The sequence below is a fragment of the Heloderma suspectum genome, chromosome 4, assembly GCF_057233095.1.
Source record: "Heloderma suspectum isolate Gila_16-S chromosome 4, 16-S_ref, whole genome shotgun sequence".
Taxonomy (NCBI): Eukaryota; Metazoa; Chordata; class Lepidosauria; order Squamata; family Helodermatidae; genus Heloderma; species Heloderma suspectum.
Window position 1 is genome coordinate 144384122 of NC_139461.1, and position 286683 is coordinate 144670804.

At 44.4% G+C, this 286683-nt stretch overlaps 5 protein-coding genes and 1 long non-coding RNA gene across 19 annotated transcripts; 2 read left to right on the plus strand and 4 right to left on the minus strand.

The window, feature by feature from the left end:
• Window positions 1–807: 807 nt before the first annotated feature.
• Window positions 808–1456, minus strand: SCP2D1 (SCP2 sterol binding domain containing 1). The gene has a single exon (XM_084850764.1). The coding sequence runs from the start codon at window positions 1359–1361 to the stop codon at window positions 882–884; it is 480 nt and encodes a 159-aa protein (XP_084706890.1). The 5' UTR covers window positions 1362–1456; the 3' UTR covers window positions 808–881.
• A 3240-nt stretch (window positions 1457–4696) lies between these two features.
• DTD1 (D-aminoacyl-tRNA deacylase 1) lies at window positions 4697–45247 on the minus strand. 2 transcript variants are annotated; one of them, XM_084850762.1, is made up of 6 exons: window positions 35049–35152; window positions 33411–33501; window positions 32854–33089; window positions 30879–30976; window positions 15418–15593; window positions 4697–6161 (listed from the first exon to the last, which is right to left on the minus strand). In XM_084850762.1, exons 1-5 carry the CDS (start codon window positions 35089–35091, stop codon window positions 15438–15440), a joined length of 624 nt encoding a protein of 207 aa, XP_084706888.1. In that variant the 5' UTR covers window positions 35092–35152; the 3' UTR covers window positions 4697–6161; window positions 15418–15437. The 2 variants fall into 2 exon arrangements, with proteins under 2 accessions (XP_084706888.1, XP_084706889.1); XM_084850763.1 differs by lacking the exon at window positions 35049–35152 and adding an exon at window positions 45042–45247 and having other exon boundaries at window positions 5068–6161.
• A 2748-nt stretch (window positions 45248–47995) lies between these two features.
• On the minus strand, window positions 47996–77886 carry SEC23B (SEC23 homolog B, COPII component). Of its 3 annotated transcripts, none has more exons than XM_084850760.1 (21): window positions 77801–77886; window positions 76714–76777; window positions 73079–73314; window positions 69539–69596; window positions 68821–68907; window positions 68422–68658; window positions 68208–68293; window positions 67400–67544; window positions 66161–66319; window positions 64315–64430; window positions 61480–61603; window positions 60960–61040; window positions 59793–59882; window positions 57198–57304; window positions 56872–57025; window positions 53764–53841; window positions 53386–53547; window positions 52619–52705; window positions 51471–51626; window positions 49599–49664; window positions 47996–48709 (listed from the first exon to the last, which is right to left on the minus strand). In XM_084850760.1, exons 3-21 carry the CDS (start codon window positions 73297–73299, stop codon window positions 48620–48622), a joined length of 2304 nt encoding a protein of 767 aa, XP_084706886.1. In that variant the 5' UTR covers window positions 73300–73314; window positions 76714–76777; window positions 77801–77886; the 3' UTR covers window positions 47996–48619. The 3 variants fall into 3 exon arrangements, with proteins under 3 accessions (XP_084706886.1, XP_084706887.1, XP_084706884.1); XM_084850761.1 differs by having other exon boundaries at window positions 76684–76777; XM_084850758.1 differs by lacking the exon at window positions 76714–76777.
• An 8343-nt stretch (window positions 77887–86229) lies between these two features.
• Window positions 86230–140792, plus strand: SYNDIG1 (synapse differentiation inducing 1). 6 transcript variants are annotated; one of them, XM_084850767.1, is made up of 6 exons: window positions 103521–103941; window positions 105172–105224; window positions 106983–107069; window positions 118710–119231; window positions 131921–132058; window positions 139436–140792. In XM_084850767.1, the coding sequence occupies exons 4-6, from the start codon at window positions 118791–118793 to the stop codon at window positions 139592–139594; spliced, it is 738 nt and encodes a 245-aa protein (XP_084706893.1). In that variant the 5' UTR covers window positions 103521–103941; window positions 105172–105224; window positions 106983–107069; window positions 118710–118790; the 3' UTR covers window positions 139595–140792. The 6 variants fall into 6 exon arrangements, with proteins under 6 accessions (XP_084706897.1, XP_084706896.1, XP_084706891.1 ...); XM_084850766.1 differs by lacking the exon at window positions 105172–105224 and adding an exon at window positions 105372–105531; XM_084850768.1 differs by lacking the exons at window positions 103521–103941; window positions 105172–105224 and adding an exon at window positions 104699–104768.
• On the minus strand, window positions 133268–145872 carry LOC146347499 (uncharacterized). The gene is made up of 4 exons (XR_014790313.1): window positions 145575–145872; window positions 136370–136469; window positions 135049–135172; window positions 133268–134176 (listed from the first exon to the last, which is right to left on the minus strand). It is a non-coding gene; the product is annotated as an uncharacterized LOC146347499 (long non-coding RNA).
• Window positions 145873–192355: 46483 nt separating this feature from the next.
• AFAP1 (actin filament associated protein 1) lies at window positions 192356–274623 on the plus strand. 6 transcript variants are annotated; one of them, XM_084850773.1, is made up of 18 exons: window positions 192356–192912; window positions 218336–218464; window positions 223960–224057; window positions 228720–228828; window positions 232958–233169; window positions 235125–235304; window positions 244100–244192; window positions 248188–248272; window positions 253065–253214; window positions 254815–255026; window positions 255459–255604; window positions 258180–258315; window positions 260467–260721; window positions 262528–262642; window positions 263982–264146; window positions 266389–266579; window positions 268137–268298; window positions 273765–274612. In XM_084850773.1, exons 2-18 carry the CDS (start codon window positions 218338–218340, stop codon window positions 273789–273791), a joined length of 2463 nt encoding a protein of 820 aa, XP_084706899.1. In that variant the 5' UTR covers window positions 192356–192912; window positions 218336–218337; the 3' UTR covers window positions 273792–274612. The 6 variants fall into 6 exon arrangements, with proteins under 6 accessions (XP_084706899.1, XP_084706898.1, XP_084706901.1 ...); XM_084850772.1 differs by having other exon boundaries at window positions 192356–192439; XM_084850775.1 differs by lacking the exon at window positions 260467–260721 and having other exon boundaries at window positions 273765–274623.
• The last annotated feature ends 12060 nt before the right edge of the window (window positions 274624–286683 follow it).

Consider the following 286683-nt stretch of genomic DNA (forward strand, 5'->3'; position numbering starts at 1 on the left):
CTGGACTAGATGGACCCTTGGTCTGATCCAGCAGGGCTCTTCTTATGTTCCAGATTAAATCTGTTACGTGTGCACATTTTGTAACTGGTTATCTGTGTTCAGATGCAAAATGTTGCTGAAGAAGGCCATCTTCAGAGGAGAAGTTTATATAAGCGATATATTTCTATTGTTCATAAAAACGGGATATATACATTGCATGCCCTCACTTCGTGATGGGGACTAAAGCTGTTTTTATTAATTGTGATGCCTCAGATTATTCTTGCCAAGGTCAAACTCGCTTATCCCCCATTCTTGAAAAATACTCAGCTGGAGATTTTTCTCCTGAATGAGGATGGAGCGATGTTCTAAATCCTGATATATTCAGAGTGTCTTGTTTTGCCACTGCATAGAGTTGTTCTATGATTGGGCTTTCAAGTGAGCGAGTATTCTCTGTTAGATCTTTCTCCTCTGTTGTTCCTTCATGCATTTCCCATCAATTGCTGCGAGTATGCAGGTGTAAACATTCATATCCATGTACCCTCTGCCCCTACTCCTAGTTTAGGGATCATTGGGATAAACTATTTAGGATTTCCTCTTCAGCACAGCATGACTGCCCACACGTATTTCATTCAGGTGCGCTACACATTCCCTGCTGAAGAAGAGATGGTGCATGCATGATGATAAAGTAAATGTGTAAGAAAGACACAGTGGGCTTGACTGATTAGTAACTATTGACCAATCCGACACAATAAAACATTCATAGTAGCCTTGAAGTAAATACAAATTTGAATGGTAACATTTCCCCTTAAAATACTCTGCATTTTAATTTCATTCTCCTCTATGACCAACATCTTGACTAAAGAGAATAAATTATTTGATCAACTTTGTTGCCGATGAGCAATTCAGAACTTGGTGTACTCTTTCAGAATCATCTCCAGTTTATAACTGAGCAGAATGTTGCCCTTCACTTTCACCTTACCAATCAGGAAAGCCTTCTGTGGTTTTATCTTGCCCAGAACGAGCTCCATGAAATCATGGTCAGAGAGAATGAACACAGTGTTGGCAGTCTTGCGAGAAGCTCCGCGATAGACCTCGCCAGAGCCAGTCTTCAGGTCTAGAGTCCATTGTGCCACCATCTTCCCTCCGTTCATGATGTCCCACTGAAAGATGGCGTTCACCTTTTTTACAAGCTGGCTGCCAACCTCTTTGACACGGCGGCCAATTTCTTCAAATATCAGGTCACTTTGAAGCTCAGTGGCTTTTGCTGAAGAATTTTTAGAAGATGACACGAGAGTCACATACAAATCTGACATAGCAGGCTCCTCAGATGTGTTGAGCTTTGTCTGAAGATACGTTTTCTGTTTTTCCTTCCACATCTTCATTTGTAGGTCTTTGGAGAATTATTTGTTGTCCAGACAGCAGAGAATGATTGTATGTTCCAGATTTATCTCACTGTGGATGCAATAGCTTTGTGTGTTACCGCACCTCCTTGAATGTCTGGCTTAGTGTTTTGGTTTCATAGGCAAAATTTACATTAATAAAATGAAGTGAGAATCATTGTTGGGTAGACACATTGTGAAATCAGATGTGACAGCCAGTCAGCATCAAGTTTTAATTAATTTGCATGCTGTGATCTCATTGGTGAATATACTCTACAATGCTATTTTAAGGTTTCTTACATTTAAAAATTGTATGTCCTGGTTTATATTAGGGGTGGGCCACTTGTGGCCCTTCAAATGTTTTGGCCTATAACTTCCATCATCCTTCACCATTGGCTATGCTGGCTAGGGCTGATGGGAGTTGTAAGCCAAAACATCTGGTTGGGAGGACCACAGATTGCCCACCTGATTTATATGCTTACTGATGGCTGCTTTGTTAGCTTTCAGTGAAACAGCTGTTGCTTCTACTACCTCATAAAGCTATAGATGGGTGGACCTCGGTAGTTTGGAATTTGCTGCCATCTCTAAATAATACACTTGAAACTGCTGACACTAATATAAACAGAATGCCTGCAAGTCAGAGAGACAATTTAAGAAAGCCATTTCAAAAGCAGCTTGTAGCGCAGTTTTGGGACAATTCTGAAAAGCAAGTCTTATAACTCAACTGCTTTTACGAATTTTATGGAATGAACTCCAAGGTGTGAAGAACGTTTCCTTCTTGAAGTGCGTGCACACTTTCAGTGTGTGTAATGGATTGGTCGGGGTAGCTTTGCTGACAGAGGGTGGGGAAACAGCCATTTTGGTCTTTGTCCATTAAAAATAAACAAGCAAGACGTGTGCTCCAGTTCTACAGAGGGAGGCTGCACTAGGGATGGATGGACCAGTCGATTTCCAGTCCATATCAGTTTTGCAAGGGTTCATTCATAAATCCATTCCATCCTGCTTCCACATTAATCTGTGATTTTTGAAAAAATCTGCATAAATCTGCATCTTTGAACATATTTTCCCTCAAAATATGCAGTTCTAAATGTACTGTAAAATGCACATTTTAAGTGCATTATACTTTTTTGAACTGCAAATTGCGTTACAACATCCAGAGAAGCGTGAAATCCAAAGGATAACTAAGGTCCAATTGGCACATTAGTCCGGGGGTGCAGATCACGTTGGTTCATATCAGAATTCACAATGACTTAATTCCTCAAGCATCCCTTCCAAGGTACTAAATAAATAAATATGAACATAAGAACAGCTGTGCTGGTTTAGACCAAAGACCAGTTTAGTCCAGCATTCTGTTCCAACAGTGGCCAGCCTACAGGAAGTCCACAAGAAGACACAAATGCAGTAGCACACCTCCTACTCGTGTTCCCTTCCAACTGGTATCGGAACAGACTGCCTCTGATATATATTACATTTCTATACCGCCCAATAGCTGAAGCTCTCTGGGCAGTTCACAAAAATTAAAACCACAAAATACTAGAATATATAGCCATCATGACTAATAGCCATAGGTAGCCTTTATCCCTCACAAATCCCCTTTTAAAGCTGTCCAAGTTGGTGGCCATCACTATGTCTTGTGAAAGTGAAGTTCATAGTTCAAACTATGCACTGTGTGAAGAAATACTTGCTTTTATCTGTCCTGAATCTCCCACCATTCGGGTTCATTGGATGACCCTGGGTTCTAGTATTATGAGGAACTATCCACTTTTTCCACACCATGCACAATTTCATACATGTCCTCCCATACTCTCCTTTTTCTAAGTTTAAAAGCCCTGACACTGTAAACTTTCTTCATGGGGTGTTGCTCGAGTCCCTTGATTATTTTGGTTGCCCTTTTCTGCCCCTTTGCCAGCTCTACAATATCCTTTTTGAGGTACAGTGACTAGAACTGTACACAGAATTGTTCTATGGCCACACCACAGATTTATATACAGGCATTATGATAGTGGCAGTTTTATTTTCGATTCCTTTTCTAATGATTGCTAACATGGAATTTGCTGTTTTCACAGCAACCGCACACTGGGTTGACATTTTCATTAAGCATAAAATGTCATAAAAGCACAGCAAAATAAAAAGGCTGCAAAATGGCAACAGGTCAGAGGTCCAGGGGCAGGGGGTAGTTTTGCTGATGTCCTCTAGAAACTCTAGTGCAGTTGGTTGATCTCATGACACTGAAAGAGTGCAAGTCTGCTTTGCAGTTGGAATGTGGATATAGCTTCCTTGGGTGACTTCGGAGGGAAGTAAAACTTTGGGCAGCTTATAACTTTTGTGAACTTTGGACTGTTGCACATGTTATCCAAAAAGAAACCAGGTGTACACTCAACAGCACACTTCAGCCAATCATGGTTCCTTGACAAGTGTACCAAGATGATACATTTTTTTCTAAACATATATCCCACTCTATACATTTTTAGCTGTACACCTAAAAACATAGTTTTTGAAACATCCCTTATTAACAAGCCTGAGTTAAGATCAAGTTCCAAGTGTATTCAAGTCTTCATAAATTGGAATATATATAATTTACAACGATGGATTAAAACACACACAACCCCCCTGGAAACCAACTCCCCATACCACATACTTGTCTGTCCATTTAGCATGCAGGACAACATGACTACACTAGGATTTTAAATGGCTGTTCTTTTCTTGGTTCCAGGAGGTTATGAGCCACATATAATGGTATAAAAACAAAGGACGGATTCCCACTTTGAACTATACCAAATTGTATATTGCAGAGGTGGTAACGTACAACATCTGCCAAGCAGCAGATACTAGACTGCAATTTCCTGGCTTTGCAGCACAACCATAGTTTTTTGCAATCTGCTGCCTCTGCTCTCTCTGATTGGTAAGACCAGACTGTCTTTGCTGGCTCTGGCAGAAATGCCACCAAACACACAATAGGAGTGTCACTAGCGCAAGGCCAAGCTACACATTAAAAACCAACATGTATAACAGTTGCAGAGAAAAGGCAGGTGGAAAGAGGGCGTTTAACCCTACCCTATTCAAAAGCAGAAAAGGGGTGTGTGTGAGCTACACTTGCACATGCTTGCATGCAACGTGTAATTTGGTCATCAGGGGCTAGCATAACATGGCAGGCTGAATATACCTCATGAAAGAAATGTGCCAAGAACCATCTTTGCAAGCTTTTTAGGGAAGGCAGATTGTTATATACTTGTATAAGTGCTTTCCTAGTAGGTAATTTTGACATGTCAAGCTATATGCATCAATAAAGCCCACTGATTTTCTGAAAAGAGCAGGAGGCATTCAACACAAGAAAGATATTTAGGTGGCACACTTTATTAATAAAGTTTTTTCCCTTTCTGAAAAAGTTTAAAAGACACACATACAAACACCCACTATTCACAGGATAAATAACTGGCAGGTCAGTCTTGTTTAAATTCAGTCTTTTCCACATATTGTACAGCCAGACACACACGCACAATACACAATCAAATTTGCACAAGTTTTGTACAGTGTTATGAAAAGAGACACTAGACGACATCACCCCAATGGAATCAAAATATATGCTTGCTCTTTAGAGTTCAAGTGAAAGTGTAAGGAAAATTTTTTGATTTTATCAAAATGGATCATATGATCCGTTACAGTAGTGCTGGCTACAACCTGCATAGAAAAACAAACCTTCATTCATTAATTTTGCCCCCCCCCCCCCAATCTTTACATTATGCTGGCGGTCTGAGAGCTGCAGCAGCACAATTCCTTCCTGTACCACCACAGTAATACGAGAAACCTTGCGCCATCTAGGAGGAGCCTATGCTGCAGTTCCTTTCCGCATCAGCATTACTCCAGTTTCTGGAAGGGATGGGGAGGAGCTGGTGTGGGCTCCTTCCACATGGCCTGCCTGGGTCTTCTCACATTTCCTGGTGGCATGGAATGGAGTCCCACTGCAGTGCTTCCCATGCCACTAGAGTAATGTAAGCAGGGGGCCTGTATGAAACCAGAGAGATTCCTAGTTGTGGCATGGTTGTCTTCTATCGCACCAGTAGTGTCCATACCCAGAACCTAGGGGGCCACAAATTTTGGCTGGAAAAATACATGGTTGCAAGGACATAGCCCAACCTCCATGAGGGGAATGGGCAGATCTTATGTCTGTTATCATGCTGGGCTTTGGAAACAACCCAAGTGCCTCTGAAGCAGACCATGAGATTAGGGGAAATCCCCTGCGCTCTTGCCCAGCTTGGGCAGCACAACACAGATGAACCCCAGCGCCCCCTCCAAGGGCTGAGATGGGGAGGGGAGCCAGGTATTCATCTTTGCACTGCACTGCACTGCACTTCCCAGGTGCTGGGAGCACCCCATCCTGCTCCTCCAGCCTCCCCCACCCCCAGCTGCTTGTATGCCCATCATGCTTGCGGGAGGGGAGAGAGGAACATTTGCTATGGCGAGAGCATCTGTGGGCCTATGCCACTGTCTATGTGTTGGCTGGGTGGATGATGTGGATCTTCCCACTTGCGTGGGACCCAGCCACACATACATGGCAGCCACACTGCAACAATAACATGAGAAATTACCCTAAGAAACAGAAAAATGTAATCTACCAACTCCACTTTTAAGCATATTAGCAATGGACACAGATAACATTCCTTTGGTTGTTTTTGAATACAGCATGATGCAGATCTTTAACTTCTTACTTCTCTGTTCCAAATTCTCTTTCTGATTTTTTTCATATAGAATTGAGCGTCACCTGCTAATGTGTACAGGTCACCAGCAGCTTCTTATGGAGCTTTTCTGTCAAAGGGGGGGGGGGGAGAGAGAGAATAATCATGTGATATAGGAAAAAAACTCACATTCCCCAAACGCAAAAAATGATTTTAAATTGGCATTGATTTTAATTATCATCTTAATCATTTTTTTTTAATTAAGGGGACCACTTAATTTTGAATGTCAGTTTAAAACTGTTATTCTTTTTAAATAATCTTCTCGTATTTCTCATGAGCCATTAGCCCAGGATTTCCCAAACCTCTGATAGCTGGGTCAATTTTTCGGGGGACACATCTCACTCTTACACTCAAAACAGATTCAGGCATATCTTCTCAAAGAGTTCCCAGAACAATGGATAAACATCCTCCCTGAATCTGTGTGATAGCAGTTAACATTGCCCACCAGCCCCACACCTGCATCCTGCCCTCCCCTTAGTCAGTCAGGGCTCAGAGATGGAACTGTGCTTTCTAGCAACTGGGACGCTTTCAGGATTCTCTCTCTCATATGCTGGCCAGCTGTAGCATGGGCTGCAGACAGATCATCTTGGTGCATTCTAATTCCCTTCCCCAAGATTATTCCACAGATTGGCGGAGGGAAAGGGAATCAGTGTGGCGCAGGGTCTCCCTACCCAAAGGGCTTAGAGCCGTGGATGCTTCCAAGATGGTGGCTTAACTTTTCAAGGAATATTCCAGCATCTCTCAAAGCATACAAATGTGCTCTGGCCCACATTTTAGGAATCACAGGTTTAGAGCACACACAGTCTCTCCTAACTGTGCATCATCTATTCCTTCATCCAAGGCATTAACAGCACTCAATCAAACCATCAAAGATCTTTGCAGGAAGCCACTGGATATGCCCTTCCAATATAATATTGACCTACTTGCATTAATTTTGCAACAACCACCACCATTTATTATTTCTAATTGTACCTACAGCCAGGGCCAGAAATATTGGAACAAGGATAACTGTTTTGACAGTTGGCCTCTGTACACCACCACATTGAAGTTGAAAGGAAACACACCCAGATGGGAGTGAAGTCAGGACTTTCAGCTGTAATTCAAGGGGTTTGACAAAAGTGGGGCACTAACCATTCAGGAAGTACAGCCAGTGGCATATACACACACCCATTGTTGGTGGCTCATAAGTAATGGAACAAACCAACATCATTTCAAATTGAAGGATCGCCTTTAATACCTGGATGAAAATCCTTTGCAGTCAATGACTGCCTGAAGTCTGGAACCCATGGACATGACCAAATGCTGAGTTTCCTCCCCCGAGATGCTTTGCCAGGCCTTTACTGCAGCTGCCTTCAGCTGCTGCTTGTTTGTGGGTCTTTCTGCCTTCAGTCTTGTCTTCAGTAAGTGAAAAGCATGCTGTATTGGGTTGAGATCAGGTGACTGACTTGGCCGTTGAAGAACATCCCACTTCTTTGCCTGGAGAAACTCTTGGGTAGCTTTTGCTGTATGTTTTGGGTCATTATCTATCTGCAATATGAATCGGTGTCCTATCAGTTTGTCAGCATTCGGCTGAAAGTACAGCCCTATACACTTCAGAATTCATACTGCTACTTTTATCAGCAGTCAAGTCATCAATAAACACCAGTGACCCGGCTCCATTGGCAGCCATACATGCCCATGCCATAACAGTGCCTCCACCATGTTTGACAGATGATGTGGTATGCTTTGGATCATGAGCTGTTCCTTTCCTTCTCCATACTTTTCCCATCATTCTGGTACAAGTTAATCTTGGTTTCATCAGTCCAAAGAATCTTATTCAGAACTGGGCAGGCTTTTTTTAGGTGTTTGCTGGCAAAGGCTAATCTGGCTAATTAGCAAAGGCTAATCTGAGCGTTACCAGTGGTTTGCACCTTGTTGTGAAGCCTCTGTATTTACATTCATAAAGCTGTCTCTTGACTGTAGATGTTGACAATGACATGCCTACCTCCTCAAGAGCATTCTTGATGTGGCTAGATGTTGTGAAAGGGTTCCTTTTCACCATGAGCAGAATTCTGCAGTCATCCACTTTAGTTGTCTTCCGTGGTCTTCCAGACCTTTTGCTGTTGCTGAGCTTGCCAGTTAATTCCTTCATTTTCAGGATGTTCCAAACTGTTACGTTGGCCATTCCCAATGTTTTTGCTATATCTCTGATGGGTTTATTTTGTTTCCTCAACCTAAGGATGGCCTCCTTCACTGGCATGGACACCTCTTTGGGCCTCATTTTGGGAGTTGCAGTGAACAGTTACCAAATGTAACACTCAGAACCACCTCCAGGCCTTTCATCTGCTTGATTTGTCATGGGGTACCCAGGAAACAGGCCACACCTGGCCATGCAGCTGCTTGTCAGCCATTCGTTCCATTACTTATGAGCCACCCACGATGGAGGCAGTAATGATGAAATCTTGATTATAATTGGAAATTATGATTAAGGGGTTAAGCCAAAGACCTTGCAAAAAAGTTGGATCTGAGGAGGGATTTTAAGAGTAGCAGCATGTACATGTTTGAAATGAGGGATTTCAGGCACTGGCAGAAGCAAAGAAGAAAAGGCAGAGTTGTGATACAGAGTAAGATATCTTAGGGCAGTTGAGAGTGGTAGAACGAGAAGCAGAAGTCGTTGTTAAGGCATTTTAGTCTTTCGATTTCTGTTTTAAAAAATGTTACTGTATTTTAAATCTTTGCACTGCTGCTAGGTTTTATTCTGGTTTTCATTTTGGTTGTATACTGTAGTTTTAAACTTTTATATTACGATTTATCTTGTTGTATTTCATGGTTTTAATTGTTGTGAACTGCCCAGAGAGCTTTAGCTGTTAGGTGGTATAGAAATGTAATAATAATAAAAATAAAATTAAGGAATATGAGAAAGCAAGCCCAAAAAGATATGGTAGAACAAGGCCAAGGAAAGTTAAGAACAAGAAATGTGAGCTTGATGCAGAAATGATGGGTAGCCAGTGAAGGTATCTGAAGATGAACTTTACATGTGGGAGAAAGACAAGGTGAGTGGTTCTGGAAGAAGAGTTTTGGATAGGGCTAAGTCTGATATCTGGCAAGGGAAGGCCAGTGAGAAGAAGGTAGCAGTAGTCAAGCTGGGAGATGACCAGAGCACAAACCAAAATTTTAGTCAAGAGGACAGAGAGAAATGTGATGATTTTTGCAATATTGTACAGGAAGAAGCAGCATGACTTGACAACTGATTGAATGTGAGAGCAAAAAGAAGAGGAATCAAAATATAAAGCAAAGAGTGTATGCCTGGTTAACAGGGTGAATAATTATGCTGTTGATCTGTAAGGGAAGGAGGGAAGATGAGTAGTGTAGTCTTGGATGTGATGAGTGAGATGGTAATGAGACATCCAAATGGATGTATCAGACAGGCAGGCAGAGATGGGGGGACCAGATAGAGGAGGAGAGATCTGGGATAGAGAGATACAGCTGGGGATCATCAGCACACAGAAGATACTGAAAATAATTTTATTTCATGGGGTCCAAGAGTGTACAGAAAGAATAGCAGGAGACCAAGAACAGAACCCTGAGGGATCCAACAGAGAAGGAAAGGGTAAAGGAGAAGTTTCCTCCAATAGAAACCAATAAGAGTCATGGAAATTTGAAAGCATGCAGCAGAGGTGCAGAACTTCTTTTTGCCTGAGAGCCGAATTTCATTGCAGAGAAGTTTTTGAAGGCCACATTTCAGTGGTGGGTGGGGCTGAAGGCAAATGGGGTGGGGTGAAAATACTGAAAATATCCAGCGTATTGTAGCTTAAAGCTCTTACCGCCAGTAGCTAAGCCTTAGGAGTAACATTTCAACCCTTTAAGGGGGGGCAGGACTGGAGGGCTAGATTTGGCCCCCGGGGCTGGAGATTTTGCACCTGGCATAGAGAGAGTCAAAGAGGAGGGGATGAGGAAGGTCAAGGTGGACATCAGAGCAGCAGCCTTTGGATTTGGCAATGAGAAGACAATCTGTTACTGTAGAAAGGGTAATTCCAATGAATTGTAGAATTCAGATTGCAGTGGGTCGAGAATGGATTCAGAGGAGAAAAAGTCAAGATGCTGGAAGGGAAAAGCATACTCCAGGAGTTTGGAAGCAAAGGAAAGAAAAGAGACTGGAAGAAGGCTAGTGGGAGAGGATGTGCTAAGGAGTCCGTTAGGATTTTTCTTTAGAGTGAAGACAGTGGCATGTTTGAATCCAGCAGGGAAGATGCCAGAGGAGGATAGAGGATAGATCAATGACATGGTGGTGAACACAAGATAATAGTGGGGGAGATGGTCACCAGGAGCAAACGTGGTCAAGGGGTGTGTGAGGTGGTTAGAGGAGGACAAGAGAGCAGCGATCTTACTGAGATACGAGGGTGGGGTGGGGCGGGGCGGAGGACAAAAGGATTAAGGGAGGTGGAAGATGGGTGTGGGAAGGAGTTGGGGAAATTGCAGCAGTTCTCTTCAATGTTAGGTGCCCTATAGATAATAGAAGCCTATACATAATAGGATATACACAAAAGAACTGAGTGGGAGCCCTACATTTTATGGTTGCCACTGAAATGTTATCATTCCACATCTTTCAAATAATTGTTGCACTCTTTATCTGCTTGATCTCCAGGTGTTTTTTTTTCCAGCATTCACTTAAAAATTGGACCTATGCCCACCCCAAGCTTAGAAAAATGAGCCGGGAGAAGCAGAGTTCTTTACTGGCTACATGTATATGCCTCAAATCTGTGGTTGCTTCATTGCTGCTCTGAAGAAAACAAACACAACACTGGATGCAGATTCTCCAAACAGCTACTACCTTGGTTTGAACTTTCCTTCTTTGGGGAAGGCTGCTGAATAAGGAGTAGCCCAAGTGCTTCAGGCACACCTGGATTCTATCAGCTTCCTGGATTCCTGCCCATCTGGCTTCCAGTCTGGGCATGGCACTAAAATGTGCTTGTGGCCTTGGTTGACCATCCCCATCTAGAGATGGAATGGGATAACTGTAACCTAAATGATGCCGTTAGATCTTTCTATATCCCTCTGAGCACAAGCTGCTCGTAGTATGACCTGTCTGCAGAATCACATCATTCCCCTTGTTTCCTGCATGAAGATCCCTGATGGTGGTAATGACTACTTAACATTTTCACCCTCCACCAGAACAAACCTTTCATGCAACATCCACCCTGATACCCCCCCCCCTCACTTCCTTGCCCAAAGTAGCCTGCTTCATTTGAGGCCGACATACACCTGTTGCTCCTGTCTCAACTGGAGAACACCCTAAGGAGTAACAGAAGTTCCACACTTTAAGAAGGACGAAGACAAACTGGAGAGGGTTCAGAGGAGGGCAATGAAGATGATCAGGGGACTGGAAACAAAGCCCTATGAGGAGAGACTGAAAGAAGTGGGCTTGTTTAGCCTTGAGAAGAGAAGACTGAGGGGAGACATGATAGCGCTCTTCAAGTACTTGAAAGGTTGCCACAGAGAGGAAGGCCAGGGTCTCTTCTCGATCAGCCCAGAGTGCACGACACGGAAAATGGGCTCAAGTGCCAGGAAGCCAGATTCCGGCTGAACATCAGGAAAAACATCCTGACGGTTAGAGCAATATGACGATGGAACCAATTACCTAGGGAGGTAGTGGGCTCTCCCACATTGGAGGCATTCAAGACGAGGCTGGACAGCCATCTGTCAGGGATGCTCTTACTTGGATTCCTGCGTTGAGCAGGGAGTCGGACTGGATCGTCTTATAGGCCCCTTCCAACCCTACTAGTCTATGATTCCCTTCTCATGCGACTTCTGGCAGCACAGCATCTTCCAACACCCACAGGTCACATGACAGGAGTCCATGCTGTACCTCCTTCCAAGCCAGTGTTGTTTCCATTTCCAAGAGGGGTGACACTGGTATGGGAAGGAGCCACAGCATGGGCTCCAGCCAAGAGTTTCAGGGATTACCTGAACATTACCTTCCCTACATGGGGAAAAGCTGTGTAGCAGTGACTCCCAAACCATGAAAACGTGAGGGGGCCAAAGAATGGTACAAAACTGCCTCCCTGCCAATACTTCCATGAGCCATCCTTTATAGTTTTCTTAATTTTATGACAAACATGGGATTACCCATGTAAAAAAACCCAACTCCATTGTCAAGAACCTAGTGAATTGAATTTATCATGGCTTTCTCTATTGGCACATTTGCTTTATTAGGTTGCCAACCCAAAACAACTGCAGCACTCCATTAATGCACCTCAGAGCAGCAGATCTGAGTGAGGTGCAGCCATGCAGGTGGCAGCTCAATGCTTCGCTTTTCATTAATTCCCATTTAATACTGTTTGTTGGCTGTTAAGTCTCCAGAAACCTGTAGAGTTAGACAATTTTACTTGCTACAGATGATAAAGGAACAGGATTGTGCCCACTAGTCCTGCCCACTGGGAGAATCTGTCCCACTCCCAGGCTCATTGGAAGTATAAGTGTGGGTATTATGTTAGAATAACACCTACATGAAAAATCCAGAGCACATAGGCCAGATTTCCACATTTATGCTGGATATCGATTCTGGGATGTGGGCCTGTGGGCCCAGGTGTTTTTTTCTCGTAGAGGTACTAGTCAAATGTGAAAAACACATGTGTACATCTGGCACGCCCTGGAAAAGAATAGACACTCCTGGTAGAGAGGGCGGACAGGCACAATCCTATTTCCCCACCATGCATAGCTGGTAAGATTGTCCAAATTGATCCAAAGTGCCATATACTAGTACAATGTTACATGCAAGGTGTCAGGGTGGAAACTGAGCCCATAGAGCCCCAGAGCAGTTCTGATTCTTAGGAAGAACAGCAATCCGTGGGAGAGGAGCTCGCTCATCTCTCACACGCACAGCAGCTGGCACAGATTCCTCCTGCCAGCATTCCTGGGTTTAGATAGTGACCCTGGCAGTAAGAGAACACTGGAGGGGGGCTTGCTGGACGCTCAGCGCAGATGCAGGGAGCGACGACAGATGGAGGGCACTGAAAGGAGGCGCTCCGCTTGTTTGGTGCTCAAACAATGGTCGTGTCCCAAGGACCCAAGGGAAAGAGGGAGGATCTCTCCATAGCCCATAAGTTCAGAGTCTTTTCGCGGTTCTCCTTCAAACGGGGACCAACTGCCTTACCTGGAGCTTAGGCTACTCTGCTATCTACCCCAGTGCAGTTCCTTGCTTAGTCGCTAGTGATTAGTATCTGAAAGAGTCATAAAGAAATAAAGGAATAAAGCCTTGGAAAGAATTCTTGTCGTCTGTGTCCTGAGCTGGCTACTGGAAGGGACTGCAAGAGGCAGCTAGGGCGCTCCTGACACAAGGTCTACCTGGGGGTTAGATGTATTCCTCTAAATGACAGCTGTATGGAGGGTATGTGTGCCCATGCAAACAGGAGGAGAAGGCTACTGCCTTCATGTGCTGTCATGGGTTTCCAGTAGACCACTTCAGGGCACACGGTGCTGTGTGAGATGGATCCAGCATGGCTCTGCTCCTGTTTTAGCAAAAGGGAAAGAACTGAGACTTCGACTGTTACATAAAATTACGTAAAAAAGCTTGATATAGACCAAGGTGGGTGTATCCAAAAAAAACTATGAGCTGAACGAAAAGAGGCAGTAGTGCTCTTCCTCAAATGCTTGTGCTGGTGGAAGAGAGTATGGAGTGGTATAAGATACTGGTGGGCAGACTTTAGGCTTGCAAGATCTATTTTGTTATTCACTAGGATGCTGAAGTCAGGCACAAGATAGTGGTTCAGGAGGACAGACATAGACTTGCAGGTAGTCCACAAGCTAGGCCGGAAGGCAGTAGTCCCACAACCACCAACTGTATTCCCCTCAGCAACAGGCATTCTGAACATGAGGGCTCTATTTAGCTATCATGGCTAACATGCCTACATTCCATTAATCTGTCAAATCACCTTTTAAAACCGTCTAAGCCAAGGGCCATCACTACATGTTGTGGCAACAGAATCCAGAAAACCAATGATGCTTTATATGAAGTACTTTCTTTTGTCTGTCTTCAATCATATGCCAAAAAGAGTACTAAACTGGCATTCTGCCAATCCATCTGTCCCATTTACAACAATTTACAATAGGTACCACTTTGAACCCACTGTTGTGAGAATAAGAACTGAATTTGTACAGGGGTGTTCATGATTGTCATCAAATTCACCTGTATTGTTTCTTGTAAATGCATTTTTTTTTATTAACTGCCCTTTCAAAACAGTGCATATACACATTCCAGTAGGTATTCTTTATTCAGATACTTGAATACTTTTCTCTCGACTTTTTCAGCAACCCTCTTTTCTTTCCTACACTGCTAAATGAGCACCTTCTTTTCTTCTTTCCCTTCCTTTATTCGAATGGATGACTTAAAATGAATTCTCTGGAGACATTATATTACCACTGCCCAGCATGTTAGTTTTAAATGCCTCCCAGGTGGGAGGTGAGAAAGCTAACGCAATTTTCAAAATGAAAGCATGGAAAGCTGCTTGATTGAATGGCTCTCCTACAGAATTTTATGAAACCATAATTGAACTCAGTAAGGAAAAGTGAGTCATTTTGAGAGGACAGCCTCACCCCCAACACAACCAAAAATAGTTGCAGGCCATGCAGCAAATTCAGTATGAAGTGGCTGTCAAATTGCTCCATCATGTGGCCAAATCAATATTCTGTCCACAAGGATATGAATTCCTTCCCAACGTTAAAAATAAATGGATCCAGTGATCCAGTGGAACAATTAGATGACAGCTATGCCACATGACCATTGTAAAACACACTGAACTGGTCCATGTGCTAGGTCTGATTTTTGTTCATGTGTATCAGCCTTTAGAGCTTTTACCACTTATTCTCAGGGGGAAAAATAACAGCAGCAGATTAACATTCAAAACCGTGTGGCTTGCCAGAGTAGTGAAAATGAACAGTCTTTATTATTAATTGACGTTGTACATTGTCACACACAAAATGGTGTACTGCCTGTATAAAATCCAACAGATTTTGGGTCACTGCAACCCTCTCAAGAGTAGATAAAACATCTTTCCCCTCAGTGTTCAGGAGATAGGAGATCATGAGAGTCAAGTGGCCATGGAGGTGAGTCCAGAGTGGTTTAGGGGGGAAGGAAATGGCTTAATTATTAGAGAGGGGGAAGCTATACCAGGCAGAGAAAGAAATGTGGCAAAAGGCATTGAGATGGGGATAAGAGAGAAATGGATTAGAGTTTAAACAGGTAAAGAAAAGAAGGGGCTACAAAGTGCACCTGTCAATTGCATGTCAGCCTGTACAGAAGCATGCCAAGACTTGTTTTAAGCAATTAGCTGGGAAAGAAGCATCTGTACCTGAGCCTGCTTTGCAGAAGCTAAGGTTCTCTTTCTGAAGACACATCCCCCTCAGCCCCACTGCTCGCACTGGGATCATTTTTACTTCTAGGAACATTCCTTTCTCTGCTCGATTCAGAGGGCACCTTCATTCTGGTCTTCTCTTTCCTCTGTTGTTGTTTCTCAAGTTTTGCCAACTGGTACAAACAAGAAGAAAAAAGGTGTTTCATAAATGCAGACTAAAGATGGAAGAAGCACACCAGCACTGACAATATTTTAAACAGGGCACAGCATAAAACATCTCCATCTCACCACCATTCTGGCAGCTTCCAAATCTCTTAGGAAGGTTAGGTTCCAAGTCTAGTTTTCTGATGGGAATCAGGTACAACCACTACCCACTTTTGGAATTTTACCAAAGTCACTTCTTTACAGTAAGTACAGATGGATTAACCTTTAGTAACATTAGCATTCCATCTTAAGGACAACATCTTAAGATTGCCTGCAATATTAGGCATATCAGTAATAGTAATATGATAAATATGATAAGAAGCAGTCTAGCCAAGGTTAAGCACTTCTAAGCCCTATTTGTTTTACTTGAAGCAATTTAAGCCCATACTTAATCAATGGGGCTTAAGGAGTCCTCAGCTTTGATGGCTTGTGCCTGAACTGCAAAATGAAATAGTAAAAGAGATAGTATGTCTCTGTAGGTCCATAAAACAAGAGTAGGGAACCTATTTCAGCCTGAGGCCAAACTGGTTCTAGGCAAGCATCTAGGGGCCCACATGCCAACAGAGGGCAGGGCCACCCCCAAAGTGGCTGGGTCGACCCCATTGCCAGCGTGCAGTCCCAACGTGACTGCCCAGCCCCCATTCTCTCTCTCATGCACACACCCTCCTGCACTGCAACCAGGCTTTTAAAAAGCCTCCTATGTTGGTCATGGAGGTTTTAACACCTTGCAGCAGAGCGGGGGCAGTTTTGTGGAAAGGGAGTGTCACACTACCAGGGAGGGTTGAGTCAGCCTTTGCCTCCTAGCAGCAACACCCACCCAAATCCCCCCACCCCCTGCAATGAGTCTTTTTAAACGCCTATATTGGCACCAATGGAGGTTCTTTTAAAGCCTAAATACAGCAAGGGAGGGGCGATTTTTCGGGGTGTCACAGGGTTGTGTCACAGGGTTGTGTCACAGGGTTGTGTCACAGGGTTGGGGAAGGGAGAGTTACCCGTCCCCTCCCCAACAGCACTCCAAAAATGCCCCTGATGCTGTATTGGGCTTTAAAAAACCAGTATGGCCACCAGTGGAGGCTTTTAAAAAGCCTCCCTTGCAGTGTGAGAGGAAAGTGTAGAAATCCCTTGCCTTCCATCTCTGATGGGGCAGGACCAGATGGGGACCTCCCATGGCTGGAGGTTCCCCACCCCTGCCATAAACCCTTATATAACAGCATATTTTAGGCTCAGAAATCATTAAACAAAATATATGTCTTAACAGCATACCCTCTCCTTTCCCCCCCCTTTTTTTTACTACCACCACCAATTAATGGCATAAATTTTAACTGAATTAAGGGTACATGCTTTATATTCACCTTTTCTTGAGTGTTAAACAGTATCTCCATTTTGCATATGTTGCCTCCTTTAACCACCAAATGTCACAGAACAGAGAGAAGGCCACTGACAGCAAATATAGCCAGCAAGAACATCCCTTCTCTCCGCAATTACAAAACACTGTACACTCTACCAGGTGCCAGTCACTACGAACAGCTCCAGTGGAACAAAGCAAAAACTGTGTTGTGTAAAAGGTCCCAGGTGATTTTAGCCCCTACACTTTCTAATTACACTAGAGAAGGTCTAAACAACACGGAGGTAAATTCACCAGTACAGCTATACAATGAACACTTTTAAGGGGGGGAAAACACTGCACAAGTTCCGTACAAGAGAGGAGCATGGAGAAAGCAAAAAGGGGTGAAACAATAAGGAGTAAGGAGATATAGTAAACTCAGAAACGTAGAGTTTTAGAAACAGAGACTGGAAACTTGAGGTGAATCTGAAGAGTATCAGGAATTCATTGCAGAAACTTAAGAAAAAGAAACTATGTACTCCTTTCTCTTCTGAGTACTTTGCCCTTGGATGTCTGAAGGCATCCTCACGTAAAAAGATTTCAACTAGTCTGACAGGCATTTGACACTGCTAACGAGTCTTGCCATGCCAAGAAACTAAAAGGGACTCATGGTCATTGAATGATTTAACCTAATCAAGATCCTCCTGTGACTAGTAATGTAAATTCCCCACTCAAAACACAAGAAGCTGGCAATGCATGTTATTAAACCACTGTTTTACTCTTTATTTAGCCATGTAAGGGTACGTACAGTACAAGAAACTCCTTGACAGTCCAGTGATTCCCGTGCCTCCTCATATCAGAGTGCTTATCTCCAGAATATGGGTCTAAAATAGCCCAGAACCAATTTCCTTAGGGACAATAGGAACAAATGGGATCCATGCGAGATTTCTATTACAATATAGACATTAAAATTTAAAATTAATTTTCTTTTTCCAGAAGGACTATTTAAAAAGTATCGGACATTTCTAAAACACACAGTCCTCCTGAAGTTCTCCCTTCTCCATATGCCACCAATGTCAGTCCTTTAAATTCACTCCCCATAACAATTCGAGGTGGTTTCAGTTCACAGACACAAAGCCCTTCAGCAGGAACCTGAAGAGTTTTCTCTGGAATCTTTACTTCAGGGGGAAGTAAATTATGTTTTCCAGGTGTGGTAGAATGGACTAAACGAACCAACTTTGAGTAAGACGGTATGGGCACTTTTGAAAGAAGAAATGTAAAGGAGGCTCCTAAAATTTGTCATCATGTCATGGAGAATGGTGCACTTGTTTATGTACATGGTTCCCATAGTAACAGTTACCAGTGTAGGGCCCAAGTCACAGAGAATGTAAATCACAATAAGCTTCAGTGGGATCAAAAAGCTCATTCATGATGGATCTCTTTTAAAAACAGATTAGCTTTCATACATCAGCCCACTGCATCGAATGTTTTTGCTGCAACACTAGAAAAGCATTTTCTTACTGAATTAAATGAGCCTTGCTCCCAAAGATGAATAGGATTGCAGCCTTAGTTACTTTTTTATTAGCTCTGACAGCAACGCTAACCAGATATTCACTGTCCACAATGCCACCCTCTCTAGCAGTCATTGCAAAGTGTGGGCAGAGCTGACATCCCCTGTAAAATCAATTCCATGCTCGATGGCATCATGCTAGGTTGCAAAGTGAGGGGAACACTGTGGATCAATCCAGGTATCCCACTGACCCAAATTGCACGTCACAACAACTCTGGGTTGTTGTGAATGAGCAGGAGCGAGTGAGCATGCCTGCTCCCATTGCCTGACTGCTCCTGGGGTTTAACCATGTGTTCCAACTCTGGGTTGTCTATCCCCCAACAACCCAGAGTTCCTGGTTCACATGCAATGTTAAACAATGGAATTATCAGGCAGCAGGAGCCAGCATTCTCACTCACTCCCACTCATTCATGACAAACAAGGGTTTAAAAAAAATCTGCGTTGCTGTAGTGTAGTGTCCGAACAGGGCACGGTGAAGGAAACTTAACTTTGATTTGGTACCATGTCTGAATTGTTATACTATGGTATGTAATCAACCAGAAAAACAGAATCAGAACTGGATTTGCAAACCATGGTTTGTACGAACTATGGTCTGGCATGACCCCTGAACTAACAACCATAGCTATAGCCATTGTTGTGTGTCCAGAGCCTCTGAACCTAATGACTGATGTGCTGTACTGGCAGAAAATGAAAGAAGATAAGCAGCTCAAAACCATGATGTGCCCATATGTTAGAAGGGTCACTTTGATTCTAAACTATGGCTAGTGCAAGCCAAAATTTGGCATGATGTCTGAACTGGGCAAATTATGACTACTGAACACAAGAAACTGCCTCCAAACTACAATCAGAAATCATGGTTTGAGGTAGGTTTGAACATGACAGTTTGGAGGCAACTCCTGGTCTGTGATAATCATTGTCTGCCTGATTTTGATGTCACAGCAAACCATAGGTAGCGTTAAAGAAGACATGTAGGAGGGTACTGACATCCAATAGGGGAGAAGAGGAAGGAGGGAGGGCATGAGTCTGTGAGCATATTCCCAATCTTCCAAACCATGGTTTAGTAAAATGCTAATGTGATTTTTGAATTTATTAACTGTAGGGCCAGCCTAAGACATGGTGTGCCCCCATTATTATTATTATTAATTTATATCTTGCCTTTTTCCTCTTGCAAGGAACCCAAGGTGGCTTATATGGTCCTCCCCATCCTACTCTCCATTTTATTCTTACAACAATCTTGTGAGGTAGGTTAGGCTGAGAGTCAGTGGCTGGCCCAAAGTCGCCCAGTGAGCTTCATGGCTGAGTGGGGACTGGAACCCAGAACTCCAGAGGCTCAGTCCAACCCTCTAATCACTACATCACACTGGCTTCCATGCACACACTCTTACACTTGACAGAAGGCTCTACTTCATCTGCTGTATTTGCTTACCCACACCAATTTAAAATTTAAGATGTTTGTTCTGTTGGCTAAAGTTATATACTTGAAAATCAAAACTGTCTTACACTATGTTGTAAACAGTTCAAAATAAGCTTCTCTAGCAAGTGAACTGGCAAGCTGTGCATTGTATAAGGCCTTAGTGCACAGACATGCATATTCACATGCCTATGCACTAGAGACAAGATGCATCTACCACCTAACTTGGAGATTTAACTTATCAACACGCTGAGGAGGGAGCTAAATCCTGAGGACTGACATCAACTCTCACAACTCATTCTAGCAATTCAAAAACTAAAAAAAGAGGTCTCCTGCTTCACCTCTGCCCCACCTAGATACCTCCAATTTCTGCATCAAGTCAAATAACCTTTTCTATTCAATTTCCCTCTCCATCCTTCTTTCAGGCTGCTGCTAAAGACACAGAAACAACTGAATGGATAAGGAAATTTAGGCCACAATACTAAACATGCTTACTTACTAGAGAACTGGCATGTTGCTTTACTCAGCTGCTGCAATGGGTGGTGGCTGGCCGGCCTATTGGGTGGACAGGCAAGGGACCACCTCTGCTACCGCAAATGGCTTAGTCAGAAAGCACCCTGAGCTAACATAGATTAGCACAAAGGCTTCCCACCTCCTTCCGTCACTCTGTGCCTTTTGGCTCCCTCTCCCCATTTCCCCCGTACTTGCCAGAGGTCTGAACTGTTGACTTGCAGAAAGCTTCCCCCTCCCACCACTGCACCTGTTTTAACTCTCTCACCTTCCTTCTCCCTCCGGGATCCACCCACCTGCATGACATATGGTTGAGGGCCAAATGTGGCCCTTGTGCAGCAGGTTGCCTACCTTAGCCTTAAGCCTTTTCAGGAGCTATACTTGAGACTGAACTATATTTTAAGCTTAAATCAAAAGCAGAATTCTTAAGATGAGCTTTTTGCCCTCGAAAAGTACTTCCAAGTAATCCAGGGACTCTTTAGTGAACTCACTACTGCACCCAATGACAGGGATATTTTCTTATTGTTGCTGCTCCTCTAAGTTTCAAAAGAATGGTAAGAATAATGTGAATGTTGTAAGGATTCCAACTGCAAAATGGTTATAAGATTCTCAGACTTCATAAATAAGAGCATAAAGTACTTCCTAAATAATGATGGTAATCTAGCACTCTATCACGGAATGAGCCTGAACATAGCTGTAGCATGGAAAACGTTAACCTTTGAACTCATAGAAGTCAGTTATTTCGGGGGGGGGGGGGTTCTCAAAGGTGAATACCTGAGTGTTCCATAGAATGCTTGTGGCAGCAGCTCCTGCTGCTGCTAAGAATCAGGCACCGATCTCATAGGCATCAGGTACAAAAGACATAATCATAGCACGATGCTTTAGAACTGTTCCGCTTAATGAGAATAAATTTCACCTTGAAAGTATGAAATATTTATAAAAGGAGCAATGACAGGGCTTGCAAGCATAGCCAGCCTTCCACATTTGATCATTCAGGATTCATTTTTTTCTGCTGACACACTAGTACTAGTTCAGTAGCTTCAATAGGAAGGGACTAGCAAGGGCTGGGGGGCCCACCCAGCGATACTGGATTTGGATATTAGCCATGGGAGTGACCTGCATACTCTCTCCTGAGACAGGGGAGAAAATATATAACGTGGGAGGAACCGGCTATATCTGTCCAACTAATGCGGGTGCCATCTCTCTCCTCAAGATCTCCACCCAAAATACAAAATTTCCAATGAGATCAGGCAGGGTTACATCTGCACTGGACCAATGACAATTTTTAAGAGGAGGTTAGAGTGTAAGAATATAATCCCACCAGAATAGGCCCACATAGTGCCTCAAACAGCCAGTGCAGTCTGTACCTCATCCTGGGTGGTGGCTCCGATTAGAACTCTGCCGCATGTGGATCAAGATTAATACGCCTTTTCAGGCTTAACTACTAAGGATGGTGTAACTCAAAAATAAAGACTCCAGCAAATGCAACCTCAATGAGTCAGCAACCGTGGCCATCAGAGAAAAACAGATCTGAGAGTTGTTCCAGTTAATGGTACGCCACAGCAACCACTTACACACAAAACGGCAACACTAGGGATCTACGAATCCCTTACCTGGCTCCGCACAGGGGCATCCGCGGTGGGGGGGAGGCGCTCCGTCCCTTCCCCCGGAATCCTCGATGGGGGGGAGGAGCTCCATCCCTCCTCCCGGAATCCTGCCCAGTCGGCTCTGCTCCGCAGCCAAGCCACAGAGCCACTGGCCGGCTCCAGCCGCCCGCAGCCGGACATCCGGCTGCTGGGCAGCCCTGCAGGGACGCAAATGGCGGCTGTCGTAGCCGCCACCATTTGCGTCCCTGTACTGAGCCGTGATAGGCTACGTAAATACTTACATAGCCTATCACGGCAGGGGGGAAAAAGACCCAGCATACACAAATGGCGGTAGCCGCTGCCATTTGCGTACGCTGGGGTTCCCCCCCCCGATAGGCTACGTAAATACTTATGTAGCCTATCACGGCCTCCGCAGGGATGCAAATGGCGTCCCTGTGTTAGCCGTAATAGGCTACGTATTTACGTAGCCTATCGCGGCTATGAAGAGGAAGCGAATGGCGGCCGCAGGACGGCTGCCATTCGCAAAGCAGCGTGGACGGGAGCAGGTAAGTGCTCCGTTTCACACGCCTTTCGTGGGGTGGGGGTGGCGGGGACTTCGTCCCGCGCACCTTTCGTGGGGTGGGGGGGCGGGGGCTTCGTTCTGCGATGGATTTCAGGGGCCGAATGCACTGGCATTTGGCCTCACCGAGATCCGTCGTGGAATTCTCTGACATCCCTAGGCATCACTGCTTCTAGGAGGCAGCACTATGATCCACTCAAGCAGAAAGAGACACCCATGAGATGATCGAGAATAGCACCATTGTTCTCTGCCAGTGTATAAATGTGGATAGTTTGAACCTTACTTGAATCTTTACGATTTCCTTTCTGCGGGTCATAGAATCATAGAATAGTAGGGTTGGAAGGGGCCTACAAGGCCATCGAGTCCAACCCCCTGCTCAATGCAGGAATCCAAGTCAGAGCATCCCTGACAAATGGCTGTCCAGCCTCGTCTTGAAGGCCTCCAGTGTGGGAGAGCCCACCACCTCCCTGGGTAATTGGTTCCATTGTCGTATTGCTCTGACAGTCAGGAAGTTTTTCCTGATGTTCAGCCAGAATCTGGCTTCCTGTAACTTGAGCCCATTATTCCGTGTCCTGCACTCTGGGATGATCAAGAAGAGATCCTGGCCTTCTTCTCTGTGACAACCTTTCAAGTACTTGAAGAGTGCTATCATATCTCCCCTCAGTCTTCTCTTCTCAAGGCTAAACATGCCCAGTTCTTTCAGTCTCTCTTCATAGGGCTCCGTTTCCAGTCCCCTGATCATCTTTGTTGCCCTCCTCTGAACCCTCTCCAGTTTGTCTGCATCCTTCTTCAAGTGTGGTGCCCAGAACTGGACACAGTAGTCCAGATGAGGCCTAACCAGTGCTGAGTAGAGGGGAACTAGTACTTCCTGGGATTTGGAAGCGATGCTTCTATGAATGCAGCCCAAAACAGCATTTGCCTTTTTTGCAGCCACATCACATTGTTGGCTCATATTCAGCTTGTGATCGACAACAATTCCAAGATCCTTCTCGCTTGTAGTGTGGTTGAGCCACGTATCCCCCATCTTGTAACTGTGCATTTGGTTTCTTTTTCCTAGGTGCAGAACTTGGCATTTATCCCTATTAAATGCCATTCTGTTGTTTTCTGCCCAGCGCTCTAGCCTATCCAGATCACTTTGAATTTTGTTTCTGTCTTCCAAAGTATTAGCTATCCCTCCCAATTTTGTGTCATCTGCAAATTTGATCAGCGTTCCCTGCACCTCCTCCTCCAAGTCATTAATACAAATGTTGAAGAGCACTGGGCCCAGGACTGAGCCCTGCGGTACCCCACTCGTTACCTCTCCCCAGTTTGAGAAGGTCCCATTGATAAGCACTCTTTGAGACTGATTCTGTAGCCAACTGTGGATCCACCGGATCGTTGTTTCATCTAGCCCACTTTGAGCTAGTTTGCCCATCAGGATATCATGGGGCACTTTGTCGAAAGCTTTGCTGAAGTCAAGGTATATGATGTCTACAGCATTCCCACGGTCTACAACGGAGGTTACTTGATCAAAAAATGAGATCAGATTTGTCTGGCAGGACTTGTTTTTGACAAATCCATGTTGGCTTCGAGTAATCACGGCATTGTTGTCAAGGTGCTTCCAGATGGATTGCTTTATGATCTGCTCCAGAATTTTCCGAGGGATTGATGTCAGACTGACTGGTCTGTAGCTCCCAGGTTCCTCCTTTTTACCCTTTTTGAAGATAGGGACAACGTTAGCCCTCCTCCAGTCATCTGGCACTTCCCCCGTCCTCCATGATTTCTCAGAGAATAGACAGCGGTTCTGAGAGTTCTTCTGCCAGTTCCTTTATGACTCTAGGATGCAGTTCATCTGGCCCTGGAGATTTGAACTCATTCAAAGTAATGAGGTGTTCCTTGACCATATGCCTGTCGATCTCAAGCTGCAATCCTGCCCCTTCAGCCTGTACTTCGCCTTTGCCAGGGGGTTCATAGACCCTCTTTTGGGAGAAGACTGAGCCAAAGTAGGAATTGAGCACCTCTGCCTTTGTCATCTGTGATCATTTTTCCATCCTTATTTAATAGCTGAACCACCATTTCTTTCCTCTGTCTTTTACTATGCATGTAGCTGAAGAAAGCCTTTTTGTTGTTTTTAACATCCCTTGCTAACCTCAGCTCATTGTCAGCTTTAGCCTTCCTGACGCCATCCCTGCAATTCTGTGCTATCTGCCTGTACTCTTCCTTTGTTACTTGGCCTTCTTTCCACTTCCTATATGTGTCCTTTTTTGTTTTCAGGTCATCCCTAAGCTTTTTGTGAAGCCACATTGGCTTCTTCTGTTGTCTTCCACCTTTTCTTCTTGTTGGAATTGCTTGTGATTGTGCCTTGAGAATTTCCTTTTTTAAAAGCTCCCACCCATCTTGGACTCCTTTTCTCGCTAGCCTCGCTTGCCATGGGACCTTACTGATCATTGTTCTGAGTTTATGAAAATCAGCTTTCCTAAAATCCAGTGCACGCGTTTGACTACACTTGGCTTTTGCTTCCCTTAGAACCAAGAACTCAAGTACAACATGGTCGCTTTCCCCCAGAGTTCCTGTAACTGCTACTTTATCCACTAAGTCATCTCTGTTGGTTAGGATCAAGTCAAGGATAGCCGATCCTCTAGTTCCTTCCTCTACTTTCTGTAGGAGGAAGTTATCCGCCACACAAGTCAGGAATTTCCTGGAGGGGCCATGTTTTGCAGAATTTCTCTCCCAACAAATATCGGGGAAATTGAAGTCCCCCATTACTACTACATCATGCTTCCTTAAAACATTGGCTATTTGCTTTTCAAAAGTTTCATCCTTGTCTTCTCCTTGATTGGGTGGCCGGTAGTAGACTCCGACCACCAGGTTCCTTTTATTCTTTGCTCCATTTATTTCAACCCAGATGCTCTCGATGGGGCTACCAAGCTCCTCCTCCTGTATTTCTGTGCAGAGATATGTATTTTTCACATACAGTGCAACCCCACCTCCCTTTCTGTTCCTCCCGTTCTTTTTGAACAAGTTATATCCTTCAATTGCTGTATTCCAGTCATGAGAATCATCCCACCAAGTCTCAGTTATACTTATCAGGTCATAATTTCCCTCTTGTATTAAGAGTTCAAGTTCGTTCTGTTTGTTTCCCATACTCTGGGCATTAGTATATAGACATCGAAGACCATGTGCTTCATAGTCTGGCTTTCTTCCTACATGTGTCTGAAGACTATTATTGGGCGCTATCAGAGCTGTTCTCTCCATTGCAGTGCATGCGCCTATGTCCATTGTTACCCCCAACATTACATCTCCCTTCCCCGTAGGATTCAGTTTAAAGCCCTCCTGATGAAGTTCTTCATGCTGTGGCCAAACACATTCTTCCCATCCTTTGTGAGGTGCAACCCATCCCTAGCCAACAGCTCATCTTCCAGGAAGTATAGCCCGTGGTCCCAGAATCCAAATCTCTCTCGTCGGCACCACCTTCGTAGCCAGTCATTCACCCGGAGTATTTTTCGTTCCCTTTCTAGCCCTCTTCTAACTACTGGAAGGATGGATGAGAAAACTATCTGGGCCCCAAAGTTCTTGAGTTTCCTTCCCAAAGCTTCAAAGTCTGACGTGGTCTCTTCGTAGCTCCGCTTGGCGGTATCATTTGTTCCCACATGGATGAGAAGAAAGGGATACCTGTCAGTGGGCTTTATGAGTGCAGGCAACCTTTCAGTCATGTCTCTAATCTGTCCTCCCGAGAGACAACATACCTGGCGAGTCCATGGGTCTTTGCGACATACTTGGGTCTCGATCCCACGCAGCAAGGAGTCTCCCACTACTACCACTCTTCTCTTCTTCTTCTTGTAGGCCTGGGTTTCATCGCCTCTGTTTGACTGACCTTTAGCCTCTTGCTCACTCTCATGCAGGTTCCCCTGTGATTCTTCCTCTGCAGGCTGTCCTCCAGTCTCATCCGCAAGTACCTGGAATCGGTTCCACAGCTCCACTGCTTCCACTGGTGCAGAGTGGCGTCTAGTTCTTCTTCTCCTAACTGTCACCCTTTTCCAAGGAGTATCCTCTATTCCATTTTTCTTCACCTCAGCATTTCCCACTGCCTCATCTTGCTGTTGCTCTTCAAGCTTCTGGTCTGCCCTTTGCTGCTGTAGTTCCCCCATTCTGTCCAAGAACTCTTCGTGTTCTCTTATTCCCCGGAGGGTCGACAGTCGCTGCTCCAGTCCACTTACTTTTTCCTCCAGCAGCGTGATCAACTTGCACTTGTTGCAGGTGTAGGCCATGTTGTTCTCAGGCAAGAAAACAAACATTGCACACACCTTGCAGGTCACCACCACTGGAGAGTCTTGTCCTTCCATAGCCTCTTTTCCCTTTTTGTGTCTAGCTTTGTGATTGTTCTAGACTAGCCTGTGCCTGCTCCTCTACTCAGTAGAGGTTAAAAGCAGAGTCCCACTAGTGTGAAAGTGTGTGTTACAAGACAAATAAATGGAAAAAAGTTAGTTAAAATAAAAAATAAAAATAATTAAAAAAAATGTTAGGGGCCTCCCCCTTGATCTCCCCTGCCGAACTCCCCTGGCCAACTCCTGTTTGCTCCCCCTGTGCGCTCACTCTGTTCGCTCGCTCTCTGGGAGCTTGCCTGCTTCTGTAGTCCCTGGACCAGCTGGAGCAGCTTGCTCTGCTCTGCTCAGCTGGGAGGCAGGAAACATCTGGTCTTTATGGATCAGGCACCCATGCTGGGAGGCTCGTTGTCGCTGTTAGACTGCGACAGGGGGCAGTTCAGTCTACTTAGGAACCTTCCTCGCCTTGCAAGCAGTGTCTCTCCGCCTCCTATCCTGGTTTGAAGAAAACACAATTTGCCAGTTCAGAAAAAAGACAAACCATGGTTTGCCTCAAACCAGGATTGCAGATAGGTAGGGAATCGCTGCATGTGGTGGGAGGAAGGAGGGAGCCCGGAACGAGGGAGCCCAAAGGTTCCTGGCTGCTCATTTGCATAATACTAAATCATCATTTGGGGTTACCTTTGAGCCACCCCTATGAAACTTTAACTCTGGGAGGCTTGCCTAGCAGTCCCTAGCCCTACACACCTCTCAATTTACAATTCTGAGAGACTCCACTTCTGGTCAAAAGACATACATAGTGATCTTAAGCATGTTTACTTGGAAATACATTCCACCGAATTTAATGGAACGAATGTTCTAGAAACTGTGGTGAGATTTGTAGCCTCAGTATGTATATAGTGTTCCTAAGTGCTTCACATACATTATGGCAGTAATAATTACGACAAACTTGTAAGACAGGCCAGTATTCTTATTTTCATACTAAAGGAGAAGGGGTGTGGGTGAAGGTTGAGTGGCTTACCAAGGTTACCATGAGACCATAGCCAAGCTGAGATTTGAGTCAGAATAGTCTCAGCTTGAAGCTCTTCACTGCTCCACTACATCAGCTTTCTTTCATGGGAAAAAGGCACAAGGAGCGGAGTCATACCCAGAAAGTTAGGGAGCAACATGCTATTTCAAGCAAATTGCGAAACAATATTTGCAACCAGCTTGCTGTGGAGACCAGCACATTAGTCCCCTGTGTGGGTCTCTTACCCCACATTATTGCTCTGTTGCTCTGTGGGCAGTGTTCTGCAAACATACAAACATCTCAGGAACACATAGCAGACAATGGCCTGGTTCACACTAACAACAACCTAGAGCAGAGGTCCCTAATCAGTGGGACCTGTCGTGTCTATGGATCTTAGGCTGCATCTTATTCAGCAAAAACGTTTGCTTCATGTCTACTGGGACACCGCAACATCTCCTTAACAAAGGATTGTCTAACTCAGCTAATTGCAGGCGGGGCAATACAGCAAATGCTTCTTTTAAACATATGTTTTGGCAATGTCCAGTAGTTGCTTCTTTTATTACACAGAAAAAAAATTGTACTGGAACAGTCTTTAAAATTCACTGAGGTATACGCTCCTTTAACTTACTTACCTGCTTTATGGAAATAAACAAATGGATTCTCTGCACCCTTTTGACAGCTAAAAGGCTAATATTACAACACTGGAAGAATAAACGCTCCCCTCCTATAATGCAATGACTGAGGACTTTACAACACTTCCAATATTTGAACAATTGGGAAATAGACGTCACCTTCAAATGGAGACTTATTTGGATCTTTGGTCCACTTTTGTTGCAGCCCAAGTATAACTGCTAGAACGTTGCATGCATTCATACAAATCCATGTATGTATAGTTAAAAAATGAGAAAAAAATCAGGTGCCCATGGGCACCATGCCTGCAGGCGCCGTGCTGGGGACGCTGGCATAGAGTACAGGTTGCTGCTACATCATTAACAACCCAGGAAGAGAGCCTACGGTGGGGTTGGAGTGGCTGGTTATTTTTTTTTTTGGGGGGGGGGAATTCAGTTTATATTTCAAAAATTAAATTATGTAATTATCCAACCTACTCAGTTCAAATTAATTGTTCCAGAAAGCAATAAACGGTTGCCATTCAGCGCAGAATACGATTCATTTTTATTGCGCACACTATCAGTTAATTTATCAATTCGAGCAATTTTCAATACCTTAAACAACCATTCTCTAGATGTGAAAGTTCTGACATTTTTCCAATATCTAGCCAGTACAAGTCTAGCAGCTATTAATATAATCAAATCCTTATTAGTTTTTTCTGTAACTTCCGATAAATAGTTTAGGGCACAATCCTATCAGAGTAGGCGGCTGCCTCCGAACTTGGAGGCGACTGCCTATCCAATGCAGGGCAGGAGAAGCACAGAGGGGATCATCCCCTCCATGCTTCAGCCACCCTGCATTTACAGCTAGACAGCTGATTCTGGCTGTCTAGCTGTGGGACCTTGGAGTGCGGGAAGCGGCAGCCAGACAACACGTAGGATGTGTCGTACAGGCATTTCCGACTACCCCGCCCTGACACGCCCCCAGGAACACCCCGTTTTTGCCGTTCTGTGCTCCTCTTCCGAGCGTGGAGTGTGGGGCCATTCCGCGCTGACTAGCGGCCATAGGATTGCTCCCTCCATAATACAGACAATATATCAAATCTTATATTAATGCCTGTTATTACATATATACTGAACCACTGACTGTCAGTATTCTTGGACCTCTGGACAATTCTACTGTACATAGATCAAATTTGTATCCACCCTCCCACACTTCCAACAACCAGACCCATCCCTCCTTTATATTCTGTTCATTCTTTGTGGAGTCATACAACATCTATAAATAAAATGTTATACTGAGCTTCTTTCAAGGAAGTACTAACTAGAAAGTATTACTTACTTTGAGGATTTCTAATCACACTTTATCTTCTATAGATCTTGCAATATCTCTCTCCCATCTCTTCTTCAATAAGACATCAACTTTCTTAAAAGTGATAAGCTGATATAGATGTGATAGTATTTTTTTCTTTCCTACTTCACCTGCAATAATGTTCTCTAATACAGTCTTCTGTCTCAAACATACTATTTTTAGATTGTATAAAATGAAGTTCCTGATTTGAAAAAGATCATACCATGGAGGTGTCCTTCCAGCCCTATTTCCAGACAACGTATCCCTTGAGATAACCACTACATCATTCACCAGACTTGTAACCTACAGCAACCATGAATTTCCCATTGTTGAAAACTCCCTCCTATATTAACAGATTTTTTGTATCTAACAACTGATGTTAAGGGCGCAATCCTAACTAGATAGGCGGCTCCCTCCGAAATCGGAGGCAACCGCCTATCCAAAGCAAGGCAGGAGAGGCAAGGGGGGGATCGTTCCCTCTGCACCTCTCCTGCCTTGCTATTTCTCACTAGACAGCCGTTTTTGGCTGTCTAGAGGCAGGGGGGATGACCAGGAGAGGAAGCTGCCATACGACACATTGGATGTGTCGTACGCGCAGCTCTGTTCTCCCCCCACCCTGGAATGCCCCCCCGAACACCCCTTTTCAGTCGCTCCGCACTCCTCTTCCGAGCACAGAGGATGGGGCTTCTACGCGACGCCTCCAAGGCAACGTGGACAAGGGGGAAAGTCAGTTTTCCGGGAACCGACCTCGGAGCACAGGCTCCATGGTCGGTTCCCGGAAATGAGCATATCCTATGGCCCTCTAGACAGTGTCTAGTGGGCCATAGGATTGCTCTCTAAAGGTCAAAACTCTGGATGCAATCTACTCCTATATTTAAACCAAGCAGTCAGTGTATGTCTTAGGATTACTTTATCCTGAATAATACTTTGTACTATTTCCTTTGCCATCCATGAGGGAGCACCTAAAAGAACTGGAATTAATTCTTGTTCCAACAAAAACGTACCTGCTTAGAGTCAATGGGGGCTGCAGGAGACTCCAGTTCTATGGTCACAGGCCCATCATTTTGGATATGCACCTGCATGTATTCGCCAAATTTACCATCTGAAAAATTAGAAACTTTTGGTTTTGTTAAAGTCACAATGCTACTTCTTTCAGTTCAAAGCCAAAGCAACCTACACTGTATTTTGGGGATATGGTTTGTTTTAAACACTTTCTCCATGACTGTGAGAGCTACAAACATTTTAATAGTAATAAAAATAAAGACACATGTGACTTTGCAAGCATGATAGTAAATTAACAAAGTCTTTAATTTTTCCAGAATCCAGATACCCATGTCCGAGCAGCTAATTAGGCAAATGATGCCTGGCACACACCGGTTCTGCAGCTTAAACAAGCTGCTGTGGCTTGTTACCTTTAACCAAGGTAATCATGTGAACTGGCCCAATAAGGATTCAGTTCAGTACTATAGGTTTCAGACATCATCTTTATAGTATCACTTGATAGTTTACAATAAACTTTTGTTTACATAAAAAACTTTCATCTGACTCAATGGGGTTGGACTATGGTCTTATAGGCCCTTCCAACCCTACTATTCTATGATTCTATGACATATTCTATAAATCATTCTGTCAATGACAATGACAACAACAACAAACTAGATTCCACTGAATACAAAACAGTTGACATGAAGCTGGCATTTAAAAACAGATTTAAACAGGCACTGCACCTTCCAAACGAACACAAGGTAACTGATCATATCTTTGCACTGCCTATCAGGATCAGGAACCTTAAACTTTCCCTATGTACTGTTTTATTTATTTCCATTCAAGCAGGATAAGGAATGCCTTAAATTAAATATGACAGTATATTTAAACAGATTATTTTAAGTATACACTGCTGTATGGTTGGGATATGTTAGTTCCAAATAAAGTTGGAGAGCACTGTTAAGGGTCAAAGTGATGCTTTTTTATCAGACCAACTGTTTTTGTAGGGGAGCAAGTTTAGGAAATGCACAAAACTAAACCTCTAGTTAGGGCTACACTGCATGTTTCATTTAGTTACATGCTTCTTTCTCCTGGGTTCTGATTAAAAAAAAAAAAGCAAAGCAACCATGGTTGGCTTCAAGACTGAGCAGTGGACTGGCAGGCAACAGGAATGCAACTTGACCCTTTCACTGCCAGCCATCTGTCCACTCAAAAACATCCAGCCTGGGGTAATATGAAAGTCTGCATCCTGCATTGCAAACACTGATTGGTTCTAATTAAGATGGGATGGGGGAGAACTGTGGGGAAAAAGTCATAGCTGAAGGAAGGAATTCCCTCAGAAGAAGCATATATTCTGGGGCCAATGCTTCCCATGTACCACAGTCTTTTAAGCTGAAAGGCGGCAATCCCCTATTAGGATCTGGAAAGCAGGGGAGACGGGAATTAGGTTCAGATAACACATACTCCATGCTGAAGGGAATGAAGCAACAGACAGCTTACTTCCCTCTAATCCGCCTGCCAGCCCTCACCAGTCCTGAGAGCTCATGCCTTCCTGTTGCTCTTAGCTGCCAATGTTCCAAGGCAGCAAAAGGGCAGCGCACATGGCCCTGAAACAGGGGTGGGTGGGTGGAAGCAGACATGTCATTTCAGAAGTCCAGTAATTTCCTGCATACCTTTACGATCACCCCACCTTCTAATCAGTAGCAACACCTTCCTGCCCTGTCTCTCCAACCATTTTTAAATCCAGCGCATCTGTATATAGGCATGCATGTAGGAATGACATTTTAGCATCCCTATACATTTTGTTTTAATGAACCAAAATGGCTACTTGCTTTTGTTCTCTTACCTACATATTTGAGGGCACAAAGATCTCTTAAAATGACTGATAAGAAACAAAATATAGCAATTCCCAAGGGCAAGCAGGTTTTACTACACATCTGGATTCCTCACTGAAAAACTTGCCCCATTCATCTAACAATATACGTTTTGCCTTACCTTTAATGAGCTCTGGCTTGTATGTTTTGCGAAGGTGTTCTAGGAAGCTGTTATAGAAAGACTCTGCTTGTTCTGTAGGCATTGCCATATGATAGTCTGGCTTGTTTCCTTTCAGGATACACTGAAGGGTAAACTGGCTGACACACAACACTTCGTACTGCTTGTCCATTACACTTTTAGACCAGTGTTTCCCACTTTCATCTTCAAACACACGTAGGTTTAAAATTTTTCGAACCCTAAGTGGAAAAGCAGAAGGCATGAATGGATGTTCTCTGGAATTAAGAAGACTCCCACAATTCTACATAAAAGTGAAAAGAAAAAAAGTACACCCACAAAATTAGGAACTAGTATGATATAACATATCCATATTTTGATAATTCAGCCAAATTATCTTGGGTTCCTTGCAAGAGAAAAAAAGGCGGGATATAAATGCAATAAAATAAAATAAATAAAAATAAAAATTATACAAGAACAATTAACATTCATTTAAAATGTACAAGTTAAGTGTACATAACCATGAAACAGAAGAAAAAGTGTGATACTTTGTACTGACTTACATATGCTCAAGCTCTTTTTGGGTGTCTTCCACAGATAAACCTAGCAGCACACAGATGCCTTGTCCAATGGAACTTATTTGTTCTCCACCAACTATAGAGGAATTAAAAAAAAAAAAAGTTTAAACTTCCAGAATTTCTCTTTTATGTCATATGCCAATATATATCCTAGCAGGCTACAGTGACAATGGAATTGCAAAGGTTTCTTGTACTTGAATTAAGAAGCCAGCTTACTGGCCATAACTCAACACCCCTTAGGTACCAATTCTATTTCTAAAGGAGAATTTTCTAACAACCTTAAAAGAATAGATAAATTTTGGAATATTATGAGAAGGTCCTTCCCCAAGAACAAAAGAACAAGCATACAAATGCAACTGGGACTCAAAATATTTACTTCATGTTACTATCTGCTTTGGTTCAAGGTCAGTATACACTACACCCTTTTAATATAAAGCAGTCTCCAATTCATTACAAGAGTAGAACACTCCTGCATTTAATAGCTGGATAGAAGGGAGGCAGTTTGCGGGTGAAGTTCTCCCAGGGCTATAAAGTTCTCCTTCTACACCAAGGATGGGGAACCCTTTTCATATGAAGGGTACTAACCCAGAGGGAAAGTCAGTTGGGTGGAGTCAGAGCTAAAAGTGGTTAGCATTTGCAGCATAGCATAACTTTTTCTCAACCCTTTAATCTGTTTTCAGTGTTAGGGGCTCAACCCTGGAGAAACATGCAAAGGAATAGGGAGTACTTGCAGAATGGACTTTCTACATGCCTGATGAATCACAGCCCAAGCTACCACACATCTGGGATTATCCAGGTAGAGCATCCAGGTCAGCAAGTGCAACTTGCAAGCAAGCATGAAGGTGTAAGGCAGGTTCCTCACCCTCTTGAAAGGAGCATGCCAAGCAATTTTTGGTCTCTTCACAGGCATGAGGATCTCACAGGGGATGGGATTACCTGCAGCTCACAGCATGAGATACACTCAGTGGCAAACCAGGGTTCATCTTGGGACTCTGAGCATGCAGACTCTGACTTCTCCATCGCCAGATTTTCTCTCTCTCTCTCGCCCTCCCCACCCTCCACCCCAAATCCTGTTTTTTGTGACATCTTGCCTGATGAAGAGACACGGAGCTCTTGAAAGCTTACATAATTTTTGTGATCTTTCGGTTGACTAAACAGCAGTATTACACTAACATGGGTTTTGAAAGGCGGGATGGTTGGTGTATGCGCGAAATGGCCCTCGGGACGCAATCCTATGCATGTTTAGACAGAAGACCTACAACTCCCAGCGTTCCCCAGCCGGCGCCCTTAGCTCGGTTACTGCATGTCTGCTGGGTCCAAGGGAAGCGCTAGCTAGGGGCCATTTTGCGCGCATCCACACACGCACCCCGCAGGGAGTCGCAGGCCCGTCTCTGTTCACCTGCATAACGTACCTCCCTGTGCCTCGTCCCCACGTCACGTTTTAGGAGCACACCTTTAAAAAGCACCTTAGGGGTGCACGTGAAAACGGTACGGGGCGACCGCGAGGCGTGTTTTCAAAGGGGGCGGCGGGAGACCCGTGCCTGCGGAGCCGACTTCTAGGGCGTCTGAAACCTGGCCTGCGGGGTAGACGCCTGTGCGCCAGGGGGAGCGGCCGCCGCCCACCTGTCACGCTGGCCCGAGCGACGCGCTGGATGACGGCCTTCATGGTGCCGCGGAGGCGATGGGCCGGCGAAGTTGCCGCTGAAGCGGGCTCCGGGGAGGCGCCTGAACTTCCGGCACGGACAGGAAGCGAGCGAGAGCCCGCCCCTCCGCCGCGTACGCGGCCATAAAACTGAGGGGCAGAGCAGCCCGCTCGCCCTTTCTCTCTCCGGGCAGGAGCGGAAGCCCCCTCAGAAAGCGAGGGGGGGAACGAGGGTTCCCTTCACAAATCAGGCCCCAGCTGGAAAGGGCACCGATCCCTCCTTTGATGGCTGCCGTTTGTTTCCAGGCCGACACGCCGCTGCCCCTCACAGCCGTCCTGAAACGTAGGGCCTCTCCGTGGTTTTCTGTGGGCGCGCCTCAATTCTTTCTCGGGGCCCGGAAGCTCCATCGCCAGACAGACGGGCGATTTGCTATCCCGTTTCCTGCCTCTACGCTTCAAAAAGCGGAGGAGAAATTACTTGTGTGCGCGCGCTGGGCTAGAGTGAGCGGGGGTTGGCGCCCTCTGGAGAAGCACCCCGGGTGTTGCAGCCGGCGGGGTGCCGGGAACAGGTGGGGGCGCTTGGAGGGCGCGGGGGAAGGGAAGGCAGCCGGCGCCCTGCCGCTGCCCGAAGGAGCCGGGCAGAGAAATGTGGCAGCCCTGGGGGCGAGGGAGGGAGCTTTGGCTGGGATGCTCCCCGCGGTGGCTGCTGGGTTCGGCCTCGCCCGGGGTGGCCACGCGCCCTTTTCCACACAGCAGAATGTCCTGTTTTCCCTTTGGCAGAGCAAACGTGTGTTACCAGCACCCTGCCACACCCTCTCAGGTGACCCCTTCCAGTCGAAGACCCGGCTTCCCCCCACCCCGAAATCAACTTCCGGCTGTCGTCAAAGTAGCAGCTGCTCATCGGCAAACACTGGGAATGTATTTATTTATTTCATTTCTATGCTGCCTAATAGCCAAAGCGCTCTGGGTGGTTCACAAAAATTAAAACCAAAAAGCACACAGTAAAACAATATAAAATATAAAGGCATTAAAACCACAGTATAACAATACAACCAGAATAAAACCTAGCAGCAATGCAGAGATTTAAAATACAGATTTAAAACAGCAAAGCTAAAAGACTAGAAAGCTAAAATGCCTGAGAAAATAAAAAGGTTTTCACCTGGCACCAGAAGGAATACAATGTAGGTGCCAGGCGAACCTCACTAGGGAGCTCATTCCACAGCCAGGGTGCCACAGCAGAAAAGGCCCTCCTGTAGTCATCTACCTCACTTCCTTTGGCAGGGGCTCACAGAGAAGGACCGCTGAGGATGATCTTAAGGTCTGGGCAGGCACATATGGGAGGAGGTGATCCTTCAGAGAACCTGGCGCAAATACCAGCACTTTGAATCAGGCCCGGAAATGGACTGGCAGCCAGTGTAGCTGGGAAAGTACCAGTGTAACAATCTTGCTGCCCTATTTTGGACTAGCTGAAGTTTCCGGACCGTTTTCAAAGGCAGCCCCATGTGTAACGAACGCATTGCAGTAATCCAGACGAGAAGTTATCAGAGCATGGATAACTGTAGCTAGGCCATCTCTGTCCAGATAAGGGCGTAGTTGGTATACCAGCCTAAGCTGATAAAAAGTGCTCTGTGCCACTGAGTTCACCTGTGCCTCAAGTGACAGTTCTGGGTCCAAGAGCACCTCCAAACTATGAACCTGATCCTTTAGGGGGAGTGTAACCCCCTCCAGAACAGGTTGAATATCACCTAGCCGGGCAAACGAACCACCCACTAACACTACCTCTGTCTTGTCTGGATTGAGTTTCAGTTTATTGGCCCTTATCCAGTCCATTACTGTGCCCAGGCACTGATTCAGAACAGCCACTGCCTCACCTGGGTTTGATAAGAGAGGTAGAGCTGGGTGTCATCCACATATTGATGGCATCTCAGCCCACACCTCCGGATAGTCTCCCCTAGCAGTTTCATGTAGATGTTAAACAGCATGGGAGATAAAATAGAGCCCTGTGGAACCCCATGGCATAATTGCAGAGCAATAATCCCCCAGCACCACCTTCTGGAATCTGCCATCCAAGTAGGAGCAGAACCACTGCAGTGCAGTGCCTCCAATTCCCAACCCAGACAACCTATCCAGAAAGATACCATGGTTGATGGTATCGAAAGCCTCTGAGAGGTCCAGGAGAATCAACAGGGTCGCACTCCCCCATCTCTCTCCTGGCAGAGGTCATCCCACAGGGCAACCAGGGCAGTTTCCGTTCCAAAAGTAGGCCTGAAGCTGGATTGAAATGGATCTAGATTATTGGTTTCATTCAAGAGTGCCTGGAGCTGTCCTGCAGCCACCCGCTCAAGCACCTTGCCCAGGAAGGGGATGTTGGCCACCGGCCTATAATTGTTAATGTCCTCTGGGTCCAGGTTAGGCTTTTTCAGGAGTGGTCTGATTACTGCCTCTATTAAAGAGGCCGGCACCACTCCCTCTCTCAAGGAGGAATTTACAACCTCCTGTACCCAGTCAGACATCCCCTCCTTGTTTGATATAATAAGCGATGAAGGGCAAGGGTCAAGCACACAAGTGGTGGACCGGACTTGGCCAAGCACCTTGTCTGCATCCTCAGGCCTCAATAACTAAAACTCATCCAATAAAACTGGACCAGAGGGTGCTCTGAACACTTCTACTAATGGAACTGCATTAATTGTGGTGTCCAATTCATGATGAATCTGAGCAACTTTGTCTTCAAAGTGCCATGCAAACTCATCACAGCATGCAACTGTGGGTTTCAAAGTCTCCCCGGCCCAGAATGCAACAGGCCACGAACCACTCGGAAAAGCTCCGCTGGACAGCACTGAGAAGATGCAATGCTGGTGGAAAAGAACTGTCTCTTTGCCACCCTCACTGCCAGAGTAGGCTTGATAATGAGCTCTAACCTGTGTTCGGTCAGACTCAGCACGAGTTTTCCTCCACCTGAGTTCTAGCCATCTCCTCTCTTGCTTCATTGCCCTCAGCTCAGGTATATACCAAGGAGCTGGCTGGGCTCTACCCAGAAGGAGAGGGTGCTTGGGTGCGATCGTGTCAACTGCCTGAGTCATCTCTGCATTCCACAGAGCGACCTGAGCTTCAACAGGAGCACCAGCCATGCCAGCAGGAAAATCCCCCAGAGCCCTCTGGAATCCATTAGCCTCCAGGGGCAGACCACTTTAATAGGTGTCCCACCCTTGCAGAGGGGAAAGGCTGCTGAGAGTCTAAACCGCAGCAGGAAGTGATCAAAAACGGATCCCAATGATTTCATATAGTTTTTATTTTATTTATTGTATTTATATCCCGCTTTTTTTCCTCCTTAAGGAACCCAAGGCAGTGTACGTAATCCTCCATTTTATCCTCACAACAACAACCCAGAATGCAGGACACAGAATAATGGGCTCAAGTGACAGGAAGCCAGATTCCGGCTGAACATCAGGAAAAACTTCCTGTCAGAGCAATAAGACAATGGAACCGATTACCTAGGGAGGTGGTGGGCTCTCCCACACTGGTGGCGTTCAAGATGAAGCTGGACAGCCATCTGTCAGGGATGCTTTGACTTAGATTCCTGCATTGAGCAGGGGGTTGGAGTCGATGGTCTCATAGGCCCCTTCCAGCCCTGCTATTCTATGAACCCTGTGAGGTAGGTTGGGCTGATAGTCAATGACCGGCCCAAAGTCACCCAGTGAGCTTCCATGGCTGAGTGGGGACTAGAACCTGGATTTCCCGACTCCCAGTCCATCACTAGCCACTACACCACACTGGTTCTCCCATTTTAAAGGGAACATCCCCCCAAACCACCATCCACTCACAGAGCACATTGCCCCCACAGACTGAACCATAAAAATAACAGATCTGGCACTTGTTGGCACCGGCATGACTCAAAAACAAGGATCCAAGGCATGGATCCTCACCATTTCATATGATTTGAAAGGGAACACCCTCCAAAACACCCTCCAAGCACAGCGTACATCTCCCTCCATGGACTGAACCTACAAATCAAGGGTCTGGAATTCATTAGCTCCGCCATGGCACAAAAACCTGGATCCAAGGTATGGATCCTCATGATTTTTACATGGAACATCCTCTAAACCACAATCATATCACCGGCCATACCTGCCTCCACAGACAGACATGTAAATCATGAATCCGGAACTCAGTGCCACTGCAGCACAAAAACATGGATCCAAGGCATGGAGCCTCTGCATTTTGCCAGAGATGGGCAGCATTGGATTCTGCTCTTGGATTCCACATTTCAGGAATTTCAATCCATGAAGGTCAGATATTGTCTGGTTCCTTCCATGATCACAGATGTGTTGTGTGATTTGATCATGGTTTCAAGGGATCTTTTGTAAAAATGCGGAGGATCTGTGTCTCGGATCCATGTTTTGTGCTGTGGTGACAAAGTGAATCACTAGATACATGGTTTTTCTTCTACAATACCTGGCCACGGATATGACTTGTGATTTGATAGTGAGTATTGTGGTATCCACTGTAAAAATCATGAGGAGCCATGCCTCAGGTCCACATTTTTGTGCTGTGGTGGCATCAATGAGTGGCGGATCTGCGATTTTCGTGGTTCAGGCCATGGAGGCAGATGTGCTGTATGATATGATGGTAGTTTGGTGTATTTTTCTTGTAAAAATCATGAGAATCCATGAGGATCTGTGCCTCGGATCCATGCTTTTATGCTGTGGAGTCACTGACAAGTGTCAGGTCCATTATTTTTATGGTTCAGCTCATGGAGGCAGATGTGCTCTGTGATTTGATTGTGGTTTGGGGGTGTTCCATTTAAAAATATGAAATCAAGGGGATCCATATCTTGGATCCTTATTTTTGTTCCATGGCAGTGCCAACAAGTGCTGGATCCGTGATTTTTATGGTTCAGTCAATGGAGGCAGATGTGCTCTTTGGTTGGATGGTGGTTTTGTGGGTGTCCCCTTTAAAAATCATGAAATATCAGGATCCATTTTTGATTTCATGGATCTGACTTCTACCCAATCCCTGCCAGTCCCTCGACTTTCCTGTCCATGTCTGCAGATGGCTTTGACCCACCTTCCTTTAATTCTCTTATGTTTCTTGATGCTTTCATATAATGGTCCACATGCCCAAGGACAGGCCTTCCGTTTCCCATCAGCAAAACACATGGCACATCACAACTTATGCAGAGATGTGCCTTTTAAAGCAAAACTGGAGTGTGCATTAACACACAGCTCCCCTACCACTGTTCTGTAGCAATACAAAGCTATCCAACTGACCTCTCCTGCTTTTAAAAACTGGGTCATGAGCCTAAGGGAGCAATGCAATAGGATATATGGTAGAGGATGGGAGGTAGAGGCAGATTGTTGGGCTGGCCCTACCATTAGGCAGAGTGAAGCAGTTGCCTCAGGTGGTAGATGCTGGGAGCCCTGTGTGCCTTGCGGCTTGCTCTGCAAACTCTAAGGGTGCAATCCCATGGGTTGCACCCTAGGCATTTGTAAGGCCCTGAACTCAAGAGGCTTACAAGTATCTTATGCAGAGAGGGAGGTGCCTGGTGCCTCCCGCGCTGCATTGTAGCTAGGTGGGTGATTTCACCTGTCTACCAGAGGCTTCAGGGAAGGGGGGGGAGGCTGGGGCAGTGATAGGAAAAGGTGTAAGCCAACCACTCCAGTCTCCTCCTCACCCCCAGGAACGCCTCCTTTCCCTGGTCTCTGCGCTCTGTTTACCGAGCATGGAGAGGCAGCCGAGGTGGTTCTCGTCACGCCAGCTACTAGGGGGACAGGGTGGGGAGCAGTTTCCTGGCTCTGAGCTTGGAGCCCTGGCAACCGAAAAAACCTATGTCCCCCAGACACTGTCTAGGGGATATAGGATTGCTCTTTCTGTTAGCTTGTGCTCTTCAGATGTAGTGGAGGATGTGCTATCATCAATCTCTTCATCTGCCAACACAGTTGGCTTCTTCACATGGAATGGGAGGGGCGCCTTCTTGGTCTTGCTCTGGCCCTGCGGATAGTCACTCAGCTGCACATCTCAGACAAATCAGCAATTGTACTGCTGAGTCAGTATGATGTGAAGGATTTTACTGTGGGAAATAATAAGTTTAGGTGCAATGGAAATTTTGGGAATAGGAAATCATGAACAGCCTCTTATCGTTTGAAGGAGTGTATTTGTGGCTGTGACAACAGTTAGAAAATACACCTTTTGTCTTTATATGGGTTCACACAGAGGCTTAAAGGGTTTATTCTTACTGTTGCTTTCTCTACATCTTATTTAATTCCAAAATAATTTTGTGTCTCAGCTTGCCATGACAGGAAAATGAAAGTACTGTAGCCCTGATTCAGAAACTCCTTCCACATGCAGGAAGCTCTGATGGGCACACTGACGTCATAAAATGGATAATAATATAGACATATGAAACAGAGAAGCCTACCTTTTTTATTCCATGACCATGTCTACACCGTGCAAACGCCAAACTTGGCTTTGATATGCCAAAAGTGAATGACATATTAGGGGACAGAGCCAACCATTCGCACCGTTCTGTACCCTGGGTTATGGTAAGCATTATTAGGACACACGCACGTGCACACTGTAGTTTTCTTCTTTCATCTGTTTTTTAAATTGTTTTGGGTCAAGATGAATTCATACTCGCTTCTAGGATTTTGACTGTTGGATCAGGTGCTCCTACACCCAGCATCGCCACTGGAAAAAAGCAGGTGGCGGGCACAACCAGGAGTGTTTTCTATTACTGATGTCAGCTGCATCCTCTATTACAGGGTAGGAATTTAGCTAACATCATCCATAGTTTTGTCATCTCAAGACTGGTGACTGTAATGTGCTTTACGTGGGGTTAATAGTGACGATGGCTCAGCAGCTTCATGTGATGCAGAATACTGCCTCCTAACTGGAGTGGGACTATCTCTAGCCAGTGTTGTATTACACTGAATGCCAGCATCTGGCATCAGTCCAAGATGCTGGTCTGGGACCTACACACCTCTGCCAATTCCATTAGCATCAGCAGAAAGAGACTAAAAAGACCTTACAGCACCATTCTTTGAGCACTGCAGCTGCTGCATGCTGGCGCTTGGTGGGCAGCATCCATCCCTAGGCTCCCTCACAGTCTGCATGCAACAGCACTTGCTGCATTGAAAATTCAAGGTGCTGGGGTTGTATTTTGGCTGCAGGCCACCCAAGACTGTTTTGAGTTTCAGAACAAGGGTTTGGACTAGACTAAAGCTGGCATTAGGTCCCTTGAAACTGCACAATCAATTAAAAAAGGTAAACACCTGCCAGATAAGAGTACCTCTATGAAAGTGCACTTTTGTGCATGATAAAATTGTGGTATCTTTGACATAAATGTCTATCAAAAATAATTGTGCTGTCTATATTCTGGCTGCTGCTTCATCTATACCTGGAATCACTCACTTCTTGACTCTACAGATTAAGGGCACAATCCTATTCAATCCACCCTGAGTACCTGTAAGCCTCAGAGTTCAAGTATCCAAGGTGCCTCCTGCTCTGCATTTTAGCTGGATGAGTGTTTCTACCTGTGTAGCAGAGGCTTTGGGAAGGGGGAAGGAAGGAGGCTGGGGAGGCTTGGAATAGCTTGTATCCCTGCATCCCCAGTCTCCTCTGGCCCTGCCCCACCCCCTGGCATACTCCTTTTCACCCACCTACGAGCTTGCATCTGTGGGCTTACAGAGGCAGCTGGCGTGGTTTTCTCCATGTCAGATGCAAGGGGGCGGGGAGCTTAGACTCCTGGGCCCAACTGCTGTCTCCGGCCTCAGATCCAGGAATCCGAAATATCCTGTGTAGCCCAGATACTGTCTAGGGACCATAGGATTGCTGCCTAAGACTTCAATTTCATATTGAAATTAAAGATCACAGACTTCAATCCCTATGGCCAAACCATAGAAACTGCTTATACTAGATTTACTTAAGAGGGAATGAGGTAGAAACCTAGGAATCTCATTACATCTTCTCCACCAGGGTCCATTCCATGTGGTTAACAAGACCAGATAGATAAATGAGACACACCATGAAAATAAGTATTTATAGTCCTCTTCGTGTCCTCTAGGCACTATATACAGCAACTTTTTCCAAGCTGGTGCCCTCCAGATGTTTTGGACTTCAACTGCCACCAGCATAGGCAATAGACAGGAATGCTGGGAGTTGAAATCCAAAACAACTGGAGGGCACCAAGTTCGGGAAGAGTGATATATAGTAAAGAAAATATTTCAAGTGCACACTGTCAGAAGTACAGGCAAATGTATTCCAAAACAAAGCAAACTTTGATAGGTCTCACAACAAATTTGAATCCATGACAAGTGTCAGTGAGACAGTCCAAGAAACCCACTTATTTTTTAAGAGTAACTACTGACAGTTCATAGAACTTTCCAATAAAATATTGAGAATTCCATTCTTCAGTACACAACACCTTAACAATGTTTTTTAAACACTTCGGAGTTCCTATTCTCAGCCATTTACTTTTCTTTCTTAGCAGGATCATCAAACAATGATTGCAAATAATTATATAATCGAGTTGTGTATGGCGTAAAATTTGGTTTATAAGTTGACACTGTTGTGATGCAAAGGTGTTGCCCCGGTGATCTATATACTGTAGTCTTCGTCAGCCCATCTTCTGAAACAGTTCTGGGAAATCCTCCTCCTTTACCTAAACGCAGAAAGGAAGGTAAGAGCCCCAGTCCATAAGAATTTCTGATAACATGCTTCAGAAGGTATTACAACTGCATTTTTACTGCTCTTCCCAAACATAGTCCAGGATAGAACAACATATTTTAAACATCTATAGATTAGTTAAGAGAAACATTTAAGTTACAATACTGCAGTTCTAGGACTAAACAGATTTGAGAGCATACAGCTGTGAACCAGTTTTACCATAGCTTACATGTATGAAAATCAAGACATTTGCTTCCAAAGCCCTAATTACTACAGCCATACCAGGTTTTGCACAAAAGTCATCATATTAGCTTGAGACAATAAGGGCACAATCCTATGTATGTTTAGACAGAAGAAAGTCCTACTGTAACCCGGTATGCTGGGAGTTGTAGAACTTTCTTCTGTCTAAACGTGCATAGGATGGTGCCCTAAGTGATTAAAAAATCAATTATTCAACATATAGAAAAGCTGCTGTTAGTACAGAAGTTCTGTGCAATGTGAAAACCTGCAAACTTATACACGTTGTTGGCAGCCAATAAAATATGGGTTATTAGGCAAAGCTAATATGGACAAAAACTCCACAGGTAAGGATTTCCTATCATTGTATCTCCACTTTTGCAAATGCTTCATATATTTCTTCCAGGATTAAGATCTACACCTGCTGGGGGGTTTTTGTATCAAACCAGTTACATAGAAATAAGCTCCTCTGTAGTAGAAGAAAACATTAAGACATTTCACAAGGACAACAGCTAATAAAAGTCAAAGCACACACCATGTACCATTAAGACAATCTGAAAGCCCCAAACACTTCAGCAAGAATTTTACCGGACTGGCCATAATTTCATCCTCTTGACCAGTTGCCAGAGGTGAAGAATGCGAAGTGTGGATAGGGGCGAGCGTTTGCAGTTATTTCTCCACTTTCTGTACGATGCAGTAAAATGCTACTCATCGTGTGTAGGGAGTCTTTCTCCTTCTGGCAGGAAGCAGCTTTTTAAAGAAACTGAACCCGTGCGGAGTGTAATCCTCTGAAGTATATTACTTTACTGAATCTTACAGAAAGTAAAGAAAGAAATAATTTCTAGAGCCCCTGCAAGAACTAGGTATGATACATATAAAAATTTCCCTTCGCAAAGGAAAAATACTCCGAACGGAGGAAAATAAATCCTTTTTAAAGCTTTGCATCCTGTGGTGGGTGAGAGATACTCTGTACGTGCTCAGAGACACGCGGATAAAAGCACAAGAGCTTTTCAAGGCAAACCTTCCACGCATAAACAGAGAGGCGAACCCGGGGGTCACACGCGCCGTGAACCTACTAAGCGAGCCCTGCTGCTGCTCCTGCTGCTGCTCCTCGTTTTTGTCTTCCTTCCCCGTGTTCTGCAAGAACTGGACGCCAAAGATGCCGAAAGCGGTCCACGTTCCCACCGCGTAGAGCAGAGCGCTCCTCCGCGCCCAAGACACCGCAGAGGTCATCTTGCGCCGCCCTGGCCTTGCTTCCAGGAGCGACTCGCTTCTTCGATCTGGAGGCCGCAGAATATTTGCTGCTTCCCTATTGGCTAGCCTCTTCGTTCTCGGCCTCCTCTACGCGCTCCGAGCTACGTCATCTTCCACGGCCCACCCCTGAAGCGTCCTCTGGCTGCTTCTGCCATAGACTTACGAAGGTCTTAGACTGATGAGGCTGTAGGTACATGATGGGACTGGCGTTATTTTTTTAACCCCTTTTTATATCTCCCCGAGGCAAAACGGACAGCTGCCCCAACGAAAGATGAGATCTAGGAGGTTAACGTGGCTGTAATTACGCAGCAGCAGAGCCACCTACCCGCGCGCACAAGGCAGAAGCAAAAACAGGAGTCCCTGCTGGGCCTTATTGCGTGTGACAAATAAGCGGCGGCGGCATAGTTTCTAAATACCAATAATCATCCCCAGCTAAGGGCTTCAGTTGAGAGAGCAGGGCTCTTGAAAACTCTGCAATGTAACCCGGTGATAATTATGTTTCAGGCTAGAAGTGTAAAGTGGCAGAGGCTGGGAGAGTAGTAAACGACAACCCTGCAGTGCAGGCAACCCTGCATTGAAGGGAAATGTAATGGACGTTGAAAGCAGCACTGGCGCCGAGAGGAACGGAAGATTCTTTAATGCTGCAGGCCATTTTGCAATTAAAATATTACCCATAATCCCAGTATTTTTTTTCCCATCCGTGAGTGGGAAATTAGCTTGGGGGTGCTCCTCTCCCCCTCATGCTTTCCCCTAAAAACACACGCCTTCAGTCACTCTGTTGACTTGCTTGCCACCAGCCTGGTTGTGCTTTTGCACCAATGAAGCTGAACCTGAATCTTTTACGCTCAGTAGTGACTACTGGAGCAGGGGTAGGCCACACTGGGAAAAGTCTCATGGTTCAACCCCTTTCCACAGGATAATGCATTATCCTTCTGCATAATGCAGAAAGTCCAAACAGTAATGCCTCTATTGTGTGAAAAATAATAAATAGTAATGTATCATTAAATATGCAATGAATATGAACTTGAGCACATCCGGGAGAGAGCGGAGGACAGGAAGGCCTGGCGTGCTATGGTCCATGGGGTCACGAAGAGTCGGACACGACTGAACGACTGAACAACAACAATCATTAAATATATCTCAAAAATCTGTTGCTTGCCTATCTGAGGGGAATCCTTTTCACATCAATTTGTCCACCAATAAACTCTTGATATTGCAGAGGAATCTGGGGCATATTCTATGTACGCAGTCAGTTTTTGTGGGACGCCAGCCAGACTTGCGGGGTCTGTTTCCCCACATAAACTGAAAGCAGGCTCTTAGAACATATCCAAACACTCCCCTAATGGTGTGTGGCTGGGGGAAATGGATAATGGCAGACAAAATATCCATCAGGCACTTTCTCTGCTATTGCCAAACTTCTAATCAGCAAAGCCCAGAATTCCTTACAATTTAGGGACCACTGGAAAAGGGGGAAGTGAGCCCTTCATACTATACATAGAACACTAAATTACAGAACCCTATTGGCTTTCATAGTGTTGCTGTTGTAGATGACAGCCTAGAATGAAGAAAAGCACCATTTTAAAATGGGAGAACAGGAACACAAGATGATGCTTCCATTTCAACAGGGAACTGCATGCATTTGTGCCTGCACACCAGTGGAGCTGACTACTTGTGCAATGGAGAGTTAGTGGTTCTAAAAGCAACCCAAAATAAGCAGAAATGTTAGTTCCAGAATGGGGCAGGTCAGCAGAGATCACAGAAGGGCAACCCAGAAATGAACAGTTCCACTCCTTTATGGCGTTACTTTTAGAACCGCTAACTCGCTGTTGCACAAGTGGTTGGTCTCACTGACACAGTACAATCAGTGGGAGCACACTGATTGTGCTCGGTCGGATACTGCTCTTAGATCACAAGCCTACATTGGCAAGAATGTACTTTTAATTTCTTGACTGTGTTCTATCCTGCATTAACACGCTTGACCCAAAAGAGAACAAGGGGGGCATTTTTTCATCTCTTCTCCTGTGACAACAGACTTAGGGTGGTATTCTGAACATCTAGCCAGGACTTACAAAGGTCTCCCAACAGCAAGTTAGCAGCTGCCTGTAAATGTACTATTTTTGCTGCTCGATACACACCCCCTTTTTCTTCTCCCCTTTTCATGCTACTAGGCCTCTTTCATTCCCAATGGAGAACGCTATCATAAGGAATAGTTGTTTCAGAGATATAATGTTGTAACTAAATGTCCTGCACGCACAAGTAAAAACTAGAACTTTCAAATATAACTAAGCAATTTTAGGAAGGGTGAAGAGTGATATTCATAACAGAACAACTTCTCTTCCCCTTCACCTGCCAACAGCTGAACTGATAACACCATCAGCTTCACCAGCCTTCAGCAGCACCCAGCCCACCTAGAAAAGGTAGAGGCTGTCCAGAAGGGTATACAGAACCCCCCTTTGCAGTGGGGACATAGCTCAGGGGTAGCAGCACGCATGCAGGCGTCCCAAGTTCAATGGCATTTTTGATAGCTTGACTGGGAAAGATCTGCCTGAAACCTTGAGAGTGATTGCCAGACAGTACGATGATCTTAGCCAATCTAAAGCTGCTTATTTATATCAACAAAGTGGAAATCCATACAGCCCCTCTTCCATTATAACCACCTATTCTTTGTGCCTTGTTAAATTTAGTGTTGCGGATAAGAGACATTTTGAAAGGTAAAGCAAGAACATCGGAGTTTTCACCTCCTGCCAAGTATCCAGAGTCTGTGCGCACAGATTTAAAGTTTACAGCTATATTAAACAGCTCATAAAAGCAGAACACCAAACACTCTGAAAAGGTTGGGACTTCTTCCCTAAAACTATTTACAACCTCTATTCAGTTACATTTTAAGATGCTCATGCTAATAGTTTCACTGCATCGACCTAAGCTAGACAATTAAGATTGGTAACATGAATGTAGATTTTATTTCCCCTCCCTCCCTCTCTCTCTCCCCCCCCGCTCTCTCTCTCTCTATATATATATATATATGTATGTATGTATGTGTATTATATACACACACACAGTGGCAAACTGGATACAGCACCAAGTATTAACACTCTCAGTTTTTATTTTAAGTACAATTGCAGAAAAATGAATTACACTGAACAGTATAGGTGTTATAAGTCATTGTCTTGGAATAGCTACATGAATCAAAAAAGAACTGGCAGAATGGAGACAAAAGGAACACCAATAACTTAAATCTAAAATACAAAAAATTCCCCTTACATGTTTATTACATGGAATTATTAAAAATCTGACTTAAAAGAGGGGAAGGAATGTTATTAGTTTCTTGGCAGATTGTGATTAATCAGCAGCATGATTCAATTAGTTGATTGATTTTTTAGACTTCCTTAGAAGATCAAAATTATGATGCACTTGAAACAGCCAGCTTCTTGAGATGGTCCATGAATACCTGCAGACTAACGTCATCTGTTAGGATTGGGGCACCAGATTCCTGGAATAAGAAGTTGCAGTTTAGCTGACATATCTGGTAGGAAAATGGGACAGATGAAGCTAGCAACACTAGCTCTGCTATTGACCCACATTATAGTTTTTATTCTCATTTCTTACCCAACCATTTCCATGCCTTACATTTAATAGACTAAAGGCGCAATCCTATGGGGATGGCCATCAGCATCCAAACCCGGAGGCTCATGGCTATCCAACACAGAGCAGGAGGAGCAGCTGACAGGATCTTCCCCTCCTCGCTCCTCCCGCTCTGCATTTCCACTAGACGGGCTTTTCTGCTCGTCTAGCTGAGGCATCAGGGAAGGGGAGGGCAGGAGGCTGGAGAATTCTCAGTAAGCCAGCCTCCCCAGTCCCCTCCCCTCCCTTCCCTTGGGAATGCTCCCTTTACCTTCCTTTTGAGGTCACTTTTGCGACCTCAGAGAAGCTGCTCATGTGGTTCTCTGTGCCAGCTGCAAGGGGGAGAGGGAGGGGGTGGGGAGCTCGGACTCCTGGGTCAGAGTTTGGAGCGTTGACTCCAACCTCAGATCCAGGAATCCAAACTATTCTATAGCCCCAGACGCTGTCTAGGGGCCCACAGGATTGCTCTCTTAAATAGTCATGTTGACATAGATTTTTTTCTACAACCCTGCAGAATGTCCTAGATCTAGGTTGTGCAATTTTGGTTCACACTCCTTATAGCATATTGGCTGTCCTACAGCTATTGGAGGCTTGGAGGAATTTCCCAGATGATGAAAACCAAGACTCCTGAAGACTCTCCCAAAGCAAGTGACATACTTACATGCCTGCTCCCGAACTAGTTTGATGTGATGTTTGATGCATGAGTGCATGTACAGGGAGGGAACATAAACTTCAAGTATAGGTACTTCATTACTTACTTGTCCCCATGCATAGAGATTATTATGAGTCTGAGAAGGATTCACTTTAGACAAGAGAAACCGTGCCTGTAAAAGCCAAAATGAGAACATAGCTTAGATGTGATACAATAGCAAATGTCAAGATTACACCCTAAATGTCCACATGAATCGGCCAAGTGATCTGTATACCTCCCCTAACACAGCTCAGGTTAGATTAACAGGGAATATTTGCAGAAAAAGGGAAATTTATCTTAGAAGGAAGGAAAGCACACTTTCAAAGAATAGTTTCTTGGAGGATGGTCTCTGCCTCTACCAGAAACAGACTGTTGGTATTTAATATCACAAATGAATACTGGCATATTAAGTAATGGGGAAGATGTCTACTGAAGAAGGGACAAGAAATCTCTTACAGATGAAATCAGAGCTGAAGCAATACATGCCCTGGGAAGCTCCAGACTGGACTAATGTCCTCAACTTGTTTGCGAACTTCAAGTAATTCAAATCACAGTCTGCTTATTAAGGATGCAAGCAAATGGCAGTATGTAGCACCTGTCTTGACAGACCTGCCCTGGCTCCCAATTTGTTTCCAAGCACCATTGAAAATGCTGGTGTTAGCTTTTAAAACCCTAAGTGGCCTGGATCCACCTTCTCTTAGGAACACCTCCTCCTGTCCTGTATGAGACCCTTCAGACATCAGGATCATTTGAGGGGGCTCTGCTTAAGAGTTGCATCACTGTTGAAGCTAGACTGATGACAAGGAACAAGACCTTTTCTGTGGTCACACTTCTACTGCGGAACACTCTTCCCAAAGCAGCACAGCAACCCAGCCAACTGTTGACTTTTAGACAACACTCCTGTTTCAAGAGGCCTTGGGAGTGGGAGGTAACGTCTTATGGGAGACGTGGCTTGTGGTTTTGTATCTGCCAGAAAGATGTTTATGTTATTTTGCTGATTGGTTGTTTGATTGCCTGTGGCTTTTATATGACATTTTATATTGATACCATTGGTTTTATTTTTAATACCATAATGGTTTGCCACCTTCAGGACTCTGTAGAGTCATATTTGGCAGGATAGAAATCTTAAAATAAAATCCCAGTGAAAATTGTATAAGCTGACAGGATAGCAACCTAAGGGAATTCCTGCTGTTTAGGTACTGATGGAGAAAAAGAAGCATCAACTGTGAGGTGGATGAATATCTGGTATGAAATGAAAGCATATGTATAGATTATGCAGTGGCTCCAGTTCACAAGGGGGGAGTGCAGATGTATGGCCCAGCAAAGTTGTTACGTGAACTCATTGTTCAAAAGTCCTCAGAGGAATGATAGGATATGAATGAATTCATAAACCCTTCCAAAACAATCCTGCAATGACCAATCGATAGAACATTTCCTTAACTCCAAGATTTTGGCATTCTAAGCAATGACCAGTGGAATGTTTATTTTCCCAGACATTTTAGCATTTTAGACTTTTAGCTTTGCTGTTTTAAATCTGTGTTTTAAATCCCTGCACTGCTGCTAGGTTTCATTCTGGTTTCATTCTGGTTGTATTGTTTACTGTGGTTTTAATGTTTTATATATTTTGTATTGTTTTATTGTGTGCTCTTTGGTTTTAATTTTTGTGAACCGCCCAGAGAGCTTTGGCTATTGGGCGGTATAGAAATGGAATGAATGAATGAATAAATAAATATTTTTCAATGCAAGAAACATACAGTACATGTTATACCACATCTTCATTAATAAATAACCTAACAGAAAGCATAACTGGTGAAGACAGAGCAGAGTGCTTTCACACTCTACATGAGGGCTAAGCACTTGGGACACATTCAAAATCTACTTCCAGATATACTTTTGCCAAATTTCTTCACACATCTTGCTTTGTAAAGCTGTGCCTTACCTGACTGCTCCCATGCTCTGTGTTAATGTAACGTGGCATTGGAAATCTTGTATGCAGGATTTCTTGAGCATCATCCAATGGAGCTTGCAGTAAATGCTTGAAGTTTTCATATTCAGGCATATCTTGATAGCCAGCTTTACGCCACTGGGCAATAGTCTTATTGTGAAAGAAATAAGGGAGGGGGAAATCAATCAAAGTGTTCCCATCAGGACTTCACATTTTATAACACTCACCTTCCTTCTGTTACAAGACTATTCCACTTTTATTATTAGGTACTGGCAGACAAGCGTGTGTCTTTACTGCCTAATTTAGTTCTAATTTGTATTCAAGTGCAAAATCCTTATCTATGTTTCAGTCCACAATCTGATAAAAATCAATGGAGCTGAGAAATGCGACCCAACTATTTAAAAATTAAAAAAAACTTGTCTGGAAGCACCCACAGAAATAGTATTTAAATGTTACATGTCTCTTAAGCAACAGATGCTTTCATTTTAAATCTTGCACTGTACTAGTGCTAACCCCCTTCAGAGGCGATGGTGCTTAATCTTGTTCACAAAGGAGAAGCAAGGCCTTTGGGGAGGGAAAGGAGCCCTTTCCAGCCCCACCCCGCCCACTTGCTGCTGTTGTTATTTGATAACATCCCTCCATCCCCAAGCAGACAGTCGTGAAAAACCTGGTGAAATTTTTCAGGCTTTGTCATGTTCACCCAGATGCTCCAATTAGCTGCAGAAGTGGGAGAAATTCCTACCAGTCACACCTTTATGTTTATTTTGTTTGTAATAATGGTGGCAGTGGATGGGCAGTTGCCCTTTTGGAGTGAGAGCAGGATAATCGTAGGTTAACTGTGAGTTGTTTAACCCATGAATAACCCACAGCATCCAGGTTTGCACAACACGGAACAACCTCTGATCAGGTTGATTATGCAAAGTAGCAGTGACACGTGCCAGGCACGCAACCTGCCAAATCACGGGTTAATTAACCCACCCATGACTTGCCACCGTTACATGTGAACCAGGTCATAGGTTCTGGAAATAAGAATAAAGCCTATGTGAAAGATCATAAAACAGAGAAGATTTTTCAAGGAACTCCTTGTCATTCACACAACTCAGGCAGACCTCAGCCTGGAAAAAAGGTTACTTGCACATTACCTCACCAAGGTAGATAACAATCTGGAAAAAGGTATCCATCAGCAGTATCCTGTCAGCAAGAATGCTGCTGCTATCCAAAAGTACAGGCTAGAAGCAGCAAAAAAGGGGGGAAAGTTAATCACTAGCAGAGAAGATTGCCTTACCAAGCAGCTTTCACCAGATTTCATCTTTTGAAACAACTACATAACTAAATATAAAAATAGGCTGTGTACTCGTACAAAAAATGAACTTTCCATTCTCAAGCGATGCCCTATCCAAGGGAAAATCATGATCTAAGATGTGTTTTTAAAAATACTATCTTTACTGCTATCATGAATTCATAGCTGTGTCTTAATAATATGTTGGTGTCTTCCACTCAAGTAAGAAAGATATATTTGGCACATTTATTAACAGTAGATATAAAAAATCCTGGACCCCAGAATTTGAGAGGAGTGACCCTCATACACTTTGTTCCTCCTTCAAAATATTGTCACACAGATTGCCTATCAGGGGTTTTCCCAGCTGACTCTGGGAGATTTTCTTCTAACAACTGTGGATGCAACACACGCTCCACCATTTGGCAAGATTTCACTGAAATGTGAAATTGACAGCGGGGGCGGGGGGAGGGATAGTCAAATGCAATGAGGGATGGGGGGTCAAGTAAGGATCTAACAGAAGATTTTTTATATTCCAGAATTTGAGATATTTAACCTTTTGGGTGGGCCAGGGGTACAGAATGAACTACAGAAACATTTACTAAGATTTAGCTCTGAAAGAAAAGGAATCACCTCGGGTGGTCCATAGAATGAATAAGAATAGAGTATAGGCTGGATCATGATGAGGGACTGGGTCAGGTCCTGTCTGGCAAAGTGATGGCGGTAATAGGAAGATTCATCTGGACTGTTATTGAACACTTGAAGGAATGGAGATCGTCGCAAATGGAACATGAACTACAGGGGACACAAAACAGCAGAAAAGTCATTGTAACTCTAATCAAAGCCATTGCCTCCCTCTTCATTTGTGTTGCCCTTCACTGACTTGATTCAAAGACTGATATGCAAACAAACAAAAGTTTCATGTTTGTCTGATAATCACAGAAGTGGAGCTCCACTGCTATCTCCTATCAACTGTTCTACATTTTTAAAACTTTGAGAAAATAATCTTACCTGGGGATACAGAGAGAATGAATCTGACAATCTAAAAGAGTTTGGGTCATCCTTGTTGTATTGTCCAAACTTCTGGCACTGTTGGAGTAATACGTAAATCTCAATAATCCCTTAAATACTTCAAATAATATTACAAATAATACTTTACAACAAGGAAGATAAATAGATCACCTGCAGTGATATTACTAAGAACTAAAAAAATATTTATTGCACAACAGAAGAAAATCAAACTTGTCACATAAATGGGCACATTTAATAAAGAGGTCTAGTTTCAAAATTACTGTGGAGAAAATTGCTTCCAAGATCATCAAGTGTTTATCACATTGATTGCATTACATTATGCATCCACACTATGTTTTTCTGTACAAGGCTACAAAACTCTCAGGCATTCTATGATACATAGATCCAGCTCACATATCATGCTGCAATTCCTGGGTCATTTAACCCAGGAATTGTCAGAGATGAGCGAAGCAACAAGCACGCTGCCTCTTGTGTGCTCGTCATTTCCACTTTCAATTAACAACCCAGGAGCACCCCATTCCTGAGTTGTTTTGTGTCATGTGAACCCAGAAACTCTGGGTTGTTTATGGGTTAGATAATGCAGAGAACCCTACAATTGCCCATGGTTTGTTGTTGAGTTAACTCTGAGTTTTTTTAACACATAAACAACCCAGAGTTTCTGGGTTTGCACATCACAAAACAATCCAGGAACAGATTAGTCAGAAGTTGAAATGAGAAGCACATAGGAGGCAGCGTGCTTGTCACTGGCAATTCTTGGATTAAACAATTTAGGAATTGCAGTGTGTCATAGGCTCAATCTATAAATCTGACAGTTTAGCTTAATAGCCGGCTTCGGACAAGCCAAAATATGAACAAGCATTTTGCCCATGCATTCACCGCCTTTGCTTCTCCCGTCACGTGATCCATAAATAAGCTGGGCAATCTCTAATCAGCCATAGTTTTCAGTTTCATGTGAACCTGGAAACTATGGTTACCAGCTTTGGAACAAACTGGGATGTTATAGTTTCCTAGTTTGGAAACAATAAGAAACTATGGCTAGATATTCTCCCCACCCCCAGACAAAAATGGTGCATGCGCAAATTGCACATTTGTATTTCAGCTTGATAAAACTAGATATTATAAAACAAAGTAAGCCACTGAATTGTCTGAAACAATAAACCATGGTCTGCAATCAGCTGGCAAATCTGAATTAAGAAAGCACAGTTTAACATGAGTTTGCAAATCATGGTTTGATGTGATGTCTGAATAGACAAATCTCTGCCTCTGGAGGCACCGCACCCAGGGATTGGGGTGCTGAGCATATGAAAAACAAAAGCAGTCAAGCTGCTCAAAACCGTGATTTGCCTCTTGTATGGTTGAAGCGCTAAGTTTTTGTTCTGATTAAATATCTTACAACAGGGGTGAGCAACTTGAGGCCCTCCTGATGTTTTAGCCTACAACTCCCATCATCCATCATTGGCTATGCTAGGGCTGATGGAAGTTGTAGGCCAAAACATCTGGAGGGCCAAAGGTTGCCCACCCCTGTCTTATAGTGTGTCTCAATTCAGAGATATTAAGAGAACTTCAGAGGGCTCCCTCCCCTTGCCCCACTTCCACACATAGGTTCCCTGGTCTTACTGTCTGAATTGGGAAATTCTGGTCAGCAGTCCCCTCAAAATTATAGGTTGCAAACCCACTTCAAACCACAATTTCAAATTGTGGTTTGGAGGTAAGGGGCTAACCAATTTGATGACCTTTCATCAACAGGTGAAACTTTGTTTTTGTTTAGACAGGCCTTTGCCCTATCCAATTGATTCATTTTATTTGGTACTGTGTCTGTCGTTTCATGCTAGCTTTAACTAGCCACTGTTTACTGTTTCATTAGTTTACTGATGGTGTATTTTGGATTAATTTACTGTTAGCAATCCTGTGCATGTTCTCATGGGAAAGTGGGATATACATGTAACATAATATATGTAAGCCACAGCAAACCAGGAAGTGGAGGAGGAAACCTGTGTATGAGGGGAAGGTGGTAGGGGAAAGAGTGAATATGCGAGTCTGTAAGGGTATGCCTGACCAAAGTTTGGTGCTATGTCTGAACTAAGCAATATTACACAGGATACTTAAGTTGTAGAAAGAAGAACATTTACAGTTAAAAGACTACCCTAAGACGGCAATGTAAGTATAGTAGCTTTTCTCATTATGGTATTAATTATTACATTTTACAAGAGACTTCTCATTTTGTAATTTGAGATCTCAGGTTTTTGTAGTGACTATCTGTGGTGGTGAGCTTACACAAGCTCTTGAAAATTACAATTTGGGATGAGTACACCATGAAATGTGTGTAACTTAGTAAGACCTTTGACAAAGTACTAAATTGTCTTGTCTAAATGGATTTTTCTGGACAAAACACTAGACTAGTGTTACATGAACAACCTGTGGGTTTGCAGACTTCCCCACCCCTGGGGTGTGACCACAAGGAGATCAGAAACATTCCAGTACCAGAGGCAGTGAGCCCATGTACACCAGTTGCTGGGGACAATGGGTGGGATGGTGCTGTTGCACTCATGTGTCCTGCTTGTGGGTTCCTGGTCAACAGCTGATTGGCCACTGTGTGAACAGAATGCTGGACTAGATGGACCTGTGGTCTGATCCAGCATGACTCTTCTTATGTTCTTAAGCATTCACTTCCACTTTTAAACTAAACAGAATTCCCTATTCAGAATTCAGGGGAATTTTGGTTAGTTTAAATTATGTTGAGTTCAAACAAGCCAGGAACAAATCATGTTGTAAGAACCTGACCTGTTTATTAACTGTAGTCTAAATTAACCAAATTTTCCCAATTTGGGCATTATGGGAAACTCTGGCTAGCAAATGCTTCTGCTTGTCTCCTTGTGACCACACCAGAAGAGGGGAGCACACAAGTCCAAGGCTTGTGTAGGTTTGGCTGTGTGACACTACATCACTGTTTACTGTTATGGCGAATGTTTCAGGTTTAGCCCGTGGGTATAAAATGGATTGTTCAAATGTTATTTCAAACCCCCCAGGCTCAGAAAACACAAATGTTTACATTCTCAAAAGTTGAGGCTTACAATTGATCACACTCACAAGTCTGATTAGCTGCCTGTCCAGCCATCGCAAGACATCAGGCCCCTCCTCTGTCTCAGCTCGGTAGACACCCAGTCGGGCCATCAAGACAGCGGCTGCTTCTTGGTCAAATGCAGCTTCTATGTGCTGCAGTTGACTCTGTGCATCTGCCCAGCTAATAATAATGGCAAGAATTAGCATATGTACACTTTTAAAGATAAAAGGCAACCCAGAACTCCATCCCAGTTCCCTGCAGAAGACTGTGCTCATGCCACAAAATAACACCATCTATTCAACATAAGCATAAAGCCAACACAACAAGCCTACTTATCACACGTTGTTCTCACTTTCTAGCAACGGTTGTCACACGAATGCGCCTTTGTGTACTGGAATGCTGATAATGCGTAACAAACTGGACAGCTCCTCTGCCACCCTGAGGTATTGGTGCGTTGTGCTGAAAATCAGACAGGCAGAAGTGGTCTTTAAGGGGCAAGTTCTATTTCAAAGGCAGGTTGAAAATATGCAGAGTTCCAGTACAGAAACAAAATGAAAGCAGCATATTATTCTCAAAGTCAACCGTTGACAAATGGGAATCTTGGAGTCACCAGAAAATAGAAGTATTGAGGTGCAATGCCAAGAGTAATTAGAACTACACTAAAAGTGAAGTTTTGACCATGTTTGCCAGAGGTGAGGCCCATTGAGCTCAATGAGCCTTACTCCTAGTAAGTGTGCTTAGAACTGAAGCCTGAGGGAGGTCTGAATAAGTGCACTATGAGAAATATTATGATTAGTGAGGGAAAATACAAGGAAAAGAAAATAAGGATGCAGCTAGGAACAGGAAGGTGGTCTCCAAAGAACCATATTTTCTAAGCATGAAATATTGTCCAATGAGACTTCCGGTTGGAACCAATGTCGCCCTGGCAGCATCCCACAGGCTCTCCGTGGGAGCTTTCTCAAACAGCTTTTTAAAAGGTTGAAAAACCTTTTCATCTCCCCCCTGGAATTAAAAGGGGGGGCAAGGCAGCATCTGGATAACATCTTGGAGAAAAGTAACCCACACGAGGCAGTGGGGGGGCTGGATTCCAGGATTATCTCCCCAGAGCTTTACCAATGCAAAAAGCTGTTCTGAAACCCCTATTTAATAGGAGAAAACAGGGCTGAAGTGTTCCATTGTAATATATGCTTTAAGAAATATCAACAACTCCTGAGGAATGATTTAAGAAATATTAACAATATTTGAGAACATCTGAGGACCTGCAATATCTGTTTGAAGAGAAACATGGCTACATCAAGGAGAAGAAAGGGGCTGGCATCACCGCCAACTCCCCCCCGTACCTCCTGTGTCAAAAGCTTCGAAAACAGAAGATATAGAGGAATTATTTACTCTGATAAAGACTTTCTCTTCGCAATTTACGGAGCAAGTCAAAAGGTTGGATTTAATTCAAAATTCCATCACCACCTTGCAAGGAGCTGTGGATCTAATTAATACGTTTTGGCAAAAAATGGAGATGAAAATTAACGAGCTAGAAGACTGAGTGGCAGGGAATGAAACTACGACACAAGTTTGTTTTAAAAATGTCTCTTCACAGAATTTCTCAACTTGAGGCCTTCACGTGCAGATCCAATGTATGTATTACTAGGATTAAAAATCTGTCTAATGATGTAAAATTGCCTATTTTTGTGGATAAACTTTTGCATGAGATACTCGCTGTCCCATCTGATTATTTACTTGATATTGAGCAGGCATTTTGTGTGCCAAATGCTAAAGGGACTGACTATACGATCATAATTCAATTTGCAAAAGTCACCACAAAGAATTATATCCTGCGTTTGGCAAGAGAGGGTGGAAGCCTTTTCTGGAAACAAGATAAAGTTATATGTTATTTCCAGACTACATCAAAGAGGTGGTGAATAAAAGAAGGCAATTCATCAAAGCGAAAAATATAGCAAAACAAATGAACTTACAGTATTACTTAAAATATCCTGCTACACTTTGCATTGTGTCTGAAGGTCAGAAGAAGTTTCTAAATCATGAAATGGTGGAGGCATGGCTGAACGTAAAAATGCGTGAGATTGCTGTTACAACCCCATGAACTGGAATCTTTAAACAAGCTCTGTTTATGTTTAGTCTACATGATCCAGGCTAGGTCAGAAGACAAATGATTGTACATATATTCGTTTATTCTTTCTTTCTTTCTTTCTTCTTTCTTTCTTTCTTTCTCTCTCTCTCTCTCTCTCTTTCTTTTTTTTCTTTCTTTCTTCCAAAATAGATATGATATGCTGTATTGAAATATATTGTTTGAGGGTGTATTGTGCACATGCATTTATATATCTAATATAAAATGTATTACTGATTGTTGAAGGTTTATTTTAAGTTTTATTATATAACACTATATTTCTTTTTAATCATCATCATCATTATTATTATTAATATAGGCTACTGGGAATGAACTGTAGGCCTGTTTCTTTGATATAAGATTGATGATATGATATTGAAATGTAAGGTTGTTTATTAAACTGTAGATTGTTAATGTTATAGATATAGTTTTTAAAAGAGAATGGCATCAGAGGCCGGGGGGGTATTGGAGTTTAAACTTAATCCTTTAAAGGGGAGGGGGAGGGAAAGGGAAATAAATTTATTTTCTTTTTCTTTACTTCTTTTCCTCTTTCTTTTTCTTTTTGTTATTGTTGTGTCCTCATAAGAATATTGTACTGCTGGGAAATTGTAGTATTGATCAGGTTGCTGGTATTCTTGGTATTGTTTATTTCATTTATAAAGATCAAATAAATAAAAAATATATTAAAAAAGAAATATTGTCCAACGAAACAGCAGTTACAATTTCTGGATAGGCAATTCGCTCAGCTTTAGTAGCACACAGCTAGAAATGTCTCAAAATGTGTGCATGACATTACAGGCAAAGAAATGAAAAGGACAGGCTCACCTGATTTACTACTTCAAAATAAATTGCAAGTGTCATGGTGGGATCAAGGCTACAAATTTTCCACTGGCATGTGCCACCAATCCCAAGTTCCTAAAAAAGAAACAAAAAACATCCAGGTTTTATTTTACCTCAGCCAGTTAAATCCATTTACATTACAGCTACAGGATGTGATCTATAGCACATCTTTTATTTGCAGATTCATATGCTGGCTAAAGAACTAGCGCATAACATGAATCCTAAGGTCAGCACCAAATAGCTTGTAATGGTCAGATGCCTAGCTGGGTGCGGGAAAACGATCTGGCCTCTCCCATCTACCAGCAGCTTCATTTGCTATGAAGACGTTCTCCTCTGCTCCAGCCAGAATAACTGAAGTGGCCATAAACTCAGTTAATGCCCCCCTCCCTTCGCCAGTCAGGTCTCTGTGATACACATGACAACAGTGTGCTGATCAAGTCCTGGATGAGAAGATGCTTTGCCACTCCTGGATCTGAGACTCAGCAGCTACACAAAGAAATCCAATGGCAACCAGGGAATCTTAGGTGGGGCTGAGGGGTGGGATGAAAAGAGGAGACCCTTCCTATATCCCATCACTAAACCTAACTAGTAGTGTCTCCATGCCCCTCAACTCTCCCCTCCTCCACTCACTAACTGACCTCCTAAACAGGTAACAGTCACAATGCTTAAGAAATGCAGAGTTAAAAACTAATTTGCAAATTATGTAACAGCAAAACATGCTACATAGTATTAAAATGCTGAGTACAGAGAAGTGTAAACGAGAAAAAAATGAAAATTAGAAGAAATCAATCAAGGACAGCCAAACAGTTCACAAAGGGCTCAATCTGAAGGGGCATAAACAAAATCAATGCTTCTCAGTAAACTTATTCAAGAAACCCAGTTCAGACAACTAATCTCACTAGAGAATGCCTCATCTCTTGACAAAGGTCACATAACGTACTCTTCCCTTCTGAGGAAGGAGACAACCAACAAAACAGTATTCCTGGAGGAAAGTAGAAAAAGATATCAGTCACACCCTCACTCCTTCCCAAAGCAGCAATTTCATGTTTTCATATCCTCTAAATAACTGAATACACATGCCACAAGTTACTGCACTTCCCTCCCACAAAAGATCTCCACACACACACACACACACACACACACACAACTTACGTTTTCAGAAACACATGGCCCTTTGGCATTTAGGGATACACATGGTCCAATAGCTCCAGCAATCTTCAGCTCTCTAGAAGTCTGAAGTCAAAAGAATTTCAAAGTAAACCCAAAGCAACAGCCATGCCTACTGGAACCCTTGAACTCCCCTCAGCAGCTACACTGATCACAACCTGATACATCCTCCCACCCAAGACTTCCCATTTTAGGACTTTGAGCTCCAAAGAATAGGCAGACTGGAATCCTGAAGTAACCTGTCACTATGTGGTTCATTTCCCCTTAAAACTGTGAGCACTTCTGTTAAGAAGGGCCGTTACCCGCTGTTGGTTGGGAATGGTGCACTCCACCCCACCATGAGAGAGCAAGGAAGGAGTCTTGATGGAATAGGAAGTTCTCTTTGGAGTTGGCAGCTACAAACACTGGCATACATGACCAATTCCTTCCAGGTTGGGAGAGTATAACTGTAATACTTGACCAGTTGCCCCTGAACCAAGATAAAGCTAGTGTCTGTTGCACTTACCTTTACGTCTAAAGTGGCCCCAAATGCCATTCGAAATTCTCCACTGAGATCTTTGCTAAACACTCTCTGAAAAGTCTGCTTGAAGAGAGAAGTATTGAACGAGTCCCCCATCACCATGTGACCCCTGAGAAGAGAAAAGGGTCAGTGAAATATTGGCACTGAGTGACAAAACTTACATAATCTATCTTTCTCGCTTCCCTTTCATGCCAAATACTAAGGGAGTCTAGTCTGAAAGTGTTTCTGTTCAGCAGCTAAAGCAGCAAACTAGCTCCAGAGGGAGGGAGGGAGGGCACCAAGTGACTTGAAATTAACTTACCAACTGCAGAGACTGACTCTCATTTAAATCAAGGACAGGGATGCAATGCTGTTAACTATAAATGATTATTAAATTCCTGTCATCAAGACAGGGGTAGGTGGGGGGAAAAAAGGTATGCAGAGAAAGGGGCCATATATTGCAGGATACGACAATGTTTTACTCTGTCTCCCCCTAGCCCCTTAGCCCCTGGGTTCCTCCCAGTGAAGACCCCAGGCGCCCTAGTATCAAGGGCAGAGGGCACATTTTACCCCCATTCCCCATGTGGAGGGACAAGCACAACATTTTAACTTGTCTCATAGGACTGAGTTACATGAGAGAAAGTAAAGGGACACTATGGGTTGATTTGCCTGACATGAGAGCCCACACTGGGTCATTTAGCCCATGATGAACTGCAGACCAGTCAGTCTGACATCAATCCCTGGGAAAATTCTGGAGCAGATCATGGGGCAATCCATCTGGAAGCACCTTGACAACAATGCCGTGATTACTCAAAGCCAACATGGATTTGTCAAAAACAAGTCCTGCCAGACAAATCTGATCTCATTTTTTGATCAAGTAACCTCCCTTGTAGACTGTGGGAATGCTGTAGACATCATATACCTCGACTTCAGCAAAGCTTTCGACAAAGTGCCCCATGATATCCTGATGAGCAAACTAGCTCAAAGTCGGCTAGATGAAACAACGATCCGGTGGATCCACAGTTGGCGACAGAATCGGACTCAAAGAGTGCTTATCAATGGGACCTTCTCAAACTGGGGAGAGGTAACGAGTGGGGTACCGCAGGGCTCAGTCCTGGGCCCAGTGCTCTTCAACATTTTTATTAATGACTTGGAGGAGGAGGTGCAGGGAATGCTGATCAAATTTGCAGATGACACAAAATTGAGTGGGATAGCTAATACTTTGGAAGACAGAAACAAAATTCAAAGTGATCTGGATAGACTGGAGCGCTGGGCAGAAAACAACAGAATGACATTTAATAGGGACAAATGCCAAGTTCTGCACCTAGGAAAAAGAAACCAAATGCACAGTTACAAGATGGGGGATACGTGGCTCAACCACACTACAAGCGAGAAGGATCTTGCAATTGTTGTAGATCACAGGCTGAATATGAGCCAACAGTATGATGTGGCTGCAAAAAAGGCAAATGCTATTTTGGGCTGCATTAAGAGAAGCATAGCTTCCAAGTCCCAGGAAGTACTAGTTCCCCTCTACTCAGCACTGGTTAGGCCTCATCTGGAGTACTGTGTCCAGTTCTGGGTGCCACACTTTAAGAAGGATGCAGACAAACTGGAGAGGGTTCAGAGGAGGGCAACAAAGATGATCAGGGGACTGGAAACAAAGCCCTATGAAGAGAGACTGAAAGAACTGGGCATGTTTAGCCTTGAGAAGAGAAGACTGAGGGGAGATATGATAGCACTCTTCAAGTACTTGAAAGGTTGTCACAGAGAAGAAGGCCAGGATCTCTTCTTGATCATCCCAGAGTGCAGGACATGGAATAATGGGCTCAAGTTACAGGAAGCCAGTTTCCGGCTGAACATCAGGAAAAACTTCCTGACTGTCAGAGCAATACGACAATGGAACCAATTACCTGGGGAGGTGGTGGGCTCTCCCACACTGGAGGCCTTCAAGACGAGGCTGGACAGCCATTTGTCAGGGATGCTCTGACTTGGATTCCTGCATTGAGCAGGGGGTTGGACTCGATGGCCTTGTAGGCCCCTTCCAACCCTACTATTCTATGATTCTATGAGGCTGCTGTGCCACCACCATTTTGCATATCCAACCCCTGCTCAGGGGTTGTCACGTCATACGAACTTGGCGAGCATGAGTTAAACAACCCTCACATAACCCTAGAACAGACCATGGGTTATACAAATGTTGTTCAATCCTTGCATAACCCACGCTCACTAGGTTTGCACGACATAACAACTGCTGAGCAGGGGCTGGATATGCAAAGTGGTGCCCGCAGGCGCCGTGTCATGCGAACCAGGTCACTGTGTATATGTCTGGAGAAGGGGTTTAAACCTGCCCCAATGACTCACGTTTCTCAGGGAAGTAAGTTTGTTCCCCTATTTGCAGCTTTGCCAATTGCAGCCTTTTTACTTTGTCCTACAGAAACTGCTGGGCTGCCACTGAGAACCAAGTCTGCTCCTGCCTGCGCAGCCCCGCCTTTAGCTCCGTTTCTAACAGTCCAATCCTATGCATATCATACGCATATTCAGCTCCCTATTGAATTCAATGGGGCTTATTCACAAGTAAGTGTACGTAAGTTTGTGGCCTTAGTTATGCTAGACTATAACCATAGCATAGCACAGAAAAGGAGCCCAGAAACTGGCAGACGACTGTATGATGACATAAGTATTGCAGTGATTCCGCTCGGAAAAACGCTCCCGCTGAAAACTTGCTCTTCCTTGTCCTGAAAGAAATTGGCAGGTTGTAGACCCTGCACTAACCAACCAATCTATTTGCTCTCCCTCATGAAAAGAGAGAATGAACCCCCCTGGTGAGGGCTGAGTACATACCCAGTTAGATTTGCACAGCATTTCATCTCCAGAAGGCCAGTCTGATCAAGAGCACAGGCATAAATATCAATGCAATGTCCATTGGCAGCTGTGCGATTAGCCAATGTCTCATAATGCTGTGGAAAAATAACAAACAATTTGATGACACATTTTACCATAATCCTATGGCATGGCCCCAAGGCACATGATTCAGCAACTTTTCTAAAAGCTAAGGAGATCCAAGTCTGGTTAGTGCTTGGACATGATGTATGATGCCTTGAGCTCCTTGGAGGGAAAGCAGGATAAACATGCAATATAATAAGGATAAAGGCCAGAAAATGGCTACCCAAGAGCCTTAGCAAAGGTCCTGTGCTGTTCTAGAACATCCATGAACCTTTCAACTTCACAGAGTCAGTGTAGCACCAACAGAATGGATGAGTTTGAGGAACATGAAAGGGCAGTTTGGGAGCAAGAATAATATAAACAGAGGCCACTGGGTAGGAGGAGCTGCATGCCAGGGGTAGGAAGTAGGAGCTGGGCCTGCAAAAAGCCTCAGGCTAGGGAAACCAAGAAGGCCCCCACAGACTACAGAAATTAGGGAACAGGAAACTAAGGGGCTAACGAAATGGGCAAAATAGGCTGTGAGTTAAACAGATGACCCTGAGACATGGAAAGACCCAAAAGAAAGTAAAGATGCTCGGAAGTGGAGGCCAACGAGACAGATAGGCTAGAGGAAGCAGTGTCACACAGGACCTAAATTCAGGGGAGCCATTTGGGGGTAGGTAGAAATAGATGTGGAATATTGAGCACACAAGGCAGCTGAAGACTGGGAAACTGAGCCAGGAGTCAAAATGAGGCAAAGCAGGTAGCAGGCTAAAAAGCAGTGGCCGGGGGAGCGACTGGTGGAGGAGACGTCAGTGCCATGAGAAAGAGAGGGCAATGACAAAAAGGTGGCAGGAGGGAGGGTGTCTGAAGGAAAAGCTTCACAGATGGCCTAAGGATATGAGGGACTGTGGTCCAGAGCCAGCCATGGGAGCTTTGGAGATTGGAAGACTGTAGACCAGAGAGGCCAAAGCAGGTTTGGGGTTGATAAAGGGAAGTGAAGAATTTCAGAAACTGATTTGAGGTAACCAGCCAAATGTTTTGCTGCAAATTTTGTGTTTTAAATACCATAAAAGTATATACATTTAGGACAAACTAAATGAATGATGAATGTGAATGCCATGCAACCTCTGGCACCAGCTGCTACCAGGAGCATAAAGTTATCTGGGTTTAAACAGGTAGAAATACCACGCTGGTGTTAAGTTAACCCATAAAGGCTTTAGAGAGCACAGGATGTGAACTTGGTAGTAGGTTATCCCAATATTATCTTTGCACTGAAGCAACTGCTTACCCCAGAGCATTAGGGTTTATGCAACAGCCTTTGAGGCAGAAGTAAAAACTACACAGGCTTAGCAAAAAGAAGTAGGGGAAGGAGAGAGAGTAAGGGAAGTTATGGTCCTCAAGTGAGCAGCTGGTACAATAGACATAGCAAATGTTTTCAGGCAGGGTGTTCTCGAGATTGAATCGTTGTAAACCGCCCAGAGAGCTTCAGTTATGGGGCAGTATAGAAATGAAATTAATAATGATGACGACGACGACAACTTAAGCTACTTCATCTTGCATTAAAAATATTTTAAAGGATTACTCAGGGGAAAGTATGGATTTGATCTAACTCTTTGACTCCAAGGCAAACATTTCCCATCCTGTATCAACTTCAGAAAAGTTCCTCAAACTATATATTTTAGAGGAAAACCAATCTTCAGTAGAACCTGTGAGAAAAATTATTTACCCTTACAGAGAGAATTTAAAGCATACCAACCCCTACCTTCATAGCCTTCTTCATGAAGCGTGCATTATCTTTCTCTATATCATGCCAGGAACGGATGGGGGTTTTCAGCTCATCGCCTACCACCATGCCTGGCCCTTGAGTTGGGGGACCTCCTGTAAACAACATTATTCTGGCCCCAGTATTTGGAAATGTCCCCTTGGAGGTGAGAAAGAAAGGGAAGAACACACACAAAGATCAAATCAATGTCTGACAAGTAGTGAGCAGGTGCCTATCAACCTTGTGGACAATGTCTATCCCACTGGGAATGTTGGTTACCTCATCAAGAAAAAAGGGGAGGGGGTCCACTCTAGCTTATTTCAGTTCCATACAGCCTTTAACATTAGGAAAGCAAGAACTGCTCATGCGACATTATCACCGCTCCATCCAGCCGTAATTTATAATGATGGAGAAGTAAGGCAAACACAAAGAAAGCACTTTCAACATGTCATTTTCAGATAACAATTAACATTGTTTCTCATACATCACTAGTACTGAAGTATCTTATTTCCAAAACAATTTTTAGGGAATAATGAATGTTATTTAAAAAAAAAAAAAAAAGTATGTTGAGCATTTTGGCTTATTTCTACTACAAAGAGGACCTTCAGCTATTATACTGCTCTCTGTATTCAGATCCCAGAGCAAAATTCATACTGAAATTGCTAAGGGATATACCTGACGATGACGATCAAGCTAAAATTATATATCTGCTATCTGATTTCGATAAATTCATGATGGACAGAGTTGTGAGATTTGCAGTGGCTGCTCAAAAACTGAGAACTTTTGTTGAGTCTAATATGGTAAAATGTAATGATTTAATTTGTTGTTTTGGTGTAGTATTTTTATTTTACATTTACTGCAATTATAAATTTAAAGTATTATTTTTAATTTTATTTACTCTTGGTTGTATTTACTAGATCCCTAATGGGTCGTCGGGGGGTTTACTTATATAAAGACATGGGTTTTTATATTTTAAACTCTTAATAGATGTTTGTTTTAAATTTTATTCTTTTCTAGAGTTCATATATCTATGTGCTTCATAGGTTTTTTATGATTAATGGATAGAGTTGGAATATGTATGTAGGTATATTCTTAGTTGATACGACCATGATGGTTGAAACAACAATAAAGCAATTATTTCCACTACCACTTAAAATTGTCAGTGAAATTTCAGTGAAATCTAAAATTGTCAGTAAAATTTATATGACCACTTAAAATTGTCAGTGAAAGCAAAGATACCTCTAGTAACCCAACAGCAATCGACAAAGCTACTCCAGTGGATCGCAGGGGTCTCTTTCCTTGAGTGACTGGCCATGGGTCCCTTTGCAGTTCTCCTAGAAGATCTGTCAGGTTCATGTCAATTTTGTGAATTGGTTGCAGAAATCTACAGGAATTCAGAAGAAAAGTATACAGTGCTTTATGCTTTAGAGAACCAACTTGACTGTAAAATTCTCAGGCTGATTGCGTTCCTATCTTTACTACTCAAACAGCAATAAATACAAGCAGAAGCAAAGCAAGTTGAGCGCTGCAGAATATGAACTGCATATACCCAAATACAGAGAGAACCTACAAGAACACTTTGCACATCTGCTCTAGCCTATGAACACTCACACCACAATAAATCTATTATTGAAATACTCCAGGGGACCTGCTGCTTTAGTATGTACCATGAGAACACAACAGAAAATAAAAGTCCACATGACAGGAAGGAGAGATACACTGAACACTACTAGAATTCGCAAATCGTAATTTCCAATGAATTCACATGTTCTCTGTTTGACTATTTATTCCACATTAATGACAGAAATTCAATGCTAATCTTATGTCTTTTGAAATTGTAGATGCACACTAGATAAAATTTGTAAGAGTGGCTACTTTGCTTGTAAATGCCACTCACCCCCGAATACATATATGAGAAGAAAAGCAACTACTTCAAACAGCCAGAAATGGACACATTCAATTAATGAAGTGCTGGATTTTTGGAAGCCCCATGCAAGCCAGCCAACTGCATTCTCTGGAATACAGTTTGCTTTGCAAAGCTATATACCTGCTTGAAATGAGAGGCTGTTCCTGAGGCTGATGAAGTCTTCCTTGCTGAATAGGCACAGCAGGCCTTGTAAGACCCAACATATCCTGCCAATCAAAACACACATTAGAATGGGAACGGCCCAGGAGAGTGCACCTTTAAATAATTTTGGGAGGGGAAGACAGGCAATCAGAAGGCCAGGTCAGCTTCTCATAAAAGGCAAGGTAAAAGATACCTGTATTTGTTTTGCTGTTAGATCCTTAGTGCCTCTGAAAACATAACTTTTGGAGATTCCTTCACAACTCAGTTCATGAACCTGGACCATTCTGCCAAAGGTAATCAACCCCACGAGAGCATTAGGAGGCAACAAACTCAGGCACATCTGCAGAGACTCCTTCAAAGCCTGCAAGTCCTCCTCTTCCAAACATGTGTCCACCACATAAAGAAAGATCAGAGGTGTCTGAGGACCACACTTGTGTGAGAGAAAAATATATACATTTAATACATAAAATTATGTACAATAGAAGACCCTAATTTCCCCTTCAAGAAAACCATGGTTAGAACACTTTTAAGAATACTGCCACAGGGATAATGAATAGAAGATGGAGTTCAAAAATGATATACAAAGGATTACCTGGACTATATATTCAATTGTGGAAAACTGTGGCATAAGCTCCGCTGGTTGATTCACTTCAGATATGCCTGTGTATGCTGGAGGAAACTGGGGCAACACACCAAAGATTAGGACATATGTTGAAAGACGACAAAGTTCCTTTATAAAGCAATATAGGCAAGCATTTTTATTTCAATAAAAATGGTACCTGACCTTTTTCAAGATATGATTTATTACTGAACTGCATCTTGAGAGTGGAGTGCTGAGCAGACATAAAATGAAAGCAGACGAACAGCTCTAAATCAGTTTGCCTGTTGTATGCTTGGAAGCTCAAGCCACACTTATGGTTCTCAACTATGATGATCACAAACCACAGCCTGGCATGGTTTGAATTAAGCTGCTGTTGTCTAATAAGGGTATCACATCATGATGGGCCAAGTCCATAAAGACAACCAGAAGCGTGGGAAATACAGATGGCAAAGCAAAACCCATTGCATCAGCAACCTTTAGCTTCTATCTTGGTGAAATGTAACCAAGAACAGGAGACATTAGTAGCATGTCAGTGCTTTCACACCATACATTAGCAAGCTGTGCTGATCTAGGCAAATGGGAGAGAGCCACTGGAATCACTTCAATACCAAAAGGATTTTAAAAAATGTTCCTGAAGATACTGAAGGGAGTTGTGGCCCTCCAGATGTTTTAGCCTACAAGTTGCCCACATAGAATTTTTCACACTCACCTGGTTTCGCTGAAAGCAGAAGTTACAGGCCCAAAGCTTGGCTCGGTAATCAACTTGACTGTAAGAAAGTAATATATAAAAGCTGCTAAAATCAAATTTTGAAACTAAGACCCTGCATTCTAAGCAAACAGAAGTCACAGTGCTCAATTTCTCTCTCCAAGAATTGGCATTAGGGTTCTGATACATATCCTCAAGGTAAAGGTATGACATGAACAGAACTCTTACAATATTAAGAGAAAATTGCTACTACTAATAGTATTGCCTCATAAAAGCCAACGTCAATTTCCCCACTTAGTGTCACTAACAGTAGTACACCCAACTATTCATGATTAGGCATGGGTACATTTCTTCATCAAGGAGACCTATTTTTGATTGGGTTCTGGCAAGTACTATACTTCTACCTTATGGCTTCTTTGCATCCGTCAGGCCACATGTGCTTGCTCATTCCTTTTTCATTTATCTACAGGATCACAGGCAACAGTATGTACTGCCAGATGAGTTCCCTTATATTTGACTTGTCTTAGGAGACAAACAATGTTTTTGTGGCTCAAGGGCCAGATGCAGACATACAATAAATCAGGGTTTGGGCACTGGGTGACAGGCTTGTATTGCCTCCTCCCTTCCCATGTGTGAAAATTCTCTTCCAATCCCCTCTAGCAATGTTCAGTGTTACGTGGGACCTGGGTTCTTAAAATGAGTTTTGAGATCATACCTGGGTTCTTTTCATATATAATGGTAAACTCAGATTTGGGGGAGGAGACGAAATTCGCAAACAAAAGGAAAGGGCAGGGTGGGGACACACTCAATTTTGTGGCCAGATGTCTAAATCCCAATGAATTGTACATCTGCATTTGGTCAATGAGGTTTATAACATCTGAAGACCTGATCTCACAGGCTGTGTGCAGAGCTATCTCCTTCCCACCTGAAAGACTACTGGCCCTTTGCATTAATCACTTTCTCTCAACTGGACAGTGCCAACACAGCAGTCTTCACTACGGCTTCCCTTCGGCTCCTCGGACAATAGAAGAACTGTTTCTAAGATTTGTGAAGCCATAACACTTGGTGTCAGTATTGCAAGAGACAACTATTTGGAATACTGTGTTCAGTCCTAAGCAAACGAAGACATCCAGATCAGCCACTGCAAATTTGAAAAGCATGAAAGCAGCGAGACAGCAAATTCATGTTTTTTTCAACTTGCCTTCTTGTTCTGGAGCCTTGACATCATGTTTTCACAATTCTCTTTACAGGACTAGAAACCTCTTCCACCCCAACCTCACGTAAAGCTGATGCTCTCAGGATTCGAAGGGCCTGCCCTGCAACCCACAATGTCAAAGTTCCACATGCCTAATCCAATTCCTATAGCACTATTTTTCCTGTACCACTTTTGACCATAGAACCTGTTTTATAGTTCTGATATGATTTACTCTCACAACCACCTTTCAAAAAAAATAGCTAATTTCCCAAGGCCAACCATTCTGTTTCATGGGGCTCACTTTTCAACCTGGAGCTTCAACTACAGCACAGTGGCCAAATATCTAGCTGATGCAACTATTTCTCTCAGAACAGACAGTCTAGTTTTGAGGGTTTGACACTTCTGTCACACTCTGCCTGGCTTACTTGCTTGAACCATTTGTGTCTGAATTCCAAAACACATCCATTTCCCTCTGGCACGTTGGTCACGTCAGTTTATGAGCAAAGCAAACTTCAACATGAATGGGTCATAAGGCAATATCCACATGTCACAAAGGTGTGTCTGTTAGGCAGGGTGGATCGATTTATATCAAGGCAATTTAAATCAATGATTTAACTTTAACAAGAAAAAAGACCAATTTAAATCATTGGTTTAAATCTAGTTTCCCACTGATACTTCTTCATGTATTTCCTAAACAACGGTGCAAATTTCACCACTAAACCATGTTCATTTATAACAAGAGTATTATTTGTTTTACACTGTTGTTTCATTCCAACAACCAGGCCGTGCATCTATTCGTATACATTTTACACACTTTCCTTTTTTACTAATTTGGGGAATGTCTTTTAACATGTTTCCATATAGGGTCTTCCGTATGATAATTTATGACATTAACTATGAATATAGGAAGTTAGCCATTGGTGAATCTTGTCTTCTTTCCAGTGTTGATCCTTTCTGCTTCATTCTGCCTTATCCCAGCCCCTCCCTCATAAAAACAAAGTAGCAGAAAAAAATGAAATGCCCATGACTGAGAAGTCAGAAAACAAGGTTTTATATTTACTGGCCAGATTAGAGCATTTTATTTTCATCAGGTGAATATGAAATGCCTAGGTTTCCTAGGCCAAAGGGTTAATATTGATATCTAAGAAACATCAGCTTGGTTCTTCACTTACACAGTGACTCCTCCTTTAACCCATTGGCCACATTTGGAGGTCTGCTAAACCACAATGTGAAGAGAATGAGCCACAGCAAGCCTTGGGTTCACCAGCTTCTCCCCTCCCCTCTCCTCTGCCAGCACAGCCATGAAAAAATCAGAAGCTTTTACTTCCAATTTCAATTAGCCACAATTTAGCATGCTGTCCAAATTCTAAACAGTAGTTAATGTTAACTATGGTTTGTTTAAATAAGCCAGCTTCATAACACATGTTTCAAATAACCCAAAGTTAACATTAACCATATTTTGTCAGTTCAGATGACACAACAAGCTGCAGTCTGGTAAAAATGTACACGAAAGTTTCCAGTCTCATTGGAGGATGAGGGGGGAGTGAGTATCCTTCACCAACCTGGTACCCTCCAGATGTTTTGGACTACAACTTCCAGCATTCCTAACCACTGGCCATGCTAACTAGGACTGATGGGAGTTGAAGTCCAAAATATCTGGAGGACACTAGGTTGGGGAAGGCTGGTTTAGCATGATGTCCAGCCCAAGCCATTGTATCTGGTAGATGACTCAGGGGCTGTCCGCATGACACGAACATGCTGTAAGGCTGTGGTGCGTGCTGGGCACATGCGGCAGCCATTTTGAATATGCAACCCTCACTCGGGGGTTGTTGTGTTGTGAGAACCTGTGTGTCTGGGTTATGTGAGAATTAAACAACCCTCGCATAATTCATGCTTGCTGGGTTTGCACGACACAACAACTCCCAAGCAGGGATTGCATATGCACCCTGGCGCCCACAGGCACCGCAGCTCATCACAGCTTAAATAACCCACAACAAGCCGCAGCATGTCTTCCAAACCTGGTTACTGATTCAGTTTAGAGATTAACTGTATGGCTACCATGCTTATATTCAGATTTAAACATTAACCAAGTTATTCTTTAAGAGAAACTTAGTATTTACATTTTTAAAAAAATAATCACTTTTTATCACTGTATTGTTAGGAATACTTGGACATGGAAGATCCTCCCATTAAGTCTATCTTTACTTGCAGAAAAATTCTGCAAAGCTCAAGACTGCATCTAAGTTTACTAACGAAATATACAGCCACCCACCTATCCAAAACCCAAACAAACCCACATTACAGCTGTTGCTTCTCTGTGAAACAAAATACATTAAACAAATCCATACCAAAGTGGATTGAGTACAGTTTTGCATGTTGGCCTACTGCACAGCACTGGCTCATACTGGACAGGAGGCAGGTCTAATCGTTCTTTCAAGGGTGTTAGCAGGCAGGCCAATGGGACAACCATTCTTGTAGCCTCCAGTCTGCTGGAGGGCCATACGTTCCAGCTAAAACGCACTCCATCACGCTCTTCATTTTGTTGAATAAACTCTAGGTACGTCGCCATAGAACTGCAATGTTTCTGCAAAGACAGACAAGTTTCTTTATGAATATTTGGAGCCATTTCCATAGCAGCCATCATAAGTTTCTTCCCATCAATTACACTGGCAACTCATTAATATGTAACATGTATTCAAAGGTATTCAAGGGCTTTGATATGAAGTGGTGCAAAACAGTGGGGTCTGTAAGGCACATGATACTGATCTACTGCTAAAGTTCAGTGGGTCTGACACAACCCATCACACGGTAGCAGTAGGTAAGATGCCTTCTCAGTGGTGGCACCCACCCTTTGGAACACTCTCCAATATGTGGTTTGAGAAGCAGAAACAGTGGCAAGCTTGAAATGCCTCTTGAAAACACACTTGTTCACACAGGCTTTCCCTGAGCTGTGGGAGACTCTATTACTCCCCTCTTTTATTGTGTTGTAATGTCTTAAATTATTTATTCTTTTATCTTGTTTTTATATTGTTATACCCAGCATGGCTGGCTGGGCATGCTGGGAGTTGTAGCACTTTTTTCTGTCTAAACATACATAGAATTGTGCTCTAAGCAGTATAAAAGTATTATAAATAAAACAAATTTTAAAATAACCTGGGTTGAAAAGTGCCTATAAACCATACATAAACCATTCTGGAGATACAAGTGCCATAAATAAATAAAAGTGGCAGAGGCATAAATCCCTAGCCTTCGGGTTTAAGCCACCACATGGTATCAGTGTTTTTTAAAAATAAGCATACCTCCCCAAAAGAGAAGAAACGTGGAAGAAATGGAATACAAAGGAGAGGCAACCTAAAGCGGGTGGTTAATTGAAAAGGTCAGTCAGCAGAATAAATGACATTGAATGTTCCATGTGCTTGAATTAGAAATGATCTTTAAGACAATGGAATCTGAAATGTCTTATAATGGTAATTCCTTTGCGCATTTAACTGTGAAAACATCCTCAAAAAAACAGACATCTTTCAGAGTAAGAATTATCTTTATTAGAAATTGATATTAGATCTCATTACCCCAAAGATAGCTACTAATCACAACAAACATTGGCAAACATTCCAACGTATCAGGAATGTAGAAGTAGTTGTAAAACATGGAATAGCAGTGCAGTGCGGGGGGGCGGGGGAGTGAATTGGATGCTTCACAGCTAAAATAGAACACAAGGCCGTCTAAAGAGGCCTCCCATGAGATCATTAAGTCCAGGGTCTAAAATTACCTAGCTGCACCGCTGGGAAAAATACATACTGGGCTCATAACCTTTTCATCTGACTTCCCTTTGCAAAGTAGGGCATCAAGAAAACAAGAAGGCAGAATCTCAAAACAGAAGTAGCCACTCTATTTGCATAATTCCACTTCCTGGCCTCAACTTGTTATATGCTTATATTATAACAGAAGCTTAAAAATGAATAGGAACATTATTTATTCACCTAAAAGTGGAGACAGCCATTGGGCAGCCCACAAAACAATTTAATCTGCCCCCTGGCAGCCCCATCAAATTTTGATCAAGTCGAGATTAAACATTTGCCCACAGGATCATTTGCAAATAAAAGACAATCGATTTCAAAAGCCCTGCACGGGAAAGGTATTCCACACTTCAATGTTCTCTCTCTTTGGGGGTTTTGTATGTAATGCCTACTCCATAATTACGAAGCCCTTACTGGTAGGTAAAGCCAACTAGTAAATAGAGCTGATTCGTTGTGAAGATGTCAGTTTGTGCACCAAAATACACTTCCAGCTTTCAGACCACTGAAAGTTGCTTCAGATAGTACTGAGCCAGCTAGTCTTATAAATAACTGCATAAGATCAAGGATGTGTTGTGATCATAGAATCACAGAATAGTAGGGTTAGAAGGGGCCCACAAGGCCATCGTGATCCCACACAAGTCCCCTCCTCCAACACTATACTGTTCATGCAAGTTGAATACCAACACAAGGAGCTTCCAAAGGTTTAGCTAGCTCTACATTAAGCTTTCATATTTCATATTGTTTTATGCTGCAGTTGTAATTTTTGTGAACCGCCCAGACAGCTTCGGCTATTGGATGGTATAGAAGTAAATAAATAAATATATTTCTCTGGACTAATTCTGTCTGGGCAACAGAGCATCCCCCCCCCCCCCCCATACACACACATGTTGGCCATCCCTGACCTGGAAGAAACCTCAAAACAAGACAGAGAAATAGGGCAGGACTTTCAACTAGAGAAATTTTGCAGTTATTTCCTATCCAACATTGAGCCACTTTGTTCTCCAAAGAAATCATGGGCCAGACTGGCAGACAGGATTCATCAGCCTCCCTGAGTTCAGAGGAAAACTCTGCCTTCCTTTTACAGCACTCCTAACCAAACCTGCCTCAAAGTCTCACTGAAATCTATGAGACTTAACTTTTGAAGAAACATGGCTAAGATTGGGCTGCAAAAAATGCATCCGCCAACTGCCCTTGAATACTCATGCCATGTATCTTTGTAGAGATCAGACTGTATAGCAAGACTCAGTTTATCATCATAAGAACTGCCTTTCTGGTTTGTATCAAAGATCCAGCTTGCCCAGAATTATCTTTCTAACAGTGTCATCCAGGCTTATCCCCTGAGAAAGTTTATTAGCACAGCATGAAGGCAAATGGCCTTCCCTGGCTGGCTGTCCACAATATTTGAGGTACATTGCGTCTAAAGAAGGAAATCCCATTTAACTATCCTGCCTGATAGCCATTGGAACACCTATTAATTTCTACTATTAATTTGCCCAATCCTTTTTTAGAAGCTATGATTTAGGCTAGTGGCCAATAATCAGATCTTGTGGCAATGAATTCCATAAGTTAATTACACGTTGTGAGATGAAGTGCTTCCTCTTGTCCATGTGGAAAATGCCCCAGATCAGTTTTATTGGGAGACTCAGAGTATTATGAGAGAGGAAGGGGAGAAAGTTTCCCTATCCCTTTCTTAAGGCTTAATTTGGCAGGTGGCTAGGCTGTGTCTGAGCTGTACCACTTCAGACCACAGATGGGGGATTCCTAAGACCCCACATGAAAGAGTTCCTTGCCCACAGAAAACCAGCATGGCAGGGTGAAGGTCTATTGTTTGTATTTCCTATAGCTCATTGCTCATGTTTTTTGTGCATCACTCCGGTATTTGGAGGGAAGAAGGGTGGCACAGAAATATAGTAATACATAAAAAGGCAAGGGTAGCGCTCTTCTCTGGTCTGGAATGAGGAGTGTGCAGTGAAGTGGCCAAGTTTGCCAAGGACACCAAATTATTTAGGGTGATTAAAACAAAAAGAGATTGTGAGGAGCTCCAAAAGGATCTCTCCAAACTGGGAGAATGGGCATCCAAATGGCAAATGTGGTTCAATGTAAGCAAGTGTAAAGTGATGCACACTGGGGCAAAAAATCCCAACTAAAAGTATAACCTGATGGGATCTGAGCCAGAGGTGACTGACCAAGAAAGAGATCTTGGGGTTGCGGTGGACAGCTCGATGAAAGTGTCAACCCAGTGTGCAGCTGCTGTAAAAGAGGCAAACTCTGTGTTAGGCATAATTAGTGAAGGAATTGAGAATAAAACTGCCAATATCATGCTGCCTTTATACAAATCTATGGTGCAACCACATTTGGAATACTGGGTACAGTTTTGGTCACCACGCCTAAAAAAAGATATTATAGAGCTGGAAAAAGTGCAGAAAAGGGCAACTAAAATGTTCAAGGGGCTGGAGCATCTCCCCAGTGAGAGAAGGTTACACCAGCTGGGATTGTTTAGCTGGGAAAAAGTAAGGGGAGACATGATAGAGGTCTACAAAATTATGCATGGTGGGGAGAACGTGGATAGGGAGCCATTTTTCTCCCTCTCTCAGAATACTAGAACCCGGGGTCATCCCATGAAGCTGATTGGCGGGAGAGTCAGGACAGATGAAAGGAAGGACTTCTTCACACAGCGCAGAGCTCAACTATGGAATTCGCTACCACAGGCTGTAGCGATGGCCACCAACCTGGATGGCTTTCAGCGGGGGTTGGACAAATTCCCAGAGACGGCTATCAATGGCTCCTAGTCCTGATGGCTATGTGGTACCTCCAGTATCAAGGGTTGTGAGCCTACGTACACCAGGTGCTGGGGCACATGGGTGGGAGGGTGCTGTTGCGCTCGTGTCCGGAGAGCGGGTTTCCCATGGGCAGCTAGCTGGCTGGCCGCTGTGTGAACAGAATGCTGGACTACATGGGCCCTTGGTCTGATCCAGCAGGGCTCTTCGTATGTTCTCCCTGCCATGCTAGTTTTCTATACGCAGGGAGAGGGGTTCGGAAGAGCAGCGCCTGAGGCCCCTCGTGCAGTCAGAGGAAGTAAAGGCCAGACTTGGCCACATCGGAGAGGACCAGGCCCACGTGCCGGTGCCGGTGCCGCTCCCCCCGCCCGCCGAGCAGACCCAGGAGTCCGTAATGTGGCCCCTCTGCCTCTCCCCACCTGCTGGGGAAATATCAACGTTTAACAGGGGAGCAGCAGTAGGCCTCACCCACCCGCTCACCCGGCCAGTTTTTTACCCCAGCGATGCTCTCCTCTTCACAGGCTTCGACCGGCTCCCGACGCCACACCGCACCCGCGCCGGGAAGGACAGCTCAGCGGCAGCGGCTCGCCCTGAGTTAAAATGGCGGCAGCGACGGCGCCTCAACCATAGACTCGAAAAGGGTGGGCTCGTCCACGGCGCCGGCGCCCGGGCTGGTTGCGAACGCCGCGTCTGGCCTCCGTGCCCGCTTCTCTGGGCACGGAAGTGGAAGCCGCCCGCAGGGCAACGACACGGCCTTGTGACGCCTCAGGGCGCAACCCGGCGCACGCTTAGGCAGAACAACGTCCTACAACTCCCAGCATTCCCCAGCCAGCGCAGATTGCGCCCTTAAAGACTTGGCTCTTCTGTTTCGTGGACTACGGTCCACCTCATCAGATATATGGAGTGCTGCGGAGAGTTGCGGGGGTTTATGCTGTGCAGGTGGCGGTGTCGATGTGTCTGTGCAGCCACTGAAGTGAGAAAGCCATTCAGTGCAGAACGGGACAGTCACATTATTACCCAGTGGTCGTTTACAGCGCAGTTGTCGCTGGTGTCACAAGCATCGTGGCACAAGCTAAGCCAACCAACACATGGAAGTGTGATAAAAAAAAATCCATTCCCCGATTCAAAATATAGAACAATAACTTCAAAAAGAACCAGGAATTCATCCGTACACAACTGCACATCCCTCTTCATTTTTCTTATTTCTATGGCTTTCATTAGCGTTTCGGATATTGGCCACGGCGTCGTCCACGTCGCTCCCTACGCTGGTGACGTGCGTCATGCCTCTGTTTCCTCCTCCGCTGGTGAATTGCCCTTTTCCAAAATGGCAAACGGATCTACCGAGAGATTAATGTTCGGAAGGCTGAGCGATAGACTTCAGAAATTAGAGTGATAATTCCTTTGATGCAGGTGATACTTCCACAGTTGTTGGGCCGGAGGCGGGGAAATGACAACTGCAGGATACAGCTGTGATTGGAGGAAGCCGCTTCTCATTCCCCCCCAACAAAAAGAAGGAAGCAAAGGTCAGAGAGGCCATGCTCTTCCTAACTAAGGTCTTGCAAACATGCAATCCTATGCATGTTTAGACTGAAAAAAGTCCTACAACTCCCAGCATTCCCCAGCACAGAGTTGTAGGACCTTTTTCTGCCTAAGTACGCATAGGACTGCGCTCTTAGTGTAGGAAATGGGTGGGCACATTTAGTTTTTAAATATTCGTTAAACAGTTATTGTCTCCATACTGTAGGTAGGGTGAGGCTGTGAGAAAATGACCTACAATCATCCTGCAAATGTAATCCAATTTTGTTTTCTTCACATTGCAGCTTGGGGGGTGAGGACTAAGGAACAGCCCTGAAACATAGTTCAGAGTTAGTCTTCCCATGTTGCAGGTGGCTGAGGAATGAGCGGGTCATAACCACCATGTATCCTGATCTCTACTCCACATATCTATTAGAGAGGGCTGAGAGGATGATTGTCACTTAAAACATCTCTCCAATAAAGGCTTTGACAACTGTCACCGTTCCAGTCGTTATTGATAACATATAACATTACAGAGCAACATCATAGTACTAATAACCACTCAGAGTGCTTTGGCTATTGGGCGATATAGAAATGTAATAAATAAGTAAATAAAATACTTCCAGCCAACTCATTCCCAAAGTTCAGAATAATAGGAAAAGCAATTAACTACTAGTTCATGAACAATACCATGTAACTAGTGTCACAGTATCTGTGCATTTCTAAGGCGGATACCAAGAAGAGGGACTTTTCTGCTGTGGCACCCCAATTGCGGAATGAGCTTCCTAAAGACGTTTGCCTGGCGCCTACATTGTACTCTTTCTGGCACCAGGTGAAGACCTTTTTATTTTCCCAGGCATTTTAGCATTCTAGTCTTTTAGCTCTGTTGTTTTAAATGTTATTGCATTTTTAATCTCTGCATTGTTGCTAGGTTTTACTCTGGCTGTACTTTTATACTATAGCTTTAAGCTATTATATTTTATATTGTATTTTGTGGTTTTAATTTTTGTGAGAGAAGCAAAATAGGTGTAAGGAAGCTTTTAAGAATATTTTTTAATACAATGACTAATATAACATACGAAGTGTAAAATACATTTTAAAAATAACATAAACATCATATAAAATTTTAAAAGAACAATGAATGAACAGTCCTACATTTTACATACATACATAGTGACAATACTGGTTTCGAAAAAGGCTATACTGATACAAAATATACAAACCCAAATGCGTTTCAGCCTAACAGGTCTTCATCAGCGGGAAGAAATAGAAACCATAATTATGGCCCTTAATAATAAATTCAAAAGATTAAATTCTCAAAATGGAACCAGTGAATCTTAACTACGCAGATTCTCTGTTTCTCATCCTGTGGTCAGTATCTAGATGCATGAAGGGGGAAGGAAAGCACACCATGCCCTCCTGCACCAGAGAAGAACAATCCTCATTTTTAACCACGTTGAATCAGGGGAGGAGGGTGGTGGTGGGGGGGGGGTTCTCCAGTCAGGCATGGCCTTGTGAATGGCATGCTTTTGGGGCATGTCCCATGCACAGGCAAAGGGCTGTCTGACTGTGGAGATGGGCCAGTGGTACCTTTCCATGAGAGTTGGGAGAAATTTCCAGTCAACAAGAACCAGGGGGTGGGGGTACTCCGAAACTTTCCTGTGGAATGTGCCCTTGGACAATGTTTTCTAGCATATTCTGATATGGGGGAGAATTGGGAAAGATTAGGTTTTAAGTTTGTTGCAAATTAACAGACCAAAAAAGGTGTTGAGCCTCCAAACTGATTTTGCGGGGAGCTCATCCTGTCGGACTCTGGGTTCAATGACTCACTTGTTCGGTGACTCACTTGTCTTGAATCTAATTTTTATTTGCTTAATCTTAAAATGATTAAAAGGACAATGGATGGTTGAACATTATTTATTCACCTAAAAGTGGAGACAGCCATTGGGCAGCCCACAAAACAATTTAATCTGCCCCCTGGCAGCCCCATCAAATTTTGATCAAGTCGAGATTAAACATTTGCCCACAGGATCATTTGCAAATAAAAGACAATCGATTTCAAAAGCCCTGCACGGGAAAGGTATTCCACATTTCAATGTTCTCTCTCTTTGGGGGTTTTGTATGTAATGCCTGCTCCATAATTATGACGCCCTTACTGGTAGGTCAAGCCAACTAGTAAATAGAGCTGATTCGTTGTGAAGATGTCAGTTTGTGCGCCAAAATACACTTCCAGCTCTCAGACCACTGAAAGTAGTTGGATGAAGCTATTCTGTTGCTTGATTCACTCCAATCACTCATGTACAATGCTTTACCTGTTGGTTTGTTTTAGTATTACCCCTGATGATGAAGAGCTATGTATAGCTCAACATTTATTGGTTTCCAGATATTAATTCTTGTAATACGTCTACATGTGCTTTCAATTAATGACTTTGTGCTTTAAGAAAACTAAGATTTGTGGGGAGTGAGAAGAAATTTAATGAACTCTTTTTGCACTAGAATTTCTTGGAAGCTGGGGCTTTTTACTTACTGTGTGCCTTTAACAGCAGCATGATATATAGCTGAAGCTATCCCCAACACTTAGGCCAAATTAAATGTGTATAACAGACTCTCTCTGGGTTGCAGGTAAAATGCAGCATTTAACTGTGGAAGTGAAAGAAAGTGTGATTTCCTCTTGTGTATTTGCGCTATTCAGCTATTCCACAGTGCCACCTAGAGGTTATGTAGTGGAAAAGAAGGAAACGCTCTTTGTGTAGCGCTTGGATCTCAGTTCTGCGACAAAACCAAAAGCAGATATAGTGGATTAACAGCCAATTCATAGTCTAGTGTAGAACTCTAAATGTATATGTTTCCTTCCCCTGCACTACGCTGGAAAAGCAGGTGGTGTGTGTGCGCGTGTGACCTAACAGAAAAACAATTAGAAGGAAAGGATTGTGCATTCCCTCCACCTTCACTGCTCCTCTGTTTTGCTGCCCCTCTTCAGCTGCTTTTCATTTAAAGATAAGGTAATCAAAAGACTGTTTGGCCTTTATCCCCATCCTAAAGCTTCACCTGGCCGTTACATGTCCTACATTTCTGTGTGTTGGGCTGCTGTTAATGACTCAGGAACAGGGTGAGGAAAAAAAGGTGGCAACCTTATGATGTGGGTCACGACCATTAAAATCTCACTTTACATCTTTTCAGTTAATATGCTATCTTTCCTCAATGACAGAAGATTTAAATGCGAGCCTGCGAACATAGTCAGAATCTTCATGAGCACTTCAGAACAGCTGATAGAACATCACTTCTGATCTTTCTGCAGAGAGTGATCTTTATGCAGAACATAAGCTTGTTACAATTCATATTTAAGCTATTAAGCATAATCTTTTCCAAGGAGTATTTTCTACATTAACACATAAGTGCACAATGCTGATGTAAATAGTTTACGCTCTTTATTGCAGGATTTAAAAAAAAAATGTTTATCAGCTCATACCTGAATATTTGCCACCCACTGCTGAACTGCCTACTGAGTCAAGGACTGTGTGCCTGTACAAAATCTGCTAATGGCACTACCAGCTGACTGTGGAGCTCCTGCCCTGAAAATGCTGCTAATGTTAAGTGTGAAAATAAAAAATAATAGGAAAGTGCTAGGATATTGTACATGGCAGGCAAAGATAGAGGACTGTGTGAGGCAGTTCTGCTTGTCTACAGAAGCTCATGTACTTGGCTCAGAATCAATAATCTTGCTGCCATATCTGTCCACAAAATCGAGAAGGCTTACTTCTACAGCTTTGCCGCTTTCTCAAAAAACTGCCCTCCACCCTGGAAGGAAGCTGCAATGCAGAACTAGAGCTTGTGACCATCGCCAGAGTACTGGGACAACCAATCCACCCCGCCAGCCAAATGGCAGATATTCCAGATGGCCTGCCTCTTTAGGATGTGCACCATGTATCTAGAAACATGTTTACACTGGTTGTGGGACTTGTAATATTAAATTTTAATTATACTCATTTTTCTGTTTATAAGCAAAATGTTAACCATTTTGTCTGGAGAGGTACTGACCAACTAGAATATTACAGCTAGGTCAGGATTTTATCCTCCTGGTTCGTTGCCAGAAATACAGAAAGCAAAGCCAGTAAAAACATTGTGTTACCAGCTTCTACTGGGCCCAAAGAAAAATGCTTGGCTACTGAAACTACATGTCCTGTAGGACACACGTGAACTGGATCTCCTGGGGTTTTATGAAATGTTAATAGCAGCCAGGGCTCCCCACAACTATTTGACCAAATAGCAGCTTCCAGGGACCTTTCGATCAGAAAGATGACATAAGGGGAACAGGTTAAACTCCCTCCCCAAGCACCGTTGTGTCAGGTTTCCCGATCCCCCCAGCACACACACTCAGGCAATCTGACATTGGACACCCAAATCAGTGAGATTTCTTTATTGCAGGGAATCCCCCAGCAAAAGCTTAATGGTTACACTCTTCAGAAATCATATAGCTGATGGTCGGTAGCTATAGGCTCTATGTAATTCCAGAACAGTTCAAAGCTAAACACTGCTACCGTGACTGAGATCCTCAACATGGTTTCTCCGTTGCCATCTCCACAGTTCTGAACACAAGGGATGGGACTCTGGATTCCTGGGTACCTAACCCAGACAATCCTTTCATGGGGCTCCAACCCCAGACATGGGCAGGGAATGATTCCTGGAATGAACTCATCAGGCAATCAGGGGATAACTTCTTGAAAGGCCTAAACAACCCACACCCATAGAGAGTCCAACTATGAATCTATTGTTGATAACTCTAGGCTACATGGTCAAGGCCCATCAAGATCAAGGCAAGGGCATACCCACACACGCAAGGAGTTCCAGGCCACCGCGTTTGCATTGGCAACTCCACGCTGCATGAGTTCTGGCAGAGGGAAGTCCAAAAGTGGTAGATCAAATCCAGCCTGCTTTACACTGGGCTGACTACAAACACAGGCACACAATCCACAGCAACGAGAGTTCAAGTCTATGAAAAGCCTCACAGTACTTTTCATGTCAAGTCCTTAACAATACAAAGTTCTGGTCCATGTGCAGAGTGCCTCCAAAAGCCCAGACGATGATGGATCCAAACAGAGAAGGCTTTGGGCAATGAAGACGAGATGTTCCTAGCAAAGGCTCTTTGCCTTTGCATCAGCTTAAAAGGGAAAGCGTGACTGTAGGACACCCCTTCCAGATCCCTTGACAGACAAGGGCCTTTAGCCTTTCAGCAAGGCCCCTGTCTGAACAAGGCGGCACTGCTCAGCCCTCCAGCAGTGACACTTCAACCTGGGCAACCCTTCTGTAAACCCCACCCCACCTCTGTCAGGTTCTCAAAGACAGCTCCCAGCCTCCCTAGGCCAGACCAGCAGGTGGGCAGGGAGTCAGGTGACTCCCCCTGGCTCTGCGCTGAGAACACTGGCAGAGATGAGCTCACACAGACTGACATTCCAGAGGTTGAATTGGCCCAAGCCCTTCCAGGCTACAGCTAATCAAATCCTGGCTATAACCTACAAGGCCCACTGCAGTACTGAAGCTGGGCCCTGACACTCTGTCGTAATCTGAATTGGGGAGGGGGGAGCTCTGTATCTATCTATTTAATGGGGGAGATGTTGTTCACGGATCTCCCATAACATGCCTACTTTGATCCTTATGAACACAAAAACTGCCTTGTTCAGTCAGACCAATGGGCATTCCTACATGCTTTTATTGCACGCTCATGACTGGCCACTTGTGGAAGTTAGCAGGTCCTTTACACAGCGTCATCAGCCTCCAGGACATCTCCTCTGCTTTTCCCCCTTTATTCCACTTTCAAAAAAAAATCAGAAGTAAACTGGAATAAACCTTAATGGCGCAATATCGGCTATATGAAATGCTGCTGTTGCACTATAATTCAGCCACTACGTGGTGCTGTTTCATTGGCCATATAGAGCATTGCCGTCCGAGAAGGGAAGTTGTCAATTCCAAATCATGCGTTCGCCATTTAAAGGGGCCCGTCGTAAACCCAGAAAGACTCCAGAAGAAGAAAGCCCTGGTAAGGATGCGGGATTTTTGCTTCATGTAGAGAAGCCCAGTGCATGTCCAGTCCAGCACTCTTCGCAAGAATCCGAGAAGTCGCTGGACTGCGGGAAATTAGCTAATGGCCCACCACTGCAGCGGAGTCTACCTTCTACGCACCCCTGCGCTCGGACCGTGCGGGGGGGCAGCTGATGTGCCACATTGTGTCCATGCCTAGGTGACTGAAGCCAGCCTGCAGGCTGCACAAGAGGTGTTGGCCCACAGCCCATCGCCGTGCTTCCTCACTCGACTGAGGCTGCCGGTTTGGCCAGGCCAGTGCCAGCCTGTGTGGTCGCTGTGGCTCCCCACGCAGGCCATGCTGGAATGCTCTCCAGCCACACGTGAGCTTCCCCCTCTCAACAGAAGGGCCCTCCACGCGGGAAGGCGCTCCTGACCAGCTGACCGAAGTGTGCTGTCCCCGGAGCTCCCGTTGACGCTGCCCTGGGAGCCTCAGCTGCGGCGGAAGGCAGCGGACGGTACTGTCACCGCTACAGCCAGGCAGAACCGTCGTGTGCCCGTTCTGGCGGTGCTGTGGATTTGCTTGCTTTCAAGCCCACTTCGAGGTGCTGGTGCTCAGCTTCAAAGCCCTGAACGACCTGGAACCCAAATACCTTCAGGTGCGCCCAGTGGTGGAGTGGTAAATCTTGAAGTTCCTGTAGCCGCACCTCTCTCCGAGGAGAGTCCGGGAGGGAGCGGGACCGAGCCGTCGCCTCTCTCTGCGTGTGTGTCATACGCGCGTTTTGCAAAGCAAATGGGCCTTCCCTGCCAAGGCCAAGGCCAAGGCCCCGCGAAAGACTTTGCCTTGCGCGAGGGATCGCTCACAGCAGTACATTCCTGCTGGGAAAGCCCCACTGTGCGGATCGCAGCGACGCTCGGAGGGAGCAGGCGACCCTGGGGAGGGCGCCAGGTGGCACCGTCGCCCCGCTAAGCCAAGCCCGCGCGCAGCGCTTCGGCCGCTGCCAGGCCTGGCTCCGCTGGGAGCCCCTCTCCCCGCATCGGCCTGCCCACGGCTTACGATCGCGAGGGAAGGCTCTTCCCCGAGCACCCTTGGCCCGCTATAGGACAACAAGGGGGAGCGCCTTCTCTGCGGGTTCTGGGAGTTGGCGTCCAGCGCCCCTGGAGGGCTGGGGGAGTCTGGTCTGGGGTAGGCCGCTCCCTTGCGGTGCCTCGGGAGCAGCCGGTTGGGGGCAAGCACGCTCCCCGCCCGTCCCGGGCTTCAGAGCTGGTGGATTGGCGGGCCGCTCTGCTGCCTCGCGGATGGCAGCACAACTGCAGCGGCGCGCCTGTTAGGCGCTTTGCTCCAGCCCCGCCTTGGGGCCAGACTGTGGCATCAGTTGGGAGGTGGGGGAAGCTGATCATCCTCGGGATCAGAGCAGGCGGGGGGATTAACCCTTTCCCCCCCTCTGGTCCCGAACAAACCCTCATCTGAAGGTGGCCTCTGCATTGGGAGGAAATCCCCCAGTGTGGCAGCGCCTGTGCACAGCTGTCCAGAGAAGAACTTGCTCCAGCGGGGGCGTGGAAGCCGGGAGTGCGGAGGAGCCCCGCATGCCGAGCCACGGAGGAGCTCTTTTGCCTTCTGGGCAGAGCGGTTCCCACGCTTCACCCAGCAGGTGAAACGAGCGAAGGAACAAAAGGGTGTCTGGGACGCTTGTGCCTTCTCCCCAGCCCCCCGCAGGGGCGTGCTGACCGGGCGCCGGCTCGCCCCGAGCTAAGTGGCCATTGGAGCGCGGGGGTCGCACGTCTGGGCAGGAAGACGCTGGGGCATTGGGAACTGTAGTTTTCCTTTATGGTGAGAAAGACTGGACCAGATGTATGTTGAACTCTCTCATGTTTATTAAAGAAAGATTGAGAAGCTGAACTACCCAATCCTGCGCCTACCTTCCTGCCACCACCCGCTGGTTGGGGTTCCTTGTTACAATGCGCCCCAGTCATTGCTGCTGCCCCTTGCAGGTGCAAGTTATTGCAACACTCTCAAATTCTGCGCCTAGAAGATCCCTAATCACCGGCTGCATCCCTTCACTAACTGGGTAAGGCCAAAGGACACAGACTTCCATCGGCATATCTAGACCTTGAGAGAAAGTGGGATGTGTGGGACTAAGATATTTTTGGTTTATGTTGCTGATCTCTTGTTGATTGACTGTTGACTTGAATAAAAACCATTACTTGTACATATCTCCAGAGTGTGTGCTGGGGGAAGACTGCTACTCAGACATCCAGATCTCAGGTTTCCTGGGCAAATTACGGAAGGATAACCCCTAGACACTGAACCCAGCCCTGGGTGCCAACCCAAGGGTTAGAAATGATTCCTGGGATATTTTCCCAGGGATCATAGGATTGCTCCGTAAATACCAAAGAAGTGAAAAAGGAGGAGACTGCAGAGAAGCTGGATGAATTCTTTACATCTATCTTCACTGAGGAAGATAGAGGAGAGATACTTGTGCCATGACAAAAAAAATTCAGGAAAGGAGTCTGAATCAAATAGAAGTGTCAAGAAATTATATTTTAGATTTTATTGTCAAATTTAGAAACGGGATGAAACTGATTATCTAGAACCTAGATAATCACTCATCCAATTTTTAAATTTGTCAATAACCCCTAAGAATCTAGATCCATTTCAATCTGGCTTCAGGCCCAGTTTTGGCACTGGAACTGCCTTGGATGACCTTTGCTGGGAGAAGCGTGGGAAGAATTTGTTGTTGTTTATTCGGTCAGTCGCTTCCGACTCTTCATGACTTCATGGACCAGCCCACGCCAGAGCTTCCTGTCAGCCATCGCCACCCCCAGCTCCCCCAAGGTCTAGTCTGTCACCTCCAGAATATCATCCATCTACCTTGCCCTTGGTCGGCCCCTCTTCCTTTTGCCTTCCACTTTCCCTAGCATCTTCTCCAGGGTATCCTGTCTTCTCATTAGGTGGCCAAAGTACTTCAGTTTTGCCTTTAATATCCTTCCCTCAAGTGAGCAATCTGGCTTTATTTCCTGGAGTATGGACTGGTTTGATCTTCTTGCAGTCCAAGGCACTCTCAGAATTTTCCTCCAGCACCACAGTTCAAAAGCAACTATCTTCCTTCGCTCAGCCTTCCTTATGGTCCAGCTCTCACAGCCATAGGTTACTACGGGGAATACCATTGCTTTAACTATGCAGACCTTTGTTGTCAGTGTGATCTCTCTGCTCTTAACTATTTTATCAAGAATTGTCATTGCTGTCCTCCCAAGAAGTAAACGTCTTCTGATTTCCTGACTGCAGTCAGCATCTGCAGTAATCTTTGCGCCTAGAAAGACAAAGTCTGTCACTGCCTCCACATTTTCTCCCTCTATTTGCCAGTTATCAATCAAGCTGGTTGCCATAATCTTGGTTTTTTTGAGTTTTAACTGCAACCCAGCTTTTGCACTTTCTTCTTTCACCTTCGTCATGAGGTTCCTCAGCTCCTCCTCGCTTTCAGCCATCAAAGTGGTATCATCTGCATATCGGAGATTGTTAATGTTTCTTCCAGCGATTTTAAGTCCAGCCTTGGATTCATAAAGGCCAGCACGTCGCATGATGTGTTCTGTGTACAAGTTGAATAGGTAGGGTGAGAGTATACAACCCTGCCGTACTCCTTTCCCAATCTTAAACCAGTCCGTTGTTCCGTGTTCTGTTCTTACCGTTGCTACTTGGTCATTATACAGATTCCTCAGGAGGCAGAAAAGGTGACTTGGTATCCCCATACCACCAAGAACTTGCCACAATTTGTTATGATCCACAAAGGCTTTAGAATAGTCAATAAAACAGAGATAGATGTTTTTCTGAAACTCCCTGGCTTTCTCCATTATCTAGCAGATATTGGCAATTTGGTCTCGAGTTCCTCTGCCTTTTCTAAACCCAGCTTGTACATCTGGCAATTCTCGTTCCATGAATTGCTGGAGTCTACCTTGCAAGATCTTGAGCATTACCTTACTGGAATGTGAAATAAGTGCCACTGTTCGATAGTTTGAACATTCTTTGGTGCTTCCCTTTTTTGGTATGGGGATATAGGTTGATTTTTTCCAATCTGTTGGCCATTCTTGTGTTTTCCAAATTAGCTGGCATATGGCATGCATCACCTTGACAGCATCATCTTGCAAGATTTTAAACAGTTCAGCTGGGATACCGTCATCTCCTGCTACCTTGTTATTAGCAATGCTTCTTAAGGCCCATTCAACCTCACTCTTCAGGATGTCTGGCTCTAGCTCACTGACCACACCGTCAAATCTATCCCTGATATTATTATCCTTCCTATACAGATCTTCCGTATATTCTTGCCACCTTTTCTTGATCTCTTCTGCTTCTGTTAGGTCCTTGTCATCTTTGTTTTTGATCATACCCATTTTTGCCTGGAATTTACCTCCAAAGTTTCTAATTTTCTGGAAGAGGTCTCTTGTCCTTCCTATTCTATTATCTTCTTCTGCTTCCGCGCATTGCTTGTTTAAAAATAATTCCTTATCTCTTCTGACTAACCTCTGGAATTTTGCATTTAATTGGGCATATTTCCCCCTAGCATTGTTGCCTTTTGCTTTCCTTCTTTCTTGGGCTGCTTCCAGTGTCTCAGCAGACAGCCATCTTGCCTTCTTGGTTTTCTTTTTCTTTGGGATGTTTTTTGTTGCCGCCTCCTGAACAATGTTGCGAACTTCTGTCCATAGTTCTTCCGGGACCCTATCTACTAAATCTAGTCCCTTAAATCTATTCTTCACCTCCACTGCATATTCATATTAGTGAGCTCATATCTACCTGATCTGTGGGTCTTCCCTATTCTCTTTAGTCTGATTCTAAATTGTGCAATAAGAAGTTCGTGAACTGAACTACAATCAGCTCCAGGTCTTGTTTTTATCGACTGCATAGATGTCCACCACCTTTGGCTACAAAGGATGTAGTCAATCTGATTTCGGTGTCGACCGTCTGGTGAAGTTCATGTATAAAGTCGTCTCTTAGGTTGTTGGAAGAGAGTGTTTGTTATGCACAGTGAGTTGTCTTGGCAAAATTCTATCAGCCTATGTCCTGCTTCATTTTGTTCTTCCACACCATGCTTGCCTGTAATTCCAGGTGTCGTTTGACTACCCACCTTAGTATTCCAGTCTCCTGTAATGAAAATAACATCTTTGTTTGGCGTACTATCCAGTAGGTGCTGCAGATCCTCATAGAACTGATCTACTTTTGCTTCTTCAGCATCTGGTTGGGGCGTATATTTGGATCACTGTGATGTTAAATGGCTTACCCTGAATTCGAATTGAGATCATTCTGTCATTTTTTGGATTGTATCCAAGCACTGCTTTAGCCACTTTATTATTAATTATGAAGACTACTCCTTTTCTTCTGTGGTCCTCTTGTCCACTGTAGTAGATCTGGTGGTCATTTGATGTGAAGTGGCCCATTCCAGTCCATTTCAGTTCACTGACACCCAAAATGAATATATTTAATCTTGACATCTCCCCAATAACCACATCCAATTTGCCCTGGCTCATAGATCTTACATTCCAGGTTCCTATGGTGTGTTGATCTTTAGAACATCGGATTCGTCGTTCACCACCAGCACCATCGGCTGCTAGCCGTCCTTTCAGCTTTGAGCTAACTGCGTCATCACATCTAGGGCTAGTTGAACTTATCCTCTGTTCCTCCCCAGTAGCTTTTTGACCATCTTCCGACCTGGGAGTCCCATCCTCCGATGGTATACCGACATATCTCTGGTTGTACTGATCCATTTAGTTTTCATGGCAAGAATACTGGGGTGGGTTGCCGTTTCCTTCCCCAGGGATCATATTTAGTTTGACCTCTCTGCCATGACCTTCCTGTTTTGGGTGTCCCTTCACAGTTTAGCTCACGACGTCATTGAGGTGCTCAAGCTCCAGTACCACGACAAGGTAACCATCTCCTTTACTGAAGGTGGGAAGAATGCAACCCTGCTAATTCTCTGACCTCCCAGTTACTTTCAGTGCCCTGAACCATGGTATTTTTCTGTAAAGCCTTTCCACGCTAGGTGTTTGCTGTAAAATTGCAGTTGCCACGTTATTCATTTTTAAAAGAACATCTACATGCTGTCATCAGTTTTTTGTAGGGTTGTGCAATGACCACAAAACTCAGTTCGGATTCCAATTCATTGATTCAGAAAACAGACCAATCCAGCTCAGATCAATTTGGAGGCTGATTCAGAAATCCAAATCTTCATGACTCCCATTGACTATTATTGGCAATTTATAACTTTTTTTCTGTTCATCAGGATGGGATGAAATTTGCAAACATAGTAGTCCCTAATGAGGGGATTACATCTGCCAATTGTCAGGCAAATAGGTGCAGGGATTGTGTGCTATATGCTTTTACATTTCGACTTTTTAAAAAGGAAACTGCCAATAATTGTTTTTATTTCTTGCAAGAATTGGATGAAATCTATGGGGACAGTTGCCACTTCTGAGGGGATCAAAGCTACAAAGTTTCAGATGAACAGGTTCAGAGACCTTTGTGCAAGAGCAGCCTTTACCTTTTGGGGGTTTCCAAGAAAAAATATGCACTCATTCCCCTGTTTTTGGTCAATTGCTATGAAAATGATATATAGCACAGGGATGGCCCTAAGAAACTTGCAAAATTTCAGGATAGGTGCAGCATATTTTGTGGAAAGACAGTGTTCAAATTTGGGGTTGGGCAGGGTAAATGATTCACTTCCCTTACCACCACCCCAATGGGTTTGGGGCAATTTGTATGGAAATGGCATTCACCATTTTCATAGAAATTAGAGGTGTCCCTAGGAAGAAACTTGCAAAATTTCAGAAGAATAGGTGCAGGAAAGGCAACCTTTTTTGGCCAATGGACACATTCGGCTATTTAAAAAACTGTCCTAGGCACCACCACAAAATGGCTGCCATGGGAGGTGTGGCTAGTCACAAAGGACAAGTAACCTGCCCCAAAGACTGAGTACAAGGGATTGGTGGGGTCTGAGCCCCAACACACTAAGGGTGCAATCCTGTGCATGTATATAGAGAAAGAAGTCCTACAACTCCCACCATCCCTCAGCCAGCCATGAGGCTGAGGAATGCTGGGAGTTATAGGACTTTTTTTTCTACCTAAGCATGCATAGAATTGTGCCCTAAACGACTCTTTGAACCCAGTTTCTCAGCACCAACAGAAGGCAAACTCTTTTTACTCACACTGCCCCCACCCCCACTACCAGCGAAGTCATTCCCCCTGTTTCTTTTTCTCTCTCACTCTGGATCACCCCCCCCCCCCACACACACACACACACACTCCTTCTCAAAATGTGTTTTCCCTCCAATAAAACCTGGGAGGGATCCAGGTCGGGGGCCAAGAAAGGTGTCCAGGGTGCGCTGGTGCCTGTGAGCCCCTTGTTACCCCTGGGTTACAGAGTTATAATGAATGGAAAACATTTAAAACATGTATGTTTTCTGTTCAGTTGGCACCAAAGTCACACAAAGTGCAATAGGACAGGGGTGGATGATGGATGTGGGGCATACAATGGCAAAGGCAGAAGGGCTTGAACATCCAGCATTCTCCAAGCAAGCACCCAATGCTGCACCCTCCCAGGTCCCACGGACTCCACCAAGCCTCTTTTAATGTTCCTGCTCCTGGGAGAGAATATGAGCAAAAAACACTGAACTGTCCTGTGATATATTACTTCAACCTCCCTCCCCCAGAGCAATAGGATAGGGGAGCCCTAGTAAAACCTTTCAATGTTATTAGAACCTGGAGCTACCACTCACAAAACTACACCTGCTTCTCTCCCCGCTCCACACCCTTGTGTTTTTCTTGTAGGGAGAATGGAGGAAGGGATCAAATTTTGGTGGCACACTGTCTCTGTGTCCCTCTGAATCCCAACTTTTCTAGAGTGTTCAGATTCAGCAGGTTTGGTCTGCTTTGGCATCTGAATCTGTCCAAACCAAATCTTGTGATCAGTGCACAGCCTTCTAACAAACTGATGAAAACTGCATGTGGATGCGCCTTCAAATGTGTAATTGTATGTTTTTTATATTGGATCTGGGTTTTTAAAAATGCGGTGTACACCACCCTGAGATTCCTAGTGGATGAAGGCCAGTTTATAACTTTTAATAATGACTAAATCAGCCTAGTTTGATTCTGGATTTGGCCAGATATGATGCACAGCCCTTATTTGCTGTCCTCCTGTGGTTTCCTTTGTTCCTTCTGTCATTTTGCAAATGGCAGAAAACCCAACTTTTTTTTTTTTTAAGAACTGAACAACAGCACACTCTTTGCAGGTACAAACTGCCTTAGCACTACTCTTCCACCTTTTTTAAAGTGCTTTTGTACACATATAGTGATGTGTCAGGCATCTATTTCACTGTTACCTTTGCCATTGGTGCAATTTTATCAGCTTTGTAATTTTGAATGGATTTTTAAATTTGTGCTAAAATACCCTTTTGTCTATTTCTTTTTAAGTATGAAAAAGTATTAAAATATTCCCACAATAGCTCTCCTTTTAAAACATGCTGCATTTCCAAGTTGGTGCCACTTTAGCACCATATTAATCCCCCTATCTATTAATTAGCACAAAAAGTCTTTGGAGTCTACCTTTTAAAAAACATTATTGTAATTGCACAATAGTGACTAAGAGCTTTAGTGCAGTTTTTAGAAATTGATAATTAAATTGGTTGGGGGGATAAATAATTTTAAAATGGCATGCTTAGATGAACTATTTCTTCCCCATCCCCTAGTGTGGTTGGAACATGTGGGATGCACACACAAAAAGTGCTGTATCCCCTTAAGTATGGAGAGTCCATTGCAATTGTGCAGGTAGCTGAAAGTGGAAGAGCAATGATCGGGTAATGGTAGCATGTGCCAGACTGAAAACAACCCAGTTTGGAGATCAGGGGCACTGAGCTTCAGCAGTTCCATTCCTACCTAGACAGGCAGATTCCAGAAGGTGGTGCTGGCCCTGGGAGACTACTGCTTGTCCTAAGGCATTTATGCTTCAGGGTGCAATAGGGTTCTATGTTGTCTCCCATTTAACCTCAACATTAAATCACTGAATGAAGTGATCTGAGAATTTGGAGTAAGGTGTAATGCATCCAGCCCTATTTCTCCTTGTCATTAGATTCAGGTGAGGTTGTGGAAGTGCTGAACTTCTGAGATCAGTAATGGGTTAGACGAGAGCTAATTTGCTGAAACTCAAGCTTGACAAGACAAATGTCTTGTTGTCAGGTAGTTTGTCTATCCAGGCAGATGGTTCTGGACAGCTTTGCACTCCAGAAGTCGACAGACTGTGGGTACTGATAGATCCAGCTTTCTCACTGGGGCCCCAAGCAGCAGCCGGGGCATGGAGCACCTTCCACCAGCTTCAGCTGGTGTGCTCGCTGTAACCCCTCCTGGAAAGAGAAAGCCTGGCCGCAGTTACCCATGCTCTGGAAACCTCCAGATTAAACTAATGCAAGGCATTGCATGTGGAGCTGCCTTTGAATGCAACTCAGAAACTTCACTTAATTCAAAATACAGTTGCTAGGTTGCTATCTGGAACAAAATAATGGGAACAGCCCATTTTGAAACAACTTCACTGGCGGCTCATCCATTTTTGAGCACAATTCCAAGTGCTGGCGTTTACCTTTAAAGCCCTACATGGCTTGGGACCCAGCAAGGTGTCCAGAGGAGTACCTTTTCCCAAATGGACCCACCAGCACACCGAGTTAATGCTCGGGGTCCTGTCTCTGCTCCCCCCCCCCAGGTGAGTGGGAGGTGACTGGAGAAAGGGCTTGCTCTGTAGAGGCACTCGCCTTTGAAATGCTGTCCCTGGGAGGCTCCCTTGGCACCCACTCTTGTATCTTTTGGGCATCAGGCAGACCTTTTTATTTCCCCGAGCCTTTAAAACGGTGGCTGTTTCGGCTTTGTTTTTTATCCCGCTGCCGTGATTGTATTGCTTTGCTGCTTTGTAGTTGATAAATGCTTTTATTATTTTGCTGTATTATTTTTTACTATTTATTCATTAATTAATGGTGGGACAGTAATATGTTAAATGAATGAACGAATAATCCATAATAAATGGTGTGGGGTGGGGGAAATCACCTGGTTCTTAATTAACTCAAATGTGGATGACCTCCAATGGGAACCTGGGCAAGATGGAAGCAGCATGTTGAGCTCTGGTGCCTGAGGAAGGCCTGCTGAATCAATCTGGGTTCATCTTGTGCTGCAGTCCTGACGGGTGAGAGGGAGTGCATTCATCTGAGTAGTCCCCCATCATAAGAACATAACAGGAACCATGCTGGGTCAGACCAAGGGTCCATCTAGTCCAGCATTTTGTTCACACAACGACCAACCAGCTGTCGGCCAGGAGCGCTCAAGCAGGGCATGAGCACAACAACCCCCTCCCACCCATGTTCCCCAGCAACTGGTGTACACAGGCTCATTGCCTCTGGTACTGGAGGTAGCACATAGCCATCAGGGCTAGTAGCCATTGATAGCCTTTTCCTCCAGGACCCAGCAGTCCCTGAAAGCCATCCCGGGATCCCACCAAAAGTGAATGAAGGAGCTGTAGCCTGTCACCCCTGCTGCTCACCCTCAAATGGTGGCTGAGCCAAATAGATCAGAGCTGAGTAACATACATACGTTCCTTAGAACACACTCTAGGGGACTAAGATTTTGAAAGAGGGCCAGCATGACCTCAAAGCCAAAGCTGATGAGCTGCACACTTGTGTGGAAAAGGCTAACAGCAGAATACCAATAGTGGAGACCCATATATCAGATACTGAAGACAGGACATCAGTTGCTGATGCTACCCGGCACTGCAGTGATACCAGAGGGATCATGGAGCTAGAAGCTCTTAAGGGTAAGATCCCAAACCTTAAGGGCTGAAGCAGACAAAATAACTGGCTCTTTGTCTGTATGCCAGAGAATGGGGAGGAATCTGGTGAGCTTTGTGGATAACTACTTATGAGAAACTCTAGAGCAGCCTATGGAATACGGTCTGCAAACAAATGGGGAAGTTAGAGCTGTTTCATAACATTGAGTCAGTGATGTGATTCAGCTGCAAAAGAAGCAAATACAGTTCTTGGATGTTTTAGCTTATTTCTTCTACCAGGGATAAGGAAAAACTACCTTGTAATAGTGTATCCCACAGAGAGAAAGGAGAATGTAAATTAGAAGAGATGCATACAAGATATCAAGTTGGGATGCAGAATCAGTATTTATGAGCAGAGGTTAAATGAACCTGGCTTTTTTTTAGCTTAAAAGGGGGCGTGGGAATGACGTTATCTATGCACAAGACCTCCCTACCCTTCTGATCTGGCACTTTGACACTGAACTAGAAGTGTGTGAAGATTTCCTCTAAAAATAGAGGTGAAATGTGATGTGGGAGAACCCTGTGCTTGCCTTGGCTTCACACTTTGCTCCTCTGCAGTACAGTTGGGCTGTGAGGGAAGGAGGGGTGGGCTGCCTCAAAGACCCACCACCCCTCTCTCCAGAAAGTCTTGCAGATGCGTGCTAGGAAGAGATACGACTGCACTCCGAGAATGCGACTGAGATGGGAACAATGCAAAGAACTTCTCTTTAGAAAATAAGAGTTTACATGGCATTGATTTAGAGGAATCAATTTGACATGAATTTCAGATACTCATGGGTGATATGTGAGGTCCTCCATGCTTAAATCCATAGATCTGGGTCACAATCCAGCAGAGAATTAAGCATGTATGAGCCCACTGATTTCAATGGGCTGTGCAGGGCAATCCAATTCAGAAGTAAGTCTCACCAAGTTCAAGGGACTTATTCTCTGCCAAGTGTGCATAGGATTGTAGACTGAGTATGCTTAATTCTGTGATGGATTGTAGCCTTGAAATGCTAAAGCACTATAAGCAGTTAATTTGTGCAGGGAATTTTAGCAAATGCAAGCTTTTCTAAAGATGTTTTCATTGAAATTCCTTATCCCCCACCTGTGGCATTCCTAGATTGCCTACCATGTGAAGCAGCCAGTGCACTCGCTCACTCAATAATTAGAATAGAAACTCTCTAGCTTTCTACCATCTCTCGTTTAAGCTATTAGATGGTCTAAAAATGATAGAATGTAGAAATTGCAGCAATTAAACATGAAAACACTTTCGGGCCTTAACTACTTTGGCTGCTCTAATTTTAGGGATAAGCTTCCCTCTTTCAGTCCTTCTGTCCCTCTTATTCTGTTTACATGGGTCAGGTTTATGTTGTTTTACAGAGGTGACAGTGAACCTATGTTGTACTGCTTTCGGCACCAGGTGAAGACCTTTTTATTTTCCCAGCATTTTAGCACTCTAGTCTTTTAGCAATGCTTTTTATAATCTGTATTTGAAATCTCTTAATTGCTACTAGGTTTTACTCTGGTTGTACTTGTATATTATAGTTTTAAGCTTTCATATATTATACTGATTTATGTTGTACTCTGTGGTTTTAATTTTTGTGAACTACCCAGACAGCTTTGGCTATGGGATGTTACAGAAATGAAATGAAATAAAAAAAACCCCATATGGGACAAGAGCAGGCAGGGCAGCCTACATAGGCAGCCAATGGCCGCTTCTGACGCTTAGGGTAGGATATTGCCCTCTGAAGGGATATGGGGGTAGTCTTCTGCTGTTTGAAGGAGCATTGTCACTGTATGACCTCCGGGGACAGAGACCCCCTTACAAGCCCACACATACTGTTTCCCGCCTCCCAGCTGAGCAGAGCAGAGGAAGCTGCTCCAGCTGGTCTAGGGACTATAGAAGCAAGCAAACTCCCAGAGAGTGAGTGATCAGAGCGAGCAAACAGGAGTTGGCCAGGGGAGTTGCAGTGAAAGAGGAGACAAAGGAGACAAAGGCAAAGAGGTAAGTGGGCTGGAGGAAGCCCAGGGGGCTGTCCTTTTCCCTCTGTGTGACTGTGAGCTCACCAGGTGTTCCTGAGAGCTCCAATTGAATTGAGGGAGTGTGGCAGCTGTGTGGGCAGGAAGTTTCAGTCTGTTTCCCACCTCCCAGCTGAGCAGAGGAAGGTGCTCAAGCTGGTCTAGGGATGACAGAAGCAAGCAAGCTCCCAGAGAGCGAGCGATCAGAGAGAGCAAACAGGAGTTGGCCAAGGGAGGTCGGCAGGGGAGGTCAAGGGAGAGGCCCCTAACATTTTTTTTAAAAAAACAAAACTTTTTTTACTTTATTTTTCTTGTAACACACACTTCCATACCAGTGGCACTCTGTTTTTAACCTCCAGTGAGTAGAGGACCAGGCACAGGCTACTCTAAAACAATCAGAAAGCTGGACACAAAAAGGGAAAAGAGGCTGTGGAAGGACAAAACTCTGCAGTGGTGGTGACCTGCAAGGTGTGTGCAATGTTTGTTTTCTTGCCTGAGACCAACATGGCCTACATGTGCAACAAGTGCAAGTTGATCACATTGCTGGAAGAAAAAGTAAGAGGACTGGAGCGGTAACTGTCGACCCTCCAGGGAATAAGAGAACATGAAGAGTTCTTGGACAGAACGGTGGAACTACAGCAGCAAAGTGAAGACCAGAAGCTTGAAGAGCAACAGCAAGCTGAGGCAGAAGAGGGAAATGCTGAGGTGAGGAAAAATGCAGAAGAGGATACTCCTCGGAAAAGGGTGACAGGAGCAGAAGAACTAGAAGCCACTCTGCACCAGTGGAAGCACTGGAACTATGGAACTGTTTCCAGGTCCTTGAGGATGAGACTGGAGGACAGCCTGCAGAGGAAGAATTACAGGGGAACCTGCATGAGAGCAAGCAAAAGGCTGGAGGTCAGTCAAGCAGAGGCAATGAAACCAAGGCCTATAACCACAAGAGGAGTAGTAGTGGGAGACTCATTGCTGCGTGGGATTGAAACCCAAATATGTCGCGAAGACCTGTGGACTCGCTAGGTATGCTGTCTCCTGGGAGGATGGATTAGAGACATGACTGAAGGGTTGCCTGCACTCATAAAGCCCACTGACAGGTATCCCTTTCTTCTCATCCATGTGGGAACAAATGATACTACCAAAAAGAGCTACGAAGAAATCATGTCAGACTTCGAAGCTTTGGGAAGGAAACTCAAGAACTTTGGGGCTCATCCATCCTTCCAGTAGTTAGAAGTGGGATAGAAAGGGAAAGAAAAATACATTGGGGGGATGACTGGCTACGAAGGTGGTGCTGACGAGAGAGATTTGATTCTGGGACCATGGGCTATACTTCCTGGAAGATGGTCTGCTGGCAAGGGACGGGTTGCACCTCACAAAAGCTGGGAAGAATTTGTTAGGCCAAAGCATGAAGAACTTTATCAGGGGGGCTTTAAACTGAATCCCACGGGGAAGGGAGACGTAAAGTTGGGGGTAACAATGAATGAAGGCTCATGCACCGCAACGGAGAGAACAGCTCTAATAGCGCCCAATAATAATAATCTTCACAAACATGTAGGAAGAAAGCCAGACTATGAAGCCCATAGTCTTCAATGTCTATATACTAATGCCCAGAGTATGGGAAACAAACAGAACATACTTGAACTCTTAATACAGGAGGGAAATTATGACTTGATAGCTATAACTATCTTATACTTGAGACTTGGTGGGATGACTCTCATGACTGGAATAGAGCAATTGAAGGATATAACTTGTTCAAAAAGAACAGGAGGAACAGAAGGGGAGGTGGGGTTGCACTATATGTGAAAAATACGTATCTCTGCACAGAAATACAGGAGGATAAGCTTGGTAGCCCCATCGAGAGCATCTGGGTTAAAATAAATGGAGCAAAGAATAAAAGGAACATGGTGGTCGGAGTCTACTACCAGCTGAGAAGACGAGGATGAAACTTTTGAAAAGCAAATAGCCAATGTTTCAATGAAGCATGATGTAGTAGTAATGGGGGACTTCAATTTCCCCAATATTTGTTGGGAGACAAATTCTGCAAAACATGGCCCCTCCAGGAAATTCCTGACTTGTGTGGCGGATAACTTCCTCCTACAGAAAGTAGAGGAAGGAACTAGAGGATCGGCTATCCTTGACTTGATCCTAACCAACAGAGATGACTTAGTGGATAAAGTAGCAGTTACAGGAACTTTGGGGGAAAGCAACCATGTTATACTTGAGTTCTTGGTTCTAAAGGAAGCAAAAGCTGAGTGTAGCCAAATGCTTACCGTGGATTTTAGGAAAGCCGATTTTAATAAACTCAGAACAATGATAAGTAAGGTCCCATGGCAAGTGACTCTAACGAGAAAAGGAGTTCAAGAAGGGTGGGAGTTTTTAAAAAAGGAAATTCTCAAGGCACAATTACAAACCATTCCAACAAGGAAAAAAAGGTAGAAGACAACAGAAGAAGCCAATGTGGCTTTGTAAAAAGCATAGAGATGACCTGAAAACAAAAAAGGACACATATAGGAAGAGGAAGGAAAGACGAGCAACAGAGGAAGAATACAGGCAGGTAGCACAGAATTGCAGGGATGGCATCAGGAAGGCTAAAGCTGAGAACGAGCTGAGGTTAGCGAGGGACGCTAAAAGCAACAAAAAGGCTTTCTTCAGATACATGCATAATAAAAGACAGAGGAAAGAAATGGTGGCTCAACTATTAAATAAGGATGGCAAAACGATAAAAGATGACAAAGAAAAGGCAGAAGTGCTCAATTCCTACTTTGGCTCAGTCTTCTCCCAAAAGAGGGTCTATGACCCCCTGGCAAAGGTGAAGTACAGGCTGAAGGGGCAGGATTGCAGCTTGAGATTGATAGGCATATGGTCAAGGAACACCTAATTACTTAGTTCAAATCTCGAGGGCCGGATGAACTGCATCCTAGAGTAATAAAGGAACTGGCAGAAGAACTCTCAGAACCGCTGTCTATTCTCTTTGAGAAATCATGGAGGACGGGTGAAGTGCTGGATGACTGGAGGAGGGCTAATGTCCCTATCTTCAAAAAGGGCAAAAAGGAGGAACCTGGGAACTACAGACCAGTCAGTCTGACATCAATCCCTGGGAAAATTCTGGAGCAGATGATAAAGCAATCATTCTGTAAGCACCTTGAAAACAATGCAGTGATGACTCGAAGCCAACATGGATTTGTCAAGAACAAATCCTGCCAGACGAATCTGATCTCATTTTTTGATCAAGTAACCTCCCTTGTGGACTGTAGGAGTGCTGTAGACATCATATACCTCGACTTCAGCAAAGCTTTCGACAAAGTGCCCCATGATATCCTGATGAGCAAACTAGCTCAAAGTCGGCTAGATGAAACAACGATCCGGTGGATCCACAGTTGGCGACAGAATCGGACTCAAAGAGTGCTTATCAATGGGACCTTCTCAAACTGGGGAGAGGTAACAAGTGGGGTACTGCAGGGCTCAGTCCTGGGCCCAGTGCTCTTCAACATTTGTATTAATGACTTGGAGGAGGAGGTGCAGGGAACGCTGATCAAATTTGCAGATGACACAAAATTGGGAGGGATAGCTAATACTTTGGAAGACAGAAACAAAATTCAAAGTGATCTGGATAGACTAGAGCGCTGGGCAGAAAACAAGAGAATGACATATAATAGGGATAAATGCCAAGTTCTGCACCTAGGAAAAAGAAACCAAATGCACAGTTACAAGATGGGGAATACGTGGCTCAACAACACTACAAGCAAGAAGGATCTTGCAATTGTTGTAGATCACAGGCTGAATATGAGCCAACAGTATGATGTGGCTACAAAAAAGGCAAATGCTATTTTGGGCTGCATTAAGAGAAGCATAGCTTCCAAGTCCCAGGAAGTACTAGTTCCCCTCTACTCAGCACTGGTTAGGCCTCATCTGGAGTACTGTGTCCAGTTCTGGGTGCCACACTTTAGGAAGGATGCAGACAAACTGGAGAAGGTTCAGAGGAGGGCAACAAAGATGATCGGGGGACTGGAAACAAAGTCCTATGGGGAGAGACTGAAAGAACTGGGCATGTTTAGCCTTGAGAAGAGAAGACTGAGGGGAGATATGATGGCACTCTTCAAGTACTTGAAAGGTTGTCACAGAGAGGAAGGCCAGGATCTCTTCTTGATCATCCCAGAGTGCAGGACACAGAATAATGGGCTCCAGTTACAGGAAGCCAGATTCCAGCTGAACATCAGGAAAAACCTCCTGACTGTTAGAGCAATACGACAATGGAACCAATTCCCTAGGGAGGCAGTGGGCTCTTCCACACTGGAGGCATTCAAGATGAAGCTGGACAGCCATCTGTCAGGGATGCTTTTACTTAGATTCCTCCATTGAGCAGGGGGTTGGACTCGACGGTCTTATAGGCCCCTTCTAACCCTGCTATTCTATGATTCTATACTGGGAGGACAAGGAGGGAGGACAGAGAATAAATCCTTGCTCAGAAGCCCAGCAGAGTTATCAGCTAAGTTAACTGGTTTGCAAGAAAGTCCAACTGGTGGTTTAATGGCCAGACCTCTCCTATTTCCTGAGAGGTGTGTCCTTTCCACAGGGCCATGGCCAAGGGTGGAGAGAGGGATGTGGTTCCATCACAGATATTTCAAACCCCTCCCTGAACTATTTGCATTCCAGCATTCTGGGAATACTTTATATGAGTATAAAGCAAGGGTGGGCAAACTTTTGCCACCAATGGTCACATAGAGCAATGGGCAGCGGGTTGGGGGGCTCTGCATGCACACACACATCTTCTTCCTCCTTCCCCCCCCCCAAACACACACCTTTCATCTCAGCATGCAGGGATGGGGACGTTTAACCCTCCACTCTGTGTGCACCGAGATCCCATCGCGACTCCCACCCAGCTTTTCCCAGTGCCAACCAGCGGGGCAGGCACACAGTTTTAATGGGGAGGGCAGCACACGGGGATGACTCTGTCCATACCACCATCCCCATTTAAATTGCACTTCTACACAGCCCCCCAGACAGCTGATTACCATGTGCGATGATTATGGGGCGGGCAGCACCCCGGGAAAGTCCCTACCTTGTTCATCATAATGGCACTCCACACGACCTGCCAAACAGCTGAATGGTGGGCGTAAATTGGGTAGTGGTAAATTCAGAGGTGGCAACTTGGGCAACCATATGAGCCACATGGAAAGCCTCAGAGGGTCACATGTGGCCCACAGATTGCCCACATCTGGTGTCAAGTTTCAGTCGAGATTAGACTCTGAAAGGAGCAGGGCCTTCTCTGTGGCCACTTTTTGAGCTTCAGCCTCCTCCCTTCTCTTTCCCACAGGGCTGAAGACCCTTATTTTCCAGAGGCCCCTAGATTTTCGATGCAGCATGCCTTTCTTCTTTGTATTGTGCAGGGCCTGCTGCTGTTTATGGATACTATTTTACCGGTTTTGATTTGTGTTTTACTGGGTGCTGTTTTTATTCTTTTATGTTGGGACCAGCCAGGAATAATTTCAACTAATCCATCCATCCATCATCATCACCATCATCCTTCTTAAGGCACTGGGATGACTGCGCAACTGACAGCGCTTGGTTGCTTTTAGTTGTATTAACGTTACTAAAAAATTCTTAAGTAACTTCAGACACTGTAGATGACTTGCACTTCGGGTTCCGATGCTCTTTCGCGTGGATTTACGCTAGCCTTCCTTGCCCGGGTCCGGAGGTGTGGGGCGCGGGTTGCCTCGTGCCTGGCGCTCGGTGAAGCGACTCCCTCTGCAGTACACCGGAGCAGCGCGGGCTCCCTTTAGGACCCCGGGGGATGGATCCCGGCGTCCCCCGTCTCCCCGATTTTCGGTGCAGGGCTGTAAATTCCTCCTGTCGAGGCGGCGCGACCTGCGGCGGCGGCGTTGAAATCTTGCCGCTGCTCGCTGCCCGGCTCCGGCTCGCAGCCTCCGCACCATGTAGGGCGGACGGCCGCGGCAGCCGCTGCGTCTCCGCGTCCCCGACCGGGTGCTGGCGCTGCCTGCCGCCCTCCCGCGTCTTCTTCCCGCCACCACGAGGCGATGGCTCGCCGCGCCCGGGCCGCCCCTGCCTGAAGCCCCCGCCTGCGGCGGCCGCCCCCTCCGCTCGCCTTTGATCTGGGCGCCTCGTCTCCCTGGCGCTGCGGGCAGAAGCCGGCGCGGCGCGGGAGGCGGCGCGGGAGAGACTTCGCCAGGACTGCCGCCGCCGCCGCCCCAGGCGGCTCGACGGCGGCGCCTGAGTCACCTTCCTGCTGCTGCTGCTGCTTTGCCCGGAGGTGAGTGCCGGCAGGGCAGGGCCGGGGGCCGGGCGTGCCTCCGGGAAGTGCGCCCAGGGGCAGAGAGGCCGGGCGGGCCGGCGCGCCGCGTCTTCCCGCGGCGGGGCGACTGCCAAGTGGCGCAGGGCTGCGGGGAAGGGCGCGAGGCGCCGCTGAGGGGTGGTTCGCGGGAAGGACTCGGCGCGGGACGTGGATCTCGCCGGAAACGCGCTTGCAGCCCGCCGCTCCCGTGGAGAGCGGTCTGCCGTCTTCAGGGCGTCGGTCCGGCCAACCCCGGGTGGTCCGCTCTGCTCCGACGCGCAGCGGCAGCTCGCCAAGGGCTCAGGCAGAGCGCAGCGGCCGCCGCCGAGCTTTCAGGGATCGCGCCTGCCCTGGGACCTTCTGCCCGCGGGCGCTCCCTGGGCCCCCTCCCATCCCCGGGCAGCAGCAGTTGCATGCCTCTGGGCGCGATCGGCCTGAGATAACTGCCGGTCTGGCGCCTAGAGGCTCGGGCTCTTCTCCCTCGCTCGTTTTGCACGCGCCGGCTTCACTGCCGAGATGCGGCACTTCTGCATCGCATTTTGCCGGGGGGGCACTCGCGCAAAGGAATGGCACGGGGACGCATTGGAGAGCAGTTGCGATCCCTGTACGTTGGGAAACGCAGCTTGGTGGGAATGGGCCCCCTCCCGGGCCCCGATTGGTCATATAAATTCATTCAAGTAATTCCCACCCGAATAGCGCAGCGGGAGCCACACATAAAGGCGCCTGAGACAAATCCAAAGGGATCGTCGTTAACTCCAAGAAGCAGCAGGCAACATCGCCCGCACACAGAGACAGTCTATAGGCAGGTGCAGCTGGGTGCCATGGGCTAGCAGTATGGGTCCTTTATGGCTTCAGACCGGAAAAGCGTGCTCGAGATGGTGCAGTCTAGCAAATAAATGTTTATGGCTGTGGAGAATGCTCAGCTTTAAATGCATTTTCTGTGATTTCTGGCTAAGAGTATAGTAATTTAATTAGCATCTGTTTTAGAGCATCCCTGGGAATTAATGTACGTTTCCCTAAGGACAGCAATTTAAGGGAAGATGCTAAAGGAAGCCCCATGGCCCCTTGTGTCTTGTCTTAAAATGCAAATGATGAAAATGTCCAAGTTCTAGGAGTGTCATCCTAATCATACTTATTTGTAAGTTCCTTTGGATTTAGTGGGGCTTACTTCCAAGTAGTACTTGAGACTTACCCTTTTGTACTTTGCAGAGTTTACTGCACACCTAGTTCTCCACCACCACCACCCCGCCCTGGAGACTGAGGTAATAATTCTAATATGGATAGTTAGGGATCTAATATGACTAGTATTGTGAGGTAATAATTCTGGCTAATATTTGAGGTAATAATTCTAATAGGGGAAAGTATTTTGGGTTGTCCTGTCCCATCCTATCTTTTATTTGTGGTAAAAGTGAACATCTGATGGCTTGAGAACAAGGACACCACCCAGTCAGATATGCTAACGCCACTCAAAATGTCCACTTGGTCATGTGATCGGGAAGGCATATGCAAGACCATAATGCAGACTGGTGGCCTCTTTTCTCCTCTTCAACTGCCTCTTCAGGGGCTATGGTACGTAGTTGAGGAATCATTAAAAGTGGATTTTCTTTGCATTTTCCATGCCGGAGAGCCAGTATAACATAGTGGCAAAGAGGCTGAACTGTGAGTCAAGAAGTACCCTGGGCAAATCTCGCTTCTGCCACGGTGATCTCACTATGTGAGCCATTGTCTTCTCAGCCTCTGGTCCCCATCTGTAACATAGTGCCATCGACAATAGTGGCTGGAAATCTTGCTGAGAATAACAATGTGAAGTGCTTTGAATGCTCAAAAACATTCTGTATAAATTCTCCAGTGCAGCCTCCAGCACCCCACTCAGATGTGGGGTAGGGGGCTGCAGTGGGAGGCGGATCAGGCAAAATCAAACAGAGGTTGCCCCTAGCGGTAGGGAATTCCCCTTAAGGGAGCAGCCTTGCACAAGTGCTGCATTGGATAAGCCCATTATGTTATTATATGCTTCTTTTATTATTTGTTTATATATGAAGTGGACTTGGAATGCATTATTGATGGTGAATGCAGAGCCGAAGAGTATTTTTCAAGATGTAATTAACATGAAGTACAAGAGTGGGATCTTGCATACATGGTATTAGGGTGAAGTCTGCAGAAGCATGCAAAATAGCAGCTTCTGCTCATGGTGAGCAACCTGTTTGCCGTAAGGAGAGAGCTATGCAATGCTAAGCCAGAGTGGCTGCTGTGAGAACCAGCACTAACTTTAGGTAGTCTCTTCCTCAGAACAAAAAGTTATAGGGCTGATTCACACATTACACTCCTACAGAGCAACATGCATGTATTTGAGTCCCTTTCTGCTTGTTTTGGAATCATGTGGAAGGGAGCAACTAACTCTCTTCTACTAGTGGCCAGTATAGACACAGAGGGAAGGAGAAGTTCCTTCGACTGGCTTAGGTGATCACATGCTTTGCCCTGCACTGGGGAGCATGAATTGCTACACACTGACCCATTGCCTTCTTGGGTTACAGCACCTAGCTTTTAAAAAAGCTAATTGAGGGGAAATAGCTGCTATCAGAGTAAACAAGACATGGCTGCTTTAAAAAATGAGTTTCTGCTATGAACAGCTCAGTATGTTGTGGGTCAGTCCTGAAAGCCTCACCTTTCATCTCTGTTTGTACTGGCTCTGGTGGAAAGGAATCTGTTCCCGTCTACAGGATTCCAAAACAAGCGTGGACTCAAACATGTTTTGTCATTATGAGGGTAACAGAAAAATCAGCCTTTACAAGTGTTCTATAATGCAGCATGCATGTTGATAGTTTGGTGTGAATAATGAACCACATTATGGATGTACTGGCTGGCTGCGCATCAATAGTTAAGGATGTCTTGCAGATATTGTGGGAATTTAAGTATTCTTATCTTTGAAACCATGATATTTTGCAGGGAGATATGTAGGGCATTTTTTAAAAGGCTTGTTTGAAAAGAATAGAAAAAGCAATTGCTCTAATGATTTTCAGCAGCTGTTGACCTGTGTCCAAGAAATTGGCACACCATTCAAGCTCACAGTCCTCTGTGCAGGGCTAGCTGAAACACGTCTCAACATTCAAGTAAGTTAAAATGTATTTCATATTTAAGTAGAATCAATATTGGTGTCAAATTAGGGAATAAGCTGGCACAGTGGTTCCAGTATTTGCAAGTGTCCGATTATTTAACAAAGAATATTAATTTGAGCAAAATGAATATAGATTTATCTATCTAGTTGATCAAAGAAGAGATTATTGACTAATTAAAATCTATGAAATTTTATTAAATTGAATGGTGCTTTGAGTAGCATTTTAGAAATAAATGGGAAAATATGCTGGGAGAAACATTATCAGAATAAATGTGACAATTTATTTTCACTAAAGGGCCAGCACTATCTCTGTGTTAAAATTTTAAGGAAAATTGTTATAAAAGATTATAGCATAAGCATTTAATACCTGCTTGATCAATAAGAATGGGTTGTACCAGTGTTGGAGATAGGCTTTAGACAATGCAAATATTTGCCATATTTGGTGATCCTGCCCAAAAATTTCTGTCTTTTGGAGGAAGATTCAGTACATAGTTAATCTAATGATTGGATATATGATACCTTTGGATCTTTTAGTTATGTTGTTGTTAGTTATACATTACAAGTTAGTTTGGAATTTGTTGATGGCAGCAAAAAATCTCATTTCCTTTAAATGTTGGTTCTTGTAAATCCTTCTGTAAAATGTTGGTTATCTAAGGTGTGGTATATTTCAGAAATGACAAAAGGTGACCAACTATGTCCAGTTGAGGGAAGGAAGGTGATCGGTAGGAACATTCTATGAAAACTGAATATCATTTATAAGCTTTATGAAAAATGGATATAATTTGGATATTAATCATTATTCTTTTAATTTGATATAGTATCGGGTGTAGAATTATAGATGTAATATGTATTATAGATCTAGTGTGTTTTATGTTGGTAAATGGTAATAACGTTTTATGTGCATGTTAAAGTATGACTTGATTACTGTGATTATTAGAATTAATGATCAGGTATTAACGTTTTATAGTTCCTTCTTTAAAGCTGTTTTCTAGAGATTGTCATATTTATATTTGTAGTATATACACTACGTAATGATTAATTGTTTATATTTATTGTGAATGATTACTCTTTGTGACTTCATAATTAATTTAAATTATTGTGTGCTATTTCATCTAAATAAATATTTTAAAGTTTTTTTTTTAAGAAATCATGTCTGATAGGCCATTGATTTCTTAAGTGAGGCCACATGTGGTCACCAGAGAATTTTACATGCCTGCTAAGACTTTTTCTATTGTCACATACACATCAATTTAGTACATTTGTTCCACTAACTTAGATAGGACAAAAGAAGAGACTGCAGTTGGGGAAACCTGTATTCATGAGGTGGGAAGATATGTGTTTACTTGAGCTTTTCCTAGTCCCATAAAAGTCAATGGGTACTTTCACTTGTTTGATGTATTAGGTTTTCAATCAGGAAAAACATGGCAAGGGCACTTAGGGCAACAGATTCTGAAGTGGGAGGCAAGTATCAACCCTCCCCCAAATGGTTTTCCTGAGAAAGTCAACTTTGAAAACAGTAGCCACACCTGTTCCTGTTGTGCCCATTCTGCGGCCGTAACTAAAGGCCAGTTTAAACACGGTGGCTTGATGGGCAGAAATCTAGAATGAGAGCCATTCAGTATGCTGAATAAGGCAGTTTACTTCTTTACTGTACTTGAGGCTGCAGATAAGGAAGTGTCATATATTCGAGTGGTTCCCCCATGTTAAAAATACTCTCCTGCCTTCTCCCTGATGTGCTAGTTTGCTATATGCAGAAAGCTTTTTCAGGCAAGATGGAATCAGGCCAATGAGCCAAGCCACACACCACAGGAATAATAGTGAGGACCAGTGTAAACCATGGTTGTTATGGACCTATTTTAATTGGGAGAAAATTTATTCCCAGTTCAAAAGGTGGCAGCTGGTCAGACATTGTGTGTCAGCAAAACAAAACAACCCACCTATCCAAAATGTCTTCCTAGGGGAGCTTTTACTGGTGTTCTGTGCCACACAGCATCCCACCTCTGGTTGCCAAAGTGCCAGATCTGCCAAAGTGAATGGAAATATATCCAGTATCATATTGAAAATACTGTTGTGGATCGTTATAGCCTATTCCTGAGCCTCGTAGCTCAGTCAGGTTATTTTTCAGAAAAGACCAAATTCAGTTCAGGGTTTGGAAAACAACTGGTGTTGTAATTGTCTACTCCTGATCACAGAATTCAGGCCTTTGCAGCTCTTCTCACAAGGATCGCTCCTCTGTTTCACACACATGCGTCTTTAGGCTTCCAGAAGTCTCCCTGGCCTTCAGGGACTGCCTCTCCATACCTATCTCCTACTTGGGACTGCCTTTAAAGATGTATAAGGCTTCTTACGCTGCTACCCACCCCCATTTTAGAAGACATCGCCTTGCATCTTCACATACATTAAAACAAAACCAATTCAAACATTTTTTTAAAAATCCATAACCACAGCATAACAATCATGACAATATAAACTTTATGCTAGATTTGTGGCATCACATTTCTTATAGGTCTGCCCTCTGTAACCGAGTGCTCCATTGCCTCTTGATTCAGATGGCATGGCACTGATGTCCCCCTTGTCTAAAGAACTCTGTCCAACCTCCCAAGATACATAGGCAACATTTTCTTCTCAGCCTCCTCATCTGACGAGGAGTCTGGCTGACACTCACTGGTGTTGCCTTGTGTTAATATCCCCCCCCCCGCAATTGGGAGGGGAAAGTGTTGTGTCTTTGATATCTTGTTTTGGAACTAGCTAAAACACATGCTTGCTGTCTAACAGAGGGTATGAGAGCTCTTGCCCAACATAAGATTGAAGTGTATTAAAATGTCTCATTTGGTATCTCCTCTTCCTTCTTGACCTCATACAGTAACTCAGTTTCTCTACCGTTTGAAAAGTGCCTTGAAAACATTTCTGAAATTTGGGTGACTTCCTCAATTTCCAGGCATAGTCTCTCAACCAAGCTAGTTCTCCTGCTGTGTAACCATGAGGAGTTAACTACCAAGTCATAGTAGTCTTTCTTTCTCTTGCTCCTTTGGCAGTAAATTAAGTTAAAGTGCTTCCCCTTACAACACATAATTAACTTGTGGAATTCACTGTCACAAGATGTGGTGATGACAACTGGCTTAGATGCCTTTAAAAGTTGTAGAGGATAAGCCTATCAATGGCCATTAGCCATGTCCATGATAACTAACTGGGAATGGGGATCAGGGCCATTGCACCAGCCCTGCTGAAAGGCCTTGCTCATGAAGGCTCCTCCTCCCTCCACCATCACCACCAGCAGCCATTGCAGCGGGCTGTGCAAGATGAGAGGGGAATTAGGTCCATTCCACTAGCCCTGCTGAAAGACTTGATTTTTTCCTGCTCTTCCCTCCCTCTTCTTTTCCCTTGTGTGCAGTATCTTTTAGATTGGAAGCCTGTGGGCAGACTTTTATTGATTATTTGTAAGCCCCTCTGGGAGCCTTTTTGGCCAAGGAGCAGGATAAAAATACTCTAAACAAGCAAACAAATAAATAATAATCTGGAACTACTTATGTTCTGTGGCAGAATCCCAGATGCTGTAGGACAAACTATGGGAGAGGGCTATCATCTTTATGCCCTACTGGTGGACTTTCTAGAAACATCTGACTAACCATTCTGGGAAGCGGCATGAACCCTTGGTCTGATCCAGCACAGTTCTTATGTTCTTAGTAATCATTACAACGGGCAGGGGTATGTGGCTGAATAGCACTAGTGATGTAGTTGCATTGGTGTGGGTCATGTGTGTAGGGCCAGAAGCCAGTCTAGTTGTTGTTGTTCAGTCGTTAAGTCGTGTCCAACTCTTCGTGACCCCATGGACCATAGCACGCCAGGCCTTCCTGTCCTCCGCTCTCTCCCGGAGTGTGCTCAAGTTCATATTCACTGCATTGGTGATGCTATCTAGCCACCTCATCCTCTGCCGTCCCCTTCTCCTTTTGCCTTCAGTCTTTCTCTTCGCGTTAGGTGGCCAAAATATTTGAGCTTCAGCTTCAGTATCTGTCCTTCCAATGAGCAGTCAGGGTTGAGTTCCTTTAGGATTGACTGATTGACCTCCTTGCAGTCCAGGGGACTCGTAAGAGTCTTCTCCAGCACCACAGTTCGAATGCATCAATTCTTCGGCGCTCAGCCTTCCTGATAGTCCAGCTCTCACAGCCATACGTTACTACTGGGAAAACCATAGCTTTGAACCTTTGTCGGCAAGGTGATGTCTCTGCTTCTTACTATGCTGTCTAGGTGTGCCATAGCTTTCCTCCCATGGAGCAAGCGTCTTTTAATTTCATGGCTACAGTCACCATCTGCGGTGATCTTGGAGCCCAAGAAAATAAAATCTGTCACTGAGCCAGTCTAGTACTCTGTAGTAAATTGCAACACTAGCTTCTGAAATTAATGGAATAAATATGACTCCAAGGCAGATTACAATATTGTCCTTTACATATTGTAATTAGATTCTATGCTCTCATTTGCTTATCTCAAGGAGAATTAAAACTAAATACAGAAATAATTTTAAAACATAAGTTCATCTAAAACTAGGAATTAACATACATTAAAATCTGCTTTGGTATATTTATTTATCCTAATTATTTAACCCTGCCACTCAGCCAAAAGTTTTTTGTGGCAGCTAACATACAATAACTTAAAAACTATTAAATAAAACAAAGAGAGGGGAAGGGGGTCAATATTGCAGTGCTAAACTACAGCACCGATACTATGCACTGGTACAAGTTCTACAATGTTATATAGACAGAAGACATCTGTCTTCTGAAGAGCAATATTAACTAGCAAACCATTTTCTTGCTTAATTGCAGAAGGCTTGGAAATTCAGATGGCAAGCAGGGAGTAAAAAAAGGGTAGTTTGAACCAAAAGATAGCTAGGAAAGCTTTCTTTGTAACTGTCTTGCTCACTGATCCCAAACATGCTGGCAGTCTGATCTTAACCATGTATATTGTGAATATTCTGGTCTTAACCATGTCTTGATTTCATTGGACATGCTTACCATAAAGTAAGTTTAAGATTGCTGCTTTACATGGAAGTAAAGTTCCTTTGAAGGTATTGGGACTTGCTTCCAAGTTTGTAATCATCAACACATGCCAGTGCATTATAGGTACTATATAAATATTAAATAATACATGTTCATATTCCTAAATACCGTTAACTCTAAATTTCCCTGGATCCCTATTAAATGCAGTTGGGTTGATTCTGACAAACATCAGTTTTACAACTACAATCTCAATCTAAAATTGTAAGCTTATTCTCTTAACCCAGGTCATCTTCTAGAGCCAAATTTACAGCACTGCTCAAATGACCATATTACCCCTGAGCAGTCTTACAAACTCCAGAATGCTATCTTTGTAACTAATAGTTTTAGGGCTTAAATGTTCTGAATTTCTAGAAACTGGACAAATAAACAGAACGGCATTTGAAAATGAGGATTTTAAAAATATAATTAATAAATGGTTTATTAATTTGTCACTTGAGGCTCAGGTGGTCTCAGTGGCACAGAGTGCCATCTACCAGCTTCAGCTGGTAGCCCAGTTATGCCCCTATCTGGACAAGGATAACCCGGCTTCGGTAGTCTCAGTTCTGGTAACCTCCAAGTTAGATTACTGCAAAGTACTCTACATAGGGCTGCCCTTGAAGATTGTTTGGAAATTGCAGCTTATGCAAAATGCAGCAGCCGGATTGATAGCAAGGACCAGAAGGTCTGGGCATATAACACTAATTCTGGTCTACTTGTACCGCCTGTACATTTCCGAGCCAAATTCAAAGTGCTGGTTTTAACCTATGAAGCCTTCCACAGCTTGGGGCCACAATACCTGATGGAGTGTCTGACATTGCCTGGAGAGCCTCCTCCAAGTGCCTCCTCCAAGGGAAGCTTGGAGGATGGCAACAAAGGAGAGGGCCTTCTCGGTAGTAGCCCCCTGACTGTGGAATACTCTCCCAAATGAGGTCTGCCTGGTGCCAATGTTGTCATCTTTTTGGCATCAGGTTAAGACTTTCCTGTATTCCCAGGCATTTGATGGCATATGATGGGGCTTTTAATGTGAGTTGTTTTTGTCAGGTCCTGGTATTTTATTGTAATTGTTTTTTACTTTTTTTAAATTGTTTTTAAATTTTGTATGTTAAAGATTTTATATTGCTTTATTATACTTTTATCTTTGGGGTTGTAATTTTTGTAAACTGCCCAGAGAGCTTTGGCTATTGGGAGGTACAGAAATGAAATAAATGGTAGAAAAATGAGTACTGTAAATTCCTCTCTGCTGACATGGTTGCCTTGATGGTAAAACTATCATATACAAAAATGGAGGTTTAAAAATTATTACTGCAGATTTAATTGCAAGGACTTCGGAATCATATTGGGGATTAAATTTTTAGACTATCCAAAAATTAAACTAAAAACAAAACAAAAAATTGTTTTGCCAATTAATGTCTATTTATAATGAAAAACACTGCCAATTAGCCCCAGTACAAACATTTGCTAACTCATAAAATAGAAAGAATAATCCAAAACTAGAATTTGTATGGAGGATGTATACCATGAGGGGAAGCAATGAATGAATTTAATAAAGCAAGTAGAAAAGCTTCTTCATTGAATCCATTGTTCATTAGCTGAGAGGGACTGCAACATACAATAAAAGGTTCTCGGGAGTATTCTATGCCTTTTATGATTTCCTAATTTCTTCTTAGTATTACACAGAGAGAAGCCATTTAAAATTTCTTTTTAAGGCTTTTTAAAATCCCAGAGTTAAACTGGAGCTCCTTGTCAGTCAGATGAAATTTGGGACCCCATCAGTCCCTCTGTTTCTAATTCAAGTTTTCATGTGCTCTCACAGAAGTAGCCAAAATGTTACCACCCATGCACGAGAGGCAGGTAGCAGCATACTTGGGGTAACCCTGAGGTTTCAGGCATACAGAGAGTCTTAAGAACTAAACCCCAAAGGGACCCCCCCAAAAAAGCCCAATGATGACTCAGTAGTCATGGAATGTTGACTAACTGAGAGGGGAAAAACTAAATTGGGTGGGAAGGGGAATGGAATGGCTGGAAAAGGAGGGCAAAGGAAGAGACACAGGGCCAGAAATATTGGAACAAGGATAACTGTTTTGCTACACTGAAGTTGAAAGGAAACACACCCAGATGGGAGCCAAGTCAGGACTTTCAGCTGTAATTCAAGGGGTTTGACAGGCTTTTCTTCCTCTCTTTGGATTTGTGTGTGTGTGTGTTGTTTTCAGTCTGCTGGGAGGAGGTGTGTGCCATGTGCCTGAGAGGAGGAGCTGGGGGCTTGGTGGGGGGAGCGAGCAGAGCTCCAATTTCAATGGTCTCAGGGGAGGGACAGCAGGTGCAGAGGGGCGGCGCAAGTCAGGGGCCTCCAGAGCAGACATCTTCTGGTTGTGCCCCATGCCAGCCCCTCTTCAAACCAGGGATATGGTGGCTGTCTTGTCAACCAGCCCTTGGGCCTGTGGTTGCTGCTGCTGAACATCAGGCTGGTGTCTAATAAGATCTCCCTCACTAATGATTTGATTGTGGATGAGAATGCTGACCTGGCATGTATAACTCAGACTTGGGTGAGTGGGTGGGGTGAGACTCCCCAGTTTTGTCCACCTGGGTTCTCGGGGCAGCACCAGGGCAGACCCAGGGACCAGGGAGGGGGTGTCGCTGTCGTCTAAGAATTCTGTCTTTCTCTCCAGACTTCCTCTCAGATTAAGTGCTGGTCTAGAGTGTATTGGTGGCTCTTCCCCTCTGCAGAGGCAGGGGACCCATTAAGATGGTCCATCCCTGGAGGCTGACAAATCCAATTGGTTTCCAGTCAGCTCTGGAAGATTTTCCAGCTGACAAATGCAATTGTACACTGGTACGTGATCAACACTAAGCTGACTTAGTGGTAGTGAAGGCAGCGAAGACGTGCTACTTCACTGCCTCCATTGCATCCTCTCTATGCCAACCGGCAGAGCTTTTCCGGGTAGTTTGGGGACTATTACACACTGGCCCAAAGGAAGTGGTTGAATCCCTGGCAGCCTGCTGAGATCTGTTTGCTTCGCATTTTGAGGATAAAACCACTTGCATCTGTCAGGATCTTGACTCCACTCTTTTATCAGATCAATCTCATGAGGTGTCCAGAATGCAGTCTGAGTTTCAGTTAGTACAGCTCGAGGACAGGGACCAGATGCTTGGATGGGTACATTAACCACTTGCATGTTGGATCCTTGCCCTGCATGGCTGGTGAAATCTAGCAGAGAAGAGACGTCTGGTTGGGCCACGGAGATGAAAAGTGCTTCCTTATGAGATGGAGTGGTCTCGGATCACCTGAAAGAGGCAACGGTAAGACCAGTTCTTAAGAAGCCCTCCCTGGAACCAGAAGATCTGAACAATTATAGGTTGGTTGCACAGATCCCTTTCCGAGGCAAGTCCTTGAGTGGGTGATCACTGCCCAGATCCAAGTACTCTTGGATGAGACTGCTTTTCTGGATCTATTTTGGTCAGGGTTCAGCCCCAGTTTTGGTACTGAAACTGTCTTGGTTGTCCTGTATAATGACCTGTGTCAGGAAAGAGACAGCGGAAGTCTGTTGTTCTCTCAGCAGTGTTTGATACCATCGATCATGGTATCCTTCTGGAGTGGCTGTCTGGGTTGGGAATTGGGGCACTGCTTTGCAGTGGTTCCACTTCTACCAGTCCGGTTGTTTCCAGAGGGCGGTGCTTGGGGACTGTTGTTTAGCTCCATGGATCCTCCAGTTTGGGGTTCCGCAGTGCTCAATTTTATCCCCCATGTTGTTTGATATCGACATAAAACTGCTGTGTGGGGTCATCCGGGATTTTGAGGTTCATTACCATCAGTATGGGGGTTTTGCAGGGCTTTAGGATTTTCGGAAATTTTACATCCTGACTGCCTACGCTGCTGGGAGTTAGGGTACCCCCTTCCTTCCTTCACAGTATTAATTATGGATGTCTGTATTGTCTATGTCAGTTGCTTCAAGACTGCTTTTTGTGGTGGGAAGGGACACATACATTTTATTAATAATAATAATATAATGGGGCCTCCAGCTCTATTTGTGCAAGACAATTATCCTTCTGTTCCGTGGCATCTGGAGAATAAAGTGGCCTCTAAGAATGTCCATCCGTGAGTTACAATCAGAGAGCCCAAATATGTTCAGGAAATCACATGCCTAGAAGTAGTACTTTTTTCCACCTGTTAATCTAAAGTACTTTTGAGATCTAGGAAAACAGAGAGGAAAGCAGAAATGATAGAACTATTAAGAGTGCTTACTTTTATAATGACTTCACTGTAGTTCTCCCCAAAGGGAATGCAAAACTGGGGGAGCAGGTTAACACAGCAACAAAAGCATTTTTTTTTTTTTCATTTAGAGGAATAGTTTGCAGGGCTAGCGGGTATTTATAGCAAAGAAACTCCTCCAAGAATTCTCACTGTCTCTCTGCTTCCAGATTAGGAGTTTTCATGCAGGAAGGAGGAAGAAACCATAGCAGAGAATGCTTAACATGGCAAACAGCTGTGTTAGAAGTATCCTAATACAATTGCCAGCAGATTTACCCAAATGTCTTTGCATGTTGTATTGGGTTGCTGATCCCCCAAACTGACAAAATCAATTAGCTGCATTGGATAAAAACTGTCAGCAAGGCGCTTGAGATATTTACATAGCTCTGCTTGCTTTTCAGAAGTGCTGACTACCCCTTTCTATAGTATTTCACTGGCAACAGATGAACTAGTGCTTGGGGGATGGGGTCTTTAGAACAAGGCTAGAGCTATACTTATTTGTTGCTGTCATTTGTTGATTATATACATTTTCCTCTGCATTCATATATACTTGAATCAGACTCACATATGGCCATAGCTCTTTATGCTAAATTAAGGGTAAAAGTTTAGCAATCCCACCCCTTAGTCCTCTAATAGCTTGTGTGGTAGAGAGAACTTTGTTTGTGGGTAGCTTTACCCATTGCTATAGCAATATGATAGGAGAAACCAGCTTTATGGAATATTTTCAACCTCATAGTGTTTAATGGAAAGGGACCCTTTACCAGACATAATCTGAAACTCTTTTGTTATGCCTACAGAAATTAATTTATAACGCACATGATTAAAATCGCTGTAATTTGGGACCAGAGCAGAATTCTCTTTTTATCTGGCTTGTGTTAGTGATTCCTGAAAGGAAATTTTTAAGTATTCGGTTTGGGGAGCAATCCTGTGGCCACTAGACACTGTGTTGTCCACACAGCCTCCTCTCCCGGTCGGCCCCACACAGCTAGACAGCCAAAAACCAGCAGTCCCTCTAGACTAGCACTCTACCTCTTGTATGTAATGGATGCTCTAATGTGAGGTGTGCTGTGTTGCCTTCCAGCTACCAGAAGTTCAAAGATTTTGTGTAATGTCTGCAACAATATAATCAGAGATAGAGTGGGCTTCCAGATGAGGCTTTTATGGTGCCAAATGTCATCATCCTCTACTCGTGACCCTCCCATGTTTTCTTACTGCTTCTTTTGTCCTTTTCCTTATTGCAGAAAATCTGTTAAAGAGAAAAGAGGGAAGATATGCATAAGTCTTCTGATTGTTCACATTAGAAGCCCTCCATCTGGAAGTACCCACATACTAAGTCATTAGACTGGGTTAGATTTTAGTCAAAATGGTGTATCTTTAATGGAGGCAATAGGGCCCTGATTGCCAAAGTATCCGCTTTCAAAGAGCTGCAGTTGGAGAACACTGAAAATTCTCTGATGATAATTCACTGTTGTTGTTTTTAAATTATGACAACTTGTTTTGGTCCTGTATTATATTGCTGTTGCTTTGCTTTTCTCATTGTATACAGTTTTTAACTGCGACATCCATAACAGTTTTTATTTGTTACAAATATTAACAATGCTAAGCCTTGACAAGAAATTGAAATCAGTCAATTACAACAGTATTGTCCTTTCTTTTTTTAAAAGTGCAAAGTGTGATGCTTCTTATACAGTATTTTCCACTCCATTTAAAAGAAATATTTTTGAATTTGGTTGTGAAGGCCACCTGTAGAGATAGAACAATGCCGATGATGATGATGATGATGATGATAAAAATATTTATATAGTGCGTTAGGGTGCAATCCTATGCAAGTTTTGACAGAAAAAAGACCTACAACTCCCAGCATGCCCCAGCCAGCATGGCTAGAGCATGCTGGGAGTTGTAGGCCTTTTTTCTGTCTAAACTTGCATAGGATTGCACCCTTAGAGTCCTTCACATACATTATCTCAGTAATCCTTACAACACCAACCCAGTAACCTGGGTCAATAGTATCCTTATCTTGAAGATGTCACAGAGAATAGTAGCTTGCCAAAGGCCACCTTGTAAGTACATAGCAGAGGTGAGCTTTGAACCAGAGGTTACCTCCATCTCTTCGCTATTATGCTACACTAACTCTCTAGTAATCTCAGAGAGTCCTCTGTGTTGTTGTGAAATAATTTTCAGAACTATCTCCATTTAATTAACAATGATCATTTGCACCAAATGCTCTGGAAAAGTAATTTGCAAGGCTTGGGGCTAAATCTCTTTTCAGTTGCTAAGAACTTTTATCAGACCATCATCACAGAGCGAGATGGCAGTTTCTTTCATGTTAATTTGTATTCTTTTTCCATCCCTGCCTCAGGAAAATGGGATCAGTTAATCCCATGTGATAATCCTCACAGGGACTTCAATGCATTGAGACAGCAAAGGAAAAGGAACAAGGATGGATGGCTTAGTTCAGCATAAAAGTGTGCTTAAGCACGATAAGGCTGTGGATACCAAGAAGAGGAATGGGTTGATTAACACAAGGAACTTGATGGCCGAGGGCAGGGACGGGCTGGTGTCTGTGTACCCAACTCTCTGCTCTCCAAATTACCCCAGGAATGATCCAGTGCAACAACTCCTTGACCCCAATACTCTACCACAGACAGTGGAGTCCTGCTTTCACCCAAACATCATCCTGTACTCGGAGAGCATGCTGCGATCGTGGGGAGAAAGCGTTGGCACGGAATGCTGTGAAACAACCTTTATTGAGGACAGGTCGCCCACCAAAGACAGCCAGGACTACCCCGATGGCAAATTTGTCAGCCTGTCCACAGAAGAAATCAAGATCCATACCCTCTCCTATGATGTGGAAGAAGATGACGACTTCCAGGAACTAGAGGTCAGGGAAGTCTGCTTCTTCTTGTTGTCAGTTGCATGAGTCCCCAAACAGTGTGCCAGGATACATTCGTGTGCCACAGAAAACAATTTTTTAAACAATTAAAGGCTGCTAGTAGCCTAAACCACTCTCCCACAGAAGAGGGTGTCCTTTGCTTCTCTGTGTGAGCCACTGCTCTGGGCTCACAGCCTTGCAATTGGTCTCTCTTTCTCTCTGAACCATGTGTGTTTACATCAATCACGTACTCCCAGTGCAGAGACATAGCAGAATTACCCACATTCAGAGAATGCTTCCCATTGTGTCTGGGCTTGCTTTCGTCCCACCAGGAGGCACATTCAGAACAGGAACTCATCTGGAAACATTGGGGAAGGGGGAGTCTCCTCTGATCGCAGGTCATTCTTATTCTTGTACACTATAAACCATTTTGAGTGTAAAGGTGAAGCTGCTTCCAGTTTTAATTCAGAAAAATGCTGTTTCTCAGCTCTTAGCAGTTTGGGAAACATTGGCCTATTTGTCATGCTAAAGGATGGGGTGATGGAGCTTAGAGGGCAAGGTAGGCATAGGGTGACCAGATGTGAAAGATGATGCACGAAAAGCTACACCTGCTGAAATTCCCTCTTCTACACAGCTTAACGATGCAGGAGACCTGCTGTCTTTTGCACCTGGTCAAACTACACAGGCGGCATATACAAAAAAGAAAGAAAGAATTATTTGGGTGCAATATCGACTGGGCATTTCAGAATATGGTTTAGTACTGGTATGTGTCACGACTTGTATGCTCCGACCAGTTTACTTATAATGAAGAGGCCTGTTCACACATCCAAGTCCATCACTTGTGAACTGCTGCATCAATTCACTTGCACATGTGAATGAGCCCTCACAGATTCATCATCCATAGCCACAACTTCCATGTGGCTGTAGCACATGAGCCATTAGTCCTCCCCTAGCAGCCTGCTGGTTGGGGAGGGATAGAAAAAGCAGTGGCCTCCCCCACCCACCACCAGTACACTGCCCCCACAAGATAGCCCCAAGGGAAGGTAGTTCTCCACAGAAAAGTAGCCCCCATCCCTATCCGAAAGATTTCATTCTGCCTGCCTTGACAAGGTTGTGCATAGCAAGTGTGGGTTGGAGATCTCTCCACAGACTCAGATAAATAGACAGATTGCTTTTTGTCCATTTATTTATTTATGTATTTGGGGTTTGGAGGAAAGGCTATTTTCTTCACTCGAGCACAATCTAGCGAAAGTAAAGCACTTTTTAGTCCAGTTGATTTCAGTGGGAGAGATTTATGCACATGCTTAGCCATCCTTTGAAATCAATGTGACTTTAAGGGAGCAATCCTATGGCTGCTAGACAGCAGCTAGATGGCTGTAGATATCGTGTTATCCAGGAACCGACCTTGGAGTGCGGGCTCTGAGGTCTGTTCCCGGAGAACTGACCTCCCCACACTTCAACACTGAACAGCCCCATCCTCCGCATTTGCAAGAGGAATGCGGAGCTGCCAAAAAGGGGCGTGGCTGGGGGTGTTCCGGGGCAGGGAGGGTGGAGATGCCTGCACAACACATCCTATATGTCGTACAGCAGCCTCCTCCCCAGCTCCATCCTCCCACAGCTAGACAGCCGCAATCGGCTGTCTAGCCGAAAATGCAGGGCAGGAGAAGCACAGAGGGAACAATCCCCTCCGTGCTTCTCCTGCCCTGCTTTGGATAGGTGGTCGCCTCCGAGTTTGGAGGCAACCGCTTATCTGGATAGGATTGTGCCCCAACGTGCTTAACTTTGACTGGATCATACCTGTAGTCTACAGTCTGTAAATTGCCACTGAATCTTTGTAGAAAGTGCATTTCAACCCTTAAGTCAAGAATGGGGAATGTGTGGCCCTCCGGTTGTTTTTGGACTGCAACTCCCATCTGTCCTCACCATTGGCTATGCAATCCAACAACCTCTGGAGGGCCACACATTTCCTACCCCTCCTTTAGGTACTGCAATAAACTTTGTATAGGAATTAATATTCTTGCCTAGATGCCCAGTCATTTTCAGTATCATTGCTCAAATGCAGGTTTTCTGGCAAGACAATTATGTTAAACATTTAGTTGATCGATGCTGCTCCAGGGACTTTTCTCTATACTGTAAACAGTGCCAGCAATACATTCAGCTGCCAACAGAAAGTTCAGTGCCAAAAAAGGAGCAAATTACAAAATGTAAATAAAAACAAAATGTAAATAAAAACAAAATGCAAATAAAATGAAATCAAGTAGGTCTGGTTGCTGTCTGGATTTCCCTTCTTTTATGCAGTTGTTGAGTTTATTTTTTATAAATTTTGCAGTGGCAAAAAAGTCAAACTGGGACCCTGAAAATTATTTTTACTAAGGCAGGGAGAATCCCTGCTACCCCCACCAAATCATGCTAATGTTTTAATTAAAATGCCACATTTGAGAGAAACTGAGAAATATATTCTAATTCAAGATTATGAAGGAGCAATCCTATGGTCCCTGGGAGAATTTCCAAGAGACCATAGGATATTTCGGTGTTCCCCCTTCGAAGTCATAGACACTGCTACAACCTTGAGAGGGGAAATCCTGACAGGGATTGTTTCCCCCTGCCACCTGCAGCTGCCACAGAAAGTACCGGAACAGCTTACTCACTCAAGGCTGGAGTTCTGACCTCGGGTGAGGATGCAAAGGAGGGGGAAGGGGGTGGTGAGGGGAGGCAACAAGGATCCCCAGCATCCTGAAGTCTTCCAGTTCCCATCCGCACCGCGGTCCCTGCAACACCACTAGACATGCTCAAAAGTGTTTTGTCCGGTAAGAAAAGCAACAGAAGGGAGGATGGAGAAGTGTCACTGCTTCTGCTGTGACGGGTGTCACTGCTCCGACATTGCAACGCTATTTTGGAAAGCATTCTGTTAATTGATTAAGAAATTTGCACCTGGGCAGAAAAGGACATCATTGCTACTTCAAAGAAAACAGTTTGAATTGACATGTGTGAGACTTGTACAAGCAACAGCCAGTTCTTGTGTCTATAACTGGGAAACAGAAGTCTGCACAGCACCCCACAGCCAATATTTTTTAAAAATACAATTAAATCTAGGTGTCTCTTGATCACACTACTGTGCACACAAAATCAGGAAGTGAAGTACAGTGAAAGGTCACTGGAGGCTGAATGGCAGGGGTGGGGGACTTTTAGCCCTCCTGATGTTGTTGGACTCCAATTTCCATCATCCTCAGCCAGAACGCCCATTGGTCAGGGATGGTGACAGTTGTAGTCCAGCAACATCAGAAGGGCCATCAGTTCCCCACAACTGCTGTATCAACTACATCCCCTCATTGCCCAAGTATCAGTAATCAATAGTGTCAAACTTGGATGTATTCTAAATTAATCTGCTGACTTAATTGATTTAGGCAGTCAATTAATGGAAATTATTTTGCTCATTCTCTTTGCCAGTCAATCAGCCTGATAAAAGCTTCAATTAAGAAAAGAAGAAAATGACTGTCCCTCATGGCTCAATTTCTAGGCCCTTAAAATAAGGGAAATAGTCATGAGGCTTTATTTGGCCAGCCTCTCACATGCCTATGTGGAAATACTATAACTAACTGCACTCTGGAGTTTAGATGCTAATTCTCATGGGCAATAATCCTCTGTCTATTGGCAGCTGATGTATTGCTTTGAGTGACTTTTCCTCAGAAACGTGCTCAGTGTGCATGGTGCGTTTGCTACGATCACTCCCAGCAACGTGTCTAAGCAACTGCGTCCTCCCAAAACACAAACTAGAACTCCTAATTTGGATTTTCACCCAACGTGCCCCTCCTTACCTTTTGCCTCATGCCCATTTCAAAAATTCTTTTGCATCCTTATTCTTAATGACACTCAGGTAATCTTCAGTTGTTCCCTCTAGGCAAAGCCCTTAGTGTTTGACTATAGCAATGCCCTATGCAATGAAGAACGCTGACTAATCTGTAGAGTTTTATTTTCTTCAGGGAAAGAAGAATCTGTCACTGGACACAAAGCTCAGGCAACATCTTTAAGTCTGCACAGTAGTTTCGAGATAGCTCTGCACATTCCAAGGCTTTTCACTAAAAAACTGAATGAATAGTATGGTTGGGTGGAGGGGCGGAACGAGGAGCATGATGTAGCAGAGAGTGCTGGGTTTAGGTTGGGATTACCAGGGCTCACATCCCTCCTCAGCATAAAGTTTGCTGGGTGAACTTGGGCCCATCACTGCCACTCAGCCTCACCTGCCTCACAGGGCTGGTGTGAGGGTAAAGGGCTTAAGGTGTGCCACCCTGAGCTCCTTTGTTGTTGTTCAGTCGTTAAGTCGTGTCTGACTCTTCGTGACCCCGTGGACCATAGCATGCCAGGCCTTCCTCTCCTGCGCTCTTTCCCGGAGTGTGCTCAAGTCCATATTCATTGTATCAGTGATGCTATCTAGCCATCTCATGTTCTGCCGTCCCCTTCTCCTTTTGCCTTCAATCTTTCCCAGCATCAGGGTCTTTTCCAGGGAGTTTTCTCTTCGCATTAGGTGGCCAAAATATTTCAGCTTCAGTATCTGTCCTTCCAATGAGCAGTCAGGGTTGATTTCCTTTAGGATTGATTGATTTGACCTCCTTGCAGTCCAGGGGACTTCTAAAAGTCTTCTCCAGCACCACAGTTTCAAAGCATCGATTCTTCAGCGCTCAGCCTTCCTTATAGTCCAGCTCTCACAGCCATACGTTACTACTGGGAAAACCATAGCTTTGATTAGACGGACCTTTGTCGGCAAGGTGATGTCTCTGCTTCTTACTATGCTGTCTAGGTTTGCCATAGTTTTCGTCCCAAGGAGCAAGCGTCTTTTAATTTCATGGCTACAGTCACCGTCTGCGGTGATCTTGGAGCCCAAGAAAATAAAATCTGTCACTGCTTCCATTACTTCGCCTTCTATATGGCAGGAAGTGATGGGGCCAGATGCCATGATCTTAGTTTTTTTAATGTTGAGTTTCAAACCAGCTTTTGCACTCTCCACTTTCACCCTCAACAAGAGGCTCTTGAGATCCTCTTCGCTTTCTGCCATTAGGGTGGTATCGTCTGCGTATCTGAGGTTGTTGATAATTCTCCCGGCAATCTTAATTCCAACCTGTGATTCATCCAACCCGGCATTTCTCATGATGTACTCTGCATATAAGTTAAATAAGCAGGGTGACAATATACAGCCTTGTCGTACTCCTTTCCCAATTTTGAACCAATCGGTTGTTCCATGTCCGGTTCTTACTGTTGGTTCTTGACCCTCGTACAGGTTTCTCAGGAGACAGGTAAGGTGGTCTAGTACTCCCATCTCTTTCAGAATTTGCCACAGTTTGTTGTGATCCACACAATCAAAGGTTTTAGCATAGTCAATGAAGCAGAAATAGACGTTTTTCTGGAATTCTCTTGCTTTCTCCATGATCCAGCGAATGTTAGCGATTTGATCTCTAGTTCCTTTGCCTCTTCGAAACACAGCTTGTACTTCCAGTAGTTCTCGGTTCACATACTGCTGAAGCCTAGCTTGTAGGATTTTGAGCATCACCTTGCTGGCATGTGAAATGAGCGCAATTGTATGGTAGTTTGAACACTCTTTGGCATTGCCCTTCTTTGGAATTGGAATGTAAACTGACCTTTTCCAGTCTTGTGGCCACTGCTGAGTGTTCCAAATTTGTTGGCATATTGAGTGCAGCACTTCAACAGCATCTTTTAGGATTTTAAATAGCTCAGCTGGAATACTGTCATCTCCACTAGCTTTGTTGTTAGTAATGCTTCCTAAGGCCCACTTGACTTCATTCTCTAGGATGTCTGGCTCAAGTTCAGTGACTGCACTATTATGGCTATCAGGGACATTAAGATCTTTCCTGTATAGTTCTTCTGTGTATTCTTTCCACCTCTTCTTAATCTCATCTGCTTCTGTTAGGTCCCTGCCTTCTTTGTCCTTTATCATGCCCGTCTTTGCACAAAACATTCCCTTGAGATCTTCGATTTTCTGAAGAGATCTCTAGTCTTTCCCATTCTATTGTTTTCTTCGATTTCTTTGCATTGTTCATTTAAGAAGGCATTCTTGTCTCTCCTTGCTATTCACTGGAAATCTGCATTCAGTTGGGTATATCTTCCCCTTTCTCCCTTGCTTTTCGCTTCCCTTCTTTCTTCAGCTACTTGTAAAGCCTCATCAGACAGCCACTTTGCTTTCTTGCATTTCTTTTTCTTTGGGATGGATTTAGTTGCTGCCTCCTGAACAATGTTACGGACCTCCGTCCATAGTTCCTCAGGCACTCTATCAGGTCTAATCCCTTCAATCTATTTGTCACCTCCACTGTATATTCATAAGGGATATGATTTAGGTCATACTGAATGGTTTAGTGGTTTTCCCTACGTTCTTCAATTTCAGCTGAAATTTTGCAATAAGAAGCTCATGATCTGAGCCACAGTCAGTCCAGGTCTTGTTTTTACTGACTGTATAGAGCTTCTCCATCTTTGGCTGCAAAGGACATAATCGATCTGATTTCGATATTGACCATCTGGTGACGTCTCTGTGTAGAGTCGCCTCTTGTGCTGTTGGAAAAGAGTGTTTGCTATGATCAGCGAAACTCTTGGCAAAACTCTTATTAGCCTTTGGCCTGCTTCATTTTGTACACCAAGGCCATGCTTGCCTGTTATCCCGGTGATTTCTTGACTTCCTACTTTAGCATTCCAATCCCCTATGATGAAGAGGACATCTTTTTTTGGTGTTAGTTCTAGAAAGTGTTGTAGGTCTTCATAGAACCGATCAACCTCAGCTTCTTCAGCATCACTGGTTGGGGCATAGACTTGAATTACTGTGATCTTGAATGGTTTGCCTTGTATTCGTACTGAGATCATTCTGTCGTTTTTGAGATTGTACCCCAGTACTGCTTTTCCCACCCTTTTGTTGACTATGACTGCTACTCCATTTCTTCTAAGGGATTCTTGCCCACAGTAGTAGATATAATGGTCACCTGAATTAAATTTGCCCATGCTTGTCCATTTTAGTTCGCTGATTCCCAAGATGTCGATGTTCAATCTTGCCATCTCATGTTTGACCACCTCCAGCTTACCTTGATTCATTGATCTTACATTCCAGGTTCCTAAACAATATTGTTCTTTACAGCATCGGACTTTCTTTTCACCACCAGACACATCCACAGCTGAGTGTCCTTTCGGCTTTGGCCCAGCCGCTTCACTCTTTCTGGCGCTACTTGGAAATTCCCTCTGCTCTTCCCCAGTAGTATATTGGACACCTTCCAACCTGAGGGGCTCATCTTCCAGCGTCATATCTTTTAGCCTTGTGATACGTTCCATGGGGTTTTCTTGGCAAGAATACTGGAGTGGGTTGCCATTTCCTTCTCCAGTGGACCACATTTTGTCAGAACTCTCCGCCATGACCTGTCTGTCTTGGGTGGCCCTGCACGGCATAGCTTATGGCTTCACTGAGTTACGCAAGCCCCTTCGCCACAACAAGGCAGTGATCCATGAAGGGGCAGTGATCCTAAACTAAAGTGAGGGGGACAGGCTTGTAGGACAATACTAGTAGGAATGGAGATAAAGACAACACTGTCTGGGAGGTGGCTGGATCCATGCCTTCCACCATCTTACACTACTTTCTTTACCCTTCCCTGGCAGCCGTGTCCTTCCCACTGGCGCAGCCCCCTCCAAATTGTTGCTGATCCCATTTGCTTCCCTAGTGCCTCTGCAGCCAGTGTGCTGTAAAGCTAATAAAGCGTTGGCCTTGCACCAGTCAGGGTGACCTGGGTTCAAATATCTTCCAAGCCATAAAGCTGAGTCTTTGGGCATGTTGCCAGCTCTCACCTTCATCCACCAGATGAAGCTGGAATGCCCCTCCAGAGACAAACAAAACCCTGCACATAGAAAGCTACATGTCAGAGAGAAAAGTGTTCTAATGGAGGCTTCTCCCTCTCATGCTCATTTTCTACATGAAGGGAATTTAATTTTTTCTACTTTATTTTGTATGCAGGAACATTCTATCTGATGAGCATCCACATGCAGTTCAACTCTTGATGCAGGTTTATCATCGCAAGTGCTGTTTGTAAAACTCTCCCAGAGTGCCACCCATTTTCTTTGTCTCGTAGCCTTCAGTTAGAGTCACTGAGCCAACTGCTATCTACATGCTCTCCTTTTGTGCCCAGTGTGGAAGAGGCAGGAAAGGAAACAGCACAGAGCGCTTCCAAGTAGGACCTGCTGGCAGTGCACAATGCATCCGGCCACTCAGCTGCCCTGGGGAAATGTAGCCCTCTTTGAGGCCCATCAGATTCATGCTGGGTAGTTGGTGTGTGTGTGTGTGTGCAGGGCTGGAGTGGGCCAGAGCAGGAGCCTCTTCCCTCTGCTGCACTCCTGGGTCCTAAACTCCAGGCCTACCTGGATGCCGTCCAATGCTTTCTTGCCTGTCTCAGCCTATCCCTTTCTGTTTTCCATCAAATGGCTTCCTTTTCTATGGACTAGGAGTCAGTCACCAGTTGACATGGTTGGGAAGGAATCTTAACCAGATTCCTGGTTGGTGTTTGGGATCTGGTGCTTTCATCTCCCTCGTAGCACGTCTTGTGTTTACTGGCACTTGTTCCCCTGTTATGGGCTGTACTGCAGCTCCCTTTAGAAGAACCGCTCATGCTTTGAATCAGTGTGTGAGCAGGGCCATGCTGACTACCTCTGCAGCTCGACATGCATCGCGAGTGTTGGCAGCAGGGAAGCCTTTGCACACACAGCTGCACATGCAAAGCCAGCATGTGCAAGATTGCAGGATGCGCAAATCAGCAAAACTTGAGCTCATCAAAGTTCTCTGGTTTCCACTGCAAACCTCGTTCTGAGTCGAGGCCATACCAGGCTGCAAGCGTCATCTTTTTCCTGCATGGGAAAATTCAGCGTGCCCTTTTCAAAATGTATGCATTTTTGTGCTCATTTTTCAATTGTATGTGTTTTTTCCCATTGACTAAAGCATGAGTGTGTGCACGCATGCACACGTGTTTTAAATGTACACATCTTTTTTCTGTGTATTGTCCAAATGTACACATTTTTCAAGCACATTTTTTGTTGTTGCCCCAAATTGCATTACAAGCTCAGAAATGCACAGACTTCCAATCACAAATGCATTCGAGTCTGCATTTCACTCCAGGAGGTGCAAATTGGATCAATTTTGGTCAAATACGAACTGAAACTCGTTTCTTCCCCGTTCCTAATGCGCTAGCTAATACAACCCCACTCACATGTTGATTCAACATGCAGGCGGTTCTTCTGAAGTGAGCTCCTGTTATGCCAGAGCTGTTTTTGGCACTTGGGCATTAGACCCAATTAGTCAAGGGTGAGTGGTGGGGTGTTGCCCACATTTCCCCCTGGAGGGGCTGTTAAGGGGACTGGCAGGCCAGCCACACCCGTGGGTTCATGGTGAGCAGGAAGAGCAGCCCACTGGCAGTCCTGAGCCAGCCGTCCTCGTCAGACATGGGAGGGCCCGCAGCAGACCAGGTGCTTTGCACACAGAAGGTCCCAGGTTCAGTCCCCGGCATCTCCGCGCAGGGCAGCCTCCAAGCTGTGGTCCTCCGCATCTGAGGAGGGCCATGTGACTCCTCCAAGTTGGAGAGGTGCTGGCATCACAGATTCCTCTGGCGCTGGAACTCCAAAGGAGGCAAGGACATCAATGGCTGGTTCTGAGAGCAAATACCCCTCCCAGTCTGAGAGGTCCTCTGTAACCACAACCTCTTATTTATTTATTTATTGCATTTATACCCTGCCTTTTTTCCTCTTGCAAGGAACCCAAGGCGGCTTACATTATCATCCTCCTCTCCATTTTATCCTCACAACAACAACCCTGTGAGGTGGGTTGGGCTGAGAGTCTGTGACTGGCCCAAAGTCACCCATTGACAAAGATTTAGGCTCCCCACAAGATTCAAGAGGCTCACAATTTAGGTCAGATTTATAGAAGGGTGAGTGGTGATGGTGGGAGGGGCTAATGTGAACTATTGAGACGCTCAAATATGCTTGCACACATGCCCACACAAACTCTTGAATCAGTAAACGGGACTGCATTTTAACTCTTCAGGCACAAAAGCTTCAGATCATTCTGAAGCTGCCATGCCTGCATACTGTCTGTAACTTCACATGATTATGAATAATTCAGTGCTTCTTTAGCCTACTAGCTGAGTGATAGACAGACATATTGAATAATAAAAATACTGAATTATGAGAAGTCTGAATAAGATTGCACGTGGGGGGGGGTCAGCTGGCTGAGATGTCTTTTCACTTGAGCTGTCATGCTCTTGTATTCAGAAATGTCTCTTTTCATCACATACATCCGCTACAGCTATTGCTCAATGTCTAGAAAATTCACTCAGTATGACTACAGTATCCACAGTAGAGATAATATCAACACCCCAAAATCTCCATTGGCTTTACATTTGAAGCAGCTGAAATGGAACAAAATAATCTTCATTTTTCAGATAGGACACCCTGCTCCAGGGCAGTGGATTCAAAGGGTTTCTCCTTGTTACACACAAGATGGCCACTGGTCCATTGCCCTCATCACCCCTTCATCAGGGGTGGGCAACCTGGAACCCTCCACATGTTGTTGGACTACATTTCCCATAGCTTCTTCCATCAGGACATTGCTATAGGTTTGGTCCAATGGAATTTGCCACAAACCCTGTCCAATAACAATTCTGTTGGGGGAAGCGACCATTAGGGTTTCCCCAAAGAATCAATCCTATTCTAGAACTCCCCAGAACAGGAGTAAACAACATAAGCTCTGTAGACCATATTAAGCCCTCCCAGCATTTTCCCCTGACGCAGAATTAGGTGTCAAGTGATCAGAAAAATATGTTTGGCTGGTGGAGTTTTTGTTTTGTTTTTGCTTTGGGATCACTTGCCAGAAAAGCAAGGGGCAAGGCCATTTTTCTCCCCTCGACTGTCCATGGACCTGGCAAAACTGGCTCTACCAAGACTTACTCTAGGTTCTGCCTTCTGACCCAGAAGCCTCCAATTTGCAGCCACACCACAGTGCCAACATTTTAAAAATTATTTCAAGAGCTGGCAGCCTTATGATCACCGTTATGCAGTCCTGGGCTGCTGCTGTGTGATGACTCACCCATGAGTTGGTGATGCTGGGGAGAGAGGAGGGAATAGTTTTACTGGGGAGCCTATGGGCCTTATACTGCCTTCCCTAAATTTAGGGGACTTACTCAATGAGCTTGACAGCTTTTTTAAGACCCTGTTAGCTTATGAAAAGTAGGATGACTGAGTCAGTTGGCATAATCATTCCCACAGGTCCCCAGGTTTATAGAGGACCTGAAGCAGATAAAAGAGAAGGAGAAATAGTGGTAGCCTTAGCCCTGCCTTTTCCAATATGGTGCTCTCCTGATGTTTTGGACTACAACTCTCATAAGCCCCAGCCAGTATGGCCCATTATCAGGGACACTGGGAGTTGAAGTCCAAAACATCTGGAGGGCACCACATTGGGGATGCCCGCCTTAGACAAACCCTCTCTTCTCTTGGCCTCCCCCTCCCCATGACATAAGAATATTGGCCTGCCATACATGGCTATTGTGAGGATAATGTATGTGTGGCACTAATCCCCTCCCTTCCCAGAGGGGGAGTAGGTAGCCACTAAATTTAGCACTGACCCAGAAAAGAAATAGCAATGATTTTGAGGTAGATGTTTATTTACTAATAAGGGGTAAGGGAATGAGAAAGTACAATTTAGAATTCCCCCAAATATCAACTCCCCGTTTGGAAACCCAACATAGACTGAAACAATAAAAGACTACGTAACCCTAGTCTACTCACACCTCCGAGTAGGATCCTTAGTGAACACCAGCGCTCCAACACCTTCTACCCAAACCAGATGGAAACCAAAGGAGCAAGAAGAATGGCTGCAGCTCTCTTTTTATCCCATTCCAACCCCAGTCCCTCACTCTTTCATCCCCCCTCCATTCCTTCAGGGAGCATGAGCTGGGTTTTTTCACACCTCCCCAGCTGTGCTGGCCTCTTGGCAGGCCAAGTTATTTTACTACCGTGGGCCCCTGATAAGGCCTCCATCCTGGTGCCTTTGATCCTGGTATGCCCACATCTCTTCCTCCAGGTGCCCTGGCTTGTAAATCTTCTTGAAGGATCCCACTCTCTCCTACCCTAAAACACCCTCTAAAACTATGCAAGGTAAAATTAACTCTTTCCTGCCACAGCTTTGGCCCCATAAGGCCTTCTCCTTGACCCAGTTACTTCCAACTACAAACTCTCCCCTTTCAGCTGCCTGTAGACTCGCCCATCCTGCAGAGCACTTTTCTCAGACCTTAACCCTGCAAGTCAATTGTCCATTCAAGAAACCATCTCCAGTGATTAAAAAAAAAAGACTAACTTTCTTTCGCCAAGGCCTTGATCACTCGTTCATAGTGATGAAGCCAGCCAAACATGTTTGTTTTTAAGATGCTCTCATCTAGCCGGTTTAAGAAGTTACTCTGTGCAGCCTTCTGAAAATAGTAGACTAGGGATGGGGAATGAGTGGCTCTCCAAATGTTGGACTGCAATTCCCATCATCCCCCACCATTGTTGATGGAGCTGCTGGGAGCTGCAATCCACCAACATCTATCTGAGGAGCCACACAGTCTCCACCTCTGCAGGCAGCAAGGACTTGCCTTGCTAATAAGTGTCCTTTCTATGTGTCCTTCCTCTCACTGTTCCAGAGTGATTACTCAAGCGACACCGACAGTGAAGACCATTTCCTTATGATGCCGCCCAGGGACCATCTCGGGCTCAGTGTGTTCTCCATGCTCTGTTGTTTCTGGCCGCTGGGAATTGCTGCCTTCTATCTGTCACATGAGGTAATGTAAGCCTTTGTTACTGCATTTAGCCATGTGTGCAGGCATGCGCCGTACCATTTGTACTGGGGTGAGAACATGGTGAAGGCATACAACGACTGGGTAGACAGAAGGAACTAAGCTGAGCAGGGCTCCTGACGCAGGTGGAAGGATGACCCAAAATGGTATCTCCATTTTTGTACTGCAGCAGAGATGCGACACAGCAATTATTATCCTCTCGTTTGATCATTCTGATCCTATCCTGCTGATTATATCCATATGTTCCATCTGTTGCATATATTTGAAATACCCAGATTGCTGTTAGTTAGAAGATGGAATGTGATTATTGCTTACATAGTACAGATATTAAGGCAGTGCTTTAGTGTATAATTTACGTGCTTTCTGGTACATGAGTGCATTTGTAAGTGACTTCATATTTCCTTAGACTGATTTTTTTTTTTATCCTAGAATACATTCATATGAAGCACAAGACCAAGACAGTTTTCATATGAGACCAAAAAATTTTTAAAAAATCACAGAGGCTCTTCAATGCAGTTTTCCCCATCTGCTACTATTGTTAATGTGAAATAGGATCCAGCCAGCTCATGCCGTTGGTGTTTTTAAATGCCTGAACAATAAGGACCAAACTACATGTCCCTTCTTTTCTTTCTTACTCTAAGTGCAGGGGACTCAATCTGGATTGGAACCCTAGTGTGGAAGGTAGGGGGCTTTAACCCTTTGCCCCCTGCTGGATCTGGGCACCCATGCCTGCCATTTGCATTGCCAAAAAGTGATCCATTTGTTTTGATTAGTATTTGGCAACATCCATTGCAGGTGCGGTGTGCCTGATGTGGATTGAAGGAGAGGGCAAAAGGCTAATGCCTCCCCCGCCCCATCCCACTACTGTCCCATTCCAGGTCATGCTCCCTATGAGAAAATGATATGCCTGCACCTCTAACCCTGTGAGTTGGGATAGGTTACAAGACACCCATTGTCTATATTTTTCAGATGTAGGCTGCCACCACCCACGTATTAATAACTCTTACTTAATATTTAATAACTCATAACCTGGATATGTGGGAATCCACGCTTATGGCTTTTCTGTATAGGAAGGGATAAGGGCCTTTTCTAGAGCTTCCTGTGAACTCCTTAGAACCAGGCTGGCATGTTTGCCAAGCAGTCCAGTGCATAAGTGAGGCCAACCTTTAAAATAATTAAATCGACTCCAGTTTCCAATTAAGTATCTTTATTAAATAACCCAGCAGAGAGATGTTCAGAAAGGGTTTGTTGTTTTTAAAATAAAATGAAACATCAGACTAGCTAACTAGAACGTACTTATCAGAATCCCAAGAGTAGCTCACCAAATCAGCTTCCAGGTGGGGGGTGGGGAGGGATGAGGCCCACCTGCGGCTCCATACCATGGTTTAATCTGGTCATGTTGCTTTGCAAGCCAGCCAGCCAGCAACAAAGGACATTTCTTTCACAAACAAAGGTAATCCTATAGGGCTGGGCAGCTCCCAGAGAAGGACAGTCAAACTGACCAATTAATAGCCTGGGAATACCTGACTGTGCATTACAGGTGATTCCAGTATGTACATATTTAACATAAGGCTGAGTCATGGGGGAGATGGAAGGGAAGCAGCAGCAGCAGCCTGGAATGTATAGACATCCAGGTTGTGATATCTATAGCTGCCTGGCCATGTCCTTTGCTCAGAGACATTTCTAGAAAGCGGGGGGGGGGGGGGTTGCATTGGTCACACCCCCTGAGCTTACTTTAGAGTAAAAAAGATGTTGCTGCTGCCTATGTCGTTAAAGTAATGTGCAGTTTGGGCCTAAAATTTACCTCTAAACGCTGTCACTCTCTGACTGATCTATTTCCATTGCCTGCCTTTCTCCTTCCGCCCTGTGTCTCTGATCTTACATAGATGAGGTCAAGGCCTATGCCCATTATTTTGTTTGTGTGATTGTAGAGCGCTTAGTTTGTCTATAAAAACCAAAGGTGGCCATGTGGGCCATAAGAAAGATCTCCTCGGGGCCATCTTCATGGTTGATTGAGCGTAGAGTGGGAGCATTTCAAGGGCGTTCACATCACATAACGTCATCTATAGTCCACAGCCGTCCAGCAGCTTCTGTCCTGAAAAGCTGCATTTTCAGAAACTCCTTTTACTGTTTTTTTTTTTTTTAAGTTAAAGTGGCTCTGAAATTATTTTGCTGCTGGGTTGTCCCCCCCCCCCCCAGCATTAAATCCTGGGTGTGCCTCTGTGATGTGGCTGTGACCTGGCAGTGACATGGCCAAGGGGTGGGACCACCCTTCCCCCCCTTCCCTTTTTTCCCGATGCACAGTAGGGGCTTTTGGAGACTCCCTTTCCCACTTCCTGCTGTAGCCCCTCGCCCATTCACAACAAGCAGACTGCCTTTCTGGAGGAATCTGCAAGCCAGGGAGGGAGGGAGCAAGCAGGCGAGAGGCAGTGGGGATGGTGGGGTCAGGGATGCAGGAGCAGCTCCACTCTCTGCTGTTTCTCATTCATAAATCAAACGGGAGGAGGAAGCTGCCATCACCCTGCCCCAGGAGGGCGGCAAGTCCCATTGAAGTAAATTGCCATTCTGACAGGGAGGTATCGCACTTTGATGAATGGACAAGACAGGCTAGTTACAGAATTGGTATTACTTGCTCTCTGATTCCTAAGAGCCGGGGGAGCTGGGGTGGGAAACAAGCCTCTCTCGTCCGCTGAGCAGCACTTCCCGGGTTGATAATGTTCAGCAATCCTCCCAGACTTGGCCAACCCAACCCCGAAGTTTCAAGGCCCGTGTGACTGGAAAAGCAGTTTTTTGGTGCTTGTATACGCTGCTTTTCTTGCTTCATGTGTCCCTGACGGATCAAAGCTGATGTCATGAAAATGCAGATAATACCCCAACACACTTCTCATTCCATTGTTGTGATCCACAAGAGAACTCTTCACCAGGCAAGATATTACAAAAAGCAAGCTGGCAGGGATAGGGGGAGAAAGACTCACTTGATGTTGGAGTCCTGATATCTGCATAGTCAGAGTCTTAAGATGATATGGAGGATTTGCAGATATTCAAACTGGACTGCACCAGGTGATGTGGTGGTTTCAGATTTCAGTGCCCCTTGGACCACTGGGAACAAGAAAGAAGACCATAGAAGCTACCCCATTTGCTTTCTACTGACTTTGTTTTACCTAGTATAACATCTAAAATTATCTCCAGCTTTACTAATATAAAGACAGCCTAGTTTGTCGCTACTGTTTTCCACTAACCAAGGAACTTGTCTTGTCCACCCAGGATGGAAACAGTTCTGAGCTTAACAGCTGGATGATATTATTATTATTATTATTATTATTATTATTATTATTATTATTTCTTAGATTTATATCCCACCTCTCTTCCATCATGGAACTCAAGGTGGCTACATGTGGTTCCCAGGTGGTCTCCCCTCCAAGCACTACCAGACCCAGATCTGCTTCACTTCAAGCAAGGTGGCTGCCTCATGTGCCTTCAGACCATGCCCTGGAATATATTTTTTTTTAAAGGGAGGATCAACAATTGTCTGCTAAATATACCCTTCAGACATGCAAGCATATAGCATATGTGATCCTTTGAATGTCACTGATTCCTCCGAATTGCTCTTAGGCTTGCTGTCTTTGCAGCTTTCACAGCATTACTGCAAATACTGTATTGCAGAGAAAATAGTGGAGACAACTTATGCAAATGGGTGGGAATCCTCCTAATGGCATGGTAGACAATAAAGACATATAAGGATGATCAGTGCTGACAAATCCAAGACCTTGTACAAGGAAGCCTCCACTGCTGTCTTTAATTCTGTCAGCTGGCAAACACGCTTTGTGCTGTTAACTGATCGGAAGTCCTCAACTTAGAATTCTGCTTGTGTATTGTGCTTACCATGCCTTTTATTTATTAAAGCTCTTGGCCTGCTACTGAAAACATTTCAGCCTGAAGACAGTGTTAAATTGGCTGATCAGTCATTTCGATACCAACCACCGTCTGGCTATAGGATTTTTTTTTTTTAAGGAAAGTGCTGGAACTCATTGTTGCTACAGAGGTGCCCTTCAGGATAGCAAAGGAGGATTGATTGGAGAGGGGATTTTACTATGATGGCTAGGTGAGGTGGTGGCAGAGTTTGCCATTAAGCAAGGCAGAGTCACACTGATCTGGCCCACTCCAGTGTTACAGTATGACCTGGGCTGGGCAGACTTCAGACTTGTCAGATCTACATTGTTTTCTAGTAGAACACCCAGATCCTCTAAGCAGAGCCAGCTGCAAAAGACAATTAAAGAACAGGCTACCACTGTGTACATTTTTAGCCTAGGAGTGCTTCCAGATGGAGGGGATTCTAGTACTAGCAGCCGGAAGGCATCACGCAGCGATTCCGTCTTTGTTTTTCTTAATCGATTTTCTGCAGTAAGAAAAAAGACAGAAGAAGTGGTGGGAAACACAGGAGGGATAGAGTGGAAAAATGTGGTGAATGAGTCAGGATGATGGCATGATAAAAGTCTCACCTGAAAGCAACCTAGGAAATTGTTTTCAGCACCAGAACTACACTGAACTTACAGCCCTTTCACACAAAAGTCAACTCCTGGTTACTCCCAGCTTTCTTCATTTCAGCAATCTAATTTAGGTAGGGAAAGACATTTGGTTGTTGCTTTTGTTAAACAACTGGGAGTCAGACACCCTTGCTGATCTCCTGAAAATCTCCCAGATATCAGTAGATCCCAATCTACTTTTTGTCCACCCATGGATAGAAGCAGTGTTTTGTCCAGCTCCTGTTCAGTTCAATGGGACTTGTGCAGGAGAACTTCCCAATGGATTGTGCCCCTTATCAATTATTGGAAGAGGGATTTCCATTTGGCATTCCTTCTTCAAGCACCAAACTGTTTTGGGCCAGTTCTGGTTAGATTTACTGTAACATATTTTCTTGAAGGTAATATTGGGCCTATTCAGACATCATGCTAAGTCATGATGGTCAGGAGTTTTGAACCAACCATATTGGCTTAGCGTGATGTCTGAACAGGTGTCTGTCCCAACCATGGTGGTTTATTAACCACGGACTAACCATGTTCACTAACCACTTGCTGCAAGATGGTTAGTGGGCTCTACCATGGCTTAGTGTAATGTCTGAATAGCCTCCCTGGTTAACTGACAACTGCCATAGAGCTCTGTGGCAAGAGCGGCCAAAGAAGGAGTAGCCGCCGAGCACGAAAATGGCCGATAGCACCAAGTACCAAAATGGCCAACAGCACAAAGGCCACTGGGATGCTTGGCCACCCATCAGGAGGACTGTGGGTTCCTGCGAGAGGGAGGGTGGTTAGAGAATGGTTAGTCTAACCATGTTGTGGAACATGGTTACCTGCATGTGTGGCAGTGGCACTCGCAGTGGTTAACAGTAAGCACCGTGCACCATGTGCATCTGAACAGGGACATTATTTCTTCTAGGACAATACTGTACTTTAGAATTTGGGTTTTGCTGAGTGGAAACACATGTAATCAAGGGGGCAAGGTACTGGCAAGCTTTAGAAATAAAAGCCACACTTTTCCACATGATACAGCAAGCATGTTTTGAGCCATATATACCATATAAGCATTATTTCTTGGGCAGTTTTTGATAAAGCACCTGTATCTTCTTCCTTGCAGAGGGGTGCAAGAAGTTTGGAGGGGGAGAAGTTTTCAGTGGCCTTCCACTTCAGCTTTTATTTGAACAGCAATATTTAGACATGTTTGGTTTCTCTTAATAATATTACTATTTAGAGTCTTTCCTATTATTTAGATCCTATTCTCCTGGTAATATTATAATTTAGACCCTGTAAGCTGAGGCTGCTGTCCTATACACACCCACTGGAAATAAGTCCCACTGAACTCAATGGGACTTACTTCTGAGAAGGCATGGACAGGTTTGTGCTGTAACTCATCTACCATCTAAAAACAGAGATGGTGCTGACATGTCTGTGTACACTTAGCAGTGTCACTAAGGGTGGGACAAAGTGTTATGGGGAGATTCATGATTAGGATCTCCAGCATGAAAAAAAAATAGCGGTTGCATGGGCCCCCAAATGGAATTGGTGCTGGGGGGGGATGGGTTACCCTCCCCCACCCCCACTGCTATTGTCCTAAGATTGCCCCTAGCTCTGCAAAGCTATTTGCCCTGTGGGGGGAAATTATCAATATCAAATGAGCATCTTTAAGTCGTCCCCTCCCCGTGGGGCAAATAGCAGCTTCAGAGGAATGATTTTAATTGGAAAAAATGGCACGGCATCAAAGATTAACCTCTTCAATACTGTGGTCTCAATCCAGTTCAAGGGCCCTTGTGGCTGCTTATCTTTTTTTAACCATTAATTGGAATAAATAGAGTTTATTTCTAAGGCTGGGCACAGATGTACCAGTATATTGCAGTCACCTGTGGTCTTTTCTACCAGCATGTGAAATCTAGCTTTATCCCACCTTTATTGGTTCTGTAAGTTTTCTTGTAGCTGTGCAAAACAATGATTGGCTGACAGCTATTATCCCCAGCACACCACCCCCACACTGCCCAGAGCAATTTACAGGGTTTTCTTTTTATTTGCTTGTTCCTAAATGGTGCAAGAGCATTTGGTCATTTAACCATTCATTCTGCCCTTATTTTTAAAAGCACAATCCTTTACAAAATGCTGTAAACTGCTGGGAGGGGGGAACTAACTGCCAGTTAATCAGTACTGTGATCTGTCAGCTCTGCAACAAAATTAGCTTTTTTAAGACAAATGTTTGTTTATATTACAATTTGCTAATATATTCTTTTTTAAAAAAAACTTTTATTCATTTTTGAAAACTATTTGTTAAAACTACAGTTGACTGTGGAATCATATCGAGAACCACATAAAAAGAAACAGATCTACTAAACATCTGGTGTCCTCCAGATGTTTTGGACTACAACTCCCATAAGGCCCACCCAGCATGGCCAATAGTCAGGGATTCTGGGAGTCCAACACATCTGGAGGGCACTAGGCAACACAAACTGGAATTCATGCAGTGCAGTGCACAGCCAATTATTTTTTAAATGACAAATTTTGGGGGGATTTAAGGCTGGGAGCTGCAACTGGATACTCCAGAAAAGGATGTCAGGTAGTAGAAACCACATACAAAGTCCTTAGAAACTCTTACCTGGTATATCAGTTTGTTCATGACAATTTAATCTCTTATTTTCTTATGCCAAGATTTAATAGTAGCATGTGTTTGACCTTTACAGTGTTCTACCCTGGCAGTAGTTTAAAAAACGAACGCCTATATTTTTAATCAGTGTCTCTTCATGCTATAACATTAAGTTTCCTCTTAAAAGCTGAAGAGTGCGCCATCTCGAGGTTCATTAACGAGAGCCTTTTCCTCCTCTTGCAGACAAACAAAGCCATTGCTAAAGGGGACTTCCACCAAGCGAGCTCCAGCTCACGGCGAGCCCTCTTCTTGGCTGTGCTATCAATCACTATTGGAACAGGCATCTATGTAGGGCTTGCTGTGGCTCTCATAGCCTACCTGTCCAAAAATAATCACTTGTGAAACTCAAAGAGCTGGACTGCTACAGAGAACCACGGACCATAACATTTCAAATACTGCTAGTTTTGATGGTAACGAGGGATGCTGCAACTTTATACCATCTGAATTCTGAAAGGAATGTTCTGGATCTCTTCAACCTTTCCAGTTTATTTTGAATGTTGGCACTACTGTTGTTGCAAAAAGCCAAGAAATCCAGGTTCTTTCCAGAGATCAAGAGCTATCTTCAGAACTTGTTTCTTTGTAACTTGCTAGTGATCTGAGTTGGATGAAACCCAATGGGAGCTGTCAGCTATATTCCCTTGAGTGTGGGATTCGTCTGTCAAAAGGTGAGAGACATCTGAATGTACAGAGCTAAAGTTTGATGGGCTCCCAGTTGGCTGTTTGCTACATAAGAAAGCCAATTCCTCCCTTGGTTTTGGGAAGGAGAAACAGCTGGCTCAATCATCTCTTTCACCAACCCTCAAATATGAACAAACTGCAAAGTGAATGTAACAGGAAGAGCACAAGGCCCTTAGAAAAACAAAATGATCAGTGCTTCCCATTCCATCCCACGCAGAGGTGACCCAACAATGAGGCTAAGTAAAGTGGGGCTGTCTGAGGTGGCAAATTTGGGGTGTTATTAAGGGCAGCCAAGTGGGAGAAGGAGGGATCATATAACAAAGCTGCCAGGAAGGTCTCCTGCATACGCTGCACTGAAACTAACAGGTGCTGCACAAACATACAACAGTGTTTTCGTGCAGCTCCCATTCATCTCACTGCAGCTTATGCAGGGGAATTTCCTGGTGGAGTGCTAATGAAGAGATTTGGATTGTCTGCCTCAGGTGTCAAAGTGTCCTGGGCTGGCCCTGGTCTTCCCCTGACAATGGCTTGCTTGCAAAGCATGCAGCTCTTTCTGGCAGCATCTCCCTTCCTGAGTGGACTTTTCCAGCAACTAAATATAAGAAGCCCAGCTAAAAATTTCATGGCAAGAGATGAAATACCACACTGGAGCATGGATCAAGACAGAGCACTCTTGGCAAAGGGCATTGGGATACCATCCTAACGGCACAAGGACTCTGTCTTGGTTTATGGACTCTCAGCGGAGCACTGATGCAATGCGTTCCCCATTCTCTTGTGACAACATTCACCTGCTAAAAAGTGGAGCGGACAGTGGGCATATTGTAAAGAATGTAATTAATATTAAAAATCTACTGAAAATAGTAATCTTTATTTTGTGTATTACTATACGTCTGTTCCTTTTGGGGGGGTTGATCTCCTGAAGCAACATTTTACCCAGCTGTTTGCAGAATACTGTGAAACAAATCGTTGCAATTTTTTTTTTTTTTTTGTATACAGTGGGATTAATTTCATTTTTCTTTAAAGGGTACACAGATAATGGAACTTTTTTTCTGCAGGTTCAGGCAGTTTGTTACGGTATAAATATAAGATGTTGGTAGCTCTGCTTTGAGTGAGCCGAGTTTGCCGAGCAGGGAAAGGCTGTTAAGCCCCTGTGTTCAGACTGCCAGATTGCACATTTGAACGGGGGAAAAGGAGGGGAGTATTTCACTCAGGAACTCTTATTCTGTCCCTAGAACTCTTACTGGCCATGGGGTGGTGGCTTGGCATCTGTGTTACCAGTAAAACCATTGGATGTGTTGGCTGTTTATATTTTTGCAATGATTTGTCATGATTGATGGAGGTGCTACACTGTTGCTGTGGTCTCCTTAAAAATGGTAGTTATTCCTACACCACAGGTTGTTTCAGCGTTGTAACGAACAGGGCAGTGCTGCTGACTAAGAGCATCTCTACACCAGCCTAAAATACCACATTTAAAACGGGGCTTTCTGATTCCATTTTAAATGCAGGAACATGACTCCTTTTACACATGCTTCCTTCCCTCTTCTTTTCCCCCTCTTATCTGAGTCTTTGATATGTTCATTATACAGCCACTAGATGGTGCTGTGGTCTAGCGCCTTGTATTCCTCTTTTTTCGTCTTTTCACTAAGGGAACTCAAGAGGAACTTAAGTTCTGTAATTTGAGATAGCTCACTATCTCCAAACTTTTAAAAAATTGAATAAAGGTCATTTAGTGTGGGAGATGCCCTGAAGGTTCACGGCATCATCTAAAGGACCCTCATATGTCTGTGAGTGACTAATCTCAATAGCAGGATAAAAGCTTCATGTGAAGAAGCCCCGAGTATAATTAGAGTAGAGCATATGCATGGAGGCCTCTCCAGCTTGTTGTATGTTGTAGTGGTGGCCATCTTTCCATGATCAGGCTGTTCCCATCACTATTATACCACCACCACCCCACACACACATTACCAGAAAAGATCACAAGCTATTTCCAAGGAAACACCTGGGCAAGCTGTTCAAGCAAGAGAAAAGCTTCTGAGGGATCCAAGGGTTCCTATGGACACAGTTTGGGAACCTCTGCAATATAGTGTGATTCTCTGCATGCGTACTCAGAAGTAAATTACACTGACTTCAATAAGACTTACGTAGGACTGCAGCCTTAGATAACTAGAATTTAAACTAGACTAGTATCTGTTTCTCTGATTTGCATTTTGACTTACTTAAAAATTATAACAATTTTTTAAAATTGAAACTACAGTTGAACAGGGTGCAATCTACTTGAATTATTTACTGCACAATGAAACACTTAAAGTAACAGAAGATAATTGAGGAATATATTTGTACCCCACCTTTCTACCCCCCCCCCCCAAATGACACTCAGGATGGTTTATTAATGTTTGAATTGTAGTGTTTAAAACTAGAACAAATTCTTGTTTGCCTAGTGTGGAAAAGAGCCAACTTCCTCCAAAACCACCTCACTAAAAACAATGTCAGACTCAGCTTAATAAGGTTTCAGGCTTCACACTGACAAGAAGCAAAATGTGTGGTGGGCAAGGAACAGCCTCTGCCACTCCAGAAGGCTTATTTGCAAGCGCATCATGCAGAGTGCGTGAGCTGCCTTTCAAATGGGAAGGAGACATAACTGCGAGGCTCTCTTCCGAAACATGACAAAAAGAGAATGCAAAGCCACTCTTCTTACAGAGTAGCGCTCTGCATGGGAGCAGTGATATGATACATGAATATGAGCAAAGTTTGCTGTATGCAAACTTTGATAACATCAGAAAAAACAAACCAACAATACCTCAATTTTCTTTCACCATTTGAGGATAAGGATTTATGTGCATGTAATTAAATCTAAAATAAATCCTATGTCAGATATGAAAACAGGTATCAAGAATCTGGCTGCAAGTGAAGACAGTACCAGTCCTCTTCCCCATCTTCTCCGTACGTACGGTGGGGCGGGGGGTGAGATTGCACCTTCCCACCTTGCCCACCTGAAACATCTGTCCTGCCTCCCTGGACAGTAATACATGGACACACTACTTGAATAGGGTATGCACACACAGCCCTAATGTGCTGGGATGGCCAGATGCAAAAGACGACAGGATTCCTGTGCCTTTAGGAGTTGTGTACAGGGAATTTCAGCTCTTGCAGTTTGCCATGCAAATTTCTGTGTTGTTAAAGGTATAGAAGACCTGTCCAGAAAAAAAGAGTTAGGTAACCTCATTTTGGGTTGCAGATTGGGAGGTTTGGCCTGGTGTCTGCTGGGGCTAGCTTGTCTACCAGGGGCGCACAACTCCTCCTCACCCTGAACATTTGTAAAGAAATGTCTTCAAAGACACTGGAAGTTTCCAGTGCTAGCTCCTCCTACAAAGGTTTCCCAAAACGTCTCTTGGCTTAGTGGAGGGGAAACAGAAAGGAAAACACTGTACAGAAATTTTCTGAAGAGGCAGTCCAGGCCGTGCAGTATTCAGACTTGCATTGCAAGCACAATGCCTCCCATGCTCTGGCAGAAAAATGATTCTGTCTGGCCTAACACAGCCCCAACACATCTACTGTTCAGTTCAATGTACTCGTTGTTCTTGCACTGATCAGTGGATACTATGCTGAATTAACAAACCCCCAAAACCTTCATTGCGCCATAAATGGAACTAAATATTCCCTTTGTGTGGATGCAAACAACGCCAGCAAACAGTGCAATTGGACCACCAATCTTAGAAAGGGACTGGCGAGCCAAAATCTTTGGAAGCCCAACCCTGATGACGATTCTTCCCATGGATGATTCTTCCCGCCTCCATTTTGTGAATGTTTCTAAACTGAAGAGCACATTTTCTGCCGACAGTTGTAGCAACAATGGGGTTTAGTTCCTGTAAAACTTACCTGGGAGTGAATCCCATCAAACACAGTGGGACGAACATCTTAGGAGGTATACATAGGATCGCACTGTAACTTGGGGCCCATCTACATGGGAGGTTTATCCCGGTGTTACTACAGCTTACAGTCATCCCTGCCACATGACATCATCACCATTCCACAGCAAACTGACCTTTCCAGCCAAAAACCCACATTTTTTGCAAAGGTGCTTTGTGCCGCATTTTTCCTTTCACCCAGCTTCCACACAGTTCCAGTGGAATGCGCCCCATACTCCAGAATTAAATGTGGCTTACTACGTGTGTGTTTTGGGGGGTGTTTTGATGTTAAGAACGTAAGAAGAGCCCTGCTGGATCAGACCAAGGGTCCATCTAGTCCAGAATTCTGTTCACACAGTGGCCAACCAGCTGTCGACCAGGAACCCACAAGCAGGGCATGAGTGCAAGAGCACCCTCCCACCCATGTTCCCCAGCAATTGGTGTACACAGGCTCACTGCCTCTGGTGCTGGAGGTAGTACATAGTCATCAAGACTAGTAGCCATTGATAGCCTTTTCCTCTAGGAATTTGTCTAACCCCCTTTTAAAGCCACCTAAACTGGTGGCTATCACTACTTCCTGTGGTAGCGAAATCCATAGTGTAACTGTGCGCTGTGTGAAGAAGTCCTTCCTTTTTCATCTGTCCTGAATCTCCCACCAATCAGCTTCATGGGATGACCCGGATTCTAGTATTTTGAGAGAGGGAGAAAAATGGCTCCCTACCCACATTCTCCACACCATGCATAATTTTGTAGACCTTCTATCATGTCTCCCCTTTTTCCCAGCTAAACGATCCCAGCTGTTGTAACCTCCCATAGATGCTCCAGCCCCTTGATCATTTTAGTTGCCCTTTTCTGCACCTTTTGCAGCTCTATAATAGCGCTACAATATCCAGCTCTACAAAAAGGCAGGCTGCCCCTTTTGTTTCTTTTCCCACTGCATGCGTTCACGGCAGCCGCTAATCAGCTAATTGCTGAGAAAGAGGTGTTGGCTAAACATATCTACTCAGATGTTAGGAGCAGAGAGAAGAGGTGGGAAGCCCTTCTCCCAGGCTTACAGATGAAAAGATCAAAGGGAGGAGGAAAGTTGCAGTCATAAGTGCTTTTTCAGACATGCACAGGAGCGAATGATCGGGGCTTTGTAAACATGTCTTCTCAGATGTAAGGAGCAGAGGGGAACAGAGACAAGGGGCAAGCCTGCTGTTTTAAATCTCTGCTCTTACAGGAGAATGAGGGAATAGAAAGAGTTAATCTTCAGCTTCTCCCTACCTTGATCATTGGGGGGTGGGGGTGGAAATGGGCTGGTTCTCTCTCCTTTTTAATTTCTTTGCCTCAAGGAACAAGCTGGCATGGATAACCATGTCTACTCAGAAGTAAATCACTTTTTTTTTTACTCCTGAGAAAGTCAGCAGTTTGCTTTTGGGTTCCCTTTGTAAACAAAAAAAAAAACCGCCACACCTCCTCCTCCTCCTCCTCTCATCCCTCCAAAGGCTTACTAATGGCAAAAAAAAAAAAAAAATGAAGGAAACACTGATTGGCTGCCCCTGCCCCGCACCCTCAGAGAGAGTAGTTTTTCACTCATTCCTGCAATGCCCCCCTCTCCGATTCTCTCCTTTCTTTGCCTCAAGGAACAGCTGCTGAAACCGGGCCAATAACCATGTCTGCCGGGAAGTCGATCACATTCCGTTCGATGTGCTTTGGCTTCTCCCTATGCTGACCATTGGGAGTTTGGAAATGCGTACCTCCGTATCTTGTTCCCATCTGCTGCACTTCACCGAGTACGGAAAGGAGGACAGGGCCGTGGAGCAAGACCTCTGTTATAACTGCGCGCGCACACGGAAGACTGAAGGACCACAGAGCTTTTGATGAATTTTAAAGCTGATGTCCCCAATTCACCCTTCCGCCTGCCGAGAGCGGTGGCATGAAGGGAGCTGCTTGCTAACCGTGCCTACTGAGAAGTAACTCATTCTTGACCATTGTACTTCACTGAGCTCGGGAGCAGGACAGCGACCAGCGCAAGCCTCTGCCCGTCCATTGCCCGGCACCTACACAGTTCATGACGTTTATTCTACCGTGGGACTCCGCCCACCCAACCCCGAACCAATGCGGTTTCAGGCGCCGTTTGGCCCGTGCAAGTGTTGTTGTTGTTTTTTAATGTAGACATCGATTTAGTGGCTATCATCTGCTGCCTGAGAAGCAAACCCAAATCCGGATTTAAACGGAAATGCATCATAAAGCATCTCCGTGTGGATAGCCCCCCGTTTCTCTCCTAATCTGGCCTCTCCATTTTGGAGGCTATAATTCCATTCAGGGTTCAATCCTACCCACTTACCTTGGAGTAAGCGTCACTGAACTCAGTGGGGCTTACTTGGAGTAGACATGTTATTGTGTCTTTCCCGTACAAGTGAACCTTCCACGATATTTTTCACTTCATAATAAGAAAAAATGGATTTCCCTGTGGATATTCCCACTCAGTTGTTATTTTTCTGAAACCATAGTCCTTTTTATCACAATATTTTTATTCTAAAAATTCATTCCCTGCCCTTCAGCAAGTGCTGTATTATTTTCCCTAACTCATCTCAATTTTTTTTAAAATGTATAAAAATTGCCTTTGTTTGAACAACCTACATATGTAATATAAAAAGGTAAAGGTGTCCCCAACCAGTCGTGTCCGACTCTAGGGTGTGGTGCTCATCTCCATTTCTAAGCCGAAGAGCATGAAGTGGTCATGTGGCCAGCATGACTGAACATATGTAATATATACTATGTTAAAGTTTTGTGTTGGGGGGTTCTTCATCTGAAAGATTTGGCAATTATTGGTTTCTTAATACATTCATATTTTCTCCCCTTTAACTGTATTATTTAGTCCTTTCATATTCAAAGTTATACATTTTAGCATCTGGTATCTTATTATGCCTATTAAAATGAAAGGAGGATGCTGTCTATAATTAGCTGCTGTATGCTCCAACCCCTAACCTCCCTAATAATGCGCTGTGATTTCTCTAGGATTATGTGCATCGGGTATAATGGTATGTTTTGATTTATCATTCCTGTGTGCTGTCTGTGGTAATATGGAAGCTTCCAGTTTTGCCTTGATATTACAACCTCTTTTCTTTGAGTTTCCTCTTTGAGGATATGACATGATGCTGTGTGTGTTGTTCAGTTTATCAAAACCTAAGGAGCCTTTGGGAGATGGTAGGGAGAAAAGAACTGTTATGTACTTTGGAAATGCTGGAACAACATGGCATGCAGCCACCATGTTTAGCTGCCAACATGCTTATTAATGAATGACAGAAAGCAAGCCAAACAAATCCTCTGATCACTATTCTAAACAAACAAAACATTCCCAAAGTGATCAGGCCACTGGGAAAAATTGAAAGCTGTGTTGGACAGATTCCGAGGCAAGCTAACTAAACTGATCTCTTTTATTTACAGGAGCTTGTCATAGGCAAAGGATACCTACATTGCATTTTACACCTGCAAAACAGGTCCCAGAGAATCCTCTTTTGAATAGCAACAAATCTGGATTTGATGGGGCCCTTGTTAGAAGGCTGTTAGTCTAAAGAAATTATTCAGAATAGGAGCCCCAGACCAAATCCAGCCAGCTGCCCTCACTCAGTTGTCCTCAGTTGCCAACCCAGAGGCAGCAGAAGTGTTATAGCGGAAGCTCTCTGGGCGGTTCACAAAAATTAAAACCAAACAGCACACAATAAAACAATTTAAAATATATAGAACATTAAAACCACAATATAACAATACAACCACAATAAAACCTAGCAGCAGTGCAGGAGTTTAAAATACAGATTTAAAACAGCAAAGCTAAAAATTTAGAAAGCTAAAATGCTAAAAAGCCTGGGAAAATAAAAAGGTCTTCACCTGGCGCCGAAAGGAATACAATGTAGGTGCCAGGCGAACCTCACTAGGGAGCTCATTCCAGAGCCGGGGTGCCACAGCAGAAAAAGCCCTCCTCCTAGTAGCCACCCGCCTCACTTCCTTTGGCAGGGGCTCACGGAGAAGGGCCACTGATGATGATCTTAAGGTCCGGGCAGGCACATATGGGAGGAGGTGATCCTTCAGGTAACCTGGCCCCAAGCCGTTAAGGGCTTTGAATGTTAACACCAGCACTTTGAATCGGGCCTGGAAATGGACTGGCAGCCAGTGCAGCTGGAAAAGTACTGGCGTAATATGAGCTCGCAGGCCAGTCCCTGTTAACAATCTTGCTGCCCTATTTTGGACCAGCTGAAGTTTCCAGACCGTTTTCAAAGGCAGCCCCACGTATAACGCATTGCAGTAATCCAGACAAGAAGTTATCAGAGCATGGATAACTGTAGCTAGGCTATCTCTGTCCAGATAAGGGCGTAGTTGGTATACCAGCCTAAGCTGATAAAAAGTGCTCCGTGCCACTGAGTTCACCTGTGCCTCAAGTGACAGTTCTGGATCCAAGAGCACCCCCAAACTACGAACCTGATCCTTTAGGGGGAGTGCAACCCCCTCCAGAACAGGTTGAATATCACCTAGCCGGGCAGACGAACCACCCACTAACAGTACCTCCATCTTGTCTGGATTGAGTTTCAGTTTATTGGCCCTCATCCAGTCCATTACGGTGCCCAGGCACTGATTCAGAACAGCCACTGCCTCACCTGGTTTTGATGAGAAAGAGAGGTAGAGCTGGGTGTCATCTGCATATTGATGGCACCTCAGCCCACACCTCCGGATAACCTCCTCCAGCGGTTTCATGTAGATGTTAAACAGCATGGGGGATAAAATAGAGCCCTGTGGAACCCCATGGCACAATTGCCATGGCACAGAGCAGTAATCCCCCAGCACCACCTTCTGGAATCGGCCATCCAAGTAGGAGTGGAACCACCATAGTGCAGTGCCTCCAACTCCCAACCCAGACAACCTATCCAGAAGGATACCATGGTCGATGGTATCGAAAGCCGCTGAGAGGTCCAGGAGAATCAACAGGGTCGCACTCCCCCTGTCCCTCTCCTGGCAGAGGTCATCCCATAGGGCGACCAAGGCAGTTTCTGTTCCAAAACCAGGCCTGAAGCCCGATTGAAATGGATCTAGATAATCCATTTCATTCAACAGTGCCTGGAGCTGTCCTGCAACCACCCGCTCAAGCACCTTGCCCAGGAAGGGGATGTTGGCCACTGGCCTATAATTGTTAACATCCTCTGGGTCCAGGTTAGGCTTTTTCAGGAGTGGTCTAATTACCGCATCTTTTAAAGTGGCAGGCACCACTCCCTCTCTCAAGGAGGAATTTACAACCTCCTGGACCCAGCCAGACATCCCCTCCTTGTTTGATTTAATAAGCCATGAAGGGCAAGGGTCAAGCACACAAGTGGTCGATTGGACTTGGCCAAGCACCTTGTCTGCATCCTCAGACCTCAGTAACTGAAACTCATACAATAAAACTGGACCAGACGGTTCTCTGAATGCCTCTACCATTGGAGCTGCATTGGAGCTGCATGGTGTCCAATTCATGACGAATCTGAGCGACTTTATCTTCAAAGTGCCGTGAAAACTCGTCACAGCATGCTACCGAGGGTTCCACCGTCTCTCTTCCTGGCCCAGAATGTAACAGGCCATGAACCACTTGGAAAATCGCTGGACGACACTGAGAAGATGCAATGGTGGTGGAAAAGAACTGTCTCTTTGCCACCCTCACCGCCACAGAGTAGGCTCGATAGTGGGCTCTTACCTGTGTTCGGTCAGACTCAGCACGAGTTTTCCGCCACCTGCATTCTAGCCGTCTCCCCTCTTGCTTCATTGCCCTCAGCTCAGGTATATACCAAGGAGCTGGCCGGGCTCTGCTCAGAGGGAGAGGGCGCTTGGGCGCAATCGTGTCAACCACCCGAGTCATCTCTGCATTCCACAGAGCGACCTGGGCTTCGACAGGAGCACCAGCCATACCAGCAGGAAAATCCCCCAGAGCCCTCTGGAATCCATCAGAATCCATTAATCTCCGGGGGCGGACCATTTTAATAGGTCCCCCACCCTTGCAGAGGGGAAAGGCCGCCAGAAGTCTAAACCTCAGCAGGAAGTGATCTGTCCATGACAAAGGGACAGATGTTAATTCCTCCACTTTCAGATCACCATCCTCCTGCCCAGTCAAGAAAACCAGATCAAAGAAAACCAGATCAAGCGTGTGTCCTTTTATATGCATTGGGCCGATAACATGTTGGGGCAGCCCCATGGTTGTCATGGCAGCCATGAAGTCCTGAGCCGCCCCAGATACAGCGGCCTCGGCATGGAAGTTGAGATCCCCCAGGACCATCATCCTAGGGGTCCTCAACACCACGTCCGAGACCACCTCCGTCAGCTCAGGCAGGGAGTCTGATGGGCAGCAGGGTGGGCGGTACACCAACAGAATCCCTAATCTGTCCCGGGTACCCAACACAAGGTACAAACACTCAAGATCTGCACTTGAATGGGCAGGAAGCCTAGAGAGGGAGATTGAATTCCTATAGACCACGGCAACCCCCCCCCCCCGACCCTCAAGTCAGTGTTGGTGCTGCACCGAGTACCCAGGAGGGCACAATTGGGAGAGAGTGACCCCTCCCAGTTCCCCCACCCAGGTCTCAGTAATACATGCCAGGTCAGCCCCCTCATCCACAATCAAATCATGGATGAGGGAGATTTTATTTTGGGCCGACCTGGCATTCAGCAGCAGCACCACCAGACCCGAGGGCAGACTGGTAAGGCTGCCAGGAACCATCAGGTTGGGGGAAGAACCAGAAGAGGGGACAGCTGTAAGGTGTCTAGCCCCTCTTCTCCTCAGCTAGCCTGTTAATCCCCCAACGCCATACCTCCCCCTGCCCGTGACCACAGTTATAGTGGCACCTCCCCGACCCCCTGAGTTGCCCAATAGTCCTCCCAGGCACATATTAAAATGCTAGGGTATAAAATGTTCAACAGTATAAAAGAATATAAAAGATAAGAGATAAAAAGAGAACAGCAGCTAAGAAGGAGCAGATAAAGTCCACGTTTGCCCCTTTCTCCCTCATCTTTAAAGCTGCTGCCCTTTGCTGCTGCTATTTGCTGCTGGTATCTGTGGCTGCTGGTGTCTCTGGAGAGGCAGGTGGGTGGGTCTTCAGGTCCTGTTCTACGCGACTCCAAGTGTGACGCTAAGTGCGCACTTAGCATCACACTTAGAGCGATGCCGAGGCGCTGCCTCTGGCAGCCCCGTCTTAAGTACCTGTTTGGGAGGGCAGAAAATGTTTGGTGTGACTGGTGGTTGGGGATATAGCATTTGCTAGCAACCCACCTGGGAAACAGCAATTAAGGCCTGGCCACCACCTTCTATGCCCTCTGTAAAGGGCCCTCCAGGAAACGTAGTGGCAGACCAGGGATCTATAGGTTTATATCAGATAGCAGGTTCAAATGCTACAATTAAAAGTTTCTCTTTCTGGACTTACATTGGAAAGTCCAAAATGGAACTTATGTATTTCATCTGTAGGATTGACAACTATCTAAGAAAAACAACGGCATGACCTACTCTTGTGCCTTTAACAGTAACTTGATCTGCAGAAATCAATAGATGAAGATTTTCATGGCATGGAGGGAAGCATTTGTCAAGCTGCTGTTAAAAGCACAGCTACAGAGATTGGTTGAAAAGCTGGCAAGCCAACTAACCCAGAACATACATAATGTCAAACATTACAAAGCAGCAGGGAAAGCAAAAGTGTGAGTGGTTCCTCAGCTCAGGAGAAACCCAAAGCAACATAGAACCTGTTTCATGGACTAGGCTCCACTTGGTCAACTAAATTTGTTAGCATCCAGCTTGTCAACTTTGGTTCTTACATGCACAACCTTCATTAGGCAAAACCCATTTTTAAGGCTATAATCCTCAGCACATCAATATGGAAGCAAATTAATGTGCTGAGGATGTTTACTCAGAAGTACACATGTGTTACACATGCTCCAGTTCTGTGAGTGGTGTGTTTTCAGGGGTTCAAAAGCTTACTCTGAGGTTTTGTTTCCTTTGAATAAGGTCACTGGAGACTTCTTGGCATTCTGTAATATTAGCTTTTGTTTACAAATAGACAGGTTGAGGTTCATAGCATTAACATACCAACAAATGGCCCAAAGTTACCTACTTGCCCATCAGATTTCCAGCTGGGCACCCAGCACGCAAAAGATGCTTCCAGAGCTCCAGCTAAGCTCCTTCTCTTAGCTTGCGTTTTTTGCAGTCTGTCCCAGCTCCAAACCTGCAGCTTCACAGTCCTCTGTATTAGCACATTCCACAGCTGGGAGGAGGGAAGCTAAGCCCCCTTCCAGAACAGGCCATGGCCACCTGCTCATCATCCAAAAGGCCAAGGATGGAGGGCCACCAGGCTAATCTCCAGTACAAAAGAGGACCTGCTAGGCTAAACTGGTCCAACCAGCTTTGCTTTGGCCTCTTTGGCCCTAGTCCAGGAATGCAGAACCTCAGAGTCAATTTCTTTTAACTGCAGTGGGGGTGGAATTTCAGGGGGGGAAATGGGTAGTGGAAAAGATTTAAGGCCTGCTCCTGGATCTCTGCAATCCCCATCTGAACCTATCACACATAGCTAAACTAGGTGCGATTACCAGAATGTTTAGTTTCTCCCTGAATGGGTATAAGTCTGAACATGAGGTAAGCCAAATATAAATGAGTTAGAAGGGATGGGACCCTAGAAGCTGGTGGAGAGCCCCACAGCTTTTAATTCAGCCCTTCTTTTAATCCATCCACACAAAGGGAATCGGAGTGTAGGATTTACAAAGGTAGTTTAGGAGCACAGCTTTCTCCTTCCAAGTTAGGAATACACTGGGAAATCATAGAAGAGACAGTTTTGGTCAGTGACACTTGGGTCTACTGCAGGTAAGGATAAATGAAATGTTCCATCTTTCTTTTTTGTGCTTGTACCTTTAATGCAAAGGTAGACAACCTCTTTGGGCCATAGGCAAGAAACTGTCCTGGGCACCACCACAAAATGGCCACCATGGGAGATGTGGCTTACTAATAAAAGTGACAGGAGTCCCTTCCCCCACCCTTCTTTTTCTGAGTGGCCGCACACACTGCAGAGGACAGCACTGGCCTGCAGCCACCCACCATCTTCATTTCCAAAGAATGTCTCGGAGCCCTACGTGTGGCCCAGAAGCATTCATGGGACATGGACATCCTCACTTTGCTTGAAGCAATCCCAGCTACTGATAAGGATATTGTTAATTTTCTAAACAGTGGGAAGGGTGGGGCACCTTGGTGGGTGTCCATGGACACCCCATTGCCTCCCCTTGCTTTTACAGAGTACTTTTAGGGTGTGTGCATACCACATCTGGAAGGAGAGATATTCTACAGTTGCTCTTTGCATATACAGAATTTCCACCTGCAAAAAGCAGTAACAGAATATCCTTGAATAAGCAGCCTATCCTGGGAATACTTCCCTTTGCTGGGAAGGCACCCTATGTGCATGGGAATCTGTCAGCATGGGACCAGACTCCCCTTTTGCTGTGAAGGGCTGCACAAGAGGGTGCAAATCCAGCATTCCATATTGTCCATGATGCCTGATCAGACACTGCTTGGAATTTCACAGGGAAAGTTAGTGCCTTAACACAGTTCTGCACATCTTTTTAAATTAAGCACAGATTAAGAAGCAGCCTGCCAAATGGAATGCTCTTCCACAGCCCATGTTTGTTAACACTCCATCTTCCCCAGGCATAGTCTTTTGCACATTAGCATATGGAGAGTCTCATTTGCTTCCAAAAGAATTTGGAGGTGAGAAATTAATTCTGCATTGTGCTTTTTGGAAACCAGCTGCTGTGGCACACCATGCAGATTTTACATTTTGTTTGTTTTCACAAAATAATGAAATCAAATCAGTCTTAGTAGAAATAGCAACAGGCTCAGACACAAACTACAGGGGAAAATGTCCTTAAACAGACTGGGACATCATTTATAGATTATGTTGGAAATTTGCTTAAGCAATCAGAACTAAGTGGTCTATATAGTTTTTTCCCATTTCATCTTATATTTTCCTATAGTGTGGGCCAAATAGGTGATGACAAAGTCCTTTCCACAATCCTGAATAAAAAGGATTCCCCTCATGCCTCCAGAATCCTTTATGATTTAATTAATATGTTGATTAGCTAACTCTTCTACAGTCAAGCATTACAAGAGGACTGGTACCTAACCAAACAGGTCACCTTCAGAACAGGCACTGAGGGTCGATCTACACTGCGCCCGCCATCGCAATGAATTCGGTTTCCCGTTGGGTTAAATGCTCTTGCATTAAAACGTGATTATTCACACTCACTCATTTTCCCCCTTGCAGTGCTTCATCAAATGCGCAAGCTCGGTTCACACTCGAGTGCTGTGCTGTTTTCCTGCTGTTTTCCTGCACGCGCTTGTCTGATCTCAGATGCTAAGCGGGGTCGGCCCCCGTCAGTAGTTGGATGGGTGACCGCCTGGGAATCGGGCTTCCTGCACTGAGCAGGGGGTTGTTCTATCCCTTCAAATGAGATTAAGTTTTACCCCCTCCTATCTCCCGCTCTGGATGTTTGTTTGTTTTAATTAAGGCGTTATCCTCGCAGAATCAGGGCTTCTCTGCAATGTTTTTTTTCCTAATTGAGGCATGATCCTCGAAGCCTCTAAGATCATGCCTCAATTAGGAAAAACCATCGCGGAGAAGCCCCAATTCTGCAAGGATAACACCTTAATTTAAAAAAAGCTTAATCTCATTTGAAGGAATACAACAACCCGCTGCTCAGTTCAGGAAGCCTGATTCCCAGGTGGTCACCCATCCAACTACCAACCATGGCTGACCCTGCTTAGTTTTTGAGATCAGACAAGCATACACACAGCCAGCCCTTTGCTTGTTGCTGTAAAAATAGGGGCTGCTGAGGAAGCTATGTGATCAGTAGCCGGAAGAAGACATGAGGCCGTCAAGAGCTGTGATTGGACAGGAGGGCAATACAAACACCGCCGTATATGGACAGGCGGGGGAGGGGACTACGACCGGATACGGTAGCGAAGGCAGAAAATCAGAGCACATTAAGGGGAAATACCGGGATATCAGGGTATTGAAAGCAGGAGCACGGAGGTGGGAAATTCCGGTTCCAATTCGAGGCGGCTACTGCGTAGTGTGAAAGGCAGGCGGTGAAGCCTCATTGGAAGCGAAAAAAGGCGGTAAGTGTAGATCCAGCCTGAGTCTACTTCCTGTCTCTTTGTGGCTAAAGTCTCTATTGACAACTAATGAATGATGAGGAATAGAATCATCAACACCGGTACCATAATACAACGTGGAATAACACCAAGGGTGTCAGGGGTGGGGTGGCCAGCATCTGAATTTCTCAGGAGCCTCAGTATTTTGCCACCCAAAATCTGAAGGCTGCATGGATGGCTAAGAGCCGCCTCGCAGTAATGGCTCCATGGTTACGGAGCCCATGTGCTCAGTCGTGGCTGGCTGGGGAATGATATGCAAGAAGAGATGGAACATCAATATGTGGAATAGCTACCCCTCAAAATACGTGAAAATGACATTTCCTCACAAATGAAACAATGGGACAATCCCCCCTCCCAGCCCCAAACCTTTATGAAACCGTGAGCAAGACAAAATTGCTGTTTAGTCTCAGTAGCTCCAGGGATATCCCTGGCCTTGTCCATTTAAGATTTTGTCAAAGAACGGATTCTGGATACTCTTCCTCTCTGGCACATTAACAAGCTGAAACCTTTGTTAAATACCCCTGCAGTGCATCTGGCAGATGCTAATTATAGGGCCACCTACAGAAGCAGCTATCTGAACAGTAAGATGGGAGCATTACTCATCTCTACTTTAGGATGTTGGACTTGTTACATAAAACCAATAGTCACTATGTTGAAAGGTGCTGAGTTGTCTTAAGCCTCAAAGAAGGCCTAAAATCTGAAGATGAAGAGACAGACCCAAGGGGAGCCAAGGCCATCTCCTGTTTGGCTTAAGGGCTTCTGTTATGGATTCTGCCTCCATGTTCATCCAGTCCCACCCAAATCACCAGGTATAGCCACAAGCTGTCCCTGATCCACCAGGTGCAACCACACCTGCCCCTCTAGGCTCCACCCCTTGACAAATGAGGCACTACCTCTTAGCTCCCAGGCTCCATCCCCTGAGAGCCTGCATCTCAAAGGACCTGGAATCCCTGTCTTAGAGCCTTCCGGAGTGGACAGGCTGACAAAGAGGTCCACATGCATAAGACAATCTTATGGCTGTGGTCTCTCTCCCACCCTGTCCACTCCTTCCCCCTCTTAAGTGAAGCCTCTCACAGGTGAAGGCAATCAGCAAAACATCTCACCCACCGCAAGTGGCATTTCAGTCAGCCCTCATCACTTGCTGCTCATAGTTAATGATATAAGCCAGAAGCGCATATTACCCCTTTATCATTTTAAGATTACTTGATTGTTACCTAGCTCTATTCAAAAATATAATAGTCACCTCAAGTGTTGCTATGACTACATACTAAGTGAATGTTCTGCACTAGTCAGAAAGGAGGACCTACGTGAAGAACAAGTGCTACCTAAAGAAATTCCTGTCCATCCACGCCTTATATTAAAGCAGCATATAGGTTTGGGTTGTCAGGTCTCAGGTATCTCCCTGTAGTCTTCATTGTTTTATCCTTCTCCTCGGTAAAGCGGGAGTGGCAGGCCGGCAGCCAGTCTAAAAGTTCGGGGGGGAGGGATGCCCAGGGGGTCAGTTCACCTGGTTTGCAGGCCTTTTAAAGACAAAACTATAAACTCTTTTAACTGTTTGTAAAAAAAAATTAGGGGGACAGAGAAAATGTAGGGGGGCAGCCCCCCCAGCCCCCCCTGGCAACAGGCCCAAGGAGTGGAAAAACCATGGCCCTCCAGATGTTGGACTATAACTCCCATCATTCCTGACTATGCTGACCAGTGCTGATGAGAGTTGGAGTCCAACAACAGCTAGAGGGCCACAGGTTCCCCACCCTAACAGTAAAGTCTCAGGATGAGGGGACAGAATCAAAGCAGTGGCCGTGGCAGGCGGCCATGTTCTGCTTGGCTTGAGAGGTATTATGCCTTGCTTGCTCTGCCCGTTGTCCATTGGGCTCTATCCCTAAGGCACCAGGTACTGACAGACTTCACCCCCTGATCCACCAGGTGCCATCCTCTGCCTCCAATAGGCTACAGACTTTCCACCCTACCAGCCTCTCCCCTCTCACCAACCCTTAGCTCCCAGGGTGACCTGGAGAAAGAAAGATGGGAGGGCACCAAATGCAAAATAGTAACAACAACAAGAGTGGAGATCTCAGAGGTGCACAAAGCACAGTTCATTTCAAGCCTTATGGCTCTTCCAGAGGGGAACCAAACTTATGTACAGTCCATTAATGGGACAACTGTAAAACAATTATTTTATACCCTCAGATGTGTCATAAAAATAAACTTAAATATAAAACACAGCCTTCATGATGGAATAAACTAAATAATGTAAAGAATTCTAAAATACATTAATAAAACCTACAATGCAAGCCAATGCATATCTACTCAGAAGTAAGCCCCATTGAGTTCAATTAAACTTACTCCCAAGTGGGTATACTGTAAGATTGCAGCCTAAATTCTATTTCTCTTAGACAGCCCTAACAACAATATCTGAGATATAACAAAACAGCACTTTTCATCGAGCAAACAACGTCTTAACATATGTATCTATAATAACTTTAATAAACTCTGCAACATAACAAAAATACTCATTGACTGACAACAGTCTCACCTTTATTAAATATTCCATAAAAACATCTGTTAGAGTCTAGCCCTCTTGTATTGGAATTAGGTCAATTTACCTGAGATGCAGTGCCACCTAGGCATGTCTACTCAGAAGTAAATACCATTGAATTTAATGGGGCTTATTCCCAGGCAAGTGTGTACATAATTGCTGCCATAGTTAATTTGGAAGGTAAGTGCAGTGGTTTTCCACACCATCTCTTTTTTGAGAGTGAGCCCAAAGGAAACTGGGATCGATTTCCCTGGAATAAGAGTGTGTTTTTACAGGCACTGAGGCCTCTAAACTCAAGTTAACTGAAAGAGCAACCCTCTGGAGAAGGGAAAATATTGAGGACAAATGGCTGAGCAGACCCTTCTCATGGCATCTATTAAATGGTGAAAAGCGCTTCCACAAACATACTTGACTGAAATGCTGCATATGAAACCAAATGAGAAACAACATTATTATGGGAAAGGAGGAGGGAAAGCAACCTACTAAAGGACGGAAAGAAAATCAAAGACCTGAAAGTATTATAGAATCATAGAATCATAGAATAGTAGGGTTGGAAGGGGCCTACAAGGCCATCGAGTCCAACCCCCTGCTCAATGCAGGAATCCAAGTCAGAGCATCCCTGAGAGATGGCTGTCCAGCCTCGTCTTGAAGGCCTCCAGTGTGGGAGAGCCCACCACCTCCCCAGGTAATTGGTTCCATTGTCGTATTGCTCTTACAGTCAGGAAGTTTTTCCTGATGTTCAGCAACCGGAATCTAGCTTCCTGTAACTTGAGCCCATTATTCCATGTCCTGCACTCTGGGATGATCAAGAAGAGATCCTGGCCTTCTTCTCTGTGACAACCTTTCAAGTACTTGAAGAGTGCTATCATATCTCCCCCCAGTCTTCTCTTCTCAAGGCTAAACATGCCCAGTTCTTTCAGTCTCTCTTCATAGGGCTTTGTTTCCAGTCCCCTGATCATCTTTGTTGCCCTCCTCTGAACCCTCTCCAGTTTGTCTGCATCCTTCTTCAAGTGTGGTGCCCAGAACTGGACACAGTACTCCAGATGAGGCCTACCCAGTGCTGAGTAGAGGGGAACTAGTACTTCCTGGGATTTGGAAGCTATGCTTTTATTAATGCAGCCCAAAATAGCATTTGCCTTTTTTGCAGCCACATCACATTGTTGGCTTATATTCAGCTTGTGATCGACAACAATTCCAAGATCCTTCTCGCTTGTAGTGTGGTTGAGCCACGTATCCCTCATCTTGTAACTGTGCATTTGGTTTATTTTTCCTAGGTGCAGAACTTGGCATTTATCCCTATTAAATGTCATTCTGTTGTTTTCTGCCCAGCGCTCCAGTCTATCCAGATCACTTTGAATTTTGTTTCTGTCTTCCAAAGTATTAGCTATCCCGCCCAATTTTGTGTCATCAGCAAATTTGATTAGCATTCCCTGCACCTCCTCCTCCAAGTCATTAATAAAAATGTTGAAGAGCACTGGGCCCAGGACTGAGCCCTGCGGTATCCCACTCGTTACCTCTCCCCAGTTTGAGAAGGTCCCATTGATAAGCACTCTTTGAGTCCGATTCTGCAGCCAACTGTGGATCCACCGGATCATTGTTTCATCTAGCCCACTTTGAGCTAGTTTGCTGATCAGGTATCATGGGGCACTTTGTCGAAAGCTTTGCTGAAGTCGAGGTATATGATGTCTACAGCATTCCCACGGTCTACAAGGGAGGTTACTTGATCAAAAAATGATATCAGATTCGTCTGGCAGGACTTGTTTTTGACAAATCCATGTTGGCTTCGAGTAATCACGGCATTGTTGTCAAGGTGCTTCCAGATGGATTGCTTTATCATCTGCTCCAGAATTTTCCCAGGGATTGATGTCAGACTGACTGGTCTGTGGTTCCCAGGTTCCTCCTTTTTACCCTTTTTGAAGATAGGGACAACGTTAGCCCTCCTCCAGTCATCTGGCACTTCCCCCGTCCTCCATGTTTCCTTAAAGAGAATAGACAGCGGTTCTGAGAGTTCTTCTGCCAGTTCCTTTATGACTCTAGGATGCAGTTCATCTGGCCCTGGAGATTTGAACTCATTCAAAGTAATGAGGTGTTTCTTGACCATATGCCTATCGATCTCAAGCTGCAATCCTGCCCCTTCAGCCTGTACTTCACCTTTGCCAGTGGGGTCATAGTCCCTCTTTCGGGAGAAGACTAAGCCAAAGTAGGAATTGAGCACTTCTGCCTTTGTCATCTGTTATCGTTTTGCCATCCTTATTTAATAGCTGAACCACCATTTCTTTCCTCTGCCTTTTACTATGCACGCAGCTGAAGAAAGCTTTTTTGTTGTTTTTAGCATCCCTCGCTAACCTCAGCTCATTCTCAGCTTTAGCCTTCCTGACGCCATCCCTGCAATTCTGTGCTATCTGCCTGTACTCTTCCTTTGTTACTTGGCCTTCTTTCCACTTCCTATATGTGTCCTTTTTTGTTTTCAGGTCATCCCTAAGCTTTTTGTGAAGCCACATTGGCTTCTTCTGTTGTCTTCCACCTTTTCTTCTTGTTAGAATTGTTTGTGATTGTGCCTTGAGAATTTCCTTTTTTAAAAGCTCCCACCCATCTTGGACTCCTTTTCTCGTTAGCGTCGCTTGCCATGGGACCTTACTGATCATTGTTCTGAGTTTATTAAAATCAGCTTTCCTAAAATCCAGGGTACACGTTTGACTACACTCAGCTTTTGCTTCCCTTAGAACCAAGAACTCAAGTACAACATGGTCGCTTTCCCCCAGAGTTCCTGTAACTGCTACTTTATCCACTAAGTCATCTCTGTTGGTTAGGATCAAGTCAAGGATAGCCGATCCTCTAGTTCCTTCCTCTACTTTCTGTAGGAGGAAGTTATCCGCCATACAAGTCAGGAATTTCCTGGAGGGGCCATGTTTTGCAGAATATTAGACTCGAGCACAATGCAAACTCAAGCACCATCATATTGTCTCCTTTAATAATAAGTTAAATAGTTAGAGGATCATAGAATAGTAGGGTTGGAAGGGGCCTACAAGACCATCGAGTCCAGCCCCCTGCTCAATGCAGGAATCTAAGTCAAAGCATCCCTTGTCTTAAATGCCTTCAGTGTGGGAAAGCCCACCACCTCCCTAGGGAATTGGTTTCATTGTCGTATTGCTCTAATAGTCAGGAAGTTTTTCCTGATGTTCAGCCGGAATCTGGCTTCCTGTAACTTGAGCCCATTATTCAGTGTCCTGCACTCTGGGATGATCGAGAAGAGATCCTGGCCTTCCTCTCTGTGACAGCCTTTCAAGTACTTGAAGAGCGCTATCATATCTCCCCTCAGTCTTCTCTTCTCAAGGCTAAACATGCCCAGTTCTTTCAGTCTCTCCCCATAGGACTTTGTTTCCAGTCCCTGATCATCTTCGTTGCCCTCCTCTGAACCCTGAAAAGGAGGCTCTTGATTGTTTATTGCAAATATTACTAATTTATTAACCTTTCCCTCTTATATGTCTCCTCAGAGCTCTTGCCGTTTGACCCGCATATACTTTCTCACGAGAGGGTACTTGGTGGCACAGACTACATAGGTGTAACCCTTGAGTGGCACCCAGGGCCAGGTTCAGTGTTTAGGGGCTATTTTTAGTTCTGGCCCAAGCCCCCACCCAGGACTCCAATTTGGATGTCTGAGTAGCAATCTCCCCCCAGCACACACTCTGGAGATATGTACAAGTAATGGCATTTGCTCAAGTCAAGAGTCAATCAACAAGAGACCAGCCACATAAAAAAAGCATATTTTAGTCCAACACATCTTACTTTTTCCCAAGGTCTAGATATGCCAATGGAAGTCTGTGTCTTTTGGCCTTAGTCACAGTTAATCCATGGATGCAGCCAGTGAGTAGGTATCCTCTAGGGGCAGAATTTGAGAGCATTGCAATATCTTGCACCTACAAGGGACAGCTGTAACAACTGGGGTGCAATGAGGGAAACCAGCTCCACAGTAGTAGTACAGCACTAAGGTTCCTAACCTAGTAATGACTTCAGCCAGAGAGTAATTGCTCACCTATTAATGAACTGAAGCCAATAATGATTTGGCTTAAGAGCACTTTCAGAAAAAAATTAATAAACACTTTTAGGGAGCAATCCTATGGCCGTTGTACAGCAGCTAGACGGCCATAGGATGTCGTGTTACCTGGGAACCAACCTCGGAGCCCGTGCTCCGAGACCGGTTCCCAGAGAACTGACGTCCCCCCACTTCCACGTTGCCTCGGAGGCAGCGCAGAAGAGCCCTGTGCTCCGTGCTTACAAGAAGAACGCAGAGTGGCTGAAAAGGGGTGTGGCTGGGGGCGTGGCTGGGTAGGTGGAACTGCCTGTACAACATCCTATGTGTCATAGAGCAGCCTCCTTCCCCGCTCCGTCTTCAGGTGTGCCTGAAGATATTTGGGTTCCAGGTCATTCAGGGCTTTGAAGCTGAGCACCAGCACCTCGAAGTGGGCTTGGAAGCAAATCCACAGCACCTCCAGAACGGGCATATGAGGGTTCTGCCTGGCCGTAGCGGTGACAGTGCCGTCCGCTGCCTTCCGCCACAGCTGAGGCTCCCAGGTCAGCGTCAACGGGAGCCCTGTGGACAGCACACTTCGGTCAGCCGGTCAGGAGCACCTTCCCGCATGGAGGGCCCTTCTGTTGAGAGGGGGAAACTCATGTGTGGCCGGAGAGCATTCCAGCGTGGCGTGCGTGGGGAGCCACAGCGACCACACAGGCTGGCCCTGGCCTGTGCCAAACCAGCAGCCTCAGTCAAGTGAGGAAGCATGGCGATGGTCTGTGGGCCAACACCCCTTGTATAGCCTGCAGGCTGGCTTCAGTCACCGTCGAGCGTGTGTGCGTGCCTTTGCGTGCACAGCACACGCTGTTGCTAGGCATGGACACAATGTGGCACATCAGCCCCCCCCCTCACGGTCCAAGCGCAGGGGTGCGTAGAGGTAGACTCCGCTGCAGTGGTGGGCCATTGCCTAATTTCCCGCAGTTCTACGACTTCTCGGATTCTTGCGAAGAGTGCTGGACTGGACATGCACTGGGCTTCTCTACATGAAGCAAAAATCCCACATCCTTACCGGGGCTTTCTTCTTCTGGAGTCTTTCTGGGTTTACGACGGGCCCCTTTAGATGGCAATGCTCTATATGGCCAATGAAACAGCACCACATAGTGGCTGAATTATAGCGCAATGGCAGCATTTCATCCAGCCGATATTGCGCCATTAAGGTTTATTCCAGTTTACCTCTGATCTTTTTTGACAGCGGAATAAAGGGAGGAAAGCAGGGGAGATGTCCTGGAGGCTGATGATGCTGTGTAAAGGACCTGTAAACTTCCATGACTGAACAATTTTGGGGTTCATAAGGGTCAAAGTAAGCATGACACAGAAAAGCTGCAAACATCATTTCCCCCATTAGATAGATAAGGAAAAGCTTCCAACACGTTAACTAGACTGCTCTGCTCTTTATTTTCTACCCCTCAGCTCCTAGTTCTCCCTTCTTGCATAGAAATGGGAACCCATGCAAACCCTGCTCTACAAAGGCCTCTTAAGGTCAGGGCAAGCCAGCACCCATACTGTGGGTTTGACAAGGAAAAAAAACACCCAAGTGTTCCAAACACCCTTTAATTTTTTAGCTCATTTTAACAGTTACAGTAAACCATATTAATAACTCTATCCAACATGCAAATGAGCTTCTTCGTGGCTTGGCATGCTGGGCTCAGGTGGTTGGTTTTCTCTGCACTATCTGCTTCCACCACCTGCTGGAGTACTTTCGTTTCTCTATGACTTTACACATAGGATATTCTAGCATTCCCCATTGGAGGTTGTAGAGACTGCTACAACCTTGGGATGGGAAATCCAGACAGGGTTTGTTTCCCCCTGCACCCTGCAGCTGCTGTGGAAAGCACCACAACAGCTTACTCACCCAAGGCTGGAGTTCTGACCTCAGGTGAGGGTGCAAATGAGGGGAAGGGGGTGGTGAGGGAAGGCACCCAGGATCCACAGCATCCTGAAGCCTCCCAGCTCCTACACTCACCCCTGTCCCTGCATCTCCACTGGAAGTGCACAAAAGTGTGTCTAGTGAGAAAAGCAACAGGAAGGAGGATAGAGAGGCAAAGATTGCCTCTGTTGCGCCTTCTTCTCTGCCAGGTGTCTGCTGGCTGAACACTGGATATTCAAAGTACTTCGACACTGCAATGCTCCTTCAGAGTGCACAGAGCAGCTCTGCCAAAGTTCTAAGCTCCCTGGTTTGTTTCCTGCTTCTGATATATTTTAAAAATAAATGTATTGTTCGCCTTACTCTTTTTTAGCAATATGCCCCTGAAATTCCTTTCCCCCTTGCCTTATCATAAATGTATGTTTTCCTGAAGAAGAGCAGTATCAATTCTACTTGAGCTCCTGTTATCATGGTTAACCTTCAAGTACCATGGAAAAATATGACTCTCTTAATTGTCCCTTTCAACTTCTTTGCAACTCGTCCTCTAATTCTTAGAACTTTCCCCTTTTGAAATTAAATGAGACCATTTTGGGCTTTCCTGGCAACTTTCATGCTATCTGTCTGTCCATGTGTGTATGTGTTTGTGCATGCATGCGTCCTATAAATGTCACTTATAGTCCATACATAACATTGCATAAAAGTCCAACAAGGTCTTATGCTCTATATGGCTAAAAGCAGCTAAGATTCTAAGGGAGCTCCCAGTTCTCTCTCTCTCTCTCTCTCTCTCTGGGCTTTTCTGCATGAGGATTTTACCTGCCATTTTACCAAGGCTTCTGCTTCAGGATTCTTTGTGGGATTAAGGTTGGCTCTTTTAGACGTGTTTTTTTCTGGGGGGTTTCTTTCTCTGCCTTTTTATATGTTCCATTACACAACCACTAGGTGCCACTGTGGTATAGTGGAATTGCACAAATACACCAGAGTTTCATGCCACCATTCAGGGAAATACCAGATTTCCCTCCTTAGTGTCAGGGTGGACACTGAGCCCATAGAATCCCAGAGTATTTCTGATTCTGAGGAAGAGCAACCGCTCCTGGGAGAGGAGCGCACTCATCCTTCCCAGGGCCAACAGCTGGCAGAGATTCCTCCCACCAGCATTCCTGGCATAGATAGCAGTCCCGGGAGTGAGAGAGCGTGGGAAGAAGACTTGCTGGACGTGCGACACCGATGCAGGGAGCGGCGCCAAATGGAGGGCGCGGAAAGGAGGCGTAGTGCCTGGTTGGTGCGCAAACAACGCTTGCGCCCAGAGGATCCAAGGGAAAAGGGGAGGGACTCTCCCTAGCCCATAAGTTCAGGGTCTGCCAGTGATTCTCCTTCGAACAGGGACCAACTGTTCCAACTTAGGGCATAGGTACTCTGCTGCTCATAGCTAGTTTCTAACAGTAGAGTTGTTAAGTTGTAAAAGAGGAATAAAGCTTTGAGAAGAATCCCTTTGTCTGTGCCTGGACGTGGCTACTGGATTAGACTGAAAGAGGCCGCCAAGGAGCCCTTGACACTTAGGAAGAAAAATGCTATATGGTTACAAAGGATGGGAGAGCCCCTGGAGGATGACAACATCATGTAAAACACCCACAAACTGCTGTGAGTGAAGAATCATGAGTGCACAATAAATGTCTCATGTAGAAAAGCTCACTGTTTTTCTGTGTGAGAGATTTTAATTCTATGAAATATTTAGCAATCCTTATTTTATCCCTATATCCTTTTCCCTACTGTATCTGTGATTTTCACAGCCCTGATACCTCCTTTTCATGCCTTGTAAATTGTCTCATTTTCTTTCCCTCCCCTCTTTCCCCTGACATACCGTGTACACACGGAACCCATGAGAGGGCTGGGTGTGATTTTCAGTGCTTGGCTTCTCTCAGGAAGAGACTGCCTTGTGTAAAAGTCACCAGATTATAAAACCAACACAGTTAATTCCCGGGAAGCACTGAGCAGCACACACAAGTGGCTGTCTATCTACCACACACACACACATACACACATGCAGGCTGAGCAGAATCTTAGTGACTTCAGTGCCACCAAGGAACAACAGAACAGCTCTTAGCTGCAGGTCAACAGGGAGAGACAGGCCTCCTCAGTTCCCATGGATGTTATTGTCAGCTGGCCCTCTCCAGATGCATGCAGCACAAACGACAATATACGTTTTTAAAAATGTCACAGGAAAGTAACATTGGCTGTGTGTTCCATGTTACTAAAGGGGGAATGGGGAGAAAGAATGCCATGGTCCCCCATGAACTACATAGCATTAGACACAGCAGGTGGCAGCAGGAGAACTGAGGTACATTGTGACAAGTAACTCCAACGAGGTGAGTAGACACAGAACTACAGAGCACTACAACATCTTGCTGCCGCAGCAGCAGGAGAACTTCCGTTACTCTACAACTCTCAAGAAAAGGGAATTGCTAGACCAGCTCCAGAATATTAGTATAGCTCTAAGCTTCCTATCCTCATATGGGTTCCAGCCAGGAAAGAAGAAGACACCTATTAGCAGTCTCCAATTTATAATGACTCAACCTGGAAACATTATAGTAAAGTTTAACAATTCCTTATTTCAAGTATTCAGAACAGCTCAGCTTTTCAATTGTTTCTTCCCAAATGGAAACAATAGTTCCCAGTTTTTTTACTGACCAGACTCCTGCTCTCCAATGGCCACTTAGCTCGGGGCAAGCCAGCACCCAGTCAGCACCCCTACTCTAGGTGGCCGACAAGAAGGCACAAGCGTCCCAGACACCCTTTTGTTCCTTTGCTCGTTTCTACTGTTACAGTAAAACATATGAACAACTCTGCCCAACAGGCAAATTACCTCCTTCATGGCTTGGCATGCTGGGCTCAGGTGGTTAGTTTTCTCTGCACTACCTCCTTCCACCACCCACTGGAGAAAGTTCTTTTCTGGACAGCTGTGCACAGGTGTCCGTCTGCCATTCATATTCAGACATGCGTCTTTCTTCCACATATTACGTTGGCCACTGAGGAGATGTGCCTCAGACAAACAGGAACTCATGTGTCCCCAAATTGCATGAAGAAGTCCTGATGGACATAGAAAAATTAATTTCATACACCTAACATTTAGCATGAGGGAAACTTAACATGGGCAGCTGCCCTAACACATTGTGCGCATGTGATGTCGACAGAAGTTTACAATGACTTTGTGAGCAGTACAGAAAGCGAAGAAGGGAGATTTTACTTTCTTACTACAATAGAATGAGCAGAGGTGAGCAAACTTCAGTTCCTTATTCAGGCTACTTATAAAACTTTGCATTGAATTAGAATTGTGAACCAGGGATCAGCTTCCACCTCACAGTTCTTGTACAATTATTTACTAGAGTAGACAGTTGTTCTAGGTAACTGTCTAGCAACCTTAAGCTCCTCTGCTGCCCAATCACAGTTATGATAAAGGCCTCAGTTTCCACATTATCTTCTACATGCAGATGCTGGGACCTCCTGGTTACAATTGATGTGACTTCTTTTTCTCTTTAGAGTGGTAGAAGTGAACGGCTGCTCATAGAAGACAATGGAGAAATCCAGGACTTATAATAGCTGTGATTTAGCAGCAATGTATCCCTCTGCCCCTCAAAAAACATACAAGCAAAGACATAAGTTCATGCTCCTTCCCACATAAGTCTTCTTGTGTGTGAAAAATGATAAATGTTTTGAGGGTATTTTAACAATTAAAAAATGCCCCACCAATGCCAATGCTGCCCTTAATTATCCCCACTGCAGAGAGGGGAGTGGCTGTGACTGACAGAGAGTAGCTTACAACAGCCTTTTAATGAAGTACACTAGGGGTGGGCAGAAAGTAGACCTTCAGATTTCTTGGACTTCAGCTCCCAGCATTCCTAACCATTGGCCATGCTGGTAGGGGCTTCTGGGAGTTGGAATCCAAAACATCTGGAGATCTACCTTCTACCCACCCCTGAAGTACACCATTATTATCCCCACATTGCAGGTTGGGGTGGTGGGAGTGGGCTGTTAATATTGCAAATTGGAGATGGGGCTGACTGAGAGTTGTGTTATTACGTAATTAGAGTATCTAATACATGACAGCCACCCCTTTGCACAATGGTAGTGGCTGTTAAATAGTGCTTAATATGCTGCAGTAGATGTTATAGCCCACCTCCTCTGCATCGAATAACTTTTTGCTAGGGGCTTCAGATTCCCAGTAAAAGAAATTCTACAAAAAAACCCTTCAGGTTGCAGCAAGTGGTGCCAGTGGCAACTTGTGCTGGGGGGAGGGGGGGCTTGGGCAAAATGTTATCAGTGGGACCCTCTTGTGGACTGCCTGCTGTGGCATTTTGCCTGGTTCATAGGTCATATAGCGTCAGTACATTGGCAATCCCTGATTACCAGTTTACTGTATATATATTTAGATTCCTCACAAAACCAGATTACTATCATAGATCAAGCTTAATACTTCACTCTCAATAAGGCTTTGTTATGAAACTAATTGTGCTATTTGGGCTGCATTAATAGAAGCATAGCTTCCAAATCCCGGGAAGGACTAGTTCCCCTCTACTCAGCACTGGGTAGGCCTCATCTGGAGTACTGTGTCCAGTTCTGGACACCGTACTTTAAGAAGGATGCAGACAAGCTGGAGAGGGTTCAGAGGAGGGCAACAAAGATGATCAGGGGACTGGAAACAAAGCCCTATGAAGAGAGACTGAAAGAACTGGGCCTGTTTAGCCTTGAGAAGAGAAGACTGAGGGGAGACATGATAGCGCTCTTCAAGTACTTGAAAGGTTGTCACGGAGAGGAAGGCCAGGATCTCTTCTCCATCATCCCAGAGTGCAGGACACGGAATAATGGGCTCAAGTTACAGGAAGCCAGATTCCGGCTGAACATCAGGAAAAACTTCCTAACTGTCAAAGCAATACAACAATGGAAGCAATTCCCTTGGGAGGTGGTGGGCTCTCCCACACTGGAGGAATTCAAGATGAGGCTGGACAGCCATCTGTCAGGGATGCTGTGACTTGGATTCCTGCATTGAGCAGGGGGTTGGACTCAATGGTCTTGTAGGCCCCTTCCAACCCTACTATTCTATGATTCTATGTGTTATAGTACCCTTTTTTTACAATACTAAGAGGAAGATATAGCTATAGATTTTAACATAGGCAGCTCCGATGGCCTGACATTGTGGTTTCTCATTGGGCAAACCTCAGAGATGAGACATGTTCGTTACTCTCAGGCCAGGAAGCCGTGTTAAACCAGCTGTTGGAATCCCAGTTTTAAATTCAGAATTCTCTTGGAGGCATTTGATTATAGAATTTCTTGGTTGGGCAGCAGGGGCTAGATGACACAGATGTGAAAGAGTTGCCTGTTCCCTGCCAACCATCCATTTGCCTCTCTCTCTGGGGCCAATACATGCCACCCCCCAGAAAGAGAGGGAGGACAAAGTGTGCAGCGGTTGCTGCTGCTCCTTCTTGCTCTTTGCACAGCCTGCTTCCTTGCTCACTCAGAGAGGGCTGCTGAGCAGACAGTAACTGCACAGAGGAGCAGGTCCCGAAGGCTCTGGGATGGCAGTGGGTCTCATACCCCAGTGACAGCAAGCCCTGATGTCAGCAAGGCCACAGCAGATTAAATTGCCACCCCCATCACCTCCTCAAATCCCCCTCAACCCAACTGCATACAGAGTGTGTTCCTTTCACTTTCCTGAAGGTGCGTTGCCCTTTTATTCTGCTAACGGTGCAAAGTGAAAATTGCAAGGTAGGGAGCGTGCCTAACTTTTTCTCTCTATGGTCATTGCAGGCCGCCTTTTCTCCCTCTCATTCAGTTACTCTGCTGCCATCTGCTGGACAAAGCATGTAATCACAATCCTTTTAATCTGGTTTCTGCAGCCTTCTGCTGAACAACGCACACAACTGGTTTTCCAAGCCCTTTCTTAGCCTCTTTGCTCTCTGCTGTGACCTGGTGAACAAATTGCATAATCACAGCCCCAGATTTCCCCCCAAAGCTCCCCAAAGGGCCAGTTCACACATCAAGGTAAGCCACGCTGAAAACAAGCCATGGTGGGTTGGTTAATCGCTCATGAAGCCACGCTGCTGCTGACAGACCATCAGGCATTCACCTGCTTGCCATGGTTTTTTTTGGAGGGGGTTACAAAAAAACAACAATTCAAGTTTTTTTCTTTTTTAAATGCCCCCCCGGGGGTGGCGGCAAAAAAACAGGAGGGGGGAAACTTAAACCCTCCCCCATTCACCATGGTCGTGAACTGGGGCCATGCATGCTTACCCAGAGGTAAGTCAATCATGCGTGCATGCATAGCTGTGCTAACTCAGCTCACAAGGGGATAAAGCCAGTTGCAGTCAAATGAAGTGCCGCGGTGGAGGAAGAGGAGTGGAGGCACTGCAAGGGGCAGTCAGGGTTTTTGCACCTCTTGCCAGGCATCTCTATAGCCCTTTCAGACAAGACATGGAGAACCCATGCTGCCGGGTTCACACGTCATGACAAGCCACCTTAAACAACCCAACAACAAGCCAAGGGTTCTCAGGGTGATTTGTGCATGGTTAACAATGCACGCTTAAGCCATCATGCAAGGTTCAAACAACACGAGAAGCTATTCTGAAACAAACAAGGATGACAATCTACCAGGAGTTGTCGTGATGTGTGAACCAGGTCAAAAAGTCTTGTAACACCTTTATGGCATACGTTTTCATGGACCAAAGTCCGCTTCATCAGATGTCTTATGCCTTAATAAATTTTGGTTCAACTTTGGTTTTATATTAGAAAGGTAAAAATCTTTGGATCCATTTTTCATTTATATACATATACATGTACATGAAAAAATGGATCCAAAAACTGAACCCAACCTGAGGCAATTGCTGGGGCACCCTTTGTCTGAAGTATATAAATCAGTGTATACATTGTTAACTGGCAGCCAAGGGCTTCTTAAATACTGGAACTATAGCTTGATAACATGTAGCAGAGGTGAAATTTGTGACAAGAGGGCAAAAGGATTGCAACAAAGCTTACTTCTGAGTAAACATGGTTACAGATCAAGCTGTAGGTCCCATTGATTTCACCTGAGAAACTGAGAATATATAATATTCTCAATAAAATATGACATCAAAATACAGCCATATAGGCTAAAATCATAGTTTATGAGTTATAAGAAATGTGTACAATACCTAGGCCTTAATAATTTAAAAGAAGAGTGTATTTCTTAACATCTTCTGCTATGAAAGATTTCAGTCTTCGTCTTAATCCTATGCACGCTTAGACATAAAAAAGTTGTACAACTCCTAGCATTCTCCAGCGAGGCATGGGGAATGCTGGGAGTTGCAGGACTTTTTTCTATTTAAACAAGTATACGATTGTACTCTTACTCATCATAAAAGTAGAGGTCTCTACATTCCAGGATTCTTACCCCAAAACATCAGAACTTATTTATACACTTTCTACAACATTACTTCATTGTTAACTATCCCATAAATTTCAGCTCAGTCTCAACTCCTCGAAAATTCCGGTGAGATGAAAACACAAAAGAGACCTAAAGTTAAGCATCTATCTTTCAGACTAGATAAGATTGATTCTGAATCCTATCTTTGAGAAAACAACTCTCAGCTCAAAATTTACTACTTAAATCCTAAGTTTATAAACTTTTCTTAACATCTGGAGATCCATTTTTTAGTGTTTATACCTTATACAATATTTATTGCCCATCATTATCGACTATTAACTGATAAGCAAAACCTTTAAGTACACCCTTGACCTTGAGTAATAAAGTTTTACAACCCAACACTCTTCAGATAAACTTTGACACCAAACATTCAGTTTTACAACTGTTCATTCCTCAAAACCCTGAGTGATGGCCATTAATTCTGCATTCCTTCCTTAGATATTAACCAGACTTCCTTGCCAATTAGTTCTTGATATCAGTTACCCAGAATTCATTGTGGTCCTGCTTGTGTTTTTAATACCATCTCTTTAATGTAATCACTGTTCTTTCTTATTTACATCTCTAAATTCTTGATCATTAAGTATTTTCTGTTTTTCTCCACTTGGCAGTTTATAAAAAGATATTTTATATTGCTTTGAGAGACGTGGGTTAGCAATTTCTCCATAGCCTTCCCAGCAATTTCAGTGATGTTAAAATAAGCTATTTTCTAAAAAAAATATGTCACTCTTTGCTGCAGGCGTTCTTTTAAAAAAAAACATTTAAAACACCTCAAAATGTCAGGAGAAAGGTGTGTGTGGCAAACAATGAAGGGTGAGGAAAGGGGAAGGGACAACACTGCCCACAGCGGCTATGTCATGCCCAACATGTGAATGGAACATAGCGAGACGCACACACCCGAAAGAGCTCTAGATCCCTAAGTGTGGGCAGGGAATTGCAATTCCACTTGCAGTTTACAGCACAAGAGCAGTGATGGGTGTAGCAGCCTCCATCTGGTTTCTTTGCTTTGTTTGGCAAGCTGGTGGAGTAATGGTGAGGAAAGGGTCCCCCTTCGTTGTGTTATGCTGAAGGATCTGTGTTTCTTTTGTGTGGTTTCTGGAAGATATTTTTTGGTTCTCAAATTACCAAGTGTTCCCCCCAACCCCCTTTATGAAAGAAGCTGGGGGTGCCCTCCACAGATATTTCACACACGGCCAAGCCATGCATACAGGCCCTGACTGTGTTTCAGTCGGTCTTTTTTCTCTCCTCACAGTCCTGGGTGATAACGCAGCTTTTTTTCTTGAGAGGTTCTTTTCATTTTGTTTTTGGTGGTGGTGGTGGTATGGATGTTGTTCAGCACCAACTGATATATAATAAATAAACTCTATATTTAACTCCCTAGAGAGGTTTACCTGGCACCTATGTTGTACTCTTTCTGGTGCCAGGTGAAGAGCTTTTTGTTTTCCCAGGTATTTTTAGCACTTTATCACTTTTTTAGCTCCGCTGTCTTAAATCTGCTATTGCATGGTCAATTTTTTATTCTGTGGTTTTAATCTATTATATTTTATGTTGTCTTTTCTGTCGTATTTTTGTGGTTTTAATTTTGTGAACTGCCCAGAGTACTTTGGCTATTGGGCATTATAAAATTAATTAATTAATTAATTAAATAAATAATAACATAAATAACATGAATAAACTGAACTGAAGAGAGGTGAGAAGCAGAAACTGCCTCCTGCACCCCATCCCCGTGCAAGCACATGCTACCTGGAAAGAGTGCCGATCAGCATATGCTTTTCTTTTTTGCATGTATTGTGGAAAGACAATACAGAGTATCTTTTCCTGGGCAGCTTCTGTAAGAAGGTTAATTTATCAGTCACTTTGCCTCAGTAGGAACTGTTCACCAATACTGATCTCAGCTGTCTTTGCACCAGTACTGCTGGGCCTAGCTGAGGGCCAATAAGCACACCTTAAGTATCCACTCACAGGATCCACTTCCGCTGACCACATCTTTTTGGTTGCTTTGAGGAACAAAGCACTGAATGCCATAGTGCCCCTAAGTGCCTATTGTGCACTTTGTGCATATTCATTTGTAACTGAAGCTGGGCAGCAGGGGCTAAAGTGACTTGTTCAGATTTTGTAACTTTCCTCCTCCCCAAACAGTAGGACAGACAGCATCTGTTATGAGATCTGCATGGATAATCGCTGTTTCAGACATGGGAAAGATATGCCACTGCTAGCTAAGCAATCTTATTTGATAAAAGGGGTAGTATGTGTGGAGTCAGAGAGCAGGATATTTGTGCACCATCCTTGTGTGACAATGTTAGAGGCAAGCTCCAATTGTTTTCAAGATGCTAGTCATAGGTCGGTCCTCCATGGGCTCCTTCACACTGAGCTTTTTTCCTGCGATTGAGATTGCTCCTTCATGGGAGTTTGTGGGCTATTTATTTATTTATTTATTCATTTCATTTCTATACCGCCCAATACATGACACGGGGATTGTTCAAGTCATTTCCTGCACTAAATGCCTTTTATTCCATTGTTAAATAGATCACAGATAATGCTCAGTCAAATTACCCCATTGTGTTTCACTTCAGTTCCCTCCATGAAAAGAGGAAAAGTGGCAAGAAGTGGAGCCACATCAATGAAAGATAATGGAAAACTCAGATATGAGGGGGAGGGGCAGGGGGCAGGGGGTGGGGAAAAGGAGGCACATGAAAAAGGGAGTTGTTGTGATCCTGCATTTAAAACAGAAGCAGAAAGCCCCATTTTAAATGCAGGATTTTAGGCTGGTGTTGAGATGCCCCATATATATCAGAGAATTCCACTGTGATGAACCAAACATCCCTGCCCCATCCTTTTTCTGGAAAGGCCTCTGAACAAAGAACATGGCCAACCTAGTCATCAACATTTACATCCCTACACATTCCAGGGTGAGTTTGCCACTTCACCTCCTCCTCCTGCATGACTCAGCTTACGTTAAAGAGGTACTATAAAAATCACCTGGATGAACAGAGGGGATGGAACCGCTTCCTGCAGCAAGAGGAGGAGAAGGATGCTTGTGGTTGGTGACTCCTTACTGCAAGGTACAGAAGGGGATGTGTGCCAGCCAGATCTGTTGGCTTGAGAAATATGTTGTCTCCCAGGTATACCGATTGAAGATGTAATGGAGCAGCTGCTGACACCAAGTCCACCAATATGTATCCCCTCCTGCTTATCCATTTGGGAATGAATTACACTGTCAAGCCCAAGCACAGCTTATGACCACATTGTGTCAGACTATGAAGCTCTAGGAAGGAAGCTCAAAATCTTTGGGGTTCAAGTGGTGTTCTCATCCATACTTCTGGTCCATGGAAAAGGACTAGAAAGGGAAGGAAGAATTCTGCAGAGGAACAGCTGGCTATGAAGATGGTTTCACTGGGAGAGATTCGGTTTCTGGGACCATGGTTTATGCTTTTTGGATGAAGGGCTGCTGGAGGGAGATGGACTGTACCTCATGAATTGGGAAGAATGTATTTGCCCAAAGAATGGCAATTTTTATCAGGAGGGCTTTAAACTGAATCCTGTGGGGGATGGAGATGACAGCCCAGATGTAAGTACTATGGATAAGGGCACACGCACTGTAGTAGACACTGGAAAACCAGCTATAGTGGGGCTTGTTAAAACTCTTAATAAAAATGCAGGGAAGTAATTGGAGCATAAAATTAATGGCTTTTTTGATGCCTTTATATTAATGCTCAGAGTATGGGAAATACACAGGATGAACTTGAACTCTTGAGTCAAGAAGGTACATATGACTTCATAGGTATAACTGAGACTTGGTGGGATGATCCCCATGAAGGATATAAGTTGTCCAAAAAGAACAGAAGCCATCGAAAGGGGGAAGGAGTTGCGCTATATGTTAGAAATGTACACACCTACACATAAATTCCAGAGAATGAAGATGGTGGCCTTGTAGAAAGCATCTGGGTTAAAAGAAGTGGAGAAAGAAATAAAAACAATCTGTGGTTGGCGCCTACTATCAACTACCCAACCAAGAAGAAGAGGTGGATGATGTTTTCCAAAAGCAAATTGCAGATATGTCAGGGAAACCTGAAGTAGTAGTAATGGGGGACTTTAATTACCATGATATATGCTGGGGGACAAACTCTCTCAAGCTTGGCTCCCTCAGGAAACTCCTGACTTGCCTTGCTGACAGCTTTCTCCTTCAGAGGGCGGAAGAAGGAACAAGGGGATCAGCCATCTTTGACTTGATTCTGGCCAAGAGGAAAGAGTTCGTTGATGAGGTGAAAGTAGCAAGAACTTTTGAGGGAAATTGACCTTGTAATGCTCAAGTTCTTGATTTCAAGGAAAACTAAAGCTGAGTGTAGTCAAAGGTATACCTTGGACTTCAGGAAAGCTGATTTTAATTAACTCAGAGCAATGATAAGCAGGATTCCATGACAGGAAAACCTAGCATGAAGAGGAGTTCAAGAGGCATACGAGTTCCTTAAAAGGAGATACTAAAGGCTCAGTCAGAAGCAATCCCAATGAAGAAAAAAATGGAAGACAACAAAAGAAGGCAATGTGACTTCACAAAATGCTTAATGATGACCTGAAAATAAAAAAGGACACATATAGAAGGCAGAAGGAGGGACTGGTCACTACGGATGTGTACAGGCAGATTGCCTGGAATTGCAGAGATAGTGCCAGGAAGGCTAAACCTCAGAACAAGTAGAGGTTGGTGGGGAATCCTAATGAATTGGCTTCTTAGAGATGTTCAAAGTAAAAGGAAGACAAAAGTAATGGTGGACCAGTTGCTCAGCAAAGATGGCAAAATGCTGACAGGTGACAAAGAAAAGGCAGAAATGCTCAACCTACGTTGGGGCAGTCTTCTCTTAAAAGAGGATCTGTGTCCCATGTGGCATATGTGACAAGTAGGCTGAAGGGGGAGGAGTCCAGCTTGAGACTGACAGAGAGATGGTTGGGGATGATCTAAGCACCTGGAGGGAGCAATCCTATGGCCACTAGACACTGTCTAGAGGGCCATATGATATGCCTTTTTCCAGGAGCCGACCTCAGAGCCCATGCTTTGAGGTTGGTTCCCAGAAAACTGACCTCCCCCCACGTCTGTGCTGTCTCAGAGGCAGTGCGGAGAAGCCCCGTCCTCTGCGCTTGCAAGAGGAGTGCGGAGCGACTGAAAAGGGGAGGGGCTGGGGGCATTCCAGGGCAGGGAGAGCGGAGCTGCATGTACCACACATCCAATGTGTCGTACAGCAGCCCTCTCTCCTGGTCGGCCCCCCCGTGGCTAGACAGCCAAAAATGGCTGTCTAGCAGAAAATAGGGCAGGAGAGGTGCGGAGGGAAAGATCCTCCCCGTGCCTCTCCTGCCTTGCTTAGGATAGGTGGTCACCTCCGAGTTCGGAGGCGGCTGCCTATCTTGATAGGATTGTGCCCTAAATGACTTCAAGCCCCCAGGTTCTGATGAATTGCATCCTAGGTGCTGAAGGAGCTAGCAGATGGGACTCTGGAACTTCTGTCTATTCTCTTTGAAAAATCCAGGAGAACAGATGGAATACTGGAGAAATGGAGGAGAGCAAATGTTGGGCCTGTCTTGAAAAAGGGCAAAAAGGAAGATCCAGGGAATTATAAACCAGTCCAACAGCAATACCTGAGAAGATTCTAGAGCAGATTATAAAGCACTCGATCTGTAGGCACCTTGACACTAATGCAATGGAGGCCAGCTTGGATTTGTTAAGAAGTCCTTCCAGACTAACCTTTTTTCATTTTTCGATCAGACAACTTCTTTAGTAGAACATGGAAATGCTGCAGACATAACATATCTTGAATTCAGCAAGGCGTTTGACAAAGTGCCTCATGATATTCTGATTAGTGAGCTAGTTTGATGTTTCATTTTATTTTAAAAGAAACAGACTATTTCTGAACTACTCTGGGCTTGGCTCTTTAGTATATATGCTACATTGGAAAATGGAGTCAATTTAATTTTCTTGCCAAGTCTGAGGGTTGCGGCTTCACCCATGCACTGGACTCCTTGGTATAAACATGCTAATCTGGTTGGTGAGGAGTTTAAAGGAGGCTCCAAAAAGCGGGTCTCTCCTGCTCTGTACATAAAATCTGTTAAAAGTACATGTGAGTGGCGGCAGCAGCGCTACCTCTGAGGAGTATAGACAAAGGGTGTGTTGTAGCCTGTCCTACCCTGCATGGTTGGAAATGCAGACATACTAGTTTCTCACATCCACCAGTTTACATTCCTTGAACTATAACTGGAAGCTCTGGAACTTCCTCCCAGGGAAATTTATTCCACCCCTTTGCTGTTCTGGTGACAGGTAAAGACTAGGTTGTTGTGAGGGACCTTTAGAGCCCCAAGTGGCCCAGTATGCTCTGATGCAACTTGAGAGTGTTTGCATCTAATCACCATTTTGAATCACCATTTGAAGTTGGTCACATATTGCATGTGGGGTTTCTTCCATGCCCTCTACCAGAGTATCTTTTTTTCCTTCCCCCTTTCTTTGTTCTCGGTTTTCATTGAACTTGTGGAAACATTCTGTGAAACTCAAAAGCTAACTCTCAGTTTTATCATTTTTAATTGGTCCTGATAAATTAGGATGATACTGTTCAGTATATTGCTGTACTGTTATTGGAAAGATTTTCATTATCTTTCAGATATTTTAACACATTCTTCATGCATCTGGACCAAAAAACAGCCAGGTATATGTGGCAGTTCAGTGTCATGCATGCAAAACAAAGGAATTTTTGGCAACTATTCTACACTACATTTGAAGCAATTTAACTATCAAAGGAAGATATTATGCTGAAATGCCAGTAATATTGCAAAAACAGGAAGTCTTGGGACTGACTGTGATTACACCCACAGTTTTGATATAATTAATAAAACATCATTTCAGAAGAACCCATTCATTATCATCGAAAGTCATTTATTTTTTCTTTGAATGAAATTAAACCACCAGGCAATTTTGAGCGAAAGTAAGGCTGTGATCAGAAATGGATGTCACTAAATTCATTTGCATGCACTTTGTATGGCAAACAGTGTATTGTCAACCCAAAATGAACAGTTTTAAAATTTGATTTGATTCATTATTCCAGCACCCAGGAGCTTTGCTTTAAGTGTTTTCACCTGGTTGATTGATTGGTCTGTTAAGAGAGACAGAGCATATTTTAAGAAGTGACTAGTACTGTAGTGGCAAACTCAGAAGTGCAGGTTCCCTTCATGATAGTCACAGCCACCCCCCTTCTAAGATTATACAACCTTGTAAGATTATACAATAAAAATGAGCCTTCAGACACTTACATTGTTTGGAGTTCTGTTGAATGAAGAATGCAGGATGAGGGTATGTCTTTTTGAGGTCCAGCAAGAAGAAATGATTGCTTTCAGAAGTTCCAGTTGACCACTCACAGTGCCAGTAACATATCTTGTTATATTCTCCTTAGAACAGCAGTCTGGATTGTTGATCACTCCTTTGGTTTCTTTCAACATTCTCTGGCCTCTGCACCACTGACTTCATAGTTGTTGTTTTTTTCATGAGTCCAGAGTCCATCGTTCAGTAGTTCCAGTGGTTTCTCAAAGTATTCAGTCAACTTATGGTGTTTTAGCTGGATCCAGACTTAACCATGCATAGAGTAGACTTACTGAAATCAAAGGAACTTAAGGTAGGCGTACGTCATGACAAACTTTTCCCATTGATTTTAATGAGCATACTCGAAGCATGACTAAGTCTAGATCCAAGTGTTTATGAGATCTTGGGAAGGCAGCTAAGGCTGCAGTCCTATGCACACTTACCTGGGAGAAAACCCAATTGGCAAGTGAACATAGTGGGACTAACTTCTGAGTAAACATGCATAGGACTGTGTGATAAATCCTAAAAACTAGCACAAACCAACTCTTAAAATGAATATTAATAACTAAATAGCTGAACAAGACGTCATCTTGCTTCTCATTTGCACCACCCACCCACCACCATCTTTTTCATGTTCATAAAGATTTGAAAGAAACTTTGCTATAACCCCCCCCCCCCGTAAAGCACAAAAAGGCACTAATCCTAAACACACTTACTGAGGGAGCTGGTGTATTGCTATAGCCCTGTTCTCCTTTCCTGCCCTGGAATTGTGGGAGTGGGGTGGGGTGGGAGTGGGATGGCCAGATCTAGCTGGCTCTGGATGCTGGTACTCGGGTATAATTTGGAGAACTGCCAAGAACAAGTTTAAGCATCAGGAGTTTTAAGGGTGATGCAGTAATGAGCTCCCCCCCCCCCAACAAACCTCAGTTAAGGGTATGTAAATCAGTATGTAAAACCCAGTTGGCAAGTGAACACAGTGGGACTGACTTCTGAGTAAACATGCATAGGACTGTGTGATAAATCCTAAAAACGAGCACAAAGCAACTTTTAAAATGAATTGTTGTTGTTGTTGTTGTTCAGCCGTTCAGTCGTGTCCGACTCTTCATGACCCCATGGACCAGAGCACGCCAGGCCTTCCTGTCCTGCGCTCTCTCCCGGAGTGTGCTCAAGTTCATATTCATTGCATCGGTGATACTATCTAGCCATCTCATGTTCTGCCGTCCCCTTCTCCTTTTGCCTTCAATCTTTCCCAGCATCAGGGTCTTTTCCAGGGAGTTTTCTCTTCGCATTAGGTGGCCAAAATATTTCAGCTTCAGCTTCAGTATCTGTCCTTCCAATGAGCAGTCAGGGTTGCTTTTCTTTAGGATTGACTGATTTGACCTCCTTGCAGTCCAGGGGACTCGTAAGAGTCTTCTCCAGCACCACAGTTCGAAAGCATCAATTCTTTGGCGCTCAGCCTTCCTTATAGTCCAGCTCTCACAGCCATACATTACTACTGGGAAAACCACAGCTTTGATTATACAGACCTTTGTCGGCAAGGTGATGTCTCTGCTTCTTACTATGCTGTCTAGGTTTGCCATAGCTTTCCTCCCAAGGAGCAAGCGTCTTTTAATTTCATGGCTACAGTCACCATCTGCGGTGATCTAGGAGCCCAAGAAAATAAAATCTGTCACTGCTTCCATTTCTTCCCCTTCTATATGCCAGGAAGTGATGGGGCCAGATGCCATGATCTTAATGTTTTCATTAAAAAACTCAACATTTTCTTAATGTTGAGTTTCAAACCAGCTTTTGCACTCTCCTCTTTCACCCTCAACAAGAGGCTCTTGAGATCCTCTTCGCTTTCTGCCATTAGGGTGGTATCGTCTGCGTATCTGAGGTTGTTGATAATTCTCCCGGCAATCTTAATTCCGACGTGTGATTCATCCAACCTGGCATTTCTCATGATGTACTCTGCATATAAGTTAAATAACCAGGGCGACAATATGCAGCCTTGTCGTACTCCTTTCCCAATTTTGAACCACTCGGTTGTTCCATGTCCGGTTCTTACTGTTGGTTCTTGACCCTCGTACAGGTTTCTCAGGAGACAGGTAAGGTGGTCTGGTGCTCCCATCTCTTTAAGAATTTGCCACAGTTTGTTGTGATCCACACAATCAAAGGCTTTAGCGTAGTCAATGAAGCAGAAATAGATGTTTTTCTGGAATTCTCCTGCTTTCGCCATGATCTAGCGAATGTTGGCGATTTGATCTCTAGTTCCTCTGCCTCTTCGGAACCCCGCTTGTACTTCCGGTAGTTCTCGGTTACTGCTGAAGCCTAGCTTGTAGGATTTTGAGCATAACTTTGCTGGCATGTGAAATGAGCGCTATTGTACGGTAGTTTGAACACTCTTTGGCATTGCCCTTCTTTGGAATTGGAATGTAAACTGACCTTTTCCAGTCTTGTGGCCACTGTTGAGTGTTCCAAATTTGTTGGCATATTGAGTGCAGCACTTTAACAGCATAATCGTTTAGGATTTTAAATAGCTCAGCTGGAATACTGTCATCTCCGCTAGCTTTGTTGTTACTAATGCTTCCTAAGGCCCACTTGACTTCACTCTCTGGGATGTCCGGCTCAAGTTCAGTGACTGCACTATCATGGCTATCAGGGACATTCAGATCTTTCCTGTAGAGTTCTTCTGTGTATTCTTTCCACCTCTTCTTAATCTCATCTGCTTCTGTTAGGTCCCTGCCTTCTTTGTCCTTCATCATGCCTGTCTTTGCACAAAATGTTCCCTTGAGATCTCCGATTTTCTTGAAAAGATCTCTAGTCTTTCCCATTCTGTTGTTTTCCTCGATTTCTTTGCATTGTTCATTTAAGAAGGCCTTCTTGTCTCTCCTTGCTATTCTCTGGAACTCTGCATTCAGTTGGCTATATCTTCCCCTTTCTCCCTTGCTTTTCGCTTCCCTTCTTTCCTCAGCTACTTGTAAAGCCTCATCAGACAGCCACTTTGCTTTCTTGCATTTCTTTTTCTTTAGGATGGATTTAGTTGCTGCCTCCTGAACAATGTTACGGACCTCCGTCCATAGTTCCTCAGGCACTCTGTCTATCGGGTCTAATCCCTGAAATCTATTCCTCACCTCCACTGTATATTCATAAGGGATATGATTTCGGTCATACCTGAATGGTTTAGTGGTTTTCCCTACGTTCTTCAATTTAAGCCGAAATTTTGCAAGAAGCTGCTCATGATCTGAGCCACAGTCAGCTCCAGGTCTTGTTTTTACTGACTGTATAGAGCTTCTCCATCTTTGGCTGCAAAGGACATAATCAATCTGATTTCGATATTGACCATCTGGTAATGTCCATGTGTAGAGTCACCTATAGCTGAACAAGACATCATCTTGCTTCTCATTTGCACCACCCATCTACCGCCATCTTTTTCATGTTAATAAAGATGTGAAAGAAACTTTGCTATAAAATTCCCGCTGGCCCCTGCACTGTAAAGCACAAAAATGCACTAATCCTAAATACACTTACTGAGGGAGCTGGTGTATTGCTATAGCCCCGTTCTCCTTTCCTGCCCTGGAATTGTGGGAGTGGGATAGAATGGTGCTCTAGCTGGCTCTGGCTGCTGATACTGGGGTATAGTTTGGAGAATGTCCAAGAACAAGTTTAAGCATCAGAAGTTTTAGGGGTGATGCAGTAATGAGCCCCCCCCCCAACAAACCTCAGTTAAGGGTATGTAAATCAGCTTTATGTGTGTCTTTTAATAAAAGGTTAAAAACAATGGGAGCATATTTTCAAGAGGAGGACAAGGGACTAGGCCATACACATCTCCACACCCTTACTTCCTAAAGGCACATTATATTTAAAAGGTGTGAGGGAAAAAGATAACATAATAGTTTGTCTAATCAAAAATTAAGTTTCAAACAGCTATGTAACTGTAGATTACAAATTAAATTTAAATTTAGATTGTAAGCTTCTAGGGGCAGAGACCTGACTTTCTGCTTATGATTCTCTGTAAAGTACCAGATATATTGTAAACACCAAAGTCTGTGCATCTTCTGGAAGCAGCTGAAGACATGTTCTATTCAAACTGTCTTTTGGTGACCAGCAACAAGGAAAGATAAGGTAGATTGATTAGCATATTGTTACCAACCCCGAGCCTTTGCAATGAAGTAGACTATCCATCAGTCCAATCAATTAATTAAATAAATAAGTAATACATCAAATATGGACAATAATGATATAATTTTTTTCTACCTCTGATAAAATAGTGACCCTATGATACAGATAGAATAAAGACTCATGGCCATGGGGCTTACTCTGAAGTAAGCACAAAGCAAATATATGGAGGACATGTGTGTGTGTGTGTGTGTGTGTAGAGGGAGAACAAGAGAAAAGCTGCTTTATTTAACAAATTTATTTAAAGGCTATCAGGGTTGCTGGTAATGTGCACTTTAGGCCCTCATCTTCTGCAGGAACAGCCAAGAAGAAATGCAGCAGGCTGCCGCCTTCCCCAACCTGGTGCCATCCAGATCTGCTGGACGACAACTCCCATTGGCTCCAGGCTTGGCTCCAACACAGTCCATGTGTTGGACTGCAGATAGGATCTGCAGGCCAACACATCTGGAGGGCACAAGGTTCGGAAAGGCTGGGTGAGAGACACAATGGAGAAGTTCTGCGGCCCCTGCCCAGAGCTGAGCAGGCTGTGCGGAGGCAGGTGAGGCGGCTGCTGAATCAGGGCTCCCAATATCCATGTACATGTCTTCTCGGAAGTAAAACATATAGATTTCATTGGGGTTTATTCTCAGGTATTCCTTATAATTTTAATTTAATGTTTAAAATGTCTTTTCATTTATTTTCACTCATATAGACTTCCTCCTTCTTCTCTCCGTCCCCCCCCATGCCCCACTGCCTTTTTCAGCTGCCGCCACCACCACCACCAAGCTGACTGTGCTGATCTATCCGAGTCTGATGTTGGCCAGCATGTTCTCAGGCACGTCGTGTCTGCCGCTGCAGCAGTCGATGTATGCTGGGCTGCTGCTCTACAACCAGCTGGGCTTGCTGTGGGCATGGGATTGAGGATCCGGATCACCGTCTCCAGCAAGCAACGTAGCCTGGCCCACGAGCACCCACCCTTCCCCAAAACTGGATGGTGACAGCACAGGCAGTCTTGGGCGCAGGTGCAGCATTTATAGTAATGCTGCCAAAGGAATCCGGCAGCCGGCAGCTACTCCATCTCGCAGAGAGGGCTGCAAGAGAGGGTAAATTAACCCTTTGCCAGCGAGGCTGCCTTGCCCAGGTTGGCTCTCCAGGTGGTGGTGGGGACTCGCTGCTCTTCCTGCTCCATGCCTGGCACTTCAGAAGAGAGTAGCTGCTGCTGAAGCCTGCAATAGCAGCATCAGCTGCTCTGGGGCTCACTGCAGCCTCTCAGGCTCTTCCAGCCGCCTGCCCCATAGCAGTAGGCTGGGAGTGCGACCCGGCTGGGACCCGGCTCCAGAAAAAGTGTCGGTTTTCAACCCGGTAAGGCCCACCACGACTACACCTCTGGAAGTGTCAGGTGGAGGGGCTCAGGAAAATGCATTGGTATGACTGAGAAAAGGCCAGAAAAACTGCACTGCAGGATAACCCGGTTATATCTGGTGCAGTTTTGGGTGACCACGGTATCCTGTGCTTCCATATGTAATGCACATTTTTCCTTCTTGTTGTTCATTGCGTTGTAATGGTGGGGGAGTGGAGGATCCCTCAGGATCACTGCTCATACGTCACCCACCAAAGTCTGGGGCCTGTCTTCATGGGTGTTTTGCTGCTGATTGGGAGCATTTCAAGATCCTTTTTGGCACATGACATTGTGGCCAGTCTGTAGCCATCCTAGAGTTTACCTGTGGGGAAGCCACATTTTGGCAGAGTACTTTTACTCTGTTGTTTTGCTTTAATTTGGCTCCCCTGCTGCTGTGTGCCCATCCCTCCAATTTAAATTTGGTATGATCAGGCATCCCTAGGGGCGTCTTTCACCTGGCTGTGACCTCAGTAACCTAGGTAGAGTAACTAGCTGCCTTTCCAACTCATCAAAGTGCTAGAGCGCTGTTCTGTGCCTTCAGAATCACGCTGGACTTCCGTTTTGCCAGTGGGAGTAAGTAGCCTCCGTTTCCCAGCCTGTCCCCCTTGAGAGCCTTCTCTGATTCTTCTGTACCTTTGCTTCTCTGATTCTTCTGTTACTTTGCTACTTCTCTGCACAGAGGAAAGGGGCTGGCTAGAGGTGCCTCCCTCTACCGGCACTGCTGCTGCCTCTGCTGGCTCCCTCCTCTCCTCCCCCTTGGTGCAATCTTTAGTTCTCGTTGTACTGCAGCATCGATACAGCGAAATACTGGGGCTGCAGGCTCCTGCTCCTGGCTGCCTCCTCTTGCTAGATAGCTAGTACCTGAAACAGCATGCCTCCAATTTTTTCAGTGGGAAAAAGATGCAACAGATTCTCAATGGGGGGAAAGCAGGCAATGGAGGCTGCAGACCGAGAATGGGCAAAGCAGCTAGATCGCTGTATTTACTCCCTGGAAGCACACAACTGGGGTTTTATGACTGGGTAACACTGGCTGCAGACTGCCAATGGGTGAACTGGCGCTAGCAGAGGGAGGCAACTCCAGCCAGCCCTTTCCGTCCCTGCAGAGAAGCAGCAGAGTAACAGAAGCATCAGAGAAGCAAAGTTACACAAGCATGAGAGAAGGCACTCAAGGGGGATGAGCTGGGAAATGGAGGCTAGTAAATCCAACTGGCGAAAAGGAACCCCAGCGCAATTCTGAAGGCAGGGAAGAGCGCTCTAGTGCTTTGATGAGTTGGAAAGGCAGGTAGTTACTCTAGTTAACCAAGGTCACGGCCAGGTGAAAGACCTGGTGAAAGACCTAGGAACGCCCGATCATACCGAATTTAAAGTGGAGGGATGGGCACACAGCAGACAAACAGTCCCAATCACCCATGGAGACAGGCCCTTGCTTCATGTGTCCCTGACGGACCAAAGCCGATTCCATGAAAATCCAGATAATACTTCAACATGCTTTTCATTCCATTGTGAAGATCCTAGTTTACACAACGGCAGAAATACTACACGTGCACGTGATGAGACAGCAGGTGCACACATACTCCATTATGTTTACAATGGAACATGAGGTGGCAATACATCTGCATGCACATACACTGGGTTTCTGTGGTCCTTCATGTTTTCTGATGGCGTGAACGATCTCAGGGCAGGGTTGGAAGTAGTCACATATGTTCAGCTCACGTGGGACTTGTAACGGGAGTATGAATGTGAGCTTGCTGCCCCATTGTGTGCATATTTCAATACTACTATTACTACTTAGTAACTACTACTGTAACATTTCTTATAAAGACCCCTAGCAGAACTGAATGTGTCCACTGGTGATTAGAGCAACTTCTTTAAAAGTCTCCTGTGATGCAGAGATGCAAGAGTCTTCAGAATACATGGTTGGCAGCTTTAATACCAGATGGAAATGAACCCAATAGAGATCACCCTTTTGAACTAGGAGGACAAGAAATGGTGGGACAAAGAGTAGGGCACAAAAGGGAGGGCTCTCCCATATGCAACAACCTCAGTGACAAAGTTCCAGATTAATACAAGACTTCCATCCACATTTTGTTTCACTGTTGGTTTAAATTTAAATTGCCTACGATCTGGGAGTTTTTAGCATAGTATCTCAAGGCTACACCAGTTTCCATGTGAATGTATCAGCCTGATTCAGGATCTTGCAGCCTCAATACAGCAAACTTAGCCAGGACTCTTGCACTGTTGCACTGTCCTGCATAACTGGTGGTCCACTGAGATGAAAGCAGCCCACCAACCATGTAAGCCTGCCAGGCACTTGATGAAGTCCTTTTTGCTACCTGCCTGGGACTTCCAGGTGTTGCTGAACACCTGTCAGATAACAATATATGGTTGGTGGTCTGTGTTCAAATTAAGTGAATTTGCCTCTTATCAGTTTACCTCTTATCAGCCAATGAATTTCAGATAAAAAATTGGTTCACTGCATTATACTTTTCAGTGCCTCTGCAATATCATGAGGTAAGACCATAATGAGAGCCCTGCTGGATCAAAGCCTGTCTAGTCCAGCATCCTGTTTTCCACAGTGGCTAACCAGATGCCCAGAAAGCCAACAAGCAGTATAGGGGCAACAAACTGCTTTTTTTCTTAAACAAGATGCAATATTTCAGCACAGTTCACTGGGATTTACATGATTTTACAAAAGAGCCTGAATTCCTAAAATCTTTAAAGTGTGCTGACACTGTACACTAAGCAGAGCCTCTGGGCTTTTGAAGGAAAACATGCTTAGGAGCAGTTTATGGTTGGACCGAGGCCAATTAAATAAGAAGTTGGAGTGTGGTTGCAGTGCTTTCCAAATTTTCAGTACAGCTGTGGCTGTCCCTAGGGACGAGGTGGAGTTCTGCCCCAGCTGAAATCTGGGCTGGAACCTCATCTTCCAGCAGGATGGAAGTATTTCCAGATTGGGTGCTTTCTGGAGAGTTCTGAGCCTTCTCTGGTAATACAGAGAGGTCTCTGATGGCACTATGCTAGACTCCCCTGGAACCCAAAGTTGTGGGATTGGTGAGGGATGGTTATATACTTCTTGCTACCCAAATCAGGGATCTTTCCTCCTGAGATGCATAGCATGCTCTTTATCCCAGGAAGGGAACACTATGCTTTTCAATCCAGATAGGAGCATATAAAAACAGTGTCCACTCACTGGATCAAAGGGTCACTAGGATGAGAGAATGTTAAGTGGCACTAGAACCCTCTTGCATCTCAAAAGGTTTTCTTTACCTACCTATTGCTGAATCAGAGACTTTGGGATGTGGCATATGCTCTGCATCCCATATATAAGTGGACATCTGTGATACAGAAAGGGGCCATTATCTTGCTTTATTGCCACAGGACCATCAGGATACGAGGCTGGGTTTCTGCTCAAGATTGCTGCCTCATATCTCAAGGGCCCTCTGATTTAGTGAGGGGATACACACACTCACACACACACCCCGCTTGCTGTGGAGCAATTTGCAGAAGCTACTATGGCTTGTGATAAACTCCAGAGTTTGGGCAGTACAGAATGAGCTCATCCTGCCCTCCACCAGAACTTTGCAGAGAAGGACAAGGTGGTTCTGCCCATCCCTCGTTCTCGCTGACCATGACCAAAATTGAGTGAAAAAGTGAATTTCACTGCAAGGGTTCATACAACTCCCCTCAGATGTTCAAAGAATGCATACAGGGTGGTAGGCCGGCAAGGTGTAATCCCGCCCCTCTGCAGTCATGCCCCTCCCCATCCATGCATTTGGAGCACATGAGAAGGGGGTCTTTATACATATGAATGTATGAATATAGAGCTTTTCAGCATGGTGGTGGTGGAATCGTGTGTCAATCAGGATCCCCGTCTGGAGGGGTGCTACAGGAGACTGTTGGCACACACATAGGCAGAGCCCCTGCTCACATGTGCTGAACACACAGATGGCAGGGCAATTAGCCTGTGTAACTGCATATTTATTTTAGTACATTTATATCCCACTTTTCTCCCACTATGGAACTCAAGGTGGCATACATGGGGGCTCCCAGACAGTCTCCCATCCAGCCACTAACCAGACTGAGGCTTGCTTAAGCAACTCTTTGGATAGTCAGGCATTTGGTTCTTCTTGCTCAGATTTGCTGCAATGGGAATTCACGTCTTCAAATATTTTCTATATATAGTCTGGGATGGGAAAGAAACTAAAATACCTTTTCATCAAGATATTGATGAGATATTTCCAATTGGAAACCTATTTATTTATTACATTTCTATACTGCCCAATAGCCAAAGCTCTCTGGGTGGTTCACAAAAATTAAAACCACAAGTACAGAATAAGTTTTACTTGCATGTGTATGGAAATAACCCTTGCTAATTAGCCATTTAAAAGGCACATAATTCCTTTCGGTGGAGAAATTAGTCTTTGGTGACATAATGTTGATAACAATATTTTGCAGGCAGGCTTTTGTGTGTTCTACATTGTTTTATTCCAAGAGAACACAGAGGATGTGACACAAATCTTTTAATAGTCCCAATTAATGCAGTAGGAATGAAGCGCTGGAGTTCTGTCACATTCCCACAAGGTGTCACCTGAAACTCAACTGAATCTATTCCAGAAAAATAATGGGCTGGATAAGGGGTGACTTTGTTAAAAACTGGAATGTAAGCTTCAACAGTTGTTAGCTGTTAAATGAATTTTCATTATAAAAATGTTTAACTTAAATAATTCCTTCCACAATTTGGAATATGTCACTTCAGTTAATTTTCCAGATTCTCTAATGTAGGAACAAGCACTGCCAGAAACAGTATACGAGATAACATGAAGTGGTCATCTGATCTAGAGTTATACCATTCTCTATACATAACAAAGACTCACACAGTTGTAGAAGTAAGCTACTCCTAACTAGGGATGTCAGAGAATTCCGCCACAGATTCCAGTGAGGCCGAATTCTAAGGAATCCGGCCCCCTGGAATCCCTGGTGGAACGGCCTCCCCCCCGCCCGCCACCCCACGGAATACCCCTGGGACGGAGCCTACCTGGTGGTGGATGCGGCTCCGGCTCCAGATGCAGTGGCGGCAGCTCCAGCTGGTCTCCCGGCCGCTGCCAGGCTGCTGTGCCCCTGATCTTTGCTGTGATAGGCTACTTAAGTATTTACGTAGCCTATCACGGCAAAAGGCAGGGGCACAAATGGTGTAGCGGCCGCCATTTGCGCCCTTGCCTTTTGCTGTGATAGGGTACGTAAATACTTACATAGCCTATCATGGCTTATTACAAGGATGCAAATGGCGGCCGTGGCAGCCTGGCAGCAGCTGGAACTCTGGCTGTGGCTGGAGCCACCGTAGAGCAGAGCCGGCCAGGGAGGATTCAGGGGGGAGGGACGGAGCGCCTCCCCCCCACCACGGATGCCCCTGAACGGAGCCAGGTAGGGGTTTCGTACATCCCTACTCCTAACTGGCTTTAAGACAGAACTGATTAAACTTATTCTTATCAAGTTCTAAGCCATAAGTTAATGGAAAACTCTTTCATGGCCCTACCCATTTGAAGGTTACCCAGTCCTCTGGGTGAGAGAAGATGTTTGATGCTGTAAATATTACCCTAGTAAAAATTTGTTTTTGAGCAGACCTGTTGAAGTTTTACAAGCCTGGTCTTGTAAATGATGTCTCTCCCTCTGACAAGGCAGGAAGGCTGACCTGTCCTGGTGGAGTCTCAGCTCCGCTGACTTGACCTGAAAGTAGTATTTTTAAAAATACTCTGAGGTTAACAGCAAAGAAGGAATAAGGCTCCTCTGCTCCCTTTCTGCCAGTCATGTTGCGTGAATTCCAAACAGTGTCTTCGAAAGTGAACGGGGCCCTCTCTGCTCCCTAGCAAAGCATACAGCTCTCTCTGTCTCGAGAAACAACAAAGGGCTCTTGTGGTTGTTGTGCATTGATTCTTTCCTTCCTGGATCCTGATGCGATTATTTGGTAATGATGCCTCCAGTTAGGAAGGCAACTAGCACAGAAAAAACAAAAAAGGCAAAACAGAATGAGTGTTTACCAGTCCAACATGCACAAAAGGCTATCTTAGAATAAAAGGGCATAAAGGTCTGAAGGCACACGAGACAGCGACCTTGCTAAACTAAGCAGGTCTGGTCAGTGTTTGGAGGGGAGACCACCTGGGAACCACATGTAGCCACCTTGAGTTCCATGATGGAAGAAAGGTGGGATAGAAATGAAATAAATAAAAGTAAGTGAAGAAAAGATAAAATAATTTTCTCACAATATTCTTGCATGTTATTTATTTATTTAAAATATTTCTTAGCCGCCTTTCAGGGCAGAAGCCCTCTCAAGGCAGCTTACAACAATAAAACAATAAAAAGATTTAAAGTGATAAAAATATAAAAACAATAAAAACAACAATAAAAGCCTGCATATAAGATGCGGGTACAGTGTAGGGTTTCAAAAGGAGTTTGTTCAGTCCATTTTGTGTTCCATTACACAGGCAGGAGCAAGAGAGCAAACACACGTGTGCTCTCGGCAGTGGTGGAAGTCAGAGGAGGTGGGGAAGGAAGGGGAGGAGCAAAATCACAGGAAACCACATTGTAGGCTATAGAGATCCTAAGGCTAGCTCTGGCCAACATTCCCATGCATTAACTAACTGCAACACTGCGCCCTTCCAGTAACTTGCAGTTGAGGTTGCAATATTCCCAACAGATCCTGACTCAGTATTGGGGTGGGGCGTAGCTCCAGCAAAAGTACACCTTCATTTTCAGACCTTCACCTCCTTTCACCCCACTCACCTCCAGTACTGGCCAGGGAGACACCACTATTTCTGGCACCTGGGAACATGGTAATGCTTCTAAATGAGCTGTCTATAGGATGTAGGAAAAAGACTCTCCTGATTCCATATCTTTAGCTGCCTCTTCCAAGTTGAGAAGTCTCAATATAATCATATTATGGCAGCGCTTTGTGATCTGTGCTGGCTTCCAGACTGTTTCCAGGCCCAATTCAATGTGCTGGTATTAACTTTTAAAGCCCTAAAAGGCTTGGGGCCAGGTTACCTGAAGGACAATTTCCTCCCATATGTACCTGCCCAGACCATAAGAGGCCCTCGTCCCGGTGGCCCTGCCAACTGAGGTGAGGTGCAGTCTCCAGGCTGCACCAGCAAGCCAGATTCCACCGCAAAGCAACAAACATGGACTTCTGTTGAAGTGACTATGTGCATGATGTCACTGTGTGCAGTGACTATGGCAGGATTGCCCTGTTAAGAGAGGAGCTGTGTTTCTGCCTAATCCTGCTGCAGGAGTAAAGATGAAGTCTGTCAGGGGGGCCCAAAGTCACCTCAGCTGCTGCTGTAAGCCCCTGGCGGGCGGTGCTTGTGTTCTGTTTACAGCACAGAGTTCCCTTTGTCCACCCAGGAGATCGCCATGCTTCACCAGGGGCCCTAGCCAGCTGTGCCCACCCTAGCCTGCGCTATGCTGCTGCTGCAGTCGCCCAGAGGGAGCCAGGGGCACTGGAGGCCTAGATCTGGCTTTCAGGCTGTCAGAGACAGATCTGGCAGGGTGGAGGAAGGCACTGCTAGCAAATGGAGAAGTGTCAGCCTCATTTTGGGGGTGGTGTGGGGATTCTTGTTTCATCCAAACTTCTCCCAACAGGACCAGGAAGGCACAGAAGCGGTGGAGGAAAGCTTCAGCCACTGGCTTGCACTGCCTCAGAGGTGGAGGGCCTCTCCATTTGGACGAGGAAGCTAACCATGTGGAATCAGGGCAGCCTTTTTCCTGAGGCCTATAGTCGAGGATTTCCCCTGAGCTGGTTAGCTTTACTTAGGACATCCTTCCCCAACCGGGCGCCCTCCAGTTGGGTTGGACTACCACTCCCAGCATCCTCTGGCCAGCATCGCCGATCCATCTGGGGAAGGCTGACGTTGGGCAAGTTTAGGCTGAGGGGCTGTGGCGGAGCCGTCTGGGCTGTTGCAAGGCAGGCGTGACCCCGGGGCTCACCGGACTGCCGGCTACTGTAGGGTTCTCTGGACCAGCGAAGATGGAGGCGGAGCAGCCCTGCCTGGAGCCGTTTCCCGGGCTCGGCGGGAGCTCCGGGGCAGGCGGGAGCGGGCCCGCCAGCCCGGCCCTCGCTTTGCGCCCCCGACTCGCGCGGCCGAAGGGACCCCGGCCTCTCGGGCTCGCGCCGACGGCCGGGCCGGGCCGGGCCTCGCCTCAACTTCGGGTGGCGGCAGCCAGCGGAGCCGCAGCCCGCCGGCTCCGACCCGGGATCCCTTTCCGATCCCAGGATGAGCCGCGCTTGCCTCCCCCCGCCCGAAGCCCCCGCCGCTGGGGTCGCGATGCGCCGCCTGCTGCCCTGGGGCTGCTGCACCCCAGCCAGCGCCCGGAGCCTCGCGCGCTCCCCGGCATCGGCGCAGCCGGGGAGGGCGGCGGGCTCGCCCGCCCGCGTTTCTTCAGGGCTGCCCCCTCCCTCCTTTGTTCTCGCGGCCCCGCCCTCCCCGCTCCTTTTGCTTGCCCATTGGCTCGCGCCGCCGCCACTCGGGGGGGGGGCGTTTTGTTCCCGCTCCCCGACCCAGAGTGGGAGAGGCAGGGAGCGCGGGCGCCTCGTTCCCCTCCGCGCCGCCCTGGGCTGGAGCTGCGGCACGAGGCGGGCGCCAGGTAAGAGCTCGCGCGCCTTTCGCCTCTCCGGACCCCGCTGCTGGAGGAGCTGCTGCGTGGGCGCCCCGAGCGCCGAGACAAAGGCGGCCCCTCGCCGCCCCGGCCGCCCCCGGTCCCCCGCCCTCGCGCTTGGCCAGGCCCTGAGCCTGGCGGAGGCGGCGGGCGCGGGCGAGAGCGTGTGCGGCTCGACGGCTGCCCGCTTGGGCGCTCAGGCTCTGCGGGGCGAGCAGCGAGAGAGCCCCAGCGAAGACGCGCCCACGTCTTGCCTTTCTGCCCCACGGAGCGATTGCATCATGTAACGGCCCTGGCCCGGGCGACACTTCGCTCTCCAGGCCCGAGGCCCCGCCCGCCCCTTGCCCTGGGCGGCTGGCGGGGCGCTTTGAAGGGTGGCCGGTGCGGGGATGTGACCTGGGCGACGGCGTGAACGGCGCTCCGGACGGCGCTTCTCAGCGCGCAGCAAATCAATAGCGAAAGTAAGTTGCAGATTTAGCGCAGCGAACTCAAAACTCCAGTGCTCGTGAGCAGATGCGTGGGCTTCTGTATGAAGATATGCCGCAGGCGATGGGTTATGTTACGAGGCGAGCGTGTGCGTGTGTGTGTGTCTAGCCAGATTCCTTCCCAGATCTGTAGATAAAAGGAGGAGGAGGAAGACTGGAGGAGAAAGACAAACCAGTCTGTTTGTCCTTTCTTGTCTAGGGTTTGTTACAGCTGGACGCGTGTTTGTAATTGGACAAGTAATACGGTAGTGTTCATTGCATGTTAGAATTCAGTAAAATTTAATGTAATGTATGTCGCAGGTGTAGGGCAGAAGGGTCCTGATCCACATCAGGCCCCATGTGAGTTACTTTTGAGTAAACAAAAAAAACCCTAGCTCCATCTTTAAAGTAGCATGTAGTTTGATCCTCAGGGAATGAGGTGTGGTGGGGGGATGGAATGCCAAGGTGGGGAAGCAGAAGGATTGGGGGCCATCTTTCTTAAAGCAGAAAGAGAGCACAAGAGCCCTGATCCATGATCTTTCTACATGATAGGTAAAGGAAACATGCAACTGTCTGCAAATGGGAGCTTCCTTTATCCATGGAACCTCTCCCCAAGATTTTAGAATCCTGATGCTTCACATAAGACAAGCATGCCGAGTGTAGTACTCCTGTCAGCATCCTGATAGTGGGGAAGGGGCAGCAGGAAACTCAACTGAGACAAGAGTGAGGTAATTTTGAGGGCTGAGGGAGTCATTCTGCCTGACAGATGAAGAGAACGGAAAATGAAAAACTCTGCTGAAATCTGTGCAGGCTTTCTCACAAGTATCCCTTTCTGAACAAAGAGGGACATATCTGTTCATTTGTATGGATATATCCAGATAATTACTGGTTTACATTTTGTTTTGTAGTTTGTGTTTTTGCAACACTTCCTTTCTAAGAACCAGGGAAATCCAGTGATTTAAAAACCTGCCTATTTAAGACCAGAGTTAAGGCTATCTCATATTTGCTCAAGCATCACAAAGCCAGGAAATTGGACGCTAAGGCTGATGCCTTAACAAACATGCCCCATGATCAGCAATAATGTTTTGCATTGTCAGAAGTCGTGCTTGCTTACAAGCAACAAACAGGCATGATTCAACTCACAAAAGCATTGTTCTAGCAATACAGTAAGGCTTAGATGCTTTATAACGCAATACGTCCTGTATTGGGTCATTTTTGCTGGTCCCAGATACTCTGTTCTCCCCATCTGGATTTGAGCCTGAAACACCAAAGGAAAGTATGGGTGAATGAAAAGTAAGTTTAAACAAGCACAATTTGTGACATTGCACAACATCATTAGTGATCACAGGGCATGTCTGTTAAGGTGTTAGGCTTAGCTTCTGATTTCCTGGCGTTGTGAAGCTAACATTAGATAGCCTTAACTCCATCTTAAAGTGACAGGCTTTTTGATCATTGAATCTAGAATATACAAATGGCACAGCCTACAAAAATGGAGGATAATTACCAACTATGTTTCTGTAGTGTGCATAAAACCTGTAATCTCTGTTGAAAGTGAGACTGTCTCAATCTAATGTTAGCAGAACAGGAACTCATACAATCTCACATCCCATTTGTTCCTCTGAATTAAGTTTGCCCATTAAAAAAGCAAAGAACTGTACAGGGAAACATTACTAATGGAAAAGGTTGTGTAAAAATATTACAGTGAATATACCTTCAAGTTAAGAAAGAAGGCAACAAAGTAGAATATCTGTAGATACAGTTCTAAAAGTTCTAACACTGGTTCTAGTTTTTTCTTCCTTAAAATATTATTGGTGTGTAAGTTCCATCATCAGTAAGACATTCCATTCTTAGCCAGTCTTTAATAGATAAAGCATCTGTTTTCCACTTGGGTGCTCTCTCTGTCATTAACACATTAGTCAATTAGGGGTGAACGAAAGTCACTTACCTTTTCTCGCAGCTTTTTCGCGGTGGGGGGGAGCGCTTCGCTGCTCCCCCCGCGAAGTTCAGGCCGGGGGGGGGAGGCTTCCCGCCTCGCCCGGCCGAAATTCAGGCCGGGGGGGGAGGCTTCCCGCCTCGCCCGGCCGAAATTCAGGCCGGGGAGGAGGCTTCCCGCCTCGCCCGGCCGCGAACACGAAAGTAAAAAAAAACAAAAAACAACGTCCCCTGATAGGCTACGTGACGATTCACGTAGCCTATCACGGCTAGATCTGGAAAGTCAGCCGTGATAGGCTACGTGAATCGTCACGTAGCCTATCACGGGTGACTTTAAAAAAAAAAAAAAAGCGCGTACGCGAATGGCGGCCCCCATAGGGAGCCGCCATTCGCGTTCCTTATTTAGTTGCTGTAGTCTACGTCAATGTTTACGTAGACTACGGCGAAAATAAGGGCAACGCAAATAGCGTTGCCCTTATTTTCGCCGTAGTCTATGTAAACATTGACGTAGACTACAGCGACCAAATAAGGAACGGGAATGGCGGCTCCCTATGGGGGCCGCCATTATCCGTACACACTTTTTTTTTTTAAAGTCACCCGTGATAGGCTACGTGACGATTCACGTAGCCTATCACGGCTGACTTTGCAAATCTTGCCGTGATAGGCTACGTGAATCGTCATGTAGCCTATCAGGGGACGTGTTTTTTTTTTTTCTTTCATTGCAATGGCGGGGGCGGCAGCCAGTCGAAAGACCGGCTGCCGCTCCCGCCCTGCTCGAACACCGGACGAACCGCCAGCCGGACCCGCCGCCGGGAGGGACATTCAGGGAAGGTAAGTCCCGTCCCGGTGGGGGGGCGGGGGCGGGTGGGGCGGAGGATTTCTCCCCGAAACTTGTTCGGGGGGCCGAACACGTTGGCGCTCGGCCCCCCGAAGTTTCGGGGAGAAATTCTCCGCCATCCCTATAGTCAATAGTTTCCTTCTTTATGTCATTTGAAAATATATTCTAGCAAAATGTCCAGAAGACTTAATGGGAGCTCTTGTCCTGTTGTTTTTTATTATTAATATTTTCCAAAAGGAAAAAAAAGTGGACCCCAAATGCTGATTATATGTTTGAGCTGCTCTTTGAGAAATTCTGTAATTTTATTTGTTTATCTATACTTTATTTATCGGTAATTTTATTTATTTATCTATTTGGCTTTATATTGCTGCTTTGGGTTTTCCTCCTCCACACTGGGAAATTATTTTTGTTTCCCCAGTGTTCTTCAATAATTTTGTTCTCCGTGGAAATATATAAAAATATTGATAGAAAAAGCATAACACGTTATGTTGATCAAATCATTATTATCCTAACACTTTCTGTACTATAAGTCTGCTCCAATTCTCTCCCCTCCCCTGTGTAATCTGACAGCATATGCTAATTCTGATGTTTTCTAGAAATGTGATTCTGATGATGTAGCACTGGGCACCAAATGCTGTAACCTTTCGGTTTTAACATCTAAAAAGGAGTAAAAAAGACAACATATGATCCTAAGTAGGCTCAACAGATATGCAAGAGAAGATAATTTTATTATTTTTTGCAACGGGAGGGATGATGTCCAAAATTCTTGGCAACTGGCAGTGATATCTGTCAATAAGGAACTAAGCTAGATTCATTGCATCTTTGCTACTGCCTTTCAATATCCTTTAATAATTTCTCTTCTATCTTTTTACCTTCTGGGAAAGAAGCATCACAGTTACAACAGTGGCTGATCAATCATAAAGGCTTGTCAAAAAGGAGAAGCGTATTTTTGGGGTTCTGCTCTGGTTAAATCTAGGGCAAACCATATTTGAATACAATTCCACTAAATGTGGAACTATGGCTTCATTTGGCTCGCAGGAGACTACTTTTTCTATTGAAGTGTAGACTGCTGGAAGGGCTACTTTGCCAAGATTTTTTTGGTAGCCACCCACAGTGATCAAATGGCACTGACATCTGTTCACTCAACTGTCTGAGCTGGAGGATTTATCCATCTGGGCTCTTGTAACAGTAAGTGAAATCTGGAAGTTAATTGTAACAGTGCCCAATAATATGATGCCAGGAGAAGATAGGTTCCTAGTAAAGGTCTTTAACCAAAATTTAAAATGGTGGCCCTCAATCCTTGTTAGCTCATTTTCTTTTATTAGAAATAGAGGTAAAATCCCCAAAGGATTGGCAAGAGTCCCCAAATACGCTTGCCACTGGCAAGCATGCTTCTTAATCTGGCAGGAGCCACCATCCATCTCTGGAGTCTGGAGAAGGGTAGGCTCTCTCGCTGACCTCCCACTGAGCCTTGGGAACGCTTGGAAAACAGTGAGACAACTTGCTGCCTTCCTAGTGCCTCTGAAGTAAGCACAAGGACAGAGAGAGAGACAGAGACAGAGAGAGATCACAGAGAAGGGCCGAGGCTCTTGGGCTCCAGAGAAGGGAAGCGGCTCTTGGGCTCCAGAGAAGGGCAGAGGCGCTCCCTGATCTTGTGCTGGGCCTCCTTTGGCAAAGTAGTCCTCCTTTTGCCGTAGTCCTTCTGCAGCGTCCTCCACCGTAGCCCAAAGTTTAGAAGAATTATTTTCAGGTATGACTTGGCCTAGACTTAACCAGAGCTGAATCTGAAAATCTGCTCAGAACTAGAGAGGGGGACATGGGTTTTCACCACAGTTCTGCTGGGACTTGGAGAGAGGTACTTGGATTGTATTCAAAGCTCAGCGTGAGGTCATAGACAAAACCCCTAGTTCTTGGGGGAGGGTCAGAGGCAGCAGTAGGCAAAAATTTTGGCTAGTTATCAAAATGTGTGGATCCTTGAAGATGAGAAGCTAGTATTGTGGTGCCAATCCAGTCAAAAAAGGATGCAAGGAGGAGTCAAACACTATCAACCTGTTAGTTTATTAGACATTGCCTTCAATATATAAACTCATATTTATTTAAGGTAGAGAGGATAAGGCAGAAGACCAGCAACTAATAGCAGAAGAACAGGGGGCTTCTGAAGAAGAAAAGCTTTACTGTACAATGTTGTTCTCTAAATGATTAATTTCAAATTGTGCAGCTAAAACTAGACAACACTGCAGATTTGCCTTTGGCTTGGTAAGCAAAGATTGGCTTTGGTGTTTACTGTTACCTACTGATATCCATAAAGATAAAGGTAGGTGTGAATGGCCAAATTATTGCTACCACTAGGAGAATTAAAGAGCCAAAAGACAGCCCTGTCTTTCTGTTCAATTTTATGTCAGTAACTGCATTGAGGACTTGTGGGGGTCCACAATATTTTTTCAGCTCCCATTTCTAAGCTCTCTCTTATTTTCTACAACACAGACACTAATGTGATAATTTGTTGGGGATTTTCAGGGGGTTTGTAAATAGGAGTATCTGCTGCTGAATTATATCAAAATGAATATTCATATATTTCAAGACTAATCAAAGGCTCATACGTAATAGATCAATAATGGTACTATTGGGCAGAAAAGCAAGACTTCTATAATATCTTCGTATTGTACTTAAGTGGGCGGGGGTGGGGAGAATCCGGGCAAGCATTTGAAAAAGACAAGGTTCCAAGCTCTCAAAACAGAAGTTTGTTCATTCGAAGGGAGGTAATCTAGTTCCCCCCACTTTAAAGAACTTTGCAGGGAAGATTGGCCCTTAAATGTATTATGGGCCTGTAGTATGGGACATGGGTTGTATCCAATGTTAGTTCTGGTTAGAATAGACCCATTGCAATGAATGGGACTTATGTTAGAGTAACATTGGGTAGAACCCATTGGATGCAATCCAGTGGTGTGTGTCCCCATTTGAGATGAGGCAAAATGATCTTTGGGGGTCTGTGCTGCAGTTTTCACTTCTTGTACAGGAAGTGATGTTGAGAGTTGAAATAGGGTTGCAGTTTATTAAATCTTAGGTGTATAGAGCCTTTGCTTTCATGTTGGTTGTAGTTATAGCAGGTGGAAGGTTTTGTTTTTTTAACCAAATAAGTGTTATTTGGACCTACTTGCTAAATAGTTGGGTCCAGGGGCGTGAAAGCATTATGTCAAATAATGGGCTACTTCTAGATAATTTGAGGGTGATGGACATTAATAGAGATAAGAAATAAATTAAGAGCGGATTAAAAGAAAGGGCTATCCTAAATGATATGGAACATATTTAAAATATGCATTTTTCTTGCTGGTTCTGCCCTTTAAAAGAACACCATGTATTAGCATCTTATATGTGCGAATCAACATACAGCTCCTTGAGAAATGCTTTCATGGCCCTTGATTTCCAGACTACTTGAATAGCTTATCTGGAAGTAAGGAATAAACTGACACTCGTTGACAATAATTTGTACTGTTGTAAGTTTGGGTGGCCTGCTCACTGTGAATGAGCGGTCACAGCCTTTGACAGAAGAATGTTCCCGTAATGACTGTTGGTGATTCCCTGAATGGACAATTCATCTGCAGAGGTGGGGTCTCAGATCTGTTTGCTGCAAGATGTGTAAGCATGTGCAGTTCTGGGATTTGGATAGAAACAATGAGGTGGTTGTTGGAGTGCTGCTTGGAATGGCCAGTGGCAGCTGGTGCCTGTTGGAACTGGGAGAGTGTATGGCACGGTGGCCAATGGTAGGCAGAGCAAAAGTCAACAGCAGGAGGAGCCAGTTAATTCTGGTTTTGTCTCCATTCTCCTCCCTCGGAATGACTTTAAGAACACTTAAGCGTACAGTGGTGCCCACTGGGGCTAGTTGGGTAGAGTCAAAGGGTCACCAGAGAATGAGCAGTCTTTTGAATCTCCAGCAGCCCATACCACAGAATGGGGAAACTGAAGCACATAAATGGAGGGGTTGAGCTCTCCCAAATTTGTCCACCAGGGTTTGGGGTATACCACCAAGCTTGGGCTGAGGGGTGGGGAGGATGAGTAGCTCTGGTTTATAGGGAATCCATCTCCCTCATCTTGTACCTAGTCCAGCAGTCTGCCAGCACTGAATATTTGTACTTGGTGTTGAGATCTCAAGACAGGATTGGGATTCTGTTGGTGTATCAACTACCTGGCTGCCTATCAATCTCCTTGCCTTAGCTGATGGATGTGGTCTCAAGTGTTGGTGCTGAGGACTCTAAGGTTGGTCTTGGGGGACTTTAATATTCATGCCGAGGCTGCATTGACATGGGCAGCTCCGGAATTCATTGCCTCTGTATCAGTCATGTGTTGGGCTAGATACTAACAGAGATTAGTATCCGTTAGTATCTGGCCCAACACATGTGGCAGAATATATGTTAGATTTGCTTTTCTGTACTGGACTAGCAGATAATTATCTGGTGGTGGAGGAGTTATTAATGACTCTGTTGGCATGGACAAATTACTACCTGATCAGTTTTGACCTTCAAGCTGCCTGTGACCTCTGCAGGGTTGGTAGACCAAATTTGATGGTCTGCAACAGGAAACTGATGAGCCGGAGCAGGATGTGACCAGAGTGCCAGCTAGTTATGTTATCATGGATAACTTTCAGCTTGTACAGCTGGATGATGTGGACAAACTACTTGAAAGATTAAGGCCTACCACTTGCTCTCTGGACCCTTGCCAGAGCTGGGCTTGAGGGAAGGGGTGGTCCCTACTCACTTAAAGGAAGCAGTGATGAGACCACTATTGAAGAAACCTAGTTCAGATCCATTGGTTTCTGGTAATTACCACCCTGTGTCAAATTCTCCATTCTTGGGCAAAGTGTTGGAACATGTGGTAACTTCTCAATTCTAGATAGTGTTGGATGATGATCTTTCGATCTGTTCTCATCCAGCTTCAGGTGCCGTATTGGGATGGAAACAGCCTTGGTTACCCTGGTGGATGGCATGCTTGGGAATGGATGGGGGAGTGCGACCCTGTTGGTTTTTCTGGACCTATCGGCAGCTTTCAATACTATTGACCATAGTATCTTTCTGGATTGTTTATCAAGGTTGGGCATAGGAGACATTATGTTATGGTAGTTCTGGCTGTTCCTTGATGAACAGTCTTGGAAGGTAGTGCTTGAGGACTTCTGCTCCACCCCATAGTGATTGGCTTAGGGAACGCCGCAAGGTTCCATCTTGTCCCCTGTGCTTTTCAGAATCTAGATTAAACTGTGGGCCAAGTCATTTGGAGGTTTGGGCTGAAGATTGCAGATGACACTCCTCTCTACCTCTTGTTCCATCTAATGATCCTATGAAGACACTTGAATGCCTGAACTGGTGTCCAGACAAGATGGAAGTACTGTGGGTAAGGAAACAGGCTAATCTAGATAGAGGATTTCATCTGGTCTTAGATGAGGTTGAATTCCCCCTGAAAGACCAAGGCTGACTAGGGAAGCTCAAGTGGTGACTGTGGCTGAAAGTACTTTTTACCAACTTAGGCTGGTGCACCAGTTGCATTTGGGATGTTGCCGGAGTCGGCGGGGCGGAGTCTGGCAGACTTCCCGCTGCTCTCCCTCCTGGACCCTTCTTGCTGAGCTGCGACGCCTTTACTGGGCCTGTTCACCAAGTGCCGTGTGGTCTGTGAGTGCCCAGCAGCTGCCCGTCACCTTAGTGAGCTGCTGTTTTATGTAAAATGGCAGCTCGGGGCTTTCCAGCAATGTAATGTTGTGTAAATGGTGGCTGTAGAGGCGCCATTTACGCAACACTACATTCCTGGAAAACCTCGAGCCACTGGTTTTATGCAAAACGGCAGCTCACTAAGGGGACAGGTGGCTGCTGAGCATTTGCTGAGCTATCCAGTGCTGAGTGGGGGCGGGCAGCAGGGGCGGTTCAGTGAGGACGGACAGAAGTGAGTCTGTCCATCTCTAGTTGCAACCCTGTCTGGAAAGGGAGGCTCTTGCCTTGGTTATTCATGTTCTGGCGACATCCAGCAAGCTGGCCTGCTGTTATGCACTGCATCTTTAAAGACAGTTTCGTAACTTCAGCTGGTACAGAATTCCTCTGCCTGGATATTGGTGGGGATTAGGCAGTCAGCTCATGTGACTCTGATACTGTGCCAGCTGCAATGACTGCCAGTACATTTCTGAGCCCAATTTAAAGTGCTGGTTTTAATTTTAAGGCTTGGGGCCCAAATTACTTGAAGGACCCAAGATCTTGAGTGCAAGTTACTTGAAAGACTGCCTTTTCCTTTTCCAGCCTGTCCCTGTGCTGATGTCATCAGCCGAGGTTTTTATCATTTGCCTGCTGTCAAGGGTGGATAGGCTGGTGAGTATAGGGGATAAGGCCTTTTCAGTGGTGGCCCCGCACCTCTGGAATCAGGTTCCATTGGGGGTTCCTGAGCCCTCTTCATTGCAAGTCTTTAGAAAAGTTCTGCAGACTCACCTGTTTTTCCTGGCTTTTCTGTAAGTTCTTGGGCTGGTGGTTCTAGGTAAATTTGGTGTGGTTTTTTTTTTTTATCAATAACCATTTTTATTGGACTTTTAATTAAGACTTCATTAATATGTAGTTACTGAATTTTATTATATCTGTTTTGTATGTTTTTAAAAAATCTTGTACACTACGTAAAGGTGGTCTAAAAATACTTTAAATAAACAAATAATCATCTTGCACTGCTTGATTGGTGGTTCAGCGGGATTAATTTTCATTTTATTTTCTGTGAAGTGATTTAAGGAGAATTGTGCCAATTGTGAATTATGGTCTGAAAACATACATTAATGTATATGTTCTGTGATAGCAAGAAGGTCTGTTAGAAAGACAGTCTGAAGGGGCATTCTAGTGAAACTAGTCCCAAACTCATTAAGATTTCCCTCCAGCTAAATGGATAAGAAAGCTTTGTTAACAAAACTAGGCATGCAGTGACTTTTCCAAATATTTTTGTGGTGGAGGATGGGAGTGTGGGAGCTTGGTTTCATCATTTCTGGCAAACTGATGACTGATGTAATGTTCTGCTGAGGCTTATAGTCTCTCTAAGCTACACCCCTCTGCATTTGGCATACAGGCTTTCAACTTTCTTCAATTAGATGTGGTCCTTATGTTTAGAGTGCTGGGCCAAAGAAACTCTTAGCATCTGGCTTCTTTCATTTGTTGAGAATTAGTGCAGAAAAGGAGTGAGGAGGAATAATGGCATGTGACATTTCAAGGAACTGACAGAATTCTGAAGCATGCTTATTCTATGGTCAGTTGAATGATTTGGTTGATAAAACACATCATTTTGTCAGTGGAAAAAACGTGGGCATCTAAAAGGAGCTTCTTACATACAAAAAAGTAGTATGGGAATAAAGTCTGACACACGAACTCGGAGTGAAATAGACTCTTTGCTGAGTGCTTGGGAGTAGCACACTTATCACGGTTCTGAGTTTTAAAAGGATAGGGTTGAGTTCCTGGCTTCTTGGGCTCACATGCTGTGCATGCAGAAGATCCAAGGTTCAGTCCCTGGCATCTCCAGATCTGGCTGGGAAAGGTCCCTGTCTGAAGCCTGCCAGCGCAGTAGATAATTCTGAGCTAGGTGGGCCAATGGTGGTCTGACCCTGTATAAGGCAACTTCCTGTGTTTGTATGTAGTTTCACACCAGTCTAGCTCACTGAACACCAGAGTTTAATGAGGCATGCAAATAGCGAAGAAATAGTTAGAGGAGGAAAAACCATTCAGGAGCGATTATAAACCAAAATCGAACAGTAAGGCTCAACATTTGGGAGACCTTATTTTGAGATATCTGTTAGAGTATAACTCTGAGGACAGGCATGGTCTTATTATTGATCCTTGAAAGCGGCTCTGGGAATATTTTCAGTTGAAGAGCAGGGATGAGAGATGAAGAGAGAACGCTTCAAACAAATACATATCTGAAATGTATTTACTTTGCCTGGTGTCAAAAGGAATCAGATTTGTGCCAAGAGAGCATCCCTCAGAAGAGCATTCCACATGTAGGGCACCACAATTGAAAAGGCCTCTCTCTGGCACTACCTGCCTAGCCAGAAGGAAGACTTGGAGAAGGGCCTCTGATAAGAATGAAACATTTGGCCAGGCTGTTATGGGAGAAGGTAGCCATTCAGAGAGTTTACTATGTTCTGAATAAAGCTGAGCTTCATGGAATTTTGGATGCCTGTCTGTAGTCATATTTTCACCTCCATATTGTTATGTTCACTGAACATATGGAGTCGGGAGCTGGGTCATTACTCCTGGCCTTGGCCTTCATGTATTCAGTGGAAGATGTGAGTGGGGCTTTATGTATGCTCAACTTTATCTGCTTAAGCCAGGGCTGGGCAACTTTTGGCTGTCCAAAAGTTTTGGCCTACAACTACCATCTGCCCTAGCTAGCAGAGACAGTGGTCAGCAATGATGGGAATTTTAGGCCAAAACATCTGGAGGGCCACAACTTGCCCTTTCCTGGCCTAGGCCTTTCACGTGATCAGGGTTCACAATGGCATGTACACTTCTGTGACTGAATGTGTGAGGTTGGGGCATCCCATACGTTGGGCTGAACATGTGGAGGCTAGGGTCAGGGCCATTAAATCCAGTCCCCCTTCCTGCTCCACATAGTCAGGGAATGAAGATTTGAAGGTGAGGAGGGGGCTTCTGTTTATTTCATGGTTCTCAAAGCCTGAAGCTGTGTTGGAAGCTGTACCTACAATATAAAGGGTTAGGACGGCTGTCACAACAGAAAACAGCTGTGGCACAATGTTTTAAGGTATCCTGAAATACATTGGTGTGTTTTTTAAAGTGGAAGAATAAATGTAAGCATTTTAAAAAGAGTGTGGATTAATAATAGAATTTATGCCTTTAAATGAGGTCCTTGGTTTAACTCATCCAGTTTGGCATTTTGTTTGTTTGTAAGATATTTCCATTGAATACTGAGACCTTGAACTGAAATTTGTATATATGTCCAGGACAGACAGTTATCCGTTTAAAATTCTATCACCTGCTTGACTCCCACACCCATTTTCAGGGGCAGGAGAAAAGATGCAGAATGCACTGTTATGTGATACATGCTTTAAAAGTGTGGATGTTCAGAATCCTGTTATACATTTCAGATTCGAACACCCCCTTGAGTTCTTCACCTATTTTTGAGAAAGGCAGAAAGGTGTACAGCACAGCGTAATATGATATTGCACCTGAGCATTGAGATAACACAATGAAACTTGGTTTGTGGCTTATGACATAATTCTCTCTTAGAGGTTCAAACACCATGTTGAATCTCTCACCCGTTTTACGGGGAGTGGGGATAGTCTTGTGAAATAATTTGTAATGTGATATCTGAAGCAAGGACTCTTGAACACTTGCCTCTACTGGTGACTCTTGTGTGCCACAGCTATTTTTGTACAGACTGTTGGCAGCTGCACCCTCAGACAGACTGATAAGACATGCCAAATCCCATTGTGACCATTTCCAGTCATATGTTGATGAAACCTTGATAATGTTGATGGTAAGGGGGAGACTTAATGAGGGATTTCCCCCTATTCCTCTCCCACACCCTTCGTGTCAAGAACAACCATTGTGAATTGGATGGATAACTTTTTAGTTATACATCTAGTGGCAGGTTTTGACTTTGTTATACAGAAATGTAAACAAACTTAAATATTAAAGAGGGAAGTCAAGTGTATGTGGAGGGATAAGGATAAAATGATCAAACAGAAACTTCTAGTAGGGATTTCAACTTGACAAACTAAAATGGCAAATAAACTCTTGTAGCTCTTGTTATTTGTGAAGGATTCTGTTGGCTTAAAGGTCATTAAACCACTCTAAACATTGGAAATATTGTTTGTAAAGTTTAGCCATTTTATGTGATTTTGTTTTAAGGAAGACAGATGGTGGCAGTAGCTTTTTAATTCTGATATAAGCCTTATTAATTTTCAAGTGCTCAACAGAAGCAGCTGGCAAGATGAGAAAAGCATTCCAATTTTTGCCCATGACTACTTTTACTTTGTTTAGTGTGGTTAGTGATTGTCATTGCCTGAACCAAAGGACTCAGCTGGCTGCAGCCCTGATGGCAGACAAATGAGAGTCTGGGTGTTCAGCAAACATTGTTTCTGGGTTTGAGAGTGTACCCAGAGTGGGGAAATCAGCATTTTATCTATTACTTTGTTTACACTTCCAAGTAATATGCTGGAAATATGCCAAGTTGCTCCAAGTGTCTAATTATTTTTAGTGCATGCTCCATCTTCTCTTAACATGAGAATTGCCTTTGTAGAAGAGACTGGAAGTCCTCCTAGCCTAGCATACTTTTTCCAACAGTGGCCAACCAGATTCCTCTGGAAGCTTACAAGCAGGACATGAGGGTGATGCTTCTTTCCACTGTCTGTTACTTGAGAGGTATAATGCGTTAGAACATGGAGGTTTCATTAAGTAACACAGCTAGTAGTCTATGATGAGCTTGTCCTCCATGAATATTTCTAATTATGTTAAAATCTATCTAAACTTGTGACCATGGTTAATAGATGAAAATGTACAAATAACATGGGCAACTAAGTATGTATGTTCAAAACTTTGTTTCAATTGATAACATATCAACCAACCAACCAAATGCATCTTAATTACATTCAACATTTTGTGAAGATCTTCTATAGAGAGTAAGGGAAATACAGATGTACATGACTTGGTGTATGTGAACCTAAAACCATGGTGCAAATGGCCACTTGGAATTGCCACGTTGCCATCCTCCTTCCCATTCACAGTGAAGGTCAGGGTGGGCTGTCCATGATGGTGTCATGGGCCAGCTGTGGCATGGTGGCTGGCTCATCTGCTGGCTGACAAGGACTGCAGCTGCAGTTAATTCAGGGAGAGTGGGGGACCAACTGGTGAGCCTAAGCCATTTACATGGTCCTAGCAGAAAGAGAGGAGAAGCAAGGAGCACAGAATTCCAAAGAGAGGGAGGAAGGAGCACAGGAGAGCAAGCAGAGATGAGATGGAGGAGAAAAGAGGGGCTGGAGTACGGCAAGGTGAGAGGAGCTCTATCCTGGGGTGCAGCTCTTCAACCCCAGTAATGCAACAACCAACTCTTTGGAAAGACATAGAAACATTCATATTTAGAAAATAATATAAATGTTTTAGGAAAGCAATCAGTAAAATAATACATATGGTTTAAGAATGGCATTGGAATTGGCAAAACAACCAGTCAATGTAATCAGAATGGGAATTCCAGGCTTGATATTTCCTAACCTTTCTGAAGATTTGGCTGCTCTATGTAAACTAACTTCCTGCTGCATAAGGCACTATGTATCAATAAAACAAGTGATTCTTTTCAGTTAGAAACTTGAGTCAGTGGTCTTTGCACTGTTTATGCTTTTACTCCCTGACCCACTGGGCTACAAAGGTGAAAATCTGAACTTGGATATACATTTGAAACCCCTAAAACAAATGTGCAGAGATGGCAATGTTTTTTAGCCATGCCCATTCAATTACCATTTCTTGAGTGGAACTAAACAAAAATAAAACAGCTTCAATCTCTTATCACAAAATGCAAGGGGGCAGGGATATTATGGGTACTACTGATGAAATAAAATAGCTGGGGTACTTCTGTTCAGCCGGAGTTGTACTAAAGGCAAGATGGGGGCCCTTTGTGAAGAACAGCGCAGAAAAATTTTGTATGAGTGCCATGAATGAAAGCAAGATGATGTTGCCTTCTGTCATCCCCCCCCCCCCCCCCGGTTTTGTCTGAAAAGCATAAATATTTCCTGTGCTCATGAAACACTTCTGGTTATTTCAGTTGTTTACTTCAAGCCCCATTTTTGTGAATGTTTAAGCTGGTTTGAAGGGAAGCACTAGGCTGTGTCATCCAACCATCCACACTAGCAGTTTAGTCTGAAATTGCCATCTTTGATCAGTCGCTTTTTACAGAGAATGCAGTGATGTCATTCCCAAATTAAGAACATAAGAAGAGCTGTTCTGGATTAGACCAAAGGCCTATCTAGTCCAGCATTCTGTTCACACAGCAAACAACCAGATGTCTATGGGAAGTCCATAAGCAGGACATGAATGCAATAGCTCACGTTCCCCACCAACTAATATTGAGGAGCATATTGCTTGCTGTGAACAATTTGCTTCATTCTTTGCGGATGAAGTTGATTGGATTAGCCCTGACTTGAACTCCAATATTGGACTGGGCCAGGCCAGAGTGATCTAATCTCTGCAACCTCTTGTCCAGTTGATTTGGATTCTTTTCAGCTTGTGGATCCTGAGGATATGGACAGGGTATCTGGAGCAATGAGGGCCACCACCTGTGTACTCCACCCTTGCCCTTCTTGGCTAATTAAGTGGGCCAAGATGGGAATGATGCCATGGCTAAAGGAAGTGATTAATGCCTCTTTGCGGTGTATGTGTGTGTGTGTGTGTGTGTGTTCCTTTATTAAGGAAATCTTCCCTTGACCCGGGAGATCTCTCAAATGTACCATTCTTGGCTAAGGTGATTGAGAAGGAGGTGGCATTGCAACTCCTGATGCATCTGGATGAAACTGATTATCTGGACCCATTTCAATCGGACTTTCAGATGGAATGTGGGACTGAGACTGCTTTGATTGCCTTGGTGGATGACCTATGCCGGGAACTGGATGTGGGGACTGTAACTCTATTTGTTCTCTTGGACTTCTTGGTGGCCTACACTACCATCAACCATATCATTCTTCTGGACTGCCTGGCAGAGCTGGGCACTGGGGATGCAGTGGTTTGGGTCCCTTCTGTTGGGCTGTGTCCAGAAGGTGGTACTAGGGGATTACTCTTCGACTCCATGGCCATTGGGTTATATCTTGTCCCCTATTTTGTTTAACATTTACATGTGTAGCTTCGAAGTAAGGTGCCACCAATATGCTGATGACACCCAGCTCTATTGTTCTTTGTCACCTAACACCAAGGAAGCAATTGAAACCCTTGAACCCAACCTGGATTCGATATGGGCCGGATGAGAGTGAACAACTTGAAGTTAAACCCAGACAAGATGGAGGTTTTTGGAGGGATTCAACCTGTTCTGGAAGGGCTTATGCTGCCCTTGAAGAATCAAGCCCATAGCTTGGGAGTGCTCCTTGATCCTGTGCTGTCCCTGGCTCTTCAGGTGGCGGTGGTGGCAAGGAGTGCATTTGCACAATTGCATTTGGTGCACCAGCTGCAACCTTTCCTGAATTGGTCTAATTTGGCAACAGTTATCATGCCTTGGTTACATCATGTTTAGATTATTGTAATGGGGCTACTCCTGAAGAGTGTTTGGAAGCTTCAGTTGGTGCAAAATGCAACAGGTAGACTGCTATCCAGTGCACGGTAGCAGGACCATATTACACCTGCAGTCGTTGCCAACTACTTTCCAGGCGCAGTTCAAGGTGTCGGTTTTAACTTTTAAAGCCCTTAATGGCGTAGGACCTAGCTGTCTAAGGGACTGCCTGAAGCTGCCTGAGTGTTAAGATCTACAGGAGAGGCCCTTTTGAGGGAGCCATTACCCATAGAGGCCCATTTGTTGGCTTTCTCCTGTATTGTTCCCAAACTACGAGTGTGCTCCCTCAAGAACTAGGATTAGCCCCCACTCTCTTGACTTTTAGAAAGGGTGTAAAACACATCTTTTGAATTTAGCTTTTAGAAATGTGTAGTTTAATGTTTTTACCATTTTAATGTTCTTGTTTTATTGTTTTACATTGTTGTACACTGCCTTGATGGCTTTTTAGCTGAAAAGCGGTATATAAATGCTAATCATAAATACTGCCTCTGATACTGGAGGCAATATATAGCCATTATGCCTAGTAGCTATTGATAGCCTTATCCTCCATGAATTTGTTGACATCTCTGTGTTATCCTTCCACATTTGTAACTATTTTGCTATAAAAAATAAAAAGGGGAAATGAAAGAAAAAGTACCAGTAATTTAAAGTCTCCCCACTGGGAACAGGAAAAATGATTAAGGTCAGTTTAGAGGCTATTCATCAGTAATGCTGTTGTGGCCACATGGGACAGGAGACAATAAAAAGGACAGAAGTTGTAAACTGAAGGGAACTTTGCTGAATGGGATTTCTAAGTAAGCATTATCAAAGGATCTTATAGAGATAATATAACACTATATTAAATGCCTTGAGGAACCACTGGTTTAATTCTACTTCCAGCTGATTGCACGAAAAAATGCCCTATTGCAACCATTGTTTGTAATTACTTTTGTGATGTCCAGAATACTTTTTCTTGACTTGAGAGGAGTTTTCTAGTGTGTAGAGTTAGAGAACTTCACTGCAAGCTTCTTCACTGCAAGATGCCAATTCTGTCCCCATATCTACTCTGGTAACTCTAGTACGGGTCACAATAATATCACCCACAATGTTAGAGGCTCATTCACTTGCTCATATTCATTTTTAAAACAGCAAAACATAACTATAAGTTAGTTTGAAAACCTTCTGTAGCTTTGTTTGCTGCTCCTTGTGCTGTTAATTTTGAGTCAATTGTTATAGAAATATAGTGACTCCCATGCCCTCCAGCATTTCAGAGATGGAAACAGGCACAATCTTCTGTACTTGTAATGCGCCTATTCTCACACCAAGGATCACTTCCTCAATATTCCCCCATGTGCCCTGTTTATATGCTGTTGAAGGTTCTTCTCTGTTTCCCTCTATATTCATTTACTCTGGAACAGCCGACAATAGCCTGAACTGGCTTCTGAAGAAGAAGGTGTCTGTAAATGGATCATAAGTTTCCAAAACTTTAGACTGTTTAATTTTGCAGTGGGTTTGTTTGTACTTACCATAGGGTAGCAGCAATGCAAACACATTCAGCAAAATTTACTATTTGGATAGGCAGTTGAGGGGTAGAGTAGAAGGGAGAATAGTTCACGTAACTTTTTTTTAACCATTCCCAAAAAGCAATATAGGGCAATGATTCACCAAGATACAAGAAAATAGAGATTGTTCCTATTTTCCAGGGACAGGTGAGTAGAGTATGTGGATTGCATGCAAGTCAATAAAAATGCTTACTGATAGAAAGGGAGTCAAGATATGTACCTCCCTCTGACACTTCTGTTGCAAACACGCACATCTTCCTTTCACAAATAAGAGATAGCTGAATCCTTTTGTTTCAGATGAAGAGAGAAGCTTCTTCCCTTGATATTATCTTCTGTAATTGGTCCTCATATTGTTCCAGTGCTTTGGAGTCTAGATCAGATCACTAACCACTTGTGAAGGTGTTAGCATTGAATTTATTGTCTTTAATTTCTGCAATCTGTGGGCCTTGATAGTTATGTGGTAAATTTATCAACTTTTGATTTTTAAAAATTCTGGCACTCTAATCAGAGTGCCCCTGAGCATGTGCACAGTGCAATTACCTCTTAAGAGAATTTTCTCCTTTTAGAAGAAGTATCAAAGCATGTGATATTTCTAAGCATGTATAGAGTATGTTTACCTTGTAAAGGTTTCCAGCCTGAGAGCTATAGTCAAGACAAAGATTACTTGGGGGTCATGGAGGCATCCACTGCAGGAGCCCCTGAATCTGATCAGATTTCCTGTTAATGTTTGTTAACATTAAAACAGTAGGGATGGAGAATGGGATCAGGGCAGTAGTGCAGGAGTGTGTAATCTTTTCCCTCTTACAATTTTCTCAGTGTACATCTTTCCCCCTGCAAGCTGCTACTTCAGTAAATCACAGTTTTAAGCAATTTAAATTGGGGAAATGGCATAGGAAAGGAAGGATGAACATACAGTTTCCCATAATGCTCCTGCTCTGCTCCAATTGATCCCTTCTTGCTGTTTTTAACTTAAAAAAAGATCCCTTGTCTCCTCTGGGGTTTTTGTGAGGGAGGCAGGGGAAAGGATAGATAGAAAGATATGTATGTGAGAGAGATGCTAGGTTGTGGATGTGTGGGGTGTATGGATAGGATGCCTAGGGTATATATGAATGGGGGAAGGCTTTGAGTTCGTGTGGGGTGAGATACTGGTGTCAGGTTAAGACTTTCCTCTACTCCCAGGCATTTGACAGCATATGATCTTACATATATATTTCAAAGTTGGGAGTTAGTTGGTCATCTCTTCTTGACTGCCTTTCTATTGGCCAGTTCTCATTAAACACACTGCACTGGAAAGTTCTTGACATGTGGATTCCACGAATAATAACTGTTTTCACTATAATTCAAAGTCAGGAGTTTATTTATGTCCATAAAGCTTTTTTTTTTTAAAAAAAAATTAGAATTTAAAAGAATTAGGCTATCTTCTGTAACAATGTACTATAAGGTTTGATTTTTAAAATCAAAACTAATTACAAACTGGAGCAAAATGAAAAATGAACACAAAGTCTCTGTACACCCTTATAAGCACAGGTGCAGGTCAAAGTACTATGATATGCAAGTAACATACTTCCTGTAAACAGATCATGAAGGGATTAAATGACACCTGCACTTTGAATGTTTCAATAAATACAGTTAGTTAAGGTAATCCTTTGGTTAAATTTGATATTTCTCTGTGAACTGTGTTCATGGGGAACCAACTGGTAAGATTTTTAATAGATTCTGGGATTTACTGCTGATGATTGAGAATTGTTAGATTTGTGTGTGTTGGTTTTGTATTATGTGATTATATTATATTTTTAGGGTTTTAGTTTTGTTAACTGCCTGGAGAGCTTTGGCTATTGGGCGGTACAGAAATATAATACATGAAGTAAATTACATATGGTGTATATATGAGTGAGTGTGTGCATTTGTCTCAATAAGAGGGAACTACAGTGGATAAAGTTCTAATAGCCCATCTGTCATAAACTTCATGGTAGGTTTGTTCCTAAATATGCAAAAGGGAAGTTTGCATAAGTAGCTAGCTAGGGAAGCACTATTTATTCAATTACCGCTGCCAGCCAATTACTGCTGAGGGATCCAGATTACATTTTTCTTTGGATTGAATCTCACTGTTGCGACACATTTTATATCTATTTCCAGCATCCAAAGGCAAGAGGAAATTCCAGGGGAAACTTTTCAGAGGGTTAGTTCTTTTGTAGGAGAGAGTATAGGAGATGGCGGTGGTGGCAGCGGTTCTTGTATTCTACACATTTGTGTATTTAGAAGCAAACCTCCCTTAAAGTTTGTGATGGGTGAGATGTATCCATTGTAGTTCCTTCCTATGAGCAGAGTATACAGGAAGTGTAGTATGATGGGAGATTTGGTTGGATAATTAGATACTGAGAGATGCATGATAAAAACTGACTTAACTAAGGTGTCCTTTGGCACCTTCATAGAATCATAGAATAGTAGGGTTGGAAGGGGCCTATAAGACCATCGAGTCCAACCCCCTGATCAATGCAGGAATCCAAGTCAAAGCAACCCTGACAGATAGCTTAATCTTTAATCCCTTAAAGACAAACACATTTATTCTGGCATAAACTTTAATGGCGTATAGGCCACCATCAAACGCATGAAGTGTTATGGAGAGTTTCAGGTTTTTGATACAGTACATATGGTGGGGGGCATTTCCCTCTCACAGACCATGCATGGTAGGCCTGTACTTGCTTACAACCGAAAACAGCTATTCACCAGCCACAGCAGGCCACAAAACAAGGATACAAACTCAGGGACCAGACCCTGCAACAAACCCAGATGCCAGTTCTTTTCCCATATCTATTCTGGTAACACTAGTACAGGATCCAGTAATGTCATCCACAATATTAGGGGCTCATTTTCTTGCTCATATTCTAGTGTGATATATGCCATCTTCTGTCATCAGTGCCCTTCTGTGTTCTATGTAGGGCTAACAGGGCAGTTTCTATGGAAAAGAATAGATGAGCACAAATCTAACATCAGAAATGGCAATATTCAGAAACGTGTTGGGGAACAGTTCACCCAGGATACGATCACAGATCTTAAGTGGTTGTTGTGGAGCAAAAGGAAGATTAGAGTGAGAGACTGCTGAGTTAGACTTCATCAACGTGTTTAATCTCTCGCCAGAGGCTTGAATTGGAATAACAGACTTCTTTCACACTGCATGTTAATTGGCTTACCTAGTGCCAGGATGTTTGTAATCAACAACAGCTGTACTGTAAATAACAACTGTCCATAATACTCCATGCACCTGATGAAGTGAACTATAGCCCATGAAAGTTTATGCCAGAATAAATGTGTTAGTCGTTAAGGTACCACAAGACTCTTTGTTACTATGAGTTTCTCAGTATCTAGTTACCCAATCAAATCCTCCGTTGTGTTTCACATTTACTCTGCTTGATAGGAAGGAACTACAATGGATAAAGTTGTAAGATCTCACCCGTCGCAAATTTTATGGGAGGTTTGGTCCTAAATATGCAAACGTGTAGAATCAGTAACAACAACGTCTCCTGTACCCTCTCCTACAAAGAAACTGACCCTGTGAAAAGCTTCCCTTGGAATTTCCTCTTGGCCTGGGAAGCTGGAAATAGAAATCATCAGTGAGATTTAATCCATGGTCTATGAAAGTTTATGCCAGAATCAATTCGTTAAACTTTAAGGGCCCCCAAGACTCTTTGTTGCTTTTTCTGCAATAAACTACCCTCTGGAAAATGGTAAAAAAAAGTCTATGATAACATTCCTAGGGAGAAGACATGCTAATCCTGTAGTGTGGCATCAGTACATGAGAGATACTTTTGGATAGAACACGAGTAGATGCATCACCTAGATTGTCTGAAATGGCTTCTCCCTTTTTCCTGCACCTTTGCATATGAGGGCAGTTCAAGTGTTACTCCCCTAAGTAAGTGCTGGCAGAAAGCTCTTCCTCATGGTGCTGCTCTGGACGTACGTGGCATTATCTAAATGCTTTTTACCTCACACATGCCTCCAGATGTGTGCAGTATCCTCTTTCACTGTCAACCAGCAGCTGGAAGTACAGGGCACTAACCCATTTTTTCCTTATCTCTGAGCTTCCAGATATTCCTGTTAGCACATGAAGCACCAATTCAGGGGACGGGTTTTTGGTGATGCTCTCATGGGTGGGGAACTGGCCCTGACACAAACATTTACCCCCTGTTCCAGCCCTGGGCAATTTCTGAATCCTTGTGGGCCACTGCTGACAGTAGTCTAGGGGCTGGAAGTATGCTGTATCAAATAAACAGACCTCCTCATGGACAGTTTTCAGCAATCAAAAGGTGGACTATAAATACAAAATGTAGCATCAAGCAGAGAAAGGGAATGTGGTTATAGAATACATGTGCTCAGTCATGCAAAACAGATATATCACTGAAGTGTGGAATTTCCCTGTCTTACAAGGCAAAAACATTTCTGTCTGTAAGAGTAAAAGAGAAAACCTTGTTACCACATCTCGTTTACATTTTGGTGGGGCAACCGTGGCCAGACAAAATTGTTTTGGTTGTTGGATCCAGCAGTTGGCCGTCCTACATTTATCCATATAGATATAAGCATACTTTCCTTGCAGCCTTACCAGCTTGCCCTTGGGTCTGGTGGTGCTGCTGCTGAATGCCAGGTTGGTCCAAAATAAAATCTCCCTCATCCATGATTTGCTTGTGGATGAGGGGGCTGACCTGGTATGCATTACAGAGACCTGGGTGGGGGAACTGGGAGGGGCTACTCTGGGAGGGGTTACTCTCCTGGGTACTCGGTGCAGCACCAACACCGACTTGAGGGTCAGGGAGGGGGGGGGTTGCCATGGTCTATAGGAATTTGATCTCCCTCTCTAGGCTTCCTGCTCATTCAAGTGTTTGTACCTTGTGTTGGGCACCTGGGACAAATTAGGGATTCTGCTGGTGTACCACCCACCCTGCTGCCCATCAGACTCCCTGCCTGACGGAGGTGGTCTCGGACTTGGTGTTGAGGATCCCAAGGATGATGGTCCTGGGGGATCACAACTTCCCATGCTGAGGCTTACTGTATCTGGGGTAGCTCAGGACTTCATGGCTGCCATGACAACCATGGGGCTGTCCCAACATGTCATCAGCCCAACACATGTAAAAGGACACACGCTTGATTTGGGTTTCTCAAGTGGGCAGGGGGATGGTGATCTGAATGTGGGGGAATTAACATCTGTCCCCTTGTCAGATCACTTCCTACTGAGGTTTAGAGTCTTGGCAGCTACTCCCCTTTGCAAGGGTGGGGGACTTATTAAAGTGGTCTGCCCCCGGAGGCTAATGGATTCGGATGGATTCCAGAGGGCTGTGGGGGATTTTCCAGCTGGCATGGCTGGTGCTCCTGTCGAAACCCAGGTTGCTCTGTGGAAGGCCGAGATGACTCGGGCAGTTAACATGATCGCGCCCAAGCACCCTCTCTCTCTGAGCAGAGCCCAGCCAGCTCCTTGGTATACACCTGAGCTGAGGGCAATGAAGCAGGAGGGGAGATGGCCAGAACGCAGGTGGAGGAAAATTTGTGCTGAGTCTGACCGAACACAGTTTAGAGCTCATTATCGAGCCTACTCTGGCGGTGAGGGTGGCAAAGAGACAGTTCTTTTCCACCACCATTGCATCTTCTCATTGTCATCCAGTGGAGCTTTTCTGAGTGGTTCGTGGCCTGTTACATTCTGGGCCAGGGAGAAAGACTTTGGAACCCTCGGTAGCACGCTGTGACGAGTTTGCATGGCACTTTGAAGATAAAGTCGCTCAGATTCATCAGGAACTGGACACCACGATTAATGCAGTTCCATTGGTACAGGTGTTCAGAGCACCCTCTGGTCCAGTTTTATTGGATGAGTTTCAGTTATTGAGGCCTGAGGATGCAGACAAGGTGCTTGGCCAAGTCCGGTCCACCACTTGTGTGCTTGACCCTTGCCCTTCATCGCTTATGATATCAAACAAGGAGGGGATGTCCGACTGGGGCCAGGAGGTTGCAAATCCCTCCTTGAGAGAGGGAGTGGTGCTGGCCACTTTAAAAGAGGTGGTAATCAGGCCACTCCTGAAAAAGCCTAATCTGGACCTGGAGGACATTAACAATTATAGGCCAGTGGCCAATATCCCCTTCCTGGGCAAGGTGCTCGAGCGGGTGGTTGCAGGACAGCTCCAGGCACTCTTGAATTTAATGCATTATCTAGATCCATTTCAGTCGGGCTTCAGGCCTGGTTTTGGAACCGAAACTGCCTTGGTCGCCATGTGGGATGACCTCTGCTGAGAGAGGGACAGGGGGAGTGCGACCTTGTTGATTCTCCTGGACCTCTCAGCGGCTTTCAATATCTTCGACCATGGTATCCTTCTGGATAGGTTGTCTGGGTTGGGAGTTGGAGGCACTGCACTACAGTGGTTCTGCTCCTGCTTGGATGGCCGATTCCAGAAGGTGGTGCTGGGGGATTATTGCTCTGCAATTATGCCATGGGGTTCCACAGGGCTCTATTTTATGCTGTTAAACATCTACATGAAACTTCTGGGGGAGGTTATCTGGAGGTGTGGGCTGAGGTGCCATCAATATGCAGATGACACCCAGCTCTACCTCTCTTTCTCATCAAAACCAGGTGAGGCAGTGGCTGTTCTGAATCAGTGCCTGGGCATGGTAGTGGACTGGATGAGGGCCAATAAACTGAAACTCAATCGAGACAAGACGGAGGTACTGTTAGTGGGTGGTTCGTCTGCCTGGCTAGGTGATATTCAACCTGTTCTGGAGAGGGCTGCATTCCCCCTGAAGGTTAAGGTTCATAGTTTGGGGGTGCTTTTGGACCCTGAACTGTCACTTGAAGCAGAGGTAAACTCAGTGGCATGGAACAGTTTTTATCAGCTTAGGCTGGTATACCAATTACGCCCTTATCTGGACAGAGGTAGCCTAGCTACAGTTATCCATGCTCTGATAACTTCTTGTCTGGATTACTGCAATGCGTTGTATGTGGGGCTGCCTTTGAAAATGGTCCGGAAACTTCAGCTGGTCCAAAACAGGGCAGCAAGATTGTTAACAGGGACTGGCCAATGAGATCACATTACACCTGTACTTTTTTAGCTGTGCTGGCTGCCAGTCCATTTCTGGGCCTGATTCAGAGTGCTGGTATTAACATTTAAAGCCCTTAACAGCTTGAGGCCAGGTTATCTGAAGGATCACCTCCTCCCATATGTACTGCCCAGACCCTAAGATCATCCTAGGCGGTCCTTCTCTATGAGCCCCTGCCAAAGGAAGCGAAGTGCGTGGCTACCAGGAAAGGTCCTTTTCTGCTGTGGCACCCTGACTGTGGAATGAGCTCCCTAGAGAGGTTCGCCTGGCACCTATGTTGTATTCCTTCTGGTGCCAGGTGAAGACCTTTTTATTCTCCCAGGCATTTTCGCATTTTCACTTCCTAGTCTTTTAGCTTTGGTGTTTTAAATCTGTATTTTAAGTCTCTGCATTGCTGCTAGATTTTATTCTGGTTTTATTCTGGTTGTATTGTTTTATTGTGGTTTTAATGCTTTTATATTTTATATTGTTTTATCCGGCACTTTTTGGTTTTAATTTTTGTGAACCGCCCAGAGAGCATCGGCTGTTGGGTGGTATAGAAATGAAATAAATAAATAGTGTGTCCCTGTAGTCCCTGGGCATGAACACCATTCTTTCCTAAGAGGAAGCTATTGTCCAAACAGACCCAAATGGTGAGAGGGTAGGCAGCTGCTAAGTACAACTTGAACGAGCAGTAGCAGCAGCTTTTGTTTATAGTTCTGCTAGAATGTCTGTTCTAAATTTAATCTCTAACTGTAATTTAATTATTCAAAAGGCTTTTATTTTGTTTCAGCCATGGAAGAATTAATAGTTGAACTACAACTGTTTCTTCAACTTCTGGACCATGAATACTTGACATCCACAGTCAGGGAGAAAAAAGCAGTTTTAAATAACATTCTTCTGCGAATACAGTCATCGAACGGTCAGTGTCAGATTGAAACTATTTGCATATAGTATGGAATTAATTCAACTGTTTAACGCGGTGCACAAGAAATCTAAAACTTTACTAAGTTCTCTCCGTTGTGGTGCTTCTGCATCCAGAAATGGTCTTACAGTTTGTTTCTGGGAGGGCAACCCTTCCCCCTCACCCAAGAGATTCACATCTCCCTACTGAAAGTAATTTACACACCTTTGTGAGTGTACACCATGTCCACAGTTTTCCCCATCCATCCAGTCCTCAGTTCTAGCTAGCTGTGTGGTCATTTCCTCCTTATTGGGCTAAGGAGCATGCTTAGACCATTCTAAGTAATTGCACATGCTCAGAAAGTTCCATGAAGCCAGTCAGCAGTCTGGCAACAGGCAGTGTATTTTCCTACACCTCTCTGCCTCTCCTCCATATATGGGCATAATCGGTCCACAGAGTTATTAAGGACAACAGCTGCTTTTTACTTGGGACAGGTGTGGGCAACATGTGGCCCTCCAGATGTTTTGGCTTACAACTCCTATGGGCCCCACCCAGCATAAGCAGTGGTGAAGGATGATGGGCCAAAGCATCTGAGGGCTGCAAGTTGCCCAGCCTCGCCTTGGGAAATGGGTGGCCCTGAGGGTGGCCATAGCCCAGTCATTGGGTTTATGTTTAAAAAATATTGTCCAGTACCTGTGCACAAAGCCAGAGGAGAGAAGCCATGCTACAGCAGCAAGTATTGCTATTTATATGATTTTTAAAAAATGTTTCAACAGAATTTGTTTTTTCTAATTTGGTGGCCTAGATGAGTGGGAGCAATTGTGGGGGATCTGTCCTTACCAAACTCTTTTCAATATATTTTCATTTCTCCCCCATTTCCTCAGTTTTTCCCACTCCATTTGCCTTTTCTGTGTAATGGGTGCCTACACTGGAACAAAGAAATGTGGGCTCAAATGACTGCTTTTGTGTTGTTATATGTATCACACACATGCCCTGAAACCTTTGGTATTCAGTCCTGATTAACTTTAAGTTGCCCCAGTTTCCCAAATGGTTTGGGTTTAAACGATAGTGACCCCTTGGTCACTGCCTACCATTAGCTGTCTTGCCCTCCACCTCACCTGCACAAATGGGCACCATTTGCCACAGTCTGCATCACACATATGGGTTCTGCCCTTGAACAGAACTGCTTGAGAAGACTATAGAGCTCTTGCCAGAGTGCATATGCTCCCTTCCCACAAAGGTAGCTCTGTGGCATTCTGTTCTTGCTTCAAGGGGAGAGATGAGTGCTTTCCCAATCTGACCGCATTTCGTTCTGACTGCCATGAGAGCAGCAGCTCCAAGGATGTTCTTTGAGTTTCCTCATAGCGCTTTAGTGGCTCCTTGTAGCAGGGAATCTTTTCTCCCTCTCCTGTTTTTATCTTTAATTTAGTGTGACATTGCCCTTGTTTATACAAATGACACTGATTGAACTAATAACTTGAACTTTGGCATTTGTAATCTACGTGATGACGTCTACAAATGTGCCAAATTTCAAATTGATCTGATAAAAATGGCCACAGGAATACCAAGTTAGAAAGTGCTGAAAATTGACACATTCACCCTTTTTATTTCACTGTTTGCTCAGTCATGTCATATTTGTGTCAAATTATGGTGGAAAGTATTGATGTACTTTATTCAGGCTTCTTGAGGAAGGCAATCCTTCATTGTTCGGTGAAGCTCTAGCAAGCTGTTCAAACATTAGGTTTTCTTGCCCTATTAAAGCCTGTGGCAGGAAAATTATCTCGTGCATGCTCAGATTTGTTCTGAAGCTTGAATACTGCCAGTACTCCGTAGTGTTTAGATAGCAAGAGTGGCTTGAATTGCTAGTTTGTGTTTTTGGTATTTTAAACCAGGGTGGATTGGTTTAAATCAAGGTGATTTAAATCACTGATTTAAATCAAGTTTCCAATTGAAACTTTTTCATATTTTTCCTGAGCAATGGTGCAAATGTGATCACTAAACCATTTTAATTTACAACTAAGTAGAGTGTTATTTACACTGTTTTATTCTTTGCATCTCTTTATCTTACTGGATATATTCACTGTATATATTTTGCATGCTTCTTTTTAAATTATAGAGGAAATGTCTTTAACATATTTACATACAGAGTCTTTCTTGTGTCCACCATCCATGACAGTTTGAGGTTAACAGCACAATCCTATACATGTCTACTCAGAAATAGGTTCCATTGAGTTCAATGGGGCTTACTCCCAAGTAAGTGGTTATAAGATTGCAGACTAAATATGAGAATTACAGGATTATTCACATTAGACAATTTTGTCTTCTTCTTTTTTCTTTCCAGTGTTGCTTTTTTCTGGTTCACTCTGTCTTTGGCCAGCCTTGTCTTCACAAAAAATTAGTAGGAAACAAAAAATTAATGCTGTGAAGCAAGGTTTGATAGTTACTGGGATGATTAGAACAGTTTATTTTCATCTGTTCTATTTGTTTAAGTTGAGCGTAAATATTTATACTTGAGAAACGATCAGATTGGTTTTTCATTTGGACGGAAAAGCCTCCTTTCATTCAATGTCTGGGTTCACACAAAATGATAATCTACACTCAAGATTGAGTATGGGTTGAGTGTGGGTTGTCATGTTGTCTGAACCCAGCCACACTAGCAAACCATGGTTTGTTAACCACGAACAACCCACAGTTCACAACCCAACAACAGATCATGGGTTCTGTTGATGGGTTGTTTGTGGTTAACAAGCCATGGTTTGTTAGCACAGCTGGGTTCAGACAACAGAGCAACCCAGTTCAACAACAACCCACACTCAAACCATAGTCAGCCTTGAGTGTGGGTTATGTGTTTTGTGAATGCAGTCAGTGTATCTGATAGAGGTGTTGATTCAGTTTAGAGATTATTGTATGGCTAACATGCTTATATCCAGATTATTTAATGTTAACCTAGTTATTATTTAGGAGAAGCAGTATTTACATCATGGGTGGGCAATATGCAGCCTCACTGCTGTTGCCACTGCCCAAATCCCAGCAATTCTGTCAGGAAACAAGGAACGTGGGAAGCGTGTACCTTGTTTCCCATCAGGCTACCAAAAGCCTACCAAACAGCTGTTTCATGAGCTGTCAGAAGCCTGATGGGAAACAAGGCATGTGCCTTGTTTCCCGATAGAATTCCTTGGATTTGGGTGGTGGCAGCAATGTCCACAAGTGGTGGGGGCAGAGTGCAGCCTCCACAGGGCTCTGGCAAGGGGAGGGAGCAATGTGGCTCCCTAACCCCAGGACGTTGCCCACAAAACTAAATTTAAAAATCTATTTAAATGTTTAAAAATCCATTTTTGCTCTTCGTTTTTTAATCAGTTTTTATCCACCATGCTATATTGTCTTTCTGTCTTAACTCTCCGCTTTTCTTGGCCGAGGTCTAACACCACATAAGCATAGAACAGCAATCATCCTATCCAGTCTCTGCTTTGCAAATGTGACTTCAGTCAGAGATACAGAAAACAGAAGCCCAGAATTGTCAAGAAGCAAGGGCTAGGCTAAAACCGAAAATGAATGGTCATGTTTGATTTAATTGTCTCCCAATGTCTGTGAGTGTGACAGAGCCATTAAGGGTGCAATCCTATGCATGTTTAGACAGAAAGAAGTCCTACAACTCCCAGCATTTCCCAGCCAGCCATGCTGTCTGGGGAATGCTGGGGGTTGTAGGACTTCTTTCTGTCTAAACATGCATAGGATTGCACCCTAAATCATTTGTATGAGACTGTAAGTGTAGGTTTAGTATGTTTAGGATAAGACAATTGTAACTATTATTTTTTAAATGAGAGATGGAGGGAGCAATCCTATGGCTGCTAGACAGAGGCTAGATGGCCATAGGATATGTTGTTTTCCGGGAACTGACCTTGGAGACTGTGCTCTGAGGTCAGTTTCCAGAGAACTGACCCCCACACACACTTCTGCGCTGCCTCGGAGGCAGCGTGGAGTGGCCGGAAAGGGGTGTAGCTGGGGGCATTCCGGGGCGGGGAGAGCGTAACTGCCTGTATGATACATCCTATGTGTCATACAGCAGCCTCCTTCCCTGCTCTGTCCTCTCGTGGCTAGACAGCCGCAATCAGCTGTCTAGCTGAAAAAGCAGGGCAGGAGAAGCACGGAGGGAACGATCCTCTCCGTGCTTCTCCTGCCCTGCTTTGGATATGCGGTCGCCTCCAAGTTTAGAAGCGGCTGCCTACCTAGATAGGATTATTCCCTAAATGAAGTTTTTTATTATTTTAAAAAGTATAATTTAAATTTGAAAGATCTGTGTGTGTTTTTTTAAATCATTGATTTTCATCCACCCCATTTTAAACAAACCATCATGATAATTATATTGGCATAGGATTTTTCCCATGTAAAAATTAAGGTCAGGGGGGTTAGGAGAAAGGTCTACGGGTTAGGTCTAGGGGTTAGGAGAAAGATGTTAAAGAGCTCGGATTAGTTGGGCAAATTCAGTTTTGTGAATAGCCGATAAGTAGCCCAAATTTCATTGACATTAACTCATTGTTTTTAGCTGTTAAGTCATCTAGTCCATTTAAGTCAATGAGATCTTCTTATCACATAAGTCAAGCACGCTCACTGGAATTCTCCTGTCTGTATTCTGATTCTGGGTGAGGGGTAGCATGAAATTGTCCGTGGAGACGCAAGTGGGGTGATTTTGAAGGCTGAGGAAATCACTCTGCCTGACAGATAGATGGATCATTGATGAGAAGAGGGAGGACAATGAAAAAGTCATGCTGCAATTCTGTCCAGGCTCACTCAGAAGTAAGTCTTTTAGAACAAAGAGGGACATATCTATTCATTTGCAGACATCTACCCAGTGAATGACTTGTGTCTGTGTTTTCCTCCCAGAATGCCGTAATGAAAAATTTCCTTTCCAAAAACCAGGGAAATCCCCCCAAACCCTAACAAGTTTAAGACCAGAGTTAATCCTGTCTCATGTTGGCTCAAGCTCCACAAAGCCAGGAAATTGGAAGCTAAGGCTGATGCCCTGTCAGACATTCTCCATGATCAGTGATGATGTTGTGCAGTGTCACAAACTGTGTTTGCTTATGACTGGCGGATTCCTCTACTAGCAATTCAGTACTGCTCATTCATAAGGCAATACTGGACCAGGAGAACATGGCCCATCTTTGCTGGTCCCAAGCACTTATCCTCCCTATATGGATTTGGGCTTGAAAGACCAAAAAAAAGTGTGGCTGCATGGAGGGTAAGTTGCAAGTAAGCACAGTTCGTGACATTGCACAGCATCATCACTGATCATTAAGGCATCACCTTTAGCTTCCAATGTCCTGACTTTGTGGAGTTTGAGTCAATATGAGACAGCCTTTAGCTCTGGTCTTAAACCAGAAGATCACTGAATTTACTGTGGGTCACATTCCCCCACCCCACCCCACCCCATGTAAGCTATGGGCTGATACCATGGAAAGCCATCCATTCTGTTTAATGATTTCTATTTTAAATAGTCTTCTCTTGCTTCATAGACTTCGAGATAAAAGAAAATGTACAGAAACAAGAGGCTGCCAGTAACTTACCTGCTCCGCCTCAGATGCCTCTACCAGAGATCCCGCAGCAATGGCTGGTGAGTGTTTCTTAACTGTTTGCCAATTGTGAAGAGATCTCTCCACTTTCTTCAAAGTACATTTTGAAAATTATTTATTTGTTTGAATTGATAAGCTGTTCCTTCTAAAATATTATGTAAATAATTCTTGAACACACAATAAGTAAAGCAAATTCAATTTTAATTTAAATTTTAAATGTCTAAAAAGCCAACAAAACATTATTCAACAACAAATGGATAAGAATTAAAGTAATAACTACTGAATAATGATCTTCATGTCCTTTTTCTTACATGAGATCCATTCAAACATTCAGAGATCCCTTCATTTAATCTCTACAACAAAAATACTTAACATTTTATTGAGATTTAACTTGAACTTTATGAAGGGCTGTCATTTCTCCAGCAGAGAACTAGTTTGCCATCTTCTTTCCAACAGCGATTTTCAGTACAAAAGCATATTCGCTATTATTATATGCCATGCTTTTCCTCCTCATTTCTCTGTTGATGGAACGCTTTGTCTCTTTCATTTTTGGCCAGTAGTATCCTTAACAGATCAACCGTCAGGTCTCCCTGTTCATATCTAACTGCCACTGAAATGAAATTGTATGTTGAATATTCTCCAGACTATGTTTGAATATTTAATGAATATTTTATATCTGTACTGATACACTCAATTATATTTCATTTCAGTATTTCAGATATTTGACAGTTTGATATTTTGCAGTATTTGCTAGTTGATATCCAATAATTTAACACAGTAGTTTTCAGGCTTTCTACCTTCAGGAATAAATTCCACATCATATGCCAAAGAATCTCTGTGTGTCTTCCACAGACTCCCTGAACATTGCAGTAGATTCTGGGGCATGTTCTGGGTGTCATACTCAGTTCACAGCAGACATTCCTGTGGCTGCACATTGCAGACTAAGGTTAGTAGTAGCGGACAAGCTGTCTTCCAGCTGCTGTTCCCATTGAGAAATTCCTGGCAAGTTTCCAAAGAACTCGGGATTCCCTGAAACATAGTATGAAAACTGCTGTGACAGTGGGATGTATCCAATGTCAGTCCTATGTAGAATAGTAGAGTTGGAAGGGGCCTACAAGGCCATCGAGTCCAACCCCTGCTCAGTGCAGGAATCCAGGTCAGAGCATCCCTGACAGATGGCTGTCCAGCCTCGTCTTGAAGGCCTCCAGTGTGGGAGAGCCCACCACCTCCCTAGGTAATTGGTTCCATTGTCGTATTGCTGTAGCAGTCAGGAAGTTTTTCCTGATGTTCAGCCGGAATCTGGCTTCCTGTCACTTGAGCCCATTATTACGTGTCCTGCACTCTGGGATGATGGAGAAGAGATCCTGGCCTTCCTCTCTGTGACAACCTTTCAAGTACTTGAAGAGCGCTATCCTGTCTCCCCTCAGTCTTCTCTTCTCAAGGCTAAACACGCCCAGTTCTTTCAGTCTCTCTTCATAGGGCGTTGTTTCCAGTCCCTGGATCATCTTTGTTGCCCTTCTCTGAACCCCCTCCAGTTTGTCTGCATCCTTCTTAAAACGTGGTGCCCAGAACTGGACGCAGTACTCCCGATGAGGCCTAACCAGTGCTGAGTAGAGGGGAACTAGTATTTCCCGGGATTTGGAAGCTATACTTCTATTAATGCAGCCCAAAAGAGCATTTGCCTTTTTTGCAGCCACGTCACATTGTTGCCTCATATTCAGCTTGTGATCGACAACAATTCCAAGATCCTTCTGACTTGTAGTACTGTTTAGCAAAGTATCACCCATCTTGTATCTGTGCATTTGTTTTCTTTTTCCTAGGTGCAGAACTTGGCATTTATCCCTATTAAATGTCATTCTATTGTTTTCTGCCCAGCGCTCCAGCCTATCAAGATCACTTTGAATTTTGTTTCTGTCTTCCAGGGAATTCGCTATCCCGCCCAATGTTGTGTCATCTGCAAATCTGATAAGCATTCCCTGCACCTCCTCATCCAAGTCATTAATTTAAATGTTGAAGAGCACTGGGCCCAGGACTGAGCTCTGTGGTACACTGCTTGTTACTGCTCCCCAGTATGAGAAGATACCATTGATAAGCACTTTTTGAGTCCGATTCTGTAGCCAACTGTGGATCCTCCTGATAAAGTTGTTACATCTAGCTCACTTTTAGCTATTTTGCTAATCGGGATATCATGGGGCACTTCGCTGAAGTCGAGATATATTATGTCCACAGAGATCAGATTAATCTGGCAGGATTTGTTCTTGACAAATCCGTGTTGGCTTCGAGTCATCACTGCATTGTTTTCAAGGTGCTTACAGATGGATTGCTTTATCATCTGGTCCAGAATTTTCCCAGGGATTGATGTCAGACTGACTAGTCTGTAGTTCCCAGGCTCCTCCTTTTTGCCCTTTTTGAAGATAGGGACAACATTAGCCCTCCTCCAGTCATCTGGCACTTCACCCGTCCTCCATGATTTCTCAAAGAGAATAGACAGTGGTTCTGAGAGTTCTTCTGCCAGTTCCTTTATTACTCTAGGGTGCAGTTCATTTGGCCGTGGAAATTTGAACTCATTCAAAGTAATTAGGTGTTCCTTGACTATATGCCTATTGATCTCAAGCTGCAATCCTGCCCCTTCAGCCTGTACTTCACCTTTGCCAGGGGGTCATAGTCCCTCTTTTGGGAGAAGACTGAGTCCAAGTAGGAATTGAGCACTTCTGCCTTTTCTTTGTCATCTGTTATCATTTTAGAGTAGAGTAGGGCCATTGACATGAATGAGATTTAAGTCAGACTAATGTTGGATACAACTGATGGGATACAACCCAATATATTTGTCAGTGTTTGGTTGAAATGCAATAGTATTTATCACTAGATAGTATTTGATAATTGACCATTCATTGTATTTTTAATCTTATCGTGTTTGATAAATCAATAGTATTTAGTGCCTGACAGCATGTCATAACATGAATTGGTAACGAGTATTTGACTGTTGATAATATATTTTGTAGTTGAGTCCTGCTAAAAATTAAAACAATTAAGATCCTAACAAAGCTAAAGCATCTGAATTTACAAATTCTGAGAGCAAACATTTCATATTTGAATTGTGAGTTCAAATTTTGTTTTGACATATCTCATTTGGAAATTGGAAATTTCCAGTAACTTGAAATGTTTTCAGATATTCATTTCATAGCTATGCTTACCACTGTATTTTAAGTAGACTTACAAAATAACCCCCAGAAATGCAGAAATATTGTTTTTTACATTTAATATGGCACAATCTACTTTATTTTCATTGCCAGTAGGTGGTGGTTAAAATCTCCATTTCTCTTTGACATCTCTCATACTTTCCTAAGGAATGACTGCACTTTTAAATTCTTGTTTAATTCTTGATACCACTGATAACATACTTTGCAATTATTTTGACCCATGGCTTTATTGACAGAATAGTTACACGTAAACATATATATTTCTGTTCCAGAATTGACATCAGGGTGTGTCCTTTTCCACTTTCTTTTTTAAATATATTCTCTTGGCCCTAGTCCATTAGTATCATTTATGTGCAGGCAGATTTGGAGGAACAGAAAGGTTTTCAGAACGACAACAAAATACTTGGAGGAAAAAGCTGGTGGGTGGGACTCCCAAAACATCCCAATGAAGACTGAGCATGCTTAGAGACCGTGGAATACTGATTGACTGAGGTGGTGGTGAAAACTGTTTTTTGCGGGGGGGGGGGAATGGAATGGAGTATCTTGAAAGAAGGCTGGCTGGATGGTTGGAACTCTGAACAGGAGAACTCAACACCACCACCTTTCGTTGCAGGTCCCACTTGTTTTGTTCTAATTCTCAACATGGGTAAATCTTGCTTGATTTTTATCAGTTTTTACCAAAGCTGTTAAAGCACCCACATTATTTACATCTATATTCCGCTTTCTAATGACTTTTGCTGCTGTACACTCCTTCTCATCTTTGTGATTTTATTATTCCCAGTGAATCTGTCCAGAATTGATTGAGCCTGATTTTACTTCTTTTGTGGCTCACATATTGGTAAAGTTAAAAATAATGTCATTAGCAAAACCTCAATTTTGTTACTGTAACTATCTGACCCATTCAGTACCTTTTTGCTGCAGATCATCTCTGAAAATCCGGCTGCATCTTAGTTATCGGTGGGTCCATATTATCTCTTAATTAGACCTTGGATAATTTTATTCCCAAACATTTAAATTTCTGTCTTTCTATTTAGAGTTACAAACTTTCATATTATTATTTTTACAAAAGGTTTTGTATTGATGCCCTCCCCCCCTTTTAAGTTTGCTTGATTTATGTTAACAAGCAGAAGATTTCCAGAATTCACTTGAAGTGGCTAGTTCTCCACAGAATTCATAGGGTCCATAATAGTTGCACATCTCTAATTTGTAACAAATTCTCTTGATGTAAAAGTCTTGTGGGTACAGCTCTGTACAGCTAAGCAGCTGGTAGAGCACTCAGAGTACATATCCCTTTTAGATGCTGTTGCTACCAAGAAGAAGAAGAAGCTTAACCTTTTGCGCTGGGAGGGTGGTTGGTTGTGGTTGTACAAAAGCCTCATCATTACGTTTCCATTAGGGATTTCTCAAGGAATCATAAGATGTGAACATAATGTAAAACAACATTCTTGTTTATGCTTTCTTTGGCTGTTGAATCTCCTTAATAATTTTTTATCCCACATTTAGCCGCCAGATAATGGTCCACCACCATTGCCTTCCTCATCTCTTCCAGAAGGATACTATGAGGAGGCAGTGCCACTCAGTCCAGGAAAGGCTCCTGAATACATTACATCCAGTAAGTTAACTATACACCTAAGAGGATGCAAAAATATATTTTTTATAGTAAAAAACAAAGGTATCTATGTTGGACATAAGAAACATGCCAAAATCAATATCAACAATGTGATGTGGCTGCAAAAAAGGCAAATGCTATTTTGGGCTGCATTAATAGAGGTATAGCTTCCAAATCACGTGAAGTACTAGTTCCCCTCTACTCAGCACTGGTTAAGCCTCATATTGAGGACTGAGAGGAAGGCTAGGATCTCTCCTCCATCATCCTAGAATGCAGGACATGGAATAATGGGCTCAAGTTAGAGGAAGCCAGATTCTGGCTGAACATCAGGAAAAACTTTCTGACTGTTAGAGCAATACGACGATGGAACCAATTACCTAGGGAGATGGTGGGCCCTCCCACACTGGAGGCATTCAAGATGAGGCCGGAGAGCCATCTGTCAGGGATGCTCTGACTTGGATTCCTGCATTGAGCAGGGGGTTGGAGTCGATGGTCTCATAGGCCCCTTCCAACCCTATGATTCTATGACTGTGTCCAGTTCTGGGCAGCACACTTAAGAAGGATGTAGACAAACGGGAGAGGGTTCAGAGGAGGGCAACGAAGATGATCCGGGGACTGGAAACAAAGCTCTATGAAGAGAGACTGAAAGAACTGGGCATGTTTAGCCTTGAGAAGAGAAGACTGAGGGGAGATAGGATAGCGCTCTTCAAGTACTTGAAAGGTTGTCACAGAGAGTAAGGCCAGGATCTCTTCTCGATCATCCCAGAGTGCAGGACACATAATAATGGGCTCAAGTGACAGGAAGCCAGATTCCGGCTGAACATCAGGAAAAACTTCCTGACTGCTTCAGCAATACGACAATGGAACCAATTACCTAGGGAGGTGGTGGGCTCTCCCACACTGGAGGCCTTCAAGATGAAGCCGGGCAGCCATCTGTCAGGGATGCTTTGACTTAGATTCCTGCATTGAGCAGGGGTTGGACTTGATGGTCTCATAGCCCCTTCCAACCGTACTATTCTATAATACTGTGATAGTGTAATAGAGGTATTACACTATATGGATTTTGGAATGATTCTTTTACAGTGACTTTCAATGCTTTTACAGCATAAAATCAAGTGCAAATGCAGGGGGAAAGAGACGATTTACATGTTTAAATATCTCTAAGAACATCTGTTTTGGTTACTCCATTGCACTTGTTTGTAGGTTTGGACAGCTAAAGTTGATCCTGTTGTATTGTTTCAAAACTGGTCAATACTTTAGATGTGACTTATCAGGAATAGTAAGTTATGCATACTGTACACTGCTCAAGTGTTCAGGTCTGTCTTGTTCTTACCAAATAATGATCCAACTTGACTCAGAACAGACCACAGAATACTACAAAAGAATAGTTGTAATGGAATGTAGGGGACTAATGCTTCACTCTCTGCTTCATTGACTACGCTAAAGCCTTTGATTGTGTGGATCACAACAAACTGTGGCAAATTCTGAAAGAGATGGGAGTACCAGACCACCTTACCTGTCTCCCGAGAAACCTGTACGAGGGTCAAGAAGCAACAGTAAAAACCGGACATGGAACAACCGATTGGTTCAAAATTGGGAAAGGAACAACCTCAGATACGCAGACGATACCACCCTAATGGCAGAAAGTGAAGAGGATCTCAAGAGCCTCTTGTTGAGGGTGAAAGTGGAGAGTGCAAAAGCTGGTTTGAAACTCAGCATTAAAAAAACTAAAATCATGGCATCTGGCCTCATCACTTCCTGGCATATAGAAGGGGAAGAAATGGAAGCAGTGACAGATTTTATTTTCTTGGGCTCCAAGATCACCGCAGACGGTGACTGTAGCCATGAAATTAAAAGATGCCTGCTCCTTGGGAGGAAAGCTATGGCAAACCTAGACAGCATAGTAAGAAGCAGAGACATCACCTTGCCGACAAAGGTTCATATAATCAAAGCTGTGGTTTTCCCAGTAGAAACATATGGCTGTGAGAGCTGGACTCTAAGGAAGGCTGAGCGCCGAAGAATCGATGCTTTCGAACTGTGGTGCTGGAGAAGACTCTTAGGAGTCCCCTGGACTGCAAGGAGGTCAAATCAGTCCATCCTAAAGGATAGCAACCCTGAGTGCTCATTGGAAGGACAGATACTGAAGCTGAAGCTGAAATATTTTGGCCACCTAATGTGATGAGAAAACTCCTTGGAAAAGACCCTGCTGCTGGGAAAGATTGAAGGCAAAAGGAGAAGGGGACGGCAGAGGATGAGATGGCTAGATAGCATCACCGATGCAATGAATATGAACTTGAGCACACTCCAGGAGAGAGCGGAGGACAGGAAGGCCTGGCGTGCTATGGTCCATGGGGTCACGAAGAGTCGGACACGACTTAACGACTGAACAACAATGCTTTACTCCTGTTTAGCCATACTCCAAGACAGGTCACAGCAGGGTGTAAGGTTGGTGAGCAGGCAGACAGGGATCAAAGGGGCAGAGGCATGTGGTGTGCTCCAAGATGGACCGAGGGTCAAGTTCTGGATCAAGCAGGCAAGGCAAGACAAAGGAGCCTCACTTGGTGAGAAGATTAGCTTAGACAGAGGAGCTGGCTTGGCTATAAGGGCTCACAACTGGCATGTGGAGTCAGTTGGATCTGCATTTAGGCTGGAACTGTAGCCTAGAAGGCACTGTTGATCCTCAGACCCTAATCTCCCTGACTTTGTGAATGACCAAGGTGCTGGCGTCAAAGAAGGTAAGGCACTTGGTCCCAGTTAGTTCTCTCACAGCCGTGCTTTGTTCTAGCTGAAGTTTCTGGACTGTCTTCAAAGGCAGCTCCACATAAAATGCATTACAGCAATCCAGACAAGAGGTTACCAGGGCATGGATCAACACAGCTAGATTATCCATGTCCAGAGTGGATGACAGTAAGTATACTAGCCGAAGCTGGTAAAGGGCAGTCCATGACACAGAGGCCATGGGTCTCTAATGATAGTGATGGATCCAGGAGACCTCCAACCTAAGCACTTGGTCTTTCAGAAGGTGTTCTACCACTTCCAGAACAGGTTGAATCCCTTTCATGTAGTCTATGGAACCACTCGCTACAAGTGCCTCCATCTTGTCTGGATTGAGCTTCAGTTTGTTATCCCTCATCCAGTACATTACCATGGCCAGGCAACAGTCCGGTACCCCCACAGTTTCATCTGGCTTTGAAGAGGAGGAGAAACAGAACTGCCTATCATCTGCACCAGTTGTTTCATGTAGATGTTAAACAGCATGGGGGGTAAGATGGAACCTGGTGTAACCCTGAAGCAAAGATGTTACGGGGTCGAGCAGAAATCCCCCAACACCACCTTCTGAAAACAGCTTTTTGGGTAAGAGAGGAACCACTGCAAAGCAGTCCTGCCCACACCCAATTTCAGCGGCCACTCCAGAAGGATACCATGGCCAGTGGTATCAAAAGCCACCAAGTGGTCAAGGAGAATCAACAAGGTTGCACTCCCCCTATCTCTCTCATTACACAGGTCATCCCACAGGGCAATCAGGGCTGTTTTGGTGCCATAGCCAGGCCTGAACCCCAATTGAAATGGACTTAGAAAATCAGTTTCATTCAAGGGAGCCTGGATCTGGTCAGCCATCAGATGTTTGCCTTCTTTGAGGCATATAATGCTTTTTATGTATGAGGGGATTTTGGCTTGGTGAGCTTTTGAACAAGGATTTTCCCACTTAAATTTAATGTACAGTCATCAGAGGGGACTGGACAATAGCCAACACAACTTCCAAATAAAAAGGTCTAGGAGTAGGCCAAAGTTGCTTTGTAGCGTTGTTTTATAGCAGTTATGACTGGTGGCTATTTGTGACTAGTATTAGCTAACTAGGCTAGTGAAAATGTGATGTGAAATATTAATATTAATGCTAATATTAGTGCTAATATTAATACCTTCTATATATATTTGGCATTTCTATAAGAACTTAATAGAGTTAAATCTATTGATCACTTAATCTACTAATATTATTTAAGAAAATGTACTTTGCTTTCAGTAAACATGAGATCACTCAGAACTGAGTGCTTGGTTTGAAATGTTGCTTTGTTGAGAGTGCTTTATAGCCAATTTTATTTTAATAGAACTGTTTTTCCTCTTTTGTCTTAAGATTATGATTCTGATGCTATGAGCAGCTCTTATGAGTCTTATGACGAAGAGGATGAGGATGGGAAAGGGAAAAAAATGAGACATCAATGGCCTTCTGAGGAAGCATCAATGGACCTTGTCAAGGATGCTAAAATATGTGCCTTCCTTTTAAGAAAGAAACGATTTGGACAGTGGACAAAACTGCTGTGTGTGATCAAAGAAAACAAACTACTGGTAATTAAATGTTACTGATTTTTGTGATAATGACATTTATAATATAATCAGTCCCAGCATTGTGCTAGAAAACTGCCTGTGATGCTCTGAGCCACCTGCGTGAGTGTCTGGGGCCTGGTTATGGATTGATTGGTTTCTCCTACAGAAGGAGGAACAGGGTTATGAATGTCAACACATCGGTTCAGCAACATGCCTCAGTCTTTTACAGCTCAGTATGCTGAGTGATGACTGGAAGGTGATGGAGGTCTTGCAGCACAGGTAGCCAGGAAGGCAGACTGCTTTGAAAGTATTAGCCTTAGCAGAATGGGACCAGTGCTCAGAATGTGCTGCACTGACAGAAGGGGCTGTGGCTCAGTGGTAGATCTCACGCTTTGTATGCAAAAGATCCCAGGTTCAATACCCAGCATCTCCACATAGGGCTGGAAAAATTCCTGTCTGAAACCCTGGAGAGCTGCTGCCAGTCAGTGTTGACAATATTGGGCTGGTTGGACCAGTGGTCTGATTCAGGCTGGGTTCACCCAACACAGCAACCAAGACTCAAAGTTGAGTATGGTTTGAGTGTGGTTTGTCATTGAACCATGGGTTGTTGTGCTGTGTGAACCCAGCTGTGCTAACAAACCATGGTTTGTTAACCACAAACAACCCACAGCTCACAACTCAACAACAAACCATGGGTTCTCTTCCTGAGTTGTTTGTGCAGGTGGGTTCACACAATGCAGCAACTGACGTTTCAGCAGCAACTCATGGTTCAAAGCCAACCCACACTCAACCCATACTCAACCCTGAGTGTGGGTTGTCATGTTACGTGAACCCAAGCAGCTTCCTATGTTCCTAACTTGCTGGAGGCCTCAGCAGATTGGGAAAGGTAGACAGGTCAAGAACTTGGGGAATAGGTAGTAACACTATGTAGACCTGGTACTTGGAAGGTACATAGACATCCAAATAGATGAGGCCAGAAACTGATGTTGCCCAGGCAAAGACCCAGGCCTGAGTTTGAAGTATATAAGTAATGAGATACCTGGGTGGGTGGGGCTGTGCTGGAAACTGGAAGATTAATACAGCTGTTTCAGCCTCCATTTCTGTTCCTGGCTGCTTTTGGCTACCACAAGGCTTATTTTGAAAGAGCTCTCTCTGTCTTTCTTGAGAGGCTTGACGCTGCTGCCTTGTGCTAAAAAAGGGGGTTGTGAAGACACCACTTCACAATTTGTGGCCATGCCACAAATTCAATTAAAAAAACCACAACTCATCTCCTGAAGAGTTAATCTTGGCAGAAATTAAATGTTGCAAGGCTGGTCCTGAAGAAGCTGGTGGCCTTGAAGGAACTGGTAGTCATGGAGAAGTTTGAGTTTTACTAAAGAACGAAGGATGAGGAAGTGATGTAGAGGATATAAAAAACTCCCTAGACTCCCCCAGTAAACAAATGTGAAACTCCGCTCAACTTCTAAATATTCACTGGGGAAAATGGCTATAGCGCTAGCCTTCTGTCTAGCCTGTCTTCTGGCCTGATTTCATTCTGTAAGATACCATACCATACAAAGTATCTGTTTCCGAGGACAAGAACACTTTCCTTTACTTTGTTCATACTGGCTTGAGTCTGTGGTTCTGTGTTTTGAGAGATGACTCAACCCAGCTGGCAGTCAGATAGAAGCCTGGTGGAGATGTAACTGATGGGATAAACTATCGATCACAAAAGCTCACTACAGCAAAATCCAGAGTACCAGGCTGCGATTGAGAATAGTTGGTCTCCTGTTTTATTAATTGTTCTTCTGATGAGAAATTTTGTTGTTTTTAAAACCAGAAAGTTTAAAATCTTAAGAAAGTTGTTGACTTTTTGTGATCTCTGATTAATAAAAGATAGTGTATGTGTGTGTGTGTGTGTGTGTGTTTAAAGTTGAGCTGCTTTTTGCTCAGGGTGAAGCTTTGTCCTCATAGTATTCTTTTAATTTTGTTTTTAGTGCTATAAAAGTTCCAAGGACCAGCAGCCTCAAATGGAACTGTTGTTGAGTGGCTGCAGTATTACATATATTCCCAAAGATGGTAAAAAGAAGAAGCATGAGCTAAAAATTGCGCACCAAGGGCAAGATGCTCTAGTTCTTGCTGTGCAGAGCAAGGAGCAGGCAGATCAGTGGCTGAAGGTATGTCCTGCATTTTTAGCCAGTCACATTTCTTGAAATTCTTAGACTGGTCTTAGTGTCATTACCAAGTGGTGATGGATAAAAATATGGATGAGAATGTGAAATTGTAATATTCCAATATAAATGTGAAGACTTACATGAAGTCTTGACACTATTCCATCACTAGGGGTGCAGTGGTATGAGAATTCAGCCCACTAGCATGCGTAAGCCATAAACAATGTGTGATGTGGCCTGCACGGTTGCTGTCACCCACCTCTGCAAATTCAGCCAATAGGTGATGCGGCTAGTACGCTAGTATTCAGCCAATAGGTGATGCGGCTCATCCCTCTCTTCCATCTGCTCTTGTCTTCTCATTTATCTTTCTTTCCCCATTTCTCCTTTTTTGTCCTTTCTCCTTTTTTTTTCTACTCGTATTTATTTACGACATTTACATAGTTCTCCACATCTAGACAGATTCTGGAGCAGTGAACAATAAAAGATAAGAAGATAAAAGAATGAAACTCCATATTAAAAATTATTATTTTTTAAAAACAGAATACTGATTAAAACCGAGGAAGTCAAGGAAGGCTTCCTGAAATAAAGATGTTTTCAGGAGGTGCCGGAAACAACACAGTGTTGGCATCTGCTTGACTTCCAGAGGTAGGGAGTTCCACAGAAAGGGGGCCACCACACTGAAGGCTCTTCTCTGGGTGGATTCCACTTGGGCCATAGGTCTATGCGGAACCACCAGGAGCATGCTCTCCGATGACCTCAGTGACTGGGCAGGTTGATAAGGGAGAAGGCACTCTCTCAGGTATCCTGGTCCCAAGTTGTTTAGAGCTTTATACGCTAGTTCCTAAACCTTAAAGCTGGCCTGGGTTCATATGAATGAAGAACGCTTGTTTTGCTATGAAGTATAAGATATAATTATTCAGATTTCAACAAAATGATCTGCAGTAGTTGAAATATAAGCATGCTGGCCCTAGCTAATGTTAGTCGTGACTGAGTATTCTAGAAAGTAATGGGATTTCAGTCACAGCTACCTTGCTCCATTGCTTTTAAATGGGACTTCGTTGCATATCTTTTTAACTGGATTGGGGCCAATATGTTGCAGAATGTTAGTGCTGTTTTCGGTAGGTGGAAGCAATAGCATTTTAGAAAAAACAAAGGGGAAAAGTATTATATGTCTATTTTATGTGCTGTAGTACCCATGTAAATTTCTCCTGCCTAATGAATTCCTGCAGTGTCCCAGTTTTGAAATTCAAAATCCTGCTGACAAAATATAGTAGAAAGGCAGCAGGGAATTTAAATGGGAAGCCTTCCTTGACTTCAGGCACTGAGGGAAGAGCCCAGTGATACTATTCGGATCAAGGAAGGCCCTTTCACATATTAGTGGACAATTGCCTGTAATTGGTAAAGTTCCATTCTTTGCTTAGTTCCTTTTGAGGTGCTGAAGCCCAATCTGTTTTCAGAATGGTTCTTAGAAAAAGTAATTTTTTTCTAGTGGTTCATTGAAGCTTACTGAGGCAGCTCATGAAGAATCCTTTCCCTTTTGCTTTTGTACGCCCTTCTGTTTGCAAGTCGACATACTGATTTTTGCTAGTTTGGCATAATGTGGCAACTGTACAACTGTATTGTAAGGACAAAAGGGCTATTCACATATTGCCAGTTCTGCTAGCAGAGACAAGATAGCCATTTACAGTGGAAGTATGTCATATGTGTGCTTTTTTCATTAGCAGAAGTCCATACCTTCATTGGGAAGGAGCTGTTTTTCAGTACTAAAAACTTCCCAGAATTGGACATTTTTGTTATATGCTTCAGGAGATGGTACAGTGTAGGAGCCAAGGTGCTTACTGCTGGCAAATTGCAGTCACATCCCTTTCCCTAGGGTGTACCCTGGCCTGTTCGTCTCTTCTAAAGTTTTGTGTTTCTAGCAGCAGGTTCCCCATTAACCATGCACATATCTGGTTGGTGCAGCCCTTTGTTCTTTGTCTCAGGTCTGTCATGTCTTGTGTCACCTTGTCTGTCTGGAATCCACCTTTGATGAGATCTCTTCCTATGTGTCCACCCTCCTTTTCAAGTTGGAGTCCTCTTTTGAATAAGTGTTCTTTGGAGCCCTTCTGGTAGCGGTAAGCTTCAGAGATCTCTTGAGCTCTCCTGGAGCCTTCCCACTGTGTTTGTCCTTTTGCCTTTTTCTGTTTTGCCTTGAAGCTTGAGCTGTAGTCCTGATTCTGACTTCCTAGTCCTGTCTGCATGCCAGCTCCTGTCCAGTTCTAACAATATCTGCTTTTCCTGAGTTCCTTTGTGTGAGCATGAATCCTGGACCTACTTGTTTGTGCTGGGTTCCTGCCTAATTGCCTTCCCTGACCCAGAAAAATCTTCCTCCTGCAAGTTTCATGAACTCTGAGATTGGTCACATTACAGAGTCTACTTCCTTGGCAAGCCCTCAACCAGGCAAAGTATTGGACTGGAGGGAAGCCTTTTCCACAACATTTACATCTTTATTAAGAGGATTATACCCTGTCTTTCTAGCTCAAAAGGTGAGCCATTTGTTTTTAGGACTTCTGACACAAGTTTCTCTTTTACCTTTGCTCTGAACTGAGCCTCAATTCTGGGTGACAATGTTGAACTACAAGATTCCCCCCCCCCCCCAGTTTCTTGAGTTGTCCTCATTTTAAGATTGTTAGAATTATGGAACAAGTTGCTGACTTGTTTGCACTGCATCTATTGTCATGCTGGGCTGGCCTGTCCGTGCTGGCCTGCTCCTCTTTTCTTTCTTCTCTTCTGCACTGTCTCTTTGCCTTTTAAGTTCAAGCTTAACCTGTTTCCATCCCCTCAGGGCAAGATGTTTCCTCAGATGCCCTTCTGATGGTAATTAGGGAAAGGAGGCCTCACTGTTACAAGCTAGATGGTAGCAGCTCACCAAGTTGTGTCTGCTTTTCCCATCCCCTCAGGGCAAGATGTTTCTGAAAAGGTTCTGAAAATGATCCTTCAGGTTTTGCCTGTGGTCTTGCAGTGGTCTCCAACAAAGCAGCAAAGCATTCATTATGCATGCAAGTCTCAAAGATATCTTCAAAGGGAAGGCTAATGCCCTGCACAAATCTAGTGTCTTACACATACAGCCACTAAAAAAAATGTCCTTGCGTTTAATTTATTTCTAGCTCACCTAATCCCATGCCCTTGGGGCAGGAAACAAATACAGACTGTAACAGAAAGAATACATACCAGAATTAAAATGACTGAATGTCTGTTTTATTTCAGTATTAAAAAAACAGCCCCAATAAAACTTTTATAGTGCAGCTAGTAAATATTCCGGCTTTGGTTAGTCTCCAGGGTAAAGAAGAAAGTTCTAGAGCTGTAGAACAGCTACAGAGAGTGCCTGTGTCAGGGTTCCCCTTATGACCTGGACCCCCTGAGGAACTCCTTAAGGATCTCTTGCCTCCTTAAGAGTTCCACCTTGCTTCTTTTGCCTTCCTCTTTCCAATAATGTGGGGTTTAGGCTGTAGACGTGGGGTGATTGACATTCTAGACCCAGCGTTTAACCATAACCGCTTACTGGTAAATTAAAGCAAGCAAATCACAACTAAAGGTATTTACACAATAGAGTTGAGTGAAACAAAGGGCATTAAGAGAAAATAAAAGTTACAAATTGCAAGTTCCTTTACCCTAGCTATTCTTAGACTTCTCCAGGCTGCTTCCTCCTTCTCCCTCTTCAGGCTCTGGTCTCCCTGACTCTGCTGTTAATGCTCTGGTCTTTCTGACTCTCTCTTTTTATACCCTCCTCCCTCAAAACCAAAAGTACTGCTTCAAACCTGAAGAAATGAAACTTAACGGGGGAAATGAAATTGAATCTTAACTGGTGAAATGAAACTACTTCTCTCAGGGATACCCCCTCCCAACAAAAATTCCAGGCGTCTAGGCCTGATTTTTTCTTTTCCTTGCTCGGTAGGCCTCAGATCTTCACAGCCTGTTTTTGTGCCTTTGGCCTACAGAGATAACATGCAAAAGGGTGCTTCAGATTAATCTTAATTATCATGATGCAACATAGTGAAGAACGTGACCTCAAAGTTCTGTCTGTAGGACCAAACCCTTTAGGCCTTTGCAGGTCAAAACCAGGACTTTTGAGTTGTATCCAGAAAACAATAGGAACCTAGTATAACAGAGCCTGCTCTGCCATTTTGTAATTTTCAGTGTATTGGTGGCTTTATTGCTGTTTTTAATTGAGTTGGGAACCTTCAGGGTTGAAGAGCAGGATAAAAATGTATTAAAGAAATAACATTTAAAATTGCTGCTGCAGAGGGTTTGAAGGCAGGCATGTCTCTGTCCCCACCCCATCAAAGTTTCACTTGTGGGCACTTAATTCTGTAGCAATCAGTTTTGGACGGGAACAGTGTCTTGATAACAGCGATCCCCTCCAGCTGTAATGATGAAATAAGTCTTTTGAAACAGTGCATGACTTCACAGACACAGCTCTGTGATCACTGCCAAATTATGCCTTGTGTCCTCTCTCTGACTTCCATTATCCTGCATGGCCAAAACTAATTGCCTATGTGGTATGAGCAGATGCTGAAAATATGAGCAATTCTGTCAGGGTCATCAGAGAGGCAGGAGCAGAAATACAGCAATTTTTGCAGAAGTAGAATAGGTTCTCAGTAAGCTGAAGTATAGCCATTTTGGTTTTTTAAAATCCTTACAAATTTGTTATAGAGTTTTACATTATAAAACTACCTTAAGTGCTTTCTCCAACATATCAGCCTTATTTCCCCCAACTTTTGAAAAATGTGTTAGTGAGTCTGGTAGAGATGTCGGTGGCTGAGGAGGAGAAGGCAGAAACGGACAGAATAAGTTGTTAAGTGTACCAGTGGTATTGAAAAGCCCCATCAAATCCTGTTCCAGTGTGACAGAAGAGGAAATGCATATACTCTCTGACTGTAATGCCAAAGCAAGTTGGAAGATTTGGCTGGCTCCAGACAGAGGAGACATTTGCTTCTATTGTGTGATGACGTATTAGTGCATGTAGATCCTAACTTTACTTCAAAGAGATCAAGGTGGCATACATGGTTCTCTCCTGCCCCCATTCTGTCCTCACAACAACCCTGTGAGGTAGGTTTGGCTGAGAGATATTGACTGGCCCAAGGTCACCCACTGAGTTTTATGACTGGATGGGGATTTGGAACTGGGTCTCCCGATTCCTAGTCCAGCATTCTAACCAGAGAGAAGCTTATGTGCAAGGATATGTCTCCAGCCCATCTTCTCTTGCAGTTAAATCTATTTTGTTTTGATTTGTGGCTCTCACTTTGCTTTTGTTCCTCCTACGCTATTTATTGCAGGATATTGGGGCAAAAAACAGCAGAGGAGCAATGAAAAACAAAGCAGAACAGTTGACTAGAAGGCTGCTTGAAAGAGGCAAAGTTATGTAGTGTCTATCTAGACACTGTGAGTGATACACAGTGAATCTTAGGACCTATTTAAGGAATTGCTAATTTTCCCAGAGCAAAATCTAGAAACAGAGCTGTAATCTGGGATAAAATGCAGACAAACTAAACCAGGTGTTCTCAGTATGCCTTTTTGTAACTGTCATGGAAATACAAATGTCTCACACACAATTAGCTTCACTAGTCTCGGTATCAGATTTCCTGCATTTACCATTAAAAAGATTTCACTAAAGCATCATCATCATCATCATCATCATTAATACTAATATTAATATTAATGATAATAATAATAATTACATTTCTATACCACCCCATAGCTGAAGCTCTCTTGGTGGTTTACAAAGATTAAAAACATTAAAAATACAATATGCAAAATTTAAAAACATAAAAAACATGCAACAGACAGTATACACAGAGACAACATATATCTAAAAACAGCTTTGAGCAAGCAGTTAAACCATAAAATGAATCCAGGATCAATTACAACTCATTACATGTTGCTAAATGCTTGGGAAAAGAGAAAAGTCGACCTGGTGCCCAAAAGATAACAATGTTGGTGCCAGGTAGGCCTCATTGGGGAGATCATTCCACAGTTGGGGGGCCACTACCAAGAAGGCCCTCTCCCTTGTTGCTGTGTTCCAGGCCTTCCCAGAAGACAGCAACAAGGTTCTTGGATATATATCTGCAGTATTCTAGCTTGGGCTTCCTACTAAAAATAAAAACTGGGGAGGGGGGCATATTCATTGCTATGTAACCTACAATGTAGGATTGTGACAAGTGGCTGTGGGTTTGGGATTCACTTGATTTCATGGTAGATATCAGTAGAACACTAATCTACTGGGCAAATGAAAATACTGGGAAGCTAAGTGCAGTCAGTGTGGTGCTGGGAACAGAACTCTTGTTTTGTGGACATGCCAAAGAGATTAAGGAGCCTTAGCAACATTATTCTAATGGCCTGGAAAGTTTGATTGGCTGTATACAGTCTTGCAAAGAAGTGCACAGGCCTACCGGCCCATGCATACATGTACACAGTCATGCTGGTATGCTGATGAACTGATTTGGTTCCATGCTCTGTAATTGTCTTCAATGAAGGTAAGTGAACAAATTCTACCCCTACTACCCCACACCTTTGCTCTTGGCCAAGTCAGATTTCTGAAAAGTTGTCCTGGAGCAGGATTGCCTCTGAAGTGATGGCACCTGGAAATACTTCTCTGGCATGTCACAAAGAGGAGGAAATTGCCACTTTGGAATGTGGTTCAAAGACACGAAGATGACAGCAGAGGTGGATTAAAAGAAATCCAGTTAGAAATAAAATCAAAGGGATCCTCTGATCTTGTAGCTATAACAATACAAGATCAATTGCTCTGGGATGCCACATGATTAAAAACAAAAATATTTGTTATTTCATTTCTGACTAGTGTTTAAGTATCAATGCTTCTCCACTCCTTCCTCCCCCCGCCCAAAGCATGTGGGGTTTGTTTGTTTTTTTACCCTTTGTTGTTGTTCAGTCGTTAAGTCGTGTCCGAGTCTTCGTGACCCCATGGACCATAGCACGCCAGGCCTTCCTGTCCTCCGCTCTATCCCGGAGTGACCTTAAAAGAACTATTCAGAGTGCTTTGCAGCTGACCCACCCTGCGTACTCAGCCCTGGAGCCTGTGTTTAATTTAAAATCACAGAGTGCCTCTGACACAAGTTAATTTATGTCAGCCCTGGAATTTCTCTCCAGTTCCAGAATTTAGGAGTAATAAAGAAAAGTTTCTCTGAGCATATGCAGAGGGCACCCCCCCCCCAACAAATAAATAGCCACACACCTATGGTCCCCTTCAAACACAGTCACATGGGAACTACTTGTTCATAGTTCCATCCCATGGCTCTTCTCTAACACTTCTGAAAGGGTCACCGTCATGTGGGCAGGGCTAGCCACACAGCTCCTGCTGGATGACAGTTGTGTGATCAGGACCTAGCACGCTTTGCCATGCCCACATAGTGGTGGGCCTTTGAAAGTTTCTGCAGCACCATGGGATGAACCCAGAGAAAAAGTGCTCCCACACTGCTGTTGCAGCATCTAGAGGGCATGTTTCTGCACATGATGAGGAGCTGGGTTTGAGGGGTTGAGATGGCATGGTTTTCACATAGGGTGGAGCCCAGGCATACTTCTGTTTAGGAATTAAGCAGTGGCAGAATTCTCTTCCCTTTTATTGCAACATAACTCTAAAGAAAGGGTGAATCCTGAGTTGCTCCTCTCTGAATGGAAGGGCTCCTTCCATTGGCAGAGGGACCTGGAATCTGGGGGAGGCTTCCCAATGGTAGAAAGAAGTAGGTAGGGCTGCAGTTTTTGCCTATTCTTCCTTCTCCCTGCAGTCCTTCACACATGGTTCTGGTGGTCCCCCAAAACTCCAGAGCAGATTTTCAGGGACATAAGGGGCTGCAGGGTGGAGGGGAAGCAGTGAAAACCATCTTCCTCCCCCTTCTGCCTGCAGGATCATCCAGTTTGCAAAGCTCCGTTCCATTCAGCTCTGGATCAAGGCCATTATTTTCTAATCTCCAAGCTCTTAAATTAGAAACCCAGGTGAACAAAACTTGCAATTTGTTCCATGATTTCAGGATTAAGAAGAAAAAGACCAACCAAGGCTGGCAGTGGGAGTGGTTTTCAGCTCTTTTCATCCCCCTCTTTCTTTCTTCCTCTGACAAAATGGCTCATCACAAAATTGCACAATTAATCCTTGATTGTCAACAATAACTCAGCGCCTTAGCTAGTGGAAGAAATTTAGTTAGGCAATAAAATCAGTTGCAGATGGTAGATTAAATACTAGCAGACATGCATACCAGTCATTTCCTTTCAGTCAGAAGTTAGTTTATAAACTTTGGTTTGTGCTAACTCTGGTTAGTGTTCATTTGGGTGCAGATGTAAGATTGTACCGTGGTTAGCACTGAAAAGAAAGGTGGGATTTGTGTATGAGAGGGGAGGAGAGGAGATGGAGAGAAATGTGAAGATATGAGAGTTTCTGCAGGGCAACTGGTTAGGCCTATATTGATTAAGAGAGAGAGAGACAGAGACTGTGTCCCTGATGTGCAAGGCTTTATCTACCCAGAACGAGAGGTCTCACGCTTCAGTTTAGCTATTCTAGAAACTGATACTTTTCACCTCATTACATTGTGGCTTCTCCAGGTCTTGCATGAAGATGCTGACTGAGCAGAATGGGAAGTATGAACTGATAGCATCCCTAGGAGAAATTTCAGAATTAGTACTCTGTATCTTCAGCTTTCAAGACAGTAGCCATTCATAATCCTAGTTCCCTATATGTTCTCCTCCCTTCCATGTCTTCAATTTTAAGCAATATTTCAATACGTGTGGCGTTTTGTTTTTTTATTTGTTTGAAGGTAATAAAGGATGTTTGCAGCAACTGTGTTGGAGCTACAGATTCAGATGGGCTTTCATCTAATTCTCCTGTACATAAGACTGAACTAGAAAAGGTAATTGGACTATAAAAGATTATTGAAACATGCAGTGTTTAGTTGTTTCACAACAGCTGGGCTCACATATCATTTGAAGCCAGGACTCCTGGCTTATTAAGCCACAATATGAATGAGTAGTGAGCTTGTACGTCCAGCTTGTTCACTCTCTGTTTTCTCTTCCTTTCATTGGAGCAGATAACAAACCAGGCAGGGATAGCTTACTGTGAGATCCAAACCTGAGAGTAGAGTTTATTGCCCCCAAACAAATCAGGATTGTAAGCCAACTTTAAACCAGGGTTTGTTGTTGGTTTACAAATTCTGGCTGCTGCTCCTTTTTTGGTAAATAATAATAGTAGTAGTAGTAGTAGTAGTTTTATTGTACATACAAGACATGACATAACAATAAAAAAAACTTGAGTACAACATATGCAAATCCTGGCTTCTTTGAGTGTGATAAACCATAATCCTGGGTTTGGATGTTATGGTAAACTATTCCTGCCTTGTTTGTTTACCTGCTTGTGTAAAGGGAGGAGTGAATGGGCTGTGTGTACCAGCATGTAGCTTCTTCATATTATGGTTTAATAAGCCAGGACTCTTGGCTTAAATTGATGTGTGGATGCAGCCAATGAAACATAAGTAGCTAGCCTTCTTTAAAAATGGTAACAAAATGCTTGATTTGGCTGAGATTTTCTCCAGCTTCGTCACTATCTCAAATCATGATTTATTTTGATGTAATATATTTTCACTAATTTCTTTGCCCAGATGTAATTTCTCTGGGTTCAGTACAGATTTATAACACAGGCCCCTCTCCCACCAAAATCTTGAATGTTTCAAAAAAATTGAAAATTGATTCATGTCCTTTAGCTGCTTTTAGTTCCCTTAAAAATCTCGCATTTCTGTTTGCCTGATAGTATTTAAAGCCAATCATAGCAGTATGTCATGTATGTATATTATACTGGTATGACAAATGCCCTTTAGACTGTGTCAGGCATAATGCCTGTGGGATTATGGGAAATGCAGCTCTCTTGAACACTGCTATCAGTAACCCCCAGGCTTTTTGCAATGATGTGCTATCAGGGCAATGGAGAAAGAGGGAGAGAAGAGAAGAAGCCACCTCCTCTCCCTGCACACTCCTCCCACCACCACTGTTGCTTGCAAGATCAGAGAAGGGATGCGAGGGGGACCTCAGGGGCTGGTGTAAATTGGCAGGGAAATACTTTTCCGAGTCCTAGCATTGTCTTGGAAAAATTATTTGAAGTCTTCCATTTTTTCCAGGATTTTTTGTTTAGATTATAAGCCTGCAGGCCTGGCTCTGTTCTCTTTTATTCTATGTTTTATATTTCACAGTGCCTTGCTTTTAGGTGTATGAAAAATAATAAATAGTATTATTAAAATGTTTGAATTGACTTTTGCAGTGTGTTATTATATATTATTCCATCTTCAGCTGTCCCTTTTTAAAAACAAACAGACTTTTTTTCAAAATTTACGAATAATTCATCTTTATTGCCTGCAGTCATAGGTCATATAATTGGAGAAGTATGTTCCCATTACACAGGCTAATTACAAAAATTTAAGTTTATTTTCTCTGTTACTCTGAAAAGATAAGAACAGAAAAAGCTTTCCTTAAATAAGATTGTAACAAACCATGTCAGGAATAAAAAAAATCTTCAGCCACTGCTGTGAATGTTATTTCTGGCCCATGGTTTGCCAAAGGGAGCTCTGACTGTTGATGAATACAACAGTTATAAGAACAGGCAGGATTCCAGCTGCATTTGTCAGTCCTCTTCAGGAAAATCAGCACAATAAAGACATGTTTAAATTTCGGTGCACAGAGAGATCAAGGATTAAGAGATACTTAAGTAAGACAGAAAACGATATATACATCCTGTGGAGTGGAATGAGGAGAAAGTGATGGAACTGTGTTCTGGGGGAAGGTTTGAAATCGTTTTCAGATTTACATGTGGACAAGCGCACATAACCTTCAACGTACAGAGCATTTTACAGAGTTTTGTAAGTAAAGAAGAAGGGCCCTTGAGACAATGACAGGATTGATGTGACATGCTAACCCATGATGGGTTGTTTTCTGGAACAACCCATCATGGGTCAGCGTGTCGTCTGTGAGCTGTTTTTTCCACCCATGGTGGCTTGTTTCCCTCAAACAACCCACACTGAAAACCCATGGTCTGCAGCAGAGGTTGTTTTACCTATGGTGGGTTAGTATGTCATGCCTACAGAGCTGCTTGGCAAGAGCAGCTGAAAATGCTGCCACCACTTTGTTCCTCTCCAGCGATCTCCAAGCAAGCTTGTTTTCCTGCCACATTCAGCTGTGTCTCCAATTTCAAATCGTCACCTCCCCACCTTGCGCGGTTCCTAAATGGTTTCACCTGTGGTTAAATCCTCACTTTTCCATAAAAAAGCAGAGCCTCCATTTATCCAGTAGAGCATGTGGTGGCTCCAAATAAGGGAAACCTGTATGTTAAATGTTGTCCCCATCCTGCAAAGTTTCAAGGAATTGGAGACCCCCTTCCCCTTTGTGTAGCACACGGGCGGAGATGGGGACCTCGCAGAGGCTTGGAAAGGCAGTGTGAGGGATGGTGGGATATGGTGTCCACTGCAAAGGGAAGCTGGGATACCTGGCCAGCTGGGTGGGAGGACCACAGGAGGGGCGAGAGCGGGAAATAAACCACACTGTGTAGCTTGTTTGCCTGATCGTCTGAAGGGAGCACAATAGGTTGTTCGCAAAACAACCTACTCTAAGTAGCTTATCGCCCACCATGGGTTAGCGTGAACCCCAATGAGGCTTCAGTCGATGAGAGGGGAGGGAGAGGCAAGGATAACAGGAGATGTATGTGAATAAATGATAGCCCCCTTTGCACGTCGCATTGGCACGGATGTCTGCAGGGAGGAAGCTTGTGCATGAGCAGTGAGCAGCTGCTTATTCATAGACTTCCACACCATTGGGGATCCCAATCCCATGGAAGCTCACATGTGAGCAGCTTCTCACACATAAGCTTTCTTCCTGTAGTCGTCTTGGACATCCAATATGTGGATGTCCAGGAGGTGGGACCAGTGACACTGGCCTGACACTGGGGATGGGACCTGTAGCAAGTAACCTTAGCCATTCTTTCTAGCTGGGGTGAGGATTAAGAAGTGAAGCCAACAAAAGCCTTGCAAAATCAGTGATTTTGAAGAGGAATTTGAAGGAAATGAGAGGTGATGCCATATAAAGAGTTCTACAAGATTATTTTAGCTGTTAGGACAATAGGCATGGGGACCAAAGGAGAATTAGCCAAGGGTGGTGGAGTCAAAATGGGAGATAAGGGCAGAAAGTTAAGGTGGGGCAAGACTGGAGAGCTTTAAAGGTAAGGACAAAGAGCTTGTGCTAGATCTGAAAAGGAATAGAAAGCCAATGTAATTCCATCTGGGACATGCCAACTTTGAGATGGTGACAAGACATCTAACAGAAATGTCAGAAAGGTCTTTATATGTGCAGGACTAGACCGAAGGAGAGAGAACCCTGAGGAAACTCAATGGAGAGGAGTAATGCTGAGAAGAAACACATACCTCCTTGTGCAAAGTGACTAGTTTATTTGCCGAAATGGTTTTCTAGCAGGTTTTAGCAAATACATTATTATAACAGTATGGAACTGAGGGCCTCTAATAAGTGCATTATGAAATAATTATAAAGGAAATGTAAGTCTGGACTGTATAGTCCTGAAGGTGCTATTACAGTGTTAAAGGAATGGACTCTGCTTTATATCTAGGGAGCCAAAGAAGCATAATAATTTTTTATTACAAGTTTGCAGAAAATCCCACAGTGGAGGAATAGTGAGATATTCCACAGTTTTGGCAAGTGCTATGTTTTTAATGTTTGTGCAAAGAGGTCAATTCCTGCAAACGAATTCTTGGCTGACTCACATTTGTGCATGGATGTTTGGCACATCCTTTGGTTAATGACAAATCATTTCCAGCTTGATCACATTAATAGTGACCTAATGCTTTTGTCTATGCAGAAATTGTCCTCGGAAAGACCAAGTTCTGATGGAGAGGGTATTGTAGAAAATGGAACAACTGCCATCTGTAATGGAAAAGAACAAGGTAAGATGCTGCTAATAATGTTTGAGTCTGACTATAGAATGTTGTATAGTCAGCATACAACAAATGTCCCAGCATTCTGACTATAGAATGCTGGGAAAGTGAAAAGGGCAGCATGGAATTTTCATAGGCATTCTCTCTGCAGGAAATAAGAGGTAGTTTTGTTGATGTAAAACCTCTTACTGGCTCTAGGTGTTTGATAGGTGTTGGCAAGGTAGACATGGCTAGATGGCAGGAAGCTCAGAAGAATAGCCAAAAGAAAGGGGTAGAGTCAGAAATGAACTGAGATCCAGGAACCCAAGAGAAGATTAGGTAGAGGAGACCGAGCCCTGAAGAAGTCAATGAAAGGAGAGATTAGTGTGGAGGTCAAGACCTTAGGAATGGGAAAAAAGTATTGGGCAGTAACAGATACTGGCTGGAAGCCAGCGGGACTGAAAGAAGTAAGACTGAAGGATGGTGGCCCAAGAGAAACCGGGGTTGGGACCAACCTTCATAAAGAGCCCAGGCTGCCAATTTCCAGGGCTCTTACGCACTTGAGGGGTGTACTGCTGTCAGTAAAGTAACAGATAAAACTTTTGCAGTTACATTTCTGCATTGGGATGAGCTGCCGATGTGATATTCTTCCCTGCTGTACAACATTTAAAGGCATAGGAGACTGTATAGGCGGCCCTATACAGCACTCACTACTCAGGAGCTACGAGGGGGCGCTGAGCTACGGATGAGAGAGTAGGTTGCCATCTTTCAATCTGGTTCTGCTCCTGTGCCTTGAACTGCAGCTTGATAAAGAAATGTAGCAGCTGGAGCAGAGAGGTCATGTCTGGCTGGTGTTAAACACACAGAAACAGGATCAGGAAGAAATAGTGGCAGCCTTACAAATAAGGAAATTTAGAAGTCCTAGGACCATGGGCCAGATAGCCAAGGGGGCCTTTCAATTGTCAGGTCCTAATCTAAGAAGTCTCTTGTAACTTACATAGGAACACAAGATGCTGTCTCGTATTGAGTCAGATCATTGGTTCATCTAGCCCAGTGCTGTCAACACTGACTGGCAGTGGCTCTCTAGGGCTTAGGCGAAATTCTTTCCTAGCCCTACCGGGAGATGCCAGGTATGGAACCTGAGACTGTCTGTATGCAAAACATGTGCTCTACCACTGAGCTATGGCCCCTCTGTAACCTTTATAAGAGGTGCATAGAAGGACTGTGATGCTTTTCCAGCCACTGCAATACTTTGATAAGAAAAGTCTCATTGATGAAATTCTTTCTTCTTTGGAACCCTTTGGGATACAAGGGACCTCTCAGTGTCTGGTCTGGGCAGCCTCAAGGAGGCAGTGAGGCCAATAAGTAGCAAGGAGGAGAGGTCAATTCCACAAATGAATGTTAGTTTTAGAAAGCAATACTGTGACCACTAGACACTGTCTAGATGGCCATAGGATTTTCAGTTTCTGGAAACCAAGGTCGTCTGACCTTGGTTTCCCAAAATGGTGCTCCCCGTCCCCTCCCCCATGCCCTCGAAGCCAGTGCGGTTCTTTCTGTGCCATGGCTGCCTCCATGCCCCTAAACGGAGCGTGGAGATGATGAAAAGGGGGTGGTCCTGGGGAGGGGAGGAGACTGGAAGCCGCTTTAGACAGCTTCCTATTGGGTCTCCAGGCCCCTTCCCTCCCCCTTCCCAAAGCCACAGCTAGATGTGCGAAAACGCGCATCTACCCACAAATGCAGGGTGGCTGGAGCACAGAGGAGAGGATCCCCTCCATGCTCCATCCGCCCTGCATAGGATAGTTGTTAGCCTCTGGGCTCGGAGGCTGCCGACTATCTCGATGGGATTGTGCTCTTAATTAGCCAAATCTGCTATTGAGGGAGGAGAGCAAGGCAAACCTGGAAGGACAGGTGTGGTGGGCCGCCTTTGCCTCCCATCCTTTGCTTGTGGCAGCAGCTCTACCCTCAAAGTGGCACTGGTGTCTGCACTGGCGTAAGAACCTGGCTAGGTGAGGCTGAGCCCTGGCCCAGCTCAGGCCTGGTGTCACCACCTCTCTGCTTTCTGCCCACAGTTAGGCTGGGATGGTGAGTTTCGTTCTCTAGTTCCAAGGAAGTTTGGGCAAGAAGAGGTTTTGTGGCAGAAGCATCTAGCACCCATTGGTTAAACTGATGTGATGTCACAGGATTGAATGGGATTCTGTCTGCTGAAGATTTACCAGCAATGTAAGGTGCATAGTAATCCAACTTTGTGAGCTAAAGTGAAATGTCATTTCGCTGAGGAAGAATCCTCACACATGTCACAGGGACAGTCGGAGCACTTTGGGTAAGGTAGGGAGACGGAACTCTGCAAAGGTCATGGGAAAGAAGTTTCTAGAAGCAGGAAAGTAAGTTATCCTTAAACCACCGTCACCTTCCTTGCCTGTGTCCAGGCCAGATCATGCCCTGGCCAATCCATCACGCTTGGAGAAGAATGGTAATATAGTTGGGTCAGTACTTCATGCATGTGAATTTTGGATTTACCAATTTCAACTAGGCGTTCACATTTTGGAGTGTTTTGTCTTCAAATCTAGTCTTTATTGTAGAACATTACAAACTTTTGCTGTGATGTGAGCCACAGCAATAGTATGGGAATTAGAGAGGCCCTTGTGGTATCTTCCAAAGAAAGAAGCTCATGAGGTCCAGGTGCTGTGACTGAGCAATAGCACAACCATGGGGCGCCCGTGTAAAGCTTTCAGTCTTCAGCTGCTGTGTAGCCTCAGTCAGCCTCTCCTCTTGCATGTGTCCCTCGCCGTGCGAGGGGAGAGGCAGGGCTGGCATCAGCACCCAGCGTCTTTGGGCAGCTGGCAGGGCAGGGGCCACTCTGATTCCTACCCTTCCTGCCCCCCCCCCCCCCCGGATGCTTTACTGGAGAGAAGCAAGCCTTGACTTTCTATGGGGCAAACTGAATGAAGCTACAATCAACACTCAATTATGTTGTTAGAATATGCCAAACCATTTAGTTCAGTGTGTTGATCTCACACTTAGAAAAGGAACTCTGATCAAGTCCTGTACTCTGCAGAAGAATGGCTTTAGTCAGCAACAAGGAAACACCATTAAGTACATTTATAGCATGGTCCTATACATACCTACTCAGAAATAAACTCCACTGAGTTCTGACCTTAAGGCAATTCAGAGGCTATTTGTCACTAGTCCCTTAGTGATCAACAGGAAGCCATAAAAGGGGCAGGATCAGCAAACAGAAAACCTTTAGTTAATGTTGGGAAGTCTTTTCGCTGAACAGGACTGACCTGCCAATAAACATTAGAGGAGGAATTTGGTCTTTGGGAAGAGCACTACTGGATAATTTAGTGCTACCTCATGCACTGATCTTGGATTGTAATAAATTATCTATTGTGCTACCTTAAGTGTTTGCATGGAACCTCTGTTTTTAATTCATGCTTCCAGCTCATTGTGGTCAAGCAATTCCTCAGCAGCACTGAAGGGGTGTAGCAGGGAAAAAAATTTGTTCAAAGCCACACACTGAGTGGGTTCACATGACGTGACAGCCCTTCATAGGTGACAAGCCAGGTCGTCCGAACCTAGACTGATTCCCGCAGGGTGGATTGTACATGGGCAACAAGCCACCCTAACAACCCACGGCTTGTTCTAGGGGTTGTTTTACCCATGATGGGTTGACGTTTTGTCTGAACGACACGCAAACCCATTGGGGATAGCAGGCATTGGCCAGTGAGCTGCTCAGCAAGAGCGGGAGAAACCCATGCTGCTGTTTCCGAGCATGATCATTCTTTCCGAGCATGGCTGAGCTGCTTCCAGTGCCCCTTGCAAGTGACAGCCCCTCCAACTGTGACCAAACAGCACTTTGGAGGGATTATCACTGGCTCCCACCAAATCCCCCTGGTCACAGCCTTTAAAAAAATTATTTTTGTTCTCCTTTTTTTTTGTGCAGAAACTGGGCCAGAATTTTTTTCGCATTTTCCCAGCCCTGGGGAATGTGAGCAAAAGCCCTTTAGCTGTCAAATTCAATCCAGTTACTGCGTTTGGGAGTGGAAATGGGGATGGCTTGCATTTTTCTATGAAAAACTGTTGCTGGGGATTCAGGCAAGTGGGGATTCGAAGAGGGGCCCCCCAAGGTTCACGGCAGCCTTTGAGCCCCGGGAATCCCCTTGTTAAGGTGGTGATCTACACCCTGTTTTCCCACCTGTCAACTGTCAAAGGCTGTCAAACCAGCCTACAAGGCTCCAGGCAAGGCAAGCCTATATATTTTGGATAAGTCTGAAAACCTGCTAAAAAAAGAGGGGCTTTTGCACACATTCCCCATGGCCAGGAAAATGCAAAAAAAAACAACACAAAAAAAAACAACACAACCTGACCCCTTTTTGTGCAAAAAAAGAAAGAAAAGGAGAGGCTCTGACTACTAGTGGGGACTGGGCTCTTGGTGGCAGGCAAGACAGGCTCTGCTGCTTGGGATACTGGGTGGAGCTGGGTGGAGGACCAAGAGAAGGAGGAGCAGAACAACCCATGGTGAGCCCAGTTGTCTGTTGGGCTCCCTGTGGGTTGTTCGGATGAGAACCCACCCTACGTGGCGTATTTCACAGGGTGGGTTGTAGTGTCATGCAAACTCAGCCAGTGACTTTCCATGGCTGAGCAGGGATTTGAAGTTGGGTCCAAACTGGTTCTCTGGCTATTGAACCACATTAGCTTTTCACTACAGGCAACTCTTTGCCTGTGTCAGCTGTTCATGATAATACTTCTATGTGGCACAACTACTTCCGTTTCATAACTAGATCTCTTGGAAGACTTAACATGTGCCTGTTTTTCTTGACAGTAAAGAGGAAAAAAAGCTCAAAGATGGACTCGAAGGGCACGGTGTCTAAAGCAACAGGGAAGAAGATAACAAAGATAATTGGCTTGGGAAAGAAAAAACCCTCCACAGATGAGCAGACCTCATCAGCTGAAGAGGATATTCCAGCGTGTGGTGAGTAGCCTCTTACATTGTCACCTGCATTAAAACTAGAAAGGAAACAGGGAGATAGCTTGATAAATTTTGGTTTTCTGACGAGCAACACAGCTACCTTTGCTTTTTTGTGTTCCATGGTATTTCAACTCCAGGGCTCACTACTTTGTTCTTCTAAGAGCTTTCACCTCTCAGATTACTTAATAGCCACGTTAGGATGCCTCCGCCCCACCCCCATCTGTAGCCCACCATGTAATTCTGTTCAAGCCTCTGAAATTTTTTTCTGATCTGATCAGTTTGTGCTGTGCCAATGGATCCTCAGTTCCACGCACCGATGGGTCAGTTGTAAGCAATCAGCCATCTCCCAGCAGTGCTGCCCCCCTTCCCCAGTCAGCATTGCTCCATTTGCCATTCACTTGCCTAATGAATGCCCTCTCCCTGCACCCTACAACATATCTAAGCAGTTTTATGATTGGGGAGTGGACAGTTACAAATATCTGTGAGAAGACCCCTGCTTTATAGCTCTCCCTGTCCTGACTCCTTCATCCCATTTGGACACTTACCCATTATTCTCCCAGGCCCTGGCCCCTCAGCCTTTTGCCCTCTCCATCTTTTTCTTGCCTGTCCTCTCTCCTAGGATGGAAGCCTCCTCCTGCTTCCTCACTTCTTCCCATGCAGTGTCTTGGCTCTCCTGCTGTCCCACTTAACTTCTCATCTCCTTCAGCCTTCCTCTGTTTGTCTCTGCTTTCTGCCAGTAAGACACATCCACTCTTGTCCCAAGGATATTTTCCCCTCCTCACAAAGTTTTTTTTTTTAACTTCACTCAGAGCAGTTGCTTTGTTGGTCAGCATCATATGGCTCTCTGTTTATTCCTCTTTTGTCAGAGCAGTGCTTTTTGAAATAAATTGGTCCAGAAACCAGCAACACTCCTCATATTTCACTGTTGGGTGAAATTAATGAAGGAAACAGCTGAGGAGTGAGAGGTTTCTTTAAAGTGTCCACCAGCTTGCTGAGTAGAAACTTCTAAGACGCTGCTGGCTGTGTACCTGGTTTTCCCCTAGTTCTTTCGAAGAAGATCTAGGGATGCTTGCAGATGAGGCTTTTATTGTGCAACTACTGTGCCTCTAACCCAGAATTTTACCAGGCAGTCCAGACAATGTTGCCTTTCATTTGTAGCCCTCCCATATTTTCTTACTGCTTCTTTCGTGTTTTTTTCCTGCCCCTAAAAATCTGTTAAGGAGGGAAAAATGAAATAGCTGCACAATGCTTTCCATCTGGAAGCACTCCTACTTAGAAAGAAAAATAATACTGAAGCAGCAGTCAGTCACAGCTATGAAGAAGCTCATGCTGCCTGCTTCCAGAACACTCCGGCTACCAGAGAGGAGAAGCACACAGCTCAGTGTTGGGGCTAGCCATGCAGCTGCATAGTAAAGACTTTTGCCCCCCACCCCCAGAATTGCTGAAAGGAAGGCCCTTTCTGCAGTTTGAGAAAAAAAAGCACCCCATTTTCAGATCGGCTCCAGTTTTAGTCTTCAGTTTCAGGTACTTTTGATAAACATTATAGTCATTTTGAATGAACATTTGGGAAAGAAGGGTGAAGAAGCTTATTTTTGTTTTGCAGGATATCTTAATGTGCTCTCAAATAACCGTTGGCGTGAGCGCTGGTGCAGAGTAAAAGATAATAAGCTCATTTTCCACAAGGACAGGACAGATCTAAAGACCCATATTGTCTCTATTCCTCTCCGTGGCTGTGAAGTTATTCCAGGATTGGACTCCAAGCATCCTCTGACTTTCCGTCTGCTTCGAAATGCACAGGAAGTTGCAGTACTAGAGGTATGCTGTTTAATGCACAGAGACTGACATAAACAGAATCCCACTGCTGGAACAAGCAGTGTATTCTATATCTAAGGAAATATCCAATTCTGTTTTGAATGCATGGAGTTCTTTTGCCCCCATTCTTATCAATGCCAGGAGCTCTAGAGTAACATTATTTATTACAGTTCTTCTGTTATTTAAAGTGTCTAATTGTTTTATGAAAAGCTGTTTTCCTCTTTTCTTATAACATGGGAGGAAATATTTGGAAAGCCATAAAGCAACATTTACCTCTAGTGTTCCTCTCACTAAGTTTTCTGTTTGATCATACCCTGTCACTGTTGCCTATGTCAAATGCTATACCAACATAGGTGGGTACACTTGAAACAAAAATGGGATGTTTCAGTGATGGATTTATGTGTTTGCTGCAGTGATCTCCCCCTCTTTGTGTAGGCTTCTTCTTCAGAAGACATGGGCAGGTGGATTGGGATTTTGCTGGTGGAGAGTGGCTCATCTGCAGATCCCGGCACTCTGCACTATGACTACATAGACGTGGATGTGACGGCGAGTGTCATTCAAGCGGCAAAGCAGACCTTCTGGTAGGGGGAGCTACATCAGTTAAGAGCATTTTCAGGAACACTAGGTTTTCCATTGCTTTGATTTTAATGTCAGGAAACCTGAGCTATCATCTTTCCTTGGCTATATATTGCACCAGAAAATTGTGAAATCTTAAGAGGCAGCAGGTGTCTCCTAAAACTATCTCCTAGTATCTGCCTGTGCCCCAAGTTTGTCTGTGTTAGCTTGAAGTTGTGAGGGGAGACAAAATGTATCCATTTGTAATTCACCAAGGAATTTAGGCTACGATCCTAATCACGCTCACTAGAGAGTAAGTTCCGTTGAAGTCAGCGGGATTCATTTCTGACCAAACTTGCTTAGGATCATACTGTTGACCACTCAGGTTCACTGAAAATGCTTCACAAAAAATGGTGTCAAGCAGGGCTGCAACCCAATCAATGGAATGTTTATTGATAATGTTGATTAGTCTGTTAATTCAATTTGCATGTGGGTAAAAACTGTATTTCTTGGTGCTTGCCATCTGCAATATTGTATATACACTTGTATTCAGTATATTTTAAAATCTACTGCCTGATTAATAGGGAGCACCTTTGTAGTCAGTGGGCAGAGCGATCCTACTTACTGTAGCAGTGGGGGAGATTTGCGGTAGAGTGTCTGCTGCATCCAAAGTCTTGCCACTCAGAGTGGCTAGAACAGGAGGTGAAGGTGTTTTTTCACCAGTTTTTCAGCTGGCTTAAAAACCCCCGAACACTTCCCCCTCCAGTTGAAACTAATGGGAGTGAATGAACTGCACCAGCTCCAGGGCTGGTGTGGTTACAAGGCCTGTTTTGGGGCATGTCAGGGGAATGCGAAGGCTTTGGAACACCAGCAAAAGGAGCAGTGGCAGCAGAGGTTTCCGTCATTGCAATAAGGAGGTCTCTGGCAGTAAGTGTCCTGCTCTGCCCATGGAGCAGGAGCGCCACGATTTCCTAAGGCTCCTGGGACGCTTTCCCAGGGAGTATAGGACTGAAGTTTATACTTTTTAAATTTAGTCAATCTAGCCAATTAATGAAATGTTGAAGTACTACTGTCAAGTTATGATCCATTTAAATATCAAATGAGGTATATTTTCCCCATTTGTTAACATATATTGAATTACAAACTATAGATGATGGTAACCTCTCATGGCAGTTTTCAAGCAAAAATAGGTGTAATCACCTGAATGTATTTAGCAACTCCCAGGTCACTCTGTAAAATTAAAGAAAGCTTTGGAAATCCTGCACCGCTGTCAAATATTTGAAAGAGAAGAATATATGGAATACACCCTGCATTTCTCTTAGGACTACATTACATGAATCATTTGAACTGGTTATCAGTGCCAGAGAAATGTTTTGGGAGTGTGCCTACAAAAATATGTCAGTCCTGATAAGTTTAGTTATTCAATCATGAGATCGGTATTTTATTAGCAATTCATAATTGGTATTTAGCATGTTCAGCATCTAAAGTTCTTTGCAACGCTTATAAGAGTTGCTCACAGAAACTTTGAATGGTGTGACAAGTTCCTAATTTATTTAACCCATGGCTTGTTGAATTCTGGGTTGTTATGATGTGAGAACCCAGACATGCTTATAAACCATGGTTTTTAACCATGCACAACCCAGAAAGAGAACCCATGAGTTGATTCACCAGGCTACAGAGGTGGTGGGCAAAAGTGGTAAAAACAAAACAAACAAACAAAACAGCACCACAAAGGATACAGGGAGGGAGGGGGTGAAGGAGGAGGGGGAAAAAGCCACTCAGGGATTGAAAAAACAAACTGCAGTTTGTTCAGTCATCTGCCAGACACACCCTGGGTAGGGCAGCAAACCAAGTCCCTCAAGAGCAAGTAGGACACTCGCAGCCCCTCAGTCATTTTTTGCTAGATAGCTGCAAAACCTTAAACGTTTTCTTTCTTTTGCCAAATTCAAATGGAATCTTCCTCTGTCCCTAACTTAGAAGTCTAAACTTGGCTTCTTTACTCCCACCCACACAGGTGGCTCTGACATTCCAAGGTTGCCTCAGAGAGGCCACATGAAGACCTAGGAAAGAGCCTCCTTGTGTAACCAAGAGCATGTGTGTAGCAGTGCTTTCTGGTGAGGTGAAGTCACCATTTCCTCTTCCCAGTAGTTGTGCCTTTGGAACTACAAGCTGTAATTAGAGAGTGCAAAAGCCATTTGCTGACACCACCTGGAACAAGATGCACTCACTTCCAAAAACTACTTGATCCTTCCTGAGAAATTTCCTTCCACTGAAGAGTTCTCAGAGAATCTTATCCATATTCCTAAATCTTGAACTTTGCTCCTAAAATCTACTAGTTTTCCTTTTTTGACTTGGCTATTTTTTTCTCAGAATCAAAGATTTTGTACTGGATGTTTTTTCCTTAGGCATTGTGCTTTGCTAAGCAATAGCTTCCTGGTTGAAACTTCGGTGTGTGTTCCGTAATGTAAAGCCCTTCAGAAGTTGGTGGGAAAATGCAAGGAAGAATTTAGGAAGACGGAACAAAGGGTGAATCATATTTACTCTCTGAATGTATTTCAGCATAAACTAATCAGTAACTCCTGTTTTGTTTTTGTCTTTTAGTTTTATGAACAGACGGGTTCTCTCTACTAATCCTTATCGAGGAAATGCCATCAACGGCTATGCATGTCCCAGTGGGATGGCACTTCATTATGACGATGTTCCTTGCATAAATGGATCAGTAAGAATTGATTTTTGTGTAGGTCAAATCATTTATGTGTGTTGGGTTCCCCAAAGCCTATGAAGGCACTTAACTGAGTATCACTAGACATGATCCCAAAGTACTGCTATATCTCATCCACAGATTCCTTGGATGTGGGACATAGTGTTTCAATACTACATGCACATGTAAGCCAACTTAAATATATGTAGTCTAATATTGCTTGGTTTATTTAAGCCTTGGTTTATTTAAGCCAAAGTATTAATGCAACTCCCTGGAGAAAGGTCAAAGCAAGGAGCTGATCTTCTGCGCTTCTGCAAAATATGCAATAATGAAATGGGAAGATGATGCTATGCCCTTTACTCATCCATCTTCATGCATTTTTTCTCTGATAACATGAGTGAAGAATATTGCAAACATCAAAAAAATCAGAATGGCTGGGGCCTGAGAGAATGGCTGGGGCCTGATACACCCTTGCCTGAGAGTGAGTCTCACTGAACTCAGTGGGACTTACTTGATTGAACTCTAGGTCCTGCCATTTCTCTCTGCTGTACCTGAAAGCTATCCACACCCAGTAAGGAGAGCTGAATCTTGATAGTCTATGTACCAAATCATTTATAATATACAGTGTTGTGTATAAATAGTCTGCAAACAACTGTTTTGTTTACTTGATGAGTTTGTGTGAATCAATGGAGATTTTAAAAGTTATCCTCTTATTATGAAAATAAAGGGTGGGAGTTTGCATCTGAATAACAGGGCAGTCCTATCCATGTTTCCTCACAATTAATCTCCAGTGATTTCAGTGAGACCTACTTCCTAGTAAGTGTGCATAGGATTTATCATGTTTTCACCCTGTCCTTTCTCCAAGGAGCTTAGAGAGGGCATGTGGGGTTATGCCATTTTACCCTCACCACAACTTGTGTACTAGGTTAGGACATGGAGTGCCTCACTGAGGTTCATGGCTGAGCAGGACTTTGATCCCAGCTCTTCCAGCTCCAGCATTATGCCACACTAGTTTTCTCTTTGCTACAAGTAATGAATTACTAATCATAGAATTTCCTGTTTATCCAGCCATTTTGTCAGAAAGGATTTTAAAAAGAAACAAAAAATGTCTAGAATAAGGAAGAATCCATCATTGAGGTAGTTATTAAAGTTATAGTGAAAATCTACAGAAATTATTTCTTGTTGCTTTACCTGCAACATATGTCACTGTGTTGTTCTTTATCAAACTCTGGCTGCTGTCATTGGACCTATTATTTCCTCCTCTTCATCCTACAAATAAAATGTTGAGATGCTACAGCCATTATCCTGTAATGCTTGAGAAAGTGATTATGTGCTGAATATTCTTCATTCTGAGATGTAGGCCTGGTTCAGAAATAATACGGATGCATGACTTGTTTGAGCATGAATGAACTTGAGCACTTCCTCCTCCACCCTTCCTTCCTCTTTTTGCACTCCCATCTGTAGAGGAGATTTCTTGGTTTCTTAAACCACAGTTACCCCATGTCCAAACCAGGAAACCATGGCTTAAGAGCTCCCCACAAACCCGGATCATAACCTGATTTGTAGAGAGCTCTTAAACCACAGTTTCCTGGATGTCATGGGAAACTGATTTAAGAAACCCAAGAATTCTCCTCTGGAGCCACACATGTGAGAGAAGGGGAGGAGGGACCACTTAAGCTCATCGCTCATTCACATTCAGATAAACTCTGATTTGTTGAGTGACCAAACCATACCATAGAAGTGTAAATCTGAGTATGGGATAGATAATTTTGGCCTATCTCATTTCCCTTGTGGTTTCAACCCAACTACCAAATCCTTGGCTTACCTTATTGAGGCCTGTGTTGTAGGTTCAACAAGCCAAAGAGCATGTATGTTGCATCTTGAATTGTATTATGGGGGAGCATGTATTAAGGGGTCACCCCCAAAATGGCAGCTTGTAGTTGTCCCTTTCAGTCGATCCTTTTGGGACCATATTGAGACCTCCAAACAGCAATCCAAGATTTTAAGTAATTCCATTGTGATGAAAGATCTGTAAAATAATGTTAGACTTCTAGAATAAAATGTGGAGTCAGTATTGGAGGCAATGCATGCTGAGAGTGGGATTCTTAATTACTTGTTACCTTTCTTATGATTTCACTTTTTCAGTGCATGAAGTTTGTGCTAATTTACTAAGTATGTGTGTTGCAGTGGGAACCAGAAGATGGCTTTCCTACTCGTAGCAGAAACATGGGAGAAGATGGGCTTTATGATAACATGGGCCTGTACGATAACTTGCCGTCTCCGAAAATCTTTGCACGCTATCCACCAGCAGACAGAAAAACCAATAGGTTATCTACTGACAAACTGTCCTCTAACCATTATAAACACCCTATCTCATCCAATCTATCTTCTGCTCAGTCTGTCACTAATACCTCTGCTGTGGGGAGGGGATCTGTGTCACAGGTACTGCAGTGCTTAATTCTTTTAATCCAACTTTCTTGTTTATCTTAACATAATGCACTGAGCTTTAAATGCTCGTGGTTTCGGTAAGACCACATATTACATTGTCACTTGGATTGTTAACTCTCATATAGAAATGCTGAATACTGGAGAATAAAATACCAGAAATTACATTTTAGCTCATCAACCCTTGCAGTGCTACCAGGGTTTTTTCTTTATTGGTTTATTTTATATTTTGAGTGGGAAAGGATTTATGAAGATGTAAGGTCTCAGGACCTGAGCAAGTCAATAGCTGTGATTAACCTATCCATTTCAAAGTAGAGTGGATATGTGCATGCATGCACACACACATTTTGGCAATACTACACTGATAATTAAGAGAGGGCAGTAACATGGGCCCTTCCGTTCTGTGTTCTGCTGTGCAGGACGCATCCTTCAATTCTATAAGGAAGCATCCACTGATCTTGATTGTGAAAGCTACATATGAATCTGTGCACGTGTTCCACTCTATGACCTGTACTCTTTTCAAATCCTTTTGGCAATGTTGTCCTTTCAGAAGCTCAAAATGTTCTATGAGCCTTGTGCACAGTGGGGCTTCAGACAAACAAATGAATTGGTGAAACACCCCACAAGTAATGGGGGTGGTGGTGCTGACAAGAGCACTGATTGACTGCCCTAGCACATTATAGTCAAGTGGCACAGTCACAGCTCTTCATTCCCTGGAGTACGTTTGAAATGTGGAGTGAATTGCCCTTTCACCAATTGGCTGTACAACTCTTTAAAAATCACCCTGTGGTGGCTTCCATTCCACTTGGATGTTAGTCCTGAGGTCAGGAAGAGCTTCTGAAATTTAAAAAGCTACTAAATTAGTTGCTGCTGGGATCATTTTTCCAATGCTTCTACAAGTAAACTGTACGGTATGCATTGTAAAAACAACAACAATAATCCTATTGCTTGCTCTAAATTGTATTATATAACACTTCACAAAGAACTGTCTGGGAATTCAAATGTTTAATTTTGAAGGTAGAGTAAAATTACTTGAACACAGATCTTGCCTTCTTAAGTCAAGATGGTCCACAAGTCCTTTCTTGCTAATGTGTTTTATATAACACTGCGGCAAAAAACCAACACCACCACATAATAGATACACTAACACCACATTTGAAATTGTCGTAATTGAACCATAAATGAACAACTTCCAAATTAAGTTACTTGTTAAGTGGGGCAACAGAACCCCAAATTAGTGTGTGAATTCTGCTGTTGGTGAGCAAAATTAGAAATGGACTTTTTTCGATTTTTGCAAAATTTCACATTGTGCCATTCATGTCTGGAAATGCAACTTTAACTATTTACAGCTCTAAAAATATTACTGATCTAATACTTTGTGATCAGGCCATTTCCTGCCTTATGGGCTTGCTTACACAAGCCTCTGGGCTGATTCATTTGCCTGTGATTATTTTGTCACACTCGGGCGTGCGCGCACGCACACACACACACCTTATAAAACCATGTCATACATTTTGAAACATTGCTTGAAAATTTGAATACTCACCTAAGCCACCTATACCCTGTGGCTTAAGAAATGTTTGGTCTCTCTCTTGTATGCTTATTCATAGCAATAGTAGATATTTTTTTTCTTGTAGCTTTGTTGCTTGAGAAAAAGCACCCTTTCCAACTGAGCTAGTTTTAAAATTGTAAGTGAAAATGATCTGCTTTCGTTTGGGTAGTTTTAATTCCTTTGATCTAGGGAAACTATGAAAACTGCTACCTAATAATGACCACAAAATAAATATTTGATTTTCCTAACAGTTTAAAGGAAAGAAGGCTTCTTCAGCTGCCAATGGAGTTATGGGAAAAGGAAGAACGTTAAACAATCCACAAAAGAAATCAGAATTTGCGTCAAATGTGAAATGCTGCACTTCTAGTGAGTGTTCCCTTTTTATAAACCACCATATCACTGGAAGCTAGTATGAAAGTAGTATCTTATGCATCTGAAATTAGCAAGATGTCATTCTTGGAATATGTTCCGTATAGCTGTCATGTGAGATACATGGCTGACTACACAGAAATCTGACACCCACACCATGATGGCAGGCAGCAATCTCGCTAGTAGATCCAAGAGACTGGGCCACAAACCATGCAGCCACAAACTGGGCCACAAGCCATTTCAGCCATGTGCTACAGCAGCCAAAGTGTTCTGAGGGAACAGTGCAGTCATGTCTATGAGCAAGGCACCATCAACATTTATGCTTCAACACTGCAGGTCTGTAGAGAAAAAGCTGAGCTCTCTTTTAGGGCTTATCAAGAAAGTTTGGAAAAACAAGCCAATTATGAATTAAATCAGTGAGAGCTCACCCATCACTAACAGAGCAGCCTATACATGTTTGCTCTGAAGCAGGTCCCACTCTGTTCAGTAGAGCTTACTATCAGGTAAGGGTGCATTGGATTGCAGCCAAAATGCAAGATTGCTATGCATGTACAAGAGCCATGTATGTATCTGAGCTTCCCATTCAGAAGGGAACTTCTGATTTTGGGCAGTAGTATCTAACAATCGCTGATCTTGATCAGGTTTGTTTTGAAATGAGCCCTACTTTCTTAAGGAGTTAATCTGTATAATTTAGGGCTAAACAATTTCTTCATGAAGTAGTGCCATTTTCTCTTACCTTCCCTTAATGAGAAGCATTTGGTAATCGAGCCCCATCTATATTTGACTACAGTCTCCACTCATATTGCATAATTTGCTGATTGCATGTTGCGGAGGTTTGAGGCCTACAGAGGCAAAGGGGGAAAGGGTCAGGCTTAGAGGCATGGGCTTTTTTGTTGGGAGGGAATATCCCTGAGATGAGCAGTTTCACTTCCCTGGTTCGGTTTCAGTTTCATTTCCCCAGTTAAGTTTCATTTCTTCAGGTTTGAAACAGTACTTTTGGTTTTGAGAGGGGAGGTTATAAAAAGAGAGAGTCAGAAATACCAGAGCAGCAAGAACCTGCTCTGGGGAGACCAGAGCCTGAAGAGAGAGCAGGAAGAAGCAGCCTGGAGAAGTCTAAGTACAGCTAGGGTATACACTTGGACCAAAGTTGGAGTGACTGCAAATGTGACAGCAGCCACAGTGGGAATGATAAGTGTCAAGTAAGGATTTGTGTGTCTCAGAAAATGGTCACAAATATACTGGGTTGTCATCTGGATGTCTAGATGTAGCCTAATCTTTCAGGCTGGTTAATGGCATTCCTGGTCTCACATATCTCATAATTAAGCTTTTTGTGTAGATGCAGATCAGTACAAATATGGCAAGAACCGTGTTGAAGCAGATGCAAAGAGGTTACAAACCAAAGAGGAGGAGCTGCTAAGGAAAAAAGAAACTTTGAGGAATCGCCTGGCTCAGCTTCGAAAGGAAAGGAAGGACCTTCGAGCAGCCCTTGAAGTGAATGCTGGTATGTCAGGCATTGGATTTTGTTAGAATGTTGCATGATCAGAATTCCAGGGAATCTACTCCCAGCACCTGGACAGGGATTTCTGTGCATTTGTAGCAAGAAGTGTTATATGACTAGAAACTGAGCAGTTGTTTCAGCAGCAGTTGCCTCCTGTGTGAAACTTGGGGAAGCCACTGAAGATCAAGCCTTGCATTACAAATGTCACGGGATTGATATCAAAGCAGCAGCTCTGTATCAAGTGTCCCCCACCTTGGCAGTGTCTAGTGGCATCTAGTTTCTCCTGATACCATTGTGCTCTTCGTTTGCTTGCCTTTGGCAGTGGAGCCAGTGTCGTGGGGTGGCACAGAGAAACGGACACTGTAATGACCACGGGCCCCAGAAAGCGCACATGCTGAAGTCTTTCCCCCCTCTACTAAGCCACCCCTACTGCATTTTCCCTGAGCTTCATTCTCCCAAGGCTGCTCCTACGTTCTCCACCACAGCTTTACCCACAGAAGCCCCTCCTATTAGCCATAGTAGCTAAATGGAACCTCTGAACAGCAGGTGCTGAGGACAAACTACGTGGGGGGGGGGGATTTCCCCCATGTCCTGTTCATAAATAATCAAGCCAAGGTATAAGCAAGCTTCCCAGTGACTCCTGCCTGGCCACCACTGAAAACAGATTGTTGCATAAAAGGAGTCACAAGTAACTTCCCCAAGATCACAAACTAAGTATGAGGCGGAGGTGGGCCTCAGCCCCCAAATACCAGACCACTCTTTTGACCTCTACATTTTACAAAAGGCAGACTAGTGAGGCTGAGAGACAAGTAACTGGCCAGGACCACACAAACGGAGTACGAGGCAGGGGTAGCGTCTGAGCCCTGTAATTCGAAACAGAGGGGCAGAATACAAATATTTTAAATAAATATAAAATCCCCAAGTAAATTCCTCCATTAACTTCCCCCCAAAACATTCAGATCCCTCCCAGGTGATTTTCCCATCAGTTATTGTCTTCACAGAATTCACTTCCCATTCTCCCCTTTCATATTAACTTTCCTTTTTGGTTCCCACCCCAAACTTTGTTCCCAAGGCAATGCTGCAATCCTGCACTGACTCAGTTGAGAGTAAAACACTTAATTCCAATGTGACCTGCATAGCAGTGGGCTGCAAAAATTCTGCCCCTTCAATTTCTCCTACCTGTTCTTCTGTCACCTACCCCAAACCCCCTTTTCATGCGTGCAGGCGTGTGTAGTGGGAGGGAGGGAGGAGATCCCCATTCTCTCTCTCTCTCTCTCTCTCTCTTTCTCTCTCTCATGCACAATGCAGCCCGTTGTGCCCATCCCACCAAGCAAAAATCCGCATGCATGTGTGTGCACACACAGCCCATTTATTCACACATAAAGCAGGCTTGGGGAAGGTGACAGAAGCAGGAATAGGGGAAAATTAAGTGGTCATGTAAGATTTTTGCACCCCCTTCCTCATTTTTATTACCTCACTTGTGGCAGTGACTGTCCTTCATTGTAGTCTGATCAGTGACATCCACGTACCAGGGAAGGCATGAAATTTAGAAACAACGGGTAACTGCCCATTGGCACTCGCATCACACAGGCAGCCTGCTAGCGCCCCTACTGCCCTTCTGCGTTCATGTCAAAAGAGATGGGGCAGTGCTCTGCATCATCCTAAGCAGCAGGCAGAAACCAAATCCTTCTTGCGTTCCTGTACCAGCACACGGGCGCTGGAGCCTTAGGGGTTAAAAACACATACACAGTGAAAATGGGTGTACACTGCCTCCTGTGTGGGTGTGCGTGTGTACCCTCATCCTGATGGCTCGGTACACAGTGCACTTGGCAAAAAGATCCATAGGTGATGATCATGAAATCAGGCAAATTGGCATGTTGAATTAGATGTTATGGAGGGGAAGGTGACAAGCAAAAACAGGGTTCCTGTTTTCAGCAACAGTCCTATTTTTTGTGATTTGTAGATCTGCCCTGATTTGCAGACAGTTATTTCTTCCTGGCCTTACTAAGCTTTTGTCCAGAGATACATCCCCATCGACTAGCTGTTACTGATGAACAGCCACAATTTGCTGGTGCAGCATCAAGGCAGGATCCAGCCATGTATCTGGTCAAATCATAGCAACTCTTTATGTTCATACCGACTGCTCAGTCCTGCAACTGCTTGCTGTGAAGTGGCTTCACTGACCAACTGGGACTTCACTTTTCCCCTGCCTCAGCTTATCACTTATCCTGTCCCTGGATTTCAGGAAGGAAAACCCAAATTATTCTTGAAGACAAATTAAAGAAGCTGGAAGATGAGTGTAAGCTGAAAGAGTCTGAACGTGTTAGCCTGGAACTAGAGTTGACCGAGGTGAAAGAGAACCTGAAAAAAGCCCTGGCTGGTGGCATCACATTGGGACTGGCGATTGAGCCTAAATCGGGAACCTCAACTGCACAGGTACTTGCACTCAAGGGTCTTGTTATCAAATAAAGGCAACTAGTGAAACCTTTTAGTTTAATCATGCCACACAGACCCATCGCTTGAGAACCAGATTGTTGTCGTTTTTATGTTTATGATTACATTGCTGTCCATTTCCCACTTCACTCTTCGGTTGGTTTGGGCTGCTGTGTGCAGGAATCACAGGTAATAAATGTCATCCTAGACTGCAAGTCACTTTGGTTATTTAGCCTGCTGTATAAAGAAGCAACAAGTCCACTAGAAAGTGTATTTTTTTCTGGATAATTTAAGTCAGGGTATATAAGCAGAGCCAAAATTGTACCTTATACCCCAGATGCTAAGTTCAGAACTCCAGATTTTGTACTTGACATTCATTTGCGCATATTTGATGATGGAGAATTGTCATCAAGGAGGAGGGGGCATCTCACCTTTGCATTTGAAGGGGAAGGGCTGTCTGCCATTCCATCACTGTCCCCTTCTCTCTAGCTGTACAGTTTTTGGTGGGTATAATGTTTAATATTGATTCATTGGAAGAGCTGTCATAGAGGCCCTTGTAGTACTTTACAAGCAAAAGGCTTCTACCCTGTTCTTTTAGCCTCTAAGGCCCAGTTTGCATGTAACACTAAACCATGGTTTAGTGTTACATGCATAAGCCTCAGGGTTTACACACTCGCCCTTCCTCCCGCATAGCCACGAGGAAGAAATTGGAAACTTTTGCATCCATTTTCTTGTGGTTATTTGTTATGTTGGAACTGGACAAACTAGGGTTAGTGTGGAAACAACCAACTTCAAATGTGGTATTGCCCTAAACCAGGGGTGGGAACTTGTAGGCCAAAACATCTGGAGAGCCACAGCTAATGGTGAGGGATGAGGGGTGTTGCAGGCCAAAACATCTGGAGGACCACTGGTTCCACACAACTGCTCTAAGCTGTAGTTAACACTAACCACAAAATGGGTAACTGCAATTAGTTGAAACTCACAGTCATGCCAGAGGAGCAGAGAGGATGAGGAGCATACGAGTCTGATACTTGCCCGTACTCATTCCCGTAGCACTAAACCGTGGTTTAGCACTATGTCTGAACACTGCCTAAGCGTCCTGGGACCTTAAGAGGGAAAAGGCTTCTTGGATTGTGACTCCCAGGCCTTATTGTGAGCAGACTTGGAAAAAATTTGCTGTATAGCCCAAGGTTTCCTTCCTTTACTGAATGATGTGGCATAGTATACAGCTAATGAAACAGTTCCACTTCACAGGTCAAGAGTTATAGTATCTCTGAAAGATTTTATTCCTTTGCGAGGATCTAACTGTACTAAAACAATTTGACTAGCTTGCTGTTGGATCTAGAATGGATTCACGGATGCTCCCTTCAGAATGTGCGACTAACTGGAGTCTGCCTTGCCTTACTTTCATCATCCAGTGGAACACTCCATAGCAGGCCTGCTTTGCACTGAGCTTTGGCTTCATCTATTTTATACGGTTTTGTGCATGATGAGGGACTTTTGCTTGTACTCCCGTGTGACAGCTGCCATGATTTCAGGTTGCTTTGTATTATTACTCAGTCTCCAGTTCTAAAGCATCAGACCTTGGAGAATTCGCCCATCTCCAGTTGTGATACAAGTGATACCGAATGTTCTGTGCCTGTGAACAATGCTGTAGTCCTGAAAAGACATTCCTCGTCAAGCAGTTCTCCATGCAGAGGCCATGTGCTTCAGAAGGCAAAGGTGAGATCTCTGCTGGTGCCTGATGTTTTTCTGCCACTCTTACCTGGCTTGGCTTGTTTGTTGTCCACAGTAGAGAATCCAGATTGCTCTTGTGCTTTACTTCTAGATGAGTTACCACTGTTTAGAAACTAAAATTTGACAGCCACCTTGTCTTTTAAGGCTCTGTTTGCTCTTTTTGCTTACACTGAAGGCAGGAAAAGCTGAACACTCTTAAGTGGCTCTTCAGTTTCTTGTATTAAAAGATTATTGTTTATAAAGCTTTGATATGTTATTGTAACGTTAAATATTTGTAAACCCAAACTTTCTCAAGGGAATACAAGATTAAGGATTTTTGATCCTTAGAATCATACTTTGTTTTGAGTAACTGACCACATATCATGCTCTGTTTTCATCTCAAAGTATGTATCGTTTTCTGGGCGTGTACAAGAGAATTTCTGACTTGTATGCCGGTGGTTTTCTCTTGTATTTCAGTGATTTGGTATGACCTGATAGAAAAGCAAATTAGCTTCTAAAACAAAATTGGAAGTTGGCTTCGCTGTGATTGTGCTCTACTTTACATGCATTAGGGAGTAACATTCACTCCTGCCAAAGATCTGCATAGAATCTTGCACTGGCATTTTGCAAAGGATAAAGTTTACCAGTTAAACAAGTGCACTGTGTTTAATTTTATACTCGGGCTAAAGCTGTGTTTTTAAACTATCTGCTTTTCAACTACCTGCTTACTAAACTGTGCACTTGAGATTAGAACAGCAGTGATTTCAAAGCGTGCATTAGAATGTTTTTGAAGAACAGAGATGACAAGGCCCAGCTTCCTTCCTCCCAGCATTAAGGCACACAGTGTAAAGCCCCGTGTGCACTGTGATGTGTCCATAGATCTCCTGTGCATGAGGCTTTTGTCTTGTCATTCTCTTGATCGTGAGAGCTTTGCACATGCAAAGGGATATGGAGCTCCCTCTCCAGTTGAAATGAGTAGGAAAGGGTGTGCAGGATGGGGAAGAGTCCCATTTGTGCACTGGAGCCCCCACACCAGGTTGCTGAATCAGAGAATGTACATCTAAACTGTCTGCCTGGCACCAGAGTTGCAGCGCTTCTGATGTGGTATTAAAAACCAAGAATTAAAGATCCTTATACGTATGCATCCCCACATCTGCTCTGCGGGCACTTGTGTGACTCGGGCGGGCAGAGCAGTCGGAGGAGCAGCTTGTCCTGCCTAGGTGTGACAGCAGAAGCCCCCTCCAGGCATTCAAGAGGACATGAGAGGCTCAAAGTGCGCACTGGGACAGAGTTGGGTCGGCCGGCCCCACCCCCTACATCTCCGGGCACGCTGTCCCTTTCCCTCAGCTCATACCTTGCCATACTGAATGGAAGGTCTGCAAGGGAGCTCTGCTCGCAGTCACTTCAACACATGTAGAACTCTCAGCGTGATCAGGAACCGGTAAGCCAAAGCAATGTTCTACATAAAAAGCAAGAGGTGGTATGTGTTCATGTAAGAGGTGTACTACATCAGAGGCTGAACATTTGAATCAGAGCTAGCATATGAAATAAAATCCACACCGATTCTTCAGATTAAAAGGATTTATTTATTTATTACATTTCTATACTGCCCAGTAGCCAAAGCTCTCTGGGCAGTTCACAGAAATTAAAACCACAAAGTACAGCATAAAAACAGTATAAAATATAAAAGCTTAAAATTACAGTATAAAAATACAACAAGAATAAAACCTAGCAGTAATGCAGAGATTCAGAATACAGTAAGAGATTAAAAACAGCAGAGTTAAAAGACTATAATGCTAAAATGATGGGAAAATAAAAAGGTCTTCACTTGTCGCCTGAAAGAGTACAATGTAGGTGCCAGGTGAACCTCTCCAGGGAGCTCATTCTACAACCCGGGTGCCACAGCAGAAAAGGCCCTTCTCCTGGTAGCCACCCACCTCACTTCCTTTGGCAGGGGCTCCTGCAAAGGACCCCTGAAAATGATCTTAGGGTCTGGGCAGGTACATATGGGAGGAGGCGATCCTTCAGATAACCTGGCCCCAAACTGTTTAGGGATCTAAACGTTAATACCATCACTTTGAATCAGGCCCAGAAATGGACTGGTAGCCAGTGCAGCTGGAAAAGTACTGGCATGATACGATGATGTTGGCCAGTCCCCATTAACAATCACATTGCCCTGTTTGGGATCAACTGAAGTTTCTGGACCATTTTCAAAGGCAGCCCCACGTATAACGCATTGCAGTAATCTAGACGAGAGGTTATCAGAGTGTGGGTAACTGTAGCTAGGCTATCTCTGTCCAGATAAGGGTGTAGTTGGTATATCAGCCTAAGCTGATAAAAGGTGCTTCGTGCCACCGAGTCCATCTGTGCCTCACGTGACAGTTCTGGGTCCAAGAGCACCCCCAAACTATGACCTGATCCTTTAGAGAGAGTGCACCCCCCTCCAGAACAGGTTGAACATCACCTAGCCAGGCAGACAAACCACCCACTAACAGTACCTCCATCTTGTCTGGATTGAGTCTCAATTTATTGGCCCTCATCCAGTCCATTACTGTGCCCAGGCACTGATTCAGAGCAGCCACTGCCTCACCTGGATTTGATGAAAAACAGTCTATTGATGACACCTCAGCCCTCACCTCTGGATAACCTCCCCCAGAAGTTTCATGTAGATGTCAAACAGCAGAGGGGATAAAATAGAGCCCTGTGGAACCCCATGGCATAGTTGCCAAGGCACAGAGCAATAACCACCCAGCACCACCTTCTGGAATCAGCCATCCAAGTAGGAGTGGAATCACTGCAGCGCTCCTACTTGCCCAGAAGGGTACCATGGTCGATGGTATTAAAAGCCGCTGAGAGGTCCAAGAGAATCCATAGGGTCTGTCCCTCTTCCACAGGGCGACCAAGGCAGACAAAGATCATCCCACAGGGTGACCAAGGCAGTTTCCGTTCCATAACCAGGCCTGAAGCCCGATTGAAGTGGATCTGGATAATCCGTTTCATTCAAGAGTGCCTGGAGTTGTCCTGCAACCATCCGCTCAAGCACCTTGCCCAGGAAGGGGATGTTGGCCACCGGCCTACAGTTGTTAACGTCCTCCGGGTCCAGGTTAGGCTTTTTCAAGAGTGGCCTGATTACTGCCTCTTTTGAAGAGGCCGGCACCACTCTCCCTGTCAAGGAGGAAATTACAACTTCCTGGACCTAGCTGGATATCCTGTCCTCATTTAATGTGATAAGCCATGAAGAGCAAGGGTCGAGCACTCAGGTGATCAGCCGGACTTGGCCAGGCACCTTGTCCGTATCCTCAGGCTTCAATAACTGAAACTCATGCAATAAAACTGGACCAGACAGTGCTCTGGACGCCTCTACTAATGGAACTGCATTAATCGTGGTGTCCAGTTCGTGATGAATCTGAGCGACTTTTTCTTCAAAGTGCCTTGCAAACTCGTCACAGTGTGCTACCGAGGGTTCCACCATTTCTCTCCCTGGCCCAGAGTGTAGCAGGCTGTGAACCACTCAGAAAAGCTCTGCTGGACGATACTGAGAAAATGCAATGGTGGTGGAAAATAAATATCTCTTTGCCACCCTCACTGCCACAGAGTAGGCTCGATAATGAGCTCTAACCTGTGTTTGGTCAGATTCGGTACACGTTTTCCTCCACTTGCATTCTAGCTGTGTCACCTCTTGCTTCATTGCCCTCAGCTCAGGTGTATACCAAGGAGCTGGCTGGGCTCTGCTCAGAGGGCGCTTGGGTGCAATGGTGTCAACCGCCCGAGTCATCTCTGCATTCCACAAAGCAACCTGGGCTTCGACAGGAGCACCAGCCATGCCAGCAGGAAAATCCCCCAGAGCCCACTGGAATCCATCAGAATCCATTCACCTCCGGGGGCAGACCATTTTAATAGGTCCCCCACCCTTGCAGAGGGGAAAGGCTGCTGAGTCTAAACCTCAGCAGGAAGTGATCTGATCACAACAAGGGGACAGATGTTAATTACCCCCCTTTCAGATCACCATCTTCCTGCCCAGTCGAGAAAACCAGATCAAGCGTGTGTCCTTTTATACGTGTTGGGCCGATGACATATTGAGACAGCCCCATGGTTGTCATTGTGGCCATGAGGTCCTGAGCCACCCCAGATCCAGCAGCCTCTGCATGGAAGTTGAGATCCCCCAGAACCATCAACACCAAATCCAAGACCACTTCCATCAGCTCAGGCAGGAAGTCTGATGGGTAGTGGGGTGGGCAGTACACCAGCAGAATCCCTAATCTGTCCTGGGAACCCAACACAAGGTACAGACACTCAAGATCAAATGAACAGGAAGCCTAGAGAGGGAGATCGAATTCCAAAGACCACAGCAACCCCTCCCCCTCCCCGACCCTTGAGACCAGGGTTGGTGCTGCACCGGGTACCCAGGAGGGCACAGCTGGGAGAGAGTAACCCCTCCCAGTTCCCCAACCCAGGTTTCAGTAATACCAGGTTGGCCCCCTCATCTACAATCAAATCATAGATGAGGGAGATTTTGTTTTGGACCAGCTCGACGTTCAGCAGCAGCAGCAGCAGCAGACCTGAGGGCAAGCTGTTAAGGCCTCCAGGAGCCATCTGGTTGGGGGAAGAACCAGAAGAGGGGATCACCATAAGGTGTCTAGTCCCTCTTCTCCTCAGCTGGCCTGTTAATCCCCCATCGCCATACCTCCCCCTACCCATGACCACAGTCATGGGGGCACCCCCTCCCACCCCTAAGTTACCCAGTGTATTTCCCTAAGCACATTTTAAAAATATAAAAGTGTAAAATGATATAAAACAATGTAAAAGAGAGAGCCACAACCAAGAAGGAGCAAATGAAGAACTCCTTAGGTTGTGCCCTATCTTAAGGAGAGCAGGCAGGCTTTGACAGTTGGATTTGTGACTGGGCCCCATCTGGCTTCCAGCTACCTTTCTGTTTTTGGTTGGGGCCAAACTCTGAAGGGCCCTGAGTCCAAGGCTACCTAGCCTCCCAGAGATAGGAAGCAAACTGGTCTGGGGTTGGAGTGCCTCTTCTCTTCTCTTCTCTTCTCTTCTCTTCTCTTCTCTTCTCTTCTCTTCTCTTCTCTTCTCTTCTCCATCTATCTATGAAGTCCACACACATTCCTCCCCTGATAGGCCCCTGGCTGAAATACAGTATTGAGATAATATCATTTACAAGTTCTAGTACGATTATGTTTTCAAGTCAATAAGATCCTTGGGGTTTAGAGTTTCTTAGTGGAATTGCCTTTTTTTTTTTCTTGTCAGCCAACTGCAAACAGGATGCTTCTCTTGTGTATTAATCTCATGTTCTAATTGTGTGCCTGTATACACATTGAGTTGGATTGCTTTTATCTTGTATACATTGTGATTTAGCCCTTTTTTATTGGGTTGTGGTGGTCTGCAAACTCCACTGAAAGACTCTTAAAATCTGTTGTTATGAGACTTGAATATAATGTTTTTTTCCCTTCCTTCTAGGAATGGGAGATGAAAAATGGAACATAGAAAAATAAAATCACCATTAGCCCTTTGGTTTGAGGCTCTGTTTGTTATGGCTCAAGATGGACCAAGGAAGATTAATCTGCATAATGATATAAAGGGTTTGTCAATCCTGTTCAGTTAATGTCCAACAAGTTTGATTCAGCCAAGAGAAGAGCCATTTTGAATGTGTCATTTTTATTACAGCGACATTTAATCCAGAATACTAGAAATATAAAAGGAACCATTTAAATGAATACGTAGCTGGATCAGGTAAAACTAGCACTAGCAATTGTGTTAGGTGGAAATGGAGATTGGCATGTTTCAATACCCATTTGAAATAGTTTTAGAGAAGTTTAATCATTTGGTATGGAATCAAATGTTGGCTCCCTGTAGAAGTTGCTGGATAAATGTGGGGATTCACAAATTCATGGCATTCTTTCAGACCTTACGATTTTTATCTGGTAGAATAATGAAAAGCTGTAGCCACTGCTGAAGTCGCACACCTGCTGTTTTCCATGGAGATTAGAACCAGAGCTGAACAAAACGCAACCGGGGAATGACCTTGGTGCTACTAGAAAGGCGCCTTCCAGTTGCAACTAAAAAGACCTGCCATTGTTTTTTAAAACTCTTCTTTCTTAAGATGTTGGTTTTATTTATGTTTTTCAAATGTTTTTAATTGATTCAAAACAACAATACAAACAGGTGCCACTACACAAAAAATTATAATAAAGCAACTTTAACTCACTCCTTCAAATTCCCCTCCATTCTAACAAGAGTTTTTGAGGGGGATCTGTGGAAGGAAAATATGGAATTGCCAAAAGAACAAATAAAGCATCACTGCATTCAAAAACATTCTAACAGAAAAGACCAAGTCTCATTCTAAAAAAATCTAACTTCCCTTTTTTTTGAGAATACCACTTTTTCTGTCACAGCTAAAAGGCAAAGTTCTTTCATCCAGCAGTGAATGTCTGGAACTAACTGAAAAGTATTATTATTATTATTATTATTATTATTATTACTACTACTACTACTACTACTACTACTCCTAAGTCCCTGTTAACTTCAGTGATCTCTGTTAAAAGATTATATATGTGTCCCTGTGTGTGTGTGTGTGTGTGTGTGTGTGTGTTTAAGGGAACACTGTAATGTTTATTTTTCTAACTTTTTATAAAGTTTCTCTTTCCTGCTGTAACTTAGTGGCTGAGAGCTATGAGCCAGGAAGTCCCCAGCTGAAACTCACTCGGGAACTCACTGAGTGGCCACAGTCTCTTATCGTCGGCATCCAATCTGCAATATGGGAATGGGAATAATAATAATACTGGCCTATCTTTTAGGGTTGTTGTAAGGATTACTGAGATGATGTATGTGAAGCGCTTCGAATGCTTGAAATGTGCTATATAGATTTTCATTTAGAAACAAACAAGTACTAAAAAGTGTCCTCTGGTTGTCCTTAATGTTTGCCACCCCCGTCCAGAGCTGTGTGTGTTCATCAGTGCACACACACAGCTCCTAGGCACATGGGCTGCTCCAGTATCACCCCCTCTTCAGGCATATGATGCAAGACAGCTGGGCAAGAGCCAGTCTCCACTGAACAGTAGCCAGGCTGACAGATGCTTTTGTTCCAGGGAAGAGGCTTCCCTTGGTCCATCCCAGATCTGCGTCTTTCCTGAGATAGAAGGGGCCAGACTAGGAGATTCAGTTTGTAAGGATGCATCCCCTCCATGCACCCTTCTTTTATCTCTACCCTGTGGAGTGAGAAAGCCCCCGCAAGAGCTGGCTGCTGGCAGAAAAAGAGCACCTCACCATTGCCCTTGCCTGTGCTCTGGTCAAGATCTAAGACAGCTAGGAGTTTCCCTCTCCCCTCTAGAGGGTGCTCCTCTGGCCTCCTGTCTGCCATTTTGGGGATATAGAGATAAGATCAGGGCAGGCACAGCCCCTCCCAAAATGGCAGGGTCTGCAGTTTGCCCTGCACCTACAACAAGCAAGTCCAAGGCACTCCTATCATTGTAACAAACATAGCTACCTTTCTCCTATCCTCTCATAAGCAACATTTGCAGGGGTGGGTCATTCAAGGCCCATAAGGCATTGTAAATTTTATTTATTTTTGAAGCACCTAATATTGTGCTAAATGGAAAGTGCTTGGAGGAGGCACAATGCCCTGGGCATCAATTTTTATTTGAACCTTCTATCTCCACAATATCCTGTCTCAAGAGAACAGACCGCCCCATTGGGGACTTTCCAGAAAGGGATCACAGCCCCAAAGGACCAGCCCCAATTCTGAAGTTGGGGGTGGGGAAACTGGGCCAGAGGCAGATGGCGCCTTCTTTTTGCTCACCACTGGGCAAGCTCTGTTCACAGACACATGTAACAGAGCTTCCTTGCCCTTCTGTTGTATCAGCAGTACCTAAAGACCCTAACATGAAGTCAGCTGCAATCCAGCCCTGCCCACGCCATGTGTCCATTGAGTCACTCAGCTCCTCCTCTTGGGCATGACATTCACTGTTTTAGTTCAAATACCCAACTAAGTACAAAGCTGACTAGATCTGAAGGCTTTCAGTTAGTGTGTGAAGGGGGCCCTTCAAGGCGGAGCCAGCCTGTTTTATCCTGCAATGGTCTTGTTCAGCCTCTCAGAAGCAATGATAATTGTGACCCCCTCGGAGTGGTAGCAGTTCCTCTCTTTTATGTTTGACCAGTAGCTCCTTCAGGATGCCACCAGTCAGTAAACACATGTAGGGCAGCTGACAGTAAGATATATATGGCACAAAAATAAAACAGCAGGTGCAGCAGTTAAAACAAACCTATACAATCAAGCCTAGTTTACATTTTATGCTGAAATGTCTCACCCAATAAAAATGCCTGGTGCCAAAATTACATCAAAGTTGAGGGCATTCTACAAGCCAGGTGCTATGAATAAAAAGGTCCTCCACCTGGTCACCAGCTGCCTCACTTTAGAGGGCAGGGGGACACAGAGGAGGGCATCAGGTGATGGCCACAGAGGTTGGGAAGGAGGGTGTGGTAGGAGGCGGTCCTTTTCCATAGTTCTGGCATCGTTCTGTCTCCAGGGAGTCAGCAGCCTGATGAGGACGGATTAGAATCTCTACAAGTGCTTCAGGCATGACTCATGCCCTTGAGAGTGCTGTGGCCTGTATTATCCTCCATAATATTTTCAGCTGGGCACCCCGTGGGGTACTTGTAGCACGGCTATCTGCTCTGCATAGCTTCACACTCCTTATAGATGGAGGTGGTTGGTGTTGGCTCCTCCACAGAGGCAGGCTTCAGCAAGAGAGCACTGCAGGAGCCACTGAACCAGCAAGCTCATGGCTGGGAGTCCAGTTTGGGGAATTGCTCTGCCATGCTTTTAGGGATTGAAAGCTTCCGTACGCCCCAGCTGTCTTGGATTGTCTGCCTAGGGAGAGGGTGAAATGGGAAAACTTGAGCTTACTGGTGAGTTTTCTGTTTGCTCCTCTCACAAGCTGGCTACCCACTCTGCCTAGGTATGCCTGCCTCCTCCGTGTGGCATGCTTCTGAAGTGCTTCCATGTACAGCGTGGTTAGAGAAAGTATAGACCAAGCCAGATCTGCATTGTGTTTTGCAACAATATCTGTTCCTTGAATATGCCAGAGCTGTCCTTTTAAGGAACGAGCGTTGTTTTCTTTTGTTTCTTAAACTCTGGGATCCTGCATCTGGCTGGGAAAGGCAATTTATATTTTAGTCCAGAGGCAGCCTATTGACCAGCTGTCTCGCATCTTCTGCATGTGGAAGGACAAACATCCCCAGTGAGCCCATGTTTTCCTTTCATATCAAGGAAGAGAGCTCTGTGTATGCAAAGGAATTTGTTCATGTGGAGCAGCGGGGGGGACAGAACTGACAACTCTATATGCAAATCACTAGCAACTAATTGCTTACATAATAAGGTTATTAATTTCAGAAAGGCATAGGAGGATGAAATATTCTGCAGATATATGCACTGGGATGGCGTTACTGCCAAACTCTTATTTTTCTTCCACTTGTTGCCTGGTTTTTATAGCAGTTTGGTAGGGGTTGTTATTATTTCTGAGGTGTGCGGAAATATCTATATCCCATGAATTGTCACTGCAAGGAAGTTTATGCAAAAGCTATTTTGTTTAGGCAAATTATTTTAAACTAATTTATTTGTATATTTCATTAAATGTTTAATTTATAGATGTATATATTTATGATGTATACGAGACCTTTGATCAACTCATGTTTAATGAGGAAGCAATTTCTGTTATGGTCCCTTTTAAATGGTTCACACATTATGTAGCAAAGAACAGACTGGTTAGAATGACTTCACCAGGTACATGCATTTTTTTGCCATTGTGAAAATTGTTTTGAGCAAAGGTGCATTTGAAGTCCAGCTGCTGCACCTTCATCTCTTTCCCTGGGCTGCCAAATTCCAGGTCTGAGACTGAGACAGATGCACATAGCTTGAGGAGCGAGCTTGCTGAACGCCTGCAGTTGCTCCTTTTAGGAGAGAGGGATATTTCAAAAATACCACTCAGTATTCTTTTCGGCACCAAATTAAAATGTTCGTGTTTGCCCAGGCGTTTGGAGGAGAATTTTTAAAGTCTGAAATTGAATTACATTTATAATCTAAATCAGTTGTTTTCTGTTTTCTGGTTTTACAGTTTTTCTGCCTCTCTTTAAAGTTTACAGTTGTATTGTATTGTTTTTATTATTTTATGTACACTGCTCTGGGATCACTTTTTGATGATGGGTGCAGCGTGAAGATGTTTTGAATAAATACATATAAGTGCAGGAGGAGGTGGTTCTTCCTATTTCAGGAGTTCTGGAAAGAGTTCTGATTGGCTGGCCTTCACCTCAATTACAAAGTGACCTCCTTATCTGGCTACATAGAGTATTAATTGGCTGGTGCGTTTGGCGATCACAAAACTACTGTCTCATTCCACTCCCCAATTCAATTATGCATTTTGTAAAGGTGCAAAAGAAGCGTTTAAAAAATGGTTAAACATGAGTTTGGCGGTGTGCACGTGCATGTACACACACACACACACACACACACACACACAGTTTTTTAAAAATACAAAAGCCTGCCCGAAGCATGCTGGTACTCAAGCAGGTACATTTGTCAGTACAGAAGTGAATGGAGAGGGAAGATGCAGCAGAGAGAGAGAGAGAGAGAATGGACCCTATCCTGGTTTCGGTCTCATGCCTGCGAGAACAGAGTCCCTGTGTAACTAACTCACTGTGTGTGAGCCCTTCTTATAGAGCCCCTCCCCAACCTGGTGACCTCCAGATGTGTTGGACAATTTTACCTGTTTTGCCAGTGCTAGATGTATACAGGTAACATCTGTAGCACAAATGTATAAAAATACAATTACAAAATTCCAGAAAGCGCCTCCTAATAGGCCACATTCAATGCTGTGGAATATACCCCACCTCCATTCTTGTGTTTGTGCACAGTATGTAATGTTTTGGCACTGTTCTATATGTTCATGATCCCCTAGAAAGTTTGTTCGCATGCCTCCTTGTGACTGATTTCATTGACCTAAGCCTGAGTGGAAGGGTTTGCACAATCACGGGCTGCTTGTACATCTTCTATAAAAGTTTTTTAAAAACTGGTTACCAACGGTCTGTCACCCTCTAGCATACCCAGGAAACTGAGCCCTAGTTGAGGCTGTGCAGATCACAGAAAGCTTCATTCCCAGTGAATGGAGACAGCAGTGGCAGAGGGCTCCTTCACACTGAGCTTTTATCCTGTGGTTGGAGATTGCTCCTTCATGGAAGTTTGCAGGCTCTTTACATGACGCCGTGACCCTGCAGGGCATCTCCTGCACTAAATGACCTTTATTCCGTTTTTAAATAGATCGCAGATAATGAGCTATCAAATTACCCTGTTGTGTTCCACTTCAGTTTCCTCTGTGAAAAGAGTAAAAGCAGCAAGAAGAGGAGCGAGATCAATGAAAGATAATGGAAGACTCGCATACGGGGAGAAGGAGGGGGGAGGGGAGGGGAGGGGGGAGGGAAAAGGAAGCACGTGAAAAAGGGAGTCATTGTGATCCTGCATTTAAAACGGAAGCAGAAAGCCCCATTTTAAATGCAGGATTTTAGGCTGGTGTAGAGATGCCCAGAGAGTAGATTGAGCCCTCATCCCACTGCTGGCCCTAAATGCACCCCTCACTTTCCCCCATATAAGTGGCTCCATTCATTCCTAAGGGAGTAAAGTCAAGCACTGCGCTACGTAACAGTGTTGTGGTGGGCCCAAAATCTGCCCATTACCTATGCCACTGGGTGCCAGGGACATCATAGGGAGAGAATCAAACTCCTTCCCCTCCTAAAGGCAACTCCAGAGTTGAAAGGGAGGGAGCATTTTTTCACACCTTTCCTCCAACCCTTGCCCAAAGAAAAATCCAGGAGGCAGGCTCAGGAAAAGACCTGCTCCAGGTAGTACCATGAGCGGGAGATAGATGAAGGCAGGAGTTGGTGTCCAGATGATGCAGCAGGACTTAGCAGCCGGGGGGGGGGGATTGGACTCCAGCAGCAAAATGTCTTGGGCTGGCACTGGAGAAGGTGGGACTTTGCCTCCTTTTCAGGGCCTGGAGCAGGACCAGGTTATGTTTGGGCGAGTGGGTGATGGCTATTGCCTTTCCAAACCTACCTTTGTCCACTATCATGGTGTATAGGCCCTGAGAAGGAAGCAAGGTGTATCTTCTCTGCTCCTGAGCCAGAACAGGATGGAGGGAAGAACTCTCCACCCTACCGCCATTGAGGCCATTGTGGTGGATGGACCAAGGGGCAAAACAGCTTATCTGTGGGAAGCGTATGGGGAGCGGACATGTAAGGTGGGATGGAGTAGGGTTCAGGCAAGGATGGGGAAACCCTGCATCTGTGCCCCTCTCCCTTTCCCATCATACATTTCACAGGTCTTGAGCAAGCTTTTAGTAACAGGTATGAGAGGTTTTATGAAACAGTTTATCAGGCCGCCTTGATGACAATGTTCCCAAGTACTTTAAAAATGTTTTATATACATTGCATTTCTATGTTTGTGAAGGAATTTTTACAGATTTAGGTTTCTAAAATATAATATAAATCAGGAACTTTTTAATTTTTGTTACGGAAGTTTTGTTGTCACAGGGTTGGGAGGAGGTGGGTATACTTTTCAAATAACAGGTTATTACTTGGAGGACCAAGGGTTTTAAAAAAACTCAGTGTTTTAGTAATTTTGTATCAGTCTTCCATTATTACTAGACCTGCCAATGAATCTCAGTTGTCTGACCTCAGATATTCTTCTTGACTAATCTAATTATTTTTATTATTGTATTTTCGAAGACAATATCATATTTAAAGCTCAGTGAAAAAGGAACACAAAAGAAAGAAAACCTCTGTTTTATTTTGTGAGCTTGTGATATTTTCATTTTGTGTGTCCTGTATTGTATTTTACATTTTATTTCTTCTGTATTTCTCCATGTATGGCTGCTGCTAGGAATTAAATGCCGGACTAGATGGACCTTGGCCAGCAAGGCAATTCTTATCTTCTGAGATCTGTTATTCTTTTTCAAGCCCAAATGAAAAAAAGGCCGATAAGAAATGTAGGCCTTGTTCACTTTCATTAAATTTTCACCTTTCTGTCCCAGAAAGTAATATGACAGGCACCTCATTGGTGTAACATATTAATTCACATTATTAATAAAGATATCCTGTGAAAACTCAGTGTTTGTATCTCAGTGTTTCCTGTTCTGATCTGTTGCATGACAGCTTCTTCGTGTCTTCTTGAAGTGCCAGGAAGTCTTTTATATATCTGGATCACATTGCCAATTTTTATCTTTTTAAAGACACTTGAACATGTTCAGATTCCTCTCTCCCTTTTCCTCCTTCCAGCTTCCACCCATAGCACTGATAGCTCCATAGCACGGAGAGGGACAGGGGGAGTGCGACCCTGTTGATTCTCCTGCACCTCTCAGCGGCTTTCGATACCATCGACCATGGTATCCTTCTGGATAGGCTGTCTGGGTTGGGAGTTGGAGGCACTGCACTGCAGTGGTTCCGCTCCTACTTGGATGGCCGATTCCAGAAGATGGTGCTGGGGGATTACTGCTCTGTGCCATGGCAATTGTGCCACGGGATTCCACAGGGCTCTATTTTATCCCCTATGCTGTTTAACATCTACATGAAACCACTGGGGGAGGTTATCCAGAGGTGTGGGCTGAGGTGCCATCAATATGCAGATAACACCCAGCTCTACCTCTCTTATCAAACCCAGGTGAGGCAGTGGCTGTTCTGAATCAGTGACTGGCCACTGTAATGGACTGGATGAGGGTCAATAAACTGAAATTCAATCCAGACAAGACAGAGGTACTGTTAGTGGGTGGTTCGTCTGCCCAGCTAGGTGATATTCAACCTGTTCTGGAGGGGGTTGCACTCCCCCTAAAGGATCAGGTTCGTAGTTTGGGGGTGCTCTTGGATCCAGAACTGTCACTTGAGGCACAGGTGAACTCAGTGGCATGGAGCACTTTTTATCAGCTTAGGCTGGTATACCAACTACGCCCTTATCTGGACAGAGATAGCCTAGCTACAGTTATCCATGCTCTGATAACTTCTTGTCTGGATTACTGCAATGCGTTATATGTGGGGCTGCCTTTGAAAATGGTCCGGAAACTTCAGCTGGTCCAAAATAGGGCAGCAAGACTGTTAACAGGGACTGGCCAACGAGCTCATATTACGCCAGTACTTTTTCAGCTGCCCTGGCTGCCAGTCCATTTCCGGGCCCAATTCAAAGTACTGGTATTAACATTTAAAGCCCTTAACGGCTTGGGGCCAGGTTATCTGAAGGATCGCCTCCTCCCATATGTGCCTGCCCGGACGTTAAGATCATTCTCAGCGGCCCTCCGTGAGCCCCTGCCAAAGGAAGTGAGGTGGGTGGCCACTAGGAGGAGGGCTTTTTCTGCTGTGGCACCCCAGCTCTGGAATGAGCTCCCTAGTGAGGTTCGCCTGGCACCTACATTGTATTCCTTTTGGCGCCAGGTGAAGACCTTTTTATTTTCCCAGGCATGTTAGCATTTTAGCTTTCTAGACTTTTAGCTTTTCTGTTTTAAATTTGTATTTTAAATTCCTGCACTTCTGCTAGGTTTTATTGTGGTTGTATTGTTATATTGTGGTTTTAATGTTCTGTATATTTTAACTTGTTTTATTAGGTGCCGTTTGGTTTTAATTTTTGTGAACCGCCCAGAGAGCTTCGGCTATTGGGCGGTATAGAAATGAAATAAATAAATATTTGCATAGCTTCTCTCTAGAAATAGAAGAACAGGAACGTCTTTGTTTTCATCATGGTGCTTTCCCCTTCCAATGGAAGTCCTTTTTATGAGCTTGATGACCCTGATTTTTATTTTACTTTTATTCATTTATTTTGAGAGAGTGGGAGAGGGGCAGAACCCTAGGCATAGAGTTGGGGCCATGGTGGGCCACGGGAAAGTTGAATGAGCCCAGATTTGGCCTACAAGGTTAGTTCATTTGGTTCTAATGATGAGAGCAAAAACCCTTCATTGATGGAGCATGTTTTATGTTCACCTATCTTGTTTACAATCATCCACATACTGAGCCTCCATATTCTCCCCCTCCCCGCCCAATTCCTCATGTCCACAGGTGGGAGACTCATAATGTGATGGCAGTTGATCCAGTGGTAATTCTACATAAAGGGGGCATTTTTTCTGGCTGCCTTCCCATGATAAATGTCACAGGTGCTGCAGACCTGAGTAATGGGTGGCTTTGGTTGGAGACTGGTCAGTTTTAATGTGTTTTTCTCTATATATTCTGAATGGAATAGTAACCCCACAAAACCAATACTGTGAAATAAGATGCTGTTATGAAATACTTGCAACCACAGTCCCAAACATGGTGTACCTCACGGGTCATAAAACAAATATCCAGTGTTATACATCACACCTGGGATCAGATTCTGAGGGGAGAGTGAACTTCCAAAGATCAACCTGAGATTCATGATGGCATATATCAATAAATGTAAGAGTCAGACCACTATGAGAACCATTTCATAGCAGTCTGAAGCTTAAGCTGGAACTTTATCGTGCCACGATGGAAGAAGTCTTGGTAGATGAAGTACTGGACTTGGGATTAGATGTGCAACCTGGCTTGGATTCCCTCTGAAAAACGAGGTTCGCAGTTTGAGGACTGCTAGATGTGCGGATGGCGTCAGTTATGAGGAGCGCCTTTCTCCAGTTTTGGCTAGCTCACCAGCTATCTTTCCTTACAAAGACAGACCCTGCCATAGCCATTCATGCCCTAGTTACCTCCAGATCAGAATACTATAATGTGTGTTACATTGCCCTTCGCCTGGAAACTGCAATTAGCACAGAACGTGGCAGCTAGGTTGCTGGTGGGAGCGAGGCATCTTGACCACACGTATTTAGTTGAGTTGCACTGAATGCCAGTTTAGTTACGGGCACAGTTCAAAGTGTTGGAGTTAACCTTTAAAGCCCTAAACAGTTTGGGACCTCGGTACCTTAAGGATGGCCTTCTTCCATGTGTTCCTCCCTGCATGCTCCAGTTGTCTTCAGGGGCAATACTTCGGATCCCCGGCTTCATGACTTTAGGCGAGCAGTCACATGGTCTAGAGGTGTCTTGGTGGCTGCACTCGCGGCGTGGCGTGCTCTGCCAACAGATTCATTAGGCCTCAGAACAACACTGTAGTCTCTTAGGCAATATATGAAAACCTGGCTCTTCAAGAAGGTGTTGGGGTAACAAGCTTAATAGCCTTTGAGTGGTGTGTTTTTTTTAGCACTTATTGATCTGCTGTTTTATTACCCAGTTTGTTTTATTTTAGTAAAGATTTTTTTTAAGTATTGTTGACTTAGTTTGTTTGCTGCCTTGAGTTCCCTTTCAGGGAAATAGGCAGGGTATAAGCTTTTAAAATAAATAATAAAAAAATAATTCAAGAGAACTGCATCTCTACATAAATTATAGGAAAGCATTTTTGTTACAATGTTAACTCCGTGGTTTTTTAATCCAAGATTTGCTAACCCTTTCTCTCCCTCTCTTTTTGATATGCTCTTTTTTTTCTGAACCACCACAGATCTCGCTGACCATCCTGTTAATCCTCCCCCTTCCTTTACTCCATATCTGCTCAATTATTTCTCGTCTCTCTCTGCACCCCATCACATGCTCCTTGTCTCTTTGCACACCACAGATCTGCCTTTTGTCTCCTTGCACACCACCACTTTTTGTTTTCCAACCCACAACTGCCCCTGAATCCCTCCTCTGTTACTGCTTTTCCTTTAGTCTCTCGGTTCTCTTTCTGTCCTTTCCTCATCTTTCCTTTTGTTGAGGTTTCTGCTAACAGTACACAGAGCCTTCTCTCCCATTTGAAAACTTGGCATTTGAGGGAGTCTCCATCATGGATGGCTACAATAGGGTGGAAAAATGGCCACTGCAGCCAACTGCTCCAAGTGCCTCTGAATCCAGGGGAAGCAACATTAGATCATCATGTGGACATCCTCCCTCCCACCGCCCTCATTGTTGATGGGCCAGCGTGGGCCACAGGTGTTCCCACAAAGTGATGGGAAAGGGCTGCAGATATAGAAGCTGCCACAATTGGCCCACGGGCCTTAGGTTGTGTGTAGACCTGCCTTTAGGTGACACATGAGCGTATGCCTTTGGTGGACCTGATCCCCAGAGCCCCTTTCGAAAAGAGTAATTGCATTGAACAGTGTGGAACAAGGGGACTAAATTTCCCCACCCCATTGTAAGAGCTGATTAGCACTGCTGGATATGTTCAATCCTGGCCAAAGGGCCTCTGCCTGCCCCACGTGTTTCCTCATATAGCTGGAATATTATGAGGAGACCTGCTTGCAGGAGTGCATCATCTCTACCTGGATCACAGTGTATTTATCCACTTGAATCTACCAAAAGATATCAGTATTTACATAAAATGTGTTTGTACTTATGCAGACATCCTCTATGATCCAGAGATACACAAGGAGGAAATCTGTAGCCAATGCAGGACTTTTTTCTTTATAAAAAAAACTTTTCCCAAACAGTATTCCTATTACATCATAGCCTGCTATTGGATGTTTTTAAAATGCTGTGTTTTAAAAAGTAGGAGTAAGGATGGAATCCCTCAGTGTTAATTCTATTCCTTCTAAAAAGAATGATGAAATCCATAGTCTGTCAAACAATTTTTAATGACGGAAATGTTGTGTGGTACAGTTTCTAGGAACAAATGCATTCCTTTGGATACAGTAGTTGTCCTGCTACATATTTTGAAACAGAAAAGTATTAGGCTGCATTGTGCACCTCATAAATCATTTATCAAATCTGTGATGAGTACCAATTCAGAGTCTTGGTTATATAGACTGAACTATTGATTGTGCAATTGAACTGTAGTCAAGTGTTAACATAAAGCATCTTCAAACATTTGCTGCTGCTTCTCAAAACCAGACCACATCACTACAAAATTGCCATTTTATCTGTTACATATATACAAAAATATACAGGCTGCTCCATCCCAACCACTCTCCAACTCATTTTGACAATTATGAACCCCTTTTATATTCCCTCGTTTACAAAGAGACTTGGATAAAGTTATCTAAAATAGTAATAGGAAAGCATGTCTTGTATTTTCACATCAAAACTAGGTGACACAAAAGCAAAAGATGGGAACATGTGAGGGTAATTATATGCGTTCAAGCAAGTCAAATGTGTTTTCAGAATCTGAGTAAAATCAGTGTTAAGAAATGATTTCTCGAGCTCCTTTAAGTGTGGGAAGTTTGGAAGGTGAGTTACTCCTTCATGGCCTAGATCAATAACTATTTCTCCTGCTGCAAATCTGCATGCAGGAGCTGAAAGCCTTTAACTGTACAGTGCTAATTGTATTTCAATTGACATAGGCTCTAGCATTTTCTAGAGCACGTGGGGGGGGACACAT

Coding starts and splice junctions, on each gene's coding strand:
- SCP2D1 (XM_084850764.1), bottom strand. CDS start 1,361: ATGAAGATGTGGAAGGAAAAACAGAAAACGTATCTTCAGACAAAGCTC.
- DTD1 (XM_084850763.1), bottom strand. CDS start 45,198: ATGACCTCTGCGGTGTCTTGGGCGCGGAGGAGCGCTCTGCTCTACGCG. Junction 33,502..45,041: donor GCAGCAGCAGGGCTCGCTTA/GTAGGTTCACGG, acceptor ATTCCTCTATAG/TTGGTGGAGAACAAATAAGT. Junction 15,594..30,878: donor CCCCCATTGACTCTAAGCAG/GTACGTTTTTGT, acceptor TGTTTGTACCAG/TTGGCAAAACTTGAGAAACA.
- SEC23B (XM_084850758.1), bottom strand. CDS start 73,299: ATGGCGACGTACCTAGAGTTTATTCAACAAAATGAAGAGCGTGATGGA. Junction 67,545..68,207: donor CAGCCTCTCATTTCAAGCAG/GTATATAGCTTT, acceptor GAATTCCTGTAG/ATTTCTGCAACCAATTCACA. Junction 57,305..59,792: donor ATTTTGAAGTAGTAAATCAG/GTGAGCCTGTCC, acceptor TCTGATTTTCAG/CACAACGCACCAATACCTCA.
- SYNDIG1 (XM_084850771.1), top strand. CDS start 118,791: ATGGATGGCTTAGTTCAGCATAAAAGTGTGCTTAAGCACGATAAGGCT. Junction 119,232..131,920: donor ACGACTTCCAGGAACTAGAG/GTCAGGGAAGTC, acceptor TCACTGTTCCAG/AGTGATTACTCAAGCGACAC. Junction 132,059..139,435: donor CCTTCTATCTGTCACATGAG/GTAATGTAAGCC, acceptor CTCCTCTTGCAG/ACAAACAAAGCCATTGCTAA.
- AFAP1 (XM_084850773.1), top strand. CDS start 218,338: ATGGAAGAATTAATAGTTGAACTACAACTGTTTCTTCAACTTCTGGAC. Junction 218,465..223,959: donor GCGAATACAGTCATCGAACG/GTCAGTGTCAGA, acceptor CTTGCTTCATAG/ACTTCGAGATAAAAGAAAAT. Junction 255,605..258,179: donor GCGGCAAAGCAGACCTTCTG/GTAGGGGGAGCT, acceptor TTTGTCTTTTAG/TTTTATGAACAGACGGGTTC.